The sequence below is a fragment of the Falco biarmicus genome, chromosome 1, assembly GCF_023638135.1.
Source record: "Falco biarmicus isolate bFalBia1 chromosome 1, bFalBia1.pri, whole genome shotgun sequence".
NCBI lineage: Eukaryota > Metazoa > Chordata > Aves > Falconiformes > Falconidae > Falco > Falco biarmicus.
Genome location: NC_079288.1, coordinates 105,175,566 through 105,463,923, shown reverse-complemented (window position 1 = coordinate 105,463,923; position 288,358 = coordinate 105,175,566). Strand labels below are relative to the sequence as shown.

The following is a 288,358-nucleotide window of genomic DNA, read 5'->3' as shown; positions in this document are numbered from 1 at the left end:
TAACAACACACATGTAATAAACTCATTCAATACCTAAAAGAACCCTCCATTCAAGCTCCACGGCTGTTTAAAACTTTGAGAAAGATATTTATTCTTTGAAGACATAGTAGATTATTTCTACTTCTTTCTTGATTTCTCATTCTGCTATACTAGCAACAGCAACTGTAGCATTTATCTTGATACAAGACAATCTTCACTGTCAATGTACTATTAAAAGGCCAATTAACATTGAAGTAATTACGGCAAAGACCCTCTGCCTCCAGGAATTAATTCTTTGTCCCCCTCAATCCCTGCTGATCTCAGAGGTCAGTGTCAAAATGCTCTTTCCAAATAGCTTCCCAAGTGCACTACAACCAGCGTAGCAAAAGTCTAGAGCTGTGTAATTCTGTGGCTCTTTGGAGCCAGAACTAAATATATTTTCTCCCCAAGACTCTGCAAACACCTACACAGAATTTCACAGCTTGCGTATGTCTCAAAGCTAGGAGTCAATTAACAGAAAGTTTAAACCAGAGTTTCTAGCTCTGGTCTGCTTCAGAGCCTGGGACTATTTGAACATCACGGCAAGGTTCAAGCTTCCCATCTGATACGCAGGAGCTAACCTGAAGGATTAGACAGCCTTTAAGAATTGCTGTAAACTCCAGCAGGGAGGCTGAGTTGCCAAGGCCTAATTCTAAAATATATCTTTGTTCCTTATGCTCCACATGTGTCTAAATTATCAACTTTCTACTGCTAAGCTCGGGGCTGGAGTGAGAATTGAGACTGCATAATGAAATGGTATAAAAAATAAGAGCATGACAGAAACCTACAGAGAAAACCAAGTACATTTTGATTTCAGGCTTTCGTAGATCTCAGAGAAGCTTATTTGTTAAACCACAGCAATAACCGATAGCATGTCCGTGGCAGCGCAGAAGCGAGCAGCGCTGTGTCTGGGGAGAGGCAGCCGGGCAGGTTCCCATTACACACCTTCCGCACCTCCTTCCTTCAGGGAACGCGCTCGGAATGACATGCCGGATTCATCTCAGAGAGACCATTCAATGCCAAAAGTAGCACCTATGCATGAATTTCCTGACAGATTAACGTACTATTTCCATCTGAATAAGGGTGTATAACCTCAAAAGCCCCAATCAACTTTTCACCAGGTTGTAATCACTTACACCAGAATGCAATCTGCATACACCCCCCACCCCCCACCCCCAACTTTTAAACGCAGAGCTGTCACAATATTTTTTCCTGGGGAAGGAAATCAGAATGCACTTCTTCATTACTGAGACAAAGAGTAGCCTTAGGTGTTAGAGAAGCAGCACCAGACCTCTAAGTACCGAACAGTAAAGACAGAAAAGAGTATTTCACTGAACTTAAAACGTTGCCAAATACTTCACTCACATGCTGACGTACAGAGTTTAGTGAAAGTGGGGGTGTCTTCAACCTAAAAAACCCTTGCTTCTACAAACAAGCAGGGATAGTACACACATATATTTTCTTTGGTATATTATTAAAAAAATTTTACTTCAAGTAAGTATTTAAGCCTGTGACCTTTAAACTTCCTTTCCTGACGTGAAAGTTCAGTAATATATGGCAGGGGGATATTTGGCATGAAATGAAAATGACCACAGATTTAATTAAAATGTAAGTTATTGTTAGCAAGAAAGGTCATGCTAAGAAAATGTAATTTCAGGAGTATATTAGCAACAATACTCCACTGTTATTTGCATGTAAAATATATATTTTGTACTTGACATTTAAAAAAGGAAATCGGAACTGTTTATAATGGATGCTTGAACACTTCTGTGTTCTTGTGGTGCTTTTGTTCACATTTTTGTGTAATTGGTTGGATCTCACATACAACAGTAGTTACATTTTATTCTCTGTGCCTGACTGCCTAACTGATCTGGGAATTAGTTCACAAAAGCTGATGTAAGTTGCAATAGAAAGCACACTGCAGCATAATCTTTACATGGCTCTGGCTGCAGACGAGCACAGATCTTCATAGGCATTCCTTATTTTGGGGTAATCACCCACCTTACTTAGGAACTTTTTATCATTCTTTGGGCAAAGTAATTTTAATGGTGACCAAGACCCCTTCTCCATTTTGTTTATAGGACACTTAAGTGCCTATGGAAAAGAAGCTTAGCTTTTCCTTTGAAGGCGCATATGTTTTATGATCTGCTAATAAAAGTAACGGTGTGTCATACAGATCAGTCTAACTTCAGGGAAAGTGGGAGGTGAAGGAAAAATGCATTGACTTAATTGAAAACATTTGTTTAAAATAAATCAATACAGTGGGTTGTAATTTGAAAGAACACTCTAAATATAACGACACTGTCTTGTTGACTACAAAGAGGTGTCTGCTAACTCAGAAGAGGTTTTTACTGATTTCTGTACTCCTGTTAGACATTGTGAACGATCTTACAGATGCAGCTTCTGCTTCATCAACAGAAGTCACTACCCTTCAGCGCACTACACATGTGACCAGATGTTGCTGAGAACAGAGACAGAAGACTGGCAAGCAGTTGTAGAGATGACATTTAGGCCTCCAGAATGCAAACAGCTAGTAAATGTCCTTAAAAACTCTTTTTAAGCTCAGTACCTGGCTGGAAATAACATGCATTGTTTTGGGGGCATTTACTTGTAAATTAAACAAGTATCATAGTAAAGATATCTCCTGGCACCCCGTAACTCCACTGCTACGCAATCTCGGCTCTTCACAGTAAAAATTACCTTGTTACAGGGAACTAAAGTATGGGGCACACTGGGGTGGAAAACCAAATTTCCAAAACAAGAATGTGCACAGAACTTGCACTAACTGCCTCTAAGTATGACTCATGAAGGTAAATATAACATTGTGTTATTAGCCTTTATCCTTTACCACCACAGCACAGAGGAACAGGACCCTGTGCGAAGTAGACACACACGCAGCTGTCCTCAAGACCTTGCAATGCAAAAACCAGCCTTTAGTATGAAGCAAGCCTTCCAGTACCAGATGGAAATGGTCAGCTGAACGGGAAAATGGAAACAGAGACTCCCAGGCATCAGCTGATGGCTGCATTACAGAGAGATTTGCCCTCCAGGCTTGGACTTCTCTTAATACCTTGGAAGCTAGTTGAGTAAATCTCTCTAGCCTGTTTCCAGATCCCTGCATTTGCAGGAGCCTTTGTAGCCTTAGGTAGTATAGCCAGGTTGTGTGCAGTAGTTCACTGAATTTGGAGATGCTGCCTCTGGATTAGGGTGACTTTTTTATTAAGAACCTTAACAAAATGACAGGAAATGCTCTGTATGTAAAAGTCAGAATGGACTGTATTATCTGCTGTATGACAAGCAGCTCTATATAATTGCTAGCAGTCAGTCTGGCATGCGTTTTTTTCTGCCCATGCCAGTCCCTCAAATTCTTGCCAGCCAGTCAGCTTTTATTTCAAACACTAGAAGACGCTTGTTAAATCCCAGCTAAGTAGTTTTGGAGAAAGAAGAGGAATGTATGTGGTAGAGACACAAAAGAATAGGCTATGGGGTTGTGCTGGATTCTGCAACATACAGTTGTTTATAAAGTGCTATCTATAAACCTAATGAAAACAAAATGGAAGCACAACACTCGTGTCATCCGTGCTTACCACCATGCATCTAACACATTGTTCAGTAATAAGCAATGCATAGAGTATGGCCTGAGTTCATTCTGAGCAGGGGAATACGAAATAACACTTACAAACATGGCTATGTTTTGTGCTGTTTTTCTTTGGGTTTTAAGTTGGACAAAAAAAGTTGATTGGTGTGCTGGGGCTCTACAGCTGTTATTTGCCTTGGGCAGTGATAACCCTCCTGTCCCTCCCAGCCAAACAATCATCACAAGTTGCTCCCCCAAAAAAGAGGAGACCCCTGACTTTAACCAGCCACATCACCGCTCACCAGCCAGTTGGCTCCAAAAATCAGTAAGCTGAGTCTCGCCATCACCCCAGGATGAGGGGGCTCTCTTCTGTCAGCCCAGGAGATCCACACATGCCCTGATCAGCTTTTCTGCACACAGCAGGACTAGCTCTCTTCTCTCCTCTGAGTCCCTGATTCTCACAGAGTCCCAAACAGAGCTTTTGCATGTTCTGACCAGGCACAGAACAAAGGTAAAGTGATTCTACAGGGGACATATCAATACCCCAACTGTAGCCAGTGACACCCGTCTTTAGGTACAAGGACTGCATCTGCTGCAAGTTCAGTTTGTGAAGGCAGAAGCAAAATCAAAGGAGCAGAGTTAACAGAAGCCCAACCAGATCCAAAAAGTCAACAGAAGGTGTTTTCTGATTGTGTAATTTAAGTCAAAATTTCAAAATAGGCTATCTGATTTGTGCTCTAAAAAAACTTCTTAGCATATAGGCACAGTAATAAATCTGAACATTTTGCAGCTGCAGTTTCAGAGATCAACCTTTTAGGTATCAGTGCATTCCAAGTAGATATGGAAAGTATGCCTTAAAACTCAGCCTTTGAGAAAAAAGGAGTTATCAAAAGCAATAGAAATAAAGGTGCCACCCAGTCGGGTGTCTTCCAGGCCAGTCACAAATACAACACTTTGTTGAACAACCTGGACAGATCTCTTCAGAGCTGCAGAAAATTCCCCGCCACTGATGAAAAGCCATTGCAATTAGTGATGTAATCTTTTCTTAAACTTGCCTTTAACCTATTTGGTAAATAACTTGGTTTCATTCTTTTAAAAAGAATTTAGGGTAAACTAATTCAAAGACTTGACAGACATCTAGACACATTGCACTGCAGTTATCAGCTACGCTTGTGGTGTCCAAAACATCAAGCTCCTTTGACAACCTATAAGTTCTACAGTATCAAATAACTCATTACCTATTACGCTGCCTTTTAATTCTTTAGCAGCTGATTCATGCACTATTTTTTCCATGATCGATTTTAAGTTCACTTGGATTACCATTAAGCCAGCTACCCTATCATTACCCATTTCATCCTAGCGATCTTTTTAAAATACTGACAGCAGATTAGCCTCTCATATGCAGAAAATGCAGCTTTCATAGTCTATCTTTGCTGTAGCCAGGTTATGAAAACTTTTTCTGAACATACTAGGGTGATCTTCTTTTCCATTTAGACCAATCGCTGCACTAACATAAAATGGAAGTAACCTAATTCTCGCTCCTAACAATAAATGAAATTTCACTAGTCACTATTCTCTTGGTCTTCTCTCACAGGCACAGTTTTCTGAAGCATGGTGGGGTTTTTTCCAAGTAACTTTTTATCGGATAACATAAATAAACTCCTTTCATAAAGGCATATAGTCTTGGACAAAAGGAGTAAAGGAAAAAGGTGGGACATGCTAATTCCATCTACAGCTATGCTTGAATGTCACATCAAGTTTTCTTTCCAAGCATGTAGGAGTATTACATAGCTAAGAAGAAGACAAATACAGGGCAAAAATATAGATTTCTGCAGATGATGAGGGGGAAAAATAGCACTTTCTATGTATACTTTTATAAACCAGCAAAACTCAAATATCACAATAACAATTATAAAAACTAAATTACGTAATTATCAGCAGGAAAATCACTGTTAATAGGATACTCTTACACTTTGGGAAAAAAGCCATATACATTGAATATTCTATTTCAGGCGAGCGCATCCTGCTTACTATAAAGCAAATGTTCTGAGGAGAAAAAAAATATAGGCTATGCACAATAGGGAATTAGGGGGAAATACCACAGCAGTATTTCATTTATTATTAATTATTACATTACCAATGAAATGAAAGATTCTGTATGGAGGGTAATTAAGACCTTAGAATTTTGTCAACAATCCTGAAAGTATGCTGATTCAGGAGTGACTGATGCCAGGTGACACCAGAGCATGTAACAGGTTAATACTTAACCAAAGACAGAGGTGTACTGGAATCATGCCAATCAATGAACACATCAGTTATTCCCTGCTTTGATATATACATGCAAATATAGCATTTCTACCTCCTTTAAAGAAAAAAAAGGCTCAACAGGCCTACTGTAGGCTATTTATGCTGCTTGTTAACAGGACCCGTGCTGCAGGTGCATAATTGCCTAAAGCAATTACTTTCAAATGAAATAAGGAAGTTTTAGTGTTTGCTTCCTTTCTTCCTTTACCTCAACAGAAACCTTGCATTTACTTTTGTCCCAATGGGAGGGAAAACTGCTGCCAGCAATTCAGATGGGACTGAACTGATTAACTGATTAGCATCCTAGAGTAGGTTAGAAAGTGAATTTTCTATTATGGAGCAATTGCCACTGGAAAGTAATCTTGTTTATTAACTGCATTTTTATCATCTCTGGAGGGTTCCTTGACATAAGATAATGGAATTTGCTCACTCTTTAGTGTTTAAAACTATAATCATATCCAGAAAAGCAAGCATTTACTGTGTCATTAAACCAAGGTAGGGAGGACTGACTTGAAGAGTTTCTTGATGTCTTACAAACCTTTTTATCATTTCAATTAACACTGCCAAATGTTCTGTTTTATATCACAGGCATAAACAAAGTTTTACAGGCTTTCTAGGTGTGTTTATATCCTAATTAATTTCAGCAACTGAGATCAGTAGCAAGAGTGAGACTACACACAGAAAGCACAGGAACAGCTATTAAAGGCCAGTGCCATGAAAAGCAATTCTGTTGCCATCTACCCAGGGAAAGTTGCTCAAAGGTATTTGCAATATAGTGCCTGCACAACTTGTTCACATGCTAAGTTTATACTTCCCAAACATCAGTTTAAAAGTTTTGTTGCTGCTTCTGCCTGTTATTCAACACAGCAAAAACCGACCCTCACAAAACCGTGTTTCTGTTTCCTTATTCTCTGTGAAAACTGAATGATGCTGTATCAAATATGCCTCTTCCTAACACTGAATTCATCAATTTTTCCCATGTAGAAGAATCAGTCAGACCAGAATGTAGGGTGCTTGCTTGTTTGTTCATCATTCTGCTTCTGCATGAGAAGATCTAGCACTGAGCTGAATGAACTGGAGAACATTCAGAGCACTTGCAATTTCCTTAACCTAAAAATGATTGCCTCACTCAGGTACTCCCGGTTTTTAGTCCTGGTTTTATCTCTCCCTTTTGCCTTTCTGCATTCTTAGGAGATCCAGAAAATGTCATTGACTTTCCCCTCTGCCCTTGTACACCATCTGCAAACCGCACAATGTTCTGTGTACAGTACATTTACAGATTTGGTGATTTGAATGCAAGTTCAATCTGAGGGGGAAGATTGATTGATCTTAACGTATTGGCAAGCCCTAGTCTCAGGCTACGAATATAAACAATATTTCTCAAGTCGTGCGTTATTACTTTTCGTTTGTTACTTATTGATTAACTGTCAAGAGTAAGATCTCAGTTTTTAAAACGAGGTAGCTGTGGTGGTCTTTTTTTAAAAAGTTCATAAAACAGAATATATAACAGCAAATGCCAAGGTAAAACCAGACAGTATTCAAAGTTGCACTGCTGCGTTTTAAAATCTCTGCTCACAATAACCTTGTAAAATACAGCACTAATTCAGTTTTCCAAATCAAACGTTCATTCTAGTCTCAGGAAAACTTTCCGTTGCTCTTGTGGAAACTGCACAAAATAGGAAGCTGCTTCTCTTTTTTTTAAATATTTTTTGGTAATAAAATAGGAAATACATTAACTGTAGTAAGAAAGGAATGCGTTGTTTTAAATCAACAAAGAATAAGAGAACCTGTTCTTAAAACAAACTGATCAAGTTTGAAATACGTTTGAAATGCTCCTTGCATCTCAAAACAAAATCCCTATCCCTTTAGCTCAAACCCTAGACTACAGTCCGGGTAAACCAAAAATTTCTGTAGCTGGCAATGAAAGACAAAACATACAGTTTTGCTGAAAGGGGATGGGATGGTTCTCAGAGCCAAAAAGAGTCAGACAAGACAGCTCTGTAACCATAAGCCCACATATAAAGCAACAGAATGAAAAGCAAGTGAATAAAGCCCTGTCACGCCAAGGCCATGGCACAGCAAGGATGTCATAATTGCTACTTGTACCCTAGCTCAGTACCTTTGCTGCCTGCGAGACGTTTCTAACCTCAAGCATCTTTCTGCTTCCCTCTTCTCCTGCCATGCATCATCCCAGCACACCAACCTGCTCCCATGTGTGCCACTACAGGTACTCCTTCACATTTGGTCTGTACAACAACACTGGCAGGTTTCTTTTGTGCTTCTTTTCCCAGTCCTGTCGGCATCTTACAGTTCTTTTGCAAGAAACCTCAAGACTGACCCAGTTTGCATGGGGAGGTAATGGTTTATGAAGGCTCATTTTCAACACCTGGAAAAAATAAGAATATTGCACAACCTCCCTATGTCCTGCCCCACCCTTAAAAGGATCAGAGATCCAGTGAACCCTAGAAAGATTTTGACAAGCTGCAATCCTGGAATGACTTCACAGTGAATACTTTCTTGAGAAAGTCCTCTCCTACTTAGGATTACTACTACCCTTTCAAACAAGAGCTGCTATTTTTTTTCCATTTGGAGGAAATTTCTTGTAGATATTCTGCTCCCCTTCAATGCATAATAGTACAGAAGAAAAAAAAGAAAAAAAGAACCAAAAAGCAAAATTTAGATGAAAGCTAATATTCCAGAATTATTTCAATTAAGACAATAAAAGACTTTCCATTCATTAAAAACTAAACTTGTATATTACAATTAGAATTTCAATGACATAAAACTAGGTAAAAAAAAAACCAGTATGAATTCTGAATATTTTGAAAATACTAAAATAAGTAGCTTCAATATATTGAAAATATATTTTCTTCCATGTATATATGCATTAATAGTTTGCACCTCTTGTATTTTTAACATTTTGTGTTCTTTGCCTTTTAATGATGCTTCCTTCATTCATGTGTTTATAGCTCACAGAACTACCTGAAGATTAAATAACTGATCTTGACCATTTCTGTTTCAGAGTGGCGAGTGCCACTCCACAGCTTTTACTATGGGACACTACAACAAAAGCTACATAATGCAGATTACATCAAAAGCTCTGCACTCTACATTTGCTTTGTTGTAATTAAAATAACTTAGCAAATTTTCAGCAAACAGCAAATATTTATAGACGATCTGAAATTCCCTGTGTTGTAGGTACAGAAGGAATGACAGTATCCTATTTCCCCAGACTTTTGAGCAGGCAAATACTGTCATTACCAAACTGCTGTTTTGTTCTCCCCTCCTCCCCAAGCTGTGAAATGTATCCTGCGGCTTGAACGTGGTAGGCACTAAGTCAAAACCAGTATGGACTGTTTTTTTTCTCACTGAAATGAAGTCCCCCTCCTTTTAATTAAAAAACAGTAGTTTGGATATTTTGTCTCAAAAGACTAGGTTTATTGTTGGATCTAGCTTTACAGAGTAGTTAATATCTACTCTAATTTATTGATAAGAGCATGTGTACCAAGTGATGCACCTAAAAATTCGTTCAGTAAGAGATATAGGTCAATCCTTATCAAGAAGGTTGCTTTGTTGTACTGAAAAAGGTCTTTTGGTTTCTCCACCTCTTTCCAATATGTACGATAGCAATGAACATCACTATTGATTAACCAGACAGAGAATATTTGAAACATGAATATGTTATGTGGCTGTACAACGGTATAACGTAATAGTTAGTAAAGGTAATAAAAGAGTGATTGTTTTCTATTTCATGTGGTAACAATGAAGGAGCATAAAGATCTGTCAAGAAATAATCAGAATAAGCCACTTTGGCTAAGAGAGCAAATTGTTTTTCACTTACAAGCTTCTATAAGTTATTGAGTTTGTAGGGACTTCAGATGTAAAACATCAGAATTAGATTTATCAAGCTAAGATGACAAGTGAATGCTCCTTTCCATGGAATTTAATCAAGAAATTTCAGTATAAATCAACACAGAAAATGTTTGCTTAATTATTAAAGCCACCCTGCATATAAATATTCTGTTTCTGAAATGTTACTTTTCATCTCCTTCTACTCTGGTAATCAATAAATGGATTGACAAGCAGCTGTAGGGTGGAAAAGAGTCTCCCTCTTACCTATGGAAGGGTTTATTTGGGGCAAGCAAAAATAAGATGTTGGCACTGGGCCTAATTTATGAATGAATATAGAAGAGGAGATGGTGATATTTATTACCTAAACTTTTTGTGAATTTTATTTTAAGGATACATAAATATCCTCGGTTTCTGTGACAGAACTTGTTGCCACATTAAAGTTGATGGAGGCAGGTTTCTTGGTTTCTTCATTAAGTCAATGACCATCATTTTTTTTTTTTTTTCTCTTAACCCTTCAATAAATGTTGAAAAAACAGTGAGAACTGAAATTTATTTGAAACATTATTCCCAGGACAACCAATGTCAAGCTAGGAGAGGAGAGATTTATCGTAGTTTATTTATAAAACAAATGTGCTTTAGAAGTACCCACAGGCTGAATCTAATGGCTTTGCAGGAACTATGCTGAAACCCAATTGTTTATATTTAGTTTTGCCATACTGTGAAGGAAAAAAACCTATTAGTTTACCTATATATTCCTGGCATATGCTCCTATTTACAGTATGTTATATTTAGCAGTAAATTAAATCCCTGTCCTGTACTTCTATAGCACTTGCTCCAGCAGCCGGCAAGAGCAGATATGTAGCAAAAGGTCCTTCAGCTGAGCTAGGGCAGGCTGCATCTGCAAACCAACTCAACCAGTCCAAGGGGGGATTTCAGATGCTGCTTGGGTGGGTTTAGACAAAGTTCAATTGAGCTTCAGCAGCCAATTAATATCATAAAGCATTTTACATTTTCAGCACCGTATCACAATGAATGATGTTTGTTACAGGACTGTGGTGACAACTTGTTCTCATTTTGTTATTGAGCAAACAAAGCTGTATGTTAGTACCATGTCTCAATGGCTGTTCTCCCACCTTCCTGCAGCCTCAATGGGAGGGTGAGCACAGAAAAAACATGCTGCGATGGAGAGACGGGACGCAGCTTGATGCAAGCAAATGTCAATTTATTGTATAGAAACACGGGTATATATACTTTCAGAAATCGTGCGTTTTAAACAGATTGGTTCTTTTGAGCTAAGCATTGCATACTAGGTAATCCCCAATTGGTGGTTAACTACCATCAATCAACAGCAAGGTGTTATCTTTCCTTGGCGCCATCCGTCCCCCAGTAATTGTCAGCTGATTGCCACACATGGTCCTAGTTTCAAGCCCGCTCCTGCAAAAACATGCAAAAAAGCGCCTAGTTTCTTGAGGCCTAAAGTGGGAAGACCGATGAAGTCAGCCTGGTCATGAATCCAGGCGTGGCCTTCAGACCATGGTGTGAAGTCAGGCAACAGAGCTGTAGCACATTGAGAAATTTCTGCCCTAAATCTAGCCAGGAGAGTTTATAACACAACAGATTCAATTACAGAGGCAGTAGTAGTTTTCTCTAGTTTCTACCCTGTGTTTCTTCTTCGACTGCTCCTGTTTGATAATTTTGCCTTCTACCCTAAGCTTCTCTCCTTTCCTATAGCAGTTGAAACATCAGATAATTGACTCAACATATTGTTTCACATTTATCTACTGGTGGCAAAGTTCACTATTTTGACTGCAGTAAAAGGCAAACTAAGGTCATAACTTAAGACCTTTTTAAAACATTTGGATTTTACCCACTGCAATTTACAGTCTAAGAATAGATTTCCTTCTATTGTTAACTTAGGATCTGGCAGATGATGGAAGGCCCTACCTGGGGAAGATGGATATAATCAATACTATATTGTTTGCAACCAGATTTGAAGAAAGTTCACATGCATACACAAAATTCTAACATGAAAAAAAGCAGATTAACCTTAAAGGAAATTTGAGTGATTCAGAAAATTTAGAGAATAACTAGGAAAATGAGCAGTGATTTAATTTGTGGGTAAGAGAATGTCTCAAGTTAATTTTCAGCATGTTCTTCAATGATTTTTTTCCCTGCGTATTAGTCTAATGTATCGTAAGTTGTGCATCAAGAATCACCTACCAGTGTCACAAAGTCTGTGACTCATTGACAGCGTACTTACATCTTCTTCATAGTTTTATCAAAGGTCTGTCAATGCATTTTGCACTTTAATTGGTAGGAACAGTATAAGGCAGAAAACATTGAAGTAGAAAAATTTTAGGGAGTAGAAGATAAGCAAGGTTTCCAAAGTTCAGGAGTATTAGCTGTATTAAAAAAATCGCAATAAGATCTGTGAACTTATGAAACATCAATAGTCTCAGGTTAGGCTGCAGACTGGAAACTGTGGTATGAAATGGAACTACTTTCAAGAGAGTCATCCAAACTACATGGGAAGTGATTTGATGAAACCATCAGCTTCAGGGGGGGAAAAAAAAAAGCAGCTGCAAATTCAGTAGCGGAGATGAAAACTCACTGTTGACCTAGTTAGTTCTGTGGTTACATTTTGGTTCCATTTGTAGGTTAATTTTCCCCTATATGCCAAAGTCCATTAAAAACATCCAGCTTCATGCTCACAAGCAGAACAAATGCAAGGACCCAAACATCTACCCATCTTTGCCTGTACACAGATAAACATAGAGCTACATCTCAGAGGTACTTCTGGTCCTGCTCTTCTTCCAGTGCAGGCAGCCAGCAAAGTTACGGTTCTTACAACTGCACTTTCTGCATGGAGAATAATTCATTAAGAGGGCTCATTTACTTCAATAAGCAGAGAAATTTTTCAGAACACGCTTTGTGTCTGTCATATGCTCAAACTGTGTTAAGTTTTCAGGCTATCCGAAAGAAACTTCTGTAGGCTCTGGTCCTGACAGATAATAAATTACAAATGTGCATAGTAGATCAATCTCAACAGAAGAACTTGAGAAAGTCCCTCTGAAAGACGCTGTATCTCACAGAGAAGCCCAACGGTAGTAACAGGTTTTGGAGACTGCCAGGATGCAGGTGCACAAACAAGAGTACCGCAAACATAATCCAAACCACATCAGCACGTTTTGATGTAACAGCTTTTCCCTGGACTCCCAGTGCGGTCTGGGGTAAAAACTGCCCTTAAAACCAGCAGATTCTCCCATACATGTAGCTCAGCAAATATGAGTAACTGAGATGCACTATTACTTCCTGAAAAAGATTAAAGTTTTTAACTACTGAACCACGACATCCTTCGGTAATGCAAACTTGTATGAAACTCAGATCAGCTGGTCTATTTCCATCCTGGCTTACCCGTCCTTCCCAGCTCCGTAACACTGAAGCACAGCTGCAACACTGAACTCAACAGTGATGCAGTTTTTCATTCTCCAAATATCTTTGGAAAAATTTCAGTTGAGTGTCTTTTTTTTTTTTTTTTTTTTTCTTTATCCACCATTTCTGCAAAGCCTACTGACCTCTCTATTTCTCTGATATTTTTGTTGTCTAGTAAAATACAGGTAATTCATTTCACTTTGCAATTTCAACCCTCTCTCCTTCTGAGTAAAAGAACAGACTCCATTCTACATGTAATCAAAAGACAATGCTTTTCATATATATATAAAGCATTTTTAAGTGCTACAATATGATTTAACATTTTAATAGACAGTGAATGATGGATACATAATACTCATTCTACCCTTTGTTCCATATACTCTGCAGGTTGTACTATTAACTTTCATTTATCAAACATGTAAAGAGTATGTTTTTCTTTCTTTGCATGTACAAGAAACAACAGTTAAACTACTTGAGGAATTTTTTCAGGTTAGAACATTTTACTGTACTTTTCCACAATGTGTACTTAGGGTTGATGTTGTTTTTTTAATAATGGTAATGTAACAACACTTGATTAAAACCAAACTGATCAGCCAAAAGCTCTTCTATAATCCCAAAAGTAATTCTCTTCGGTTTGCTTTCCTGATACCAAGACTGGCTCTTGGTACCTACAATCTGCTTTTAGAAAAATAATTGCTCTAGTAATTTCCCCATAAATGGCATTTTTAGTCTTTGAGCTTCCCCCATAAAGAAAAGCCAAGATATTTGGAAGTTTTGAAATTAATTAGAAATTTGTTTTGAAGAGCTATGAGGTTTGCTCTTGCCTACCCAGAAACAGTTTTGACAGTTAAGTTTTGGGATCTACCAGGGGTTACAAGGATGGCCACTCTGCATAACAAAAAAAATCAACAGCTAGTGTTTAATATCTATTTCTGTTAGTCAAAGCAAATCAAGCTTTATTGCCATGAACTCAAGAAATTTCCTAAAGGTCAACGTTACTCTTTGCGTAATGAGGTCATCTATTACGTTATATTGACTCTAACTGCTTTGGGAATAATTCACTTCCCTTCTTTTGTATTTCAGTTGAGCAGTTAAATTAAAAAATATGATCTGTTAATTGAAAGAGAACCAGTGAGAAGGATAACACTCCTCACCTGAGCTCCTACTAAGCTGAAATTCATTATGTGTCGACATTTGTCTTCATTAATTGCCTTCAAACACATTGAATCCTGCAGCCAGGATTATCATTTCTTGTGGAAATGTTTAAGTAGTGTATTTGTACCTGTGACCCAGAGTGTGAAGTCTATCAGATTTCCTCTAATCTGCTACAGTTAGTAATGGGACAGTTGGACTTCATTACAGGTCTTATTGTCAAAGACAACATTTACTTTATTTCCCTTTCACTCTCTCCTCAATTTTATATGACTGATGAAGCAAAATGAGGAATGCAAGCCAAAATATCAACCAAAAATTTAAGAAAAAATGTTCACCTAAAATGTCTGGTTTGACAATCACAGTTACAAGCGTGTCCATTTTTCTTATTCTTTACAAATGTTAAATCAAATAAGATTTTTAATCCTTAAAGCTTGCCAATTCATAGTTACTGTCTTTGTCCAGCAGTTGTGAGTTTTGCTCTAAGCATAAACTGGTAAACTGTGAAAGTATATGAAGACAGGCTCAGGAAAAATATATTTAATGGGAACTATTTTCCTTTAACAAGTTATAACTGCATTTTTTTGTATCCTCTCCAAGCCTTACACTGATCTCCTTGTTCTGTTGCTTCTGCTGAATTCTCCCTCACTAATTTACTCTCAGCAAGCAGAAAAATTTGTCATGAAATTGGTCTATAGTGGCATGACAGTCTGTACACAGGGTATGACACAGAGTCCTGTATACAGCTCTGAGCCTGAGAGATGCAGACTTCGGATTTCTGCTGAGTGAAGAACTTAACTTGAAGCACCAACAGAAGAAAATGAAGAGCAGGTTCCGATTAGATCTAATCCTTACTTAACAGTCATTTTCTTTTACCAAAAGGGAGCCTGTCCTTCCCTTTCCTCTTCTTCAAGACAAGCAAAGGTTTTGCTCCTAATTGAATTCTGCAATTCAGAAAACAGCTCAATATACTACAGTTATATTCTTCCAGCACTCAATTTCTCTATGCATCATCTACAATGATGCCCTAGTTAAACAAAGGCTAAGAGTTCCCCAATAGACCAGAAAGGTTTTCTGACTGGGTTACCCACTAATGTACCATGTCCTAAGAATATACAACCTGAGGGCTATCAGGTAAAAACACTCTATAATTAGAGTTTATCTCATAATTTTGATGGAGTGAATTACAGACCTTTTCACACAATTAGCATTTTTCATTTGCTATACAAAGCGAAATTAAAGGCCTACATGAACACTTTAGAGACCACAGCAGTCCTGCACGCTGCTCATGCAAAGCTTCCCGCTGGAGGTGTGTGCTCTGCAAAATATTTTTGTCTTGTTTCCTGCGGAGAAATTAATTTATCTTCTGGCTATATTAATAATTAAAAGAATACATATTTCTTCTATCCTGCTCAGCTTGATTATGAATAAAAGACCAGCTCAAAGAAACAGGTTTCAACTGATTTAGGGGAAGAAATCCATATTCTATTGGAGGTTTGGAGCTTTCTCTTCAAATAAGTGACCCAAAACATTGGCCCAGAAATGTTGCCAGTGCAAAAAGCCTAATCAAAGCCTCCAGTCTGTCAAGAACAAATTATTGGCCATGGTTCATTCAAATACTTATGCACAAAATTCTGTTTTGCTCAACAGCATTATTCATACACTGTCATGGTACATATACCACCGATGCATACACTTGAAGCTCAGCTTCTACAACCTCACCTCGCATGTGCATAAAGGTCCTGTTAATGGCCACTCTCCACATAGGCAGGCTTAAGAGTTTAACCCATGTAATAATACAACCTCTGATCTGCTAGTAGACTACTCAGAGGGAAAAGAAAATCACAGGGAGACAAAAACTACTGTATCTCCTTCCTTTGTACTCCTCCACGTAGAATATTTCTACAAAGTTTATAATTAAAGGTATTAGATCTGCAATATAACACACTCAAATTCTGCTACCTCAATAAATGAAAAACCTGGAATCAGTATTTCTGGGTTTAACAATGGTGACTTTGAATTTAAACTGCTTCTGAGAATATTCTTCATTGCCTCCATCTTTGTTGTGATGAGATCCACCACCTGATCGGTTGCAGAGAAGAACAGTGCAGAAGGAAAACAAGGCGAAGCATAAACCTAGCAAGAGGAATTTAAAAACTGACAAAAATTATTCATCTGGTTTTCTCTTTTGCATTCGCTTTTCATTTTTTGCCTGAGATTTTCCCAGTTGTGTTTGAGTAACATGCAACACCTGACGCCAGTAAAGTGATGCAAATTTTGGGTCAGCGTCACTCAAATTATTTAGAAAAGCACACAAAAGCTTGAAGACAACTGAAAAGACTGAAAGCTTTTAGATTGGTTTTAAAGCATGTGTTTTTTCTGTTAAGCTGTATTTCTTTCTTTGAAAGTGGTTGTTTCTTGGCACTAGACTGTGGGTGCTAGGTACCCGTTTTCCCCATCTCATCACTTTTGAATCCTCATCTGAGCAGCAGGCATTCCTTCAAAGTGCAGGAGTCGAGATCATACCATCCCAGCATCAGCGTTATTTCTGTTGGGCTGTCACTTTCAGCCATCAAGTTCTTCCTATCTTTTATCATCATCTGGAAAGCATTACTGTATTTATTTGCATTTACACTTTTTTTTTTTTTTTTTTTTTAGTTTTAAGTGCTTATTAATTTGTTTAATCTAAAATCAAGTATTACCTTGGCTTTGTACTTAAGTACTAAAATCTGAAATATGCCTGTACCATCATAAAGCTGCTTCTGAACAATGAGAAGCTTTTTCTCAGCCACCACAATCTGGCATCCAATGATCTCTGGAAGTTGCACATTTAATTAGTCTGAGAAACTCATTAAGGTATCTGGAATATTAAGATGATAGCATTGTTTTAAATAGCGCTGTGCACAACCTAATATGGCAGATGGCACAGACTGCTGACACCTGTGCTGGTTTGCTATCTTGCTGACAGATACAAACAGTCAGCAGTATAATTGTAAGAAACATAATCATAAAAAAGGATCTGAAAATAAAATACCCATCAAATCTTCAGTTTTCTGGATGCCTGTTTGTTCATAAAGAAGCATTTTGCATTCAATCACTGAATTTGAAACAAGAGAGGCACAGGTTGAGGTTTCATTTTTATTTCTTTAAATGCTACTTAGGTTTTTATGTACCATTCTACTTAGGAGTCAACCGTATTTTTTCCTTCTGTGGAAATGACAATGCAGTGCTATTGGGGTCATAAGAAACTTTATTCCTCTTCACCTGAATGCTCAGATGACATATTCACTTTTGCTTCTCATTAGTCCAGACTCAGAGAGTACTTTCAATGCTCCGAGGCATCTGATTAAAAATGGACAAGCTTTACGATGCTGCAGCATGCAACTACTTTACCTCTACTGATAACAGTGTTGTGATGAGAACTCTTATTTCTCTCTTGCAAATTGTAAGATATTTTTAGGTTTTAAAGACATATGCAAAACCCCACAAACCCTAAGTTAATTAACAAATCTCACAGTGAAATGGTGTACCTGAAATCATTTCAAGTATGGAGAAAAATGTCACTTAAGGTTTAAGGTTTATTGTGTGTTTTGGCTTGAGATGGAAAGTGGAAGATGAGAGATGACTCAGCTGTCACAAGATTAAAGAAACCAAAATGTTCAGGGTTTTTTATGTTTTTGGAAAAGTCTTATTTTGTTTGCACACTTTAGCAGTCTGATAGGCAACAGCATAGTACCCTTTCATGGAGAAGGAAAGAAGAAAGAATATATACGCATCTATCTTCAGCTTCCAAAACCAAGCTCAACCAACAAACATTTCTCCAATACCCAGTCCATTGTACAGTCAAAAACAATTACAAATCTTCCTCGTCAAGCTTCCTCAGCATTTCAAAAATACCACACCTCCTTTTGTCTTGTCTTTAAAGAATAGAAAAATAACAGTGATCAACATGCCTACTTACAAAGACTTAGAAAGATTCAGGACTACTTCAGTTGCCAGGACCATGTCAGACCTCACACACAGTGGGCTGTTCATTGAGGTACCCGAGGAACTGCCATTCAAGAGAATGAGGCAAAAATGATCTCTGATTCCTGGAATATATTTTCTATCATCCAGGTTATTACTACGGAGAAGAAACTGAGCACTACCCATGGAGAACTGCGTGTAGTAGAACGTTTCTCCCCTGGACCACTAGTTTTACCTAGTGAAATTACAATCTGCAGTTGACCTTTTAAAACCTATCCACATAATTTTTACATAGAATTGTTCAAGAAGTTTGGTTTGCTGCAGGTGGCTTTGTCAGAAAGCAAACTGCAAGCTTTAATGCTGCAGTGTTTCAGGTTTCTTTTTCATTATTGAAATACGCCTGGATGCAGTTCCACCAATCAATGCTGAAAATTAATTTCTTGTATTTCCTGGCATAAATATGTCTCATCAGCACTGACTTTTTGTACCATAACCCCAAAAGGGCAAAGCATGCCAACCGGTGCGTGCTGACAGATTTGCAATTATTGGCAACCAATGTAATACCATCATGTTTTGCGAAAGCCTGCATTTTCAGAAAACTATTTATATATGCATATATATATATATATATGTGCCAGCCATTACCTCTTGTGGTGCTAATGCCACATTATCAGTTTCTTCAGCGTGATTTTTCATCTTCAGGTCAAAGGTTAGGCTACAACTTTTCTATTATTAAGTATTCCTTCACACCAAGAAAGACACTTTCCCTGCCCTGTGTCAGAGAAACTGTCCTTTAGTGAAGAATGGTCTTACAGAGAACACAATGACATACTTATGAGAAGCTAATGGTATATTTTTCTTCCGTGAGAAGAAAAACAACTCACAGAACAGCACAACATTTTCTAAGCTTAAGAAAATAAAATGCTATAAAATATCAAATTACTCTTCTGATATAAGTTTTAAAATTTCTGTTACTGCATTATCTATTTATTAAGAGCCCATTGAGATTGTCCACTCAGTTAACTTAATATTAGAGAGATAATGTTAACATTTGCACGATTCTCATTGAGTTAAGCATAAGTATCCATACCCTATTTGAAGAGGTTTTTAATGCATAAGAAATAAGCAGTAGAGGCATACAAAGAAAATAAGTATACAACATGAAATGCTCTATCAGTTCCAAGCAGATCTCTAAAAATATGATGAAAAAATTAAATGAGGTTGAGGCATGGTCTCTTATAATAATTTGCTTAATTAAGCAAAGCAAAAACAATTGGCTAGTTGCTATGAAAAATGCAGTATCTCTTCTACCACACTTCTGACACTGATCCACATTTTTTCCCCCTTCCAGGACAAGTCTTATTACACTTTGGCTCAATCAGCTTTTTTCATGAACTTTCCCCAACACAAAGCATTATTTATTTTTATCAGATGTACAAAGGGAAGGGGAGAGAGGGAAGTTGCCAAGAAACTATTTGAAATCAGAAAAAAACTAAGCTCTCCCCAGGCATAGGTTCATATTAATCTTTATACCCACGGGAAAAGAAGAGAGTCTGAGAGACTACAGAAGAGCAAAGTGTATGAAAAAAAGAAACAGTCTGTTTCTTCTTCAGAACCAAAATAAGAGAATACACAATTATCAATGCTCTTCTGAAAATAGTTTAAATACATATGCTCCAGTCAGATTAGGCAGATTCTTAGCACAAATTTGATTTGCTTTATTTGATAGAACCAAACACAGATGAGATTTTTTTTCCTACTAGAATGGATTTGTCAGTTATATAGTAAAATTCGTATCTCCTGAGAAAGCCATGGCCTTATAATATGACACAATGAAAAACACAGATTGAGGAGGAACAGTAGGCCTGAGAAAGCTGGTTCTTCAAATGTTTACAGATTTGGTTACAAACGATCTGCAGCTTGCCAGCTGCGTGTGCCATAATCACCCTTTTCTTCCACTCTTTTCCCTATTTGATATTACACACTTTGTTTGAGGACTTTGAGTCTCATGGCACAAAACACTTTTATTCTCAGGAGTGGTAGATAAATGAGTTGTCTCCTCTGCTACAGCCTACCCTCCCCATTGCAGATCTTAATCCTGGGTACACTGCTGCTGCTGGGCCTACTTGCATGATGCTGCATTTATCATCGCTACAGAAAGTCTTTTGCTGCTGATCACCTTTAAAGAGCAGATTGAATTGGTGAAGATTTAATTTTTTAATATTTTTTTTTATTTTACCAGCAGTTCCATCAAACTCTTCTAAAACAAACCCAGCCAAGCAACTGCCTAGTATCAGTGTTTCTCAGCTGTAGACACATGTATTGGAGAAAAATCTGTGGTGAACAAGGGGACTTGATGAAAGGGGTAGAAAAACCTGCCCTGCAAGACTGAAAAAACTTACAGGGTTTCAGTTTTGATAACTCACTATAGTCTAGTCCTAGCTATACATTCTCCATGCATAAAATGTGCAGTTATTTTATTTTTCACATAAAGACTCTATACTGGATTAGGATTATTCTGCTAGCTAGCCTTCAATTTAAAAACTGCATATCCTTTTAAGAAGAATTTCGAGAATGAAAATTTCCTATTTAACATGATTTTATTTTGCAAAAGGTTCTTAAAGGCTCCTTGTAAAAGGCTCCATAAAGGTTACTTAAAGTCATCCAATCTTTAAAAATAATAACACTACTAAAGTACAAGTGGCTACCATACTAACATGGATTTTTTTTTTCTTGTGAGAGCTGCTTTAATTATTAGCTGTCCTTCACATGGAGCTGATTCAGAAGATGATGTTACATGCTTGAGGTGAGGGCAAAAACCAGCAGAATGCTATTAACCCCCTCCTCTGTCACATTTATTTTATCTTTCCATTTAAAAACATATTTTTATTCCAGGTTGGTATATGGGACAATTAATCCCCAGGCATTTGCAAAGGATCTCAATTTGACAGCAGGACATACATTTATATTAGTTTTCGGAATGTGAATGCTCTCGGATAGCCAATTCCATTCTCAGCACTTCAGTATGAGATTCAGCAAAAGAAGATTATATTTGAACTCAGCCTAGCGGGAAGCTTCTAGCACTGTATTTTGGACATTTTCTCTGGTCCTCCTAGTCTTGCCAACTACTCACTTGTATGAGTGACAAAACTCTGAAGACTACTGGAATATTTTGGTAACAGTTACGAGGTGTTATCAAATTTATATAAGGTGGCGAGGGTTTTAACTCACCTCTTCCCAAGAGCAATCAGAGATACAGCATTGATTTAGGAATGTACCATTTCACATCCAATCTGTAGGAATATTGATACACCTCTCTCACCTTCGTATCAGCAGATGAAGGCTCTACCTTCAACAAGTTTTTCACAGAAACGTTATGGATTGCTATTATTTGTAGCACTAAAAAGTCCCTGTGGGACTTAAAACACCCTCTCCTCCCACCTTTAAACAAGTTTTGCTGTTCAAGCTTCTCTGATAGGGATACAAGATACAGAGAGGTGACATCAAGGTGCAGGTACCACTTTCACATACTCGCCAAAAGAGGTCTCCACTCTGTAAAGGCAGACCAGTTTACTGTCACATCAGCAAATTAAAGCAAGAAAAAAAGACCAGAAATCTAACTCTAGCAAATGTAATTTTCATTTCCAAGGAATTATGGTTTTGTAGGCATACTGCCTTTTTCAGCCCATGCTTTTAAAACTACCAGAGTCTGAACAAGAACTTTTCAAATAATCTACATCAAGCTAAAAGCAAACGGGGCTAGCCTACTTGGAAAAGAATACTGCCCTCTGTATCACTCACACGCCCATAAAATTCACCCTGCTATTAAGATCTGAGTGTTTGCCTGAATTTGGCATTCTGGGGGTTTGGTTTTATTTGTTTTTTAATAGGTAACTGATGAGTTTTGCAATCTAATTTATTTCTTAGCTTCCCAAGATACAATTTCATGTGCCCAACATACAAGAAATCTCCCCCTACAAGGATAAGAAACATGCTGTATCTTCTCTTAAAAATATACAAATAAGGCAAAAGTATTATGGAACACAGAGTGCAATACTTACTCCAGGGTGTGTAAACCACATTTTTTGGAGGTTCATAATAATGATCAGCTTTGATTAAAAAAAAAAAAACACAAACTAAAATATTTCCTGGTCACTTATTTTGGGGATAATTTAAGTTTTCTTCCTGCCACTGTTTCAAATATCAGACTGGCTTTGGAATTAGAAGTCACTTATTTTGCTATAGCAATTATATAGACCTGTTTTTTCATATCAGACATTGCAGATTTTGGTTGGCTGCACCTTCTTAGATTTGGGTATAATAGTCAAAATCATACTTTCAAGGTTACCAACAGCTGTGCTCAAGTCATGATCTATGTTCATCACTTTGTACTTTGATTTTCTGATTAAGAAATCACTGACATGGCAATACAATAGCTAAATACCAGGGAAATCATTAATCAAGAATCTGAACTAATGCTGGATATGGCTTCTGTCTTACATTCCTCCCTATTCTTTTCCCACATCATCTGTTCTGAATACAGCATTACCTACCTCTGCTGGAACAACACAACCTATGCAGCTGATGAAGGTATATTTTTAAGGTAATGCATTTGAACCAAAGTAAATTACATGGCTCATTTACCATATATTTAATAGTCAAGTGACTCAGTCCAAATCCTTTCACATTTTAATTTTCATCAGTGATGCAGTGGCTGGGTATTCCTTACTTTCAGGGAGTTTTTAGACTGTGTCGTACAGCTAAATGCTGTGCAATGTTGATTTCCTTTAAACAATTTTTTCTTAATGATTCACGCACATACTGACACCATTCACATATCCAGAACGTCACTGGTATATTAACATGTTTTTATAAAATTATGTGTTTACTACTGAGAACGCAGGGAAGAAGGCTGAAAAAACATATTTCCTGGATGATTTCAAGTCATCCAATCCACCAGCCAAAATCATACTTTATATAGGTTTAAAATACACTGTGCTTTTACAGACTGAGTGCATCGTTGTAAGTCAGTCACAGTTACATATATGTACTTACGTGTGCATTTATTTATAATGACTAAAACAAAAAGGGAGGAACCACACTCATTAAGTGCCTGCTCAACATAAAAACTAACCTGAAACTGCTGAATCACTCTGTGGCTTGTGAAATTCACATTCTTGGTAATAAAAAATAAAAATAATTAAAAAATACTCCTTTTTCAGCTATTTCAGATTTAAGGAACTAGTTATTATATTACCACTTTTGTTTCTGCTTTATTCTTATATGTTGAATATTAACAGCTCATTAACAAGCTGCAAACATCCATTGTGACAAAATCTAAGTAATTCACATAGGGATAGAGCATAAAGTGGGTTGTAACCAGATTTTGGGGAGGTGTGGGGAGGTGGGCGAGAGAAGCTTTTCCCAACCTGTAAAGAACAGATGAGTGTGTGTTGCATGTGAAAAGAAATTGCAAATCTTAGTGGGGTTTATTATTAGCAAAAGGACTGCGTTTATTTTTTGACAAAATGTGGTGAGGAGAAAAAGCAAGAGAAGATTCAGACACTGATATGTATTTTAATGAAAGAACTGTGTGAACCTGAAAGCCAAACCCCGCACCCTTCCAGTGCGAGCACTCAATCTTTTGCTGCCAGCCAAAGACACACATGTTAGAGCCTAAACCCAGGATTCCTTCTAATCACTTCTTCACCCAGCTTCCCATCCAACCGCCTTGAAAACCTGGGCCTGGATCTGATGTACCACCGAAACACACTCAGATTCCAAAAAAGGATTCAGACATGCATGATGTGAGAGAACAGACAAGGGAGTACAGCAGCATTGGCTAGACACGAGATAGAGCCTATCCTGCAGTTAAACCCCATTTGTAAGATGCTGTCAAGGCAATGGTAGATGCAAGCACTGGGGGAAAATGACTCCTATTCCAATATTCCTTTTGAAAAGGAACTTAGAACTCTACCTTGTATAAGTTCTTTATTGTGCAATATCACCCTTTCTCTTTTAAAATAAAAGGTAAAAAACAAAGACCAAAAACCTGCTGGTTAAGGTCAAATACAGCAGGACTTGTTTGTAATGGAAGATACAACAGTGGAGCCCAAACTCTGGGAAAATTCACTGACGTGTTTCTGTAGGAAAACAAGGACCAAAGGAAAGTCCAGCAATGAAGCTACTTCATGTAACAAAAATCACACAATACCTTCTATAAGCATTAGAGTTTAAAAATCTTTGCTCTGAAGGATGTACTATACCAAAAACATTTAGGTTTTAGGTAAAATGGAAGTAAAACTTGGTCTGTGTTCATTAGTCAAACATGTTCAGCTACCACATACAGAAACGCCTCTGTGATCACAAAACACACACATGAGGTATCTCAGTTACTTTCATCTATCTGATGATTGTACTTAGGAAATCTGCCAAAATTTAAGACTAGGATTTCAGTAACGGATCTCTACCCCTGCCCTGAGAAACATCAGCTGTAGTCCCATCTCCAGGTAGCTGCTTCCCACTTCCCACTTTCAGACTACAGCTGGCAATTTAAAATTATCAGTAACTGGTATCTATACACTTTAAGAACCCCTGTGGTATGAAATGAAGCAGTCCAAAACTGCTACAGACAAAGTGAATCATTCCTGTAGGAAGGAGAGGCAGCTGGGTGAGTAGCTGAAGGCTGGGAGCAGGGCAGCACGGGGGAAGGCAGCCCAGCCAGAGCCCCCAGCACTTGGAGCACTACACTTGTTTCATCTCCCCTTTACTTCAGCTCCCCTTTCCCATCTTTTGACTTACCTTTGTAGTTTGCCGCTACAGAGTTGTGGTTTGGTGGTTTGGGTTTTTTTTGGTTTTGTAAGTGCCAGATATACTGCAAGTCTGGCTTTAATTAGGCCTTTGAGGCATAGTTATACCAATAATTGCATCCTCCCAGCTATTAGAAACATCTTATTTGAAACCAAGACATCGTACTGTGCTTGAACACGGGTCTGGAATTCAATGATTCTCCTCTGAAACATGGAGCCTCAGAACTTTACAGGTCACACTGAAATGATTAAAAATCCCTCGTGTGCAAAGAGGAACAAGAACTCTTCTGAGAGATTTTCCTTTTAGCCTTTGTATCATTTTACTTTCTATGTCTTCTAGGCAATTTTCCTCTAGCCAAGAGAGGTTCAGTCCCTCAAATATGCCCATGGGACTTGATGCAACTTTTATTGACTAAATGGGGAAAAAATTATCAGTAGTCTTGGAACTGCAAGGTTTTGGTGAGCCACCTAATAAAAATCAGTGGATTCAAGTTGAAAACACTTGTTTTATTAAAAGTTAAGTGACCTCTCTGAGCCGTTAAGAGTTGACAAAGAACAGTGAAGCTCTACTCAACACATTCCCAGAAATTATTTATATTGAAAGATTTTATGATGAAATTATCAACTTTTGCACCTAAATATTCAAGGTATTTATACCTAAAGCTATTTTGAGTATGTCAATGACCTTTAAAACAAGGAAGAAAAAAACCAAAACCTTTCTTCCATATCAACAATGACAGCAGAAACAAATGGATAATACCACTGGATATTTTCTATGGAAAACCAAAGGCCTTAGAAAAAACTTGTTAAAAATGTATTTAAAAAAAAAAACAAACAAAACACGACAGGTTTGTCCTTTCTGTAGTGCACACTAAGAGAACCAATAAAGATTTTCATATTCCGAGTGCTACTTGGTATTTTGTTGATCATACATACAACTGTTCTCTTACCCCAACAATTTTTGTATACAGTTTTTAATCAAGGGAGTTCAGAAAGAGGCTTCAGGCAGTCCCAGACCGTGTACTGAGAGCTCCAAGGGGAACGTGCCTGGGGGACACCTCATTGCTCAGCAAGAGGAGACCAGGAATGTGAGAGCTAAATTAATTCTGCTCATTAACAAACCTTGAACACTGACCTTGTATAATACTAGGAATAATAATGTGCCAGGCTCTCATCCAGTGCAATATTGCAATACATGGTATTTTTAGGAGTTTTAGTATTTCCATTAATGTTCACATGATTATTTGTATTGGACCAGGGTGATAAACCAGCTCTGCCTATGTGCAGATAAGCATCTATCACACCTGATATCAAGAATAAACAGGTTTTTAAATGGACGTGTCAGGCCACAGCAACATTTCAGACCACTACAAAGACATCTACTAAGTTTTATTCAAAGAGCTTAACCATCTGTTTCACTCACAACACTATAATTTCTCTGTTCTCCATTTCAGTGTCCTCTTCCACACACATGGTACACAGGGCACCCTAGCCCCAACTCAGACTCCATTTCCCAGTCTGCCAATTCCCATTTTTCTTAACTCCCAGTGAAGAAGCCATTTCCCTTCCCTTCTCCTCTTCCTCAAGGAAGAGCAGGAGATGAGGCCAGCTTCCCCCATGGTGGAGCTTGGTCTCAAGCCCAACAGCAGCCATCACTGCTGAGGGGGGTGGGCATCCATGGGGGCAGCAACAGATAATGAGGCATAGAATACACTAGGTTATACCATTTGGAAGCACACCATGTTAAGCAGTAGCATTCTTCACCTGTTTTCTTGAGCCAACTTTGCTCTACCTCATAATAATGCTGGGGAGTGATGGTTTGGATTGGCGTTTTTGAAACAAAACTTATATTGGATATTTTACACAGTTAATTCTGCTCCCATATGCAATAGCTACTATGCTACCAGTTTCTAGTCCCAGAAAATCCATCCCTTTAGATGAACTAACACATTTTTAATGTAATAAAATGTAGTAAATATAATGCATTAAAAATAAATAATTTTAAAAGGGAACAGATTCAGTTATTCTGGTTAAAACATAATGGGCAACAAGCAGTGGCTTACTTCTGTTTACTTGAAATTATTGAGGATGGCTCCAGAAGTGAAATTAAGATCTAAGTAAATACAACACCACCACAAAAATTCTTCTACCGCTCACATCTTTTATTAGTTCCTGGGAGAAAGAACTGCCTGAGCATCTTAAGCTTATAAACTTGATGTACACAGAGGGACTTGAAGGGAATGATCCCTACGGACTGATGTACAAATGCTGAAAAGTTCAGCACTACTCAAAGCCAGCAATTGAATTCTCTCCCCTGTTGAACTTCTCAGAGTCTCTCTGAACATTCAATATAAAAGGGAAATTGTAAAACGTACAGCTTCAGATTTGGAGAATACACTGTTATCTGGCAACATATGCACAATTTGTCTGGACTAATAACTAATGAACCAAGTCATGCTCCACTGAAAATAGAGCATCTCCACAAGAATAGGCCAGTCTCAATAAAATCTCAAAAAAAAAAAAAGGAAAACCCCTTCTTGATATGTCCAGGAAGCCATCTCTATGAAAAGGATATAGTGCATGCAAGAGATGGCATCAAAAAGCAGACAGTTTGATGATTTAAGTAACTATTTGAGATGTGGGAGAGGTATTTCAGCTCTTTGTTTCTCCTGAATCAAAACAGGGCATCCTGGCAAGAGCCTTAACCACCAGCTACCCTTCTCTCTCTCATTTACTTCACAAAAAGTGTTGGCAGAAACTTAAAAAAAAATAATGGTTTAACCTCAACAACTTCTGCCTGCTTTTGCAAAGCACTACTGCAGTATCCTTCCCTGGAGCTTCATATTTATAAACGTTGTTAATTTCTTTTTAAATTTATTTGGTAAAATTTGCCTCCCTACTACAATCCACATCTCTTAAGAGAAGTGAAAATAAATGTGCAGACAGACCATTTTGGACTGTCTTTGCTAGTAAACTCTTTCACAGCTGAAATTCTCTATTGTTATTTTATGTTAAAGGATGCTTATTCTTAAGTAAAAATCAATTATTTATGTATGAACCCTTAAAAGAACACCATTAAGTCAATTCACATTAGCTTAACCCCAGTATATGCAATTTGAACACTTCAATATTCATATTAGCTATTAAGGACAGACAGTATTTCTGCCATTTTATATTGCTGTACTTGCAGAGTAGTCAAGATGCTTTAACAAACTGTTTTATCTAGTAATCTCATGGCTTCAGAATTAGAGTGAAAATTACGTACCTGGTAAAGTGTATAATAAGACACATTTATTTTTTAGTTTTATTAAGGCATATTTCCCACTGAGCTGAATATTCTGTTTTTTCATGGGGATAATGTTTCACAGCTATCAAGAAAAATGTTTGTCATGAGCACTGTGGTGTATGAACTGTCATAATATATATGGTTATTTTCATATTTAAACCTAAGACTTTTCTTGTACTACATAGTCGCAACATTATTTGCAGATTTGAGGATGCTTCACTTTATAGCACACACCAATCTCTACATATTTCCAGCTCCTTTCATTTTCCAGATACAAATGCTCCCTCATGCTTTCTCAGAAAGAGGGAGAGGAATATATTTCTTGCACACAGCACAAATACATTCTGATTGATCTCCAGCAACCACGTGGCACATGAAATAAAAGGATAATCCAGCAACTGTCTTGAAATATTAGAGCATATTTTCCTTGTGTCTAATTAGCAACTTCAAGCTTTTAAGTAGTAAAAGCATCTACACACATCAGAGCATTGTGCAAACCACTCACCAGTTTCTTAGGTATTGGTATGAAAATATTTTGTAGGAAAACCTATGCCTATTGGTTTTGCCAAGCTGTGTTTACTCATTGTGCTCAAGAAATATCTACGAATTTGCAAAGCAGTTTGCAAAAACAAGACAACTCAGTATTTGTACCTTTTATGTGTGTGCATGCAGTTATCCTCTCTCCTCTCCAGATCTTCAGTTCTCCCTTATACCGCCTGAAAAGCAGCTTTAGAAATCCCAGCTGAAGCTGCAAACACACACCAACTCAGGAGGTCCAGAGCATTTGAATTTGAAGAGCCATCTAAGGTGGGAAGACTAAGCTTAACCAATTCTTAGGAAACATCTGAAGAGGCCATGCTGCTTAATCACACACATACATACACATACACACACACGCATGTGCTAAAGTGCTGTTATGCTGAGCAGAGAAACAACCAACAGGAAATGTTAATTGAATTATAACTACAAATCCTGCATAGATGGTGTGTAGTCCCAAAATCTTATTTTTCTCTTCTGTAATAAAGCTATCAGGGCCTATGTCTGATTTTTCCTTCATTGCTCATCAACAGCTATTAACTCCCTGTTTCTTTCTACATGAATCCCAACCATGCAATAGGGTGGTAGACACTGGCCCAGCCTGCCCAGAGCAGCTGTGGGTGCCCCATCCCTGGAAATGCTCAAGGCCAGGCTGGACGGGGCTGGGAGCAGCCTGGGCTGGTGGGAGGTGTCCCTGCCTGTGGCAGCAGGGTGGGAACTAGAGGGTCTTTAAAGTCACTTCAACCCAAACCATTCTATGCTTCTACAGTTCTGACATCTTCACATTTATTTGGGATAACAAACGTGCTTGTTCATGGTTGGCAGTATTTTCAGCTCTTTGAGGAGAGGGAAGAGTACAGTCCTTTCCTGCCTAACAGCATTTTCCATTTTTAAACCACATCATAGCTGGGGTTGGAGGGGACAATGACAACACACACACACACCACCCCCCCAAAAAACCAAAAACAAACCACAAACCAACCTATAGAAGGGAAACAAACTTTACCACTTCCCCGTCTGCAATTCAGATGCCCATTCCCTACTGCTCCACCTGTTGTGTGCATCATGTTTCTTGGCAATAAACTGTTGAATAATCAGCCTGTGCAACAGCTGGGTGAAGTAAGCTGGTAAGGACTGCTGGCATCAGGTCTGGCAGGTCAGCTCTGTGTTTAGCAGCACATCCCACCTGACACAGGACAGTGACTTCAATTCCTGTGCATCAGACACTTCCACCCTCCCCTCCTTTTTTTTTTTTTTTTTTTTTTTTTTTTTTTGGGGGGGGGTGGGGTGGGGAGGGGGGTGTCACATCCTCCTGGTATGAGGAAGGCTTTTTTGTGCTTCTCGGCTCTGTGGAGACTTTAGTGTTGCCTCTTATTCTGAATGCCATTCATTAGCTCTTTGATGTTAGCTATAGGACAGCCATTGCTCTCAGGAAACAGAAGAGCAGACAGCATTTGAAGTCAGGAGTTATGAGAGGATGGTAGCTAAAACCATTTCCCTTATACAGCCGGCAAAACAGATTTCATCAGAGGTAAAAGATTTCAAAGTTTAAGAGATTTAGCAGAATTCAAAAGCAAGTCCGCAGGACAGATAAGGAAGCTACTAGGAGACATAAGTGAAATAAATTTAGATAATTCCCTTTTACCTGCCAGGAGGGAGAAACTTATAAGAAGAAAATATTGTATAGCTTTAAAAGGTATTGTTAGGTTATATAATGGTCAACCATCAGCCATTTTCACATCCTCAACAAAACACGCAATCTTTCTTCACAATTGCTAGCTCTCCATAACTGCATGCTTGCATATTTATTCAAATGACTGTATCATACCCCATCTCCCTTTTGCTGAACTCATAGCTATTTGCTAACTTAGATCCATAGAGTCCAGAAACTCTTCTTTCAGGCTGTCTGCTTAACAAAATTTAAAAATGCACTATCTACTTTTAGTTTGCATTGCTTAGTTGCTTATTGTTAAACCAGATGGAAGGCCCCAAAGCTAGCCTCCAGCCTCGTCAGCTTACCCAATAAAAGATTGTATCTCTATCTACAAATTTCCCCCTTATTACAGGTCCAGAAAACGAAGCCTACAGCAATGCTGCTATTGTTTCACTACATGTGTTGATAATAATACTTCCTCAGTTACTGTAGCTTCTCAATAAACAAATGACATACAAATCAAATATAGGTCCTCAGTATTCTTCTGTCAAAAATGCAATGTTTTCCATAGGTCAGGTTCTTAAACATATAAGGTTAATGGCACACCGATCTTGACAACCTTTCTCAATTTCTGGACAGTAACAAATAGTCTATTTCTAATCTTGTTATGAAGTGTGGGGTCATAAAACCCATGATTGTATTGCTCTGAAAATTCACTGTAGGCCTGAGGCACTAAGCCACTAGGTATATTAGATTAGGTTTCCCTTTTGCAACTGTTCATTTATACTTTTAACAGCGCTCACAGAGCAGCACCCTGAAATCCATTGTTAATTGCTTACGTTTAGTGTTTCTTTCTTCATGCGACATGTATCAATCTTGCTATCATAATGTCAGCAAATAGCAAAACGTCCATTACCTTAGTTTATAGGGAAACATTATTTTTCTGAGACTAGAAACCACTGACATTTAAGCCTAGTAAATAGCCTTGATTTAGAAAAGAGAAATAGTAATGGATGTGCCATATTGTATAGGTGACATTAGCTGAAGCTTATTTTGGTAAATTTGAGGGGGAGCAAGCAAGGAATAATGTCTTATTTCCTCTTTCCTATATAAACTCTTTTAATTAGCTGGGTGGGACAACTAGTATCTAGCTGGTATAAAACAATTTAGTTTAACTAAATCTCCAAAATGCAGTTAGCTATTATACAGATGACATACTGGTCTTACCAGAGGTCTGTGGTGATACAAATTACCTGACGGCTTAACTGTGGGCCTCAAAGCAAAGCAGCGGCGTTGAAATCAGAGGCCCACAAGAGAATGACAGATCAGGCATGTAGATGGTGATGCCTAGAAGACAGGACTACAGAAAAGTCCTGCTGGATACCTAAACCACAGGACAACAAAGCTTTTCCTTACTGGTCTAGTTAAAACAATACAAATTAAAACTGTTCTCAAGACAGGTGACAGAATGGTTGAGGTTGGAAGGGACGTCTGGAAATCATCTTGTCCAACCCCTCTGCTCAAGCAGGTCACTTCAAGCTGCCTGCCAAAGACCACATCCAGGCGATGTTTTAACATCCCCAAGGAGGGAGACTCCACCACCTCCCTGGGAAACCTGTGCCAGTGCTCAGTCACCTTCACAGTAAAACAGTGCATCCCGCTGCTCAGCAGGAACCGCCTGTGATAAGGAAAGCTCCACCGCTGCTGAGCAGGCTGGAATTATGGGCACTCCGAGTTGTGGGAGAGCCTGGGGAAAATAAAGGGACCACTTTTCTTGGGCTGAAGTGTGACAGATGCCTGAGGAACACTCTCTAGAATAAGAGATATTTTGAGAAAACATTTCTTCTCGCAAATCATGCATTTTCTTCCTTTAAGGAGAGTTTGCTTATTTTCTGTAAATAAGGTAATTCAGCTATCACATTCAAACATATTATTTAAAAATTACACTAATTGTAAGAATATAAATACATCTTGGTTTTGGAGCCATCTGAAATAAGAATAGGCAGCATCCAGTTACTGGAAATATCTCTGAACTATCCACAGCCTTATAATTCCAAGACAAAATAAAAAACTGCAATAATGCAATCCTTAATGTGTAAATATAATTTCTAACAATTTAATTTTAATGTCCATACTATTCCAGAAGATAGAAATAAACCATTTTCTAGCACATGCCTCAATAATATCCACGTACTCATGGCTGACAAAGAAATATTCATAAAATCCCTCTTTCAGTAAACAGGTGTTTTTGAAAGCCGCAATTTGTCTGTAGCAGACTTTGAGATATCATATAGATTAATTTATACACAATTCCTCTCCCCAAACTGAATTCAATATCTTAAAATGTTAAAAATATTAACTTTGGAAACCAATGAAGATATACTATTAAAGCTCAAACATTTGATAGCGATATATTTCACATTTTAAATATTCTTGACATTTCATTGATATTTTGAAAATAATCAGGCAGAAAAGGACCGACGCTTGTACAGTAAATATGCTCCTTTTACATAATCTAGTGTTAAGTATTCACCTGAAGTGCAGGACTGATACAGATGTAAAATTACAGGTAATTAAGCTGTGCGTACTTATGTACAGGGACAGTAGATGCTCTGCTTTCTGGCTTTGATGAAAAGTATTTACATCAACAGGTTTCAAGAGGAACAAACATATAAAACCCCCTTTATATCACCCCAGTCAGAAAGTTTTCAACCAATTCTAGTTACAATTCAGTGAGAGAAAATGTTTGATTATAAATTGGAATTGCGGGAAACAGAAGACAAATGCTTGAAGACACTTTATGAAGGTAGGTAGGTCTTTGCATGTTAACACTGAAGAGGCCCCAGAATTTTCTATGAATACGCATAGAAAAAAAAAGGTTAGAAAGCCAGAACATAGAAAAAGATACTTACTGAATACAGAAGATGAAATAACATAATCACACATTTTCATAGTTAAGATACTAACTAACTGTATTTTTTTCCCCAAGGCTCACTAAAAATCAGTATTAGGTCTTCAGAAGAAAAGTAAATAATTTAATAATGCATTTGTGTTGAGAAAAGAAAATTAAACAGGCAGCTCAAACTTGGGGGAAAAAAAGTGCTGAAAATAGATTAAAGTTGTATTTTACAATTTAATCTGAGGTCAAATTGCAACATGTTGCTTAGAAAGCATAAAAAAAGAATTAAAATATTTCAGTCAATTTGTGACTCAGGAGATGCTTCAATAAGTCTAAATATGGAAATGCTAATTACTGTAAGACATTTAAATGAGGGTACCATACAATGGTTTGCTCTTTCTCTAGGATGTCACTTTGGTAAGTGCATTTGAACTTTTATTAGGTTTGATTTTTGCACTGAATTCCAGTTTGGAATTCCTGAATTCTGTGGTGCTGCTTGAGGGACTGGGAAAGTGCTGGTGTTGCCAAAGCTCTCTGTACACCCCCAAAAAAAGCCAATTTTGACAGATTTTAAACTATCAGGCAGGTAAAAAACAGAACCATTTTATGTTAGCTGAATATTAATATTCTTTAAATTATCAGTCCCTGGAAGTTTTAGAAAGTGTAGGTTTTTAAACTAATGTTACAAAAATAGAGCCTGCTGAGAAAATACAGCCTCTAACTTATTTTCTTCCCTTATCCTACCCTCCCCAAAAGATACATAGTTGTTTTGAAGTTACTGGAAAGCCCAACTGGGAAGAGAAATCTTGTTAATCATATCTGCAGCACTCATCCTTTTAAAAACCCCATGCTAAAAATACAAATGGATATTCAGAGATGGCCTCGATGTAACTATGAGGGTTATAGAGGAGTTACAAAACAGAAATCAGCATAAATGAGTAACAAATAAAATGTCCCAATAAACTCAAAACCCAAAAGACGCATTTACAGGGGACAAACACCTCCTCAAAACAGCTCAGGGGAAAGAAAAGCCCTAGTTCTATATAGCATAGATCAAATATCAATGCAGCATCAGGGCAGCCTCCAGGAGTTTGGTCCCTACAGGCAGAAGTCAAGGAGCAGGAAGAGATTTTTGTATAGGAACTATAAAATGTATGTTATAAGCATAGCTATACTCTTCCTACACTAGCTGAGGATAATTTAGTTCCAGGAGCACCCTTGAGAAGTCACATAGTCAGATATTATATGGGAACCGAAATATGCCTGTGCTAAAAAGGAGGTATTTTAAAACTGCTTTGAAGAAAAAAAAGTAATAGTCACAATGTTCTATGAGTCTTCAGTATTCAGGGGTATACACAGGATTGTCCTTTCCTATCAGAGACACCGATAGGTAGATTTCCTCATCTCCACATACTGTTCTCAATATCCCACTTCTAGAAAGATATGAAGTGGCTTGGAAGGAATCAAACAAGAAAAAACAAATAACACATTAGAACTAATGAAATATCCGCAGGATTAATAAAGGTAATAAAGAGTGAGAATAATAATGCTGTTCCAAAGGGTTTGGAGCATACAAAGAGAAAAACAAGACAAAGTGCCAAGGGAAAAAAAAAGGCTATACACTACAGCAATAGCTTGAAGACAGGTTAAAGAAAAAAACTAAACGCAGAATCAGGAAAAAAACTGGATGAAAGAGTTTCCCAAAGGAAAATGGGAAAGCTTTGTCACTTCAATCTCTTAAAATTTTATGGAAAAAGCATATGAGCATATACTGCTGGAAGAATGAGAGTTGCACAGACTGATACACAGCAGATGACTTGATGGACTCCTTCCCACTCAGTGTCCTCAGCCAACACAAAAGTCAAAACGGTAGATAAATGCAAAGTGCCCAGCCTGGACTTCCTTTTTGGTCAAGTCTGGGATGCTCCTTAGCAGAAGAACAGGGAGGGAGAAGAGTAAAGCTCACTTCCCCTGTGATAGAGTTCCTGCAGCTTTAGATAAAATTAAATATAAATACAGAAATTGCCCTTATAAACTTTCAAATGAAAACTCAAATTTGGATTAAGACGTACTAAGCTTTTACCCAATTTTCTGCTAAAGGAGATCTTTTCAAGCTCAGGCGTGTCAAAATGGAGATATCTGCTTCTATCACAAACTAATTTGAGCCAGCATTTTCAGCTCTGTCTACCACAGAGATTAGATAGTGCAGGCAATTTTTTATAACAGGTCCCAAGCTAGAGCAGTACGATTGCTCTTGGTGAGATTTATGGAAAGTCATTACTGATTAGTATTACTGATTGACAACGATTAGTACTCCTGTAACGATAAGTCTTATTCTATAGTACATGGTTACAAAATATCAATTACAGTCAAGAAATGGGTGGGTTTTACACATTTTTGTGCTCATTTCTAGGGGAAAAAGTAAAGCTGCATCATTCACTACAAGCATCCTGAAAAGCTGAAAGGAACATTTTGTGAAACTTCATTGCTTCCACAAAATACCTGTATTTTACTTTCTTACTTTTACACTCTTACACATCTGCATAGGCATGTAAAACTGTTTATAAGTCAAATGAGCCAGGCTATAATTGCTATACTAATGATAACTTTTCTCTGAATTTAGAAAGGCTGAACATTTATCAAACATGAAATTATACATCATCATGTAGGAAACTATACTGGTTGTATATAGCAGCTAGCTAAACTAATCAGCTCCAGTATTTTCTCACTCTTCAGTTCATGCTATTACAATTACACATTATTTCTTCAGTTTCTCTACTGGGTCACTGAGCGCACCTTACACGCTCTGTATGATAGCTGTACAGTAGGGATGCACCACAAGAACAGCTCATGGGTCTGGTAAGACATGTACAATCTAGTTTTGGATCTCAGCAGAAATTAGCTGAAGAAGCTACCTAAAATTAAAGTGGTCCTGAGCATCCTCCAGAGGCAAATACTTAGTCATCCAGGGACTTCATGAGTAAAAAATTACGTGTTTAGGAGCATTAAGCAGGTCTGAGATACCAGAGACAAATTTTCTGAGTTCTGAATTTTTAGTATGTGCATCACTTATATCCTTTTTGGAACAAGCCATGTTCTTTAAAATAAATTGAAAGAACATTTGCAAATAAATAATTTACTTTTTGTTTTGGACAGGAGAACAAGAAAACAAAATGTTGTTCAGTAACAAGCCATTCACATTCTGCTTCCAAAAGGCTGAGCACCTATGTATGTAAATAGGAAAGAGTAAACTTTGCTCTTCCTTGGAATAGAATAAAAATTTACTGCCTAGCCTATGAACTTTTAAAAAAGGGGATCTAAACCCTTCGTCTAGACATTTAATTCGCCAAAACTCTCTTCCAAGCATAAACAAAATAAATACAATCTATTTACATCAGGTGTGGTAAAAATGTGACTTCGCAAGATAAAATGAATTGCAAATTCTTTGTTTATCCTCTCAGAGCAAAACTACAAGCCTGTAGTAGAACACACTGTGCTTCACCTTGCACATACGTTTTAGTTTTAAAAGTGCAATGCTAGCAAAAAAATCTAATCAGGACTTGTTCTGCATTGATTTTCTTTTTTGTAAGGTCAGATGCCATGTTTTGTGAACATAATTCTAATCATGTCATGCAGATACATAATTTTCTTGATCTCCAAAAGAACTTCAGTGCAAGAACACCATCAGGACAGCTGTGCCTACTTGCTGTCTTCCATAAAGGAAGTTATTATTCAAAAGAGAAGATTTTTATTCAAACATATCCATATTATCCATAGTCACATTTCCAACATATTTGCATATTTCTAACTTGTTCTGAAGCACATAATTTGCTTTTTTCAACTGAAAGTGCCTTTACAAGCACTTCACACATCCTTAGCCAGGACTCGTTTATTCCTTTCGACTCACTTTAGGGCCAAACTCACTAAGTTACCACACTTCTTGCACACAATAGCACTAGGCAGGCAGCCAGATTCCACTACAAAAAATAGTAGGTAGAAGCCCCTAAAAATAATGAGACTATGGTAAACAACACTTGTTTTTCTGTCCATTTTGACCAAGAATAAGCAAGATTAAAGAAAGTGAGACTGGCCGATTAAACAGGAAAGGGAGTATGTGAGTGTCCAAAGGTCACAGAATGGATAGCCAAGACTAGAAAAGGAATTTTTAATTTTTTTAAGGTCTGCTAAGAAAATAATCACTCCATTTGGCCCAAGATGCACTTCCTGTAAGGCAGAGGGAGTCACTGGATTTGTAAGGCAATGAGGAACGAACATTAATATGTGCGTTAGCTCAGTTAAATTAAAAATACGCTAAAGCACTGTGCAAATGTTGCAGCTGCCAGCAGTGCATATTCACAGGCTGAAGCAGAACATATTTTGAGTGGTTCTGAGCAGATCATCTTCATGCTTTGCTCTGTCTATGGATGTCACCTTTAGAAACTTCAGGACCAAAACGGCTGTGAATATGGATCCTCCACTGATACCATCAGCTGAGGCTCACATGCCTACATCTTTTGGTTATTGGGTTTCCCCATGACATTTCAAGAAAAAGACATTGCAGAAAGATAAGATAAACTAAACTGATTTGCTTGTGCTCCCTTGCTTACAACTTAACCAAAACCTGCTGATGGGTGAACAAAATTTGGGTTAAAGGAAACACCTTCTGTCTTTATTTTCCCATTCCAGCTGATGTTGGGGCTGACAATGAATAGCTTTCTTTATAACCTGTTCTAATCATGTCTCACTTCTTTCATCCTTATACCAAAACATGTATTTTGTTTTGTAATGCATTGTTTTCATGCCTTTTATTTTTGACCTAGTCACACCTGCATGACATTAATCCCAAAACATATTTCCCTATTGCCCAGTAAAGCAGGTCCCGAATCAAGAGTATGCAATCTCTGAACAGAAATCTTCCAAACAGAAAGGACAACCAACATGTGAGCAGAAGCACTATTATCTCCTGGCTCGAGACAAAAACTTTTTAGACTATGCTTTAAGTTGTTGAGAACTCTATCAAAGCCCAAGTTTCCTAAGTTTCAGAGAAGAGTTAGTGCCAAACCAGCAACACACATTCCTGTCCCCGTGTTGAGGAGTTCCAGTATTTCTTTCCTGTGTGCTCATGATTTTGTTATCATTAACATTTTACTAGAATCTTTGCACTGTTAGGCATTCAACATGTTCACTTTTGAAGGAACATTTCAATACCTAGCATTCACATGAATTCATCCTGTGCATCACCTATCTCACATAAGCAAAAAAACAACCCCTTGACTCCTCAGGTTTGTTTGGTTTGCAACATAATTAAAAGCATTTCTGCTTATCCTTGCAACCTTCGGTATTACACAGATACACATTTACTACAGGGTCTTTGCTGTTATTTAACTGCCTGCAATATATGCAACCTGAAAAATGCTATGTTCCCAGCAAAAGAACTTTCTCATTCTGACAGCAGAGGAGAAAAAGCCTCTAATGGGCTCCCAAGATGCTCGTGTAATCAAATTAATATCTATATCTAAGCTACAGCAACATATGACCTATGGTAAGTGGGAGGCAAATTCTGCAGTGGTATTGAAACTGAACTGAGTGGCAGAACTTTCCAGTGGACCTTGCAGCAACCAAAATCTCGCTCACAGCAGCCAAAGGTTCCCTGCTTGCAGGAAACACTGCTTTAGCAACATTTCAAATCCTATCACAGTCTGATCTTGCACTGGAAAAGCCTTTCTCATCCCCAGGAACACAAATTATTATAAGTAAGGAAAGTTTTAGAAGATAAATTGCTTTATAAATTTTTTTTTCAAAGCTGTGGTTGTCATCAACAGGAAGAGAAGATCTCTTGCTGCTAATGAATAAGCTAACTGAAGAGTTTACATGTCATTTTCCATGTAATAACAACATTATTTTATTTTTTAAATACTGCACCCCCCTCCCCAAAAATACTCAAGACTGAGCCAGGATTCCCAAATCCTCTTTTTCAGAATTATCCCCATCATGTATCACCTTAGTGCTTGGTGTGATCATGATGATACAATAAAATTCTACCAATTGTCTGCGGCTGATGTATTAGATCTATTCACTGCCATCCCCCCAAGAGAGAGTTTCTGAGAGCATTCCCTTGCAAGTTTCACCATGGATCCTGACTTCAATTCCACCAGAATCTCTAGAGACCAAAATAATTTGGTTTGCCTGTGAAAAAACAAAAGCATTTCTGTCAAGGTCTTACCCCTGGATTTGTGCTGGTTCTAAAAGCCGAGCACATTTCTAACTTTTTTTATTATTTTCCAGAGTGCAGGCAGAACCATTTCGCTCCTTTCAACTTGTCACAGATAATTCTTCTCCCATAATATGGGAACAAGTCTAGGTTACTATCATCAGATTCTAGCAATGACTGTTAAAATAGGAACTCATTCCTCCTGTATCTATCTTCCTAAGGAAGGGAAAACATCAAGAAACATCCACTGGGGCATTCAAAAAACTGTGAATAATGTCTGAGAAATACCTTTCAACATATGAAAAATGTCTGTATCTGCCTAATGCTTTTTCCAACAAACATCACAACTCCTGAAGTAAAATTTGACAGATAACTGATTTTGTGATTTGCCTGGCTGTGACATCGAGGCACTTAGCATGATTGCTTTCTCATCTGTTAGAAAAATGCTACTTTTATTTTATTAAATTCAGTACACAGAAATAAAAAAAACCTAACCTGTAATAAATTTAGATCACTTCTTTATTATTTTCCCCATCTGATCGCATATTTGGGATGTATCAGTAAAGCTTTTCACAAACAACTTACAGACTGCAAGCATATGGGATGTCTTTGAGGAAATGGTGCCAGGTATAGCCATATGCTGTGCTGCAATAACAAATATATCACATGTTCTGAGAATCCGTCTTTGAGGAATGTGAGATTATTGATTTATTTTATTTTTTTTTCACTCTCAGATCTGGTAATAGTTCTGGGTCTTATTTTCTGAATGGTGGTTTAGAAAATCTAGAACATCTTCATTCCTTAGGCATTGACTGTGCAGGGCATTCAAGGGCCACGTGCCCTCATTTTGAGAAATCAGTACTTTTAATTAATATCTTCCTTAAGACTAATAATATTTTTAGAACACAAAATAGCTTCTTTCCTAATTTCCATTCATTCAATATTTCCTTTTCAAATAGCCTGCAGGTACACACAGTTCGTAACCATCAAATGAAATCACTGTTTTAACTTTTCAGGTTCTAGCACATTGGATTCAGGAAAGCTAAAGTCTCACCCTACACATCTTTACCTCCAGAATTTATGCAGCCCTTATGACCACACCACCCTTAACTGATCAGGTGTTTCCATCTTTATAATGTTCTGTGAAGTAGGGAAATAAAACGTCTGTTTCATGCCCGGATCAGTACATCATAAATTCCATTAAGTGATTTACCCAGGGTTATGAGAGACATACAACCGAGGCAGAAATGGATCCCCTGGCTCCCACTGCAGTGTGAGCTTCTATTGGAACCATATTTTGCCTTCTCAGCCAGCCTCAGCTCTATTTTCCTAACCATGAACAGGTCATCTATTTGAAGAATAACCCACATACTCGGGCTCTCATCACTTCTTAAGAGTACATCCACAGATCACTCACCAACTGCTGAAACTCCCAAGTCCTGCCAAGTCACTGATACCCTCATTTCCACCAGGCTTTGGATGCTCTTTATCATCTTCTGGGCAGTCCTTTCCTCCTTCATGTCTACTAGCACCTTCATGCTTTAAACTGGGCACATTCCTTTCCAGTTGTTCCTTCATTATTGACTAGATTAGCCCTTCACGTTAACCCCATCCTTACCATTCAGACCTTATAAATACTAACATGACTCTAAATACAGCTTCTTGAGTTTATGCAAACAGAAGTGAAAGACTTCATCTGACAGGGCTGCCATAGGTCAGGTTGTCCTCCTAGCACAGGGGTCCTCAAACTACAGCCCACGAGCTGGATACGGCCCCCCAGGGTCCTCATTCCGGCCCCCGGTATTTACAAAACCCACCCACCCCCTCCCCGCCGGGGGCTGGGGGGGGAAACCAAGCAGCCGCAGATGGCTGCCTGCCACTTCATCCGCACGCCGGCCCCCTGGTTAAAAAGTTTGAGGACTCCGGTCCTAGAACTACAGTGAAATTAATGAATTATGTTATTGACAAATTTGTCCTCACACATTTCAGCAAAGGGCTACCTACAACAGGGATGTTTTTACCCTACTATCCTTCTTTTTGTCATTTGTAGTTCAGGTAGCAAAGGAGGCTTCTATAATGTTTGTTCATAGAGGACCAACTGCTGGGCTGGGTGGAGTGTCAGCCTGTGGGCTGCCTAACAAATTCATCTGCAATACCATTACCTTCTATAGGATGCTGACAGTTAAAAAAAAAAACCACCTGTAAGTCTGTATACATACACTTTGGAGTCCAGAAGTTACACTTAAGGAGCCACAGGTTAAAAATGAGAGAACCAGATGCGAGTTCCTACTTATAGGTATTTCTGGGTGATTCCTTCCCCTCCCTTCTTTAAAACCTGAGTGAGCAATGCCACAGTATAGCAATTAAGTAATTGTTTTTTCTTGACATGCATTGCCATTCAAACAAAATATTGAACTGTAAACACATTTCTGGCAGGGAGATAACAATGAAATAATAATTCTTTTTGATTAGGCATTAAATTTGCAGCCTAGTAACCTGTAGTTCAAAGCTAAGTTATATCTAGTTCTCAAAAAACCATGGATCTTAGACAATTGCCTTCCAGACAATGCAAGCCATCTTTCACTTTATTTCATTGATATTTCAGTTATACTGCAGCAGGCAAACAGAATTTGGAAACATTAGAAGAAAAATATATCACACTATCTGTAAATAAACCGTTCCAGTCAACAGACTGCTATTCACAGGGTTCTGTAAGCAGCACTAATTAGTGACAGATAATTAAATAATTTATTATTCCTTTAGCAACTGTACTAAAATGGTCTTAGAGACTGAGTGCACACATATGCAGGAAGATGTATTTTATGCTGGTTTGCTGCCCTGAGATATTTTAGGAAGGATAAAAGTCATAAGCCCTTGCCTTCAAAGAAATAGACTAAAAAAGAAAAGGCACACAGCGGAAATTAGAAAAAGAATGTCTCTAAAATATTCAGGTCTTTGTTTTAATTGGACTTTTTTTTTTTTTCTTTCTGCTATCCATTGGTGAAAGTTTCCCTTTAAGAGTTGATCACACAAACCTTATTCACCAAAAACAGATTCATGAAATCAGTAGGACTTGTTTTGGAAAATGGAATTCCTTGTGTAAACACCAACTTTCTGAATATGCTCATTGAAGTATATAAGCAAATTTCTAGCTATTTTCTTTCTTCCAAACACATTAATGCATTGCTGTGACAAAGCCTTTATTTATTTGCATTCACTCACAACCCCTTGCACTCTTTACAGAACTTTGAGCTGTTTAAAGTAAAGCGGATATTTATTCTCCCAATTGTTTTCATTAACAGAAATGTCAATGTAAAGCAGTGTAATTGTTTCTGTTTAAAAATACAAAACTAATTATATGAGAGGTAAGGCTACTCATTGCTTCTCATCTTCAAAGAGGACAAAAAACAGGCCCAGACATATGAATTCATTAATTGTTCCTGTGGGATGCACAGCTCTGTTTGCAAGAAGATATTAATAAAATAAATACACAAATATTAAAATCCACAACATTTTAATTTATTCCTACTGTATTTTTCAAAGTGAGGTTTAAATTGGAGTCTTTACTTTCTTAAAATACCTTAAACTTGTCTACAAACCAGAAATTTCAGAAGCTAATACCATTATTGTCATCGTTCTAAAACCTCTTAAATTTCAAAGTATGAAATGCTACCAATTGTAACAAATTGCATATTTCTTTTAACAAACAAATTTCATTTAGCAAGCGTATCATTTTCAATAGAATATGCCTACCTGGTTGAAGTGTGCCATTAAGTTAAAATACGTGGAATTTCCTGCCTGAAGTGCTTCATAATTAGCAGCGATAATAGAAATGAAGATAAACTGAATCAAGGGAACTTATTTATCTGCTATGTTTATGTTTTTATTTGCTTGCATCACTTAATAAGCTTTTAAGGTTTATCTAGAAGAATGACCAAACTGATTTTGGGAAGGAAGCTACAGCATTCATTGCCATGAAGGGAACTGCAAAAACCTGGGTCTGAACTGATTGGTTCCTCCCAGAATTCAAGGTTATTTCCTGAACAGCTGATCGAGTAGTCAGGTGTCAACAAGGCTGGACAGAAGAAAACCATTGCAATTAGTTCCAGCGCTGTGCTCACAGTACTATTAATCATACATCCAGCCAGGAGCATTTACTGCTGTCAGTTAAAGTCCATTGGCAAGACACCCAGGCAGATCATTGACAGGAGCATCTGGTCACGCATGGTTCAAAACCACAGAGCAGACAAAGCTTCTCTCCAACGTCTATGCCATATTTTAAAAAAATAGTTATAAGGTATAGCTTTTATAATTGCACCACTGAAGAAAAGCGAGGAGTAGTATTACTTTCTCCCTATGCATATAATGCCTTTTAAAACTGGTTCCAGTTTTTAGTACAGACAGCTGGATCTTATTACAATGCAAATAATATCCCCAATAACTAGTAATAGTTACTAAAGCATAATAAACCTTGTTTTGCTACAGCAATTATGTCATTGTACACAACGACTAGGTTAAAAGAACCGACACATACATATGGGCAGATATTAGTTGCAGCAGCTACCAGTGACCTCATATGCAGCATAATTCAATTTGGAAGATCTTAATGGTCAAACTATTCATTATAATTGCAGTCTGGAAACTATTTGCACTTTTAACATGAATTTACATCTGTTTTTTCAACAATAAGCATTAATCATCAAGATAATGCAAGTAAAAAACCTATTTCATTTGTCATATAAACACAGTTGAAATCTAAAATCAATTCTGGAATCATGGTGCAAAACAAGATAAATCTTATTTTCCATATGTGTCATACAATGGGTGACAAAGCACAATGGCAAAGAAAAAATGAGACATGACATCAGAACATTTACTTCTTCAGTCAGACACAGTCACGCCAAAGAAATTCAAACCATGCTGCTATGAAACAAAGTAATGTTTAAAAGTGTATATATAGAGACCACCTGACTACCTGTAAGGAATGCACATTACTCTGCAAAACATCAGAAGCTTAATTTTGGAAACTGGGATACAGAGAAATTTTGGATTATCTCCTACTGTCCTTATTGCAAGATACCAAGAAAAAGCACAGAAACTATTTTCTTCCATGCCAGAAACATACTTTTTTTTTTTTAATGAGATTAGATATGCTGTTGTTGAACATCTCAGGAACACAAGCAAAACATACCTTTGGCATGCCTCCTCTGTGTCAGAAATAACAATATTCAACCACGCAGCCCCATGCAGAGGCTGGGGAAGGCTAACGTTTACATGCCATAGCTACAACTCTTTCTGCACGGTCAAGCAGGATGCTACAGCTCACTTTCATTGCTGGGACAACCCAAAAGTTAACATTAAAAGGGTGGCACAGCTGCACAAAAAAGCCACTTTTCTCTGAACACAGAAATGCCTTAATTACCAATTATCTTAAGGCTGTCTAAACTACTTAATTTAATCACATCAGTAGTAGACCAGCAGGTGTTAGCCCTGAATTAAACTAGATACCAGCCTGAAATAAAAAAAGTTTTCCCTAGTGTATTCAAATGTAAATTTACACAAACTTAATTTATAAGTACTTTTGTATGGCCTTTACTTCAAAGAATTAAGAAATTTCCTTAATGATAATGATTTGCTGTAGAACAATGCACAGACACTGCTTGATTGTGCCAGGCAGTTGTGTATGACAATGTCTCTTTTAAACATACGGTTGGGTTTTTTTAAGATCAGAAAAATCATAAGTTCAGCAACTCCCAAAGAAAGCTTGATGTGTAAGGTAGCGTACAGGCAGATGATTTCCTTTTCTGCTTTGAAGTAGTGAAATTTATATAATACTCAGACAATTGCATATCCTTTACTTAAGGTTTTAACACATTAATAGACCCTGTCCTTCTCACAGAGCATGCTAAAAATCAAAGTGCAGTGTCTTTATTGCTTCACAGTCCTCCCCTTCCCCATCTAAGAGGTTAAGATATAAGGAAAAGATGCTAAATTACTCATGTTATATACCCTGAAAGACTGTCTACACTGCCTTCTGCAAGCAGACGCAAGCTTGTTCCATGCTCTGCACAGTAGCTGATTGCTCAGCTCATACTCAGCATTGATCAGAAACTACAACACAGCAGCCTGTGCCCTGCAAAGCCCAAAATGATAACCCTTCCTCCTAGCCAATGTCAACTTCCACTAGAAAGCAGTAATACACACTTGCTGTATTTTCAGTATTAAAAAGAAAAAAAAAAAAAAAAGAAAATTAAAAGACCGATCTCTGACCCAGCGTTGGATTCATGATAATACTGTTACACTTCATTTTCACTTTGTAATGAAAAATTCAGAATCAGTTACTAAACTACCCAACCACTGAAACACACATTTACATTTCTAAGCTTGAAGCCAACCACTGACAATTTAGCAATTAGCAGACTATAAAATAGTAAGTTAGAATGACAGGTTTACATCTCGAATTTATACTAGGTAGCTTTTTTCCCCTGCATAGATGTTAGTTAAAGTTCATACAGAAGACTACTGCAGAGATGTTGGTTTAAGTCCATATTTAAAGCCCTACTTGTAAGAACTGATGTCTTCAGAGATCCTTCCACCCTGATCCTCTGGTCCTACACTAGTGAAAATAATGAAAACTTTCATCCCATTTCTTGCCTCTGAAAAAGTTTGCCCTGATACTAGCAGGAAATCAAAACCTTCTTCAAAGTCTGTCCTAATGCCAGGGAATATTTTCTACTGGTATAAATTAGTGCAGGTATCAGTGACAGTTTCTCAAGTTGCATCAGCTCCTGCTGTCGTCTTTACCTCCAAATGCGCGTTGCACCTTTTGGAGGGAATACAAGATTCTCTGTACAACTAAACCTGATCCAGAAACTGTAACATGGTGATTCAGAAAGAGATGAAGAGGGTAAACAAGGCAAGGTGATACGCCATCTGTTCTCTGGGAAGGAACTGGATATGATGCTCATCACCGCGTCTGCTTTTTCCCAGCAGAGAGCTTTGAGCACCTGCAGCCTAACCTGGGCAAGCCAATTCATTCATTCACCACTTGATATCAAGGGCACGGATTATCTCATAGGATGTGTGTTGCCCATGAACTTTCAATTTTGTTGTTTCATCAAAAAGCAAGAATAAAAACAAGCGGTGCCCAGGTGCCTCAGCAAAATGCGGTATCAATAGGAGATAATTTCTGCCTATGCAAAAGCTGCAGGCAAAGCAACAACCACCACCTCACTCAAGTCAATGGCAGTTTGCCAATAACTTTAGTGGGATCCATATTTTTATCCATAACATTTTATTTGTATCTGGAAAGATAAAAAACCCAAACAAAACACAAAAATTACACCCAAAAAACACTGAAGAACAAACTGGGTATTTGAAAGGGTTGAAGCACTGGGCAGGATTGTTGTTATGAATCAAACAAGACAAACTGCTGAAATAAAAAACTTATGTTCTATGCTTACACAAAAGATACGTAAGATATCTATAAAGGCATTGGAAAATCCCAGTCAATAATAACATCTAGTATAATCTTATTACATGTTCATTTTTTTTTTTTTTCTGGCTGCAGCTCAGAAAGAACCATTTCCCCTCTATGATGTAAGAAAGATTGTAGGCTTAATATAATTTTTGCAAACAGTTACTATGATTCACAACGTTATCCCCCCACTTCAACTCTGACCTGTGTTCCTGCTGAAAACATGAGATCTTGAAGACACAGCCACCTGTCTATTAATAGAAAGCTGTATTACAGCCTGTACCTATAAAGGAGTTCATACCAGCAGGTGGCAGCAAGAGATTCAACTTCACTTTTTAATGCTTGAGATGAGGCTGTTCATCAATCTTTTCACACTCAACAATAAGCAAGGATCATTATCTTGCATCGAAGTACACCTACAAAATATATTTCAACAAAGATCACACAGCTAAAACCAGCTAACATCACAAATACTGACCTGCTCTGCTGAAGTCCTTGTGAGAATGCTAATTGCTCACATGATGATAAAATAGTAAGATACGTGCTTTTAACGTAAGGATATCTAGAAGTCATACAATCAAAAACATCCCAGTAAAATTCATCTGAAGCTTAGGGTTCTAGAAGTATTTTGATGACTGTTTTTAACATTGAAGTTCTGCAAAAGTCTTGACCACTGCTTCAGTGCAACTGTCCAGGCAAAGCCTGGGAAAGTGAGACACAACGCAGTCACTCATCTTCTATATGTAGGCTCTGCTATTAACTGTTCTCCCAGAATGCGGAAGACCTGGATCTAATTTCTTCCTCTAACACGATTCTCTGCATGTAACCCAAGGACGTATTCCAACCAATAACATTTACCAGGGGTTGATTCAGAACAGAAAAACTTGAAGAAATAAATTAGAAAACTGTCTACACAAAGTACCTACACACCAAGAAAGCATGCCATTTCAGAATCACAAAACTAGAAAAAAAGATCAAGCTAATGATAATTTCATAGCTCCATGTTCATCTGTTTTACTTTTTTTTTGTTTGGGTTTTTTTTGCATTCTACTTGGAGTTGTCCTGTCTTTTCACCTGCTGGAAATGAGCCCAGAACACCAACACTATCCAGTAACTTCTGTTATGAAGAGCAGGTATATAAAGCTGAGATAGTACCCTAACAGTTTGTGTGGTTCTGACTATGAAAAGCTCTCTATATGAACACAGTAATCAAAATCTGGTCTTCTAAGATGATATTTATGGTTATCCTCAAGCTGTCTCATAAATAATGGCTTAAGTAAGTATAAAAACGTAGATAAAAACTAAAGCATTTAAGGAAAAAATATAATTAGTTTAGGTGACTGGAAATCAGGAGCTTTTGCTCAAGCAGAACAGAAAAGACTCTTGGAAATGTTTTATATGGTAGCTTTCTGTGCTTACATTTCTAAGTATTTAGAGAAAGAATAGGAATAAAGTAAATGTTGTCTGTTAAAGGAATGGGAGCCCAGTCCTGAAATATATTGATGATTTACAATTCATACTACCTAGTTCAGTGTCAGCAAACAGTTCAGTAATTTCAAGTTTAGACAGTGGTTTAGCTGATAGAAGGCAGCAAATAGGAAGCCATGTCCATTTTTTCCCCCAAAACTTCATAAAAAGGAGGTCTGACTATTTTTTAAGTATTACTACTTACATAACCACTGAACCTTATTACTTAGTGTATTAACCTAAAATATAAGAGCTCTATTAAAGGCTGTGAGAAATTAATCCAATTTATAAAATTCTCTGAAGAAAAATAGTAAGCAGACAATTACAGATAAAGCAGATGACCTTCTCTGGTATTGTAGAAGCACTAATTCCATTTCAAGCAACAGCAGAAAATTCCTACAGTATATACTACTACCGTTACATACAATAATACATAAATATGCTGCCATTAGTCATAATCAGCTATAGGAATAATATTAACAAAGACTACTCTCTCACAGCTGAAGTTTTCCCTTGCCTCTTTAACCTTACCAGTGTTCTGAGTACCAATACATCTAATTCATACTGATCTATGTTTATTTTCCCCATTTCTATTGTTTTTGTCAAATAACACACCGTATTTTCCTTTCAACTTTTTCCACTTTTCACAGCTATTAGGCTTCCTGTTCATGTAATATATTCCTCTTAAATTCTAACCTGCACCAGTATTATTGTTAACTGTTTTTTTATTTGAACCACTTTCACGTATTTCTGTATGTGCTGTAATAGGTCTTAACTAAATAAAGTTTGTTGCTTCCAATGTTTCTAAATATCAGACTTAGAAAATTTGGCATTCATCCATCTGTGTGATAATTTTGTTCCCAGCCATCATCTATACAAAACTCTCATGCTAGCTGTCCACAACTGTCACAAAAAAAAAAGACAAATAATGTTTATGAATTATTTTTCTTCCTTTTTATCATTAAAAATGATGGGGTTTGTAGTCACTCAAAAATTTCAGTAAATGATGTGTCAGTTACAGCAGAAGAAAGGATACTGCCATCAAAAGCTAGCTTAGAAAACCATTAAAAACATATCAAACCCAGGAAGAAAATAGAAATCTTAATTCAAAGATGTTTCTGGTATTCCAGATAATTATAACTGCCACTTTTAATTTCTTCTAGCTCAAAAGCATTCAGAGAGGGTGAAAAGAAAAGCACAAACCCCCCACATAAAAAAAAAACAAAAACAAAAAAACCCAAACAAACCACCAAAAAAACGCCAGAAAAACCAACCTGCAAATAAAATTCTGCTTTGCTAGGATTTACATATTTTGGTTCAATTGGAAATTATTTAGATTTTAAATCTATATTCCATATCACCTTTTCATATAGTGTATTTCTTCATAAGAAATTTCTTTCTGTCTTGCAAAAAAAAAAAATAATGAACTGACTGATTGACTTATGCTGCAAAAATCCATCAGTCAAAATGCCCTCTCCTGTCAGGGAATCAAGTTTTCTCTTCTATCACTGTAACATAAATAACTGTCATGCTGAGGAATAAATAACAAAAACTACATTTGCATAGGTATTTAGATGCCCTAGTGATAAGATTCTCTATAATATGACATGAAATTTTATATAAAATGGGAGAGAGGTCACAGTGAAAACAGACTTTCAGTCACACATTAAGCTTGTATTCAAATGACATACTAGTAACTACAAAGAGGCCATAACCAAAATTTGGATGTGAACCATGCTGAAATGAATGGCTGTTGAAAGTCAGAGCTCTTCAACTACGGATGCTGCAACAGCATACTCTCTGGGTTCACCCTCCCCCCATCCCCAAGAAACTCCAGCAGCTACAGTAGAACTATATTCAGAATACGATCACAAATTTTATCAGCACTGGAGCACAGATATAATATGTATGATGATAAATTTATGAATTGTGAAAGGGTTTGCATTTGTCCATTTTGATTTACTCTAATTAACAAGGCACAACATGGAACTGAAAAGTTGCATAAAAATGAGTACCAAAGGTTTTTTCATGTGGAAATATTATGCAATACAACCTTGTACAAAATAAATGGACTCCCTGTGCATTATCCATTATTAGACATCTTTTTTCATTTTCTCTGTATACTTGAGCTGACAACAAGAAGTTGGCCCTTGTACGTTCTCATCAGAAAAATCTCTTACACCATTGTAATCTGTTGTCACTTTCAGAAGCAGCATTTCTGCAACCTTTCCGATGGGAGTTATGTGTTCTGCAGAATTAGAAATCTGTTTATCTGTTGCAATAGATGATTATGATGCACGATAGATCAGAACTGCAACATCAATCAAAATGCAGTTGTCCTAACAATTCAGCATTTCTTCCCTTCTGACCATGTTACTAACAGCGGAAGGCATTACGGCCTAGTAATGAGGGCTCTGGCTTGACAACTAAAAGAACTAGGCCACAAATCTCAGCTCTATCACTAGCACACTATGCAATTCTGTGCAAATCGGTTAATCCTTTTCCTCTCCAACCCCTATTTAGATTCAAAGTGCTTTGCATCACTGTCTCTCAGTACTGATACAGTCTTAACTTTATTGAATTACATGGAAAATACCTTATACGGACTTCAGCAGAGTCAGAGTTTTCATACTGTGTTTATACAGTATTGCCTTAGCACAAAAAAAAAATCCTGCATCACCTGGGATTAACCTAAAATATGGCTGCTACAGTAAAAATCCTCTACTGTATTTAAGAAGAAATGTCTCACAATGTCTGGAAATAATAAGAACACTCCAACTTTTAATCACAGCTAAAGCAGTACTTTCAATAAAGTTTGGTGACTGCATCAGTGAAATATAGCTGCCAAGATTTTGTCAGCTTCAGCAGTATTGTAAGTTTGGACTTAATGATGGTGCTCTGGCCAAAGCTATTTTTTCTAGATGTGAAAGTACATATCTGTGGTTTTAGCAAAGGGTCTTTTTCCATGGGGGGGATTATCAAGGAGCTGCACAGTGGGAACGATGGCAAACTACATCCAATGACAAAACCTAAATCATGAAAATTTTGACCTAGGACATTTGCAAGATCAGCCTCTTTAAATCAGCCAACATCCTTGGTTCTAACGGTGGAGCTCATAATTAAGGTCAGTCCCTTTCAATATATTAACACTTTAATCAACTGGGACAATTGTACCATATGTCAACTGTCTTTCATTCTAGAATAAATTCAAAATCTGCTATAAACCAACACTGCAGTAAATGGTATGCACTAGTAGAAATGGCTTACTTGAACCATATTGAATTGTAGTCTCAATTCAAGAGATGTTGAAAAAAGTTAACTCTGAAGCTATTCCTAAGCAAAAAAAAAAAATAAAAATCCATCAGTCCTCTGAACTGCTAAAATGAAACAGCTGAGCAGGATTAAGACATCGGTTTTTTTTTTGTTTTTTTTTTTATTATTATTTTGAAGTTTATATTTCCAAAAGAAAATATGTTCCTGAAATGTTTCAGGTTTTACAACATTTACATTCCCCAAAAGAAAATGTCTGTCAAAATTTTCCGATCACCTCTCCCTCATTGTTTTTGGTAAAATCTGTGTATAAATCTGAATCTTCTCAGCAGTTATTTTCACTGAAAACCTTCCTTCCTGATTAGATAGGCAGAATCAAAATACAACATTGTTAGAAATTAGTATAATGCAATCAGCTGAAAACCAACTTAATCTACGTTGTCAACTGGACCCTCTATAGCATGTATTCTGTAACGAGATACCTATACAGTAAGGATACGGCCTATTACATAAAGAATGAGGAGGTTCTGTAAAAATTAGGTTCCTATTTTTAATATATAAAAGGAAACTTTTTGATACTGGTTGCATGAATATCAGAACTTAAAGCAATACACAAAGGAGTAAACAATGAAAAAAAAACCACCAACCCAACAATGACAGTAATAAGGCTTCTCGGAGACAGATGTTCCTGATGCAGAGAATTTCCCTTCTTTCACCCACCTCAGCTGTTCTGGTATGACACATTAATGCGGAAGAAAACATAGGTTGAAAAAGAATCCTCCACTCTCCCTTTAGAAAGCTGCCCTTTTAAAACAGTGCACGAACAGTGAAATTAGTCCCTGTAACCACTGAAGCCTACAGCCAGAGAGACCCTGGGACAACTGTAACTTGCTGGCTTTCCCCAGCCAGAAATGAACCCCCATGCTCGACCATACTGAGGGATGAATAAGCCTAAAGAAGGAAATAAGAGCGTAAAAGTCTGGTGGTGTGACTGATCTCCCAAATGTTCTTTTCACTTTGTCTATAATGCTATTTTGACCTCTGAAGCTGTTGTCACTAGGAAAAGGGCACAGGTTTTTAGGTATATACTTTGTTAATGCTGTTAGAGAAAATGGTAAAGGGGAGAACATTTTAGAAATGTCAAAAGCAATTTATTTAGATATTTGTAAGCAAGATGTTTCATTTGGAAGTGATAAAATGCTGCATTTAAAAAGTTTATTATTAAAACTTGTATTTTTGTTTCAAACTACCATTTTGTCATTAAAAACATTCCTAACTTTTAAAAAAGAAAATTATTTAAAAGAAGGCAAAAAATTAAAAGACCTTTTTTGAAAACTATGATGTGTTTTGACCTTAAGTAACATTCATGGATCTTTCATGTTCTGCTCTATTCCTTTTGCATAAAAGCATTAACATTTAGACTTTTCCTCAACCTAGTCTTACTCCTTTGACTTAAGCAGAAAGTGTGTTATTTGTTCAGCGAGGTTCTCATGTAACACTGATATGTTTTACATAGGTCGTTCTTTGAAAAAATATTTACTGAAGACCCAGTTAAAAGTAAAAAATTAAATCCTTGTTTCTGTACATATTACAGCTGTAATTCCTTTGGCTCTGGACTTCGGACATTTGTCACACAAGCAAGGGCTCACGGGCTCAGGCTCCTTCACATCAGTCTTTTGGAAGCCTGGGACAAGCTTATTACATATTGCCAAACATACCAAAACCACAGATGTGCTTGCCTTAACATGTCAAGCACCATGAACTACGTAGTTTAAAATAATAATTTTGTTCTATGAAATACACAAAAAAACCCAACAACTTTACTTTCAAAGGGAGAGAAAAATGGAACAGACAATTTATCTGCTTAAAAAATATTTAAAATATATTTTTATCATTGTTTTCAATTTTTTCCTATCAATGATACCAAAGAACTCATTACAGAGGTAATACTCTAAACATGTTGACTTTGATTATTTTTTTTCCTGATTCAATTATCATGTCATATGAAAAAAAATGAAACACGTCCACTATATCATTACTACATTTCACTTATTTACTTATGTTTTGACTGCTCCTTAACAATCTCAACTCGCATCTTTTCCCAGGTAATCATAAAATAGACTGAATCCTTGATCCACTCTCCTAGGTAGAACATCCAACTGCCCTTTTACCTATGCTTCTCTCATTCTGCAGGAGCACAACCAATACAAAGAGCCTAGCAGGTATAGGAAAAGATCTCTGAACCTGACAGCAAAAATGAAGAATATCAGTTAGAGTTAAAACTGTCCTAGTTCTCATTTTCCTTTCAAGATGAATCTGCAGAGGAAGAATCAAAGCCCCAGGGATGCTGGATTTGAAGGAAAGCAGAACAGGACACAGAAAGATTACTTAATACACTGTGAGAATTTATTTACAGAAAGGAGGAAAAAAACTTGTTTCCGGATTAATACTGAAAAAAAAATGCAAATAGAATTTTTATGAAAAAATCTTTAAAATTTTCCAAATTACAAATTTTGCATTGAGGTGCCAATATCAATTTCAGATAATCAGTTATCTGATACACTATCTAAAGAAAAATATTCAACATTACATGACTTACTATGACCAACAGCACAAATGTTAGCAGGAAGATTAAAATGTATGGTTACTTTCTGCTAGTTATTTCAGAATCCAACTCAAATTTGTATTTTGAAATGATCATGGCAGAGGCTTTTTTAAACTGTAAAATTCCTGTTTTCCAATTTCAAGTATCGCAAGTTTTAAAAACATTAAATGTTCTTATATAAACGGTGCTCAACAGTTTGGGAGTTTTTTACTAGCCTTGGAAAACTTCTCTAGTCAAGGCTCCATAAGGTGGGGGGTTTGGTGGTTTTGGGGGTTTTTTGTTTGGTTGGTTGGGTTTTTTTAAGGAACATACAGAACTAGAGGCACTCTTCAGATTGTAATACAGACTAATAACTAGAATACTTCAATCCCATTTGAGCTATAGATTCTACGTGGTACAAATTATTTCTGCTCTTGCACTTGACTCTGCTTGCAATTTCCAGAAAATGAAAACTGTATTCTTTCGTTCACTGTGAAACAAATTAGAAGGGAAAAAAGGTCAAATCAAACAGAATTTGCTTTGAAAGGCTGGCAGATAAATTTGTAGCAGTGGGTTTAAAATTTGAGCTTAGATTCACATCCAATTTAATACAAATCTGTAGAGCTGAAATTGCTGTTTGATCATTGTCATAAGGGGAAAGGAAAGAGCAAAATATATTCATATACTTAATTTTTAAGCAGAAGTAAGTATCACTAGGACACACTCACATCCTGCATATTAGAAATTCTCACTTTGTCAGACAACAAAGAAATGCCTTTGCTGAGAATTTCCAACTTCATTATCAGTTGTCATTTGTAAAAAGTGGCATACAATATCTATTGAGATTGATGTTTCTCTGCCCATAGTTTAGCTTGAGGAAAAGAGATGTGCTTAAGAAATTTACACAACACCTTGAGCTCAGCCATTTGGCACTAATTTAAAGCAGAGACATCACATATGAGTTTAATTAAAAGCCTCTCCTGCCCCATTTGGCAATCAATGAGCTACAGCAGACATGGGAAATGGAGCAAGGATTTCACAGCTTCTGCAGTGCTCACAGTAGTGGGGTTTATGGTTAATATGTGAAGTCATAACTTCATACTCAATGTATTGGTTGAACTAAGACCTGTTTAATATTTTTCTTCTCCTTTCCCTCTGTTTGCTTTTTGTTCCTTGCCTCCTAAAGAACAACAGGACCAGGAGAGACAGAGGTGACTTCCTACGATCTGTCTCAATACTTTTTTCATGTTTAAAAAAAATGCAATTTAAGTGCCTCCATGAAGCTAGTTTAGCAGTACTGAGAAAAACAGAAGATGGACATGGCTTAATTCAGTGTTAACTCCTTGGCTTTGATCCCTAAACCATATCATGAAAGTTAAAAAGGTGTAGCATGTTATTAGATAAGGTGTTGATACTTTGAGCTCATTCCTACTTTATGAAATTCAGAGACATTTTGCCACAGGCTCAGTAGGAGCAGGATCATAAACTGCACATGTGTTAGCTAAGGTGGTTTAATTATTTACAGACAATTCCTTGGCTGCAGATGTCATTGAAATCTTCAGCCAATGCTTTTTGAATATTTGTTCATTACTAAAGTATGAATGCTCTGCTCTCATTGCAGTAACTCATCTTCATCTGATTTTTCTCAGTCTGCTCTGAATTACTTGTCATAGAAATAGAATTTTTTTTTGATAGCATAGAAAAAGTTTTTAAAATCCATCCATTTGATATTAGACTATTAAAACATCGCTGGGTCATAATTTTATGGTTATGTTATATGCACAGTTTCAGGCTGTCCACTGAAAGCTCAGAATTGCAAACCATTATAATTACAAAGCAAGTACAGAATTGCAAATGAGCAAGGAGTTCCAAAATAGAATGGTTGAAATTACAATGATGTTGATCCGCTCCCATTCAGTGTCATTCAAACAAATGCTCATTTTCCTTAGAAAATTTTATTCAGTTTTCAAAAGTAAAACTTCTTCCTTCCACATATATTGTCCTTTACATTACACTGAACAATAAAGATACTTTTTTTTAAGAGGCATTTCAAAGTTTGTATTATAACAAAAATTTTGGCTTTAAAATTTCTGATTCTGTCCTGCTGATGTCTCTTCTGGAGAGACAGGTCAGTTGTCTGGCTGTACATTACTCAGCACTGTGCTGAACTGTATCACAGTGCAAAAGCATGAACATAATTAAGCAGCCATCAGGGCATTCCATTTGGTTTGCTCTGATTTAGATAAGGTCTGAGGCAGATAAGGAAAAGGACTGCTATTAGAAATGGCTAAATCAAGCTGAATTCCAGGAGGAATGAATAGCTACACCAATGGACGGCTGAATGTGTGCTAGACTCCTAATTTTCACTAAACTGCCCACTGTCTCCTTCTGTGGTACAGCACTAAGGACATTTGCCCTTTCCAATTGCCAAGCCACTGTAGGAATGTATTACATTCCGGGAAAAAAACTCCCCTTTGAAGCACTATATCCCTTCTATTGGAGATGAAAGGCTTTAACAAGACAGAATTTGAATCAGTTTGCATCAAGCATTCTCTGCATTATAAAAACTTTACTAATTCTGTATCTGCTAAAAGGAGGCTTCAGGTAATCACAAGTACAGAACAAAAAAAATGTATAAATTTCATGTGTTGAAAGTCTGTTTTTTTCTTCTCGTATTTCAGGTAGTTAGTCACTGTTGGGCTCCAATTCCATTTCCACCTAAAATCCATAGAAAGGCTCCCCTTTCTTTTATTGTGTCTTCGAGAAGATCCTCACTAACACATTTATTACAATCATTTAGGCACTCAACTTGTGTTGATTTCCCTGGCAGCTACATAACAGCAAATGTGTAAGAATCTGGGACATAATGGCTAATAAACACAAATAACTTTTGGTGACATTCATGCCTTGATCCAAGCAAGCAGTAGATACTATGGTCAACCTTCTACCAGAAAAGTATTCCCTTCAGATGAATCATTTATACATTCTTGTGCAGCGATTGATAAAGAGAAATGAGCAAAATAATGAATCAGCATATTCCAACTCCATAGCACAGGTTAAAAAAAAAATAAAACTAAGGCGAGTATCACAACAGGGGAAGATGGAATTTGCACCTACTGAAAATACTGCTAGTATTTTCTCACTTTTCCAGATAGGTCAAGCAGTGTCCATAACATACACCTGAAATTAATCAGCAGGTGATTGAAAGAGTGCAATAACCACCAGAATTTTCAGTTTCAGAGACTTTCAGAGCTGACAGCATTTTTCCATTATTTGCAGTCTGGTCTCCTACAGATCACAACATTTTAAATATGACAAGTAAATTTAATTACATCAAATAACTTCTAATTAAATAGGATTAATGCTTCAGAAAAGAATCCAAGACTTGTTTAGACAGCAAAGGCAGAACTCTTCTGCTTTATCAGGTAGTTTTCCACATCCCCTGCTATGATTTCCAATGTTAACCACCAGCTATTTTAAGTTAGGCAGTCTCAAAAAGTTGTCTCTCTCCAGCTGAAACACGTATACTCTTAACTTCTAAATATTGATCCTTAGGTTATAAAAACTAAAGAGCTCTTTACTGCCAACTAATATTTCTCCTTTACACTCTAAGGAAGTCATCTCTCATTTATTAATTTTGCAATTAAAGAGACTGAGTTAAGCTGCTTAGTCTAAAGCCTTTTTCCACCATTATGGCTTCTCTCTGCATTGTCTCCAGTTTTTCAAAAATCATTCAAAAAAGTAGTCTCCTGAAAAGGTGGCAATACAGCATTGCTGCATTAATATCAGCACTGTTGTCCTCAGAGGCAGTAATAAAATGATCACCTTCCTTCAACTGCTCCCTAGTTTTGACCTTGTGGTGCTCATTCTGAGTGGGCGTTTCAGATCTCTTCCAGAGCTAGTTTGCTTTGCAAGACACTGTCTTTTGCACTGCAGGTATGGCCTGCATCCTTTTTAAGTTATCAGAGATTATACCATGTGCTTTGAGATGAATGGTGGAGATGTTGAGCAGCACCAGGAATATCATCTCTCACTTTGGAACTCAGTGGCATTTTGCCATTGACATGGACTTTATGAAGTCTGTCCAACAGCTGATTCTCAATTCATTTAAGATAAGCTTTAATTACATTGGTTTGTACAATTTTATTAGCAAAATGCCATATGATACTGATGATACCTTTACGAAATCTAATATTATTATTTCATGCAGGTAACTTAAGTAAGCAAATATCATTACAAAGATTTCCTGTTATTAATTACATTGCTATCCTTAGGTCTTTTTAAACTGAATTCCTCATGAGGTTTTTCACTCTTCTGTTTAGGACAGATGTAACATAACAATTTGTAAGTACCTGTTTTCATCCTACTTAGTCTTTTCTTTCTGGAGTTCGAAGCTTTTGCTTTGTTACAACTCACATTAAAAATGAATGTCAGCTGATGGAGCATTCCCTCAGCTTGCCTTTTAGAAATCTGGGATGAACTCTATTAATTTAAGAATGTGAAACATAACTCCTTTGGGGTGGAAAGTATAGCAGCAACTTGATGAAATGCAAGTACATACTCCTCCACCTTTTTGAATGCAACCCTTTGAATGTCTCTATCTTTCTGGTTTTTATTAGCCTTCCCAACAGCCAGCCTGGATAAGTTAGAAAAAAACCCTTTCTGAAACCACTGTGCTAGCAGCCACCAAAAAATGTTGAACACATTGGTGTTGCATAGGAATTTTCCATCTGTCTCCCGAAGCCAACTTCCTGACATTCTCATCTTGAAAGACAGAGGTGGGTGGAGTGGTGGTGGTGTTAGCTGGTTCCTGGGGACATGTTTGACTTTCTTGGACTTGGTTAATTTTGGGGATATCTAAGTTGGTGGATGAGATCAATTTAATATCTTTTTTTACACTTTGAGTTTTAGTCTGTCAAAACATTCAGAGTAAAGAACTGAAAAAAAAAACCAAAAAACAACAGAAAACTTATTATGTGCTTATCTTTAAAATAATTTTCTTTTGTTAACAATCTCAAAAAAGGCTGATGACATCCAAAGCACTAAACACTGAGAAACAGCAGCTATGCACAGCAGCCATACTTTATAGCATTTTTAATAGCTAACTGTAGATTCTGTACCCCTAAAATATAATTCTCAAGCCAACCAATATGATGCCATTAAAATTCTTTATTCATTTATTTGAAGTTGTTTCACTGACTTATTCCATTGACATCTAAGCCATTACAATATCAATTGCAATGTCTCCATGTTATGGTGTTACAGTAATTGCAGACTCATACAATTCAATTTTTTAATGCTAATTTTGCTTGCTTCACACAGCCCCTCATCTGATGTCAACTGCACTGTCTTAGACCTTTCAGCTGGCACAGTAACCATTCCAAGGAAGCATAACTGCAGTTTTATCGGCAAGAACTTGGATTTAGGCCTGCTATCTACATAGAAATTAATTCAAAATCATGTTTAGTTGTATGGAAAAAATATTAATTATATTGAATGTAATTCCACTCTAAATATGCTTTAGCATTTGAGTTAAGTTTATTGTAAAGAACCAGGGGGGGAATCACATTCCCAATATTTAGCTACAGCACATTTCCTTAAAAACAACAACAAAAAAACCAAACAAAAAACCTCCACACACACAATAAAACTCCACCCAAACTACCAACAAAAAAACACAAACCAAAAAAAATTGAAATTAGACATATTTATCAGAATTTTCTAGGTTTTGTAAATTATTCCATTAGAAGCATACATTTAGGATTACCACTACATAGAAGAAATATTTTCATCAAGTTTCCTACTTTATACTGTATGAAAGACCTGAATGTTCATCTGCTTTTCAAAATGTTTAAAACAAAATTTAGCTACAAGCAACTCAGAATACCTTTGAAGATCGTGGAACCTGTAAGGTTCTTCTGACCTGAACCAAGAAGCAGGCAAAATCCCAGAAACTGTGTCCTCAGAACATCAATGGAACAGACATGTTTACTGCTTGAGAGAGGTCCTTGCACCTCCCTAAGGATTCACACACAGTATGCATATAGCAGCGTCCCCATTAACTCAACTAGTTAATAGATGTACAGGGAATGTACCTTGTGCTGCAGTCCTCCACTTGCTCTTCTCCTTCTACATGTCAGCCACATTATGGAAGGAAGCAGCCATTTGTGCATTGGGAGAGAGAGAAAAAAAACCTGCTTTTGTTCCCTAATACTATATAATTTTCACATATAAAAAGCTAAATCCTACTTTCAGAAATACACACAAAGACATCCGCTTATGTCAATAAATGGCCACTCATGAGAATAAAAGGGTAAAAACGTAATTCAGTTGAATGAGTTAAGTATAGAACAAGAATTTTGTAATTCCCCTGTCTAGTCTGACACAAACTCATTGTACTACTTTTACATACCAGCTGTCAACATGTATAAAAGACAGATCAATAAAAATTAGGGTCAAATGTTCATTTTGACAATTATCAATAATCACATTATTGATCTAGAAATAAAATTAAAAAATTAAATGCAAAAAAAGCTCTTAACACACCACTGTTTTTAATCAAAGTGCTACTGCTAAGCGACTTCACTGCCATTTTTTCTATAAAAATAGCTGAGGATTCAGATGAAAGTGAAAAAATGTATAGGTTTATCTGGAGCTTAAAGGTATAGTTTCTTTTGTAGCAGAGAAATAAGCAAGGTTAAAAAAACAAAAGCAACTACATGAAAAGAGCTCTCATGTCCCAATAGACTGTTTTATGTTTTCTGAAAGTTTCCAGTCAACCTCTTTCTGCCTTGTCCTCTATAACTGGAAATCAAACTCTAATAAAAGAAGATTAGATATAAAATAACAGGATTAATTTCTAGTTTACTGACTATCTTTAAAAAAAAAAAAGCATACTTTTCTTACATGTGCACTTAAGGAATAAGGAAGGCAGTAGGTGCCAGGCTAGACAACAGACTCTAGAACTCTTGTAAACTTCAAGACAGCTCAAAGAATCTCCTTGGGACCACGTCTAAACTTTAATTAAAAATCTTGAAGAGACCAAATTAGTTTCCTTAAAGTTGCTTGCACAAAAAAAGTTGCTTGCACCTCATATTTGGGCACTTACACAATTTCAGTCAAGGTATTGAAAACAATGCAAGAGATGTAACAAACATACAGGAATCCTGGTATCTAACATAGATGGATGACTTCAGGGAAGTCCTTTGGCTTATATAGACAGTAGTCACACCTGAATTCACAAACCCTCTGTAGATACAATTTTGTCTAGAGACAGCAGTACAGAGATATCTTCACCTTTGACAGGATGCTTGTGCCCAACAGCTCTACCCTGTCTTTTCAAGGAAGAGTTGCTTCTGACCTGATTTTCCTTCACACTGACTCAAAGCCCGAATAACCCATAAAAGATGATACTATACTCTGAGTTGGTAAGACAGGATTACAGCAACTCTTAAATGGCTCTAAGGGTGGTTACCTTCCTATGGCTTTTTTTTCCTGCTGTATTTTAGCCATATTTGCCAATATTTTGCTAAACCCTGCAGCTTATACACGCTTTATCAAATAAGTAGCCAGATAAGAATCAAACAAATTAGGAGTACTGTGAGGATTTCAACTGCTCCTTAACTAAGGTAGGCTTAGTGTAATTTACTATTTTAACCCAATGGAGAAGACTCTAACGCTAACACATCACAGACATCTAACAGTCCAGAGTTTTCAACATGTGTGTGAAGGGAATGAGGTGTGAAAGTGAGTGTTACAAAGTCCAGCAGCAAAACAGTTGCTCTGTGGAAGATGCCTAACAAATTCAAGAATCTATTTAGGAGATAAAGATGGAAGATATTTACAATGATCTAAATCAGGAATTATTCTTATAAGGAATTCAATCCAGAAAGAGTTCCTAAATAATAGCATCACCAGATTATTACTTTGTGACTTTATAATCAAAGTACAATTAACTATCTAAAAACAAATGCACAGTACATTGGCAGTTATTCAAACGAATTACTTAATGGGTTTTATGCTTCTGTCCTTCAAATAGACACCAAAGGTCTATTTAAGAAATATGGGGAGAAAAAGTCTGTTTCAATAGTGAAAACACCCAGCACGTCCTGCAGACAACCACACTTTTTCTTCCTCCTATTACCATGTCTTTTACCAGCAAGGACAGGAAAATTACATCCTCCAGGTTTTTCTGCTACAGTACTATCTGCAGGATATCTGTAAATGGGTACCCATTTCCATTACATTCTATACACAGAATTTTACCCACCTTGCTATTTTTCATGCTCTCATTATTCACTAATCCCATGGATAGGATAGGGATCTCAGCATTGCAAACTGCACCAAGCTCCTCAAAACCAACCAGTTTAGCATGAACTGAAAGGTGCTCCAGGCAAGCTGCAATCTTGCCTTTGCCTTTAGGCAATGTTGTTTGTCTTGATCTCTGTTCCCTTGCAGGGTGTCTGTCTGGCATTCAGCAAATTTCTCAGTCCCCTAGGACCTCAGGCTGCCTCCACAAATTGCCTGCCTGTATTCAGGGGCAACAGTCCCCTCCCTGCCTCAGATGCTGCAACACAAGCTTGCCTATAGTGAAAGATAAAGATGCCAAATTAAATTGTTCTACCTCATTTGGCCTAGCCAGGTCTGTTGAGTCATCCCAGACATCCTTCAGTGTGAGGCATTCAGAGTAATCTCATTCCCTAGAGGGCATTTGATGGCCCTCCAAGAAAACACCTCCTGTGTTTTACTGTCAAGTGCCTCTGGCTCCCCAGATATAGGCACCTTTGCTCATCTCCAGATGGTTCACCTGAGATCCAGTTATCCTCAGGCACCCCATGGCACACTCTCAAGACTGCCAGCTACAGTCAGCTTAACATTTTTTCATGAACATGAGAAAAGTGACATCCTTCATGATTTCCAGCTCTTGGTATTCTCAGGAAGAACTGTAAAATCAAGCAGGGTTTTTTTGTTGTGGGTTGGGTTTTTTGTTTGTTTGTTTTTTTCCTAGAAGTCTTATCTAAAATGAGGACTGTCAACAGAAGAAAGGAGCCTGTTTCAGGTGACTGCTGTCTCTAATGCCCATTTCATTCAAAGACAGAAATAAGACAAATAAGGTTTTTTGCAATACAGACTGCAAAACTTATTATTTCCCCCAATTAGATTAAAATAACTCAATAATTCTTTTAACCCACACTTTCTACCACTCCTGTTATAACATTAAAAATCATTCCATTGCTTCCTGTCACTAACTTTGCAAATGCCAAAGCCTAATGCATAGCAACTATAGCAAGGAAAACAAAACCCTAACACTGGGAGTAATGTCTTAGAAATCACCAGTATCAGGTTTGTAATCAAGTATTCAAAAGATACTACGGATTAATTCTCTAGATGTCATGAACATTATTCATTCTGAAATTCTGCAGTATTTCATTAAATTGTATCTATGAATATGGACAGCTTTCAGTCTCAAGAACTAAATATTCTGTTCTTCACAATTCTAGTTGGAGATGAGACAAGACTGGATGAAACTTCTTACACTTCAGGTCTGTCAGGCTACATCTACAATGTACTTAGGACAGACAATTTCAAAGAATTATAAAAGTCAGGTATATTATTTCAAACTATCCTTCAGTACTTTCTTTTGGCTTATGAAAATGGCATAGCAAATATTTTTAAGCATCTTCCTTGTTTTATTAATGTTTAATTTTAAAGCATAGTCATTTACATTGTGAAATTAATTGCTTTCCATTGGCTCTAATATCAATTATTTTCCTTCAAGAAATGCATGTTTGGGGTACCCTCACTGTGTTAATGTAGTTGTATCACTAATAACATTACATACTCACACTTACTGTAAAACTAGTGCTGTCACTACAGTAATGTAAAACCAACCATTTTAAGCACAAATGTGTGGCCTAAATGACCAGTTATATTACCAATTTTCCAAGGAATCACTGTCTCTCTCATTTCTAGTCTTCAAGGAAAACTGATGAATGATAGTGATCACCTTGTAAGTATGCAATGAGATTAAATTAATGTTTGTTAAACACAGAGCATTTCAAATGAGTTTTACATGAATGGCAATGAACAAAGGCAGAATGCTCTTCATCAATGATCAAGCTAAAAAAAACCCCACAGGAATAATTTCACTGTATTTAAACTCAAGCATATTGTTATTGAATGACACAAAGTGTCAAAATGTCTTTTAACTCATTTGTTTCTTTTTATACAGCTTGGCTTAACAGACTGGTCCCACAAAACACTGCTTGTAAGTTTGGCTTTTATCCTTGCATTGACCCACCTTTTGTAAGTAGAAAAGGACCATCATCCAAACTCAGAAAGATGACAGAGCTCAGATACATTCCAGAGAGCCTGTGTAAGTTCAAATTTTCCATTGTCTGTTTGTTCCTGCCACTATATCGTTTACTTTTTTAATTCAGAAAGTGTAAACTTAGGCTTTTTTAAACAGATCTGTGTACTTGCTGTGGCTGGACCAATCTGTCCTTAGGAAAATTTGGCTAGTAAAAGTAGTTTAGTAAGTCAGCAAATTTATTATCTGCATATATTTAAACCAATTTGAATATGAAAACAAACTCAGACTTTCCCCACCCCATCTCTCTTTGTGATTACAAAGTCATTTATACCTTTCTGGCAGAAAACAGAATTTTTCCTCCCCACCAACATAGCTATTTTCTGGTACTTCTCTGATATGGAGGACTACTAATCAATTTCTGTTAATTTGATAAATATAATCAAATCAATCAAGCAAAAAAAATGGACAAAATGCATCTCTCTAAGTGTGGGGCCTTAAAAGCTCATTTAGTTTGGCCACTCTGCCTGAAAGTGAACGGCTGAAGGAGGAATCAATTCCATGCACATCGCTAACGATCTTCTCTATAGAAAGAGGCCTTTATGTGAGATCATACATTGTGAAATAGTTGCAACTTTATTCTGAATGACACAATTAGAACTTTTGTGTTATTTTTTCAAATGCTCATGGTTCTGCATATCTTTATTTCAAGCTTAATTCTGATTCAAAAAAACCAATATAGATTCTAAGTGTTGTATATTATTAACACAGCAGTCCTCCTGTGTTACATATGTTTAAGCTAGAGAGAGGATGAAAAGGCTAAATGATTATTTAATTGGAAGCATCTGGTACATACTGGGATAGAGGTTCAAATTTCCTAATTATTTCTATTGCCAATATCTTTAGAATAAAGAATATGGGAACAAATAATCTCAGACATGCTATCTACCCAGAGGTTTTTTTATTATTGTTGTGCTTGATCTTACAAACTGTTAATAAACTATAGGTAATTATCTCATTTACTGGTACATATCAGTCACTTTTACAAACACCTCAACTGTAAAGAGGAAACCCTGCTACTGAAAGATTCAAACTCGTACTATGGGAAGGTAATTTTTTTTCAAGGACAGGAGATAGCATCTGATCCAATCAAGAGACATCTGCATCTTCAGGGAAGAGGAAAATGTAGTTATAAAGAAGACAACTGACAAGACCATCTCCTGAATAAGAAAAACAAATTTGGAAGAAAAACATTAAGTCTGTTTCCACCTACAGGAGAAGTTCTAAAAGATTAGCTAGGAAAGTGATTGCCTCTGGTGTGTGCAACTGCTGGCATATGGCACACAAAAAGATACAGCGTCTCAGAAGGCACACGTCAGCCAGTTACAAGCAACAGCACAACCTCTCCAGTCTAATCTTTGTCTAAGCTGATTAAACTAGGTTGTTCTTTCATGTCTTCATATGTCTTCTAGAAGAATCTGTAACAATATTGACTCTTTTGGAAGCAGTAAACAAACATCTTCATTTGCATTACAATATAGCTTGAGTTATGAGCAATTACAACGTAAATTGATAGTAGGAAGTATCACACCAAAAGGCATATTGAATGTGTAAATCAGGACACTGCAATACCATAACAAGTGCCCAGGGCTCCAGCAAGACTGAAGGTAACAGCATGCAGTCCCCTTGAAGCTTTGCAAATAGGTGGAGAGTTGATACTTGAGAGTCCAGGAGGGAAAGGAAGCAACAAGCAGGAATCAGGAAGACACTCTGGCATTCAACAGAATAGTCACTGAGGACTCCCTGGGAGTTTGTCATTCATTCATGTCAAACCCAATATTACAGCTCCTTCTTACGACTTTGAACACACACTTTCTAACCACATGAGAAAAAACAAGTTTCTAACCTCCTCTATGACACAACAGCCTAATGGCTCTGTGGCACAGGACAGTGGATAATACCAATTCTAACCCAGCTTAAGGCTAGACTGCTGTTGAAAGTACTGGAGCCAAAACTAAAGATTAAGCCTCCTTTGTTTGGCACAATAAAGGCACATACGTACCATTTCCTTCCTTGAACGGCTTATAGCCTGAATAAACAGGAAAGACAGATGTCTGTGAAAGCATAATGAACAGTGCTATGTTGATAAATGACACATTACTCATGATTTATCTGTATATGTTTTAAGCACACCTTTCTGAGACGTGTATTCACAAATCAAAGGAAGTGACTCTCAGAGGATTCTTTAGAGGGAGAAAAATGGAAAGGGTAGCACTAGGGAATGTGATGAAAAGTGAAAACAGGTGATTGTAAGGAATGAAGCGAAAGATCTTTGGAGAAGTTTCCCAATTAGCATTGCAAAAGTTGATCTGACCTTCTTCCAGTTCAAATTTCATGTATAACTCCACTGACCTTCCCCAAATGCAGTGAAAGCTCAAACTCATTTGGAGCCAGACAGCTGATTATGAAGTGATGCAAATCATGAGTTTATTTGGCAACTTTAAAACAAAAAGAGATCTGGTACCTTTCTAACAGTTGTCAGTAGTTAGCCATTGCAATTGATTTTGGTGGTTTCAAAAGAAAACATATCACTTGTGATAACTCATACTACTTGTGATAACTAAGTTATCACAGGTAATCCTGTTTAACAGGAAAATGTCTTAAATGGTACTTTATAGCCAAAGAAATGCATTCTTTAAAGAATGTATGAACATTCATTTTGCTGCTATTCACTATAGATTAAGTTATCCAAGATAGTGGTATTTCACACACACACAAAAGAAGAAAAAAAAGGAAAGTACCACAGGAAAAACTGAGAAACATTTCGCAATAAAATGCTTATATATAATTCACTCAGGTCTCAAGAACTATGTCTTCTGAAAACACACCTTCAAGAAAAATATCATGTGCTTCATGGTTTGAATTCAGCATAAAAGAATAACAATTCCTTGCTAAAAATTGAAATGAAAACCAGGAAAGACAAAGAACTTTTGCCAGCCAAAATTATTCATCAGGAATGAAGAAATCAATGTTCTGTGGGAAAACCTGATTGTAGGCTATAAAGATGCAACCTGAAATAGGTACAAAGCCTTGATACAAAATACTTTGAGGCAGAACTGAACAAAACGTCCTTTTGTTCTCCTTTTTTGCTGTCTAGTATATTGATGTGTTTCTAAGTGTTAAAGAATTCAAATAACAATATATTATTAATAGTCTCTTCATATGCATTAATAAATTTGTAGAGGTCCTGTAGTTATCTTCGGCTGATCTGAAGGATGCTCATTTTTCCAGATGAAATCGCATTCTTAAGGATACAACTGAATAATCTAACTCAGGGGTCCTCAAACTACGGCCCATGAGCTGGATACACCCCCCCAGGGTCCTCAATCCGGCCCCCGGAATTTACAGACCCCCCCTGCCCCACCCCCCTACCCCCACCCCTGCCAGGGGCTGGGGGGGGGGAAACCAAGCAGCCGCAGATGGCTGCCGGCCACTTCATCCATACGTCAGCCCCCTGGTTAAAAAGTTTGAGGACCCCTGATCTAACTATTAAAACTACCACGGAGTATTAAGGAGGCAGCAGCAAAATGGTACAGTTAACAGTGTAACCTCCCTCCTTAAGTTAACTCAAGATTTCGTTCCTTACTCAAGAGGATCAACAGACACAAAAGAAAAGCAGCAGATGGGAAAAACCTCCACTGGCCCTGTTAAAGAAACTGACTGTTTTGGTCAGTCCCAAGGCAATAGAAGAAGGGAAACTAACAGAAACATAAATTAAATCTAAATATAAAGTCTTCTCTGTCAAAGGTTTGCTATAAATTTAGTCAAAGCAGCCTTGGGGAAATCAACTTTTTGTCAGTCAATACTGGACAGTTTGGGAACTCCATTTGATCATCGTACAGTTAGAGAAGCTAAAATCATCGTCTACCCTTTAAACTGTCAGGGAAGCAGAGTTAATCATCTGCTTACTGCTACCAAGGGTCCATGCCTTCACTAGCAGTTACTCAAGCAGTGCCTTTAAAAAAAGAGAGGTTAGGTCCATGGAAGGCACTGCAGAAAGAACGAGCTTCACGACTGACTATGCAGACCTTGCATAGGATGAAAAAAACCTAACAAAACAGGAAGAGAAGCTTTCAAATAAATGGCATGCTGGTTTTGATTTTCAGATGTTTACTTTGGAGACTCATTATATGAATAGCATTTCTTTATCATCTTTGAAGAATGAAAAAATGAGTTTTTCTCATACAAGCCTTGCGTAGCAATAATATACTGATAAGTCAGTTTCCAGGAAGTCCTCCTTATTTCTCTTACACTTTTACAGTTCAAGTTGCCCACTTAAGACTTAAAAATGAAAAATAACTAGCCCTGGTACATCGGAGAGATATATTTTGTATGGAATAAGTACCAGAAGCAAAGGAAATGAGAAACTGGCAAAAAGAAATGGTGCTCATATCTTATCAAAGGCCATACCTTTTCCATAGCTGAAAAACAAGTAGTCATTTTTGCAAGGTTTCTCTTAGCTATATGAAAGAAAGATAGAAAAGTTAGGCAGAAAAAGTTGTTATAGATGATATTATTTTACAGATACCATTTATATGATTAATATAGCATGACAGCTATGGTGGGTAGAGAATACACAACATGGAAAAAGCTTGGTAGTGATTACCAAAACAGTCATATTCCACACATTTCAAACAGACTGGCTCAAAACCGTACATCTTTTTATTCTCCATATCTGTCTAGCATAACAACCCATGACAAGCCAGTGGCTCAGATATCCAGGAACCATAGATTTTAATACTGTGAAGGGAGAGACTGTGCTAGAAATATTTGGGAAATGGTGTTTGTGTTAAGCTACGTTACCCAAGTTTTGAAGCAAGGTGTATTTTCTGACTATAAGCGCTGATGAAAACATGGTAATTGGAAGGTAGCTTAATGCTGTACCAGTTTTAAAAGGTTTAGCAAGTAGCTTTCCCTTATAAAACCTTTACTGTATATGTTTTTGTATTTCTTGTTTTACAAAAATAGAAGGTTTCCAAGTTGCCTAAAGTATTTCCAGCCAATTTCTGTGGGAATTTCTCCTGGATCAACTTCTCACCAACCTCAACCTCTCGGAGCAGCTGTGCCTGCGCAGCATGGCAGCAGGCATTTCCCAAGGGGAACCAGGCTGCCTCCACCATCATCCCAAAATGCTGTGAAAAACTGCACACAATCCCAGCAAAGTTAACCTTCCTGATCTTTTGCATACTACTTGTCGGTTGGTTTGGGGTTTTTGTCTTTCTTAAATGATCTAAAAATCTCTTGTAAAATTTTCAGGTTTCAGAAATTGTAAATAACGAGTAAAATACAAATTTAACCTTTCTTCCATTCATCCACTGCCATCACCCCTTCCAAGATGTAAAACGTGCTGCTGTTACTGAACAAACCATATTACAAACATGGTTTTGCTTCCTTTACCATCCTCCCCCTAGGCTTTCACAAGAAGTATATTTCATATCTATTTTGAAATAGTCAAAATTACCGAATTAAAAATCTTTTTCCCAGCCTCATTAGGTCAAACATTTGATAGACATCATGCTTGTGAAAGGCCTAAGCAATACTACCAATTTTGAACTCAGCTTGCAGTTTGTTAACCTAAGAATGAAATTCCAGGACCTTACAACAATTCTCTATTCTCAGCCTCTCTCATGTAAAATAAGGACAGAGGAAAATTTCAGAGTGCATTTGGGAAGATAAGTCTCAACTACATTAATTCAAAGTTTGTCCAATTTTAATTACAATATTTGAAATGAGATAATGCAGTACCATAGAGAGAAACTCTAGCAATGTGCCAAATGTTTTTATAATTCACCACGACATCCTTACATCCTGCTGTTCAGCTTGCAGTAATTTTCGTTTGCCAGCTAGTAATACCACCCTAATCACCTACTATATTTGAATTTTTCCCCTAAGAATTACATATTTGATATTATTAGCGCTCCTATACAGAACTGTAATAATAGTTCCATTTCTTTAATTTAATTTTCTAGCTAGGGAAAGGTATTGGAATGTGTAAAACTTTACAATAAATTCAAAGAATTGGAAGTTTAGAATTAAAGCCTTTACCATGCCAAAAAATGAAAGCTTGAAATGAAAACTGTTTGTTCAGTCGGCGGCGTGCCCACATTTCTGTGGGTCCTGCTTAGCAGAGCACTGAAAGCCATCAGAGCACAAGCTGACTTTTTTGTAAATCTCTCTGAGTGACGCAGCTATTAGGAGCCTCTGGCAGTCTGGCATATGCTCAGGATGATCTATACGACCACGAGACAAAGGGCAAGAGAAGTGTAAAAATAAAGCAAAGGAAAGGCCTGTTCTCTTTTAGTTTCCAAATTGCTCAGAGAATTACGGAACAGGTCCTCAGAGCATAGGATTAGTGCAGCAGAGGTAAGAAATGCCTGAGGAAGGTTAGCAGTTGGGGATCTATATCAAAGCAGCCATCTCATCTCCCCGCCTCGAGACCATTTTGGGTAGAATATGTAACAGCCTCTTGAGGCTACGATGTGAACTATTTCACACAGAGAAATGCTGATACGTTTTTCCTCCGAAATTACTTTGACCTTTATATTTTGTTAGCAGTTCTTGTATATTAGTTTGTACCACTTTACGGCAATATTTGTACTGTAATAAGCTCTATTAATATTTTCTTAAATAGAAACTTAATCGGTTAAAAGTGACCCTGTGTAACTCTACCAGCTCCCAACACCACTTCAAGATTCAGCAGTTTTCTACATATTTCTTTACCTGTAAAGCTATGACTATTTGTGCTGATGCAGACTCCCTCCCCACGCACACTTCCGCTTTACTGGTTGAGAAGATACCTGGGACAAAATTTTGTTCTAGTTTCCAAGATTTTACAATTTTCCAGTATCATTTATAATTTTAAACCTGAGAAATGCCTTTCAAATTCAGAGAGCCTTGAGGAATTATGGGTCTTATCTTTTCAGTAGTACTATCATGATGATGCAGGCGCAAAAGTGGTGTTTAATTTGGAAAAATTTCACATCTGTTTCACTGAATTTAAAGTTTTTAATTGCATTTTTAAATGATGGTACTTAGAAATTAAGTAAAAAACCCAGATTCGTACAGTTCTTGTAATTTCAAAAAAATTCAAGTAATGTGTTTGACAAATTTAATGAGAAATAAGTAAGAAAAATAAATAGAAACCTATATATTTGTGTTTCTAGTGGTATGGGTCTAGTATTGCCCAGTTTACTTTACAGTCTATTTTTAAGTACTGTACCACAAACACCTTTTTCATTACTTCACCACTTACACTTCAGGCTGCTGAATTTACTCTCACCAAATAGGTCTTTGGTCTGCTTTATCAGTTTGAATCACTGCTTGGAAATATTTGGTGATAGATGATGCACTGCACATTGTTTCTGGAATATGACATATCCGCTAGGTTACCTGCAAGTTTTTCTCTCTTTTTCTTAAGTACTGCTTTAGATTTCCAATATTACCATCTCAGTCCTGGAAACAGTAACTACTGATCTTTATTCCTAAACTTGCAGTGTTTCTCTAAAATTCCTAAAATCAATGTAAAGACTCAATTTAAAAGGATATTGTGTTAATTCCTAACACTCACTAAGCGTATCACACTACTGATAAATAAAGTAACAAAAAGCTTAGGTCTTGTCTCTTCTATATTCTTTTTTCTTTATGAATTAGTATTATTTATTACACAGAGTTTATGTAGTCTAAAGTACAGCTGGGAGAGACACTTATTTCTGGTTAAGTTTTTTTATTACCTTCAGCCTAGGTAATCACCACTGATGTCAGTAGAAGACTTGCTTAACTGCAAGCATATATCTGTCCCCTAGATATCAAAGGCCATTAGTTCAGTTGCATTATTTAATTGAAAAGGCTCTATTAACTTTATATGATCTGCAAAACACACATGGCCCCAGCTCTTTAAAATAAAGGTTGTCTGAAATGTACCTTCCCCATTTATTATTACTCAAGGTGCATGAGAATAGTTTAGTTACTTTTAATAACAAGAATTGCTACCCATATTCAAATACTCTTGAGAAGTAGTTCAAAGAGTCATTTTACCTGAAAAGAAATATTGAATATTTATTTCTGCCGTGCTACAGCAAGTACATATTTTCAAATTCTTAGTACCAAAGGCACACTTATCTACAACACCTGAAGTTCATTAGGACAAATACCAAAAAACACAGCATTTCCACTTTGACCAAACAAATATCTTAATGCATCTGCTCGTATTTTCAAAATACTTGAGCAACCTAATGTTACATAAATACTGCTCTCATCTAGTTCTCTTTTTCAGGAAAAAATGTAAACGTATTTCTCATTAAACTAATGAAGGCAGTGCTTACGTATTTGAAGGACTGCCAAAACGCCAATACCAGTGTTGAAACAAAATCATTTGTCAATGGCATGACAAAGGGCATGGCTGTTATTAGTAATGATAAATTGACAGAAAGTCCTTTAGCTATATCCAAAGTCCCAGTAAAAACTGATTATAGAAACACCATATGGCCCTCTCCTTCAAGTTCTATCAGTGGTTGTATTGTTTGATTAATATTTTGGGTTTTATAAATGGAACCTTTTGGGCAAAGTCACCTACTCTGGCTAGCATCTCTTCTTTTGGACATCATCTCCGCTACACTTCAGACCAGCAGGTTTTCAATGCTATAAAGGGGCAATTTAACCATAATGACTGTCTAAAAAGTGCTATTAACTAGATTTGTATAATGAATGCACCCACTCCATTAAGTGTTGAAGTTGCATAGCAAAGAATTCTTTGACCTCTCGCTTTAAAGAAAAATAAGTAGATGCCATTTTTTCACCAATCAGAATGTTTGGTGTTTGTTAAATAGCATTTCCATAACTTTTTATTTGAAAAAGATTCTACATTTTTATCAGTCTCATTGATTTGATACACTTGGATACTCCGCCCCGCCCCCCCCCCCGCCCTTGAATTCTGTTGCTGTACTTTGATTCCTAAAACCAAATATCGGAGACAAATATATGGCTGGCAAACAGCAAAAATATGTATCTACTTAGTATCACTTTCACTCAAGCCACCTGAAAGAACTTGGTGATGATTTCATGCTATTAGAAAACAAAATTGGTAATAAACAAAATTTGAATATTTAAGAGAGAAAACTTCCACATGACATTATAATAAAACATGGCATGTACTACTAATAGTACTAAAACCAAGTACCGTTCACACTTGGAAAATTACAAGTAAAATTCAATTTTATTTCCTACTAGCACTTGATAACACAGCCCTAATCATAATTTTGTACACGAGGTGCAATTTCAGTCCTGACAATGTCTGAAGTTTTCCATTCACTGCTTACATAACACATAATCCCCTAGATTACCTAGAGGACTGCAGAAAATATATTTTTATTTCTCCTTTTTCTGCAACAGTAGGTAAACTTCTGAAAGAGGAAGAGGAGGAGGAAGAGTCACCTAACTGCGATTTGTCAACTACAGTAATTACGAGAGTGCTCAAGTACATAATTTCAGGCCCAAATAAAGAGTAAAAATTACATTTACAAGGAAAATGAAAAGTCATAACTAAAATGTGTGTCTATAATACCTTTTTTTATTATTTAATATATCTATCTTGTGATAAATAAAAACATTGAGATATCACTTGGAAAGTTTACTGTGAACAACAGTTCTTATTTGGACTTACTATCTTTCCCCTTGGATATATTTCACCCTGACATAAAGATTACATAAAAGAAATTGAATATAATTTAAAAGGAACCTACTTTGAGAGTTAATTTCATAACAAACAGCCACATCACAGTAAATTTTCTGTTACTACAATAATGTATGGCATACCAGAATATAAAATTCTAGCTCTGTACAAATATATAGTACCACAAAGAGAAACCATCGCTATCATTATCTTCACTCATTTAAATGTCAATTAAGTTCTAACTTTAAAATCCTCCTTTAAGTGATCAAAATACACCAGAGACAGGTAGGCACACCGACCTGAAGGAAAATCCAAATTATTGATGGAAATATACTGATTTACACATAGCATTGCAAACCCATTTGCTTGCTCTATACTAACATACTCAATATAAACATTTCTTGTTTGGTAGGAGGATGTTATGAAACTAGATTGGTATTGACAGCCCACTATATAGCAAATTATTGTAGGTGAATTATAGTGACAGGTTTTGTTGGGATTGACTGTCATTATAAACTATCCTGGCTTGGTTGATTAAAACTGTCCGATTCTCTCACTCCATTATATTTTACATATTGTTCTCTGTCTCAGGTTAAATATTTTCAAATAATTGAAGCAATTTTTCCCCAATGGGAAAAAATAGCTTTTCTCATATTTAAAAGAGTCACTATAAAAATGAGGTTTTATTTTGGTTTTAAATTGTTTCAAAAACAAGGGACATGGATATCACCTTGTTTGCCAGGATCTTCTGCAACTTAATTCACATTTGTAAGAACTTGCAGAAATACACAGAACTATGTCATACAGAAAATGACAAAGGTGGGAACAAACTGGAAAAAAATACTTGTCAGCCACATTTACAAGTCCTACCGTCTTCCTGAAAATTTGCATTAACACCTTGTCAGAAATATAACATTGAAAGATGTTCAAAAAATTCAGTCTTTCCTGCAGAAAATGCTCTATCTTCTTGCTTTATTTACAGATACCGAATGAAGTGATTAGAGAAGAGAACAAATCAAAGAGTGGGAATTTCATTATTTTATAAGTTTCACTACTATTATTTTTCCACATCCCCCGACCCCTATTGATTTATGATTCAATGTAACACCATAAAAATTTCTGCAATTACATTTTGAGGAACTGTTCTTGTACAAAACCATGCATATGGACTTCACTTAAAATATGCAACCCAAAAGAAGTGATGGAAGCAAAAAGTATGGTAAACTATTAATGCTATAGAATGTGTGTCATGGATACAGCCAGCCATTCTGTGAGCTACACTTGGGCCAAGCTAAAGCCGTTATAAGGCAAGTCTAAAAAGCAGCACTCCACCTCCCACCCCCCCACCCCAGAGTTTATAACTGAAGATTTTTACACATAGTATGATATTATCAAGTAGTACAATTTTCTGTGGCCAAATATTTAAATTGCGTTATTGCAACATCATTTGCTTAATGACTATCCCCACTCAAGACCTGCACCATTGTCTTTCAGCAGACACTTACTATAGCTGCACCATGGCAGAATTTTGCAGTGGTGGAACTCTAAGAAACCCTCATCTATTCATCCTGCAAAAGACCTGTAATCTTCCCTGGCTATAGTCACTAAAACGAAAGACTTCAAATTAAATCCAAACGTAACAAGTACTAAGAGTCTGCATTTGCCTTTTCTCCTTTTAAGCCTTCCCAGGAAAGATTTCATGCTGAGCTACAGAGCTAAGTTTTCACAGGTCACCACTGAGCAAAGGATATTGTACATTCCCAGTAATCAGAAATTCAGATTACTTGGTGGGATTTCAGTTCACAGTACATAAATCTGGCATTTGCCCTAAAGATATTTATGCAAAACTCTGACTGTTCACACAAGTGGTACCACTGAAATCAATGACTGCTTTTGCATGAGTAAGGGAGCTGGATTTAGCCTCTTCAGCAACATTAGGTTTTTTACATGGAAGGGGAGGACCCCAGAAACAATTCTCCTCTGACTGTGCAGATCCTCTGTGGAACAGTACATCAAAGACTGATACTTTGGGGGGGATTTAGACCATTTGGTTAGTCATAGAAGTAGACTGTAGCACTCCAAGGACAAGGGCTTGAGTTCAGAATCAACTGCCATAAGGGACATCCTACACTGCACACGGTTTTGCAGAGTGGTGGATAAGAAGTATAGAATTGCACACTGATGTCCAGAAAATGGGTAATTAAAAAAAAAAAAAACAAAACAAACAAAAACCAAAAAAAACCCACAAACCAACCAAACCCACAAACAAAAAACCCACAAACTACAACCCCAAACAAAAAAGCTCCACAGCAACAGAACCTGTCTATTCATTCCCTCAGTAAAAGGAAGCATTCAGAGGTTAATCATTTAAGAGCAGATACATCACTGATTTGCTGTGAATCTGTTACATCTCTGATACACAGTAAGTAAAAAATCCAATTTAGAGACCACAACTACTTAGTCAACTTTTTTCCATGTCCATTATATAAAGAAGAAATAGTATTGCTTCTTAAGTAGAAATAATTTTGATGGAAACCCTATACTTAAACATTCATGTATATTTTCTCTTGGACACAGTTCAGGGTCTGAAAGCAGAAGTGAGGACAAGGAAGAGCCAAGCAGATATGCAATCTGTAGACTAGAGCTCAATTCCATGAAAATCTCAAGTTTACCGATGGCTTCATATAGGGATTTTGGGAGATACTATCTGATACTAATTTTCCTCTTAAGGTACATGGTCTCCCCTTATGTTGGCTTCCTCTCCTCCCCTGTATTTTTCTTGTCAAGTCCATAAAGCACTCTAGTCATAGGGACCAGATAAATAGAGGGAGAAGAAGAGGATATCAATAATTACTTCCACACCTGCAGAAATTTGCAGCTCCTGAAAAGAAATAGAGCCTTACCCCTATGTTAACAGCAGTTTAAATAAAGCACATACTAGGCATTTACTGAAGACTTGTGATATGCATGAATACTCATGACAATTCAGCTCTCCTGTCCGACAACCTTTTTGCCTGAGGGAGAGGTTATTAGATGCAATGTATATATATTTTTAGATTGTTTATGATATAAAGAAAGGTAGAGCCTATTCAGACGCATGCCCTTCTCCATCCAAATGTCTCTACAAACGGCAACTGAATGGAACAAATGACAGCGCACAGAATATACTGTTAGCGTTTGATGTATGTACGCTGGCTTAAGTGAAATGGATTTGTGGTGTCAGGAAATTTCCAGCTGGCAAGTATCCAAGCTGTAAAAAGCCCTGACCACAACAAGCACTAAGTAGCATTCTCAGCAAGAGGCGAAAGGCTAAAGGAGACTGCAGTCCCTTAAGGCTATGGCGGATAGGTGCCTGCTGCACTGCACAGTCAAGGTAGCGTGCTCGTTACTGCTGAGTATGTGTTTTAATTATTTTTAAAAAATAATGAGCTTTTATATCTTCAGTGCCAAACTTCATTTGCACTTTTGTTTTCAGTGTTGCACATTGCAGGTACTTCCCCATAAAGCAGATGTTGGATTTTCAGGATACCCCAGCAAGGCAGTCCTGTCAGAGTTGGTTTCTAAAAGATATGAGCCTAGCAGGAACGTTAGAGCATGAAACCTCCCGAGGAGCTCCATGTTCAGATGCAGTGAACTCATAAGAAAAGGAAGTGAAGATAAGACAGAAGATCTAACCTCAAGTTCAGAATCAGAGCTAGAACAGTCTAATACATAATATTAAGAAATTACTACGACCCCAAGTTACAGGAGCAAGAGGTGATTCCACTACAAACAGAATGATCGAGGTAGAAAAAGGCAATTGAAATGGTTGACCGCTGTGCATGAGATGGCCTTATGCACCTGTAGCTGCTGTAGCTATTGTACAAGGAACTTCAGAAATATAAAAGAGACAGGTATTTTGATAAGTAAAACATAAAAGGTTTGCAGTCGATACAGAACAGGTACTAATTCTAACAATTACAGGCGCATGGAGAGCATTGCAACTACCTGTCAGAATTACTTAGCAGTAAAGACGTTTATTTTTATGCTTTCTCTATATTTTTAAATTTAAAAAAGTAAGGTTACTCTTTATAGTCCTGGTCCTTTCGATGACCAAAAGGCAGTTTAGTCCCAAAGACTGTTTGCTAGTGGTAATAATATTTTTGTCTTTTAATTATGATTACATTAGTAAAGTGAACAAATAATTCACTTTTTTTAATTATTTATTTACACACACAGGTCTCTTGAAAAACACGTTATCCTAGATAGAGATGGAATAAAAATAAGATGCTACTGATGCAGTGGTTTGTCACTAAATATATGTTGCCAGGCTGGTTCTCAACAATCCTGCTGTGGTGCTGGAAAGAAGAGAAGTTTCTTCCAGTCTAATGATAGGGTACCCACAGCATAGCAACAAAGACAGAGAGAGAACAAAAAAAAAGCCAACATACTTCACAATCAGGCCAACTATAATGTGGCAGATCAGATGGAATGTAATTTCATGTATCACTGAATAATCTGTAATCCACATGGATCACATATCAGTCTGAAAGTATGCTCTTTATGGGAGTATGAATTAAATTACCTAATTACTTTAAAGCAAAAGGTAATGAAACAGCCTAAAAAAATGTCTGGGAATTAGAGCAAAACATAGACATCTTTAAAATTATAAATATTTACTCAAAAGTAATTTAATAGATCAGAGCAGAGGTGCATTATGTCCCTCTCTTAAAGGATGGAATTTAATAAATTTCTTGATTCAAATAAAGCTGCGACACTAACACCAAGAACAGAAAAAGCCCATTGCTAAACTGGGGCAGACCATAGCAGATATGTTTTGAGTTTTGTAAAGTTATTTTCAAAAAGAAAAAAACAACTTTGTGAGAAGGAATAATACTATGATGAATGATAATTACACAAGCCATGATGACCAAGTGGAAACATTCTTTTAACAGAGGACTGGTAAGTATGCCTCGTCTTGAAGCTCAAAAAAAACCAGATTACATGTACGTGACATCATAGATTTTTCTAACATGATGCTGAGTAAAAGAAGAAAAATGAAATGAAGTAAAAAAAAAAAAAATAACACTTGATCTTTGGTCACTTTGCCACAAACTGAAAGCATAATTAATCAGCAGACTGATTATTTGAGCAATTCATACAAGAAAACAACCACACAAAAAAAAAAACAACCCAAGAGGTTTTAATTGTGTATTTTCTCTCCTTACATTTCTTTGCCACTGGCTTTAGATCTGAACAACCCTACCCAAATCTAATTCTTATATTTCGTAATGTAGAAAAAAAGATCATTATTCTTCAGCATCTGAATCTCTTACTCGTAAACTGATTGACAGCTACAAACACAACAAAGGAAGAGGTATGTTCCTATTTATTAAGTGAGACAGATCAATACAGAAGGATGGGAGTGGAAGTTGCTAATACGGAGCTCAGACAGATTTAACAGGGCAGCAATCAGAGGTTGGTGTCCTTCCCCAAAGATTCATGGATGTCCTAAAATTGTCTTACCAATTGCACACAACTTCTGAACAGTCAACCCCTTTGTTTCAAAACAACGTACAAAAACCTCCTTTTCCAGGAAGGCTGCACTACAGCCAGGGACAGCAACGTTAGTGAGAAAATCTAAAGAGAAGTGACCTGGTGTCACAGTTAAAAGCTGCAACTGGAAGTGTCTGAAACCTGAAGTACACTCCTTGCTTTAAAGAGGGGCAGCGGGGAGAATGCTTTGGAAAGTGCCATATGATGGTCTTAGGCAATGAAGATGTGATAACACTGCCTGCTTTGGAGCTAATTAGCAAGGAATCAAATTTTTAGAAGTATCCTTTAACCATGACCTCATTGATTAAACCCCAAGGTATTTTCTAGCCCACATATTGTAACGTGCCTCATTTTCTCACCCCAAAACACTACAAGCAAGCTGCATTTATTTTAAACTGTGACAACCATCATTGAAACAGAGGCTCAAGAATAGATACATCAGCTTCTTCCACCTTGGAAAGCTGACAGACCACTACTTCAAATGGTTCAATTTATCTGTCAGAACATGATATATATATTTTAGCATTATTTATTAAATTGTAACCTGATATTTTATCACTTCTACCAGCTGGTGAGTCTGTCACAGATTCCTCCTCTATGTTGGACTGATAGAAAAGAAAAATGCTAGGATTCATAAAATTAATTGTGACCTCAGTGGCCTGATTATTGCTGATGTATTAAAAGCGAAGGGAGTTGGAGTGGCAAACCAGAAAACAAGAAACATAAAATTAAGATCTGTAAGATACAAATGCTAGTGAAAAGCTTCCAATGTACATTTTTGAAGTAGATTGTTATTAAAATTTCCATAAAGACAATGCCATCTGTTGACATAAATCAAAGTATAATATTCCCTTATGTTCCTGAAACACATCTGTATCTGGATACTTCACACAGCAGGCTGAAGGCAGTTGCAATGTTATTTCTCAATACCCTGTGTTTATATACTGCAGCTATTCCTCTTTTTTTTTTTTTAATTATTTAAAAACCTCTAAGTTCTTAAAGTTTATTACACATTAATATTCCAATTTAAAAAAAAAACATAGAAATCAAGTTGCCATGCTTAGTACCCATGTGATAAAAGTACCCACACATATTTTTCAAAAAGCATTAACTCTCCAGCTCCAGGTGACTAAGTTTGATGAATTTTGCTTTAGGTGATTCAGTGAATCGCAGACTTCAGCTTCCAAAGCATTAATATGTATGATACATTTCAAATTTAGTTGTATTAAACCACTTACAGGTAGTCCTGGACATTATGCATAATATTTGCTTATATTCAGAAATTAGCATGAAGCAATAAATCTATCATAATGCATGTTACTAGACGAGAGCTCCTTTATGATGCTACTAAAAAAATTTTATAGTCAAAAGATTTTCCCATGTCATGACAGGGAGGTTTTTATACTTGCTTCCTTCTATCATATTGCACCCCTCCAGAGCTGATTTTTTTTTTTTTTTTAATAGATTAATAGTGACATCATTCTTTGTGGAAAACGTGGTGTATCAAAAGACATTATATAGATCATCAAGGCCTGAAGACAGTTTCTAAATATCTCTTTGATAAGATATTAACTGCAATGGAGTTTCTTGGATTTGTTTTTTTTTTTTTTTTAAATAACAGATTTATTACATAAAGCAAAGTTACAACTAAAAAAATAAAGAAAAAAACCTTAGAAAACACGACTTCAAATCTACTTCTTTTAATTGCAGCCTGAAGGAAACATAAAAGGTTACCAGACTTGAGAACACCTGCAGACCTTACTCCTGTCTGATAATAGATCTTGTACATTGGCTGAGGCACACATCCTCTGAACATGTCGTAAGAGGTGATGCCATACACAATCTGAAGGACAGCCCTAGAGTTTCATGCTTAGCCACTGGAATCACACTTGCTAATATTTAACTATTTCACTTCTTTTTTAAAGACAATTATTTTTCATTTAGCTAGCTTTAAGATTCCTATCTGTAATCAAAAGTGTTCCTGTCCATTCCAGCAGAATACCCTCAGAAAGGGTCGGCAGCAGAACTCGACAGCTGGCCCCAAATTTCAAGTGGCATTTCTCAAGCTGCTTTTTTTGCTGTGTATCACAATCAGTGGTACAGATGTCAATGGGTGTAATTACTGGCAATTTCTGTCTCTGTTCCAGGACATATGTCTGTGAGTGGCTAGTTGCCAACATCACAGCACAGCTGAGGATCCTCAGTTGCCACTTATGCTATGGGGCAATCAGCATGCAGTTGTAAGAGTGTTAGGACTGTCGATGCAATGCCATATTCCTGGCAGCCTCCCAAATCATGTCTCAGACCCCGAGGCTGGGTTTTTCCTTCTAAAGAGGACAGACATTGCCTTCGATGAAGTGTTTTACCCCCAGTCACCAACAAGATCTATGTGGGAAAATGCAACTGCATTGAACTGCATGAAAATCAGCATCCCACAAGGTCTAGTAGTAAACGCATGTGGAAACTGTCGATGAAAGCTGGGGAATCCATTTACAGAAAGGCAGCAAGATGCAAAAGTGCTGACAGGGACAGCAGCCTCTTCACTTTTTTTTTTCTTTTTTTTTTTCTGCGTGTGTGTGTCTCTGCTGGTTAGCTGCAAAATGTTCCCATTAAGGTGAGGTAACCTTTGTCAAAGTGATATATTTATTACAAAAAAGTTTATCCAGTAGACGAATACATAGATGAGGCACCATTATTAGTGGCAACACAGAAACAATGATTCCTATTTATCTACTAGCTTTTAAGATCTAATGAAAACATGCTGCATTCAATGAGATTTTTCTGCCAGGATACTGGACACAAACCTGCAACCCTGATTTAAGGCTGGACTAGGTTTTAGATGACAAGTCCAATCTATGCCAGTAGACAAACAGGAATGGCACTGCAAATCATTCACTGGATCTCATTTGAAGTGAAAGTGAAATTACAGCTAAGAGCATGTGGGGCACAGTGACCCCAATACCCATTTGCCAGGGCAAAACAACTATGAGATGTTAGATGCAGCTTTTTGAAATACCTAATGATAAATCCTCCTCTGGTCACATTAATAGCAGTAAGAGCTTTATCAATTGCTTCTATGGGAGCCACTAGGTTAACACAGAGCATTTTGAATAAGTTTTTCCCTCCTGGATAAAGAAACATTTATCTCAAGAAGAACTGAAATCAGTTTTAAGAAATGACTTTTCAAAGGAGTATATGTATCTGGAATTCAGAAAGCAATTCTCTACTTCTATGCACAAGAGTTTAAAAGACAACGTAAAAGTTTTTATAGAGCTTGCTTTATTTTGTGTTTTCATTCTGTCTGTCTTTCCAGTAAATGAATTGGCCTCCTCACACCTTTTTTTCTGCCAGATGGTTTTGAATATTTTGATTATAACATATCATGATTTGACAAATATAAAAGAAAAAACCCTTTGTTCCATACTGGAAATGAAACAAACTAAATATTTATTTGCACTCCTAAGAGCTTAATTAAAAAAAATAAAATTACTAAGTCATTTTACCTAACCTTAGTTTCTAACTTGAGACAAAAACAGAAATGCTGGATCACAATAAGAAAACTTGCTGTCATGTTAAGCAAACATACTGAAGGAGTACTTTAAAGATTGAGCAAACCCTCACATGGGTTTATTACTGCTTTTGCTGAAGAGTTTGATCAGCTGTAGAACTCAAGTATTATTAGAGCAACCTTTTTAACTTTTTATTTAGAAGAAGTAATTGATATTCCAATGAGCTTTTGCATTTTTACTCCCTATTCCTAACCCAAAAGAGGCAAGAATTATTTTCCAGGCATAAGATAATGACAAGGTAGGAAAAAGCGAGACTAAAATTTCAAATTAGTCTCCTAAATGAGTCCTTTTTAGTGTTCATATTTCATTTCCGTATAAGTAATTAAGGTTTCAGCTGCACTTGGGTTTTTTTCCCCCTAGGTATGCCATTATAAATTCTGTACCTAATTAATAAGTGCTTTAAAAAGCTGAATTAATTAATATCAGAAGCTTGCACTGAAGAACCAGTGAAAGGATATGTGTATCAACACATCATATAAATCACCTCTAGATGTTCCCAAGCATAGGATTCATAGCTGTGGATATGGAGAAAAGAGTAAACTTAGCTCAAACTCTGTTTTTGACTTGCGTGAACCCCAGTGATTGACTGCAGGTATGTCACACGTTCTTATTTACTGGTCTGATCCTATAACAATATCTCAAAACAAAACTAGAGAATTATTGCAATGATTAACTGAGCATGCTGCAGTGGCAGATAGAACTGTTGCTATACAACCAGATACAATATGGCCTCAAACCTCTCACCAGCCTACATATATCTACTTGAAGACATCTTTTTAAAAAAAAAAAAAAAAAAAAAAAAAAAAAAAAGACTGAGAGACAGAAGGCAAAGTATTAGAATATTCAGCAGAAAATGTTGGTGACTCATGTGGAAGCACAGAGTGCATAGGGAGGGCTTTGCAGGGGTATAACAAGTATGGAGAGATAAAAGCGGCGGGGGGTGGGGAGGGAGAGAACACTAAACTATAAACCACCTCATGTACATGGGAAGAGCAGGAAAAAAAGTCTTCATTTGGTGTTTGGCTGTCAGCAAAATCACAAAAAGCTCAGAGCGCTATATAATCTATAATAAGATGGTCCATCTTTTTTTTATGGCTTTGCTGACAGGTATAGCAGATTCAAATCTTTCCTTACAACAAAGTAGGAAGAGTTTTACAGCCATACTCTCCTTTCTTCCTCTTTTAACTTTGACACCTTTTCTTCAGTTAGTGCTGCCACTGTCATTAAAAATGACTCACTTGTCTAAGCAACATCTGTTCAGCTGTGGAAGAAGAGGCCAGCCCCACTCCCCATTCAGTCCCCCAGCCCTCCCACCAGCCTTGACTGCACCACCCAGGCAGGCCCGGCAGCCCTCTGTGACACAGGGCACTGGTGGGTCCACCCTCTCCCCACAGCCCCAACCTCAAGCCTTCCATTACCTTTTATTATTGCCTGAAGATGTATCAGACATTAATATGGAACACTTTCCTCTTTGCTTTTCCTGGATGTGAAAATAACATAAAATAAACAAAAATAACAGGTCAGTGACCTGCTATTTTATTTCATACCTATATGGATACCCCTCCCTAACAGTCATTTAGAAATCTGTTAAAGATTATGAAGAAACAAGCGTCAGGATGCCAAAGTCTTCTGCACATTTGTAGAAGGCTGGAGTTGGTTTTTCACCCACTTTTTCAAGAACAGGGCAATCAGTCATATTCTGGACTTAAATAATCAAGTATCTGACTTCAATCCGTCCTTGAGGATTTCATACTCTACTACGATGCTGATAAGAGAATTATTCTTCACTCCTAGGGAGGACTTGACTGTGTGGTATGTAGTCAATTACAAGAACCGTCATACTTGTACGTTGCATCAGGACTTTTACCAGACTTTCTACATTAAGCAGGAGAGGGTAAACGAGCACTTTCAGAAAAGATGACTAAAGGAAATCTCATACTGTAACAAGTACCTTTCTTTCCCACTGCTAAATGCACATCTCACTAAAACACACAGCTAGAAGACCTCTTTCTAAACGTTTTGGAAATGAGGGGTTTAGATTTGAGTACCGTTTCTCAGTTTGTATCCCATGACCACACATGGTCAGTAGAACAGAGGCAAACTATGAAACAGTATAATAAGTGTTTTTCATTAGACACATGCCCAGATATGCTGACAAAACATACAAAACATGAAAAATAAGATCAATAAAGACAGTTTAACCTATTTTTTTTTAGTTACAAGTTAAAATCGATTTATAAAAGAGGTTGTGTAATCTTTGTAAATACAAAAATTTGTAGTTAGGAACATTACTGAACAGCGTTGAATTTTCTCTATTGAGTCTTAATTTAAGAAAAATTGAGCAAAACAGATGTTGTGACTGAGTAAAGGGAAAGAGAACAACAAAGTGCTAGCAGTTGTATGAAATCCTTTTGAACCACTAACCCTCAGATAGTGCTTATTTTGTATAAAATGAATTATCAGCAAGAGGAACTATTGGAAACATTGCTACAAGCTACTGTCAGCCTTTGGGTCAGGGTATTTGATTAGGTTCCATATGTTGGTACAAACACAACTGGAAGAAAGATGGAGAAAAGTATTCCCATAGCCTGGATAAAGGAGTGAACCAGTTTGTCCCTTTCTTAAATGAAGATCCTTTCACTGTCTTACACAGCTCAGCAATTATTTGCCTAGTTTGTAGATTCAGAAAAAGCTTCAGGACAGTATTTTTCCAGTGAGGAGAATGTGTGTCAAAAATACCCTCAATATAATCCTACATGAGGTAATTTACACTCTATTAAAGCTTTTACAATAAGCCCCATTACAACAGTATTTGAAAAATGTTTGGATTAAACTAAAACTATAAATTAAAAGAATACCTCTCAATTCACCCCTACATAATAACATGGTTGAGATTATTTTTTTTTTAATGAAGCTGTCTCAGATGTTTTAACATTGTTAAACCAAAGTGATAACCGTATTACAAGCTGGATACATAGAGGATGAGATTTAAAAAATATTTAGCAAGATATTAATTACATTTTGGTGTAAATCATTCCATAAGTGACAGTTAAGTAGAGTGTAGTTTAACCAATGAAGTAAAAAGTAGCATTTAATTTGTTGCTTCTAAGTTCTCACTCTAATTTGTCAGAAATCCAAGGAAGAGAACAAAGATTTTTTTCATCATTTTCATAACATTCTGTCTACACTATTACTTCATATGTAAAAGAGGCATGTAGTTATTTATTGTAGTTATCAAGCATGTGTTATGCTTAATGTGTACAGATACAAAACATTTGTTCCTGACAGAAATAACAATTGCTGATCTAAATTGTGACATAGTTAATAAAAACAGCTGAGAATGGTGGCAGGGAAAGAGAGAAAAAGAGGGTGGTAGAACACTTCCATCCAAATGCTACACAGATCAACTTTAAAAATGATTTAACAAGGCATACATAGGACTGTTTAGGTGACCATCATCATAGCTTAGCTTTTCAAGAAAGTCACAAAAGGTGATTTTGAAAAGGAGAATTAGAAATCTTCTATGTTTTGGTGACAGTTAATCTATACAAGTGTTTCAGACAGCAACAACATCACTGAAGAGAGGCAGAAAGGTCCACAAGGGGCAAGAAAAAAATGCTGGTATTTGAAATAAGAAGGAATAGTCACTACATGTGAAATTTGAGCTCAGATGCTGAAAATCTCTTAAGTATTATGCTGAAACTTTATATTAAATCTTAGCTTAGAAAACAAAATCTGATTCCTACAGCTAAAAGATTCCCAATGAACTTTACTTTTACTACATCACTCATCACACAGTCTGTCATAATGTTTTAGACAAGCAGAGCCACTGTCAATAAATTTGAAGATGATAAAACTCAGTTAAAAAAAAAAAAAGTGGTCTTTAACTGTGTATATACAAATTAACAACTGAGCACATGAGATGCAAGATGGACATGTTTTAAAATGGGATCCTTGACAAAAAAATTAGAATACTTCTGCACACTTGCAATTGTTTTTCCATTTGTTAGGTGATACTGTGCCCCTCACGTTGCTGTAAACTAGGTAGCACATCATTTCCACCAGTGCTAGTTTCTGTTAGAATATAGTCTGCGGGGAGCACGACTTGCAATATTACCTTCAGAACCCAGCCTGATAGGAAGAGTTCTAATTAAGCTCACCATCACTTTGAAAACAAGGGCAAGAACAGTGACGAAGGCATCAAAAAATGCTCCAGATTGACTACAACCTCCAAACACAATCTCTCCCTACATAAGAGGTTTAAGCTAGCAGGCAGGTTGAATACATCTTTTTCTCCCACGAGTAAAAAGTTCCTTCTTAGATACACACATACTAACACTTTGAAAAAGGAGATAAATACTGTGTCTTCAGGAAAGTCAATGGAGATTAGACCTCTGTGCATCTGCTGGTTTTGGTATTTTATTTATGATTGCTATTTGTAGGTTAAAGATCAATTACTTCCACAAAACCAAAGCATTTTCTGCAAGTAACAGGTTTCAAGGTATAGATACACTAATAAAGAAAATGAAAGGAAGACATCAAGAAACATTTGAGACAATACTCAGCTGATGCACAAACCAACATAACCATAATCACTGTAACAGAGCAACAGTAATTGAAAGCTAAGAGCTCAACCAAAGTGACTAACTTAAGAGAAGTAACCCAACGAGTTAAGAGACAGGTACAATTCCCCCATCAACCAGAACATTACCCTACAAGGTGTAAAAACATTGCAGCATGCAATCTGGGCTCCGTGAGCTGGCAAGTCCATTGGTAAGGCTACTTCTGATTTCAGTGGAGGATTCTTCAGGTATGAATCCTATCAGCAATTACAATAAATGTTTTAATGCACCTAAATTAGGCACAAGCCACAACATGAACAGTATAAATCTGTAGTGTTAATGACTAGCACATGTCAAATGTTAGCCATTTACTAGCACAATAGGTCAAGGCATTCACAGCTATATCCTTCCTACTATGTTTGTTACTGGAGAAGTCCAATCTCCCTAATACGATCTTAACTACTGTGTAAAATACAAGCAATATTCCTACCTTACAAGACATATCATCAATAAAATATTATCCTGTTAGAAATGGTACACTTAGGAGCAAAGATTTCATTGCAGGAAACATTGAGTTCTTCACCCAGACACCTGAAACAACAAACAATACCCCTTCGGTAAGCTTATGACAGAAAAGGTTGGTTGACCTGCCTTGTGAACCATGCTGTTTGTAACACTTAACCATCTCTGACTGTTTGGGGTCGATAACACAAGAACATGGAAATAAGCCTAGTCAGTTTAATTTTATTTACAAATCGAAATGGCAGACCACTTGCACTTGCTCTTCACTCTCCTATACGTATCCTGTCTGCTCTGATGCTAAAAAGAGTACATTACAGTAAAAACAAATGAGTCAATCATTTACAGATGGTAGTTGATTAATAAATCTGGAAGATATGCCCACCAGTTGAAGACGTGTACTTTCACACCATTGCTAGAGAGGGGTATACAGACTGTTAATTACCTTACTGTAATAATAGCAGAAAGTGACAAGGACAACCTTACAGTATTCAATAAAATTAAGAGCTTGGTAAGTTTATTTTGAAGTGTCTTTAGTATTAACAAAAATCAATATGCAATTGTTCAGATCTAAAACAGGCTACACCACTATTGTGACATTTTATCACAGCACTTCTCTTCTGTGAAGATTTTACAGTGGTGCAATAGAAGCCACTTACCCAGCCACAAAATTTCTGTTCTGTTCTCAAATGTTATGTCATTAGAAGTTGTTGCGATGGTAGTTCACCTAGCAATTATAACTGTAAGAAAATAAGCAATGCAATGGAATGAAATCAATCACTGAAGGATCACTTTATATTTTATCTTAGTATGGAAGTATATAGGCAAGAAAAAAAAAACAGATGCTAAACAAAACAAGTCAGAGAAAGAAATTATAAAGGCCATTGCACAGTGATGTAGACTGTGAATCTGACTTAAAATTGGTAGGAGACTTATTCAATTATCAAACTGTTCAAAGTGAAGCTAAGAATAGCTGTGGAAAGATAATTACATTCTCATGGTTTAGTGCTGCCATTTGATTATTTGAAATGTCCTTTAGACTTTCAAAACTGATGCAATGTAAGAACAAAGACACTTATCTTGTGTTCAAGTCAAAAGCGCTTTTCAAATATTACATGCTGTATAGTTTAGAATTTATGTAACAGTTAAAGATCTTATTGAGCTGGAAAATAGAGAGACTTTTCTTTTCCAATTTGTTCTTCACTTATTTTCCAGTCAAGTAATATAATTCTACTTTAAAACTTATAGTCAGTAAAACACAGTTGACTGTTCACAACTTTTCGGCAGTACAAGTTGACAGTAATATTTGATAAAATATGTGGACCTCTGAAAGAAAGTTGGTTTGACAACTTTTTAATTAAGTTACGTAACTTCATACATATTATTGTAATATTTTCCTATAACTGCTTTTTATGTCACAACCATACTGTTGTATGTTTACATGCATTTGTGTACTAGGAAAAAATGGTATTGTTTAAGTGGAGGAATAAATTGGCATACATAAAAGAAATGAAGTCCACATGTTAGAACAATTATACCCATAAAGACAAAGGAAATTTATGACTTCATTTTTCTTTACTTAATTGTAAATAAACATAAAACACTGTGTATGACTCTTATTGTAAAATTATTAACATATTGTAGATAGCTTTAATTTTTTTCATTTGCATACAATTTTGATAAACTAGCATAGAAAAATAGAACAGCTCTAAACAGTGTAAGATCTATCTTTGTTGAAATGTGTTGTTTCAAAAGCAGAACATTTCAGAGGTGCATCAGTTTTGACAAAGCTTCGACCACGAAGATGTCCAAGGTGAACAACTCTCTGGTTACTCCTGACTAGAGACTCAAATGGAAAACTTGACCTTTCAGACTAATAAGATATTTCAACATTTCCATTTCATAAGAATATGTAAGTTTCATTCTCACATAGAATGCTTGTGAAAGACAGCTGACATTCTCTAAACATCAGCAGTGAGTCATTTTAACAAGGACCTTGTCAGTTTCTTTGGTTTTAACTTTCCAAACCACTATCAAATAGTAGGATGAAATTATTTGTTTGGTTTGTTTGGTTTCTTAAAAGAAAACCAGCTGTTCTATAAAGTTGTTCTATAAAGTTATGGTATCAAATTCATTTTAAATAATGACAGTCCTCCAAGATGTAGAGACACAGACTATATAACTAGAAAAAAAATACTTCTCTCATCAGCTATCCAGGTAATAAAAAAGTTGTAAAAAGATAACTAGCATTTAAAAGTTTAGGTACTGTACTCAGACAAGGATCAAACCAGTCTCACTTACAGCATAATCTAATCACATCAGCTTCCCAGAGACTAAAACAAAGGTTATTACAACATGTGAATTCATGACACATATGGCACCCAGACACTAAAAATACAGTTTAGAGTAATCTGGGCCTTTCACTACCTGCCTACCTACCCACTTCTTCAGCCATTTCAAGCTTACTTTTGTATATTAAGTTGATCAGCAATGCATTTTTATGTCATTCCTTTAGTCTATTCACAACGCAGTAAGATAGATGTGATCAGTGGGATGCTGCGGTTCTCTACACCCAGGGAGCAGCTGGCAGGTATTCTTCATGGGATTTTTATTATTGCAACAAAACAAGGCAAAGCCCACTTACCTGCAATCAAAGCACAGTACAAATCTGACTGTGAAGACTACCAGCTCGCTGTTAGAAGTAAGCCCAGGGAGTCAGTCAGTCTTTCATGTCAGAAGAATAAAAATCTATTTCCAATATCAGTATGAAGTTTCTGAAACAGCAAGGGTCTATTAAGTTACTCAGACCTGACCTGTGTTGCGAAGCTTGCACAAAATGGTTACTCAAGAAAGATGAACTGGAACCTGTATTTATCCTTGAAGCTGACAAAATTTTTACTAGTTCTTAAAGCAGTTTCCAGACAGAAGAAAACACTAACAAAAAATACAAGTTTTAAATAAATAGATGAGGCATATATTGGACATCATCCTAAACAATCTAGAAATTATAATACCAATTCCTTTCTTCAGCTGAAAGGAAAACGCAAGGTCCTAAAGCACAGTCTCAGAACACAAGGATTCAGTCAAAAATACTCTACAACTATTTATGGAGATGAAGAACAGGCTACTAGTGGAGACGAACCAAATTTACACAGAATGGATGGCAGAGCTTGAAATTACTGCCATGTAATCTTTTTTTGTCATGGAACTTCACTGACTTTTCTTTAGGTCAATCAAATTCTAGAATGCTTCTGTTGTCCTATTTTGCCTATTTGTTAGATACATCCTTGCATATGTATGAGGTGAGTTAGAGTTATATGTATGAGGTGAGTTAGAGTTGTGAAAGAAGGTATTTTATTGCAAATGCAATATTTCCGCATCTAAGGCACAGATTTCTTCCTATCTGTGATACAAATATATACATGTATCTCTACATAATTACATATGCACAAATGCATGCATATATTTGTATATACACATACAAATATATATTTACTATATTATTACACATACACATGTGCATATATTTTCTAAGGAGAATGCCTTACTTGATCCATAGGTAAAATAATTTATCAATCAAATAAGATTTGAGAGGAGATTGTGGGACATGAAGAAACAGCATTAGCACTTACTGAGTAATTACCACAATTAAAGTGATACTATTTGATAAAGCACTGTCTCTTTGAAAGTAGATTTTCATTGCTCTGCATGTAAGCTGCTGTATACTCAATTAGTTTGAAATGAACACAAAGTATTTTAGACCATCACATAGAAAGACTAAGGTGATATGTCACACATCGATCAGGAACCCACCTACAGCTCTGCTACTATTGCTTAAATGTCACTCTGTGAATTAGCTGGGACTCACTAACAAGCATGTTTTCCACCTATATGAAATAAATATGATACTATTAGCAGCATCAATTAAGGTAGATAAAGTAATAGTCTAATTGAATGCTTAAGGGAGGCTAATGGTTTTGCTTTCACTTTATAATGGATTGCACTCCGTATCCATGTGCTATAAAACCAGACACGGGATCAATAGTTTTTTGTGCTTAGAAAGCCTCCTTGCCTGGAGCATAATAGATACCTAATTTAAGATTCATTGCTCCAGCTTTCTTCTTTTAATCAAGGAATAATATATCATGAAAAAAAAAGTACTTTTTTAGCAGCATAATTTCCCCATCATTGCGTTTTAAGAAAGTTTTAAGTAACTTCCTCAGCTTTAATTCCATGGAAGCGAAAGGTCCATTTATCTTAGGACATATTCTGATTCTCACTTGGTAAAGGAGAATATCCTGATCAGTTCAGTTGAAGAAATGCATCTTATCTGGAGCCTTGTGCTCTCAGCGGGGTTCTTCAGGGACCATGGAATGCACTACACTAACAGAGAGTTTGCATATTTACAACTAAATTAACTGAGTTAAAAAAAAAATATTTTGGATCATCTCATTGTTTTTCTTGTTCAAGTCAAGCTCACAGCAGTGGAAAAAGCAATCTTCATTTTGTACTATCAGTAACTAAGACTGTGATGCATATTGAAGATAACATCATGTCGCAGCACCAAGCAGAGGAAAATGCCAGGCTTCTCAGCATTTCCCATAAACTTGACAGGAGTAATTTCATAGAACAACAAGAGAAGCATATCCACAGAGATTATCCCAGTCTATCAGGAAACTTTTTTTTTTTTTTAAGGAAGACTAAAGCAAACAATTTTTGTAGCAGTGCAAGCACTTTAAATGTCTCTAGTTTTTCCCTTTCAGATCAGAAACAATAGAGCTTATTTATACTAGGTCACTAATCAGTCCTTTTAAAAATACACCTTACACTCAGTTAGGAGAAATTGTATCGTTGGCAATCTTCGTTGTTCTTTAAAAAAAGCAACCAACAACCCACCCACAAAAAGACAGCTCTGCAATCAAGACAGGACAAAGACATCAGAAATACATTAAGACTACGCGATGAACCTATTTTGGGAACAATAAGATAAATCTACATTTTCAAGTTACAGTGATATTACTCCTGTATATTGCTGTTCATTACCCAGTACAGACAGGTAAAATAAATGTTACATAGTTAAGTGTTCCTGGTTAAAGGAGACTATGATGGCCTAAGAAATACCTTTATTACGGGGTTTTTTTCCCTTCTATTCTTTTTTATCTTGCCTATTAAGTTGGACTTTTATCTGAGCCAAGGTCCTACTAGCTTCAATAAGATTTTTTCCTTAGTAACAAGATCGAATATAATAATAGAATACACTATTAGAATATATATTATAATATAATTAAATCTAAAATACCTATACTTCTCTATACCCACGTGGAAGCCACCTGACACGCAAAACAGCTTACTGAAAATAGGATTATGCAGACTTGTGCTGATGTCTGTCTGTGCTTGGTCATGTGTGCCATGACAAAAAGCTGAAAACTACGGATGTTACTGCTCAAGACACAATGTAAAAATCAGATTAAAACCAGTTTCAAAACAGTTTCAAACATTGCTCATATCACCACTTGACTTCTCAGTCACTAGCAATACAAGGTACTCAGTTGAGTTTCTAACTGCACATGCACAGCTTTTGTTAAACATCTGTCCAGCAAGCCTGAAGCCTCAACATTTGAATGTGTGAACGCTTCACACAAACCTTCACGTCTCCACTGTCATGAAATACACCTCTCCTGCAACAATGCAGTTATGTTAAAACGCTGCCAGCATTCAGAGTTCTTGTCATCTGGAACTGTGTGCCCCTTTAAATGTCGCTGTAAACCACTTTGCTGTTTCAGCTCTTTCTTAATACTTCAAAACACACTGAACCAATATCTTCTTCAGATTAATGGACCTAGAAAAAAAACCACCTGCATCAAGAGCCTAACTCTTCCTTTTTTTATGAACCAAAACATCTTAAGCTTCTCTCACCAAGAACAAGCTTGAAATCCATATTTGAGACTTAAACATGCTTACTTCAACATCTATGCTACCTTGTAAATTCAGATCAAACTTCTTTTAAAACAATGTTAAGTTTGTACCACTTTGCTTCCTACTCTACTCTTTCCATAGCCTAATTTTCACCTTGTCCAAAATGTATGTACAATCTGGAAGTATCTACTCCTTCCCATTCCCCCACTGCAGATACTATACATATCATCACCTTTAACAATTCGACATCTTGCGTATGCCAGAGGTACATTTCCCATTTAACACACTTTTAATTGGTTGTTGGGTTTTTTTTGAGAAGGAACACAACAAATTACACATTATATAAAAATATGTAGGGGTAGCAATGAAGACAATACAGCTTTTTTTGAATCTTTTTACCCCAGGTTTCAAAGGTTTGGATCTTTGGAATCAACTGTTTCTTGGCAGAATTGATATAACTTAGGTATTTCTTTGTACCTCCTTATGTTAACATATTTCTGCTCTAATGGATATGAGCAGTAAGAACAAAGATCCTTCAGTTATTCACATTACCCAGAGTTAAAAGAAATAAATGGACGTATACTAAGCACTGAATGGAAGAGAAAGCCTGAAAGCTCCAGTTCTGACAGAAGCATGGAAGACAGAGGACCTCCCTTAGTTCATGTTTCCTGTTAAGTAACTCATCCCAACAACACATACATTTATACCCACCTTCCTCTAGATGGGACTTTTTCTCTATAGTTTCCCCAAAATTAACTAGTGGAAAAACAGCCTGGGAGCATGCCAGTCTCTTCCTCCCAAGTCCACCTAGAGCTCAGAGAATACGTACCATGGACATCAAGAGAGAAATCATGTGTCCTGCGGCCCAATGCTCAATTAGGAGCTTTCTCCTTACAGAAAACACAAAAACACGAAAGAACACAAAAACTGTAAGAAAGCTGATGTCCTGGTTTTGGCTGGGATAGAGTTGATTTTCTTCTTGGTGGCTTGTGCAGTGCTGTGTTTTGGCTTTGGTGTGGGAACAGCATTGGTAACATGCTGATGGTTTTGGTTGCTGCTGGGTAGTGTTTATACTGAGTCAGGGACATTTTGGTTTCTCAGGCCCTGCTGGCAGGAGGGGCATATGAAACTGGGAAGGGACACAGCCAGGACAGCTTAACTGAACTAGTCCAAGAGGTATTCCACACCACAGGACATCATGCTCAGTATATAAACTGGGGGAGTGTTGGGCAGGTGCTGCCAATAATTGCTCAGGGACTGGCGGGGCATCAGTCAGCAAGTACTGTGCATCACTTGTTTTCTTCATTCCTCTCCCCTTCTCCCTCCTTTCCATTATAACGGTTATTGTTGTTATTAATATTGTTCATTTGTTTATTTTATCTCAATTATTAATTTGTTATCTCAACCTTCGAGTTTTACATTCCTTTCTGATTCTCCTCCCCATTCCCCTGGGCGAGGAGGGAAAAGAGCTAGCAGCTGTGTGGTACTTAATTACCAGCTGGGGTTAAACCACAACAGCTGACCTCTTTGTATAGCCCATTAAAGACCAGAAGCTGTGTTTTACCATTCACATCCAGGCTGCATATGCATTTTCAATTATTAAATTTTAATATGAGTAAAAACTGAGGAATCCTACTACATGACCTAAAAGCAGTACATCTAAAGACAAGAGATACTAAACAAAAAAAAAATAAAAATATCAGAATGCACAAAGGGAGAAACTAAAGGATGACAACATATGGCTACTGCGAGAATAAAACATGAAGATGGGGAAGGGGTAAGAATAATCTTCAAATGGAAATTGAATCAGATCTGGAATCTGAATGTAAACAAGCCTCTGAGGATGATTACAGGGGGATCCAAAGTTAGCTACTGACAAGGCAGCAGGATGCACCCAACCCAGAGCAAAGCTTAAGGGGCTGGTCTAGGAATTCAAAACATGCAGGCAGGGCCCTAACTTTAGAAAATCACAGAGAGGTGAACAATGAGTTAAATAATAGAATTCACCCCTAGATGAGCCATTACAAATGACAGAAGCATGCGAAGGATAGTATAAGGACAGAAGAGAAGGAAAAAGTGCTATAGATTATCTCACTTTGCCAGAGTTACCTTGGGCATCACAATGCATATCTGTGGACAAAAATAGTACTTCAGCTCAAACCATGACCAAAATAATGGGCAATACAGTCAGCAGAGACAAATGGACTCTATGCTAAGCTTATTATCTGTTAGGGAAACACAGGAGCTGCAGAATAACATCCTGAGCTTAAAACCATACACACGAAGACTCCTAAATTTTTTTCAACATACCGACTGATCTTAGATACTGCGTGAATGACAACAGAATTTTGTAGAGGCTCAGTCTTAACAAAAGGTAGCCGTAACAACATTTCAACCCTGAAATCAATGCAAAGGAGTGCTCAGACCAAAAATGCATCAGGATACTGAATGCATCACAGAAAAATGTAACTACTTCAATATCATTTAGAGCTCCCATTTTCAAGAAGGACAATAGATATCTTCTATTGATTGCTGAAAATCAGGTTGTCAAGAAAGAATCTGCGTGAGTAACAAAGAAAAAATCTTCCAGGGTATGGTAGGAATAAGACTTTTTTAAAAAAATGAGTCAAGAAGAAAGAAATACTGACCCTTATGATACAAGTATCTTATTCAGTTTAGTGTATTAATAGAGTAACCAAACAATCTAAAAGGTTGGTGGCAAGGTCTCAAAATACCAAGCAAAAAATGCAAAAAATAGGATTTGCATTTTGCACTGAAAAGAGTAGCACTAGTGAAGAATGGCTTTTTAAAACTGCTAATCCTGCATTTAACAGGAAAATCAGAACAAACATGCTCATGATAGTTAGGCTATTAAGTTCGTTAAAGACAAGAAAAACACCAGAGACAAATACAACGTGCTTTAAGAAACTGGCCATTCCTCAGTGACAATGTCGTGGGTCTCTGGGTCTCTAATACAAGTTACTTCTTACAGATATCTGTGGTACCCAGGGGGGACTATCCACACTCCTGTAAGGGATAAGCATATATCCTCATGAGGAATAAGGAGGGCCCTCAGACAAGTGTTAGTGTCACAGGCAGATAAAACATACAAGTCCCAGAGCACACGTGTCTCAGAGCAGAGAGAGATCAAATACCTCCAAATAACCACTGATAACACAAGGGAGTCCGAGCTGTTCCAGGGACTGAACAATGTCAGTGAGCTCAGGTAGTGGTTATAAATATTCCAAATTGTGTTATATAATGTCATTTATTCACTGTTATTATGGCAAAGTTTGACTGGAAAACTGTACATTTGAGACTAACATTATAGGATTTAGAGACAGTTGGAACAAACACTGAATGAAGCAGATCTCTCAAATTACCTGGGCCCAGAGTGACTCCTAAAGACTCTCCAACCATACATCTTTTCCAGGTATGCAATATACACTTGAAATATATATATATATATAGTATTAAAGCAGCCCCTTCAAATTACTTCCTTTCTTACTCTAAGCAGAGGAGTGTGCATTTTTGCATTCTCAGTTGTTCCCCTGAGCCATTCCCACACCCATTCCACCACTGCCTTGGTCTGAAAAGGCTCCACCTCACTGTTACATTAAACCAAGAGATTTAGCTAGCAAGCTCAATTACAGGAAATGCAAATAAATAACTTCTAAAACATTAAACTAATCCAGAAACCCTGAAGATTTTTCCATATATAAAAATTCTGCTTTTATTTCATAACCTAGACAAATGTTTCTGAGACAAAGAATGGTTAAAACAAGTTTTTAAGTGTCAATACAGAGCAGGTTGACAACACTTTCAAATATAAATATGTATTTATATACATTACTAATACAAACATGTAGTAATCCCAGGAAAATGCATATTGTTTGCACTGTTGCTTTTTTGTGGTGTATATAACTGTATAAATACATATTTCTTAACTAGCTCTAAAATTGACTTGCATTGCAATATAATGCTATCCTCTCCAGCCAGTAACAGAGCATAGATTGCAACACTACAAGAAATGTCCTGGTTAGTTACTGCATTTGTTTAGCTCCCTTAGGTGGGATTTGTTTTTGTGGGTTTTTTTCCCTAATTCAAAATTAATCGAAGCAAACCTTTGGTACTTCTTCCACAACCAAATATTTGCACAGATTTAGAACTCTTCTGTGAGATTTGGACTCCTTAAGCTCTATACAGTCTTTAGGCAGACACATTACTTATGAATGATCCAAGAACTAGTTTAAAAGTGCTTCTCTCACACTGGAAAACAAGGTGCCTATTATTACGAGGGAAGTGCAAGAGTTCACACAGGAGGACAAGAGTCAGATGAGAAAAAAACCTGGCCTTGCAAGCTCAGTTATTAAATTTCTGTTTTGCACATCTGAGAATGGATACTTGCAACACTACATTCAATTTTAAAGAATATGAATGCTTTTGTGTCACTGCAGTGAACTCTCCAGGATTAGAATGGCAGAAAAGGTACAAGCAGAGCTACTTTACTGCCATTTAGATCTTACCATAGGTGCCCAAGTTCAAAAATTAGACCTTCAAAGCTAGTCTATCCCCAGCTGGAGTTCTTCAGCATGTAAGGTATTTTTCAGTAAGTCCCAGGGCTTGCCAAGATCTACTCTGATTTCTGCAGTCATGCTCTAAACCCAGGATTACCTTCCTTTCTTAGTCCTTCTCTGCCTGTTCATGGCCTCTAGACACATGTCATATTAAACCACTATAAATCAAAGGCAAAGACTACTTTTCTTTCCCTTCTGCCATCAGTCCCCGTTCTTCTCTGTACCCATCCCTGTCCTTCTCTGTACCCAGTACAACAGTACACAGGCAAAACCATCCATCCATAAAATGAAAGTGTACATTTGTATTTCTCCTCCTTGAGGAAATTTCCGGTCACCTCTTTCTGCAGACACGGTATGAAAGGGAGGCTGGGCTTGCTTTTGCACTGATGCTACCCCCTTTTAATGGGGAAAAAATTGACTGTGTCAGATAACAGAGCAAGACACTCAAGACTGCCAAAATGAGAAGGTAGGATGCTCAGTAGGAAGGAGGTAGAAGTGAGTTCCTCGTGTGCCTGAGTGAGGGGTCTAATTGATAAATTAAGGTAAAATGAGAACTAACAGTACTATAAAAGCTGACTCCATGAATACTTCTTCATAAAAAATGTATTGTAGTAAGCCTGGCTAAATGCATCCTTTACCTACTTTGAACTTACCATTCTTAAAACATCAGCAGAATGTCATCTGTGAAGCATCTTGTAATTTGAAAGTTTCATTTGATAATCATTTCTGTCTCCACTATTAACTCTAATGAAGTAGGCTTATTAATTTTTCAACAGGTACTACTTATTTTATCAAGCTAACATAAGTTAAAGGATAGCAATGTAAGGCCATTCCTTACCCAGGTTTGCAGACATTCACACTCTGAAAGGAAGTATGTACACACTATATGCAGTCCGAAGCCTGAGAACACGGTTATATTTTGTATTTCAAATGTGTTATGAATAAAGCAATAGGCACTGCACAGAAATTACTTTAAAATACCATTTAACCCTGCAGCCACTTCTGTCAAAGCGGCACACAACAGTAATGGGTGCAGTACACAGGTCTGAAAGCCCTTTTATAAACAAACTCATCTGACCAAGATTTCACTGGATCACCTGTTGCAATAAGGGTATCAGGTGATAAAGAGTACTTTCTCCTTTCTTTCATAGAGGGTGTGGCTGCTATTTTTTTCCCCTGACAAACTGAAATAGTCCACACAGAATATCATTTTTGTCAACAGCATTTCTGAAAAGCTGGATGGGACAGCTATTAACAATCCCTGATGTGTTTCTTAATTGGAGTAGATGCAACATTTTCTGTCACTCATCCCATGTCTATTTCTAGAGACAATCAATATCCATTTCCAATAAGAATAGCAAGATCTACTCCTGCAAACTTCCAGCCACACTGGGAGCACACTGATCCCTGGCTGCATCTCAAGCTCTCTCTGTGTGTTCACAGATGTATATGGACATGTGTGAGTAAGATCTGCCTCATTTCAAGCTCACTGAAAGCTGAGTAATTCCAGTTAATATTATAGTGAGAACATGCTAAAACACCATGCTTATACCAGCGTATCCTTTAGACTCAGCACTGCTCTAACATAAGCTTTGACATTTCTAAGCAGCCTGCAGCACAGGCAAGCCCATATCGACCAGTGAGTTTCCGCCTAGATACCATTCCCCTGTCAGAGAAACCTGGGTGCAGATAGCGGGGTGCAAGATCCACGTGCAGCCTGCTCAAGCAGCTCAAGATTCCTCCACACCCAAGCACAGGCAGTAGACACTTGGTGGCCTGGCTCCACATGCAGCCTGATACAAGGCACGGTTCTCACTTTCAGGTTTCCTTTTGGGGAAAAGCACAAAAGCTGGGATATGGTGGGCTCTAAGAGAGCCCTGGGCGGAGTCTTCTGCAGGGTATGTCTCCCTCCAGTTTGAATCCAGCCTCCAATCCTACAGAAATCTCCAGCTGTCTGCAGAAACAGTACTGGGGAACCAGCGCAAGCAAAACCAAAGAAAAACAAAGAATGAAATCTTGCCAGAGTGTTATTATTGCTGGAACTGAAGACAACAGCATTTCCTCAGATACACACAAGCACATTAATGTAGTGCTGTCATTCCTCTTATCCTTGACAGATGCGCGAGTATTCAGCAGGAAAGAGGTTAGTTACGATGTCTCAGCACAAGGCATATTTAAATGCTTAGGTGACAAGACCAACTAGCTTTTTATGTCTCACAAGTTTGGACTGTCTCCTGGTGGTTAAAAACACATATACAAATTTTGTGATTTCATTTCAGTAAATACAACTGTCATTAACTAGTCACCCAATTCACAAGAATGGGGAACAGTGGCATAAAGCTGAAGCACACCAAAATCACAACTACTAAGCAATACCAGTGACAAGAGAGGCTGAATTTTCACAGAAGAGTAAACAATGGATATGGCTGTATGCTGAAAACAATAGAAATGCGTAAACAACTGTAAATCAGATGCTGCTAACAGCTTTAGAGCTTTTAATAGCAAAAAAACATGTTCACAGAGTTAAGCGCATAAAATGGAGACAGATAGAGCAGCATGTTTGAATTGGGAAAGCAAAAAAATCATCATGCTTCCTATAACTAGTTATGATTTCTCATTATACAAATGTGCCTTGAAGAGTCACATTACCACAGGGTTATTACACCCAATAACTACTGACCCCTGGGTCACAAATTAAAATCAACCAGATCTACAACTCTATTTAAATTATAATACACCTCTCATTTCATGGAGGAATCTCATCATGAAGATCATAATTGCAAATTGCCACACACACACATTAAGCAGAAGTTGGATTTATTTTAAATTAAAAAGTAGCATTTCTTATACCCCACCAGCATACTATAAGAGTGATTAAAACATTTTGGAAAGCTCTAGTTTTGGTTTGCCTTCAACTTTTCTGTTGTAGAAAAACCAAGTTACTTATTTGAATTAACAGTCTTGATATATTTTAAGATCATGATACCTCTTTTTTGGCTTGTCTTTTCTCAGGCTATCAGAAAGAGTTAAATTTACATTTGCTACCATAGAATATCAGAAAAAAATTAAGATCCTACTGTTAAAAATGGATTTGAAAAAAATATTTGCATCATGTTTGGGGTTATTAAAGTTTATTCTGAAGGGAAAGTAACATATGTATCCAAATAGGTAATTATTCATAAAAAAAATAATCTATTAATGGCACTGACAAAATGTGAACTGTTTGATAATCCAAAGTGGTTACACGACAGGTTGAATGTTTCCAAAGTACCCTGCTTCTTTAAAGTGCTACTATGACTTTTTTTTTTTTTCTGTATCTTTCCCATGCATGCCACACAACAGAGGCAACAGTACCTACATCCAAAGCTGCAACACCAGGACCATTTTCCTGCCAAGACATGGGTATTCATCATCTCCTCCCATAAGTGTCCAGCAAAAAGAAAACCACAACACCGAGTGGGTAACCAGAGCTCTGGGAATCCAGCAGACAAAACACCTGTCCCCCATCTTAAGCGGAGATGCCGTGGTCCAATACCATCATTATGATAATGAAACATGCAATTCAGTTATCCAGATTCTCTCCCACGTGGCGTCGGTTATGTCAGACAGATTTATATACTGGACATTTGTTTTATTTCCACTTTTCATGGACTTTGCAGGAGGTTATTTATTCTTGAAAGAATTCATTCAGTAAAGATTTATATAATTATTTCTCTGCAGTGCGTTTCATGCAACTTTTGAATACCTCTGTATGTTTAATAGTGCACAACAGTCTGAACATCACTGCCTGCAAGACCTGACAATAACACAGAATAGAATATTTCAGAGAACTGAATATTTTAGTTGCAAGAGACCTACAACAATCATCTACCCCAACTGCAATATCTATCATCCATCATTTTTATCCCACAAGAACTTAAAATGTTTGACTGCCTTTTGTACAAGGATCGCTTAAACCATGAAATACAGTCCACAAAAGCTAAATTAATTAAGGCTAGAATTGAAGACTAGGAATAAAAATTTGAGGGAACATTGTTCTTGTTTAAAGCCTATAACATTTGTTAAAGGACACAAAATCTAACTATAGAAAAGCACTTCAAAAAAAGAGGTAGAAAAATAAGCAATAAAAATAAGATGAAACTGAAGCAGTATAACCTAGACCAAGATTCAAAGCATTGGAAGTGAATCAGTGCCTATCAACTTCCATGGATTACACGTTTAATTTTTAGTGAGCCAGTGAGACACTTTGCTAACATGCACAGAAACATAGCAGAGCACAAAATTATTTTTTGAACATTTAAGTCTTCAGGAAATGTTTTCCATTTAAGTTTTACCAAGACAGAAAAACATGTATGCAACAAAGTAGTTGTACCCCTCAGAGTGTGCAGAGTGAGTTCAATTTGTCTAATGCCACATAACAATTTTTATTTAAATCAGTGATAGAAATGTCAAGGAAGCATCACATCCTCAGCTAAATTCTTATGCTGTAAGATCAGGGTGAAGTACAAACTAATCCAATGTTCTACATAAATCATAAATATTGAAACATCAGCCAAGCATTTTAAGTGCAGTTCACCCATCTGGATGAAATTCTGTTCTCAAACTATGCAGTTATTCTGAACAAATGCTAATGGAGAATGAACCATCATGAACTGTTAGCTTAATCCATTCTGGGGCAGAGAATTTTTTTTGTGAATTACCCCTGTATTTTCTTGGACAAAGGTACAGAATCGATTTTAGAGCAAGAATTTCCAATTATGGAATACCAGTAAATTTTTCCACTTTGAGCTTTCAAGCATTTAAAATAAAAGGCTAACAACTGACAAAAGATGAACAGAAACTCCCTAATCTCAAACCCTTCCTACATTCTGAAAAGCATTGTCCAGAATTTCACTACAATAATGTTTTACAACCAAACCACAAGTTATAAACACACTGCAGAAAAGCCAGTATCGGAAAGTAAAACCACACAGAGTTGATCAATGGGGACAAACCAAAGTAGCACTGGAAAATAAAAGGACACACAGATCATCATGATGGACAGTTGACATGTATGCACAAGAGTCACTGTCAGGATTTGTAGACCTTAAATAAGGTGCTTGAAAGAATGAGGACTACAGACGTTGCTAGAAATTGTCACATCTAATGCGGGGTCAAGATGGAAAAAAAGTATACATAAATATCTATTTAAAGAGAACAGACATAGGCAGAATTCAACCTATGGGTAAATGACAAGGTGAAAAGTGGAAAGGGAAGCGAGGTCCTCTGAACATCAGGTTATAACATTTTTTGTGAAAGAAAACTGGGAGCATGCAGAGGCATAGCAAAGGGGAGTTAAAAACCATCAAAGCCACCAGCAGTACACAATCTTTTGGCAGTATTTTTAAGTCATACGTGAATTTGTTACACAAATTAGGACATTAAGTTTTGAAAGCCTGCTCAGGGAGCAATAGAGCAGAGCACACATCTTAAAGATAAGAATCTGTAATGGTTAGAGGCACCTGAAAAGACTATGTTAAAGCAACAGAAGAAAACCTGCTAACTGAGGTTATATATGCTCAAATCTCAAACTGTTCATGGGAGAATGATGCAAGGGACAATGTCCCTTGGAGAAAAGGGCAGAGGCAGAGTAATCTGGTTTAGTCATTTTGAGTTTGATCTAATGGTAAAGAAATGGATAGTGGGTCAGATAGATTAAGATGTTAGTTCAGAAAGGAAACAATTCTGAAAGACAGCTATAACTAAAGAGTGTTCACATGAAGGAAATTATGTGAACAGATTCACAGAAATTCTTTAAGGCTTTCCCAGAGCTGTGATTACAACTTTCATATGTAGCTACAGCTGCCTACAAAACATCATATTTGGAGAACTGCAAGGATCAAGTTCTGTATTTCTTTTCCAGGCAGTACTCTCCCTCATACACCTCTCTGGTTACAAGAGAAAAAAGGAAGAGCACAGGCATCTTATTTCTAGGCACTTTGCATAAAATACACTCCCCAGAGCTACAGTGCTCTGCTGGTTTTGACTTAGGTAGAGTTAGTTTTCTTCATGGTAGCTAGTATGGGACTATGTTTTGGATTTGTGCTGGAAGTCTTGATCAAAGGGATGTTCCATACCATACGGCATCATGCTCAGCATATAAAGCTGGGGGGGAAGAACAAAAAGGGAGGGGGATATTCAGAATGATGGCATTTGTCTTCCCAAGTCACAGTTACATGTGATGGAGCCCTGCTTTCCTAGAGATAGCTGAACACCTGCCTGCCAATGGGAAGCAGTGAATGAATTCCTTGTTTTGCTTTGTTTGTGTGCGCAGCTTTTGCTTTACTTGTTAAACTGTCTCCATCTCAGCCTACAAGTTTTCTCACTTCTACCATTCTGATTCCCTCTCCCATGCCACTGTAGGGGTGGGTGAGTGAGCAGCTGTGTGGGGCTTTCTTACTGGTTGGGGTTAAACCATGACAAGTGCACAATAGCACCAGATCTTTTTTCCTGCTGTTAAATTCAGTAAATGCCAAGCATTCTGCAGACTGCAGTAGCCAGTTTCACCTGAAAGACTACATTCTGCATGAGTTTCAAAAGCTATCTGTTGACCTCAGAAGCTGTGTTTTCATATGGATGTCAAAACAGCAGAAACACTCTTCACTCAGCAATTTACTAAAGATCCGCAAAGATGTATCTTCAAGAGCTCAAAACGATCCTGATAACCACACTTGATTATGGTGATCTCTGTTTTCTTATTTCATTTCCTGTAGTCTGAAACCATTGCACAAACCTTGCCTGTAAGTTTTAACTTTGAAGACCTGTGCACATGTTTGGTAAAGCATGCAGCAGATTGAATGTTCTGTTCAAATCTATTTCCAAATATGTAAGAGACAAGTATCTCATGTCATTGCTCTACAGAAGCACTAGAAAGCCACACACTCTCATCACAAGGCACAGCATACCTCACATGCAGAAACTACCATAAGCCACATTAATAACATTCCATTCTAGTATTTGCCAGGGTCAAAGTTTAAAAAAAACAAACTAAATCACAACATTTAGGTCTGTTTTGTCCCTAAGAATACCCATAAACTCTTTCTCAGCAGATTTTGTTCCCATCTCAGATGGAAGCATCCTTCTCCCCTTCTATTTACTTTCAATTTTATCACTGAATGACCTTAGGATTACAGGACTGATCCCTGCAAAACTGTCAAGCACACAATCATTCAAACTGTAACTGAAGGAACAATCAAGCATAATTCTTACAATGGTTAGGGCTGGGTGTGGGTTGGCTTTTTTTTGCAGGGGGTGCTGGGGCTTTTTTGGTTGTTTTATGGTTTGGGGTTGCTTGGTTTTTGTGGTTTTTTGTTGTTGGGGGGGGGGGGGGGGTTCGTTTGTTTGTTTGTTTAATCCAGTCCCTCAAACTCACACATTGAATGTAGTAATATTTAGGAAATTTCAGTGAGAGTTATTGGAATTTTTGAAGTCATTTACGTAATTAAGTAAACACATAAATTCATGTTTCATTAACATAAATGTTTTAGCTGAACACACAGACAAGACTTCCTCAGCAAATGCTCAACATAAGCAAGTCCACACAAACTAAGTCAGTTTCACTGCTAGGTTTTATCCACAATGAATGACTGAGCCATGGATAACAGAGGTGGACATTCAAGAGTACAAGGCAATAAACAAGAATGATTTTATTTTGCTGCATTTTTGCTTTTCAAAAGTTCCATTGTTGAATCCGCTAGACTACTAACCTAAAGAATACCTTCGCGGGCTGGATACACCCCATACCAATGAAATATTTGGGTTTCCATTATATTCCTACGTGGAAATGTTGTACAGTGTATAACCAACCTTGCAGGCACCTGACTAGAAAAGCTAAATTAGTACAGACTTCATGGTCAAAGATTATAATTAAACCCAATGCTTCAGAGTTCTGTAGATTTCTGTTCTTAGTATCAATATTCTCTATGCAATACAAAGTTCACACTAAGAACAAATAAGGTAACTCTGATACTAGCTATTTTGCTGTTTCTAACCCTAATAAGAAAAGTGGAACTTTAACAGATTCATGACAAAATAACTCATCAGTAACAACCAGGTCATCAAATTCAGTTTAATTTCCTCTGAAGAAGTTGCAGTGAGCAGTTTCATTATACTGAAATTGTTTTGTCAGCATACTGTTTAAAAGAGCAATAGGACTGTGCTGTAGAAAAATATGGATGCTGCTTACTGTAACTTATTAAAAAAGGAGAAATCATATAACCTACTGATCTTTTCAGTGTTCAATACTATAAATGTGACAAAACTCCTGAAATGTCCATATTGAAGAATTTCAGAAGGTACAACATGAACATAAGACATACAGCTGCAAATTACAACAGAGAGCTCTTGAAGCTACTTTTTACAATGTAATTCAATGAAAACCTAATAAAAGAGATTTTTATCTTTCCATGATTATTTGAACATTACTCATAATAAATGTAATGGTGTTTAACCTTATTGTAAATGGAATGTACATTTTCAATGGCCAAAGCCATCTTTGGTGTTCAAAATCCTCTTCAAACTGCCATGTGCTTTTGACTGACCACTGGCTAAGCTGTGATTTCATCTATGAATAATTGAGAGGGGGAAAAAAATACTCTCTTCACAGTCAAAAAATAAGCAAGTTTTTACGTAAACACTGGATTTCATCTTATACATGTCATTGTTGAAACTTAGCTTTGAAATCAAGGACATCAAACCTTGAAACAATTAACACACCATTTTTCTGAGTTAAGCATTAATTCTCTAATACTCTACTCCTAGATTCACTCAGTATAACACGATTGAGAATCTGGGCCACCATTTCTTCAAATTATTGACCAGGTTTAGTCCCACCCTAAGCAAACTGATTCTTTGAGGTGAGGAGGAAAAAAAGAAGTGCATAAATTCTGCAATATATAAGCTTAAACTTAACTGCCTCATCAACAAAAGAGATGTGGTTCCAAGAGGGCCAGGATTCACCCCACTCCACCCACCTCCCTTGCTGGTCTAGCTACAGTCTTTAGCTCTTTTTTTCTCTCTTTTTTTTTTTTCTCCTATCTACATAATCACAGACAGTAAGAACAATAGAGTAATATTGCTTGCCACAACTTTGTGAGAATCTGAAGAATACAGAAAAACTGTTTATATTTGAGAGCTGAATTCCATGTATTTACAGTTCCTCTTTTTAAGTATTGGGTTGTTATTAACATCTGTTATTCTCACTTATTCTGCTTGCAATATTCTTAGATAATTGTTTACCAGTTAGTCCCTATATTACCTATCCTGTAATGTTACCTAATCTACAAATAACTAGACCTCAAATGCTTTATAATGGTCAGCTATACAATGTTTTTCTTCCTGAAAGACAAACCAAGGGTGTAGAAGAGCGGTATGGCTTCTCCAGAGCCACCTAGTTTGTGGTAGACAAAAAAAAAAAAAAAAATAATCAGGTCTCCAGAGGTCCAGTGGACCGCTTCACTTGCAAACTTTTTCATACATCAGTTATACCTAAAGTATGTCTGTGGGTTGAGAGAGATTAAGGGAGTAGTCTTTGACTCACGTAATTTTCAGATTAAATGGAGCACCTAAAAACATCTTGAACATGTAATATGAAGCAATGATTTTTAAACTCTTATAGATAGAAAAATTGTAGGTGAATTTTTGTGCTTAGTTAGGCATAAACTTTGCTAAAGATATTAGACTTGTAACTCAACAAGGCACAACGATGCATGCTCTTAAGCATTTCTTGAAAATATTTCATTTCAAATACCAATCAGTCATCTTTATTCACAACGAGCAAAAACCAGGAGGAATAATCAGAAGCATATACCTCATATACCTTTCCAGTTCCTTGCACTTACCTTGGCCTTCTTCAAATCAAACTGAAAATGCCACTTAAAGTATAAGCAGGGCAGGTCTTTAGAGCATTCAATATTCATTTTCTCCTTGAATTTAAAACTAGCCTTCTCATTTGCAAATTTAATTAAATTGTTACTTTTTTTTTCTTTGTATGCAGAACTGCTAATGAATTAGCTTGGTTAAAGCTTCCTCTATAAAGTTAACAATTAATGAACACGAGCAAATGAAAAAATAAACAAGGAAGATAGTAATTTCTTAAATTGAAATTTCTAAGCATACAAGTATTTTTCTCCCTTCAGATCTAGGACTCATTTGTTTCAATGCCTGGTCTAAAATATTCCCCTCAGAAATGATTCCTAGGTTGTTTTCAAGTTTTATGTCTGCATCAGGACTTCAACAGCATGGAATTTATACTACACAACCAAACACATCTTTTCAGGAAACTGAGCGTGTTAGCCACTGTCCAGCACTAAAACACTTGCCAACTCTAAGCCTGGATAGAATTTCAGCTCCCGCAGCAAAATAAAAGCTTTCCCCGAGAATATCTGTGGGACCAGCATGCTCGGGGGCAGGTCACCTCTGAGACAAACTAACACTGGGTAACTTGATGGAACAACCTTCAGGTTGAAACAGCCTATACAGGACCATTACGTAAACCCTTCCGTATAGTTCCAGTACACGTATAGTCCACCTCCATTTTGTATCTTACTTTGTGCTTTCTCTCCCCAAATAACTGTCACTTAAGGGGGTCTAAAATGCATTCTCCTATGGCTTGGAGATCTTTGAACTCCTTCTCCTGAATAAGCTTAAAAAAAGCAAGCTTAAGAGCAAATATGGATCACGTGAGGCAAATAAGGACTGAAGGCAGCTGTCAAATGATACAATATCCAGCAGGAAATTATGTATTTCAATTATTTCATAAAGTTAAGAAAATTTCCAGCAGGTCATCTACAGAAAATGCTGTTATATTAGTACCAGAATCATTACAGAATATGCTGATTGTGACTAATTATGAAAAAAAGGAAAATTCAAGATGCAGAACTCAGATTGTTTTTACTATCTCATTTTAGTTTTTCCTGTTTCTCATTTCAAATTCCTTTGTTCCACCTATCTTTAACCTTACTGTATGCATTAATATGAATTATTTGATTGCAGTGAAAAATAGTATTTTCCAAGGTTCATTTTATTATTTCAGTCTTTCCTTGAAATATTTTGAGACTGATTTTGCAGCATACTTCAGACTGAAACCACTAAATTGCTTGAAAATTTCCCTTTTATTTTTCTTGTTCACAAAATAAGAAAATGATCATTGGAGAAAAAAACCAAGAACATTTCCTTAACTTGCAAATATTAAAGAAAAAAGTCAGTATAGAAAGAAACCTTTTAAAAATAGAACCTATATGGTTTTCTGGCATGATGAAAATACTGGATTATGAATGTAAAGCCATCCCAAGAGTTCACGTTACCTGAAGTTAAAATGAAAACCAGTAAAATTTGGTATTCATAGGTTATCTTTGATATCAAATGGCCCATCATGCTGTTATTTAGTTAGGAAGCCCACAAACAAAGCATTGCTTCATGTAGTACTGTGAGTAGTTATGCTATAGAATGCAATGGCTTGACATTACATAGCTTATAGGGCATATTACAGTGAAGCATATCCACTACCTGAGATGAAAATTCACCTAAGTTTCCTTAAACCAACCTGATTTACATCCCCCTGCATTTTGGTTGTTGGGTTTTTTTTTGGGGGGGGTGGGGTGTTTGGTTTGGGTTGGTGTTTTGTCTTGGTGGTTGGTTGTTGGTTTTTTTTGCTAGAGCTGCATAAGAATGTCAGGATCTGACCTACTCTGAACTCTCTCTCTCCAAGGGACAGATTACCATTTTTTCTAACCACAACTTTAATTTAAGAGATGAAGAAATGACCACTAGGGATGCCAATTTGATGGCATGTCTGAGAACGACTTGAGAGAGGAAGCTCCATTTCCAAGATGAAAAGGCAGTTGCTACTTAATGGCTGAAGCTACTACAGGAAAAAGGTTATTAGCACAATAAAAATCATGAATAGTTCACAACCATATTCCAAAGTCAGAAACAGCATCCAGATTTATGAGCTACAAATGTTCTTGGAGTCAAAAGAAACCTAGCATGCTTTAACTCTGTCCCTGTTACTCTACCTTCTGTTCTTGGAAAATATATAACAGGAAAAAAAGAATCCATATCTGAGAGTAAAGAGGTATGCAAAGGATGGACTTGTCCTTTGTCTTCATGAAGGGTATCTATATCATAGATAAGCATCATCCTAAGTTATTATTAGCCAATACATCTGCCACCATTTTCTGGCAATTTTGCACATCCAAAAGTTACGTGTACATACGTCCACCTCAAGAAAAGGCCTTGAAAATAACACCTAGGTTTAGCTAAGAAAATTGGCATAAGCAGGATCACTTCTCTACAAGTTTAGATCAGGCTGATTTAGGACCACCTGGGTTTCCTGTCAGATCCCCCACTGATGAGAATTGCCAAATTAAGCTCTTCCCTTCAATTGTCACACGAGTGCCTTATTTCATCTCCAGTCTCGATTGCCCCTTGAAGTGCACCACAGAAATTTGCCATGCACATCAAGCAGGAAGATGAATGAGTGTAAATCATAGATCTAGGGTGATTATCAAAAAATCAGACTCCTGAGAAATGAGGCATAATATCAGTTGAAGTGTCACTAAAACAGAGTTATGAGTAGAGTCAGGTAAAATACTTGATAATTGCTTATAATTTTCAGTGTTTGGAAAACAATTTCCTGGCCAGATGTTTTCACATTGTATTAGATGTTTCGCTCCCTGTCAAGTGTTGTACGTTTTCTCTAGTTTATGATCCAAGGTGTTAATCATATTCAGTCTTTCAAGATGATTACCTAGTAACATTAACATACAAATGTACAGTGATTATCTCTGTTTTTCAGAATTCTTTGCATTTCACACAAGGAAAAAATAATAAAAGAAATAAATCAGTCTCTTTCAACTTGCATGGTGCCTATTTCAAAAATAAAATTACTATGAATTCAGAGTCTATGAAAATTAAGTATTAATCAACATCAAAGTATAGAAAACTTTCACCTAAGCTTGAAAGTAGCAACACAGAGTTAGCATCTTGCAACAGACCAGAGTTTATAGGTATAACTACCTCATAAAACATATGTGTTCCTTACTTGTAGTCCCCAGTGCTTTCATATCATACAAGACCTACAAAGTGCTGAGTATCTAAAACAATTTCTGAGGAATATACAGCAATTTACAGTATACGGTCATAAAAAAATTAGGACCCTCTTTCAGAATGGAGAGGAAATTACTACCAAATCTCCAGCCTTCTATTGTGAAACAGTAAAAATTATGTTGTAAAACTGGGTCAGGTTCAACACCACCTGAATATGGAAGAAAAAAAAGGTTGATCACAATGGAATTTGATAGAGGCAGCATGAGGCGAATAAATCCCCAGCTTACACTGATTTGACATAAATTCCATGCAGTATTTACATTTGTTTCCTAGTACATAGTCTTTTTTGAATTGATGTCTGAATTGATTATGTCCTGCTGCATAAAGAAAGTGAGGAACATCACAGCAACAATACTGTGTAGAGTCATTGCTATACACACGCTTGCGCAAGATTTGCATAAGATTAGTGACTGGCATTTGGAGGATGCTGGAAAGAGAAAAGACAAGCCCTGTGAACTACATTCACCTCCAAAAATTTTGGTATAGCAATGAGCCTGGGCTCCTCAGCAGGCTTCAGGCCTCCCCTGTTTCCTCTGCACATATTGAGGCTGGGGTGGTCTCTCAAAAAGACTCCTGGTGCAGGTGAACTAGTTATAGTCCCTAGTGTTATCCTAGGACGTAACTTCAGTATCAAAGTGTAAGTGCCTAAATTACCCCCCTGGTGTACTGTAACTGTTCACTCACTTCCTGCTCAGATTTTGGCTAAAACAACTCATGCTAGGGCCTGATGTATGCTGACCTAATAAAGCAGTACCATTAGGTCAAAGCAGGAGCAGCACAGGGTCAGGACAGGTGGGCAGAAAGAGCTCAAAAGGCTATTACGTAGCCATTATCACCTGCAGATTGCTGCCTCCTGCAGCCACCATCTTTGCATATTGAGTGTCTGGCAGTTTCATCAGAATCAGCTAGCTCATGAAAATGGGCTAGACCAAATTTCCTTGCTGGAAGGTATAAAAACATCAGTTTACCCCAAAAGCTTTTGAAGCAGATCTAACAGCAGCTGCATTGCCAAGGCTTTTGTGCATCCTGGTGTGACACAGGGAACACCTGCACAGTGACGAAGGAGGGAGGATGAGCACTCTCACCATTAGCTGGGTAACTAGTTTTGCTCATAGGTGCACAAGTCAAAAGTTACAAGGCTGTTAAGTTGTGAAACCTCATGACCAGAGGGGTCAATTCACATGATAGACTATAGTCTATGCAAAGGGAATTGAAACTTTATTATATTTCTTAATGAGCTCATAAAATAAACTTCAATTTACATAGTACATTTTCCTGTGAATTTGAGATACCTAAACAGCCCATAACAGGTATTCAGAGGCATAGAGCACAGCTCACCTTCCTTCTCAGCAGGAATCAGTGGTGGACACAAGAGACCACAATCTAGGCAGGAGTACCTGACCTAGATTTACACAGACACACACACCAGTAGAAATAACGTGGCCTAATGACTTGGCTAATTCCTGATGCAAGGCTCTGTCCATTACTCTCGCTTCTATTTTTCTGTTGGGCCTCTCACCTTACAGCACCAAGGTTGGACGATTAAGAAAAATAAATCCAATTAGCCTTTCAATCACTTCAGATGATTTTTATTTCTTTATTCTTTGCTCTTATAGTTGATACTTCCCTGGTCCTTTTGACCTCTGCACGGTTCTGGCACTGAAAGATTTTTTTTCAAAGAATATAGGATAAAAAGGCAAAAGGAAACATCAATGAATTCACATTTCCCTTTGTTTCTCTGTCACTAAACTCATACATTTTTGCACTGCAGACCAACAAACAGCTTCTCTTATCAGGCAGGAGCCAGGATCACCTATTTCAGAGTTTGGTAAATATTGTCAGAACACCTATATTCAGAAACTGAATTGATATATCATCAAAAGCAGCAAATGAAGGGAAATATTTCTCTAGGTTCAGAAAAAAATTATAAATGGAAAAGTCTGTATCAATTTCATTATGAGTTCCAGTATTTTATTAATCCTTTACTTCACTAGGATGAAAGTGCATATACTCTTCCTCATTTCTAGTAGTTAATATACAGTTTGCTTCTTCACATTGAATGATATCTTTCTTTGCAAGCAATAAATATCAAGTAAATTGCTAAGCTAGACTTCAAGCTCCACTGTCACTGATGACTCCAGCATTTTCATAGGGAGGTGCCAACAATCATCTACATGCTTCAAAACAAACCTGTGCCTAAATCATTATCCTGTTCTCCAGTTCCAGGCTGATTCCGATAAACGTTAAATGTAAATTCCTGGCATTCTTGGCCATTTGCTATTAATTTGCATGAAAACATTTCAAATTTCACACCTCAGAGCCCCATTAAATGTCAAATATGCTACTGAAAGAAACCACACAGACACAGTAAAAAGCAGAAAGAACAAATCTTGCATTTTACTTGAGACATTGGCAAAAGGATTACAGACTTCATTGGAATGAGGTCTACACAGAATAGGAATGACAGTTAAGATCAGGCAGAGGATCTGTATTTAAATAGATCCTGTGATGACTGTCTAATGTCTTCAAGCCAATGTTTGTAAAACATCTTTGCATTTAGTATTAATTTTACTTCTGTCTATATTTATTCTATGCATTACCTACACGGATTTTTTTCTTCAAATTTTGAAAGTTTAGCTAAAAAAATAAAGCCAAGTAGAAGTAACACCAAGCTTTGCCCCCATTGAATCACCAAAATCCCTCAAGCATTTAAGCAAACTCATTCATTTCTGAAGGTTTATCAGTTCACAGCTGTACTGGGTTTGCATGGCAAGGTTTTGGTAGCAGGGAGGGGCTAAAGGGGTGGTTTCTGTAAGAAGCAGCCAGAAGCTTTCCTAAGTCCAATGGAGCTAATGCCAGCCAGCTCCAAGATTGACCCACTGCTAGCCAAGGCCAAGCTAATTGACAACAGTGGTAGTGCTTCTGTGATAGCATACTAGGAAGGAAAAAAAAAATAAAAAATCTGTGCCAGCAAGAGAGAGGAGTGAGACTATGTGAGAGCAACAGCTCTGCAGAGACCAAGGTCAGTGAAGGAGGAGGGCAGAGGTGCTCCAGGCACCAGAGCAGAGATTCCCCTACAGCCTGTGATGAAGCCCATGGTGAGGCAGGCTGTCCCCTGTGGCCCACAGAGGTCCAGTGGAGCAGATACCTACCCGCAGCCCAGGGAGGACCCCATGCCAGAGCAGATGAATGCCCAAAGGATACTGTGACCTGCGGGAAGGCCACTGGGGCAGGTTTGCTGGCAGGACTTTTGACCCCGCAGGGGACCCATGCTGGAGCAGGCTGTTCCTGATGGACTGCACCCCATGGGAAGGATCCACACTGGAGCAGTATGTGAAGAACTGGAGCCTGTGGGAAGGACTCACATTGGAGAAGTTCATGGGAAACGGTCTTCCATGGGAGGGGACCCCAGTGGAGCAGGGGAAGAGTGTGAGGAGGAAGTAACAGCAGAAACAGTGTGTGATGAACTGACCATAACTCCATTCCCTGTCCCCATGTGCCTCTTGAGGAGGATGGATGCAGAGATATCAGGAATGAAGTTAAGCCCAGGAAGAAGGGAAGGGTGGTGGGGAAGGTGGTTTTCTGGTTTTAATGGTAATAAATTAAACTAATTTTCCCCAAGTGGAAACTGTTTTGCCTGTGACAGTAATTGGTGAGTGATCTCTCTGTCCTTATCTCAACCCACGAGCCTTATGCTACATTTTCTCTGCCCTATCTGTTTGAGGAGGGGAGTGATAAGAGTGGCTTTGGAGGGCACCTAGCACCCAGCCATAGCCAACCCATCACACCAGCAATATTCTTTCCTGTACACATGGACTAGTAAACATTACCTGTTGGCTACTAGCACAGTCTACTGATTTAGGATCTTAAAAGACTGCATTTTCAAGGAGAGATACTAACTTTTGTTTGGTTGTAACACTTGTAGATTGAAAAGGGGAAATAAATGCACAGTGCTTTAAGGGCACAAGCCCCCATTACTACCTTTAATAAAACTTATTTACTGTTCCTAGGTGAGATACTACAGGTAAACTAGCATCAAAGGAGAAGATTGAAAGATTTTATTTTTAAGATGAGTCAAAAGAACCACCACTGACCTACTGTATATTGCTCATTCTCTCTCTCATCTTCTATACTATGTATCTTTTATTCTACATGACTTCTGTAGCTGTAAAGTTTATATCATATAATAAAATTGCAGGAAAATAACCTTTAATTATCTCCATTTTAAAGGAATAAACATTTAGCACAGTATTTGACTTGGAATTCAAAGCTCATTGATCTATATTTATTTACACATGGTGTTATTTAAGATATTATTCTGTTAAAATTGTACCAATTATTTAGAAAAAATGAAGCAAAGTGTTATTTATGGAAAATTAACTATCATTCAACATTAGCTAAGAAAAAATCCCAACAAATGTGACTGTTTGAGAAGTAATGAATGCATTTTTATGTCTATTTTTATTGTAGGACTACAATGATTAATGAGCTGTCATAGTCCTAAGGCATTCATTGACATGTTTCTGTACATTCGTTCAGATAATAAGCCTTAAGAGGTGTATGAAGCATGTCCTGCCAGATCTGCTGCGATGATTTCCTTGTACTATAACTGGGGGACATGAAGGATCTCAGCTATTCTTAAAAAAAAATACCCATCTTCTCATTAATCAAATCCTGCTTTACACTGTGCAAGTGCCATTATGAGGAAGAGAAGCACATGATGCTAACCTACACATAGGATCAAATCATCTGGATTCTTCAGTTGTGTGGACTTCCCCAGGTGATGGGAAGATGTGCATAAGATTTAGCCAGCCCCTAAAGAACTGGTCCACAGGGCACAATGTGCCACACTACAGATAAATCGATAGAAAGCATAGAAAAACTTGCCTTAGCCTGGTTAACTATTTTCCATTATCTTTGTGAACATGACTTCTGTCAGGACACAACATATCCTGCCAATCATTATCCTTTCACATGGGCTTACCTAGGAAAGAGTAGCTGTAGACAGGACATCCTGGTATTACTGCTCAAGAGCTTTGTGAAGGAGGATGAAGGTGGTCAGCCAGTTACTCTCAGCAGATTTTTCTATAGGGACAGCCAAAGTATAAAGGTTACAAGAAAATATTTTTACAAAGAGGTATTCTGCAGAACATATAATACTTTAAGAGCATCTTTGTCTAATTTTGGGAGCGGGGCTTTCTTCTTGATAGGGTTTTAATTTTTTTTAATAATAGCAGATTTACAATTACTTTAGCTCTGAACAGGGCTCCCGAGTTTACTTACATCTTTCTGTATATAAAACAAATTGCTTCCTTGAAGTGTCCAGATGCTTTCAGATGTGTATTATTGAAGTAACAGGTACGTGTTTGTTTTTTTACCAAAACAAACTCTCAGAAGAAAGCAAACAGCAAGGACTGAATAAATAGGTCAAGTATCTCGCTCAAGCAAGCAGCCAAGAATAGGAAGAGAAAGCAGTCCGTGCTTAGTGAAGATCTTCCCTCCTGGAAAAAAAAAAAACAACTGAATTGTGGCTTCCCTGACTCCTGAAATACTGCATCTAAAGCCACAGGGACAGAAGGCACTGCCCACTGCTCTTGGCTATCTTAAAGTTATTCGACAAACTCCTGAAATGTACCTGCTCATGCTAGGAAATCATTTGGATTGTTTTTAACAATTCTGGAGCTAAGACAGAGAACTAAAAATTGTACCCGGATGGTCCCTCTATATCTACCAAATAAAGTAGAAGCTCAGTGCAGCAGAGAAGCTGTCCCAGCATCTTTAATGATAGCTTTGGGTTATTTATCACTAACACCAGCATCAAATGCAAAATTGCCAATTAGAAGTGAAGTCCTATTGCCTTCCGGGTTTTTTGGGGTGCTGTCAAGAGTAGAGCTTCCTATTGTCTGAACAAAAAGGATAGCTTACAATACAAGCTTTAAGATTTCACATCACTGTCATATGGAATGAATTTACAGGGAACCATCTCCAGACTACAATATATTGCCAGGAAACAAAGTATTCCTCCTTTTTTCTTTTATGTTTCTCTGGCCTGATTTTCCTTTCTGTGCTGGTGGTGTTCATCAGATGCAATGGTTTGTCCATCTTTCTTTGTATTATGGTATTTTGACAGATCTAAATGTTTTTCATAGGTAACTAGTAACTAGGTTTGCTAGTTTTCAACTGCAGACACACACACACACACACCCCCAATATTTCTTATAACTCATCTCTTTTTGTTCTATTTCTTTTGTTTACCAGGTATAAAGCAAAGACCAAAACTAGATGAAGATAATTTTCAGAGTTCTGTCCAACAAAGAACAGCAAGTCATGATGCTTTCTCCGAGTTCTCAAATACCTAGAACACAGGATTTGGGTTTTTTTTGTTGTTTGGGGGTTTTTAAAGCAAGGAACAGAACCTAAAGGTTTCATTTGAACAAAAATGTTTTCAAAACAGAAACAGTTATTGTAATGTCATCTGCAGATAACACTGATGAAAAGTCATCAAGAATTGAAGTATTTGTCTTTACAGAGGATAGGACTCAGGAAACTTGATGCAATGATTACTGATCTTTTCTTGACTGAAATCTAGGCCAGGAAGAGAAAATCCGAATCTACTAATTTCACTGCTGTTTCTGCAACATAACCACCATGTGATGATTCTTATAAACCAGCAAAGTCTGTCTATACAAATTGAAGGAGAACATTTATAGTACCTGAAACAAATAGAGGACAAGGGAAATACCTTGCTATTAATTTTTAAACTAATTGGCAGGGATAAAGTTTACTAGCAACATTTTTGCAGTAACAGGTATGGTTTAGTACATACTTTATTATGATGCAAGGAAATACACATTTAAGTCTACAGCAAGAATTAAGTTCAATATTACTGGATAATTAACATGACATTGACAAAGGAGCTTGTTGTATGTGTACATTACTTGGCAAAAATGAAATATATTTGTCCTCTCCTGATAACCAGCTGTGTAATAAATCACAGAAGCAATTTGTATAATTCTGAAAACTGGAAGTTAAGAACTGACAGCATTACATCAGGTAATTTCTAGGCTAGCACCCATAAATTTTTTCTGAACTGGCCATGACCCCCATTGTGGGTTAACCATGGCAGGCATCCAGCACTACCACACTGCTCGCTCACTTCCTGCTACCCAGCAGGAACAGGAGAATATCAGGAGGGCATAACTGAGAAAACTCTGAGGTTGAGATAAAGACAGCTTAATAAATAAAAGATGATAAAACAAAGGAAAAACAAAGGACGCACAAAGCAACCACTCGCCACCAACCAACCGCTGCCTGGCCAGTCCCTGAAAAACAGTAAACCCTGTCAACTCCCACCCTAACCTCTGTTTTACTGCTGAGCATGACAAGATATTGTATGGTATATCCCTTTGGTCAGTCTCCTCCTGGCTGCATCCTCTCCCAGCTGTGTAAACACTGTTCAGCAATATAAAGCATTGATGCATTATCAACACTTTTTTGGGGGGGTCACAAACACAGAACATAGTACCATAGAGACTACTATGACAAAAATGATCCCAGCTAAAACCAGTACAACCCCCCCCACATGTGATGGCAAAACCTATCAATCAAGATGTTTTCAGTTCTGAAATCTGAAGCAAAGACCTCCCAGAACAAGAAGGATGGTCTCAAAATCAGCCTCTCGAATTTGGCTGAATCATTATATACTAATCTGCTCACACTAAAGTTACACACATGCCTACAATGCCAGACTTCTAGGTTGGTTTGTTGGGGTTTTTTTGGCAGGGGAGAAATAACACTTCATGATCTGAAAAAGAAAACATGATTTGACATTGATTTTTCAAAAATGCTGCCTGCTATGTAAATAACTGATCAATAAGAGACCTTTCTATTTGAAGCCAGGTCTCTCAAGATGACCATCATTCATGGACATGTGCTTAAAGCCTCAAGAAACAAACACCACCTTCATTTTTCCTGCTGAGTTATTAGAGAGGGAAAATGCATACTGATCAAGGTTATAAGCATTTTGAAGTATTTGGTCAAATGAAACTGCTCCTAAATTAATTTTTTTCAGGAAGTTAACTGCAAGAGCAAGAACAGGTATTTGTTCACTCAGAGTGACACAGAAAGATGAAGGGAGCAGAAGCTGTAGCAAAGATGCTTGCTAGTACTCTTACTCTCTGTAACAGAAGTAATTTTCTAAATTAAGAGGAGCTCTGCAGAAGGCATTTCTAGGAAGGGGGTTAATCTAGCCTATTAAATTTGTTTAGCCACTGCTTCATAAACAGTCCAAAGTCCAAACAGGGTAGTTTCTTGGAGAGTAATTTCTGCCAGCTAGGTAGGCGGGACACTGCCTTCCCCTGGCAGGGGTGGACCAGTGCTCACAATGGCTGATCTCTGTCACTCAGGTTCAACCTCCTCCTAAAAGCAAGTCCTGCCTTACTGAAGGAACATCTTATGTTTAATTCTGAAATATATGAAACGTATGCAAGCAAATAGGAAAAAAAAAAAAAGTATGAACCAACAAGATCATGATTCTGTTCTGAACTATTTCTTTTGTATGTGTACCGTAGCAGTAGCGGTCTTCCACCAAGTCTTTGGGGTACCACCCTGAAAATACCATATTTCTATAAAAAATACTATGAATTAAGATTCTTATCTAAGCCGGCAGAAGGATAAAATTCCATTTTAGAAATCTGAATTTAAATACTTACTGTGTAGCATTCTGCAAGACAATAACTCAGTATTTTCTAGAGCATTTGCACTTTTTTTTTATAAAAAGGAAAATCCATAAAACCACTGCTTGCTTTTTGTAATTTACAAATGATTTTTCAGTAAGTTGCCCTTCAGCATCGAATTCTTTGCTGAACTGCAGTATTAGTGAGGCGTTGGAGTCTTAAGTAGTTAAAAAAAAAACAACTAAGAAGGTAAATCTGTCTGGGAAGGACACTACCAGAACACTATTTCTGTCACTCCTTAGAGCTAGAAAAAAGGATTAATCAGGTAGGTGGCTCTTCAGCTTGGTCACCAGAATCATTTCTTAACTATTACAGATGTGCTACACGCAAGGCCTGTACATTAGACCATTAGGATGAGCATAAACAAAGGTTGGAGAATATCAGTAAGCTACTATATCAACCTGCCTGGAAGGGTTGTGTATGACTGCTTTGAGCAAGATCATATGAAGTCTGTTCATAAGAAAACAAAAGTTTTAGGGTGCTTGTGGTTGCTGTGCTCCACTCTGCTTCAGCACTGCTGTACACATACTATGCAGAAAGTATACTTTTTTTTTTACCCTTCATTATAACCTTTTTTACAGATCTAAGTTTATCACATGTTGTACCTTCTTAAACTAAGACAAAAAAACCACTGAAACCTCAAGTTTTGTTTCTAGTCCCATGTACCGGAGTACAGGAAGCCCAGGGTTTGGAGCCAAACAGGAAGCGGTGCTTTGCACAACACAATGAGCCGCGCAGCTTCACATACCCCTGCACCATGGATAATTAAGTAGCTGGCAGTAATTGAAAATATCCCTGCTTCTTTCACAGTAAGTACCTTGTATTACTGGTTGATGTATTGTAGCTACTGACACATGACAGAATAATTTGTCTTTTATTCACCTCCAACACTGAATTATTGGAAGTTAGAGTTGTCTGTGGCCTAGAGGGAGACATTGTGCCAGAGTTTCATTTGCTGTTATTGAAGGCAAGAGGTTTATAAAAGTTAATGAAATACAGCTAGCAAAGAGACTGTAGAGGGTCTGAAACATAGAAGCAGCAGCATACAGATGCCGACTGTTATTACACAGGGCAGCAAAAAAGCACCAATCTTTCCAAGCTATGATACCATAGAAAATATTTAACATTTTCATTGAAACTACTACTTTCCTATCATTTGACTAACTGCAATAGCTGTTAAAATATATTAAAAAGAAAAAAAAAAAGAGGATATTTAAGTCATGTATAGCAATCTTCTGGAACAGACACTGAAATGAAGACAACAGACCAAAGTTATTCAGTATTTTCATGCCTTAAGAGACTGTCTCAAGCAGTCCACAACTACAATTAGCATGCTGCAAAATTCTCAGATAAAGATGTGACCTGCACCATCCAGCTTTTAGGGAGATGGTCTTTACCTAAAGAGCCAGTGGCCTATGGAATCTGACTACAAAAAGTGCAAATAATTTCTGAAAAAAAAAGATTTTGAAAGTTAAAGATTTAATCTTATGTGAGGCATATAAACTCATATAATCCTAGTGTAAAATGAAAAGCATTTTGACAGAAAAAAAATTAACATTAGAGCTCTTGTAACAATTGAGCCATCACTAAAGGACTTAACACCTGTTTACATGGCTTCTTTGCGGGGTTTTAAAATAAATCTCACTAATACTTTGAGAAAAATCATGATGTTATTTGCTTTCTGGGATATAGGAAGAGATTAAAATGTCAAGAAAAGTATCAGGTTTTCTAAGATGCACTATTTACTGATAATGGCCAAATAACTTTCCCTCATTTACTAAGGAAAAGGATTCTGTATCAAAATATCCATTGATATCTGCATAAGCAAGTCTGATGAACTTTTTTTTTTTTAAAAGCAGAAACATTTTCCACAGTATAATTTCAGGAATTGTTCACACTTTTTTCTTTTAAATGAAACAAAGGAAAAAACATTGACCTTGAGTGTCCCTTTTATTACAGCAGATCCTTTAGCTTTGTCATAAACCTCCAACGTTAGTAGTGCTCTGGAACCAAATTATACTGTACACTGCAGCCAGTGTTGTTCTGTCTGCTGAACCATTTTCTGAGAAATACGAGATCTTCTGGAAAGATCAGGCTGGATCCAAAATGGTTTCTCAATGGCTTTCCTATAAAAACCTTAACCCTGTCTCTATAATATAGAAGCTGCTGCATGCACAACTAGGCAGTTACTGAGGCTGCCAGGAAAGATCCTTTCCTATAGTGCACAACACTAAACTACTTTCTGCTTCACCAGCACTCTTATCTCCGTAAGCCTTCCTCATGCTCTTACCTCTTCTACGCTACATAGCAGAGGTACCGCTGGACCACTGCTTAACCTCTTTTCCATCCCCTGCAGACAGGGAAACTCATCTTCTAGCACACAGGGAAGCTGAAATTTAGAGAAACTCTTGCTCTGCTTTCCTGATCATCTCAGTGAAAGAGAAAAATGAATAAATTGAAACAGAAGCATGGAAATACAGGGGTCAGGTGTAAGTAGAGAAGAAAAGCATCCCTGATCAGAGGCCAAAGGGGACAACAAAAGAATAACTGTTAGAAACAACTAACAGAAGGTGAGAAGAAGGGAAAGCATGCACGTTTAAGGGGAAGAGGCTGAGCAGCACTGCAGGTAAAGCCTTCCTGTTGCTTTTGATTTCTGTTCAGTTATGAGCAAAGCTTCTGCACAGTTAAAATTAGATCCCTCAAACTACTATAAAATAAAGTCCTACCCACATAACCCCTTGAACTCCTCATTCATCCTTTGGTGACCTCTTAATTCAACTGCAGTCAGGTACTACCATTACATTATCATCCAGTCAAAAATCCTTGACTCTAGTTCTCTGCCTTTGTAACCAGTACCAAGTTTGATACTTTAAAATGTAGTTAAGGCTCTGCTTCAATCTTCAGTTTTTCTTCAGTACCAACAGCAGCAAGATATCAAGCATTATGGGTTTTAAATTGAGGGCTACTCTATGTCATAGTAGGCATATCCCTACTGTTTAACAAAAAAAAAAAAAAAAAAAAAAAAGAGGCTGTTCCTCACCCAATAACATTAAGCCTTAACTCAGGATGAAAATTTTAATTGCAAAGAACTTCCAAGGCAAACTTTTTTATAACTTGCAAGATTTGTGACAAGTTAATAGTACATTAAGAGCAGACAGAAGTGAAAATCATTCTAATGATTTTTTTTTACTTGGGAGCAAATAAAATTTGAAGAATAACTTTACTTGGAACTTGATGCACTATGAACTATTTATTTTCATAGTTATGCTACATTGCAGTTTCCCTTCGTACATATCAGCTACTCTTTCCTCTGAGAAGATAATCTTATTCCCTCCAAGTGAAACAGACTTTTTTTTCCAGAATAAGCAGGATTGGATCCTTGCAATCATATCACCAAGAAGCAGAATTATATATTAAGCATCATTGTTAGAAACAGTTTTGTCAGTGTGTCAAATTATAGAAGACTAAATGCTATATAAATCCATGAAAATGATTGTGTTTAAACATTTTAATACTCTATATACTTCATTTTCACCGTATCAAAGAGCACCGTGTGCATATTCACCATAGGAGTAAGTGTTCTGCCTGAAGATACTTGCCAGTTCTGCACTAGTAGAGAAACATGCTCAGCGAGTCAAACAGGTTTCCAAAAAATGCTTCTCATTCAAGTTTAAAGCATTTTCTTTTTCTTTCTTGATCATTCTTTGGTCCTTTGACATACTATCTCTATAAACTATCAGCTTGTATACTGCTGTCTAATCTTGTTCAAGCATTTGAGTTTAGTTTTGGCAGGGTTTCAGGGGGCACTTTTTTTTGTTGTTTTTTTGGTGGGTGGGTGGTTTCCTTATTTTCCTTCTACCATCCCAGTTCTAGCTTATTTGTTCCAAGGTGTCTACATTATCCTTCCTCACATTTTCCCCATTTTTTTTCTATCTATGGAACCAGACTGTCTTCACATTTCAAATGCTACAATAGAACCTCTGAAATGATGGGAGACTCCTACACATTCCTTCAGCATGGAAGTTTTTGTACAATTGTACAGAATTTTGTTTGCCCTGAGTAATATATTCTTCAAAATTCTGTAGGTTAGAACACGATCAAAGCTGATGCGATACACAAAATATTTTCTCACTAAGCCAAGCACAAATAAAAGTTGAAATGCTTTTCACATTGGAAAAAAAAAAAATGATAGTCTTCAACAAGCAAAACTCAACTTTCAGAACATTACCATGAAAAAAAAATCTTCCAGGATTCCCCCTGATCCCTTACCTTTATTTTCTCATTAGGAAACACACGTGTCTATAGCAGTCTGTTGATTTTTTTTTTTTTTTTTTTTTTGGGGGGGGGGGTAAGGGGGAAGAGCCTTTAAAGAAGAATGACTTAAAATTTTAGAACCAGATAAACAAGCAAGTCCGAATTGAAACTCAGATCCTTAAAGTCTGGCGAGCCAGCATTTGTTTGTGAAGCAGAAGTAGGGTAATTTCCAAACAATAGAAAATGGTTCAGGTGCTTCTCACAAATGCCTGTGATCCATCTTTAGCCATGTATTTAAAGCATTTCATTTATTTATTGCAGAAAGACAGAACACAACTTTTCTGTTCTAAAAATCCCATAGGAAAACGTCATCATCCAGACACTACACACTGAACCAATAGCAGTTTCACAGCCTTGGACAAGGGATAAAGTTAATCCTATGTTCCTCATTTAATCTCATACTAAATGCTATACTGATGCGTAACTATGGACCTCAATAGCAAAACCAGAACACACCTTACAGGCAAAATAGGTGATAAAAACCCCAAAAGTGATGCTTTTATTTTATCACCCCAGACTCTGGGGCTCCAGTAGTTTGCCCATTTCCACCTCTTCTCCCTCCCCTTGAAGGGTGCTGTTTACCTCCAAGAGAAATGTTACATTTATCATCACTGTACACAATGATGGAAGTGCAAGTGTTATAGCTGGAGCACTTGCTACTATCCGTGGCTAATACTGACTGACACTTCTCAGTGCTTGCTGTTGATGATAGTTTTGCAAAAGCTAAACTGGTTGGAGTGTAATAGCCCATGCTCAACAAGCGCCTCAGGACAGTATTTCAGCTGGAAGTCCCAGCTAGAACAGCCTGTCATTTTCAAGAAAGATTACATTATTTTCTCTTCACCTTCTTTCCTTTTCTCCCCCACCCTAGAAGCCTTTGTTTTGTCCATGCTGAAATATACCTATTTTTATTCAGCTATCATCAGACTTCCATACACATGCACAAGGGATTGGAGTTTGGTGGTGTATAGCAAATGTCACCTGGCTATCTATTAATATGTCCAGAAGCATTCACCTACATTCAGAAAAACCAAGAAATGTTTTTGGTTTGTTTGAGTAGAAGCTTTAAGTTACTTCCACTCATTTCCCAAAGCACTAAGCTTTATTTAAAAAAAAAAAAAAAAGTCCTGTGCACTGGACATACAACATCAAGGTTAATCAACATTATTTGCAATCGATTCTCCTATAGAAAAGAGGGAGGGTCTTCTTGAAAAAGCAAGTGCATATGATCAGCATCATCAGGCAGAGCTGCATTTAAATTGCACACGTAACATGCTAGTTGATACCTCCCAGCTAGATACGAGTATCAATGTTTCAAAGAGGTGAGCAATCTAGTTCACCTATAGTTCAACATCTGTGCAACTGACTTTACGAGCCCTGAAAAAAATTCAATGTGTGGAATGCAATCCAAGTAATGCTGCAAAGCAATGGATGTTCACAGCTCACTGCTGCTCTTTTCTCTCATTTCTTCTTTCTCTCATTATTTCCCTCACCCTTTCCCTGCCCTCACACCTCCACTCATTTCACCTCCCCACGCTGTAACCAAGTACAGGAAAAGCCACACCTGTTAATTCTGGACTAGGAATATGGTGACTCAATATACAGCCTCACTGTCTCTCTCTTCCCATTTTTGGAAAAGCAGAGGAAACAATATTTTTTAAAAGCATAGGAAGTCAAGACAAAGTGTGGAACTGCTTTGAAACCAAAAGTTCTCTTGCTACATTTGACTAAAATTTTACAGGATAGAACATAGCTCAAGGTAAAACAAATTACAAAATGCTCCCCCCCCCGCCCCCGGAGCAGGCAGATAGCTCACATTTTAACTTGTAACTTAGAGCCAGAGAGTTCAGTCTAGATGAGTAACTGAGAATAAACTCGAAAAATTAGAATAATCCGTTTCCAGTTTCTTTAGAAATTTCACATGCTTGTTTCTTACTGTGGAGATAGGTTCTTTTCCTAGTTCACGCTGAAGTTTGGGAATACAGCAAGAGTAGGAAGATAAAACCTCACTAATCAGAGCTACCTAAAAAAAAAAAGCAAAATCAGGAATTAATTTGTTGTTTGGAACAAAGTATAGGCAAGGTCTCTGAAGGTAAAGAAATTGAGATCTAGGTCAGAAATCAAACATCCAGCAACACTGTTTTCTTGGCTGGACTTCTGTTCGGCTTGTACACAGTCTGTGTAGAAGTTCCCTCACTGCACTGGTTTTTGAATGCTTTCACATCTACTCTCGGAAGCACACACTAGCCTTGTAAAGAAAAAAAGCTTTTCTGCAGTCTACTCCTGCATTAATTATCGGAAAGGTTTCTGGTTTTCATTAAGCTTTCTCAGAGCAACTGAATGGACAGTTCCTGAAGAATGTAATTAAGGAAAAAAAACCCAACAACAACTAACATTTAATATTCCACCAAAAATTAAGTGCTAAATTTCTCATTTGTGACATACATTTGTCTGATGTCCAACAAAACACAGCACAAGATAAGAGTTTTTAGAAGGAAGGCTAAAACCAATGTTTTGGTTTTTTCTTCTTTGATGATTTTAAAAATCCCATGCATACACCATAGGCTTACAGTTATCTTTAAGAACTCTTCCTATGGCTATGCATTTGTGCCTTGAACAGCTTTCATTCATAATATAGTGCAGCCAGCCTTACTAGAAACTATGTTACCTCTTACCTAACTGACAACAAACAAGATGCCAGGCTGCCCTTAAAATTAAAGCAGGCTCATACCTTCATTTGATAAAAAGCTGGCAGGTGACCTCACCTGAGACTCAACAGCACAGGAGTTAGCTACTGTCCTGAGGAAAAGACAACCAGATTTACCCCTGCTAAGGATTCTGACTATGGCTACATTAGCTAGGAACAGTTCTGCAGGAAAAAATAAAATAGATTATGTTCAAGGTCCAGTGGCTATACTATACATATTTTAGATTGCTTAATATGAATTTACCCTAGCATTACTCCAGCCTTTCTGTAGGCACAATAAACTGGAGGAGTCCAGTTTGTACATTACAATCCAATTTACACAAGGAACACATTTAGAACAACCTCTAGGAAGCAGGGGTCCTCAAACTACGGCCCGCGGGCCGCATACAGCCCCCCCCAGGGTCCTCAATCCAGCCCCCGGTATTTACAGACACACACATACCCCCCGCCGGGGGTTGGGGTGGGGTGGGGGGGGACCAAGCAGCCGCAGATGGCTGCCTGCCACTTAATCCACGTGCCGGCCCCCTGGTTAAAAAGTTTGAGGACCCCTGAAGTTTTAAATCCTTGTTTACTGCAAGCACTGGAACAGGTACATCATCTGTTTAATCAGACTAACAAGTCCTTAAATATTTTCCTCCCAGCCCTTCTGCATCAGCCAAATAATCTGAAAGGGAAGTTCATGATTCCCTTCTGGAAGGGTTTCCCTTATGGGACACTGAGGATTCCTTCAGCTCTGAAGTGGATAAAAGGGTGGAAGGCGGAAGAGCTGCACCACATAGTCCTTCAGCTTTAGCACACAAGAATAAACTTGCTTGTTTGCCTGCCTCCGTGATCCGCAGCTAGGGCATCTAAAGCTGGCCAGAACAAAGGAAAAAAATCACATCAGTGACTAAAAAATACCTTCTGACTCTCTGCGTGGTATACTAGGCCAAATGCTGCCTCTTCCAGGAGCACATCATATAGCCTCACTCTTTCAATTTGAAGTGCAGTATTTACTAGTATCTAAAGTACTAGTATCTTTGTTATTAGATCATTTAAGCAAAGGTACTGACACCAGCCTAGGACTATCAGACAACACACTGCATCCTTTCACAACATGTAAAATACATTTTTAAATGTCTAAGATGCAGGAAAAATGAAGTGTTTGTCCTTTAATATTTTATTATTTGCTGTTGTGGTATTTAAAAAAAATCCAAAAAAAAGGATTTATTGAGCAAACTTTAATGTAAATGAGGAACTTACAGCACCAACATCTGAGAACAGCTGAGGTTGCAGACAGAACACACTATCCCACCACTGAGCAGAATTTGCTTCCTGAAGACGAAACAACTCAAAGGAAAAAGATTTAGCAAGCATGCTTGGAAAAGATTATTTTGGAAGAAACATAAGCTTCTACCAACCCCCACTAACAGGGCTGCAAAGTAGTCCATACACATTTACAGAAAAGTCACAAAGTGTTCTCCTTTACACTTTTAATTAAGTGCTACACCTAGCTTAATTGAAAGTGAGTCTTCTACACTATATTGGACATAAAATTTTCTGTTACTATAGCTTTTAGATTGCATGTCATGGAAGAGAACTCTCGATAGACATTCTGTATGGCACTGTGTGCATTTACTTTTTATATCAAGCTATTGACAAACACCCATGCATGAGTTTCTAGCCAAATTCACAAGCTGACAATGAAGCGTACCTCCCTGCACAATAGAAAAAAATCATAATTTTCTGTTCCACTGGGGCAATTAAGGAAAATCTTTAGGTTTAACCTTATTTAAGATAGGAAACACTCAGTTATATGATATGCCTTTTTCTGTTACAGGTATTGTGTAGGCAACATGGTCCAAGAGCTGTCTGTTCCCTTCAGTAGATTATTTCCTTTACAAAGGAAAACAGACTACTGCAGTCTACTGTAACCATCATCCTCTGACCAGGGGAAGGATGGGAGGGGTCAGAAGGAGACAGGAAAGTTTTTTTCTAGCAGCTTTCCCAGGCAGGGATTTGGAACATTTTATCACCACGCATAATTGGTTCAGTTCAGTCAATACTTTATATTCCCACTCTCAAAATTGTATCCAAAAGGGAGAAATATGTTTTCTTTAGATAAAGATTCATTTTGCTATATCAAACCCAAGGCCTCGTCCCAACTGCACATAGATCTAACACTGAACACAAAGTGGGGTTTGTAATAGCATCTGACCATAGGGGAACCAAGCTGCTTTCAACGAGACCTGTTAAATTTGACATGCTGTGAGCCTGAGCAGCCCAAATCTTGAAGGGTCCTTCCCACATCTTTTGAACTGATTTACAATTCTGACTTGAATATTCCCTGACATGTATTTACAAAGAAGGTAGCAAGCCTTTGTGGGATGTGAAATGGCATTACACAACCCAGGGCCCAAACATTTCAAGGCTCCAAGATGTCCTTTTATGTCTGCTGACATAAAAGGAAGTTTCTTCTACTAAAAGCTTTAAAAGCTTGCTGTAAATTCTTGTGTTAATTCCTTCTCTCCCCCTGCCCCCAATACACACTTCAGTGACTCAGCCTGCTACAGTTACATTATACTTCAAATATTGTATCAACAACCTTTTTTTTTTTTAAAGAAAAATCTTTTCACAGCCACCATACAAAATATGAGTTCCTCACTACCAATATCAAAATCTCACTTTGTCTATGCTTACAGAGCTAGATTTAATTTTCTTTTTTCCTCATTGTTTGTAGTTATGGCATTTGACCTAATTCTTATCACATAGGCTTGAAGCAACATTAAAAAAAAAAGTTTTCTTAAGCAGACATTTGTATGCCAGTTTACAGAAAACACACAGCCTCCCACAAGTAACTTACAAATACTGGCCTTAATTAAAGATATATATGTACCTAAGAGGAAGGGACAGGTAAAAAGTAGATATGATGTTACTCAATTGAGATAGATGTGATTTGTTGGTTTTACGCTGGTAAAACAAACACGCATTTTATACAGCTATATATATGCCAGCTACAAAAGTATTCAAGGCAGCCCAAAGCTGCTTCAGAATTATCTAAAATAGTGATAAGAGCTTAAAAGCAACATGTCCAAGAGGTCAATAGTTATTTAACATCATGAGCCTTATCCTTTCTCAAGAACATTTCTGTTTAAGTGTCGAAGTCTCTCTAAGAAAGTATCTGACTAACTGCAAGTTCAGTGTCATCTCAGTTCCCATCACGTAATGAAGAAACCAGGATAAGGGAATTCTTGAAGTAGCCCATAGTGCTGTATGCCTGGGGCTCATGCCTAGCAGAGAAGGTCAGCCTGTGAATGTATGGGGCTGCTTTTATTTTAGGTTCATCCGAAAGACCTGGCTAGCATTCCTCAGCATTTCATAGCTTGCCTTCAGAGCAGCCCAAGCACTCCAGTATTGAAGTTTGAAGATGCCAAACCCAGCTTGGGCAGATGCACCAGGATATTACATAGCACTGCAGACAGATAGAAAAAGTTCTTTCAGTCACTTTCTTCATACACATTTAATACACATACTGAGTATCTACTCCAGGGACCACAGGTATATCAGAAAAAAAAAAAAAAAAGATGGCAGGCTGCTCCTTTACTGGAAGATATACAAGACATCTGTGTTAACTGGGAGGCAGAGAGAGAACCAACTAGACTGTTCAAACATGCAAATTAATGTCATCCTCCCAGTAATTTTATACCTCATACATGGATAGCTACATTTCTGACATAGCCATGTGTTGTTAAGAGACATGTATAACTGAGAAAGGAAAAGCCCACAGCTTCAGCAGAAACCAAAAAAATTCCTTCTTTGGTCCATAGGGAAGGTAACAACACCACAGAAAGGCAAAAACATACCAACACAGACATGTCCAAGGGACCCTGACTTGCTCTCCCCACCGCCTAAGAGGCCTGGTAGATCTGAAAGCCCCTGCACTGCAGGGGCTCCAGCACCCACAGCAAAAAAGCAATCATTGCAACCTGTTGTGGTTTAAACCCAGCCAGTAATTAAGTACCACACAGCCATCTACTCGCTCCCCCCTCACCCACAGATATAGGGAGGAGAATCAGAATGGAATGTAAAACTCAAGGGTTGAGATAAGAACAAATTAATAATTGCGATAAAATAAAAATGAAAGAACAATAATAACAACAATAACAGTTATAATGAAAAGGAGGGAGTGGGGGGAAGGAACAAAATCCAAAGGGAATGGAGGAAAGAAAACAAGTGATGCACAAAACAACTGCTCACCACCCACTGATCGATGCCCAGCCAGTCCCCAAGCAATGTTCAGCAGGCCCCAGCCAAGCCCCCCCAGTTTATATGTTGAGTATGACATTCCATGGTACAGAATACCTCCTTGGCTAGTTCAGGCCAGCTGATCTGGCCGTTTCCCCTCCCAATTTCTTGTGCCCCTCCAGCCTTCTTGCTGGCAAGGCCTGAGCAACTGAAAAGTCCTTGACTTAGTATAAACATCACCCAGCAACAACTAAAAATAGTGTTTATCAACACCGTTTTCACACCAGAGCCAAAACACAGCACCACACCAGCTACTAAGAAGAAAATTAACTCTAGCCCATCCAGAACCAGGACACAACCCCATAGCAATCTATAACACCACCTTTCATAAAAATTAACAAAACTCATCTATCAGGTCAATAAACCACACATACCTTCAGCATTTTCAACGATCCTGTTCCTCTTTGCCTCTCCTCTATCAACACCCACCTAACTTTCCCTACAGAAAGCTATTCCCGGCTACCCCTAGTCTTTTTGTAACTCCCACCCCTAATTGCCTGATCTCCCACAGCTGGGGCAGGTAATCAGGCTCCTCTGCTGCTCCTGCCCAGATTGGTGCTGCTCCTACTTGTTATAGAGAGGGCAGAACAAAACCACTGTGACGAGAGCTGTATTATTTGCGTTTCAGCAGTATCTTAAAGCTCTCTACTTCCAAAATGACTTGATTTGGAACACTCAATGTGCCAAGTCTTCTGCAAGTGCATAGTATCTTCAAAACATGTTTCATGCTGATAAACACTGCACCATGCCCATCCTTTAAGACTGTTTTGGAGGGAGTAACAGCCCTGGTGCTGAATGCTGATGGCGCTGTGAGGATCACCAGCACTGAGTTCATTCAGCTGGTCTGTACACAACAGGGACCATCTTTGATGGGGTTTGTCCAGAGACCAGAGCCCAGCAATCAGCCTGTCCTGTCTGTGCAGCTCAGGGTACATGACTCTACCACAAAGCATGACTTGCACCAGTAGAATACTCCAATAAAATATTAACAGGAATGACATAGTAGATTTAAAATGCTTCTTAAACTATCCTCTATTTGAGGACCTGCATCTAAATGTTTGTGTCATCAGGGCATATTACTCTCTCTGTGAGCAAGTATAACTCCTACAAAACTGAGACTATGCTTCATGGTATCACACCGACACAATCATTGACCATCCATCAGCATCAAAAGACTCAAGAGATCAAAACAGAACACAAATATAAGAAATTTCTAGCTATTAGGAAAGAATAAACATCCCAGAGACAATCGCTCCACCACCCTCTGTCCTTCTGCAAGAGTTCACTTGAAATGTAGTGCAAAGTCACATAACAGTTTTTCTAAGTGACTTGTAATTTTCATCTGTGGTAAAAACACAGAGACATACTTTAGACTAAAGTAGGAAAAAAAGGAAGGGTCAGAAAGGTGCTCAGATGACTCTCCCAAAAATGGACTAGCAGTGCAGAAATGTTTTTTATCAGTCTCAGAAGTTAAAAACAGTATCATAGAATCACTTAGGTTGGAAAAGACCCTTAAGAGCATTGACTCCAACTGTAAACCTAACGCTGCCAAATCCACCACTAAACCATGCCCCTAAGCACCACATCTATGCATCTTTTAAATACCTCCAGGGATGGTAACTCAACCACCTCGCTGGGCAGCCTGTTCCAATGCTTGACCACTCTTTAAGTAAATAAATTTTTCCTAATACCCAATCCAAACCTCCCCTGGTGCTACTTAAGCCCATTACCTCTTGTCCTATCGCTGGTTACTTGGGAGAAGAGACCGACAGTCACCTCGCTACAGCTTCCTTTCAGGTAGTTGAAGAGAGTGATAAGGTCTCCCCTGAGCATCCTCTTCAGGCTAAACAACTCCAGTTCCCTCAGCTGCTCCTCATGGGGCTTGTACTCCTGACGTTTCACCAGCTTTGCTGCCCTTCTTTGGATGCACGCCAACACCTCAATGTCTTTCTTGTGAGGGACCCAAAACTGAACCCAGGATTCAAGGTGCAGACTCACCAGTGCCGAGTACAGGGGGACGATCACTGCCCCTGTCCTGCTGGCCACACTATTTCTGACACAAGCCAGGATTCTGTTGGCCACCTTGGCCATCTGGGCACACTGCTGGCTCATATTCAGCTGGCTGTCAACCACTATTTCAACAGCCCTTGCATCATTGCTGCTGCATGGATCTCCATCCCCTGCTTCCACTGAGATGGCTAGGGTGCTGCATGCATTAGTTCAGGGACACTTCAAATGTGCTCCAGTGTACTCAGCATACTGTGGAAGCTAGCATACCATCCCTCAAACATCAGCATGTCACCCCCAGACTTACCTCTAGCGAGCCTGGTTTTATCCTTTTCCTCCTTCAAATCTAGTTTAAAGCTCTTCAAATAAGCCTGGCTAAATCCTGCGCAAAGATCCTTCTCTCCCTTTGAGGCAGGTGTACCTCATCTATCACCAGCAGCCCTGGTGCCATGTCAACTGACCCGTGATCAAAGTCCCAAAATTTTGCTGGTGATACCAGTCACTGAGACAGTTATTGATCTGCCAGCTCTTCCCTCATCATTCCCTGCAACTGGAAGGACAGAGAACACTGCTTGCACTCTTGCTTGATTCCTTAACCAGCCATCCTATGGCCCTGAAGTCTCTTTTGATTGCCCTTGGACTTCTTATTGCCACTTCATCACTGCCTACATGAAGAAGCAATAACAGATGATAATGCAAGAGTTGTTCCAGAGTAGGCTATTTCCTCATCACAGCTTTAACACAGGCCCCAGAGAGGCAGCAGACTCCGCTAAGGGTGTCTGGTCAGCATATCGGATCTTCTGTTCCCCTCAGCCAGTCCCCTATGACAATAACTTCCCCCACACACCTTTTTTCTTTCCTCTTTATGGAAGCAGTTTTGACACAGGGCATAGGCCAACTTCACCTTGGCGACACCTCCAACACAGATGAACCACAGTCCTGCTCACTGCTTGGTTCTGCTTGCGGAACTTTGCAGCTACCACACATGGGCAGTCAAAGAGGGACGTGCCTGCCGTGCCAGGCGGGAACTCACCACCATAGCCCCCCAACCCGTAAGGCGCTTCGTTCTGCTGGGTAGAGAGAGGACAGGGGATCCTCCAGGTCACACGTCCTGTCAGGGCTGTGGCAGAGAAAACAGGCTGCGCTCCCAAAAATATCTCTCTCACACTCCCTGATACTCCTCAACAGACCGTCCTCCTCAGAGCTCTCCTCCCCTCAGAGCTCCTGTCCCCGGGGGCGCTCCGACAGGTGTGCTCACCGCCGCGGCAGAGCACGGCCTGGGCGGCTTCCCCCAAGCGCAGAGCGCCGGCAGGCCCCCCGCCGCGGGGATACCGCAGCCCCCTACGCTGCCAGCGCTGCAGAGCCCTGCCCGTCCCACCGCCCAGCCGCTCGCTCGCCCCTGCGGCTCCTTTTCCCGCCCAGTGGCGCGCGGCTCCCGGCCCCGCCCCGCTCTCCTCTGGCGCTGTGGCGGCGCCGCGGGTCCCCCGCTCCCCTCAGGCGTCCTCTCAGAGCACGCCTTCCCGCTCGGTTTTAAAATGTTACAGAGCTAAAAAGGACAACGACATGCTAAAAAAAAAAGCAACATGGCGACACGTCAAAAACTCATGAGAGTTCAGTTGGAAAGGAAAACAATTGTAAACCAGGAACAACAGCAGTGGTAGGGGCCCTGACTAACGCGGGGGAAGGGGCGGGGGGGACGGGGGTGGGGTGGGGTGGGGGTGGGTGACACGAACACGAGGCTGTTTATCTCTTATCTCGTTTTCTGATCCCTGAATCAAAATCCTGGTCACCTGTACCTGATTTTATTGTATGTAATCTTGGCTATCTACACCCGACTCTTAGTATGCTGCTTATTCTGAAGAGCAGTATCAGAATTCACATTTACTGTTGTCCTCAGAAGACTGAAGTGACTTTTTTTACCTAACTTTTTCACTGGTACCTAAATCTGAAATGTTTTATTCTAGAAACATCATTTTCAAAGTTGTGCTGAATTTTTTTGTAGGCAAGTTCACCATCACTCCTAAAACTTTTTCATAGCTCCTCGCCAACACCCACCTTCTGAAAACCAGGCATTTCTGTATTGCCTTCATTGGTCATGCTAACCCTCGGTCTTGAATTTCTCAGAGTACTCTGATACCTGACTTTGCTCAGTCGCCTACATTCCAGATGTCACAAGCATCATTGTGGACTTGTGCAAAGGCACCAAACTGAGCAAAATTTGAGAGCAGGATTGAGTTTGAAAAATTACCCAATTTATTACCCAAGCCCGTCATCTCAAGCTGAGGTATCGGGTTTGCCAGAAATGTGCCCCATGCCAGCCCACAGTTTCCTTTTACTGATGATAATGGCCATATTTTTTTCTGTGACTTCCCTTGTATCTGGAATATTTATAAATTTGCCCTATCTGGAATACCACTTTTTTTCCAAGCCTTCCACCTTTGTCAATTATCTGGTGTGTTGAGCATGCTGCCACTGGCTGAGTCTTTGAGATCTTAATTGTATATCATAGGCAATATCTCCATTCAGGCTGTTTCAGCCTTATTCAATCCCAATATATTTAAAATCGTATTTCCTGGATTGTTACGTCATTAAGAATAAAAATATTTTGAATCTTACTACCTGTAACTTTGCTTAATAACCTGGAGATAACAGTTGTCTCTAATTAAAGCATGGTAAGTGGTAACTGATTGCAAAAGGACTGATAATCCACTCTAAGAAAAATGGGAAGTCTTCATGCAGCAAGAAATCTCATAGCTTTAACAGAAAGATTGCAGGACTTAATAGTGTTTTGCACCCTGCAAAATGTGGGATGTTTTGCCCTCTGTGTTTTGCGGTGCTTTGCACATGGAGGAAAAGCAAAATTATTAGCTGTTTCCATAAGATCTGTCTTAAAAATCGGTAATAGAAAGACCAAACAGGATTAAATAGGCCAAAATAAACCCAAGAGAACTGTTATGTGAAGGTGAGAAAAATTAGACCCGATTTTGAAGGAAAGGTTTACCAAACTTTCAATCAATGCTTTTCACAGCAATTACTAGTGTAGTTTTTTATCAACATTTTTAAGATTAGTTTTCCTTAAAAGGACCATCCCACCTCTCTGGAGATAAAGACGATGGGATTAAGAATAAATCCACTACTGTGAATAATGCATCATATGATGAGTTACATTGGTTGAGTCTGAGTAACCTCTCTGTTACAGGTAAATTTAGCGCAGGAAATACTGCCTACTCACTTTGCAGAATGAAGTTCAGTTACATTAAATTTAATGTGTTACAGCAGAAGACATCAGGCAAGGCTTTCCCAGCAAAACATGAAAAAGAAGATTGTCAGTTATGAATGTTTCACATAAGTTAATTGTAGCATTAAGAACCAGACTTTTGTCAGTATGATGTACAATAGCTAGATTTCAGCCTGCACCACATTGGGTTTTCATACATGCAAGGAAACAATCCATTAGTCATCTCCCAGTAGGCCTCTTGCTTATTCCTGGTATTTTTTAACAGCATATTTCTAAGTATAGTTTTTTCTCAGCCTTTGGAACATCAAATTTGCAAGCAAAGCAGGAGGTTAGGGGTTAAAAATAACTGGAGGAAAAAGTACACTCACTGTAATTGTTTAAGGTGAAACACATCCACATTTATCATATGTTAGTGCTGAAACATTATTTAGGTGTCATTACATATTTTATAATAGATAAATTTATAATTTATGCCTCTATATAAAACTATTTTTATATATAGATTTATAATGCATAATCTATAATTATACGATCAATTTTTAGCTTCTGAAAGGAAGATTTCATTTACAGTATTGCTAGGTACCTTTGAAATTTGAAAATTAGCCTGATGTATTTTGACTCAAATTATTTACAGTATTAATAGCTGGCGGCATGTATCTCCCATTATATGAAATATAAGGAAGAACCTAGCACACATGAAAGTGATTTTAATTCATGCAAGTCTGTAAGTCTCAGGAATGGGTTTAAGATTTTCTTCACCTAATTTTATATTGCTTCTTCCCCTTTTATTGTATTACTCTGCTCAGGGGGCCACAGTCCAATGAAAAGTGGTTCTGTTTTGTTCATGGCATTTCAGGCTTAGGGCCAAATGGAACTACACAGGTGTAAATAAAGAGTGGATTTTGTTCCCAACATCCCCTGTACATGACTTGAAGCTTAACTCAGAAGAGTAAGAAAAAAGTGGACTGAGTTCTTTCCTTATTTAATTCCCCAAGTGACTACTCTATTGTTTCATTACATTTATGTAATTGCAGAACCTGGGAAAAGACTTTAGTCCATTTGACTGCAGTTTGTGCTCTTAAATTTAGATCACTGACTTGTTAAATATGTCCTGTAGTTCCATGGCCAGGAACTGACTGACTGTTAGTCTATTTGACATTATAATTATTCCTGCCATTTAGTTTACAGCTTATACTTTGAACAAAGCACTTCAGAGAGATACCTGCTCAGAGACATTTTTGTTAACCAAGAAGTCTACAATATTACTGATATATGAACCAGCAATTAAGTTCTGACAATGTACGTTCTGGAAGCCATTGACTTCTCTTCAGCAGTGGCAGCAGAAGTATGCCAAGCTGTAAGTCCGTGGCACTCCAGAGCTGCAACCCACTTGCATGTTCCTGAAGACACTGAAGGTTTAGTATGAAGTTGCTTGATAAGATTGGCTCTTTCCTCAGGTTTCTCTCAGTCAAATAATGTGTCACATATTAATTTGCTTTAAGTGTGCAGCCTTTATAACAATACCCCTTTATCTTCATTTTCAACAAGTTTATGAAAAACAGCATAGAAATGGTCAGGGTTTTAATTTCATTGCAGTGTTCATCAATACAGAGAACTCAGGCACATTGTTGTTGAACTCAGCATGAGATTTGACTTTTGACCCATAAAAAACTGTGTCAGAGTGGTAAATAGGACGCACAGCATAAATTGACTCCCTCTTGAACATCTAAGAACCTAGGGGACATCCTCTGCATAACAGATGCTCATAAAAGAGGAAGTCTTCTCCATAAGAGTATCACGCCAAGTGGTATTTCTGCTGCTGAAGAGTTGGTGCTTTTAACTTTTTAATTGATGTTTTGCTCAGAGGTTTCCCATTCTGTGTCCTATGTCCTTTGTCATTCATCAATACTTTGGTGTATGACCTAACCATAAGATCCTGGAGAATATAAATCAGTCCTACAGGTCTTCCGCTATTCTGTCTTGCTAGTTTTCTAATGGGATCATGTCTTCTGGAGTTCTGAGTCCAGACAGGTACAAGAAACTTCAAGTAATTTCAAGCCAGAAACACTAAAATCTTCCAAGAAACCACTTGTTTGAGAATTTGCATCAATTGCTACTACCTAAGATAAGATAAAGAGGGGAAGAAAACATAAAAATACATGAGGATCCTTTTGCCTGAATGGATTGATTAGTAAATGTCCATTTATTTTTCCAAAGGAAAAAAAGGGTATCAGAAGAAACAGGCTTTTTTAGTTTTTGTCTCATAACTACATAGTGATTTTCAGTTTCAGAGAACTGCTACTGTTTTTATTGAAAAAAAAAAAAAAAGTTTAAGACCCATCATTCTACATCTCTGAGCAATGTATCCTTGTGCCAGGTTCTGTCAAAACAAAAGAAGGAAAATACTCTTGTATTTTAGAATTTGCTCTTTAAACATAATTATGAGATAGCAGACTCTGAACCTGAGCTATAGAAGAAGCAGAAATGGCTTCAACAACACCCACTGCAGCAATTTTGCTCCGTGGGTATTAAAGTAGACAACATGAGAAAATGTTTAAAAGTTCAGGACTGAACTTTTCTTGCCAAAAGAAGTAATTTAACTGTGTGAGCAATTAATCACATTATCAAAACTGGATCTTAGTCTCTATAGTGGAAAAACACTATCAATGCATCCTTTACCTGATAGAACGCAGTTTGCTTTTTTAAATGTAAACTTCAGCCAGTCTCTATTGAACAGGTAGCTGGACTGCCTGGCATAAAAGCGTATTAACTGGCTGTAATGTAAGACATCTTCATCTTCATGCAAACTGTTAATATTTTATTTAGGCATGCACAGTGAGCAAATAAGTGTACTAATTCCTTTGCAGTCTTCTGATCTATACAGCAGCTGTGTGATTTGATTTGATTTGACTGCTGCCTCTGGTGACCTCCAATAAAAAATTGTTGCATTCACCACAAAGTGATTTATGATGGCAGGACTCTCTATTATATAAATAATTTCCAATGCATTAGTCAGAAATCCACTCTCTTACTTCATTAAACCAACAAATATAATCAATTTTTATCTGATTTACAGTTCTTTATGCAAGGAAAAAAGATTCTATCTTTATGCCAAATGGAGTTAAAATGTAGATCGTGTAATACGAAATGTCTCTGCCTCCGTGTGTAAGTGCCACTAATCAAAATCAGAGTCCTTGCTCAAGATTTTAGCCCTGATCAAACTCTGGGTTGTGCATTACAAGAATTAAATGCTGTACTTCTGGCAGTGTTCAGGGCCAGCCTGGATGGAGCTTGGAGCAACCTCGTCTAGTGGAAGGTGTCCTTTTCCATAGCAGGGGGGGTGGAACAAGATGATCTTTAAAGTCCCTTCTAACCCAAACTGGTCTGTGATTCTATGATATTCCACTTAAGCGCTTACAGCTAGACATGCATATGTATGTTTTGATAAATAGGGCTGAGCATTAACACTGTGCCATTTTGTAGTTAAACAGCTACCTAGTATAATCACAATGGAAAACTAAAGGCACGGCTTAAATATGAGCATTGTACCAATGATGTTAGGAGAAAAGTCTTTACTAGCAATACATTAGTAACACACCTCTTATTTCAAAACATTCTGAAGCACTTTACTATCTGTCTGCACATGCCTGTGGATGCTGATATGTGCATGTTAAAAATATTATACACAGGAATCACTTCAATCATATCTGAAATGCACCCAGAGAATAACACATTTTCTGAAGTCATGTATCTTTTTTTATTTAAAAGGATAGATGTGCTACTGAACGTATGGCTCATTATTACAACACAGAGTCAATAAAAAGAGCTCTCATCCAACTACTGTGTGATCCATCGATAATTCTGCCAGAATCATTAGACACTACTTTGCCTGTAGTGTTTCTCTGGCCCATTTATTTGGATAATAATTTTGAAATAAAACTTGGTGGATGTGTGGGTGATATTTGGTCATTTTTTCAACATTGACCTTGTCCCCTTCTGTTTAAAGTGTGGGGAAAAATGCAGGTTTTAAAAATCTAAACCAGAAAATGAAACTATTCTATGTTGTCTGTGCCTGAGCGATTTATTTATTGAGATACTGCAAAGGGGTGAATAATTTTCTATATGTGTCCTCTTCCTTTGGCAGCTACACTTTACAAAGAAATGAGTGAAATCATCCAGGTTCATCAATGGAAGGGGGCACTTTTTTGAGGAGTAGCTTCGACATGGCAAAACTCACCATCTCCTGTACTTTGGATAGCTCTCAGTAACTGTGCACTGGCCAGGCTTATTTCAGGGAACTTCTTCTTTAGTATATTGGTTGCATTGGATTCCTTTAGACAGACAGCCAAATACCACATTACTGCAGCACTCGGCTCATGCTCACATCTCTCTGAGATATATAGCACAGGAACACCTTCACTGTAGCCTTGCACTGTAGAAAGCCTAGACAACCTGCATAGGTTCTGAATGCTAATACAAGGGCCCACTACCCAAGCACAAGGTGTTGTAGGGTCTAAGCCCTTTTTAAGATTCAGTGCAAAGATAAATGATTAATAGCAAATCCAAGTCATGCTCGAGATTCTGCTGACGTACATACACCCCCTGCTTTCCTGTACTGAGCATGGCCCCGATGTAGGAAAGGGTCTTGCCTGCTGCTGTGAGGGGTCTAGATTTCTGTAACATTAATTGCATATATGCAAAGAGTACAGCATGTAGAAATGTGTCTAAGTCTAGTACAGTAAGCAGCTGCTGGCTGTATGCATACCTGTATCAGGCTCAGCAGGAATCACCTATTTGACTTTCAGCAACAAAAAACATTCAGCCATCAACATCAGAGCTAAAGGAACAGTTCACGTAACTATCAATTGCTAGCATTCCTGTTCTTTGTTGGCACAGGTTAGACATCCATGGGAGACTATTATAAACACACTGTTAGCATTACATAATTTTCTAGACAAGTTATTTTTGAGCATTTAGGACTTGCAACACTTCCAGTTCCCCAGTGTTTTGTTTTGTTTTGTTTTTCTGTAATGAACTGCAGGACCCTACATAGATAACCTGAAATATCATGCGACAGACAGAGGAATGAACCTGTCTCTCTTTCAGCCCCTCAAGCTACAGCAGTAACTGCTAGCTGCCGGAAAGTAACAAGCCTCTCTCTCTCTGAAGCAAAACATCTGACCATGATCACAAAGTCCATGCCCTACACCACTAATAGAAAATCCTGGATGTATTTAATAGCTGGGAGGAAACAAAACCAGAAGTCTTTGTGGTATTTAAGAATGGTGCCTTCAGTTTCTGTTCTCTTTTCCTATGATGCAACATCAGGACAGAAAGGATAAAAATACTTGTATCAGAGGATTTTTCTTTTCAGAAAGGATGCATTATTGTCCTTACTAAAGGAATTCAAAGTGTTTTCAATTCATCTAGACAGTTCAAGGATATGTACACCTACTACACCTATGGCCTTTTTCCAGCCAGTATATTTCTATCAGCTGGTAAAATGTTGGTATAGTTCCTAAACAATAAACTGCTGTTCCTGGAATTAGAGTTTCTTTTATAGGTACTAGAAGAGGCTCCTTGCTGCTGTCCCACTAATTCCAAGGTACCTACAGAGTTCCACTGCAATATACTATGTAACTAACTTTGTAAAGATACAGTTGAGAAAGTCTCCAGATGAATAGACAAAACCTGACTTAAAAAAAAAAACCAAACAAAAAACCCCGAGTCCCTTGTAAGGAGGCATTTCTCCTAGGCAAAGAGATAATACAGCCTGATGCACTGGCAGAGGATTTTCCTGAAAGGATGTGTTATTTTTATGTTAACTTCATGTATAACAGAGTGTATAACACATAGGTCAAAATTATTTGCTTCATCTTTTCTTATGTGTGCCCGTGTCCTTTCGATCCCCATTGAGCCATGGCACTATAGATTCTGCATTCTGCAATTTCACACTGTAGGTGTGGAGGTGGGACAAAGATCAATGACACACTCTTGATTACAAGGCACTTGAGGAGTGGGTCAGGTAAGAGCACCATTTTGTAAAGGGCTGAAATCTGCAGAGATATCAAGTCATAACAGGAATTTACTTTTAATTTGGTATCTCCAACTTTGCAATTTAGTACTATTGCTGAATGGTTAAAATGAAAAGCAATGACATAAGTAATCCCCAAGACTCTTGAAGCTGAGGCTGTTTCAAACATAGCTGCTCTTGGGCAGAGGGTAAAGAAATAGGGAGAGTTTTTTAACTGCCACAATAAGCCTTAATTGTTGTTCATCAGGCTTTATTTTTTACTGATTAAAATCTGTACTTGGGAGTAACAAGTACTGCATGAGCTAACTACATAACACTTGGCTGCCTTTGTAATGGCTATGGTGGATGGGAGGTTACCCAAACCCTGTTTTGACAGAGTCCATTTTTGATTATGCATGTGCTGCAAAATGGAACTTGTAAAAAATAAATCTTCACGAGATCTTCCTGGTTATAGAAAAAATAAGAGTTTGCATGTGTTTTCAGTAAGATGAAGGCTTACTTCAAAGGTCTCGCCCATCTCACCGACAGCCCAGTAACAGATATCTTTAGGCATCTTTACCCCTGCCTAATTTTTTCAGGGTGGGTAAGCCACTTAACTTATAAACAGCCTAACAAAATATTGCAATAAAAAGGGTAGTAAAGAAGTTTGACATCAGTTGCAAAAAAGCAAGTATTCATTGTGGGACTATATGAGTAGCTTACATTAGCAGGTACAGTACTATTACAGAGAAAGAAATGGCATTTTGAAATTATAACCCACATGCCCTCTACAAAGCAAGTAGTCAGGGGCACAAAGAAAACACCTGAACAAATAATGAATCTCCTATTAGTGCAGTGTGCCTTGTGTTTAGACGTTTCGCTAAAAAGATGAAATGATCCACTCCTTTGGTGGAGATTGTTTAGAACAGTGCTAAAAAAATCACACGGAAGAAGCTTCTGATTGCCTAATAGTAAATTGTAGGAAACCCTTGTTTCGGAAGAAGCTTCTGATTGCCTAATAGTAAATTGTAGGAAAGCCTTGTTTAATGATATTTTGCTACGTGAAATGTAAGTTTCTAGGTAGATTTTTCTTTCAAATGTCTCTTCCCCACCTTTTCTATTTTCTACAAATGATTATGTCCTCAGAATGCAGTGAGACCATTTATCTATTAGTTTCAGGCTTATCGCATGAAATTAAGCACCAGAATGCACAGTAATTATAGACTTCACCCTGGAAAATGGGATAATGACAGAGTCCTTGAAATCAACGAAGGTTAAAGCTGCGTGTTTATAATAACATTTCTATAAACCCAAGATAAGTTGTTGATTAGGGTATTATATCAGCTACATAACAATTAAAAGTTATATTTAATCCTGTAGGGAGAGTTTATTTTGAGCATTGCATGACCTCACAAATTTATCCAGCAAATAACCCCCCTACTTTGATGCCAAAGATAACAAAGACTGTACTTTGTTCAAACGTCCTATGTCCACACACTTCTCACAGCTAATCATTCAGGGACATTAACTACATGTGAGGTGTTCCTGAAAATAAATAGCAGTCTGCAGAAAAAGGATAAGCCCAATGTTTTTTTTTCTTCTGATAGGAATGCATAAAAGAGCCATATGTCAGCCAAAGCACAGACAGAAGTTCCCAACGTAATACCTGCTATTTGTATTTAAGTCAGTTTGGGATCTACTGATTATTAAAACAAATATATCTGTTCTCCCCTTGTTCTATCTGACTGAGAGGTTAAAACATTTTGAACAACCAAAAACGACTAGAAAATTTTGAGGAATCTGGACAACCTTGTCTCTAGTATCTTTTCCCAGGAAATCTGAAATACATAATCTTCAGTAGTGAAAAAGTATGGACAAATATTTCTATTATCTAGAGCATCAGATATGGCTATTTCCTTCCAGAATATAATTATCCACTTCAGCTTTAGACTGTTAATCTATATTCTACACAGAAGTCATCAGCAGGACTTCTATTTAGTTACTACTGAATAATATGACACAAAATTTACAAGGCAATAAAAATAAAAGAAGCCACCAAATTTGCATGTTTTGCTTCCCAGACTTAGGAATTCATTGCTTGTGTCCTTTGTGGACTGAGAAAGACAGCTACTCTTCCTGACCTATCTCCAGAACAATAGTCCGGAGAAGGGGAAAGACAGGTCAAAACTCCATACACCTCTGCCCATTGGAAAAGGACAGAACACAGCACAGGGCTGGGAACTCTTCACTCATGAAGATCATCTTGCTAATCCAAGTTCTTTGAGGTCACTTGTTGCCTGACTGGGGCACTTATTAGGACAAAGAAGGAAGAAACTTTCATCTTTTTTCTCCATTAATTTCCTTAAAGGTTAGCTTCTGTCACAACCCTTCCTAGAGAGTCTACACAAAGAAAACTGACCAGAATGGAAAAAAGAGGAATTGAAACTTCCCTGTATACCAACATTCAGAGGAGGCCTGGGATACTTAAAAGGGCACACTAATTCCTGATTCCAGCAGTGTGCATCCTTTTAAAAGATTCTAGCTGTAGACACAGACTATTTCTCTGACTATCAAAGGAAAAAAATCTGTTTGAATATGCTTCCAAATGTCATGCCTTGTCCAAATACTCAGAATATTATTGTCTCCAGCAGTTTGCAGACAGTTGGTCGTATATATACAGCAGCAGCTTTCTTGCAACTGTAGTGCCTGAGTTTGGCAAGGCTATATTCCTGTCAGTGCATGAATTAATATACTCCATGCACTTTGCTTATTTTCAGCTTGACCAGTAGGCTTCAGGAGCAAGAACAGTTTTATTCTACATTACTCTGGAAGAATACAATTTATCTGATGTCAGAGGGTTTTCATGAATAGTCCAGAATGTCCAGACTAAGAGACAGTTAGTGACCTGCCACATTGTCTAACTCCTTCACCTTCATCCTGCTGAAGACACAAGACTTTCCATATATTCAAAGTAAAGCACATGCTTTTCTGTCACAAAAGCTGACCTAAATTACATCTGGCTTTTTTACTTTTGGATTAAAACCATCTATTTACAGTCTTTCAACACTTAAAGGGTGTGGCTGTGGGTGTGTGTATAAGAAAGATGGGGACAAACTTTTTAGTAGAGCCTGTTGTGATAGGACAAAGGGTAATAGTTTTAAACTAGAAGAGAGTAAATTCAGACTAGAGATAAGGAAGAAATGTTTTACAATGAGTGTGGTGAAACAAACACTGGCAGAGGTTGCCCAGAGGGGTGGGGTTGCCCAGAGGGGTGGTTGATGCCCCATCCCTGGAAATGTTCAAGGCCAGGTTGGACGGGGCTCTGAGTAACCTGATGTTCCTGCTGACTGCAGGTGGGTTGGACTAGATGGGCTTTAATGGTCCCTTCCAACTCAAGTCATTCTGTGATTCTATAATCTTCCTGAGGTGGTTACTGAGGCAGCAGATTGTCCATATGAAGAATGTTGCTTCCAGTAATCACTGACTATTTCTTTTTCTGTTACTTTATACAGTGCTAAAGACAACTTTCATCTGGAGCATCTCTCGAAGTTTTTTTCCTTCAAGTTTGATTCCAAAGACGTGATAGTTCCAGGTAAGAAACCCTATCATTCTTGCCAGTTCTAACAACATCAATTTTTCATTTTCCTGAACAACAGAATGTTTTTTACCAGTTTTCCACATCTGGAGCCAACCTATCTAGATAAGAAAAACCAAAAAGTCTAACAGTGTTCTTCATTAGAGTGTTACATTACTTCCCTGCCCTTCATCTGTTCCTTTATATTGTCTCTCCCAGCTTTGTCTTTTCCTTTAGTATTAAGGACACAATTTCTGCAGACAAGAGTGAGAAGCTAATCTGTGGTAATGACAGCTTTTTGTTACATAGGTATGATTCTGCTGTGAAGGAGTATGTATGTAGGTATGGCTCCACTGCACCTCAGAGTCTCCTGCAAAACCATCCTACTAAAGATCCTGTCAAATGTTCCCCTTCTTTGGCTCCAAGGTGAAAAGGCTCCAGGTTTTACATAGTATACATAGATAGGCGGAAACTGTTCTTGATCTTTTTCTATGAATTTCCATTATTAAGAAATTATAACATTTGGAAATCTGATGGTTTAAGTTCTGTTTTAAACAGAAATTTTGTATTTATTTTATGATTTTGCTTTCATATAAGAATTCATGGATCAGACCCTCCTTTCTTTTCATCTTGCAAGCAGTAAGGTTTTCGAAAATGATATATAGAAATTCACATTTACCACCAAGCAACAGTGTTTACACAGGCAGTCCCTAATGTAATGTAAACCTACACTCTAATTTCTCTGTTTGTGTTCCTGCAATTAAACTTTAAATGCACCTTTATAATGTTAGGAAAGATCGGCTTTGCATAAGATTTGTTGCATGCTATTTATAATTAGTTAAAGATTTTGGGGGAGGTGCAGTTGTTTCAGTACTCTTCAGGACCTACAAGCATTTGAGGTTTTGCAACAATATCTGTTTACATGGTCCACAACTGAAATATAAAGTTGGGGGGGATGGGGGGCAGAATTTGACCTTCTCTAAACAATGCAATTTTGGTCACTTTAAATCAGTTTTACCTTCCATTATATCCACACAGCACTGTCAGTATGTACACAACTAGGAAGATAGGTTCTGAATCCTTCTGAGAAGTTAAAGTTCACAGATTTGTACTAGTTATTCCTTTGCCCTAGTTCTCTTTTGTTTTTAAATTTGTTTTTATAAAAAAAACTGTGAACAATAGAATCTGATATATTATTTCTCACTTGTCACTGCATTCAACTTTTAAAGTCGATGCCCTGATCTAATTTTTGTGGTTGTGATTCATTTCTATGACTGAAAAGAAAATCACCAGAGAATTGTATTGTATTGCCCCATGTCTTCATGAACAAAGATAGTGCTGCTCTAAAATGTTCAAAAGTTAAAAGGAACAAGGTTTTAAGTTTAAATAGTCTGTATTGGTCAGTCAAGGACTTCTTTCTATCAATGAGGTGGATGTTATTAAGGCAACACGGGCTACCAGCCCATGCCACCCTTCCCACATGCACACCTGTGGAAGCGGCCACCCAGAGCACCGAGCTGGCCCCAAGCCCTGCAGCCAAGGCCTCAGCACAGGGACATGCACTGGAGGCCACAGCACAGAAATAGCTGTGTGAAAATTGTATTAATGCCTAGGAAAAACTTTTACGTTTTGGGCAATCAATTCAGCAAATGGACAAGCATCCTGATGTGCAGATGACACTTGAAAGGATGTCCAAATGAGCAGTGAATAAACAGCATGTAGGCTGAGGTTTTATAAAGCTTGCCCATAATTTTTAGGGGTTTGCAAAATTAGCTGCCATATACACACATTTTCCTGAAACTTAAATATACGCTAATTATAAAAATCAAGCATGATTGTGATTTAAATAAATAAATAAATAAATAAATAGCTAATCAAGCAAAAATCCTGTAGAACTAAAGATTTTCAAAGTGAAGTGCTGTTGTGTTGAATTGCAAGCCAAAATACATGCTCTGGAGTAAGCAAAAGCCAGCTCCTGAAAGTCAGGCTGGTGTGGCAGTTGTCTAACCAGTAGTCTAGTTATGGTTCTGACAGGAACAGGAATGAAAAAGACCACCTGGTACCATTTAGAAGGTATTTCAGCTGCTTAGGAAAACCAAGCTGTTTTCACAGATAAATGAGACCAGCTTTAAACCTCTTCAAGAATCTACCTGACATGGTTTCTCCACCCTGATAAAAAAGTCACTGGGTAACATTTTCAAATTAGATTAAGTTTTCTAATTGAACATAATAGCAAGTAATTTCTAGGTAAACTTGGCAGAACTTTTAATCTGAGGGCAAGTAAAGCACTAGAACGAACAAACAAGGGAAGGGTCGAGCCAACAACCTGAAATGCTGCAGATCTATAAATTACTGAACCTATTAGATGAGAATATAATGTGGACTAATCTTTATGAGAAGTGCTAAATGATAATTCTTTCCAGCTCAGCATAACTCTGTTGTTATACCTTGTTTATGACTTTTAAGCTAGAGCTCATCTGTGCTTCTAAAGTGAATGTAACTTAACACTTGGAGCTAGACACAGGAAAACTTTCTACACTGCATGTTTCTATGCCAGAGAAAAATTACTAAACATTCTTTTCTCAGGCATACTGTGTGGAAGGTTATATTGTTTAAACATCAGCTTTAGACTCAGAAAGATAAAATCAAAGTACAACACATCTGTTATCTTTTTTCCTCTTAGCCTTAGTATCTGGGTAATAATAAGACTGATTCTTTCAAATGAGTTAAAGCAGCAGGCTTGTTCCATGTGGTTTTTTCTGCTTTTGTTGGGTGGTAAGTTGGCAGCATCAATTGTATTAGTGTTTCTGTCAGCACCCACATTAAATATGTTTCTTTATGGGAGAAATTACATCCCAGCCTACTCTGGACATCTAAATTTATCTTTCATCACATCCAGATTGAAATCCAGCTATCACCTGGATTTCTGCAGGGTTTACTTAGTGAAATGCTCAGAATATTTCTGTTCCAAATATCACATTAAAAATTAACTTACATTTATATTTAGGCAGAACAGCCAGTAAACCACAGACACTTTCCTCTTTTGCTTCTGTCTTTCTGCTTTTTTGTGATGTTAGAGCAGATTCCCATAACCCAAATCAGAATTTGTACATCCTGTGCTTTTTTGGTATTACCTTTAGCTGCATTTATTTTCCTTTGTTTCACAAATTTAGAACACCTTAGTGGTACTGCAGCTTTCTGCACTGTTTTCCATGTCCTGTGAAATTTAGAAATGGATACATGAATTTCAACAGGGTCTTCTGAGATTTGCCTATGTATTGACTGGAGAGCTTAGGACTAGAACTCCAGCTGAGTTAAATTTCATGATGTCCCTACAATTTCTATTCTGGCTTACTGCCTTATTCTAGGGAAAAATAAACTGGCTTTACGGTCAAAGGACCTCATGGAGGAGGCACTGATTCCTGCTTGATCTCTGCCCCTCAAACCTCTGTAACTGTTTACATTACAGCCGGTTCTATAAACCAGAAACAAAACATAGTTTAGAAGTAGCCCTGTGGTCTGTGCAGAAAACTATTAAAAAATTCAGACGTGCATCGGAAAACATATGGGCTTCGTTTCTACAGAAAGCTAGATGGCAACCTTACAAGAAAATCCCTCATCAATAAATTTTCAGTACTGCCTTGTTCTTGGTGGGGAGGAATCTGAAGGGGAACTCCGTCTATCCGGGTGCCACATTCTTTCCTTTCTAGGTAAGAGTGAAGTCAGTAACCATGCTTCCAGAAATGCAGATTTTTTTTTCTTTTTAAATTACTCATATGCTTCAGAATGATTTTTCTTTCTAATTTCATTCAGAAAATCTGACTGGTTGTATTTTTCTTATCTCTCATTATTACAACTAAAATGCAAACATCACAAAACTAATTCAAGCAGCATTTTGGACAGGGTACGTTTCTTTTCTCCTGGCAAATAGTGATGGTTTCTGCTGAACCAGAGTGACGCTGAAACAGTATCATCTAACTACTTCGAAAAATACTGTTTATCTTCCTTTAGAGTACAATCATGTTTATGGATCTACAAGCAACAGGAACCATTAAGACAAAATTGTATTAACTCCTGTATAATATGTTAATTTGGCACGGAGATCAATAGCTTCAGTAAAGTGCACCTTTGCAAAAATAATCAAATTCAGAGACATTAAGCAATGAGGAAGTTACTTTATCATTCTGCAAGTGGGTGGGAAAAAAAGTACTTGGAGTCTTAAAAGCATTTTGCATTTGAGGTTTGTGAGCTCCAGATATTAGCCACAGTTCTTGCTTTGGCTTTGTGTCCCTTATTAAAGAACACTGTGGGATCAGACTTCACCTTTTTCTATAGGTAACTAGTTATGATCAGACCCTGCTCTTTGGGCTTTAGGAAGCAAATACATACTATATACACCAATACAGCAGTCTGAGGTCTGTGTTTTTTCATTTCATAATAGGCTATTACTGATTTTTATTCTGCTGTATTCAAGATTTCCATTTCATTGCATATACCACTTGTACTTCAACTTGAGCCAAGTTATCTCATCTATCTGATATAGCCATGGTCATTACGCACAATTACATAAAGACTCCCAAATCAACTCCAAAAGGAAAACATTGCTGTGTTTGGTTTGTTTGCTGTTTTTTTAGTTTTCTGTAAGACGTGACACTGTCAAAACACTTTGATATGGACCTGGCAAAGCCATGACAGGATTGAAACTAACGTGTAAATCCTGTTCTTGTGAAACTCTACAACAAAATTCTACCTAAGAGGCAAAATTAAGCACATGCTTAACTTTCAACTTTTAAGCAGACTTGTTTTGCTGAGCTGAGGTCTAAAGCTCCCTGCTTATAATGGACAACATAATTTAACTTTAAACTCAGAATCACTGTGAATGAGCTAATGCAGAAATCAATAGTAAAACCTAATGAAAAGTGAGAACATTTGAAGTTTCATTTTTTCTTTTGTTTCCTTTGAATATAATTATGCCCTTTTGGTACTGTTTTTCCTCAGTCCTCTCCACTTATTATGTCATAATTATAAACCTACATTTTAGAACACCAATTAAGAACATATTCACAGCAAGAATAGTGGATAGGTGGACACAGAGAGAGTGTTCAAGCACCAGAGAGCAAATTAATATCCAGAAAAAAGAAACCAAACCAGGAGGGAGAAAATGAAAGGGAAAGAAAGAAAGATTACTTGCTATCTGCCAGTAGATAAAGGTAAACTGAAAATTACATTCTCAGATGTATACCTATAGCCTTTTCTGTCAGCATTGCACCAATATTACTGTCACATGATTGAACATTTTATGTATGTCTTGAAGTTTAGAAAATTTTATGTAAGCATCTAGGAAAAAAAATAAGCAACCCCTCTGAGCTTCACCCATAAAAGTGCTGTTGTATCTGTTTTTGCAGAATAATAGGGTATTAAAGTATCCCTGGAAATGGCTGTTTACCTGCTAAATAGATGTGGCAGTCCTAAGTGTAGACACAAATCCTCCAGGAGCAGCTTTGCAGGTGTCATTTTAGGTGACATTCGGTAAAAGCACAGTGTCACTGGGCAGAAGCCCACTTGAATTGGGGAGTCTGAACAGATGCAGGAGACTGGCTACAATTTTCCTGTTCTAAGGTCAAGAACCAAAATGTCTAGTGTAAAAAAAAATATTGTAGATAGCCAATACATCATAATAATTGTAAACAACACAGCTATTGTTAAGCAATTCTGATAAAAATGTAGTCTTTTGATTATCTTGAGGAACACTTGCTCTGTGTACACTCTCAAGGTATTCATGTACACAGGGATTTGTTGATTTGCTAACGTGCTGACACTGCTGGATCATGTGGTTATTAGTATTTGGTTAATGGAAATATAAAAATATGATGAAGAGATATGCTATCAATGAAGAACAACCACATTTGATCCTATTTGATTTCAAATCTTTTCTTAGCCTGTTCAAAAATATTACATACCATATTTTAGGCACAGATGTAATCCAGGGGATTTCAGATCAGTCTTTGTTTCACATGAGATTTAGAGGTGGAAACCAGCATTTTGTTAAAATTAAAGTGCCTGGGAAAATGCCTAAAAGCACAGTATCCTATATAATGTAGAAAGAGTCACTCCCTGTTCATACTCAACAAAGTCAAGTAACAGGTGCTGTAAAAATATTATTGTTATTTGAAATACTTTGAGTATTGAGGTATTCAAAACAAGTTCATAGTTACCATCACAAATCTATTAGCTATAACAAGATGCAATGGAAGGTCAATGCTCACTGGATTATGTATGAGAGATTAATATGACCAGGGTAATTTTTAATCTATATTTAGGGACCTATGTGTAAGAGAGTAGTTATGGAAGGCACTGCCACCAGAAAACACACATGCAAAGGACAACATGCTGTAAAAGGTGTTAAAAATGTGCCCTGGAAAAGCTAGAGCTGTGAGCTATCAGGAAACCCTTCCATCTAGTTCTCTGTGTTTAAGGTTTCTTTAAAATACTGGTGCAGCTTAAATAACAAAATTGGTTGAGCTGGATCTGTGCCCTTGGCTGGAATTAAAGCTAAAGGTCTTACACCAGAGTGGTTTTATCTTAACCCCATTTTTTCCAAGAAAAATTGATGAGTAAATTCCCTTTAGGGCAATGACATCTATAGGTTGATTAGAGTAATAGACCTTACTGTTTACTAATCTAGCTAAACAGTCCAGTATCAGCTTCCCAAGCAATGCAAACCAAACAGAAGAGACCCTTGTAATGAAAATGCAGCCTTCCTTACCAACACTCAGTATTTTCCACACAACACTGTTAAGTTCATGTTCATTTTACAAGAACTGAGACTGTCTGCAGCAAGTGGTGATTTTGAGTCCCAGAACTTTTGATGCCCAATTTGTGCGATGTTTGGAGAGGCCTTTCAAAAGTGGTGAGTGTCCATCTCCTGAAAACCTGCTACTTTGAAAATGCTTTAAGTTGAGGAGCCAAACCCACAAGTGTCTTAAAGCTTGAGGTAGCTACACTTCATTTAGTTTCTAATGGGGAATGCAAAAGATAAAGTTCTTTCAGTATTTACAAGTACATTTTGTTTGTAGATATACATATAGGCAGTAAACTTTTTTTGTATGCTAAACCTGGCTCTGCAGAGCACATGGAATGTAGAAATTAACAAAACAACCAACCCTGATTTACTCTGTATGTAAGCTCTACCAAGTGTCGTGGTGAGTTATGCAACTGAGGAAATGCAGCATGGCTCTGTAATATTTCCAGGCTCTTTGCAGGAGATACCAAGGAATTAAATTTGAAGTTAGATATTTGATATTCAGTCTTATTTGTGGATAAAATGTTTAATTTCCTTGGCTTCAGATTATTTGTGAGGAACTGATGTTCAACATAAAGAACATTTTGATGGAACATGTGGCGCTCTTGATATAGGTTGCTTCCTGATTGTATGCAAGTTCTTAGAAACTGTCCTGATGTTTGCATCTGCAATCCCAAATTTAATTACTGTAACTGTTCTGAAATTGTTGCTTTAAATGGTTTGTTTTGGCTAATGCTCATTGCCTAGCTCATAATCCCACAAGATGAACTAACACAGTTGGCTCAAATAGGAAAGAACTCGTTGATGAGGGGTAAGGGACATAAAATACCCTCCATCAATTTTGGTGACAGGTTTCTGCAATAAAAGTAAAGGTCCAAGGGTCATAGTCACCGGAGCTGGCACAGGAAATCACATCCGACAGCTCCAAGGACAGATTCATCTCGGATAAGAGATTCACTTGTAACTGTACTCCCTCTGCTTTCCCATTTACCCCGTTTCCCACCTGCAAGTACATGCTTCCCTCAGAGAAGGAACATAACCAACTGATGTGTCCTCTGGCAGCTTTCAGTGTGACTGCTCCTCCTCACATCTGGGACAGCCGCAACTTCTCAGCTTGATGTTTTTTCCATACTGTTTCTACCTTTTTCCCTTCTACCTTTCCCTCCATTTTGAGAATTCCAGTATAAACATGACTGCGGTTAGCTAGCATAAAGGTGAAATATCAGTAGCTAGTTTTGCTGCAGTAAACCACAGTTCTTTCGCCCACAACTCTTAAAACATGCAAGTAAAGTAGAATATTTTGGAATCAGAAACCTTGCTTTTTCACTCCCCCCCCCCCCCCCCCCGCCTTGTGCTTTATTGATAGGTAAAAGGCTAATTTAGTCTCAAGAGTGTTCTATGTCCACCCCAACTCTTTTATTACAATAAATAACCTTGCTGTGAATACATTTTAATTAGTGATTTCATACTTGGAATTGCATAGTTGTAATACAGTAGGAGTGAGGATCTATTGAACTCGCATAAAAAAGGCATAATCACTTTCAAAAGCTCTGCTGGAATAATGCAGGTAAAAATTTCCCCTGCTGGTGTCTGTTTTCTGTGTTCAATGTATCACTAGCACTTCACATTCTCTTTGTATTTATAAAAGGGTAAATGCTTAGACTTCAGGTTGTGTAGGATGCCCCCACAGTCCTGGAGATTTTTCATTCTTTGTTTGCTGTTGCTCACTGAGATCATTGTAATGAAGACAAGATTTTTACTTCATTTGAAAATTTTAGCCTAAATAGACAGATTACAAAGAAAAATAAGAAAAAAACCATAAGAATCAGAAGGATTTTCACAACTCTGGGGGCCTAGCCTGGGACCTTTTAATGCAATGTGAAATAAAATAAAGGAGGGTCTGGGAACAAAACCTGAAAACCTTGTCATATGTGTTACTGTTTAAGGCAGGCTGACAGGGTAAGCATTTTAAGGAGCAGTGAAAGAAAAAGTTTTAAGAACCATAAGCTCATTTCAGAACCAAATCCGAACTTGCAAACAAGATGCTGGGCTTCAGCCTCGAGGAGTGCAGTATAAAAATTAGAGGGGGTCACAATGTATAACGTGATTAAATCAGGCATTAGTTACATTTACTAGGAATGCTGCTCAATTAATCTGGCCATTGCTCTCAGGACACACACCATGGCACAAAACAAAAAGAATGATAAAGGCCAAATAGATTTTTAAACACGACATTAGGCTGCGTTTGATGTGCAAGGTTCCCTTGAAGGGCCTTTTTTTTTTTTTTTTTTCAAAATTATCATGTTTAAGAAAACTGCCAGAAATTCACTGGCACGTCAATGAAAACAAGAAAGTGTTCTTAAAATGTAGGCAATTTACACCTACTTGCAGTGAATATAGTTGAGGAACACGTACATATAAGCTGTCATATCTGCTGTCATATCTGCTCCCTTCAACTTCCTTATAATGTCAATGTGGACATTTTGGCAAGTTTCCTGACCTGCACATAGTCTGAACGAGTAGGCTGCTTCAGCTGTCTTATGTACTGGCATCTGAGCCAGGCTTTTCAGCCCAGGGAAGAGCAACTTGTCAGCAGAGGCTGAGGGGAAGAATAGTAGGGTCTCGGCAGCACTCAGGCACTCATTCTCTCTGCAAAGAAGAGCACAATGTGGTTTTTCCAGGCTGCTCCCTGTTCCTGGGGAAGGGATGACCGTGGGAACAACTGGTCAGAGCCTACCTTTGTGTTCCCACTTCCCTTTGGCTTTTGTTCTCTCCGATCTAGGATTTAAGGGAGGAGGTAGCTTCAAAACTTGGATCCAATCCGTGTCTAAGTTCAGACCCTTCTCTGACACAAATACTGAAGTCTCAAAGTCTCAGTCCTCTGTTGAGCATGACGGTAGTTGAGAGGGAGATTTGCTGTCTGGGCAGCTACACTTGCAACTGTGGTGCTACAGAGGGAGCATGACAGTCCTCAGGCTCTGCTCAGCAACGGACTTGGAGTGGCAGCTGCCACTTAATGTAGTGTGGTAGCATCACATGCAGTGCAGCTGACTGTAGCAGTGTTTTAGCCGGTGGCATGGTTGTTTTGTCATGTAGATCTTGTGTTGATAGCTCTAGTGAAGTACCTAACCACAGTCAATGCGGAGAGAAAAGCTTATGGTCTAAAAACAAATTTGTAGGAAAGCAGTGACATAGGAGTGTTGATATTCTGTTTGAAATTTTACTAGTTCAGAAAATGACATTTTTAAAACCTTGTGAAATTACAGATTACAAAAGCAATTTACTGAATCTGCCATGCCTTTAAATGTGTATTTCACTGAAAAGGCTTGACAATGTCTCTGCTTACACATCCTGTTGCAATGTGGACCTGGCATCTGCTTTATTCATCCCTGATTTGTATTCCATTATTTCACAGTTTCTCCTGACCACTTCTTAAATTTCTTAAATCTTAAACACCAGCATCTCCAAATGAGAGGAGCCTGAATTCCAGGGAGAAGGAGCTTACTTGTACTTAGCCTCCTCAGGCAAGCACAGCAGCATCCCTCCCTATGGCAACATATTGCTGCTAATTAATTACCTATACATTGCTCTAGGCAGGAAAGCGCTTTCATCAAGAGCACCAAACAAGTAGTAGTTTTGTTTGCAGAGAAACCTCAAGGTATAATTATATACAGAAAGTGTCAAGACAACACTTGTCTGAATTCATCCATATTAAAAGCTTTGGAAGAGGGGAAGGGAGGTTGGAATATGAGGACCTAGAGTTCAGAAAGCAATGGGGCCACCAGAAATACAGCAGCCTTACAACCTAGGGTCAAAAACAGAGGAAAAGGCAAAAATTAAAAAGGAGTCCCAAGTACAAATGTTTAGTCAGTGATGGAAGAAATTAAGACTGAGGTGTATTTGTCTGGGCTTTTCTACGGGATGCTTGGGAAGAAATCTGAGAGACCTGCATAAATTTGAAAGGAATGTGTAATAAAGAAAGAAGACAGTAGAGAGTTTAAGGACTAGAGGGGGGTGGATGAAGAAAGAAGGTATAAAAGTCACTATGCCAGGACTTCACAAATTCTGTATTGTATGCATTCTTGAGTAAGTTTTAAAAGGGGAGGGGAGTATGCTGATGTTACAAAGTGGAACAGAGTCTTGTCTGTTTTGTGCAGATAAAGCTTACAAAATGTTGTGAATTGCTGAGGAAAACAAAGCACAAAAGAAAGTTCTTCTGGGAAAAATAAAGACTGAAATCAAGAAATAAACAGGAAATAACATTTATCCACACCTGCTGCCTTGCAGTTGCTGGAAATTGAACATCTTGGATGTGACTACCTGCACTGGGCAAATAATTGCTGTTTACTGTCCTAGGCAAAAGTCTGGAAAGCACAAGGAGATCAAAATCCCTGGGGCATATCGTTCTTTTTCATATAGTCAATGTAGCTATGATCGCTTAGAACACCTGATGATGCATCTCCCCTAGTAACCAAACTACTTTTCCCAGATATGGCAATCTTAAAATTAGAAGAGCAGGAAAATTGTCCATTCCATTTATTCTGCTGAAATTTGAGTTAGAACACATAGTTCTTATCCCCCAGGAAAATCGTGCCTGTTAATATCTTAGTAAGGGATTCACCCTTGGGAAGCTTGTGCACTCCACAAAGCTGTTGGAGAAAAGGCAGAGGGAGACATTGCCTTTTTTCCACCTCCCACTCTTCTTTATTTGTCTCACTGTACCTATTAGGAGTAAAAAAAGAGAGGCCAGGTTTTATTCCTAGCTGACTTTTTCAGTTTTCCAGATATGCACAAATACCCAAGGCTGCACATTGAACTTAGTTCAAAGCAGCACTCTGGTCCTATAGAAAAATTCCTTCTCCTTGAACTTTATGAATGGAAGAAGTGGATGATGCTCCTGTGTGGTTGAACGCAGGGAAAGCAGGTTGGTGAGGCGCACTCTACATTAGCACCGCTAGACTTTTTGGGTCTCCAAATTAGGATGCAGAAGAAGAATGCAGTCTCTGCCTTAGCCAAATGTAAAGGGAACATTTTTGCATATTTTTGATATGTGATCTTATCAGCAGACAGCTTTTTCTTTTCAGTAAAATAAATCCTTGTAATTCCACAGTACAGAAATCTGACAGTACAGAAAGTAATCTTTATGATGGCTAAAAGTCTTTGCACAGCATATATTGCAGCTTACAATAATTATTTATTACTGGTGTTACCATTACTGAGTGCTTAATGCACTTGTGGCCAGTGGGCAGAAAATAAGCAATACCTGGTGACAACAGCAAGAATGCACTTCTTCACATGGCAAGTAACTTTTTAAAGTTCCTGTCAGGCTGTAATATTTTTCCCCTCCATGCAAGAGTATTAAAATAATAAGTTTGGATATATAAATCAGGGTAGGTTGAGTTCACTCCTGTGCCAAGAGGGAGCTGAATGAATGCTGTAGATGTTAAAGCTGAAAGGGGCCTCCTAGATCATCTTGTTCTGCCTCCCTTCCCATTGCTATTAACAACTGCTAGTGTCACAAGAGCAGAATCTTAAATAGTGAAAGTATAGAAAAGAAATGCTAGGCTCTCCCCTCTGGCTGCTCATCAGTGCCTTAATGTTTTCTGCAAAATATTCACTGCTGCTTTATTTTTCTATACTTTTCTATTTTCTCATGTACCCTATCTAATATGCACATCAACACCTCTGCAGTGATGGTGAACTTTCTCTAGGTAAGTTATTCCATTGTAAGACTGACCTTCTCTAAAGAATGCCTGTTTCTCCTAATGCATAAAATGAATTTTATTTTTTCTAGTTTCAGTCCATTACATATTTTAAGTACGCAATAATTCCTCGCCATCTTTATTGTCACTATAGTTAGATATTTATAGACAAGTACCTCCCTTCATTATTGCTTCAATATGGAGGCATGGAACTGACAGCCATATGATAAATAGCAAATCTACTTGATAAACTGAGGAACCATTGGGAGAAGACTTTCAAAGGCATGAAAAGTAATTAACAATCCCAAGTGCAAGCATCTGTGTATGCACACAGGTGTGTAAAAGAGGAAGGAAAAAGAGAATGGATTTTCAGCATGACTAACATTCCTCTGTAAGGAATGATTCTTTTAAGGTGTTTTGAGAGCAGTGAGGTGCACCTATCAGTACGCAATTATTTTTTTCTTTTTCACTTCACAGAAACAATCAGTTTGGAGAGTAAATAAAGCAACTGAGGTGATCCTGTCCACCTCTGCCATTAGGCATTGCATAATAATACTTCATGTTTTCTGCATTTAGTGGTGCAGACCTTAAGCAATAGGGTTTCTTTGCTGGTCTGTTAGACCCTGAGCCCATGGTTAAGGCCCGTGGCGCTAGGAGAGCAGCTCAATGTAAGCCAGCAGTGTTGCTGTGACCGAAGGTATGCCACGCTTCCTTACCTGGCTAAACCAGGACCAGGGGTGCACAAATGTTCATTATGAGCTTCATCCCCTTTCCCTCTAAGTCTCCTTCAGCTGCAGTAGTCAAGTCTTTTACCAGTTCCCCTTACATGGGATTCATCATTTCACATGTGAGTCTCCTTCCTTCTGTTTTAATGTTACCTTTATTTTCCCTAAAATTGTTACTGGAAATGTGTCCTTGGAAGGAATCTATCATGACAACTTTATGCTCATAGCTGACTGTGTTTTGTGGTTTTCCAAAGGGTGCTTTTTCTTTCTGATATTTCTTATATCACCAATATGCTTTTTAAAATTTTTTAATATCTTTAGACCATTTGCCTAGCGTTGACTTTCTGCTTTCTGAATACAAGTGTACTTGCCTAGTGCTCTTGTGATATATCACCTGCATGCAGGCTATCTTTTCCTATTAAGCAAGTATTTTTTTTACTAAGACTTTGATCTGTTTTCATGTATATTAAAGGGTATAACAGCTATTACTGTTATTGGTAGCTGCAACTTGCTTGCATCCTGAAACAAATAATGTTAACGCTGGTGGTTTAAGTCTAATAAAAGATATTATACATAAAAAGTGCTGGAAAAACAAAAATGGTCCAGTAGGCTGGGAGGAAATGGCGAGGTGATGTCTCAGACTGACAGACTTAAATATTGCTTAATATCAACTTTTACTCTCTATAAAAACTTTACAGGATGGTCTCAAATTGGTTTTCAGTTTAGTTCAGGCCTGGGTTTTGGTTGTGGGTTTGGTTGTGTTTTTTTTTCAAAAAAGGCTTTTTTTTTGCTATGGTTCAAAGTGCCACAAAGTAGGTGCAGAGACGGTAGCATAGCAACCACAAAAAAGTAAGTTTAAAGACTGAGAAAATGAGCTTTTTGCTTTCTAATAGCAGAGCTTTCATGTTCACATCTTCTTGCTGGGTTTGAAACACCTGTTTCTATTTCAGCTGACTCTGTTTGCTTCAGTCTTGCAGTACAGAAAGTTGTGTGGCCAGTGCTGAATTACAATTAAGCCAGCCTGTTTTCTGTGAATTCTGGTCATCAAAAAATGGTGAGCAGAATCTTGAATGGCAAGGAATTAATTTAGGTTTGAAATTAAATTAGCATTTCTTTGAAATGGAAGAGTTTTCTGATATGAAACAGAACTGGTTCCCACAATGACCATGAGAATAAACCTACTTTTGGCTGCTGACTCGGGAAAATTTTAGGGATCTCATCAAATAAATCCAACAAGTAATCACTGTGATTTTTAAAATCTGTTATAAGGTTATGTGCCCTGTGTGCACAATAATGTGAACTCTGTCTGGACAGCTAAGGACTGAGAGTTCAGTCAATGTGTCGTTGACTTTCCCTGTTTACCTGAACTGAGTTTAAGGCTGTGACTCATCTCAGATTTGCATCTTTGTTTCACCATTTCTTGGTGTCTGGCAAAATGGATGTGAATACTGACTTAAAGCATATCCTTCTAGTAACATCCCTGCACGCCTCCGTAGCTACATAACAAGAAAAGATATGGAGAATAATCAATGAAGACTTTTAAACTCTCTTTTTTGAATCTCTGTTGAGTTAATCTTGAATCCTTCTGCATTCTCTATTATATTTTTAATTAGGGTAATTTTTCCTGCTGATATGTTAACTACAACACACAGAAAAGATCTTTGAATCGTGGAAAGTATACCACACCACATACACCCTCAAATTGTGATTTATTCTGAAATGAAACAATTTCTACCAAACTGGAACTTTACTATCCCCAAACTGCAGTTAATGACAAGTGAGCTTTGGGTCAGGTTCATCCATACTTTCACCCATTCTCCTTTCTGAGCTCTCAGCCTCCCAGACATACTCTAAACCAATACTAGGACAACACAGTTCCAAATATGCCATTGCAGATTTTGCAATTGTGTTAGCTTGTTTCCAATACATTTAAAGTATTCCAATGTATTTGTGTTCAGTTTACGTGATTTTTCACAGCCACCTCGGTGGTCCTTATTCATGTGAGAATGCCTGAGGCAGAAGAGATGTGTTCCTGGAAGCTGGATGTGTTGACATTTTGCGGTGCCTATGAAAACCAAAGATCAGGATAAAAAGGCAGGAAATGACTGAACAGACCCCCTTGTTAACGTGATGGCTTCACTTGTGTATGACCTGGAGGGCTTCCAGCCACTAGTATTTTGGATGAGAGGCTGAAGAGCTGTCAGCTTGCTGTACTTGACCCCTCACAATTTCCCTACCACCTGCAGGGTCCCAGCTGCGGTGAAGGGTCCTGAGGCCCGCCTCCCCCCAGGATGATCACCCTGCCACGTCCCCTATGCCAGCAGGGCCAGAGCTGCAATGCACAGGCAGGGGGGACAGGTGGTTTACTTCTGGCAGGGCAATGAGGCAGGACAGAGAGTTTCTGCAATGCCCCAAAATAAATTTTCGCTTCCAGGCTTGTGCAGAATGAAAATAATTCCCTACTCTTATACCATAAATACAAATATTACAGTTTCTCTCCGATTTTTCCAGCCCCGATTTTCCATGAAAATCAAGTCAAAGTGAGAAGTTCTTAAAGAGGTTTTTACCCCATCATTGCAAAGCAGAAATCTGTTAAGACTTAAAAAACCCCAACAAACAACAACCAAACCCAAAACTGATAACTTCAGTGAATCTTTTGCATGACTAAACTTCTAGGACACGCTTTACTATGTAGTTTTCCTTTACTAACTCTATCTCTCAGAGTTTTTCTCTTGCAACTACAATTCTGTTGGCAGCCTTTCCATTGTAGAAATACTGCTAAAATACTTCACACCAAGTTGTACAAAGCCTTTGAAATTATGGAGATTTACACCAGACCTAAAATCTTATGTCCATGTTACAGTGGAATTATCCCAAAACCCAGAGGTTATGCAAATTGGCTATAGTATTTTCTTCAGAGCTCTGCTCTACAGAACTAATATCCTTACTCCACACCTCCTTCATATCTAATGGCAGATAGATCCACTGCCATACTTAGTGCTCTTATTTGTGACTTACATAATTTTTCAATACATGCTATTGACACGTCTTCATTTTCCATATACATTTTGCATTGGAATGTCATTACTGATGACTTATTTACAATAAAGTAACAACAACAGAAAGGACAATGTTGGAGAATTATTATTAATACGCTGTTAAAAAAATGTGAAATGTTTGTGGTTTTTTACAAGTGTATGAGATAGAGCCAGTAGTTGTTCTATAGTTAAAGCTGGAGCTTCCTATAATAAACGTTATTTATTTATTTATTTTTCAAATTAAATCGGTCTCTGAAAGAATCTATGCTTTGATTAGCTGCAATTTATTAAAACCTGCATTCTGTAAAATAGGAACAATTGCATATTTATTACAGTCTTTGGGGTTTTCTCATAGATCATTACATTTTCCAGATAACTCTTGGCAGAGGGAGAAAATAAAGAGGAACAGATAGTAGCTACAGCCCAGCCTAAAGTAGGAGGGGAAAGGCTGACTAAAGTCCATTAAAGCAGAATCAGTAGACCCTTTCTGATCCTTGTCTCATTTAGCATACCAGGAGTAAAAAAAGGAGGAAAAAAGGAAATTGAGAGACTTTGTACATCAGGAAGCTCTTTGTTCTTTTTCTCTCCCATGACTAAATGCTAGAGCTACCTGTTGCTCAGTGGTAATGTGAATGTCTGTGAACAACATGTCTGAATCCAGTGCAGTCAGATGTAATTCTGTTAGATACAGTACATTTGAAATATCAGGCCTGAATTTAGCCCTAAATAGAACAGAAATTATATTTGCAAAACAAATATTAAGCTTCCTTCTTTCTCACCCTCCCTTTCAGTAGTCTATGTGACCATAAAAGCATGTCATTCTAGAAAGCCTTAAATAAATTTATTTTAGTTCATTTTTAATTGTTATTTTTAATCTAATTTATGTACTCTTGTATTTCCCAATACAGAGTGGTGTTTGGAAATACTTATTTCCCCTATTGTATTTATAGAAGTTGAAAATGTTGAAATGATTTAACCAGTGTTAAACAATATGTCTGCTGAGAAAATTCAAACCCAAGATGTGGTTGTATTGAAATACTCCACTGCTATACTATATTAAATAAGGATAATATAGACTGATGGATACAAATGCAATGAAGTGTCATTATCTGACTTTTAAATAATCATTGAACATGCAAATTGATGAGACAAGAACTCCACAGAAGTGCAGAAAAACACAGTCTACCAAATATTGAATTAGTTAAGAGCTGAAAAGTGTTGTTTACAAAGCATAGACTCTTATATTAATCTGCCAGTTTCCTGCAATTCTTCTCTTTCATTGAATTTTTGGAGCCTGACTAGTACAGACAGCCACAACCTGCTCTTTCCCACTCTTTCCAGCTTCCCAAATAGTGCAGGGCAGAAAATGAGGCATATGGCTGAGGGGAGGAGGTGCTGGCTGCCAGCACAGACTTCCACGGCAGGAAGGGTAGAGCCCCTACAGCTGCATCTGGACCCCCAGCTGGAGACCAGACTTCAGATACGAGATTTGGATGGAACATTTAATTCAGAGTTTAAAAAAATCAGATTAAAAAACCTAAACTAACTAACTAAATATATATATATATGCATATATATACCAAAATATTTGCTAGCCCATACTCAAGTTGTGGACAAAGATTCTCACTCCCAGTTGAATCTCTGGGGTGTCTGCAAACCATCTATTGGGAACAGAATTAATCTTGGCCCAAAGAGTGGGTCTTCTTGGACTTTACATCTGTTATACGGAAATAAAGAAAGAATAAGAAAAAAAGAAAGAAGAGTAAAACCAAACAAAAATATCCCCTTTCTTTATCATTAGTAGATTTCTACAGTAGACATCTTAGAATCTGTTTTATTCAGTGTGTTAGCACTAATCGCACTAAATACCATTAGTATTTATTGATTAGAGTCCTCTTACAACTTTTCCTTGAACTAGTTATGAGATTTTGTCATGTATCTGGTGGAAGTTACATTGGACTTGCTGCTCTCCCTGTATTTGTCCATAGACTGTTCTTGCCCCTGACAAGGCTTCTCTATCCCAACACTGCATGGAGTGCCCTGTGTGAAGGCCACACGGTCCCCAACGAGCTCTACCTCTTTACAGTCAATTCTCACACAGTATTCTGTGTTCTCCTCTGCACTTTCTGTCCATTCTGAAAGCTGTAACATCCAGTAAGATCGTAACATAGATACCTAAAATACACTTTGTTCTCCTTTGCTTTGCTACGGTTCTTTGGCAGATGGAAAGAGGCTTCACATCCCTATAGGGGCAGTGAAACATATGCAATGGGCAGAAGAACGGCTTTTGTATCTGTTCCTGTTGGTTGCTTTTCTTTCCTATTTTGTGAAGATTTCTGAGATGACAGCAGTGAGAAACTACTGTAAGCCTCCCCAGACCACTTACGTTGGTAAACAGTTAGTGAAACAAGGAATGCCACAGACCTAAGCCCAACTCACTGCATTCCAGGGTTGAGTATAGCATTTACAGTGGGGCTTGTCATTAGTATCACTCCTGGAATACAGATTTTAAAAAAGAATGTAACCATAACTGTATTTACACAACTTAGATAACACGGGGAAGAATACACATTTTTTTCACATAAAGCAATTTCCAGTAATCCCAAATTCTGATCCTTGTGTTTACATCTGAGGAGCATCTTTTTCCTGGAAGGGCTCTCTATGGGCACGTTTGTGCTAGGACTGCAGGCTGCATTTCCCATCTTGCAGCTCAGCTGCATCATGCCAAGTCAAGACCTCCGGTCAACAACTTTCCCCCCTGCCCCATACATACACACATGCCATGAGCTCAACTGCAAGCCCACTCATGAACAGTGATGGTGAAGCAACCCAGCAAACTCCAGCAGGCTTTTCTATCTGGATGATCAAAGGACATTGAAATGAGGTATACTTACCCCAGGTGTTAGACTCAGCCAGTGGTTTTGCTCTTAGAAGGTGCTACATGCTAACATTAATAAAAATACAAAATCCTGATCTTAAGTGACCTACACACATTTCAAAGAAGACATCTCATTTTCTACCTGAAGTCGGCCAAGTGCAGTGAACTGAAAGAATAGATCCCTTAAGTCTCAAGCAAGTATTTCTCATTAAACAATCAAGTTTTAATGGAGGTTTGAAAATAAACAGTGTACTATTCAGAGCAATAATTATTACTGTTAAATTCAGGAGGCCTTCATCAATACATCAACCAATGTGATTTCAGTCGAAATCTGGGAACTTATCAGCTCTGAATCAGTCCACTCCAATGCAACTGACTCATTTAAGGACATTTTATAAAGGTTTTTTCTTCATATGAATTTTACTGTCATTGCCTGAAACAGCATTACCTGAAACACTGGGGGCACTTAATACTTTTTAATTGTAGACATACGAGCCTCCTACTCCCCTAAAAGGGCAACTCTCCTCTCTCCAATCACTATACATGAACTTAGACCCCCCCACACCCTCAGTTATGTCCAGCATAGACAATATGAACAACTTATTGTGACACAACTCTACAGTAGTGCTTGTGAAGCGGGTAAAAAAGTATAGGAGAGAATTTTAATATATGAGGTTATTTTGAAGGGGCATGGATCTTTCCATGCTTAAGCTACCCAGGAGGCTGAGAAAGATTGAAGTCCAGCACTTTGTGCTGACAACACATCAAAATCAGAGAAGCACAAAAGTAAATTAAAATATTATGATAAGTTCACCCATGCATTCCACAGGAAAAAAATACCAGATACCATACAGGAATGCAGATGATTCCACTGTACCCAGGATATGTCTGTCTACAAATCCTTTTCCTAGGACCAATAACACAAACCTCTGTCCTTTTTCTTATGGGTTTGCTCAACCAACTTTAATAAAAGAGAGCGTTTACTCTGACTCAGTTACTGAACAGAAAATTGTAAGCCAAAATGTGTCAGTTTTTTCCATTATAGCCTACAATTAGGTAATCTACAAAATTAATTTCCTTCACCTTTAACAAGGTTCTGTTACGTGGTTTGGTGTGCATTATTGTGTGTATTAGTCATAGCCTGACTGAAGGGAAATGCAGCATCAAATTTATTGTAACAGCATTTTTCCTTAAAGTTTATTAACACAGATGAATTGATGGATCCCTAATACATGGCTTAAACCGATCTTTTATACAATATTGCCCTCTATGGGAGCACAAGATGTAACAGATGTAGAATAAGCATGCTGCTGTTCTTTTGTCTTAATAATTATTTTTTTTTATTATAACATTTCCTTTCTTCAAATGCTTTTCTTTTTAATGTAAAAGCTTTATGCCATCAGGAAAATCAACTTATTACCCTCTCATAATTTAATCTATTTCTTTCGAGCCTGCCTTTTATATTGTAACATATATCTGTTACTGGTGTTTAGCTTTTATATGATAATTTCAGTTCACAGAGTCACTGTTCAAAGTGCACGTGCCTTTCTTCCACAGTAAAACAAACAAGCAAAAAACTTAAACTAAAATGCACATAATGTGGTAGTCATATCAATGGTATAAGAAATAATATTTTAAATGTTGTTTGCCTACTTAAGTGCCCAGAAGTCTTCAGAGAGCAAAGAAGCAACTCCACAACATCATTGTAGAAACAGATCCTTTCAAGTGTAACCTGTTGAGCATGAGTGACATGAGAAGAGAAGGAATGAGCATGAATAAAAAAGTACCATGTTGTCAAGTATCAACAGCTTATTCACTTGGAGTGCTCTCACTCTTGATTACTCTATCCATGTTTTTCTTTGATTGTTTTAATTAAGTCACCTTTATTTTCTTCCTATGAGAAAAATATGTTTTTAAAAGGAATCTGACTCCAAAGATGATTATTTGAAGAATGACAATCACTGTGCATTGTTCACACTGAACCATCCTGCATATTCAAAACAAACCCCAACAATTCCTTCTACTGCCCTCCTGACTTTTTGAGAGCAGAGATGAAAGTCTGTAATTCCTACATCAAGAAAAATGAATCAATAGCAGTTATACGTTAAAAGCGTTTCTTTAGCTTATTAACTCTGTTCTCCTTACAGACGTTGCAGAGAGATTTCACATTTCAAAAGAGTCAGTGCAATATAAATATAAAATCATGATCTTGATTTCCTTTGTGAGACTATGATTACTCAAAGTATGTTAGCCTCCCGTTTGTTGAACCCAGGTTTTGTGTTTTGTTTTGGGTTTTTTTTTGGTTTGGTTTTTTGTTTTGTTTTTTTAATGTTGTGACACAGCATGGTTGCATCAGTCTGAAAAATAGACCCTAGAGGGAATGCTTCCATTTCCCATTTTAGTGTGGTGTTTCATGGTTTGGGGTGGCTTTTGTAAAGCGGTGCAGTTCAGCATACTGTGTTGTCACCCACGAGAGAAATTAAGAGATCACTCCCAGTGTACCAGCAGAAGTGAAAGCTTCTGCCAGACTGGTGAGGATGCCAAAATCCCAGCATAGTTTTTAAAAGTTATGATACTGAAAGCATTCCCATAATGAACAGCTAGCACTTATTGTAACATAAAAACATTGGACACAGAGGACTTGTTTACTTACACAATTAATCCCACTGAAGCTAACAAAGGTGCTCACCTTAGGGACACATGTTTGCACACCTAAAGACAAATGCAATTCCTTAAAACAAAAGGCTGTACAACACATTCTGGCGACCTTTCAAGCGCATAATGTTCACTTATCCAGTAATTACTAGGAGGAAATTGATTTTCGTAAAAGAGGGAAGACCAGGTTCCTCCAAGTGCCATGGACCTGCCTCAGAGCAGTGGCAATTTGCAAAGGAGGAGGGCACAGAAGAACAGAAACCTATTTACAAAAGCCGCATTCAACACCAAGGTTTCCCAAGCTAGCTGGAGCATTAGGACGTAGCTCAAAAGCATGAGGCCTCCTCCTACAGGACTAGGTGAATCAGAAAACAAATAATGGGATTATCTAAAATAAAATAAATTTGATAAGAGGTGAAACATAATACTCTGGACAACAGGATCCATTTATTACATTAATGCTACAATACCAGTTTGAAAGTGGTTTAGTAATGGATTTTTCACTTTGGGTTTTTTTTTTTTTAAAGTCTTAGGGTATATAAAAAGCTATGCTTGTGAGAGCTAACCTAGAAAGTCAGTCATCCTTAGAATGTAATGGAAGCTTGATATCTAGATCGCAAGGACAGAAAAGTAAAAAGAGAAAGATAAACCCTCTTTGTAGTTTCATCTTTGAAAATATCATTCCTGGGTTCACCTTTTATTCAGAAGTGGATTAGAGTATTTAAAGAGCCTCTGTAGACATGTTAAAGGGGACTCCCATTGGAGCCATGGTCTAATTAAGCTACTTTATGAATCATTCCACAGTTTGAATAACTAAAAAAAATAATTAAAAATCACTTAATACATTAGAGTTCAAGCTTCTTAATTTTTAATAATCAAGTAAGAACTGCTTAATTTTAAGATTTGTATGCTGTCACTTAGTTTTATAGATGATATTCTTTGCGATAATGACTTTGCCAACAGTTGCTTCAGATTCTTCTTTATTAGAAGCCACCTTCCTCTAGGCATCTTACCAGCCCTACTCTAACTTCTCTGTTTATACTGTCTGTTCTCTTGTGTGAGCTGTTAACCACTAGATCCTCAAAGAATTTATGTGAAGTACTGACTTACTGATTTATCCATCAGGAAAACAATATACTGCAGTGATACAGCCCCTTTACTCAGAAAGCCACCAAGGCTCAGATATGCAACTGGCACATGATGACCAAATGTTGATATTATACAGACATAATTGTTCTCATGGTCCCAAGTGTTGTGATAGAGCAGCAAGAATCAATTACCTCTTTCTTTCCCAAAATAATGCCATAATTTGTTAGATAATTGCTCCTTAAAGTGTAAAAGGAGACTAAAGAAGGATATATATTACTTCCTAATGACCAGGTTACAGACTTTTCCTTTGAGCACATTCTGGTTTCCTCCCTTAGTTCTATTTTTTCCAAAAATAACCTCACAAAGTTCGGACTGGCAGAAAGCAGAAAGGCTTAAGAGACCTCAGCAGAAGACTCACGCAGCAGGGTGGTCCCTCCACGCCAGCAGCATTGCCTAGTCTCTTTGGTTGGCTTCTTCCCTCGCTGGAAGCAGAGCGGAATTGGGCGTTTTCTGCCCATTCCTCAATGCAGCGCATACTCTGCAAGTCAAGGGGGATGCTTTCCATTTTATGGAAATCATAGAGCAGCACAAATCATGGTGGATTGTCCAGAGATCATCAGGAAGGAGTTGATAAGTAGGTCATGTTGGAGAAAAGAAAGTACTACACAGCCTTCTTGTAAGGAGTTCCTCAAGGTGCCATAAAGCAATGCTGTAAAAAATGAGTTACGCATTAAAGTCAGTCACCTCCCCAGCCTGAATTCAGGTTGGGAGTGGGCACTGGAGAGCCGTACCACAGCTGACACACAATGGGATGACAACACTTCTGCTGACTGCAGTACTGAGGAGGAGAGAAACTGTGTGATGATCTCTGTTGAAGGATAACCTTTACAAGTCACACAGGAGAAAAAACACGCTGTAAATGATTATTCATACTTCCACAGAAAGGGGAAACAAGAGTGCTACCAATGCTAGACCAACAAATAACCATGTTTGCAACCATTTGAAATGCAGCGGAGGTAGCAGCCAGCTTTTCCAAGCAAGGCAGTCAGATGAATTGGACCTGCTTTTATGAGAATTTACAAATATAGGTTGACTTGCTTATAAGCAGGGAGGACACCAGAAGAGTATTCCATGAAAACAGACCAAATGAGAAACTGCTCCCATACATTGCTAAAGTGCTATGGGTGCAAACGCAAATCACAAGGGGGCTGAGCGGAACATAAACCTTCTCTGATGCTTCAGTCTCTTCCACTGCATTAAAGTGTGGCCTGGGAAAAAACTCCTCTCTTTCTCAGCTTCAGCCCTACCCTCATTTACTTCCCAGGAGATTTCTGCTGACTTCAGGCCAAAGCTGAACCCTGGAAGGATTCTCTAAAGGAAGTTGTGGGAAAGAGCCCAAAAGGCTTTACGGCGATACAAAGACGTACTTCTCTCGCACAGCATGAACCCTTGTCTTGGTGTCACAGTGAGCTGATAACTCAGGAAGTGATAACACAGATCAGGCTGCGGATTAAGCAGAATCACCTCATTTTTTGCTTTGACAGTATCTTGATAACAGTACTTAAAAGACAAGAGTTTATATTTTTATAGTTGAGTAAGCACTTAAGACATGAAATAGTAATGTAATTAGAGATGTGGAGCAGCTTTAATGGTAGATGTTAATGAACGTATGTTGGTTTAACAGATATTTCAACATTAGTTTATATCAACATACTCTCTGAAACTAATACATCCAAAGCCTACAGGAACACAGACACTCTAGGATATTAAAATTACTTTACAAAGGAATAAATGTTTAAGATAAAGGTCAATAGAGAACTGGTATGCACTGATTTGCCTTTATCATTTACAGAAGTGTGTCCAGCCATAAACAGACCATGATAACAGAGGCTGAATAGAGACTGTATAACTGGAGAAAGTTAGCAGTCAGGGAATCTGGTTTGAGATTTGGGGGGGGGGGGTGGGGGGGGGGGGTGTTTGCATTTTTAAATTTATTTTGCTTGTAGGACTTTGCATCAATTTTGCTTTTGATGTTGCTTCAAGTCAGTGCTTCATGCTTAAGTGGACTGACTACTAGCAGCATATTCTCCACTGTCATCAGGGAAATTAGAATAATCCATGACAAGGCTGGTACTTTCAGTGGAAGACATGAATACCTTAACTGAGTTGTGATGCATGAAACTCACCTTCAAGTGTATCTATATTTCATCCCTACATTTCTGAGTATATAAAATCTCTAACACATTTTGAGTCGGAGCCAAAATATTCAGATTTTAAAACCTAACAAGTTATTGAAACATCAAAAAAATCAAAGAGGCTTTTCTTAATGAAATATATGTTTGAATACTCTAAAAAAAGCACATTCTGCTATGCCTTTGTTTCTTGCACTTTTGATGTGAGGGTAATTAAGTTCTGCATATCTTGAGGAGCTGCTAGAGAATTAGAGACTAATCTATAACTCTTATAAGTTGTCATAGTTCCTCTGAAATCAATGGATGTTTTGTCAGTTTACACCAGCTGAGGAACTGCTCTGTGTGTTTAATAAAAGTCGTGTTGTTGTTTAATTACAAAGAAGTTCATAAGAATTCTCCACAGCTCAAGGAAAACCTCATCCTTTCAGCAATAGTATTTTTTTTGGTTTTTTTTTTTTAAACTTATTGTGAACTTCGGTGTCAAAAGCCATCTTTTGTTCAGTAAAGATTGTAAAGGTGTGTTTAGCCAAAAGAGACTGTTATATGTATTGCAGTCAACTTAATTTTGAAGCATGGCTTCATGCTGCAAGGTAGTTTGAGAGAAGAAGTAGGGAGTACCTATTAAAATGTCATCAGAGCACTGTCATAACAGGTGAGAAAACTGGGGGCACTCAAAGAAAACAAAAGCTCAGCATAACAGCAGAATATCAATCCAAATATTTCAGTGAAAGTTGTCAAATAATCTAGAAGAGTGAACCAGGGAGATACCACGTATTATACATAGTAATTTCTGAAAGTATTTGCTTGCTCTGTGTCATGTTTCTAAGCACAGAACTGCAAGAATTGTGTTCTTCTACCTCAATGTGCTGTGAAGGTAAATACATTAAAAATGCACACACAGTCATTGTGGTGGTAGTATAGTACTTAAAATCGACAACTATGAGCATTAGTCTAAATAGAAGGATGCTGAATTATCAGCAGTTGCCTTTAGTGCAAAGGCAGATGCCCCTTTAAAAAAATAAATCTGATTTAAAGTCTTGTACATTTACACAGTGCTAAGGAAAGAGTCTATGTGAAAGTGCTAGGTTTAGAAAAGTACAACATTTCTATGTCCCAACAAACCCACAGTTATAAAATCAAAAAGTCATGTTTTGGAAAGGCAATACTAGTTTTGGGCAAAGTACCTCTAGGTTTTTTTCTATAACTTTTTAACTACTCAGATAGGAGGACTAGGCAGTTGTGATTGTCTGCCTATATAGGGAGGAAAATAAATCATACAAGTATTAACTAACAGAGGATTTCCACCAGCTAATATAAAATCTGTGCTGCAGGTAAGAAAAACACACATCCTGTGGTAAGGATTTCAGCATAAGTGTGGTACCTCAGTAACATGGTATTTTATTTCCAAAATTTCCCTTCATTTACTGTTTCTCTCCACCCATACTTCATGAATGTTTCTTGCCGTCCTATTTTCTTTTTTGTATACTTTTCCCTAAAGCAGAACATGAGAATATCATCATGATTGTGAGGACATTCTAGGTAACTCAAGTGCATTTGTGTCCAAGCAAGAGTTCAATTCTTGCTACTACCCAAAGGAGAGAGAAGTGAAAATTCAAATTGAACTGTCTTTTTCCCCATGGGTTGGTCTGCTCTTTTTCATTACATAAAGAGAGCTGGAGCAATTCTGCCAACTGATTTCCACACATTTCTAATAAGGGTAGACCCTGGCAAAGTCGCCTGATCCTCCACTTAAAATGAATTGCTAGCAGAACAAACAGTTATCAAGGCAGTGTGATTTAACAGCCATGCTTCTTCATGTTGAATTCATCTAGCGTGGCATGCTCTTAAGCCAAGGATTTAAGTTCAAAGAGTGACTTTAGCATCTGAATTGAAATACACTCTCAACGGTATGCATAACCACTTGGCCTATGGCCCACCCGGGGAACATCTGCAGCAGCAGCTTCAAAGGGGCAGACTGCTGCTCCCACCACATCTGGCAGCAGCCAAGAGCCATCCTGCAGCACACTCACACCCTGCAGCCAAACCCTTTCGCTTGCAGGGATGTCTCCAGTGCTTGAAATACAGCTAGGAGTCAAGAATACAAGTAGAAGGAGAAACAAAACAATCAGACATTTTCCTTTTTGCACCATCAAATTAGTAATAGGGAGCGCTCACATGTTTTGCGGTTTTCCACCAATTGCACCAAGAAGACTTTCTTGTGTTGGGAAGAGACTCTGTCACTAGATTGGGAGGTTTTAGTTTCCAGCCTGACTTAAGTTCTGATGTTCACAAGGGTGCAAGGAGGCACCAGCTCACCACACAGTTGCAGGGGGAAGCCCACACCCAACCTTCACAACAGTCATTGGAAAACAAATCCCCAATCCAGAGCCAGTCACAGGTGTAAGGCATTTTTCAAAGACCCCTAGTGAGTGCTTTGTAATTAGAAATTGCAGGAAATGACTCAGGAATACTCTGAATTTTAACTTTCCCTTAGTTTCTAATTTAGCCAGGAGGAATAAATTAGTCCCCGGTTAAGAATATCTACCATCTTTGAAACTTGGATATTCACAGAGAACAAATAGCTCTTCATGTAGAGGCTCCCAGCTGAAGGATGTAAATGGTAAACTGCATGGAATACCATTAATTTACACTATTTTGGAAACACGAAAGGTTGAGCTGACCCTCCTATGATTCAAATCTGAGTTTACAGCAACATTCATCATCTAGAATGGGTTTGTTCCAGTCTCCTTGAACAAAACTATTTCCACCTCACATTTGCTGCACAGAATTGGCTGAATTTCAATTCCAAGGTGTATCGTACGAAGAACGGTTTTGGAGTGAAAGGTGTCAAGCTGGCAAAAATTGAAAATTAGATTGGTATAAAATCTAATTTTTTAATATAGAAAGTGTTTAGTTTTTCCTCTGTAATGCAATTTAAAGTCAAATAACAATCTTGTTTCTTGGCTATGGAGGTAGGTTTCATTTCTAGCTGGACAAGCTAAAGGATTTTAATAAGAAATTATGCAACAAATAGGTGGAATTTGTGCCACATACAGTAGGAAAAGACTTCGAACCTCTGAGCGCTGCATGTTTGCTGGTACCCACCCAGAGGTGGTGTCAGGGAGACTCTGTAACCAACTCACGGGGTAACCTCTGCTTGATTTTGGTCATGCATTAAAACCCACCTTTTGTTGTACCAGCTGATCTAATCAGTGATCTAACAAGAGTGGGAACCAAGGAGTCTTCTAGGTCTGTGATTTTCTTGAGCCTCCTTTAGTATCTGGGGATGGTGCAGGGGCCTGGGGGCTTGAGCATTCTCCTGCCGGAAAATGACTCTTTCAACTTTTCCTTTTTCCCCCAAGGCTTTCAGTTGCAGACTCCAGGTGTAAAATCAGAAGCTGAAAGTGGCATTTTCCTCCAGCATTTCGGACGGGCGGGCAGGAGGGGAGGTGGTCCAACTGCACAATGACAGATTATGCAAATCCTCCCAGAGCATCTAATCAATCACAATGGTGAGAGAGGAATGCAGCTCATCTCCGAATTAGCCTCCCTCGTTGCCGCGTCCTCATCCTCGCGTGAAGCATCCCCCCTCGGCTGGAATGACATCAGAGCAGCTCCGAGTCCTTGAAAGTCAGGGGGTTGATTAGTCGGAGGAATCGGCCGCCACTGCCAATCACAACCCTGCAAAGCCGCCTCGATACTCTTGTAGATATGAGGGAGAGGGAGGCTGACTACAGCAAACAGGAGGCACAGCGACAGCACTAGCAGTTGTAAAGGGAGCAGCTGGTATTTGGGTGATTAAATAGTTCTCGCAAGCCTTTTCTGCTGTAGCCTGGTTGCTCCCCGGTGTAATCCCCCATGTCCAAGAAGGAAGCTGCATTTTTAACGGTGTGCTGAACAGAGGTTTGAATCATTCCAGCTGGCTGCTTGTTTTGAAAAGGACAGTCTGTGTATAAATGAGATGTGACTGTGCCGGTAGAGTTCACTTACTGGGGCTGGAGCAAGAGGAACCTTCCTGGGATGACACTCGGACAGCTGCTATCAATTGAAAACTCTCCCTAGTTTACCTGGAGCCATGTGAAGAGATTTGAATAGCAGATGTCTCTTTCCTGCACGCTAGGAAGAGAAAGTCTTCTCTAGGTAAGCTATTGTTCAGCTTCTGCACATATTGCTACATTAACCTATACAACTGGGTATAGATCCATATGACGGTATAGACAGTGCCTGTACTTTGAGACAAGAAAACAGTTCCCAAGCAGGTTATGAATATCCACAGTGTGTAAAATGCTTTGCCTAGAGCCTAATTATGTATAGTAAGTACTTCAGAAAGCTGCCTAGAGCCTGGCATTCAAAGGATTATTTGAAAGTTTGAGATAGTCTTTGTCATGTTTGCATGCAAGTGCCCTTGATGTAAAGGGATGTGCGTCCTCAGAGGGAAAACAGTTGTGTAGCTAAATATATGAAAGACCATAGAAGTTACAGCATGGCAAGTTATATGAGGGAAGAAAGAGGATAAGGTTGTGATTCTTCTTTAGTTTGCTCCATATACTTGGCTGTATTTGCTACCATCTAGCAAAGTTAAGCAAAATTAGAGTATTAAAATGACAGTGTGAAAGCTTTCCCTGGATATATAGTAAACACACATTATTTAAAGTACGAGTATTTGTACTGTGAGGAAGCCAAGACCTGCAGATCTGCTTGCTTTCGGCAGTTTGATATCTAAACAACATCCATAAGCAACATTGTTTTGGGGGTGGGGGTGTTTTTTGTGTGTGTGTTTTTAAATAACATCATCATTCATAGTGTGAAAGTGAGAATTGTTTCAGAGGTAAACTGAAGAAATCAGTGTTTGCTCTTTAGATGGCTACAGAGCCAGAGCCCAGCAGCAGCCCAGCATTTTCATCTTAGAGCTGACACACCGGCTCCAAGTCATTGCTGCTGGGAATAAACACTCAAAGGAGAAATATTTAGAGGTGAATAAGTCTCTTCCTATAAGCACTACACTAATGTAACCACACATACATACAGAAAACCACACTCATTAAGCTCTCTTTTCCCCAGGGAATTTACCATATAGTTGGTTTGGTTGGTGGTTTGTTGTTTTTTTTTTTTTTAATTTTTTTTTTGGGGGGGTGGTGGTGTTGGGGGTTTTTTTGTTTGTTTGTTTTTTTACTAACTTCTCCAGCTCTTAATCACATTGATTGGACCCTCCCTTCCTGTGAATAAATGCTGCAGAATCTGGCCTACCCCAGGTAGCAGGTTATTCTGCCTTTTCTACCTCTGAATCTTATCAGAGCAAAGGAGAAGTAATTTTCTCTCCCATTTCTTCAGTAGTTTTTAATTATGACCCTCCTGCTGTAAGTTGTTCAGCTTGTGGAAGAACAGTAGAATCTCCGTGTTGATAAAGTTTAGATAGTTGGCAACGTTGCCAGGTGCTTCCCTGTCTTGCCCCATCGCATCTGTATACTTTGAGCACGCACATTTACCATCAGCCAAGCTGCGCTGTCTGACTTGCGTTCTGAAATGTTGCTCTGAAGAAGGTGGGGGAGGGGGGGGGGACGGGATGGTGAGGAGGAAGGAATGCCAAGTTGCATTTAATGAAGGAAATTCTTGGCTTCCAGTTTTCTTCTGAATCTTGTAAATTCAAATAATATGATCTGCTCAATTAGATTCTATGTTCCTAATGGCATTGCTCTGTGCAGAACTTTAAGATTATATATTAGTTTTTGTGCCATTTCCTCAGAACATGGCTTTTTTTTTTTTATTCATAAATGCCTAATGTCTGAAAGCCTCAGAAATGAAAGCAGGAGTATGTTGATATCTTGTTTACACCACTATTTTCTGTGAGGCTGGAGAAATGCTCCTCTAACTTTCCATTATATTGGGAGTAAATCAAAAGGTTTAGATCTAAGCACACAGCAGGATACTTGAGTGACTGACCACTTGCACACACACACATATATATGCCCTCACATATAATTCTATTGCCATCTAAACACCCTGTTAACTCACACTATAAAGTTCTGGAAGTTCTATTAAAACTTTATGGATGTTTAAATGTTGTGATATCTGCTATATTGCTCTTTGTAATGGCACTAATCAAACTTAGCTGATGTAGCAGCATGCAGGGAATCATGAGCTTCTCTAGAGTTCAGCTATCATTCACTATGAGTGGGAGAAAAATATGCTAAGATGTATATATTTTAAGGCTTACAGTACAGGAATTCTCAGAGGTACGATGAGATACTTTAAGGAAAACATGACCACATATTGCAAACCCAGGGCAATATTGATCAAGGAAAATGCTGATGAGTTTGTAGTAGTTTTGACTGAGTTTTCAGTTAAACAAAAAAACGCATTTAACCATATGCCACCAGAAAAAAAAATGTTTCTCATTTTATTTTTCTACAAGCAATAAAGGAAAGAATATAATGATCTCTTAAAAAAAAAAAAGATAATTTATGTTCCAAATCTTTCTGATTTAGCCCACAAACAATTTTGATGTGACTGCCTGTATGACCATAGAGCTGGCTGAGCTTCAACTGCATGTATACACTGATGTTTGCTTCTATCAAGCGTTTGCTCTACAAAGCTTTCATAATGCTTCAGCTTCTTAGGTGCATCCAAAAAACTGTGTTCCATACCTGCAAAACTGGCTTTTCTGAACAAAGCAAACCCTGGGCTAAGAGTAGCAAAGCATTTCAAGCTGGGGCCTGGGTGGCTGAAGGAAAAGATTACTCAGAGTTGTGCAGAAAGCTGCAATTTCGCCAGCCTGTGGAGTCATTTCAGGAACAGGGAACTGAGCTTAAAATGTGCCGAGGGCTCTCCACACTTTCCAAGGTGAGGGAAGCCTGGGTTTGAAATCATTTGCAAGGATTAAGGAGTACCATGTAAAGTAGTAGTTTAGCAGATCGCTTATTCTCAGGCCTAGGGTGCAGTTGAGGACCATTAGAGCAGGTTGAGGGGCTGGACAATGGGAGAAGGAGGGTCTCTGTGATGGAAACTGCTTGGAGCATTAATGTGTCCTGTCTCACATTTTGAGAAAGGCTGGAAAGTGCTCATGTGACAGCAACAAATCCACTTTTCCTATTGAGATGTTAATGCAATGCCCCTCATGAAGCATAAGCCGCTATGCAGAAGAGCGCTAGATAGATGGAAAATAAATTCTGTATTTCTATGTCAACATTTAAATTAGAAAAATTGTTTGAACTATCAAAAAGAAAGAAATCAGGTCTTGAAGAAAATGAAATCTATGCACGTCAATCTAAACCATTTTACAACTACTGTCAGTAATAATTACAATGAAATCACAGATCTTCTAAAATTAACAGTTGCTATAGAAAGCTAGTAGTATTTTATCTAAATAGTAATGCCACCAGAATCACATGGCAACAGCAACACAGTGTAGAAACCATGTCAGTACTTGATAAAGAAAACACATTGGCACCAGAAGTAATTTATTGTGATGAGATGATTTAAACTCAATTCTGAAAGGAGCAGAGAGAAGTATTTAAAACTATTTCCTTCCCTCTGGCTACAGGAAGGGTCACAACTGCTCTCCCCGAGTGCAGGCAAGTGTAGCCAATTAATCCTCCCTCCTCTACTGTAAGGATGGGTTTTGCAGAGCCAGAGCAAACACACTAGTAGAAGCCAGGGCAGGGAGGGCTTCTTTCAGGAAAAACAGAAGCAAAAAGAAAGGGGATCCCTCTTCTTCGTTGGAAGCTGATGAAGTAACGGTACTTAGCTGGCTTTGTTTGGCCAAAGGAAAGCCTGCTGTATTCTCTGGTTTGCTCTTCATGACCTAGTCAAGACTTTGCTCTCTTTGCTTCTTCACGTCACATGGAGGCTACCCACGCAAGCTTCTTTCCTCCCTGAAAACACACTAAGACAAGGTACTCCACAGCACAGCCCCAAAACAGACAGTACAACTCAGACAGCAGTTTAAAATCTGCACACATCCAACTGCTAATGCCTTTGTCCCAGACCATGGTACAGCTAAACTTACAGAGTGCATGCTTTTACACCCAAGGCTGCTGTTGCAGAACTTCTGCTAGGACAATCTTGCAACTTCAGTTAGTTCTTACGTAGCCATGGGATGAGAGGAACATCTGCCATCCTGTCACAGCCCGCAAGAGCACAGAGAAACACACCTACAGCTAATGCTCAGGACCAATGCATCTGCAGCTATAGAGATTTTACTAATGGTTGGGCTTTAATCTCCCATATGTATATATCATTATCAGACACACAGCAGACAGAATAATGTGAACGGGCTCTTTCCTGAGCAGAACTGTGCATGAAACATATCCTCCTGAAGGACTATCCACAACTACTTATTTCAACCCGCATTCTGCCAGACTTCCACTGAAAGGATTGCATTTAGCTTTTAGTGTATAAATAAGTGTTCTGATAAATAATTAATAGTAGCTGCTGGCCATAAAAGAGGCAACTGTTTGGAAAGTTAAAACAGTCTGTCATGAAATATGCACCCACCTCTATGTTCTAGTTTCAGGGGATGTTTTATCCAACATTCTTTCCTTTTGCATGGGACCATACTTTGCAAGGAGAGGGGCAGGGCTCGAGTTCCAGAGCCTCGGTGTATTCTTTGAATTTATTCTCTCTCACAGAGGTATTTATCACCCCCTAAACCACCAGAGGGGAGGGCAGGTGGTCAGTGATTCAGACAGAAATTTTTGGAAATGAGAGTAAAAGTACAGTAGCATCTAGGCTTCTGGGTAAGATACCCGAGTTACGCTTACTAGTCACCTTTCATTTTAAAGTTCCCATAGTTTTGTTTAGGGTTTTTTTGGTTGTTGTTGTTTTGGGTTGGGTTTTTTTTGTTGTTGTTTGTTTGTTTTTTAATTTAAACAAAGCAGAGCCATCTGCCTTGATGCTTGTGCCAGGCTACCTACACTCTATCTACCTAAACAGCTGGTATAATGGACTAGGGCATTTTTATTCATTACTAGTCAATAGACTGTATTTGTTGTGACATTTTAAATGGTTTCACTGTTCTACTGACATACGACTGCACTGTTAAGGGTGGAACCACGTTTGCACACATGGCGTGCAGTCTCCTCCTGCACAGGGCACTCTACAAGCCAGTAAGTCTGTTAGCAGATGAGGGTCCAGGTTTGTTTTGAACTGGTAGAGCAACCATTCCTCCTCCTTGAGATCTCTCTCATTAGTGACTGGAAAGCAGTGATTTTGGAACATCATCTTCTAACACAACATCAGCCAAGACTTGCTTCCCCATACCTTTCTATTTCTAAATTATCTGCAGCAGTGCATGTTACTCGAATTTGTACCTGAGAAATCACAATTAAAGATCAAGAGACCTCTGCGGTATGTACTGCCCGCATGACAAGCGAAGCAAGCAGTGCATGCCTCAAAACACTTGATGCTCTCAGAGCCCCATAAGACTAAGTCTTCATCAGCTTTGGAGCAAGCTTACGTGCCCACAAGAATCACCAGCAGTCATTCTGCCTATTCAGATTTTTAACTGAAGTACCTCTGAAAAGATGTTATCTTCCATAGAAAATACTTATGTTTGGGCAGAAAATTAAAAATCTGCATATATACTAAGCCAGAACTTTATGGATTACAGTGTATCATTGTGTCAACTAATGAGACAACATTTTGTTCGTTTGTAAGCTCCTTCCATAAACCACAAAGCCAGGCTAGATTTCCTCTTCCAAGATGCATCCTGGAGATGCACATTGGAAAACACAGTTTAATTGTACACGCAGTCCACAGAAGGGGAGAGGAACGTAAAGAAACATAACTAATTCCAGCCTGGTGCAGGGGCAATATGTTCAGAAAGATTTTGACAACTGTTGGGGTTTTTTTTATTATTATTCCACACACACCCCTTTCAAAAATAAGTTAATGCCTCAGTAGTTCAGTAAACTGATTTTTCATGAAAACAACAGGTTAATCAAAGCCTTGCTATTCTATCACACAACTCTAATGGTATTAGTTCTAGTTCCAGTCTCTGAGCTTAGCGTGACTCAACAAAAAAAATAAAAATCCCTTGAATTCCCAAGTAGGACCCCTATCCTACTAGTGACATTTCTAAATTGAACTTTATCTAGACAAAACAAAGAATAGATCTTTTGAAAGAACACATTTGTTTATATTCTGAACCAAAAGAAAAACAGTATCTATAGGTCACAGATGACACACCAGAAATCTCAAAAGAGATCTTTCTCTTGACTGACAAAGTGGCTTCTCTCAGAGAAACCCTATAAAATAGTGGCAGAAATAAACACAAAGAAATTTAACCAGGGTATGAAGAATAAGATGACAAAGGAAGCAAACACTGCAAATACATTTGACTGCACATAAAAGTATGAATTTTGCACTGGCTTTCTTAAATGCACTGTTTGTGTTTAGATCTTAGAACATTTTACAGCTAATACCTGTGTAAAGGTAGAAAAGGATATTATTCCTACAACACAGACAGGAAAACTGAAGTACTGAAAAAAAAAAAAAAATGTGTCTGTGGCTTCCAGAGGACAATAAATTATGTTGGTGACAGAAAGAGACAGAAATCGAAGTTTGAGCTCCCTACCTTATCCTCTCACCACTCGGTATTTTTCCTCTTGATAGGCAAACAATACACATGCAACCATTTCAGGATAAAAAGAGGTTGAATTTTTATTACTATCTTTCATAAAACTTCCTTGGACTATTGTGTCTGCAATACTTAAATGCATTAAAGTGAAATAGAGTCTGTTGGGTATTGTAGTATTTTCAGTACATGATGAGGTTTCTCTGTCTAAATTAGTTTTCCTGAGAACGGTAATATGTGCAGCCATAACTGTTTCCCGCAAAAATCTAACATTCCCAGTTTTAAAGAACTGGTAATAAGACCCAGAATTTTCTGAAGAACTGCTGGAACCTAGTCTAGGTCTAAGCCTCTAACTTAAGCAATTTAAATATATATAAAAAACAGACAGGAGAGATATTATAACTTTAACTTTCTGCCCCCAAACCATCATGTAATAAAGCAGTGATAAATGCAAGTATTTTATGAGCAAGGTGGAAGTGACTGAATTTTCTGCTTTAGAACAATGCTGTAAGTCCAAGATGTGCACACACACACACAGAGGCATGTGGAGGGTCACCCTGGCTTCATCCTCTCTGCTTGCCCTACTTTGCTTGAAAGCCATTACCACTATTTGCTGGTTAAGACCTGCCAGGTTGCCACCAGCACTGATGGCTTAGGTGATGCTCTAGTCCACACCCCTGCTCTAATCAGAGGTTGCTGGGACCGAACTCACCCACTACATATTCTACTAATTTTTCTACCAAATCCTTCTCAATGATAACCAAAGCCTTCAGCCAACAACGATGAAGATGAGGAGAGAGGACTCCAGTAGAATTTACTTAAAGAATAAATATAGGGTAGCTTTTCTAATGAGTCAACGTACCCAGAGCCTGAAAACGTTCTCTGGCTGGTTGCAATCTGGCTTGAGTAAACTCAGAATAAACCTCTGTTTAAATTGCATGTGGTAAACACGCTGCTCTAAGGATTTACGTACAAAAAGTCTTTGTTATCTGGGTTTAAATAGACTTCCTTTGCAGTAGTAATAGATCATTACTATGTGACAGCAGTAGTCTCTCTGAAATAAGTTAGTAGCCTCCTTTTAATTCCTAGCACAGATGTGACCACATCAGACTTTCTCACAGCTAGTCCCTGTGACAGGATACAGACACCACAAAACACGTTATTCAGTGAAATATATTGTCATTGATTTAAAGATGGAGATATTTTAATTTTGTTGTATGGTGGCAAACATTTTTAAGACACATGAAAGCGATAGAAAAAACATAAAGTGCGGGAAACCATCAAGTACTACCAAAAAAAAAAATATTAAAAAGTGTATAAGACCAAAGAGTTTATCTTTTAATAAGCTATTCCGGAGCCTGGAATATTCCAAGGCCTCTTCATTAAAAAGAGAGTTTTTAAACTTTTTTTTGTGCAAGAAGCCTTCAAAAAGTAAAGTTTCAATAGCTATCCAGCAAATCTGTAATCCTTGGTATGTTCTCAAAATAGATACAGAAAATCTGCAGTTATTTAGATGCTAATAGAACTATAAAAAGATTTTTAAAATTTTTTTATGCCTCAGCTTTTATATATGATCAGACAAGATGTACAGAGTTTGACTATTGCATTGATTGACTTTAAGCAATTCTAGTTAGGCAGCCATTATATTGCACAAATGTTGTCTCTCAACTGAATTCACAACACAAATCATTCTGTTGAAACTGGATAGCTAATTGACAGCCTTATAAAAGTAGAAAACAGTAACAGAATAGATGGACTGTAATAAAACATCTGATACGGCATCTCACAAAAGTTTTATTTGAAAAGTTAAATGAATTCAAATTGGCTTCCATTGAAGCATTAAACTATGAATTGAAAAGTGATGAAGAGCCATTAACCAAGCAAGATCAGAAGATTTGTTGCGTCAAGTCATGAGGAATGTTTTGCAGGCTGCCTCAGGAAAACATGTGAAGCCTGCTTTTATTCATTGGCTTCATTCAAAAGGACTGAGGCAATCATAGGGTGTTCATTACACCTGCACTCTCCATTAATCCCACTGGGAAAGCAAAGCAACTCCAAGGACTCAATCCTGTAGGTCACACACAACTTTGTACCGTGGCAATCTCTGCTGTATTTTCAGCCACAACTTTCTTCCATGACATTTTGGCTCTGTCATCATGGCTTGAGCAGTAAGCTGCTGACATTGAGATCATCTCTCAAAACTTTCATTTCATCCTTGGTAGTTCAGTTTTCTACAGATCATACGAGGTTAGCAAAGACACCTATCCACTGAAGGACATTATGCAAGAGCAAATGGCTGTTGCTTCCAGCTCAGGCACGGGTCTCCTTGAAAAAAAGTGAGGCCTGTACCCAAGGATAATGCTATTTAACTTTTGTGATTTTTTTTATGAGTTACTGGTGAAAAGCGATAGATCTTATTACCATCACTCAGGCAAGATGGACATATTTATTGGAAACAGCACTGAGAAAATACTTCTTTTATTATTATTTTAAGTCTGGCCATATAGCTGAGTAAGGTGTTTTGCCTGATGACAGCAAAATATTATGTTTATTTTGATAGATTGGTATAGTTAGATATCGCTTCACAACATTTTTGCCACATATAGAGCCACACAAAAGGTGAATGTGGTCGTTAACACCTAGCTGTTGTGATGGTGACTAGAGCCACTCTGTCAAGAAAAAAAGAAATATATAAACAGGTTCTCTTTCATGCCTGGTCCTCCTAAGACTGTACTTTGATTATTACTGATTTCTAGGAGCTTCCCCACCTGACACTCAAGAAAAATCAGCAGTCAGTGATTTCTGAGGAAATATTACAGCTATGTATGTTCAAAAATGCTGGCATGTTAGAGACTGGTAAGTTGTGACATTTGGGGGAAATGTCACTGAAACATCACAGATGGGATATTTATGTGCATTGCTGGGTGGTCCAAACAACTGTGGGACTGTTAGAAGTTAATGGGTCAGAAGAAAGAAGTGTAGAGGCTGAACATCAGGCAACATTCACCAGAAGTGTGGTCTGGTTAAAACTTAGAATAAATTTCTACTAGGAGTTAAGCAACATGATGTGTTACACATGGGCTGGAGAATCAAAGGAGGCAACAATTCTGTGAGAGAGGATTTACAGAAATCCTTATAATCTCATTAGTTCACATTTGTGAAAGTATCCCACTGATTCATGTAGAATATCTGCATGGGGAGTATCATTAACAGAGGTTACGGTTACCTGTCTAAAAGCATCAGTAAGGAAAAAAACACTTGGCAAGTCAGCAACTTCAGATCATGTATGGATTAATGAGAACAAAATACGCCTGCTTACATGCTGTTACGACAGTACATCTATCATATGTGTTCAAGAAAGTGGGTCTTGTCATAAGTCAGTGGTGGCTATCTGCATACCTTTGGAAGTATTAAAGGAATAGAAATAATTATTACAAGGCTTTCTTTAGTCACAATTTCCCTACTCAGTAGGGAAAAGATTAGTAAAACACTGAAAAGGAAGAAAACCACTCTTTTAGTATGCTCCAAATCATACTTGACAATACTAACCATGATAAAAAACTTTGGTGCTCCCGGAGTGAAACAAACTGTTAGCTTTGCATGAATCTGTCTGGAGTGATTGAATGGTGTTAGTTTGTCAAGAGTGAAGAGTTTACACACTTCCTAAATACCTTTACACCACATTTCCCAACTATCTTATATACACAGTAAGAGGTGCAGGGGGGTGTGCCTACATGTACATGTGTAAAACCCATCTCCAAATATGCCTTTAGCTGCCTTTCTACCAGGGAGTCTTTTTTTCTTCAAAGCTCCAAGTTCTGAAATCATCTGGAAAAGTTTAAAGCCAAAGAAAGATACAAGTCAAAAGGGTCAAATAGCTTGCCTCCAAGTATTGTTTGATGCCTAAGATCGTGCCAGCTTTCATTGAGTGCAGAAGCTGAGGTATTTCGTACACTTTGCTTTATATTCATTATCGAGTTCAATCTCTGGCATCATTTAGCTTTCTGGAATCACACAAGATTATTTGTGCACTACAGACCAATAAAATTGCTGAAAATACTGGAAATTTGGTGTTTTACCTTACAGATGATTATGCATTGAAAACAAAAGAGTTGAAAGTGCTGAGCAGCCTCTCCACTCAGAGGTTGTAAGAGGGAGTTAGAACAATGTTAGAAGACCTGCAACAGTTTTTATCAGCTGAAAAGCTGTCCTTATCCTAGGTAAAAGGGTTTTCTAAAACTTTGTGGTAAACTATGAACAGGGGGCATCAACCACCCTCATTAGCAAAGCCCCATTTATAAACAGAAAACACATTGCAACTTTATTAAGCTGGAGAAAGAAAAAAAGTTACTTTCAAGAAGTATCCCTGTTTCATGAGCTCAGTAAAGAAGTCTCTTGGAAACTTTTCTGAGGGAAAAAAAAAAAAGAAGCGGTTTTTCTCTGCAGTGAATAGAAACCCTGAACTTTTGCTAATGGTCAATGGGAGTCATTTTTCACTCAAACCAGTTTGCTTGTTTCTGTATTGAATGAGCAGTCATATGTAAGGAGTAGCAAGTAGGTATCATGGATCATTGGGCTGCTAATAAATGGCAGGAGTCATACAAGCTTAGAAAGGAAGGAAAAGAGGAAAGAGTTTACAATAATTTTTTAGCCTAAAGGGAAGTTTTATATATAGAAAATAAAAGACATTCTGACTTCTGATTTATGCTGGAATAAGATGAGAGGAAACCTCTGGCCTGCCTCCAGATGAATTATTGGTAGAGTGTTCCACACAGCCTTGCGCTCTGGTGCGGGCAGGAGACTAGAAATTACCATATTGCAGCGATACAAGTGTCCTGCTCCTCTGCTCAGTGCTATCACAGGCAGCACACTCGTAACCTGCTGCAGGCGTGAAGTCTATTAGCTCAGTCTGTAGGACAGATCAACACAACTGTTTGCTTGACATCAGTACCTCTGCTTCCCACAAGTAGGGCTAGATCAGAGATCCTTTGCCTACCTATGAAGAGAGGTAAGGAAAGGAGAAGAGCTTACAACAGTCCTGAGGGGTGGTGCTGGCCCTGCCCTTTTGTCAGGCTGCCAGCCCACACACCAAGTACACACTGCTGGCCTGCTCTCACAACCAAACTGCTCGCTTATCACCTGTTTCTCCTGATGGATGATGGAAGGTAGCAGCTCTCACTCTTCATGGAGTCTTACTGTTTACCCAGGCAATAACTTCATTATTTCAGCCATGTCTCATTAGCAATTGATAGCTACCTTTGCAATACGTAGCTGCCTTCTGCAATGTCTATTCCCCCCTGATGAGTCGCACCTTATTTGGTCAAGATGCTTGTTAAATCACTAAGCCACTGAGAAGGCCCACACATAGGAACTGAACCATAAGAGAATCAGCTTTAATTCCTAATGCAATGTTAACACATGGTATTAATAAGAGGCTGTTTCTCTTCACTGTTGTGCTATCAGTTTTAAATAGTTGAGCCCTAATCTCCCAATCAATCATCTTCAAAATCAGTATGCTTTAATCATCAATCAAATGCATTTTTATGGGGAAGCAGGAAGTATTATTTAGCAAGCAGGCAGCAATTTTTAAACCTCCATTTTCCTTTAGCTGCCTGAATCAAAGAAAAATTACGGTTCCTGCAGAGAGCTATGGCATCCCAACAGTTATATTGCAAAGTTCTTCTCTTTCTGGGGAAAGGCCCCATATCTAGAAAGTCAGTTGAACACAAGATTGAAGACCTACTGAGGGACCAACCATGGATGAATGTAGCCTTGATTCCTCCATCAGATGTACCCAGCTTTGGGCTTTACGAGTCAATAAATGCTCATCAGTGACCATAGGAACACAGGACCTTAAACACTGGTTTCTCAAATGAAACTACATTAGGAACACTAATTATGAAATATGGCCTATTTTCATGTTTTTCAAATTAATATAGCACAGAAATACTCCAAAGATATTTGAATTTCTGAGTGAATATAAAGCTGTTGAACTTTAAGGGGAAGAGTTTCAAAGGCACAAATGGCACTTAACTTCCAATTATGCCTTGCAAAATGTCCCACTAATGGCTAATATAGCTGATTTATTTTCATAAACTTTAATTACTTCACACTTTTTTTTTAACTGAACAGTATAATCAGTTCAACAGAGCAGTTCAAACACAATGTGCAAACTAAAGAGATCTGCTCCAATGCCAAATTTCCATGTGCAACTTCAAATTCCTTGTCAATTCTAGTATTTAGACATCTAGATAAGCATGAATACTTGCACTTGTTAGTACATCTGCATACAGCAGGTGTACTAGTTTACATTAAATCTGATTACTAATATTTTAACTGGAAGATATTTTACCAATTTGTATCAAATGATTTGGGATGAAGACCATATTTTTGCTTTGGCTAATATAAAGTCGGGGGCTTGTCATATTTTAGTAATACAAGCCATAGCAGCAGCAGAGAGCTGGCTCACAAAGAGTGTTTTTTTGACAGCTTGCAATACCAGTGCTTGGGAGATCCATCAGGACAGAGCAGCGGGGGAAAAAATGTGCAAATTTAGGTCTCCATGCACGCTACTCCCTTGTGCTACAGGTATAAGCTATTTGATAAGTATGCAGTGTGATTCAATGGCAGATTTCTTAGAGCAGAAGTCCCGTTTTCTATTTATTTTTAAATATAAGAGTCTTAATTAAGGTGCTTTATCTGCCCTGAGGATTTCTGAGACCATTCTGGAAGGAGCCTGCCTGCCTGCAGGGCTGTCTGCTCTGCGAGTCGAGGTGAGCAGGTGCTGTCTGCTAAAAAGCAAGAAAATATTGCCCTCTAGTGCTGAAAGCAAGCAGAGGATGCAGAGTCAAGAGGGGGTTTTAATTGTTGTTTCCAAGCTACCTGCCTAGCTCATGTTAACAAAACTAAGGCTTGTTGCAATTAGCTGTTTTGTGGGCAGATTACCCACCCAGCGAGGCTACCGTTCCCACAGAGAGCAATGCTCCTGATCCGATAAACCCCCAGTCGGGCTGAGTGACTCATCAACATCACCGAAACTGGAACACGCCTCACAGAGGATGCTTCACTTCATCCAGTTTTATCTTTTGATAAAATCTTAATTGGAGATTTAATAAGCAGCGAGATCCCAGCAAGCAGACAGAACTGCGAAACAAGGGAAGCACCAAAGGGGGACAACTACTCTTACAGTTATCAGGATGATTTTATTTCCTAGTGAGAATGGTGATGTCTTTTTTTATTTCTTCTCTCCTACATAAGACATTACTAAACAGGAATAAGAAAAAATGTTCTGTGTTTAATTCTGTCTATGGATAAGCCACCCCCTTTGCTCACCCTTTGGCCAGTGCTGTGTGACACAGCGAGGTCATCAATGGCCCATGCTACAGGGGTACTAATCCCCTAGCAAGCTTCCAACTGAGAAGGGCAAAGCAGATAAAAACCTGAACCTGGCAAAGTCACAAGCAGCCTCCGCAACAACTCCCGCTCTCTAACCTGCAGGAGCAGCAAGAAGCCTCTCATGAGCAAGTAGACCTATTAATTCACAATTACTTCAACATTCTGTTCATTTCTTGATAAGCTCCCAAAAGGAGTACTCCAGTACTGGAAGAGTGATATACAAGGCATTTAAAGCCAAATTAAAATGTTTCACTTGTATTTTTAAGATCCTGAACTGACACAATCAAGGAATTCCTAGAGCTATACCAGACTCATAAAATATACTGCTAGACAAATTTCTTCAATACCTGTCTTACAAGCATTTTCCAGTTTTAGGTGTAAAGCTTGGGATGAATGAATACTCTTCAGAATGAAACTCACAAGTGTAATCCAAGTTAATGAAGGAGGACACATCAGCTGGCAAGTATCTGCCTGGAAAGAGTGTTTCTTCCTTGCAGTTCAAAAATCATCCCTTGTTTACAGTCTCACATTGTTCCAAGAGGTAAACAATATAAATAATTCAGAAAGATGTTAATTCCTATTTAAATCCATAGAGCAGCATGGGCTGTTCATTTAGTTAGTTTTAATTGCCTCCAAGTCATATGGCTTATTGTTACCAATGGTAATTTCTCATGAATTTAGGTTGAGCTACCAGGCTGAAGGGTAATGATGGATTAAGTTGAACATGAGTTAGGCTTCAGAGCTGGCCAGGCAGTCAGGTTTAAGCACCTCTTACTTCAGTCATACAGCACAGCAGGGACAGTCCAAAGCCCCTGTCATTTAACTGGAGTTGTCATGGCTCAGGGCACATACCTATGTGCCCACCCAACGCTCAACTCCCTTGTGGCACATACCACTTCCCTTCAATCCCTGACGGAGGCGGAGGCACACACAGCTGCACCCTGCGGTTCTAACAGCCTATTCATTCACTTGGAAAATCCGTGCAAAATCTTTATGATTCTAGACAGTCCTTGAATAGACTGTAAAACACTGATCACTCCAGGTACAGAATGGAAACTGGAGAGAAACCCATACAAATCTTTCCTTACAGTCCTCTTGTGTCTCTCACTTCAGCTTCATTAGTTTCACAGTCCAACACTGATTTTTTTTTTGCCCCTTTCAAAATATTTATGTAGTTTGAGTTTGATATGGAACGTGGTCCAAAATTTAACAAACATTTACTTTGTCCTAATTTGGTCCTGCAATCTTTAGTCATTCACATTTGCAATAGCAATGAACCATTTTAGTTAAGAAATGCCCATAAAGAGATGCATGTCCTCAAAAAGTTATGTTTAGACTATTTTTATAACCTAAGAATATGGGAGAGCTGTCTAATGCAGCTTATCTCAACACATTAAGAAAGCAAGTGACACTGAGTGGTCCTTGAACCGTTCATAAACTTCCCTCTTAACTCAGATTACCAGTATCAGTCACTGCCTTTATTAATGTGCATTTTTAATTGCTTTACAGATTTTATTTTATTTACTCTCGTTTTGCATCCCCTTGCAGATAATGTTAAGAGTCCCCTTCACTGATTACTGGCAGCTGCTGCATTCAGAGAACACCTCTTTCACTCCAGCTTTCCTGATCCTTTGACTTCCCGCTCTGACAGCTTTATAAACTCCCCGACAGCTTCATAAATGCACTGCAATGGTCACATGAACGTCTTGGAAGCGGAATCAGCACCTCTGCATCTCCTCATTCTGATGGCACTTTAGGAAGAGAGAACCAGAAAAGCGCCAAGTCCAACAGAGGTTGGAAGTCCTGCGAAAGATGAATCTAATTGTAAAGCTCCGCAGAAGTTTCAGAACACTGGTCATTCTCCTGGCAACCTTCTGCTTGGCAAGTATCGTGATTTCTGCCTATTACCTCTACACTGGCTACAAGCAGGAAATGGCCCTTGTGGAAACCACCGGAGAAGCAGAGTGTGAAGACCTCAAAATTCTACCGTACAGGTCTGTGGAGCTCAAAACAGCCAAGCCAATTGATCCATCTAAAACAAATCCCACTGTCCTGCTGTTTGTGGAAAGCCAGTACTCCCAGCTGGGGCAAGACATCATAGCCATCCTTGAATCCAGCAGATTTCAGTACCACATGGTCATTGCACCAGCTAAGGGGGATATTCCACCTCTCACAGATAATGGAAGAGGAAAATACACAATTGTTATATATGAGAATATTTTAAAGTACGTATCCATGGACTCATGGAATAGAGAGCTTCTAGAAAAATACTGTGTGGAATACAGTGTCAGTATAATTGGTTTTCATAAAGCCAACGAGAACAGCTCCCCGAGTACAAAACTGAAAGGACTGCCATTACATCTTTACAATAATGTAGCCCTCAAAGACTGTGTGGTAAACCCCCAGTCTCCCCTGCTGCGCATTACCAAAGCACCAAGGGTTGAGAAGGGTCCACTGCCTGGCGAAGACTGGACAGTTTTCCAGTTTAACCATTCCACCTATCAACCTGTGCTTTTAACCGAACTACAGACCTCCAGACCACCCCCTGTGGCACTGCCAAAGGCTGCTCTGTATGCAACCGTCATCCAAGACTTGGGGCTCCATGATGGAATTCAGAGAGTCCTTTTTGGAAACAACCTGACCTTCTGGTTGCACAAACTGATCTTTATTGATGCCATCTCTTTCCTGTCAGGGAAGAAGCTCACACTGTCCTTGGATAGGTACATTCTGGTTGACATAGATGACATCTTTGTCGGAAAAGAGGGAACGAGGATGAACATCAACGATGTGAAGGTAAGGCAACAACCGGGGAACAGCCTCCCAGATACGTGTATGTGCTAATGGGTATTTAAAAAGAGGCAAAGCTTGAAAAAGCTGGCAAGCTCCATTTCCTAGTAAAGGCTGAAGGTGCACAAGTGAAGCTAGAAGAAACAGAAACCATAACCTGAGATTACCTTAAAAGTCTGTTTACCCACATACATACAAAGATGCATTTTCATGTATGTGTGTATACGCCGACACAGAGATGTCCTCATACAGTAATGCATATAGTGAATGTACTGGCTGCCTCTTGGTTACATAGATTCTACTTAAAGGCTTCTCAGAGCAACTGGGTAACAACAGAAACTTTTTATACCTCACATAACAAAGATCCTTCTTTAACTAAAAGGATCTCTGTTTCTGGAGCAAGTTTGCTGCTGAGATATCTGATTTTTTAGGTAACAACACGTTTTACATTGCATTAATTTTTTCCCTATGTGCATAGAGATATACACATGTATGTGGCATATATATATATGTAAAATACCATTTATAGGCATTTTCTGTATTCTTTCTTTCACTATTTCTGAAGTAGACAGAACAATAGAAGCTGGTTTCCTTTTTAAATCTCACATAACTATCACTGTATTTAAAAAGGGGGGGAGGGAGATAAAAAGAGGAAGAGGAAAAAAAAGCAGCCTGAAAAAGTTGCAGCCATATTTTGACTTAAAAGAATTAGCAGGATAATTTTCATTAGCAGGCAAGCGTTTAAAGTTACCAGTGATAGGATGGAAGCATAGCCTACACTTCAGCAAATGACATAAACCTCTGATGCAGTGAAAAGGCCACAACTATTCTTCAGGGGCTCTCTTAAACTTATTTTCATAGTCTGTTGTAGTATCCAGGGATTATATTAGATTTGTTCAGAGTAATTTTCAAAAATGTATGCAACTTGGAAAGAATAGGCAGAACTCAGTAGCATGACAGTTATTTCCTTGCAGTTTTCCACATGTGGGAATCATCATATTCAGAGATTAATTGAAGTTCGTAAGCATGCAACATCACATTCTCAAGCCTTTATTCTACAGGGTGGGTTTTTTTCCTGTAATACCCCAGTGCTTTCACGAGCAACAAGCAAGCCTTTTCTTTTTAAACTTGGATTCCTATTTTGTTTCTTAATTCTTATTTACACTTCTACAACTTCTATATTCATCTGCCTCCTCAACCAGATCATGAAGAAAGGTGTCAAAATACCCAGAAAAGCAGTAGTCTCATAAACAATTAAAACAATTTTGCTCATCAGAACAGTTTGGGTAATTCTAATAGCCAAACCAAGTGTATGAATGCTCATCAGGGCTGATTTCTAGCATCAAGCAGTCCAAGTGCCCGGTGTCTCGAGATCTGAGCACTGTGCACAAGCTCAGTGATAAAGTGCTCTCTTTCCAGAAATATATGGTAAAATGCTCTGAAAAAGGCTTGTGTACAAGAGGAAATTAACTGAAAAGGCAATTGTGGAACAAGTTTTTCAGCAATAGCTTTCTGTCTGCACATTCTTGAGAGCGTCTTTTTCTGACTTTTTTGCTCCACTAAGGAAGTCTATTATTCAACGTTGCTTTAAGAGCCCCCTATTACTATAAGAAGAGTGTCCACACAAAGTTACTTGGAAATTCAAATCATACCTTTGACCGGAATAATCTCACTAGGCAGAAAACCCCCAAGTTACCGCCTTTATTATTCAGTGATTGACAACATTACTAGCAAACCTTTCCACCTGTGCTTGGCAGAGCAGCCATGGTTCATTACTCATTACAGGAGACATGGCAGAAAACTCCAGATCCAGGGGCTTGGCTAGGAGCTAGATGGCAGAACTGTAGCTGCTAAAAACATTCGGCATCACTTTTATATGCTGCACACATTTACCCAGCTAAAAACAGAGTACTCCATACCGCTGAGTATCTTGAAAATAACAACAGACAGCATCTGCTAGGATTCAGACTTTTTTAAAAATATTTTTTAAAGGTGTGTGCAGCATGTCATCTTTTTATGGATTATGTTTGAGTCAAGGTATGAAGGGAAACTCAGTCTTCTCACATTTCTCCAGTGCTAAATTAGTAGCCCACTTCCATTGCAAAACTACCAATAGTGCCACCCATGGGATAAATCCCCTCTTCACCTCAAACAAGAGATCATGCTGCAGACACCAACCACAGGGAGAAGTCTTTTACAGGCTCAGAACCAACCTTTCCATCAGGTGCTCTTTTGGGGACAATAAAAAGTTTATCTTCCTTTCAGACTATGTTCACACATAAATCTACCCTGCAACTTGACCATCAATTGATATTCTATCCTTAACGTCATGGGTTTAATTTCAAAGCAGTTACCCAGTACAGATTTGTTGCTTAGGGTATTTCACAAACACTTGCTACACAAATCAGTCCGTTCTAATACACTGGACATTCCCAGAATACATTAACATTCAAAAGGGGATGCTTGCTAATGAACATAACGCCGAAATCGGAGTGTACTCTGGTTAGTTTACAGTAAAGGATAATTACAGCCAGTTAGAGAACAATCTCCCAAGTCACTTGGGGAAGAAAGCAATTAAGAACCAGTGGGCCTGTCTTCATCCCTTAAAGCAGAGCAGCTTTTTTACTTGAAAGGCAAAAATAGCAAAGGGAGACAATATTTAAGAGGCTGATATTTAAGTGATGGCAAAGTACCTGCCATGCATTTTGAAGTGGCATCTACAGCCAGCTGCTCAGAGAGGGTTGTGTTTTCATGGCAGGTGAGAGGGTGCTTCTGACACACAGAGGCACGGTGAGATTTAGGGGCAGGTTGTCCTTGTCTGGTAGAGGTATGATAAGGGTGGAAGTGTGAATGGCTCTGATGGCTAGAGGGATTAGCACAGACTCTGTATGTTGTTCAAGAAGAACGTGGCAGAACTTGGACCATCTTCTTTCCTGAACTACGTATTACAGGTATATTTAACACCAAAAAAAACCCCCAAAACAACCCTGCCAAAAAAGCAAAAAAAAAAACCCCTCAACAAACAATAAAAAGCTCCCAACCAAAAAAAACCCCAACAAACCACAGTCCACATCTATAATGTCATGCACCTCAAAACTCATTTCATGCCACCCCCTGCAATGCAAGTTTAAAACATCAGCATCACCAATATAAAAGAAAGCATGTTATTTACACAGTGCTTTCAAAAACAAAGAGAACCACATAAAGCAGTACTTGTAATGAAATAACTTCTCAACACTGTCTAATCCGCTGCATTATGCCACACCACCACATCTCCAATTCCTTCAGTTCTTAGCATTTGTTACTGCAAACAGTGTAGGCTCGTCTTGCAGAGTTACACAGACTGTTAGGCTTTCCTAAGGTGCCATGCACACCTGTGTCCCTAGAAACATTTTCATACCTGGCAGATTCCCAGATGCATGCAAGAAAACCTCAAAGTTTTCATTTTTAAATGCTGCACACATTTACCCAGCTAAAAACAAAGTAGTCCACACCACTAGATATCTTGAAAATAACAACAAACAGCATCTTCCAGGATTCAGAGTTTTAAAAGTTTTTTTTAATTTTAAAAATCTTAATCTTAAAAATATTTAATCTTTAAAAAAAATTAAGAACAGTTTTACACCTCCCAAATTGTATGAAAATTACAGCTAAGCCACACCACTCTGTTCAGCCTCTTAGGTATTTCCTTCCAGTGACCAAACGCATAACAACTGCCAACCCAAAGGACACACAACTAGAAATGAACCTTCTGACAACAGTATTTGTATGTGACCGTAAAAAGAAAACTAACAGTGTTCCTATGTAATTACTTCCTGCAACTCAAATGTTTTTATCCCTTCACAAAGCCATTTCTCACTTAGGTGCTTCAGGGATATATATATAGTTTTAGAAAGGGTGGCATCAGCTAGAGAAACAGATTAGAGAACAGAGTTATTATGGGCTCTGTTTATCACAAAAGATCTCCTAGTCCCTTGTATTACAGAAGTTGTGCAAGGTCATATGTGGCTAAGTAATTAAACAGGAGCTCAGCAGAGCCACAGAAAGCTATTTTCCCAAGCTTTGCAGAGATCCATCTTGAGCCTAGAAAGTCTCTGCAAATTAATTTTGCCCTTTCCCTCCTACCAATATATTATCTCACTGCTCGATTTTAGAAGGCGAAAGACTCAAGAATTCACCAGTTAATTTACACAATTACCGAATTCATGTACTTGCAAATTATATTGGTTGCCAGCCACACAAGTCCAGGATCAGTGCCATCAGCAATTCAGAAAAAACAAAACATAGAAACACCTGGCTGTGCTGTGTCTGGGATTGCCATACAGAAAGAACAGAAAACCTTTAAAGTTTCCTCTTAACTGAACACAAACAGAGCTGCATTACCCAAACAGGTAGTATGAACTTGCTGAAATCTTTGTTTTGTTGCTGTAGTATGAGCTAGTACAATATCTACTCACCCAGCAACAGCGCAACTCAGGAACCTGGGCTTTTTCAACACCTTTTGCAAACACACTTTCTATTTTTCATTTAAAAAACCCTGCAAGATCACAGGACAAGCTCAGGCTCTTACTCCTTAACAAATAAATAAAAAAACCCAACACCAAATCAAAACAAAACAAAACACATTAGCCACTTACTTTCTACTCTCCTCTTAAATCTAGGACTTGTCCTACGGTACAGCTTCCCTTCTATAGCCTTCTTTCAGGTGGACTCTCTCAGGAGGCACCTGCCTCCCTCTTCCCCCACTCTCCCTCAGCTGGAGCTGATAGATAATCAAATGGAAATTGCTGGTCCCAGCACCATCATATCACAAAGCCCTTTTCTCTAAAAGCTACATTTCCCTTTTCTGTGTTTTCTCTAATTGCTGCTGTAAGGGCAGGAGCGTCCCTGTGATTTCTGAGATACAATTAAATGATGGAGCAATGCTTGGGAATGTCCTTTGTGTTACTGCAGTCCTTCCTTCTCCTTGCAGCACTGAGTAGCCCAGCCCATCTGCATTCTCCACTCTAAGCTTCAGTCCACTTCAGTGAAAATAAGAATTACATTAGTCTCTGACACCTCCTCACTTCCACAAGTCTGCACTTTGTCTTTGACCTTCACCATCATTACAATGCCTTGAATACTTAAAGGCTGTGATTTCTTGCTCATTTTAGTATTTTAAAGACAAGAATTCATGTTGGAGTTGCATCTTTTCTGATAATTCCAAATTAAAGAGTACTGGCTCAGCAGGAGGCTGAGCGCAATAACTGAATCTCTCCAGCATATGCTTTTTGTGATCTTTCTGCAAGGACAGTTGCTTTCAGGTGGGATAATCAGAAAAGTCTGGGCCATATCACCAGCCCTGGCAGACTGATAGTCAGTATAATGCTGCAGGTGGGCACAGGGTGGGTAAAGCTCTTCATGCTGCTGCATGCAGACCATCCTCCCTGCCTGCCTGTGCAAAGTCTAAATGCCCCTTGAAAGAAAGAATTTAATAAACTGTTGTAGACCAGTGCTCTTTCCTACTTCAGTTCCGCTGGAATGCCTTCTCTCTCGTACCATTTGGAGTTGGTGGTATGGACCCAAGCCAGGCGTGTGGATGAGGAAGCTCTGTTTAACAACAGACAAGAGCGCAGTTCTGCATCCCTTTGCAGAATTTGGCATCTAGTGTCACGGAATACGCCCAGTTTTCTGTAAAAAAATTGCCAGCAGTGGCCAAGACCAGAATTAAGAGTCAGGGAGGATTATAGTCGGTACCTGGATTTCTAACTAGGGTTTCTAGGAATAGTTTCTCTGGGTGCTCTACTCTTGTACCCATTGTACACTCACACCCAACTGTAGGGAAGATGATGATGGAAGTTGCAGCAGCCCAATACCTCAGACTGCATCCAGTTACTTCCAAACTTACTCCATATCAATGTCCAAAATCCTCAGTGCTTGAGCAAAATTTGAAACACCTGGTGCCATAAATAGGCACTAGAAGCAAATATTTTTTTAATCATTCATTTGTCTGTGGCTTTTTACTTCAGCAGAAGTGTGAACAGCTATCGCTTCCTTGCTGATAATGTGAGATACTATAGTCATCCCCGTAGCCTTTTTGTAATAACAAACTCCTGATAGTAAAGTAGCCATGCCAATGGACAATACAGGGAGAAATTAAAAACAGAAGATGTATGGGCATAGGAAGCTAGAGGAGATGGCCAAGCATTAGTCATTATAGGCTGTGTTGCCCTTATGTCACCTTTTAAAGCACTTGAGAGTGGCAGTGAAGAACACAACAAAGAAAATTCTGGAGTTCCTACTTTTGGGTGGTCTTAAGGACTTTAAAAATTAATTTAAAAAGCAGCTGAGAAGGCATTATAAGAAATATTTAATAATCAGACAATCTTTTACAAAATGGGAGTGTCTACTTCATTCTACTTCAGCAGAGATGACAGTTCATTCAATATTTTCCTTGTTCAGGTCTCTTGAATCACCCGATTCTCTGCAATAATTTGTGTTGAATACTGCTGAAGTGCCTTGTCAAGATACATCACACAAAGCATTTCATACTTTTTTCATTTCGATAAAAACTGTTCTTTCATTCAGAATTTCAGTACTGATGTAGCTAAACCCCACAATTCCCTTGCCATCAGCAAAACATTTATTTTTCTCCTTGGCGCCTGGCGAATTGACTGTCTATCCAAGTACCCTGCTTGAATTATAATAGATTTGGGGTTCTCTCATCTTCCAGATGAGAGATCTTCCCACTGAAGATATGGTAGGTCTTGACAGTGTTCTATACAATCTTGCCAGAAAAAAAATTCTAGCAGGTATAATTTTCTAGCCCTTTCACTAGTTCCTTCCATGTGTCCCATATTAAAAGCGTACCTCTGTCACATGGGCCAAGCAATATTTTTGTGAATGTTAGGAAACTCGCTCGGTGTTCTCCTGTCCCAGAGAGCAAACTGTTCTGTCTGCAGGATTACAATACTCCAAGCAGTGCAATCTGATATTGTTTGTACAACCACCACAGACATCACAAATCTGAATTTTTTTCCCCAAGAAAAAAAGTTTAATCTTTCACAAAACAAATGAACTAAAAAACCCAGAAAAATCAACCTTTGTCTTTCCAGCTTTTTAACTGGCTGTAAGAACTAAATATAACTTAATTTTGAAAAATATTAACAGTTCTGAAATTTTAGAAAACAGCACAATACCTTTTAAAATATAGAAAAGGCAGGGCTTTTAGTCATTGGCCTAATACAGAAATATCTGGTGTTCACAGCCTGTGCTCAGCATCACTGTCTTGTGACACATTCCTTTGTCTACACTTCCACTAATTTCCTGGATTTGTACTATTTTTTTTAATCCCTTCTACAAAATAATTCTGAAGTCATAGGATCTATCATACTGGTTATATTTCCAGGATATACATGGTACTCTATTAAACTTAGCTTCATTTAATGTAATATAAATAATTTTCATAACATTTAGGGAATCATAGGAGGGAAAAAACATGGCTGCTTTATATTAGCCTCTCAAGAGACCTACATTAACCTGAGTTTTAAGACAATGCATATTAGTTAAAAAGGAGAAATAATAATTGTTTCCTGTATAGCAAAATAACACTTATGAAGCCATCAAATACCTTTCTAGAAAGGCTATCCAATGCAAACTTTAAGAGCAGTTATAATTATTGCCTTAAAAGCACTTGATGCAGCAATAAACACATTACCATGAATTCCATACATAATGCAGTTACTTTAGTAGCAGTGTTACTTAAGTAACTTTAAATATGCCTTTGTCATCCAAATGCAAACAGAAGAATCAACACTTAGAGCAAAAGCTCAATTCAGTATCATTGACATTATTCAAATGACTTGATAACGGCGATGTTCAGAAAAAGAGTGGATAGATGGAAGGACGGACAAACAGATGAGATAATAGAGAAATCTCAAAGAGAAAAGGAGAACTGTGAAACTTAAAATATTTAGCAAGAGTTATCTTATAATCTGCTCACTTCTGTATCATAAAGTAGTAGGGAAACAAATCTTCTCCTATGCCTGATTTAAAATCCTTAGACAGATCTATCTATCTATCTATATACACATATACCTATATACACATACACTCACACAAATTAAATCTTATGATCTTCTTTGTCTCTTCCATGAATATGTCCACAGGTGCCTTCAGTTAATACTTTTACTTCTAATGTTGTATATCTCCACCTGTCTTCTTTCCATACAGGCAGAATAATCTAAGGGCTTTTAGGTAAAAGTTACCAATTTCCAGCTTATGCAGAGGGCAGAATAAGAGCCTAGCAAGAGCTGCACCTCAAGTGCTGGACTTGGTGTCCCTCTCTAGTGCAAAATTACATTCCAGTAGATGGACACTGTCTATTAATTATCATTCCTGAAGGTAAACATCACATGTCAGCACATAGAACTTCAAAACTGGTAAATCGTAAGCAGATTGCAATACCAGATAAGAGGATAACCTTCAAAGCCAAACCTCCTTCTTCATTTCAGAAAAATTGCCTTTGGTCAAGACCTAGGATGTGACCATTGCTTCTAGTGAGCTGCACATTCATCTACAAGAAGATTTAGGTTTTTCCCAAAGGGCTGTACAATTTTCATAAGGGTTTCCTTTTCCTCTAGACATATACAGATTCCAAATACTTTTACAGAGACATAAGAACAAATGACCTTCTGACTCCATCGTTCAACGTGAGTCATGCATAGCTTGGAATAGTCAGAATGAGTCATATATTGCTTCCAGCAGGGTTTGTTGGAGAATAGTGCTTTGCATACAAACACATTGATTCATCTGGAGAAATTCACTTTGTAAGAAACTATTTTATTTGGGAGAGTTCATATGACTGTGTGTAGCTACTTTAATAAATAAACAAAGAAATGAATTATTTCATTGAACATTTGAAATTGTGACAGTATTAAAGTTATTTCACTGCTGAAGGGAATGTCTGTGCATCAGAGGATTTTTGGGAATTTTTTGCAATTATCATGAGCGCATACACAAAGAAACAAATTTGATGAGAAAATCATCCTGCCTTTTATGTTTATGTCACCAGATAATATTCTGGTGACTGGCCAAGCAAAAGAAGGTAATATCGTGTAAAGCAGTCAGGGTTTGCTGTAAAAGCACCAGCTGTAATAAAACACTGTATGATGCATTGCGGTTTTCCATCAGATGTTGCCTAGTTAGACCTGATCATCAGGTTGTGACCTGTGATCATTGGAATGGCAACTCTCCAGCCCTTTGTGGAGACACATGTGAGGGCTCTCCACCTTAAAACCAAGAGCACCAATAGTAAGTGATGCGTAAACCCTTCATTATTTGCTGGTGTTTAATGGACCTCTCAGGAAGGTCCAGTAGGTACACCTGTCGTAGCTGTAATGCCAGCTTCTGTGAACAGGCACCTTTAGGAGTCTCGGGCACCACGTGGTGTCTGTCAGTCTCTTGCTTTACACCAGACCCTGTGGCAATGCATATTGCTAGGGCTTTCAAAGGACGATGGTAATAAACTGCAGATGATTGACTGTCCAGATGCCAGTCTCCTGAAAAACTAACATCTGTGCACACCAGGTTAGCACTGAACCAGTGCTGATCCATCCATTTGCACTGTTAGGTTTCAGTACCTCTTATAGTTTCAGCTGGTTTTAGGGTGGTTTTCTTTGTCGCTGCCAAGATGTATAGCTGGCTGAACCAGAAAAATGTGGGAGATCGCCTTCTTCTCCATCCTCATGGCGCATGCTGCTGCCGGAGTCCCGGGAGGAGGGGAAGCCTGTTCTCTGTGCTCAGAGAGCAGGGTAGTACTTGTAGCTGTAAGTATAAAGCTCTGTTTCAATCACCTCAGTTGTTTCCATACTAGAGGTGATTTGGAACATTTATACCAAGACACACTACAGTGCTGACATGATTTGGGGCTAGCAGTTTGCAGCACCCATGAAACTTTGTCTGTGCTCACATGAACACTGAAAATGCGGACACCATAGTGCTGGGAAGTTCCTGAAAAGTCTTCCCCTTCCACAGACTCCCAGAGCCTCCTTGCTTAGGAATTTCATGAGATTGCTTTGTTTTTTTTGTTGTGTGCTGCATGCATACCTGGAAGCACCTGGCAAGGGTTAGATGTTAACACGTCTCAAACGCAATCCCCCACTTTGCTGTACAGGGCACCCCGACTCCATTTGCAGAGATCACTTTTTTCTGCCCTGCTCCTATTGAACCCCCTCACAGAGAGACTCTCACTCAAGCAGAGCTATGTTTGGGTTTAGATCTATACTGTCTTTTCTAGTCTGTGCCATTTTGCTGTTAAACTCAATGATCTTGAAGGTCCTTTCCAACCTAAATAATTCTATGATTGATTCTATGATTCTTTCATGCCTTTTGGCTGCCAGTACAGATTTCTCATTTGCCAGTTGGGAGAGCTCCCATTTATTTACTGCTGCACACGTGCTCACAGCAGCAAGGTTCTCCAGTAAATCCCCCTGCTTCTTCATCACCGCCTATTCTCAGTTCAGTAGCAAGATGCCAACATCAGTTTTAGCTTACCCTTCATTTTAATTTCGTGGCCTTTAATGTCTTATCCATACATTTATTAGCCCTGCTATCTATGCATCCCTTTTACGGCGCCTGTTCTGAATGCACGGTGGTACCCTTTCCAAGCCATGTACATGGATGTAGCATAGCTTTGTATCCAACTGTAATCATTTTCTGCAGGCAGAAAACACAATTACTACATAAATACAGGAGTTGAGAGGAATAAAACTTTGTTCCTTCTGGGCCAGATTCACAAGGCAATGTTTCTGTGGAGATTTTCATAGAGATAAGGAGCAAAAGTAATTGGAGGACTACTGCCTGTAGTATCATCACCCACAGAGAGGAAGCCACACATTACATTTTTATTATGGTGACAACCTTTTATTCTGGAAACATTGTCCTAATAAAGTAATACTTCTCCTTACAATTAGTCTTCTATCTGTGCTTGAATATACAGCGGTCCTAAAATCAGGGTTTCTAACTGTTGGAGATTCATCTGCATAGGACCTCACTGTGTAAGTGCCTTTTCATTTATTAAAACTGTATTTCCTTCACATTCTTGTTTTTACTATTGAACATGACATTGTAAAAAAAACCCTCACTAGTTCTGCAATACTTACATTAAAATGATTGTTGATTGCTATTAATTCATTTCTCCAAAAAAAGTACAAAATAATTTTTTGGTCTTACGGGCAATTATAAGACTATGTAGTGATTTCAACATGTCATTTCATGTGGAAAAAATTCTAAATTTGTAATGGAAATATTAAATTTGATAAATTAGAATTTCAGTAGTTAGAATATTTTATACATAATATTTTATACAAGTTAAGATTTTTTCTCAAGAAATGCCAGGATGAAATGATTTTTTTTTTTTTTATCTTAATAGAATTTCATTTTCCAAATTAACAAGAACATGAAATATTCAGTTATTCATCATTTCCTGCAAACCAGTATATTAGTAAAAGCACTCCGGAGCTTTTCAGTGTTTTTGTTCATTAGGATTTGATTTATTGCAACACATTGCATATATTAAAGTTTTCTGATTTAAAACTCCAGCATTTACCATTGATAAGTATAGCATATGATAAAAAGCTCTTATATTTCCAGTTAAGGTCGGCACAGAAAGACTACTAAGGCAAGATGGTGACCTTCAAATCTGATGGTTTCTTTATGAGTGACTTTGCCTGTTGAGATCCCAAGTCCATGGAGCTCGCAGGCATTGTTCTGTGGATAGGTTAACGTGTACGTGGATACAGTTCAGGAAGAGAAGCAGTTTCAACAAGTTGAAATTCTTGAAGCTGAGTGAAACTTATTTTTTTCTTGATTTGTTGTTTGGTTTTTTGGGTTTTTTTTGTTTGTTTTTTTTTGTGAGACAGAGTCTCCTAAGTCCTAGATTCCTTTAAAAAGAAAAAAAATCTCCCTTTTTGTTTAATTAGCAGTAAGGCTTACAACAAGCTGGTGAAGGTTAGAATAGCCTGTTCCTTTCTGAGGCTATTAAATTTGAGCAGTAGAGCCATTATCCCACCTCTGGCTCATTTTAGAAAAGCAGAATCAGTGACTGGCTGGTTTTAACTTACACCTGAAAGAAACCAGTGCCTCCCCATCCCCAAAATATACTCGATTAGCAAAACATCACCTCTGTGTTAGTCCCTAATAAGATGTTTTCTTGAGGCAATAAAGCCACAGATGATTCCCACTCACCCCCCCTTCAGAAGCACAAATTATAAATACCATTTGCCAAGCCACGATAGTTTCTTTAAATATCTGTAAACCTGACTCTTTTCTATTGTTATTGTTCTTTCTTCTTGTTACCGGCACTCTTAATCTGCTGTTCATGTTTTCATCCAGAGAGCACCCAAACAGAGGTGGGATCTGTGGTGTGATAATACACTCAGCTTCTCTAGCACGACATCCACATTATTTTTAACACTTCCGGTTGGAGAAGGCTGAATTAGTTATCTGTGAGAGTTTGGGGTTTTTTTAATCGATGTAGTCATTTAATTGGCATTTTTGCATTTATGATTTTAAAACTCACAAATTAAATATATTTAAACTAGTACCTCCTTCCCAAAACTTTATGACCAAGGTATGGTGAAATTCAAAGAACTGAAGATTAGGACTTCAGTTTTCCTTCCTTCCAACTTGTTTAGCAATTTATCCTTGGACTAAACAGGTGAAAAATCCTTCCAAAAAGGCAAAGTGGCAAGGCAGGGGAAAATGAGGTTTACATTCTTGTTATTCAATCAATTTGGAGTTCTCCAGTGAAACAGTTTCCCATGGAAAAATGTTGATTTATTAAATGCAGAATGTTCCACCAGAATGTGATTTAAACAAATTTATATTCTGCCAGCTCGTCTGCTCTGGCAGGCTAAAGGAAAAATGGGCAGTTTGAAGAATATTAAAAAATTTCCAAAAGATCATAATTAAATGTAGTTTTGGAATAGGTGATCTTTCAGAAATTTAAAAAAGCAAATAATTCTCACTAACTAAGAGACTTTTTAAATATAAAAATATCCTCAGAAATGGTGTATTTCAGGTTTTTACTGCCTCTTCATTTTATGTAAAAGCAAGAATTATTAATGTAACTTTTACATAACCTATTAAATCCCAAATACAAACATTTAAGCAATTTCTGAAAGTTGTCTCAATATTGTACTTGAACTGTCTCAATATAATCAGATTGAATCAAAGTCAGATTGAATCAAGGCTTCGAGGAGCAATGTTTTTCACCTCAAAACAACCGACCTTCAAGTAGAGGCTGCTAGAATGTTTGAAGAATTCAAAGAATGTTTGAATTTGCATATTTGAAAGCATACCATATTTGCTTGCCTTCCCCCAAACTCATGAAATATTGGCTCTTAAAACTGTCAGTGATTCTTGAAAGTACAAGTGCTTTTTTGGTTGAGATGCAATTGTTTTAACAGGGCAAATCTTAGTATAATTTTCCATTCCTTGGGGTTTAAAACTCCTCAGAAGTCTGTAAGTCTGTACATTAGCCTGCTCATTTATAGTGGAGATACAAAGCCAAGATCAGGATTGTTTTCATGAATTAAAGTTTTGATAATGATTTCAATACTGAAGGGCTCTGGCCTCAAAAATATTGTCCACAAGGGCAGCTCTGACCGGGATCTCAGTGCTTGGAGAGGGACAGACCCTGGACCCAGCTGGCCAGCTCTGGAGCGCCTGGGTGCTCCCCTTCCCTATAGCCATAGGCACAGACACAACAGCTATATGTAAGGAGAGGCCAGACCCCGCTACCTCTACCTGGTTTATCGCTGTGAATGCATGAGAGGAAAAGGCAGGCAGGAACCCCAGATGAGAAAGGGGCTGTAAGATACCATGGCCAGCAAGTTGTACCAGGGGAAAAACAGCCCGGTGAAGGGTGAAACAACACAGGAGAGAGGCTCAAGGGATGAGGATCAAAGCAGACCCTGGATTAGGGCTGTGCTCTCTCCATTTTCCAATATTTAATCCCTAAGGGCTATAAAGACTGAAGACCTCCTTTGTAATAATATTTACTGTAGTTTTTTTGACAAATTAGCACAGATGTTTGGAAATTAGTTGAATACATATGGATAAATAAGCGTCAATCTATACATATCTATAATTAATAGAGACTAAATACTCTATAATCTTATTAATTTAGGAAATCTTTAATGGAGCTTCAGGCATAAGTGTGAACTGCTGAAGCTATGCTCTGCATGGTTAATAATAATAATAATGCATTTCTTTTGTAAAAAATAGGTTCAGCTGCAGAATGTGAATTCTTTAATAAAAAAGCTCTGCATGTGTCTTTCTAGTAACATATCCCAAGATTTATGTGCATCATAAACAAATATGTCTGTGGTATTATAAAGTGTAATTCCACTGTATTTGTTATTAGGAAAGGGAATAAGGTTTCCCATGTGCTTTCACTATTATTTCTCTTGTAACTGGGAACATGCTGCCAGTACATTATCAGGAAATAAAAGCTACCCATCACTGCTGTAAATATTGCAAGGTGGGTGTTACAGAGCAGCTCTGTGCTAAAGAGCAAAGGGGATTTACTCTCAGCCTTCAGGCAGCAGCTACATTTCAAAGCTCAGCAACAAGAGGCAAAGCCTCAGACTAGTGACACCTTGTCATTTGTTTGCTTAATGTAAGGAAACGTTTTGAGTTGACGATACACATGTTGATTTCAGGAGTTTAGGATGATGCCTAAGTGAGGTTTAGAAATTTCCAAAGAACAGGATCTTGGCTGAGACTTGGATGTAAAATTACCTACTGTCAATTTACTCTTTGTCTCTCCTTCCAAGATTTTGTGAAGGGTAAGAGGAAACTTCCTTCTCTTCCCTCATCTGTTGATAGTTGATGCTACAGTGGACTAAGCCATAAGGGAAAAGAAACTGCCTTTAGAAAAGGGAGTTTATTATCCTTTGACTATTATTGATCATTGGGGGTGGGGAGGGGCATGGCCAGCTTGCCTCTGTATTCTGGGCATTGTCTGAAGGCAACACAAAGCCCATCCATTGCCATGGGGGTACAGAAGGGCAGCACGGTGTTGGTTGGACACCCTTTGGCGCATGTGTATCCCTTGATACACGCACCAGGGTAGAGTAAAATCACTTCAAACTGTTTAACTGACTAAACGTGGGGGGGAGGAAATTTTGGGCTGATTCATGTACTTTCCCAAATACTTGTCCTTGCTTTCCTCTGTTGCTATATTGGACAATGTTCTGTGCTATGCCGGTGTAAGGATGAGCTTGTAAATGTGAAAGGCTACAGTTCATCACAATATATAAAGATGTAGTTATGTGCCTGTAGATCTTACCTGTGCACAAAGGGCTGGGGAGAGCTCATTGTAGGATGGTTAAAACCAGTCTTCTAATATTCCTTGACCATTAAACTGATCAAACCCAGCCGATACTCATCATACAAAAATATTCTGAGTTTAGTAATTTCAGTGGCTGGCTGATGGTGCTATAAACGCAGACAGCAAAAGTTTGAGGTGTGCTAAACGCTAGCAGAGGAGAGAGGGGGCAACAAAGGGGGAGTGCAGAGCCCATAGAAGAGCTTGAGGAATAAGGAAGATTTTCCACAATGGAAAAATACTACCTATCTTTTAGCGATTTCTCATCTTAAAGTTACAAATTCTTTTCAGGATTTGAATGTACACCTTCTCAAATAATCCCATTTGGGTAGCAGAGCATAAGCCAAGTAAAACCTATCAAAACAATCCAGTATTTATGATTTTTAAACAGCTATTCCCATATAAAATAATATTATGGCACTCCCGCACAGCTAGGAGAGTAATAGAACCTCTCACTTCAGAAATGAATGGAAATTTAGTGTTACACCTGTAATTAAAAGGTTAATACTTTGCTGAACATATTTGTCTCAGTTCAATGATCCTAAGTTACATGGATTCATACTTTACACTACAAGTAGCTACACAGTTTTCAATGGAAATATTTAGAGAGAAACTCACTACCTATAATGACTAAGATCAAAAGCAGCTAGGTTTAAAAGTTAACTGGCTCAATAATGCCACTTTCTTCCTGCTACCAAAATGCATGTGAATGGCTTTGAAATAAGAATATTTTTTAAACAAAAAACAACACAAACACCTACCTGCCCTGCCACCAATCTTTCTGTACATCTTTTGTTTTCTGAGCTAATACTATGCAAACATTTAATGCGCTGATCAGCTTAGCTTTTTTTCACTGTTCATAAGTGATAGAAACTTATTCACCATAAAGATTGACAGCTGGTACTCTCCTATATGTGAGAACAGAGAAACCCCAAAAATTTAAACTATTGTGAGACTTAACGAAAGGATCGCAAACATTATAAACACAGATTTTCACTGTATTATTGTCATCAGACATCAGTACGATTGGAAGACATACCCTTCTTCTAGGGTGTGGGCTGAATTTTTCAACAAAAGCTATTCTCTGTAGAAGGTTCTATATCGCACAGGAATGTGTTCTCATACAAATGATAAGTTGAGGAAAACAATAAAAAAATTCAAAATTATGTTTCCATTCTCTTGAAAGCAGCCAAGAAAACATGTCATAAAAGACATCAGTAAACACTCTGATTAAAAAACACTTGCTAGAAATGTTTACACTCCCTTCCAGATAATTCACTTTGTGTACTTACGGCATCGCACGGCATTCGTCCTGTGTAATTTCAAAAATCAGGGATGAGGAACTTGAAGATAGTGCAAGCATACACCTTCCTAACAGGAAATACTTCACAGATGTGCAGCACTTGGGGAAATTCAATGTGTTCCAATACCAAAAATGGTTGTTTATCAGAAGCACTTTTAGAAGTCCTGGGGATAAGTCATCCCTGCCAAGAATGATTTAGCAATATCTAGAAAGGGATGAGCTCCACCACATGGTACAAAATTCACCCAGACCCTCTTTTTCTCTCTGGTGGCTGAAATTCCTTGCCAGACCTGCTACTGATGGGATGAGGGAGCAGCTACTGTCCTTGCTCAGGGTCTTTTCCAGCCAGTCCTCCTCCCCACTCAGTCTTGGAACAGGCTGGCTTGCCATGAGCACCTACACAAGGTTATGCTGGGAGTGCCAGAGGGAACCATTGGGATAATCTGGTGTGACAACATAAATAACACAGGGCATAGAAACTCATCCAGTGATCCAGGCATCCAGCTTCATCTGTCACAGCTGGCAGAAGACTGGATTTATCTGCTGCCTCTGGATCCGCCTTGGGTTGTGGTGCCAGGTAGGAAGGCTCCTTGATATCAGATGTTTCCTTCCTAGGAAGTCACTGGAAGGGCTGAAAGAGTTCTCCATACTTTTCCACAATTACACCGTATCCTTTGAATTTCTCAAGGGTTTCAGATTGGTGATTTTTTTCAAGTCTGTAATCCAGAGTGATCTGAAGAAAGGCAGTACTTCAGTATTGCCCTGAGTATAACTTTCCCACTTTTTGGAAAGGTGTGGTGATACTTTTAAACCAGACATCTATGACATGAAGCATTTCCTTTGGCTTTTAGAGAGATTTGTTCTCAATTTTACCTAAAATTACTTCATTTTATTAAAAACTAACCTATCGGAACTTCTGAAATGATTGATCTAAAATTTGTCAGCCATATTTGGTGATCTGGCTTGATTTCACCAGAGAACATACCAGCCTTTGATGTTTCTATTCTAGAGAATTGAGTAGAAACTTAACACAGGTGTTGCAATTTTGCTTTGGATCTTCCAGCCTCCTTCTCTGGACAGTTTACTATGTTGTCTTCAAGCTGGGGTAAGGAAGCAGTGGTAAGCAAAAGGATTTTGTGGGACAGGGATTTTGAACCCATCCTCGAGGACAAAACAGGCTTCGTCTCCCTCTAATCTTGAAGGATGTGGGGGTGGCAGGAGCAGTCTGACCTCTGGTAAAAGAGGTGAGTGTGGTGTAAAGCAAGAACACTTGCCTTGCAATTCCCTTTTCATTTTACAGAAAGTTCCAATTGCAGTTAACAAACACGGTCAAAACGCTGAAGTGAGCTCCCTAGATAATGCAAGACAGCATTACAAAGAAGGAAGAAGGGTCAAAAAAGTTAAGCTCTGCTAGACAAGTATCAAATATCTCAAAAATATTAAAAAGCAAAAATTAAACCCAATGATTTTTAAAACACATCCTTACCTGTCAAGCTATTGGAACCTCCAGTTTCCAGAATAGCTAGTGAAAACATGGAAGTCTACACAGCGCCATCAAGGAAAGCTGGGTGATTGGAATTTCCTAGCTAGCCATACTTCTGTTCAAGGCCAAAGAAGAATGTTGCATTGGCAGAGATTTCTGTGAGCCTACTCAATTTTAAGGACTCTAGTTCTAACTATTACGTTTTTTACAGACTGCAGCTAGGTGTCTAACAGCAATCCATTGAGGATAAAAGGGGACCTATAAAACTAACAGACTGATGAACTACAGTTTGGGCTCTCTGTAAAATAGAAGCCCTCCTAGGTCATTGGAAATAAATGCAGAGGAGACTGTGTGATATGGGTATGTTACTTGTAACTCAGCCAAGAAATATTCCACCATAATTTAAAAGACAGCCCTTTCCCAATTTTAAAATAGTGATTATCAGTAGGAGAGACAACAAAATTGGAAAAGTCTGTACACTGAGTGCATGAGTTTCAAAATACCTGTTCACAGAAAAAAAAAAAAAATGCTGAGGAAAGACATGTTTCTGCTCTGTCCTGCTTTCAGATCCTTTGTACATCCCCATTTTTTTACCACTGACAGCAGGAATAGGAGCAGAGAAATCAGTAGCTGCTGTGGTTTCCTTGTTCCCCCTCCCAGTCCAAAAGCTTTAGAAGCTCTTCATTCAGACACGTGAAGGTACCCTCCTAAAGACACTAGTTATATCCATCATCGCCCAAACACACCCATTCTGAAAACTGAAGGACAGACCTGAATTTTGAATATATCATCTCAGTTCATCATCAATATATCATCTTCATCTCATTAAAAAAAAGCTTAGTTCCACCACAAAGCATATACATTGGTTAGTTTTTAAGCAGTAAATTTAAAGTAGAAATTTGAGATTGCTGGTAGGAGTTCGGGATTCTGAGATAAATGTCCATGATGAGAACCTTAAGGATTTTTTATTTTTATGACAAGTTACCAAAGTAAATGATTTCCAAGGGCAGTAAAAGAGCAGAAAACCTCCCTGATTAAACCTTAGTACATCCAAATCCATAAATTAAAGAAGATAAATAAGGTAGCCTCCATTAGTCCCACTGTTAAATAATTTATAACAACTGAGTGCCCACCTATAACAGGTTGGGGGCTTTTTGTTGTTGAGGTTTTTTTTTTTGCTTAAGGAAGCAATTCTGAACAACCAAGAAACAAGGGGAAGAAAGGTAGCATATACAATTAAAAGAAAATGCATTGTTGATGTTACTTATCTTTTACTCTGTATTTGTATCGTGCCAAAGAAGAGGAGACTACAATCTTTTTTTGGCACAACCTAAATATTACTTGAGAGGAATTGTAAATACCAGTCTCAATTTCACTGTTAGGGACATGCAGCACAATGACCGACACCAATACAGTTTGCTGCAACAGGATCGTGATCACTGAACATGAATTTTTAATTAACATACTATTTTAAATCTTGACATCGTCCCTTTAAAGCCTTGAGATGGTTTTCCTGTTCAATACTGATTTTAGGGAGTTTTTTGGTGATTGATTCAAGCTAGATGGTTGTTCTGCCTCTTGCCTTTCTGGCCTCCCTCTTAATAACCCTCCAACAGAATCACAGACAAACCCCATCTGCCTGGCGCAGACCTGGGTACAGGGAAAGATGCAAGAAGCATCTCTTTGTTCCTCTGTGTGGCTGTTGTGCTGGCCAAGCAGAACTGCAGTCGTAGGGAGCATGGGAGCTGGGGCTTTTTGCTTTGCAGAGACCACGCAGCCTCTGAAAGAAGTAGAAAACAGCAGAAAACACCATAAGGATGTACTCACTGCTCCCCAGGCAGCAGCCAGCAGAATTATCAGACTGCAAAGAGAACAGCCTTCATCTCCGTGAAGGACTGGGACATTCGTCTTGGCAGAGGAAAGGCTCTCATGGCACACCACACCACAGGGCTGGCTGCCTCCGTGCCAGGAGAAGCACGAACCAGCTCTTTCTCCAAATTGTCATTCCAAGCCTGCATTGGGTGCAGGCTATGGGCAGGAGAAACCAGCTTAGTGATGGGGTGGCATCCCACTGCTGAGATGTGCCATGAACTCGGTCTCTGAGGTGGGAGAGTATGGGACCCCAGTGCAGCAGTAGATCCAGGCATGACACAAATAGACCCTTATGTCCAAGGGGAGAAGGAACCAGCAGAGAAAGCTACGGATTCAACCTGTTTTTCAGACGAGCATCTCACCATGAAGGGCTGCCTTTACTGACTCTGCTTGGAGGCAACCAAACCGTTGCAGCTGAACAGATTAAAAGGGAGAGATAGTGGGGAAATCTCACATTTCAGCATATTTTCCAGCATGGTCTGCAACAACAGGAGAGGAAAGGCTGAAGGGTATCATGTTCAATTCCTTCTCAGAAAGCTGACCTCTTACTACAGCTGCTAAATTCTGGCTCAAATGACAGACAATTAGTTGTGGTGTTGCTAATGTTGATATCGCTGCCACATTACAAACAAGGAAGAAGGGGCCATGCCCTTGCAAGAAGGACACTGTGCCTGGCTTGTAATCTCATTCAGAGAGCAAAATACTTACCACAGTTTTCCACTGAGCGGGCAGGTGGCCTGGGAGAACATGGGAGAGCTATTTAAATCAGACTAAACATTCCTGATCATGACGCTTGTTTTAAAAAACTGGACCAAAAATCCTTTCTCTACAGCTGGCAGATTACCTTCTCCTGATTCCCAAGCCTGAATAGCCTTTCTCTGAGAGATTTCTTTTGCTGAAAATGCTTAAGCTTTTGAGAAATCAGAACTGATAAGAAATACGCTCTGAGACCTGCTGAAAGTGCCACCGGCTCCGGTCCCTGCTGCATGCAGCCTGTGGGGAAGGACCCTGGAGGCAGCCGGGCTAGTGCCAGCAGGCACCCCCTCCCTGCCACGGCCACAGGGAAATCACCACCCGGTCTCAGATTTGGCATCCTACTGGTTTTTCCCCTTCCAGGATTTGTCAACAGGATTGGTTAGTATTCCTAAAAAATCCCTCAAAATCAGTAGTCATTTATATTAAAGACTCTCAATGATGTCCCATATAGGCTGTAAATCTTTTCAGCAGATAATGCCAACACAGAAGAGCAATCACTGCTTGCAGGTAACCACTGCAGCCATTCCCTGCTCCTGCAGTACCAGCGGCAGGTCCCATGACTACTCACCACCGTGTGTGATGCCCTCGGTCTTCTCCACCCAGGTACAGCAGGAGAACTGGAAGCAATTGCATTGGCTCATCCATGCGGCCCTGGTTAAATAAACCCTGCTTTTTATTAATGCTCTTTATTTCTAGTTTATACTTTTTGCCTTGTTAGACCATTTTCTTGCTCTTCATTTGAGCTTTTCATTGATAGATTTTCTAACAAGTATGAGAGGGTCAGCTATGAATTCCTTTTTCCAAGAAGAGAGACTGATTAATTGCCATGGCTATTGATATCTGTTCACCCACACGTCGTGCAGTCAGTCAAGGTTCTGTCACTGCTTGGGCATCTGTGTCACTGTCGTAGCATCATCTCTTCTATAACACTTAACCAAAAGCCACTTTCTGTGTGCTCAAGTGATGTTATTAGCCGGTTGGTCATGAGGAGCTAGTAAATTTGGTGCAATATCACCTCATTCATCTCATTCAGCTGAAACTAGCTGAACCTTTCCTGGAACAGATGCATTCCTCTGCGCTGAATTAAATGCAATTAAACTCCTGACAGTTTTCTGACTTTAGGATGGAGTTACAAAATAGCAACAGAAGTAGATCTGATAAATTGGGTATTGCGCTCATAAAGGAAAAATATTTTTTTTCTGTTTACAATAAACATTGCATATGAGCACAAAACATAACTTTTTTTCTTGCTTCAAATAAACCCACATATCCTCTCAGACCTCACACTAAGACAGCTACTCGAGGGAAATGCTGAACAGACTCAAGTAATAGCTCTATAATAAAAAATAGATTTGCAGACAGAGCTGGCTGTGTTCAGCACCATCAGAGACCTTCCTATTAATTATTTATATAGCAATATGGATTAGCATAGTACTTCACAGAAATAAATACAAAAAGAAACAAAGTCCTGTATCTCAGGAAGGCAGGGCACTGGCCGAAGCCCTGCTGGCTTTGCCGCGTGTGGCGAGTGGTCTGCAGCCAGTGCTGGGATTACCCTGCTGGTGTAACGCACTGCGTGAGAAGTGTCTGAAGAGGGAATGTAAATCTGTGAGGGCTGACATTGCCCATTGATCCGAGGCCCTGGTTAACAGCTATTCCAATTAGGTTTGGCATAGGGTAAACAGTACATGTGATTTCAAAATCCCATTAAGGATACGAATAACTTTAACCCCTAAACTCCTTTCAAAAACTAGCCAGCAAGTCAATAATTGGATCCTTTATACTTCCTACACTATATTATTAGAGAATAAGCATGTGAAGTGAGCCAAGTTCCTCACCACACAGAAGTCAATGACTCAGCTTCACCGGATTTATAAATTCCTCATCGAGTTGTGTTTTAAGAAGTCCAGATACAGCTGATTGGAATGTCCCCCTTCTGGCAGAAATTTGTGCTCCAAAGCAAAAGTGGAAACTAAAGAACCTGGAGTCCTGGTCTTGCAGCGACTCTGTCAGTAATGTCAGGCTAGACATCATTTTTTTTTTTTTTTAATTCAGTTTTCCTGCCAGAAAAAAACTGACTAGCTATTTCACACCATCCCTGTGATGGTCACTGTGATTATTAGTATTTCATGGTAGTCCTATGAAGATTGCATTGGCTTTGAAGATTACCAAGACTCCATCAGGCACTGTCAGATTTTTTTTTCCTAGCATAGATTTCAGGGAGGGAGCAAAAGCAGGAAGAAGCAATCAAAAATCATATCCTGACAGCAGCTGCTCACAGCAGAAAGAAACACTGCTGAAAGTATTCTTTGCTTTTTTTCTCTACAAATTTTCAGCCGGAAATCAAGAGCAAAACTACTACTTTGTAGTCCTCCAACTTTCCACAGACCACCAGCAAACTGCTGCACAGAACAGCTTGGGAATGAACCCCAGGGCTATATAACTGCAAAAGCATTAAGGACAGATGTTACGAACAAAAATTAAGGAATCCATTAAAAGACTTCTTGGTATTAATAATAACTGTGTACCACAAAAGCCTGACAGAACTGTCTTGAAGTAAAAAATAAATGGAAAATTTTAATTGCATCTTAAAATAATTCAGCTTGGGAGGGATTTCTGCAGGTGATCTAGTCTAAGCCCTTGCTCAAAGCGGAGGTAACTTCAAAGTTCGATCAGATCACACCTCAAAGGACAGAGATTGGGCAGCCTCTCTGGCCAACCTGCCCCAGGCAAAAAAGCCTGTTTACTAAGCAGTATATATAAACATTATGTATAGAAAGATTTACTGTAAAGAATGTTGACGTTTATAAATTTGCACATATTTTATGCCTACAGTACATATAAATAAATAGTAACGTGTATATAGTGAGCATATATATATATAAAGTCAGAAAAAAACCTGCAGCAGTGGAATCACTACCCACACTAAGATCCATTCCCAAATGAATGATGACTTTGAGTAATGGCAAGTTATCCCATTTTTGACAAGATTCTCAGTCATATCCCTCAGACAGTGATGGGGCAACATAACCTTGGCCATGTAGCCCTGGGATGCCATACACTGGCACATCCTCCCGTGCCAGAAGCACTTCCTAGAATGAGTCTGTTGAAATAAAATAATTCATGATGACAGCAAATTATAGATACACTGAAAAGCTGAAATGTCTAACTTCCCCTCCTTCCCTTGATCTTCCAAACTGCGGGAAGAGCTATATCCTTTCTCATCTGCCCTCCACATTGTGCAGTCCTCCTGGACAGACTATGTAGGAACTTGGGATCACGTTTCCTTGGGCAGCTCCACCTACTGGAGTGCCTCATAGACAGGGGACCGTGGGCATCATGACCACAGAGATCCCTGCCACAGAGACAGGAACCTCCAAGATCCTGAGTTTTTGCTGGTTTCCAAAATTCATATTCACAATATTGCCTCTGAAAGGCCACACGTATGACCAGGAGCCTGAATGAAACGTTAGGCTTTCTGCTGCACACTGTGGTAATGTTGAGTCCAGTGACTCTTGGGTCACTCCTAGGCTTCTCTTGATGCTCCTGGGCATGTTCAGCAATTTCTGGCAATGTCCCTGAAATACCTGCAAGAGTCAGGAATCTGGTTCAGTTTTGCAGAAATAACATATAAGCTGTTACAAGGTCATTTTGAGAATTTCAGTTTTCATGCTAAACAACATCTGCATTTCATAGATGGTTAGGATTTCCCTCCAAAACCAGATATGAAGTTTTCACTAGCTGTTCTCCTGGACACTGGTCCCTTCTTTCCCAAATACCTTTCCTGTCTCCAACACCATTACCTGCGACAGGAGCGGCTTCTCAAATAAGAGGCACAAGAATCAATGTTTGTTAGCCCGCCTTTAACATGGTGACCAGGTATAAAATGCTAGACAAAGGACAAAGATCTATGTATTCTTTCCTGTAATTAATCCATTTTTGGTTTGACTAAAGTTTCCACTCTATTTTCAAAGAAAGAGATCACCAGTTGACTATATGTGCATTTGCATGCATAAACCCACAGTTGAATATACCTTGGTCTCAATGCAAACAGCCCCCGATACTGATCATGTTTGCCTCACTTTTCCCGATAAGAAATATGAGAATAGTTTTTGTTGGCTCAATTAATCTGGCATCTGTCCTCTGCACCCTATAAATCATTGCACATGCAAAGAAGGGCTCATGCTTTAGCAGTAGTATTGATCCACACAGACCTTTGGGTTAGGAGTAAAGCCTCTTTAATTACTTTGGCTGACTTTCAGGGTTGGGGTTTTTTTTGGTGTTGTGGGAGTTTTTATGTCATTTTTGTTTTTGTTTTTTTAACAATGCTTTGGGAAGACTAGTACCATGTTTTAGTGTTGTTATCACTTAGCTTAGATTTGGAGTTTTGGTCCCCAGAGAAACACCTTCTACCTCAGCCTGGCCTGTCCATGCTTGGCATCAAAATCAGAAAAAGTCTTTCTTTTACCTTCTCTAAGGATTTGATAACCTCTACACTTTCCTTAGCCAGAGGTGTTTTGACCTTTAATTAAAAGGAAAATTTGTTGTCTTCCATTCAGAAGGCAGCAAATAATGAACTCATTAAAATGAGGTTAGTGTTCAGGCCTTAGAGCAATAAGAGCCAAAGTCTCATTAGCAGCTAACAATCCAGAACATAGCACATAAATAAACCTAATATGGCAGAGCGAAATGCCTTGGTGCATTAAATTTGAGCAGAATCAAATGTTTACAGTCAATGATGTCTGGGGCATGAAGTTTTAATGTACTTAATAAAGGAAAGCAAATTGCTTCCTATTAGGCATGAAATGTTACTGCAGAAATTGCCCCAAAAAGTTTATTATGTAAATGAAGGATAGAGTTATAATTAACAAGGACATAGCAGGAAAATATCACTTCTTCTTAATAGATGCACCAATTATGAAAAATAGAGACATTGCAGCTTCAAATTCACAAAAGATAATTATATGGATTAATGTAAAAGATGCTGAATGTAAATGCAATATAAAGAAGAAACTGTATCTTGCGATGTCACAGAGGATCCTCATTGACAAACCAAAGATTCAATTAATAAAATGAAACACGCAAGTTCTGAGAGATTCCAAGCAATTAAGGTTTTGTATTTGAAAGAACAGCTCAGATTACCTTAAAAACCCCCACACTTTGCTTAGCCTGGCACTGAGACATACCTGCTTGTCTGTGTGCAGGTGTGCTTCATGGGTCTTTCCTTGGAGAACAATAATTATTTAGCATGATCTATTTAACTGCCCAAAAACAATTCAACAGTGGGTTCCAGCTGTTGCTTTAACACACCCTTATGAGTTCAATGGGAAATGCTAATTGTATTTTCACATGCAAGTAGCTTTCCTCCACTTACAGCTCTTTTAAGCCCTGGTACTCAGAGAAAAAAAAAAGTAATCCCACTGACTCAGAGGAAAAGACACACTGGCAGCTAGAACTTAAATACTGTGGTCAGATGAAATATCCAAGAGAAAAATCTTCTCTACAAAATAAGATTTGTCATGCGTGGAGTTTTTTTGTTTTTTAAATCCACATTCCTCTATATGAATTTCCCTTCTGCTGAAGTTGTGGGCAGCACTTACCATTTCTCCCTCAGCAAAGGCAGTGAAGTCCTGAGGGTCAGCAGGTGATGGGGACAGGGACAGGTGAGCCCCCAGGGAAGAAAGGCTGCCAAGTGAACCTGGGGACAGCACGGCAGGACCTGGCAGAGCATGAATAGCTGTGTTCGCACCTGGCGATTTCCAGCTGTTAAAATTCAATAGCCCTTCTCTATCCCGCAAAACCCCTTCAGAATAAAATAAACAGCTTCCACCTTGCATGAAGGTTGCACATATCCCGGAAAGGTTTCTGGCACTGGATGCCAGGGATGCTCAGCTCCACTGTCCCAGAGCTGCCCCAGCAGCACTGCTTGCAGCTGTCCTCACAAACAGGCATGTTCACCGCTGGAAGAGTATTTAAAACATTTATTTTAAAAAGGGAAGGCAGACACTAATCACCTATACAGAGATTTAGTTGGGGTTTTTTATATACTAAGGGTGTAGAAGATATTACCCTCTATCTCCCACAAACAGACAAGTAGTGACAAAATAAATTTGGACTGATTTAGCTGACGATATCTTCTTAGTATTAAAACTAGGTGAGGTCATGAAAATGAAGTTTAGCTGCATATTATATAAATTAATATGCATATATGGAAATTGCAATTAAAAAAAAGTCTTTAGGACCAAGCCAAATCCTGCTTGAGTGGCAGGTTTGCCCTTTAGACAGAAAAAAATGCTTGCCACACTGCAGGTTACAGGATTTACATCTTAATCCTCCCTCTGTGTTTTTAATGAGACCTCACTGGGCTGGAAGGCTTCTGCCTGTCCCACGGTTCTGTCATCTTATTGAGATGTGAGCGTGAGGGAAATCAGAGAGAAAAACTGAAGTGATATAATGACATTTGTTTCATGTACCTTCTTATACTGTATGTTAAATGTTGATAATTTCTCAAGATGTTCTGTCCTCAAAGGAATATTGAATTGATTTTGCTCAGCCCATCAGTCTTTCTTAATGTATATAAAATGCTCCAGATAGCTTGGAAAATTATGTTCTAAATTATAATGACTCATACTCTATGCTTGTGACTTTAATGGTGTCAATTTAGCGCCAGTTTTTACCAACTGGGGATTTTCCTTAGTGTCTTAGCTAACAGTGGTGCAGATCTCTAAGGTTTTTACATTGTCGTGAACATTTAGTTGTTATACGTTATGTAAATATAGTCCCCCATGTGAAACTGTCACAGGATTGAAATAATCAACTTACTGAACGTCTGGCAACACAGGCTGGAAACCATACTGCTATCTTAATATTTAATGCTAAAGCACAAGGTTTACTGTCACAAGATTACTTTATTTCCTTCAGCAAGGAAAGGAATCTTCTTGATGGCTGTTGTAGCTGCTAACTGGTATCTTTGTTTTACACCTTCCTTAACACCCACAAAATGTTTCTATTTTAAAAATTAAGGCGGATGCATGCTGTCTGACAATCTTTTGTACTACACTGCCGAGCTGCCTGGCACCCGAATGATGCCTCTTTAGAAGGTGACTGTTAGCAAACGATGCTTCGGGAGAGGCTTGTGCTCCAGCATGCACAGTGCCCATATAGCTGCACAATTAGGAGGGAGTCAGAACCTTTAAGAAGTTAATGTCCCACAGCAAATGCTGACAGCACCCGACAGCACCTCCCAACCCATTGCAATACCAAGGGAACATGATAAATCACGAGATCACAGAAACCTGACCTGGTTTAGTTCAGCTCTGCTATGGTCTAGGATCACACAAGCCATCAGGCTGCATCTCAGCTGCTTCAGCCCTGCTCTCAGTTACGCTGGACTTGAGATACTTTGGGTTATGGTCACAAGTAGAGTTTATTGTTGTTGTTTTACATTAGACCAGTGGGTTGAGCAAAAAGGTAAAACTATTTTCTTGTAATGTTAAATCTAAATTACTAATGATAATATAAAATATGACTTTTTTTTTTTTTTCAAATGAAAGGAAACATTAGCTGGACTCAGACTGTGTGTAAACCACTGCATTCATTTTGTCTTTGAACTGTGCAAGAACATGAACATTCGATCAATAGAAACGTTATTAATAGATAATGGGAAAGTTCTCAAGAGCCACATAATGGAGACATGGAAAATTGATGAAAAGAGAGCTTACAACCCATTCAACATTGGCAGGACCAATAGGGAGATAAATGCACCATCCATCTCATATATGTAGCACGTCCAGATTATGTGGGCTGGTGACTGAAAGCGGGCAGATATCTGTGCAGCAAGGGCTATCTTTAGCAGCAGTGCAGAGCTGACAACTAACAGTAAATGTAGATAGCTCACTCAGGCTGAGCCATCTCTTCTCTTTCTCTAGTGGCTGGAAATATATCCAAGAAAAAAATGGATAGGTGCAGAGACTACACCTATTTCTTCTATAAGCAATACCCTTTTCCTCCGCTTCATTTAGATTGGTCTTATCTTTCGCTTGGAGGAGAGAATAAAAATAAACAGGGATTTCACTTCTGCCATAGGTCAAAATCGGTGTTTTGCTCATTTACACTTAAGCCTGAACTTGGTATTCAGACACAATCAAAACCTGTTTCTGCAGGTAAGTAAATCCCAACGCCTCCACATCTGGATCGCAAGTAGCTTTCCTAATTTTACTTTGGGTTTTAAGAACATTTTTATCAAGCTTTATTAATAACCCAAAGCATGGGTGACTTAGTGATTTAGCATATTGCTGCCTCTGAATGGCTGGATTCAAGTCCTGCCACAGATCACTGCAAACAGTGTATATAGTGGTCCAGGTTACAGAGCCGTGACCTACTTTGGTTCTTAGGTACTATTACTGGCATTGCTAGACCATCAACCTCTGATGGAGCAAATTAAGCTCACTGTAATAGCCTTATAAAAAAGAATGAACCCAAAATAAAAGGTGAAACATTAAAAAGATCTTTTTTGTATCTCCTCAGTTGGACGCAACTTTTAAAATGAGGCATTCCAAAAATTAATATTCTTTTTTCTAAATGCATGTTAATTTCTTATTTATTTCAGGCTTTACTAGAGACTCAAAATTTACTGCGCACTCAGGTTGCAAATTTTACCTTCAACCTTGGATTTTCAGGAAAATTTTACCACACAGGTAAGAAGGAACTTCATGCTCTCAGGTAGCTGCAGTTAAATAGGTGACAGGATTTTAAACCTAGCTTTAAACATGCCCTTTTTAAATAACACTTTGACTCAGTGGAGCAGTGGGAAATACTCATTCCACCATTTCAGCATCCAGTGTCTAATTCAGCATCCAAAGGGGCAAAGATATGCTATGGATGAGCTTCTCAGGAATACATAGATGCCCTGGGTGCTTTTCTGTGGTAGTAAATCTTAGGGTTATAAAGGAGGCAAAGTAGCTGCTAAGGTATCTGTAATTCCACAAAAGACAGGACAGCACAGAAGATCTACTAAGGTTTTTCCAGTGTGATATGTATGATGGAATATAAAAGATTGGGAAAATCGTGTCTCATAACCTCTGAAGAGGCAGAGGTGTTTGAATGGGATGCACGAGATTGTGTTATGACTGTAAGGGTAATCTATCTCAGTGGTCTGCAAATCGGGAGGGATGATAAAAGGAAAACAAGATGAAAAGGAATTTGTATTGAAACCCTGCTCCTTTCACACTCCGTGCAGTACCAAGTTGCACACCTGCCACTGCGTTACCGTGGAGGACTAGGTGCTTTTACATCTCCTCATGACTCCTTTCTCTCCTTTGCTCCATTTCTCCACAGCACACTGCCCCTTTTTTTTATTTTTTTTAATTTTATCCCCCCCTGCCCTGCCCCCTCACCCCCCCACCCCATTTGGCTGCACCACCACTTCAGGCTTCCCTCTGAGATACTGAGCCAGGCTGCTCCCTAGTACTGCTAAGGCAAGAAAAACCATACAGTAACTCACTTTAAAGGGAGACACCTCCTGCTCTCCTTTCCAAGCACCATACCCTTCTTACCTTTGAAGACCAGCTCCAAAATCTTCAGCTGTCAACCCATTCAGCCACATTTGGTGGCATGCACTGAGTGATGCTAGGGAAGCTGAGAATCTAATCTGGAGCAGAGGAGGAAGCATTACAGCAGCCAGAGGATGGGAGGGTCAGTGGGAAAACTGGGAACGGTGCAGTCCCAGCTGCCACAGGCCATGAGGTAGCTGTGGATTAAGGCAAGCCACCCCTCTTGGTGTAGGCGTAGTATAGTAGTACTCCAATTTTCATTGCCGGTATTTCAACACCAAACGGACGAGCTTACCCAGTTCTTAGGTTTCACCACCCATTAGGAGAGTACAGAGGTCCCTGGGAGAAGGGGAGATGGGGAAGCATCTGAGGAATGAGTAGAGAGAAGGAAAACAAAATTATGTATTTGTATCACTGTCACTTTCAAAGTCCAGTTCTTAGGTTTCACCACCCATTAGGAGAGTACAGAGGTCCCTGGGAGAAGGGGAGATGGGGAAGCATCTGAGGAATGAGTAGAGAGAAGGAAAACAAAATTATGTATTTGTATCACTGTCACTTTCAAAGTCCAGGCTGTTTTCCCCTTGTGCAAGCACATAATGCTAAGCAACTGCTGCCCAGGAAACCTTACTGACTAAAGATATAGGACAGAGAGCCTGAGAAAAATGAGAAGTAGAGAGAGATGGAATTACTTGCCTGGAGTCATATAACAAGCCAGTGGCAGACCTGTGATTAGAGAGCAACTTCGGAGACAGAACTTCAGCATTCTCCTCACTTCATCTTGACCTGCCTGTGTAGTTATTCCTTCTGGAGATTAATTGGACACACACGTAATACAGAAAAATAAACAAAAATAGCCCAAGGCCCTGAGTCACTCTAAAGTAGGATGCTGCTGGGTTGTGGCCATCTACACAGTAAAGCTGGTATCAGTCATGCCAGTGTCCACTGCACAGAAAGGTAATTCAAGGAGGGTGAGCAGGTGGAGAAAGATCATTCATTATAAATACCGTGAGATACTGAACAATGGCTGGCACAAAACATGCTACCTTTCTACAAAATCAAACTCCAGACCTGCTGGTACCTTATATCTTTGTTCATCCCAATGGCCTCCACACTGCTGTCCCAGGTTTTCTTGCCCAGCCGATCTAGCGCTGACCAGTTTCAGATTTGCTACTGCTGTAGAGAGGGAAAATAGGAGAATGTGCATGTGTGCCTGTCCTCCTAAGGCTCTTGGGTCTTACAAAAATAGCACAGAACTACTTAATGACTTGAAGCATGTCACTGCCACCATTAAGGGACCTGCTGCTGCCTGCACTCAGCAATGCATCTGAGTATTTAAGTGAACACTTCATTTACATGTCAGTGGTGGCATTTTGTCATATCAGCTTAGTGGAAAGGTTTCAAAGTATTCTCCATGCAATATACACTTTATTGACTCATTATAAATAAAACACAGAAAAGTATTCTTTAATTACTGTAAATGTGGCTTCTTTACCCAGAGAGGTTTTTAGCATCAGATATTCAACATGTTTTATTAGCGCACCACAACTGCTGTGCCTTACTGACTGCCTTAATGCGTGATTTTGCTCTCCTTTCCAAAACTTGGATCATTTTATAACTACAGGAGGGAGATGAGCATGGGAATGTGTTGGCAGATTAAACAGTTATACATTTTCATCAAAAGATGTTGCTGACATCTGTACCACAAGTACCAGCTCTAGTTGGCATGCCGGCTCACAAGTACAATAGCTGATGCATTGGCCTCACTGCTCATCATTACCACCACTGTTCCCTTCTGGGGCACTGGTAGTTGTAACACTATTAGCAAAATCTGAGTATACCCTATTAGTTATTCAGTTTTAGCAAACACTTTCTACTCGTTCATGCTGTGGCAATAGAAATTAAGATGTTCTCAGGATTTGCATTTAAGATTTACATAATTATTAATAGCAACTTCAAACTTAGTTTTGGTTTTGAGCTCAGAAGAGACCTCTAAGTTATGGCTGTAGTTTTAAAATATGGGATTATTTATTATGCGCAAACAAACTCTGAATTATTACCTACCTGTATAAAGTGCATACTGCATCTCAAAGCAGATATACGTTCACTTCCTTGATTGTAGATCTACTGCATTTTTCAGATTTTACATTAAAATGAAGATAGAAAGTTACATAAAGAATGCTGATTGTACAAGAAATGGAATCCTCAAAATCCCCTGTTTTGCTTCTAATACTCTGAATAAGGGATTGGGCGAAAATATTTAAACCATATAAGCACTCACCAAACCCACCATTAAACCTTTGCATGAGTTTTTTTGAATTTATAAAATTGAACAATACTTGTTTTATAGATTTGTAAAGAAAATTATCCTCAAAAGCCACACCACCACCAAATGTTAAACTTCCAACCGTTCTATTCCAGCTCTGCCATTACAGGGTGGGGTTGTGGTTTTTTTAAAGTGAAAAGGGTTATGCTTTATCTTGTTTGATTTTTGTTGTGGTAAAAGAAAGTGCAAAGTTTGATTAGTTGTATCAAAATTTACAAAGAAATTAGTAGGAAAAAATAGGGGTTTAAAATAATGAATTTATTTCAAGAACCACAGCCTACTTCAAATATTAATAAGGCACTAAATTATATTTCAACCTAAATCTTATGTCAAATGATTGTAGTTCTTTATACATTTCAAATACCCACTTTTTTTGCTTTTCATCCCTATCTTCAGTTTTCTACCTTTAGGTAAGCAAAGAGATCTTCAATGGCTTCACAAAATCCCAGCCCTTTCTCTTCTCTCCTATGTCAAAAGCCTGCATTAGGTTTCCTCTCCTAATCACATTCCCTTTGCATGTGTCTGGGTGACTGCAAGCGAACCACATACCCCAAAACACAAGAAAGCGATCATTCCACAGATGCTGCACACAGAAGTTTTGCACAAAGGAGCAGACATTCACAGAAGGAGCAGTCATCCTTCCTTTATTTTCAGTAAGGAATTACCTCGTAAACAAGGTTGTTTTCTTTTTCCAGCAGCACTCCCGTCAGTGGGAGCAACTTTCTTAGAACTTGCGGAGTGCTGCAAAGAGGGGAGTGAAGCGATTCAGTGACACCAGGAGAAAGTTTCAAAGTAGTGCTCTCCTTGTGTAGTAGTATTCTTCAAAAAGCACTGCAGAAGTGAAAAATAAAAATAAAGTGCTGAAGTGCACACACCGACCAGCCAGCTCTGCATGTTCCTGCCTCATGCCACAAAAGCAGTGACACCCACAGAGTGTTCTCTTCCAACTAGTTTTGCAAAACGTTGAAAGGCTTGTAAGAAAAGATACTTACATTTGCATCAGTATACTGATTCTGACAATTCTTTAACTGCAGCTAAATAAAAGCAATTATAAAAGCATTTAAATGGTGAAGGAACAAGAAAGAAGACTGCTAATAAACTGAATATTGTTCAGTAATTTGAGGGCGAAGTTACTAAATGTACCTTAGCCTTTCCAGTTTGAAAAAGCACTGCAGACCCACATCTGCAGATGATGGAAGCAGCATTGTATCATTTCTCAAATGGAAGCTTTTCTTTGTTATAACCACACACTTGCTTCTGCCTGAAGCAGACACTCCTCACTAACATAGGAATTTGTGTTGTTTTTATTTCAAGATTAATCCTGGGAAAAACTGAATACTGAACCATAGGAAACAACATTTGGAATCCCTTTGCCATTACAGCTTCATGTTTTCCACCTCATTGTATTTTGAAACTATTGCAAACTTGTTTCACACTTTACCAGGAACTACCAGATTTCAATTTACTGAGGCTGATAACAAGGTAGATACAAGTGTGTGTAGGGGGTGGGTGGGTGGGTGGTGGCATTGGTATCAGTACACTTTGTACTTAACAGTGACATTATTATCAGGACAAGATGGAAAATGACTGATGCATGCTGAACTTTTAAATACTGGTTGAACATCATCTTTGGTCTGCTTTTCAAAAAGTTCACTGCTTAGAGACCTGGCAACCAGCAATAATATTCCTGATACTGCTTTTTCCTGTTAAATCCAAGTTGTCAGGTTATGTGATAAAAAGGTAGTGTGGTATTAAAATCAAGCTAATACAGAAAGTGTGGTGTGTTGTTTTTTCAAGATCACATGCACTAAAAAGAAATTTTTTAAAATCAGACTGTTTTTAGGTAATATTCCCTTCTTTAGAAACATAACAATAACTCCGGATATTTTAGCCAGCAGCTCTGTATCTCATACAGAGACCAGCTTATCCTCACCAGAAGGGTTGTCCAGCATTGGAACAGGCTGCCCAGGGAGGGGGTGGAGTCACCATCCCTAGAGGTATTTAAAAGACACATAGATGTGACACTTAGAGACACGGTTTAGTGGTGGACTTGGCAGTGCTGGGCTAGTGATTGAACTCAATGATCTTAAAGGTCTTTTCCAACCTGAATGATTCTATGACTCTGGCACACACCTCCCTGTGATGCCACCTTGACCAGCTACAGCCATGCAGCAACTGGCAAGACCAAAGCAGGTTCATAGAAGCCCATCCAATCTGCACCTTCATGGGGAGCCTGAACTTCTAAATACTCCTACTGCAGTACATAGCACAACAATCAGCCCTTGAAAATGAATTCTTGTGAGAATTACTATCAGTTAAAATTGTGAATAGAATAGGAACAGAGAGGGATAGTTACCACCAGCAGTAATTCACCTCACTCCTTTTGTGATATGGTAGAGCCTTTCTACAGCACAGGGATACGTTCAGGCCAAGGACAGCAGGTTTTACAGCAGCCTCTTCTGTGTTTACAAAACAATAGAATGGACTTTTCCTGCCGTTGCTTTTTTATTACCTTCTTTTTTTGTTTCTTTCTTTTGCAGGGACTGAAGAGGAAGATGAAGGTGATGACCTGCTGTTGAGGTCCGTGGATGAGTTTTGGTGGTTTCCCCATATGTGGAGTCACATGCAGCCTCATCTCTTCCACAACGAGTCGTCACTGGTGGAGCAGATGATCCTCAACAAAGAATTTGCAATAGTGAGTAGAAGTCGCCAAAAGATTCACTGGGGTACCTTTGCATATTGTAGCTATGCTTTCCAAACTGTTTTTATGTTTATCTATATTATACACACACATATATATTTGCATAGATATGCAAATAAGGCAGCAAGATTATAAACTCAGCCCCAAAAAAAGCCTTTCTGTGGTTTAAATTTGGGCTTAATTTTGTCTTAGCGTTTTTCACTGACATGGGCTTTGTGGAGAGGTAGCAGCCCTTCACCCAAGCAACCTTACGAGACCATAGGGGTCAGCAGCAGTGACATCTCAGCAGATATCAGCTGGCCTTTTAAGCTTTAGGAAGGGGGTTATTATACAAGTTATCAGCTTCCTGAAGTCTGGTGCAAACATCTTCAATAGGGGAGGAAGAAAGTTGCAGAGAACCCTGAGCATTGCGTGTGGTTTGTGAGAAATATTGAAGCTAACAAAGCAAGTAAGAAGAGCGGCTGGATTTCACTGTGCTTTTTTTCAGATGATCTGCTTGAAAATCTCCTTTTTACATAGCTAACCTGTTGCTAATATTTATAGATAATGTTTCATTTTTGCTCATTTGTGTTGTTAACTTACAAGAGCTATCTTCCTCCTAGCTTCACCCAGAGTTCAGAATACTTGTACCATTTAGAGTCCTTTCCGAGTAATTCTACCTGCTTATTAAGCGTGACAAAGAAAACCTGAATTCTATACATGCTTGCTTTGGAACAGACACTGTGTGGTCTTTGACAAGGCATAGAAATGCCAAGCAACCAGAGCCACTCAAAAGAGCAGAGTGACACAGCAGGGCTTTCTCTGCTGCTTCGGGAACACAAAGCTCAGCCCTTTGCAGCTCCAAAAGGCCAGCCAGCAGCTGCCCCTTCCTCCCATCCCACACGTGAGCCAAGGCGCATCAGGGAACCAGCAGATGCCTGAACAAACAGTTGGAAATTATTTATTCCCTTGTTTACAACAATATTTTCCTAACAACCTTTAAAGAAAATTCATTAAAAATAGCTTAACTGTTTACTCCTCTTGCCAGGTGTACCCCCTTCTCCTGCTTAGCAGTCTGTTAGCACAGAGGCATTTTGGGTGACTTTTCCTTTCTACAGTTCTGCTTTGCTGTCAGCCTTCGCTTCTGGCATGGCTTTGTTCATGCCTTTTGTGCAGTCTGGCCCAGAGACCAAAGTATAGTTAGGATTTTAAATGTAAGAGTAATTTTTAAAATAATCTGTATCTCAAAAATACATCGCCCATTCTTCTTTAAACCTATAGGGAAAATCTCCTAGCATTTTCATGAAACATGAAGTCCTCCAGGTCAAACCACCTTTAGGAGTAAAATCTATAGCATAGTGTGAAAACAAGGCTTCTAATAGAATCTTTTTGCAACTTGAACTACAGAAAGATAAACTCCATGTCCCTATCATCATTGAAGGGTAGAGACTCCTTCGGGTGCCTATAAATAAGGAGCTGATGTCAGTGAAAGGCTGCTGTTATTACAGTTTTATTTCCTGCTAACACTTGGACAGGGGTTGTACGAACCTCTTAACCTTGAATCTATATGAGCTGTACAATTTACTTACAAGAACATTTCTTTTCAAAAGGCTTCCTGTGAAATTCTCTCTGTGGGAGAAATTTATCTTCCTGATATGACAACCTTCCTGATAGCTATCAGAGAGGTCCCAGCCATGACTTCAGAGTAGTTTTGCATCCTCCCCTGCTTTCTCATCCTCAGCATCATGTTTTCTTTGGGAAAGGAACTCCCTGTTCTACCACTGTGCTTCTGTAATTCCTCCAGAGTTAAAAGCAACTCCCTTTTCATTCTTCTTGGACTTCACAGCGTGGATCCAAATTTAAATCAGAGATCTAGAACAATACATAGAAAATCTGCTTGATGTTATGAATGTTTTGTTTGTGCTCTAATATCTTTCTTTAGTATTATACTCAGGGAAACACAGCTTGATGTTGATGCCATTTTCTATTGCATTTTCCATTTATTGACCATATCCTCCCTACCTCCTGTTTTAGCAGCAGGTAGAGAAGACACTTTGTGTCAGTTTCTGGAATAAAAGCTGCAATAATCATTTAGAAGTATGACCATATTCATTCTTCACCTAATGTGGTGTTTCTTTGTTCATTTTTCGAAAAACATGGGTAAGAAGGTAACAGGGTCTTCAGGAACGGAGAGCACTAAGACGACCAGTCAAGGTTGCTTTAGGACCCCAAATATCGCAATAAAAAAATCTGTTCATTAAGACCTGTTGGCCCTTCCTGGCTTTGTCACCTTAGAATAAAGCTAAAACACATCATGCTCTCAGGAAACCTGCACCCAAATCCTATCACAGTCAACAGGTTTTCCATGTGAGGGAGTCTGGGGTCGACATTGTTCACTGAGGGGAAAGGTTTCATAAAAAGAACATCCTTCTCTTGAGTATTGTGGGTTAAAGTCAAGCTTAATAAATAGAAACCATTGCACCTGAAACAGTATTTCATGGATATTATCCCATGGAACTGTAAGTGTACATAAATAAGCATAAGTTTTATTGGCTTTTCTATTTACACTGTATGCATGATCTTTGGTTTGCAGGAGCTCAAATACACATACAGTCTGCTGAATACAGGCAAGAAATACAGGTGTTAAGAGCTGGCAACTGTATAAAAGGCCTCATTCTGTTTTACACAGATTTATCCATACCTTATAATGATGCTCTATAAAATGGGGGCTTACAATTGCAGCCTGCCTCAAACAGGTGTATCACAAAATACATGTGGAAATCATATCTAAACAGTTTTGTATACATTCAACTAATTGCTAATTAGGTATCTAATTGCCTTGATTTCAGTGCAGATATGTATACCTCTGTGTATCTGTGGCTTAGTAAAATCAACAGTCTTAAAAGGATTCCCTTACATGTGACTTGCTTCTGAACCAGGAGACTGCCTTTAATAAGAGCATTCCAAATTACTTTATGTGTCCCTAAGATATTTATCATTGTTTCATGCCTAGTTGGTGAGAGGAAGAGGCTTTTTCACACCTTTCATAAATGTTACTGCCCCTCTGCTCTGGATCCAGCAGGCAGCACAGCAAGTGCCTGGCAAAATCCTTGTCCACACATGCCCAAATGATGGGCCCCACAGCTTCCCTATTCCCAGCCCCATCCCCACAGCCCTTGCTGCCAAACCTCTTCTCAAGCTCTCACGATATCCTCAGCCTCCAAGGAACAAGAGCCAGAGATTTTTAACTGTGGTGAAGTAGCAGGCTACCCAGAACTTTGCTATCCCAGCGTCATCTTATTTCCATAAATATGAATGGTATGCTTCAGAGCCCTGCTAAGGAAATGGCAAATTACATTTATTTTGATTATCAATTGGGTTTGACTTGATCATGTTTTGTGATTTTGGGAGGGGGGTTTGGTGGTTTGTTTTTTGTTTGTTTGTTTTGTTTTTATATCAGAGGATGCCAAAATCCTTTAAAGACACTAAGGGATAAAGCCTTGGATTAAATTTTGCAAATTGATAATATCTCAAGTATTATTCTCCTTGTTTATACACAATGCAAATGATACACAAAGAGGTAAACAAACTGTGCAAACAGAAGTCTCTGGTAGTACGTCTTCCAAAAATAAATTGAACCAAGTTTTCTGTGCCATCCTTTAATCACAAGATATCCTTCCTCTCCCCTGTTGTACATTCATATCTGACAAAACCACATAGACTATATTTAATCCAAAGCCTATAGCTCTTTATTTTGTTACTCAATTTGTTTGCTCAGTGATTATCTTCTGTGCTCCTTTGTGAGCACATGTGCCCAAAGTATGGTAGAGATAGGACAAAAACTATCATCGACTGTAAAAAGGTAGCTGTGATCTGATATGAAGAAGTGAGGGAGATGCGTACAAAAAAAAAATATCAATTCAGAGCCTGTCTAGTCACACTGCTTGGCTTCAATCTCCTGTTTATAAACCAACTACAGATGCACAATAGCATTTCCTCTGCCTAAAACTTTTGAGCTGCCAAAACCACAAAGAAACCATGAGCTTTTAATATACCAATTAAATACCAAGAACATGAAGACCACTGACCACATACCAAAGGCAAAGTATCTACATGTGATGAAGAGTCTAATTTGTCCCGCTATTAATATCTGTCATTAATGTTGCGAAGGAGAGATGCCCACTAGAGGTTGCCACTAAAAATGCTCTGTAAGTGGTCTGCATGTATAGGGTAACATTACTCTGTGTGGACAGGATGAGTTTTATTCTGCCTAACGTTAAGGTCCTTCTGAAATAGTCCATCTTCATGAGTGCTTTTGTCCATACCAGGAGTGTGCTTTGACAGCACATCTCTGCCTCTACTTTTTCAGCTTTATTTGCTACCACACACATGCAGAGTCTACACATTTCCTAGTTCTATATAGCTTCCCCAGTGCTGGACCACCTTTCTTCATTTCATGTCCTCAGAAACCTAAGATCTTAAATCTCAACATCTCTGCCTCTTGGTAGCCTGCAATGGTGTGAAGCACGCCTATAACAGGAGTCATGGTGATACCTGGGAGGCTCCTATGTAAGACTGGTGAAAAGCTGGCTTTTTCCTATGTCACTGTCAATCCTGGAATGACGCTGACACCAGAAAACCCACTTCATTAAGACCCTTTGTACTCTGCTTGGTGCATTGTACAGCCACATGGTGAGGAAACACACCACAGAGATGAAAAAACAGCAGCGAAAGCAAATATCAATGCACAGAGCCCCTATATCTCAATAACAATCACCTCTTGTTTGCTGAACAGTCTTGTCTAGCCAGAGAGCTTGTAAACAGATTTTTAAAGTTTAGAATTGAACTAGAAGTAATCAAAGGCTGAAATATTTATTCAATAAAAATTATACAGAAATATAACCCTTGAGAATAAAAATCATGCATCCATAAAGGGTAAAATACAGCACAACATTTTTGTGAGTGCTGACAAGCAAGGAAGTAGCAAATTCATTTATCAAATAAGAGAAACTTTACTAAGTATTTTAAACTGACATAGTAACATACAATCTCTTCTAGGAAATCTCACCCATGTTCAGCAATATTAGAAATATATCCCAGTACTAAAAGTATGCAAAGCTGATATAAATCTTAACTTCAGAAGGTAAAATCTTAAAAAAGTACATTTACTCTATCACCTACTGTTGAACAAATTCAAAAGGCTTCGCAAACTTATCTGAGGTTGCATTGTTACATTTTTCATCTAACAAAAGTTTTTACACCAAAGGCAATATTGCAGTTTAACTGTGTGAAAAGATCTACAGTAGGCATATGATTTAATAAAATAAAATAAAAGGTCTTTCTCTGACAATGGCCAATAGTAGATGTTTCTGTAAAACAAATCAGAGATCTTTAAGAGCCAGAATGCCATTGTGTTGCAACAGTTTTAGTTTTCATTTCATTTTATTTTGTACTGCATTTTAACAAGGACATATAATATTTGGTGAAATCAAAAACTAGAGGGTTTCTGCCGGACAAGGTCCTGCTAATAGAAACAGTCAATCTTCCATATGATGGTTTTTACTCACATTTCCAACATCTACTCACAGAAAAACTGCTGTAGGGAAGCAAACTTGCTTGTTGCAAATATGCCTCCTTCCGGAGAGCAGCGCTCATTCTGCATTACCTGCCTTTTCTCCAGCAGAGGCGTTTTGCACAAGTGCAGAATAAGTAAACACAGCAACTGCTGACTGATGGCAAGTGCAGCTCATTTTGGTATGAATAGGAAGGTCAAAAGAGGTTAGAAGTTTCAAATAAATCTTCACTCGCTTGAACGAAGACGATAATTGAGAGAGATAAGCAGCCTTGGCAGATTGCTTCAGCCTTTCAGATCACCTGTAGAAGTACCTGTCCTATGCCTGGGCTCTGGGCAAGGTAACTTTGGAGGAGGCAAAGATGAGCCAGGCTGCATGGCAAGACTGTAAGTCTCCAATTCCCATTGCTCTGGCTTGGGTGCATCAGCACACGTGTGAGATAGCAGCTCCCCAGGCTCTTCCCTGGGAAGCAACTGCCGCTGGCCAGATGTGCTGGCTACATGCAGGCATCAGAAGGAGGGTTATTTTGAGCTGGTATTAGTATGATCCACACAGCATGTGCTCACTGGTGCCATGGTACACAAAGGACATGAGACGTACTCCTGGAAAGCATCCTCTAGCCTGGTCTAGCTCTTAAAACAAGGCAGGTTGTATGCTCCGAGACCACTCCATGATGCAAACCAGTGCATAGGAAGTAGCAACAACTCAGGGAATTTTCTGCCAAAACCAGAACTATGGTTTTAATCATCTTCCCTCATCTCACAGGTTGTAGCAGTGATCCTCCTTTAATGCTGAACTCATCCAGAACACTGCTGTAGCTTCAGCTTACAGGCATTTAAACTAGAGCTGACAGGCTCTCAATGCACAAGTAAAATAGGAATACAAATTTAACCTGTCCAAAATCAGTGGCTCTGGGGTCCCAGCTTAAGCATGCAAAGGAACATGATGCTGCTCTTCTCAGTGCCAAAAAGGTGCCGAAATTTTCCAAACCAAACACATGCACAAAATTTTTGAACAAATTTTGAAATTAAAAAAAAATTATAGAAGTCTTAGATGTAAAAATAATAAAATCCTGTAGGAAATTTTTGCTTAGAATAGATAAGGAAATGTACTCACTACAGGCATCTCCTATTTTGCCCAATAGCTCAGATTCAAACATACACTCCTCCTTTAACATTAGTTCTCAATCCTAAACTAAATTGAATAACAAAATGAGAGGGGAAAAAGGAAAGGGAACAACAGAAAACACTGGAAGACTACATACAATATTTAATTTACCCAAGTAAACTGAACATGGAACTGACCAAAGAAAATCTGATTATTTGTTAGTTGTTTCTTCTTAAAGTCACATTTGGAACCCAAGTGACGGACATGTATTTGTGTGATGAACTATGTAGCGTGCAGGTTTTATTCAGAGGCTAATTAGCTTTTTATATTGGGAACCTGTGAAAAGCTGCTTTATATTATTTGTGAATGGCACATTACCATTTCACTATTCTGTTGCTATGGCAATACCAGCAGCACATAGTAAGTAAACAGGATTTTACATGTATTTGCCCAGATACCTACTTTAGAACATATCATTCAGAGCAGCATTCATTATCTAGCTCAGGACACATTTGCCTTACATTTACATGTCTCTATACTCCCTAACAGAGGCTTAGAGTTTCAAGTTGATACAGTATATGTAAGTTAACACAGTGTATTTGACAGCGTAAGCATCATAGACTACTCAGGCAGAGTAATAAATGGTCAGATTTTTCAGAAATGTTTAGATATAGCTTTTTCCTTTATACATGTTGATGACAAAAAAAAAATAGGGAAAAGAGTGATTTAACACTTCTCATTATAGAGCTATTCCTCATTTCATCCTTAAATTGACTCATGCCTTTCAGGTAGGTGACAACATTGATAAGCAGAAATTACATTTTGCTCTGAGTAAATTGCAAAACAGTGAATTTGGGTTTCTTTTTTTCAAGATCATCCAGTAACCCAAGATCTTTACTAATAAGGAATGGATAAATTGAAGTGGTTGTGTTATAAGATGTATGTACAAGCATTCCCTACAAATTTAACTTAATTTTTGTCAATGAGCGAAAAACCTTTCTGCAAAGTACTTGAAGATGCCCAACAGAACTTGCTGTTCCTGGAATTCAAGTAATCAGCAGTTCTTGGATAATGTGAGCAATAGGAAGGACAAAATAAAAAAACATGAAAAAATAATTGTCTCACATTGCAGCCATTTCCCTCTGATCATCAATTTTATATGAACAGAAAACAGCTGATGTGGTACCAGGAGTAAAATTAATTCAGTAGACACCCGGAGTGCAGGAAGGGATCTGGTGAGAGCCAAAGCAGCAGGACAGTCTTGCAACCTGGAGATGTCATGGGAGAGTTCAAAAGGGCTCTTAGTGGACCTACTGGAAATGAGCCTGGGCAGAAGAGTCAGGACACAGCCTTTCTGCCTGCCAGTAGCTGGTAACAAATGCTGGATGCGCTTCTGAACAGTCACTCAGACCAATGAAACCAATTACTTTGTTTTCACACATGTAGCTTACCCTTCAAATAATTTGCTCTCTTTTCAATATATCCTGGTCTATAGATGTGGTTATCAGGCCTCATAATCAGATAGGGTTTTCAGACAGCCCATGCTAAATCAGGAGCTGGAGGGATGAGGAGCACAACGAAGGCAGGAGAGCGTCCAGAATGCAGGGAACATGCCCACTCACACTAAATCATCTTCCTTAATTCCTTCCGCCTGCACATTAACTACCTCATTGTGCCACCGGAAGATATTTTCAAGATAACCTATAAATTATATTCATGGAAATGTACATATTTCCTCATAGAAATAGAGCTATAATAAATATTTATGAAATGAAAAATGTCTGTCAAACACCAGTTTGCTACTACCTTAATACCATGGAAAAAATATAAGCAGATTTAGAAGCTACAAGGGATATTGATTTATTTGTGTTTTAAAACAGGAAGGAATCTTGCTCTCATTCCAGAAATAGGAAACAAAAAATCCCACATATGTCACTACAACATTTTTTTTTCACCTGTTTACTGCTCTAATGCTGTTTGATAACTTAGTAAATAAACAGCATCGGCTTACTGGATTGCCTTTAAAAAGAACCAAACAGGTAGCATGCATATTAAAATACAGACAGTATGTAATGAACGGGGCAGCAAATCTATTCCATGTAACAGTAACGCAACATAATTCAAGAGGATTATTTATCACTCTGCAGTTATCAAACTGTAACTCCAGTTCCCCCATCTCTCCTCCACTTTTAGCTCACGCTACATACAAATAGATACAAGTTTGTCCAAGGACAACTGCTTCTCCAACACTGCTGCCTGCAGGAAAAATAAGCTTTGAATAATTACATGTTCTTTTACTGTTCCTAAATATATTCCTCCCTCTGCTTTGCCACAGGAGCATGGCATACCGACTGCCATGGGGTACGCGGTGGCTCCACATCACTCTGGGGTCTACCCAGTTCACATCCAGCTGTATGAGGCCTGGAAGAAGGTCTGGCACATCCGAGTGACCAGCACAGAAGAATACCCACACCTGAAGCCTGCACGGTACAGACGGGGCTTCATCCACAATGGCATCATGGTACACTGCATTTCCATGCTTCATAGCAATACTACTTTAAGTGACTCAAAAGTGTGCTATTTTTACCAAAGGCTTCAAGTTTTACAGTAGTCATTAAAATTCTCTGTGATCGAGGATTTGTAAGGGTGCCAGAATAGTGCATTTTTTATGCAGCCAGTTTTTCTAAATAGTCACACAACTCGGGCAACTGCAAACATTATCCTCAGAAACCAAACGTACCTGTAGTCCCATCAACTATCAACAGAGTTACAAACACATACTTTGAAATTCATTAAACTGCTTAAGACCTATCTTTCAAGCTCTAGTTCATCTTTATGCATGAAAGGAGTAGAAAACACCACCTGGGAAGGTGAGCAAGTGTAAGTAATCTCCTCCAGCAGGGAAGACTCTTCTCAGAGGCCGAGGTTTCATTCCAAATTTTGCTCCTGAAATTCCCAGAGCCAGGGACCGGACGCATGCCTGACACTTCCAGACCGTGCGTTTGTGCAAGGAAAGTGAAGGCTCCTCCCATACACACTGCGTGAAGGACAGGAAAATGTATAAAATCATTTGGCCTGTCTTACCAGCCAGCTGCGTGCAACCCTATAGATATGTGAAATGCAAAACCTGAATATGCATAAGTGAAATTAGAAATATTTCAAGGGAAAGTCCCAGATTGCCTTAAAATCCCAGCTGACTCTAGTATTGCCTACACATTTTAAATCAAAACTGTGGTCCCCTAAACAAGACAAAAGGAATGTCTTAATCAAACCCGAGAAGTTACTGCGCAGAGTCCAATTACCATTGGAATAGGCTCAAAGTCAGCAGTACATTTACACATACATTGGAAGGCCTTTTGTTTCTCTCCAGTTACTGTCTTTGCTTTTCTGCTCAGATAAAGTAACAAACAAAACCTATATTCAGCAGAGTGTTTTAATGCATGTGTAAGTGCACTGCTGAATTTTGTCTCTGCATGAATTAGGCAATACCCACAAGCCCTGATAGTTGTCTTTACCAGAGCCTTTTGATAGTACCTAGATAATAACGTAACTAAACTCTCCAGTCCTCCAACATGAGTTTGCTTGCCCACACCTGCTAGCTGGCTTCTTCCCAGCGTGCAGCCTCCTGATTTAGGATGGGATAGGAGGCTGACCGCAGGCTGGTCTCATGTGAGCATCTCACCCGTCCTGTCCGCATTTCACAAATGGGAATGAGGGGCTGGGTATGGTTTTAAGGACTGAGCAAAGTATGAAGCAGCAGGTCTTTGGCAGTCCGCAGCCTTGAATACCAATTCAGTTCAGCATCCCAAGAACAGTAAGATTAATTGGCTGTGATAGCAAAGATGGCCAGGAAGCACAATTTATCTGCTAATAAACTAACTCACCTTGATAAAGGAAGAGAGGTTTGGCTTTTTGTTTTCTTCCTTTCCCAAATGCTGGGAAACACTTAGGAGTGTATGAGCTGAATAAAACCGCCTGCATGAAAGCCAAGCGCATGTGTGTGGCAGCTTTTTGGAGCTGGCATCTGGAAAGCTCCACCTCTGCAGGACCGCCCTTGCTTACCGTGAAAGTACAGGAGGCACAAAGGGGCCCATAAACGTGCCAGAGCCCAGAGGCAGAAAGGGTTGTGATTTTATTTCTTAGAGTTGCTGGAGGGATCGGGATGGCTGTGCCAGGATGAGTTTGCAGGAAGAAGTTAACGTGATGATACTGTTACTTTGTTCTCAGGTGCTCCCTCGACAGACCTGTGGCCTTTTCACTCATACTATTTTTTACAAGGAATATCCTGGGGGTCCTCAGGAGCTGGACAAAAGCATCCGAGGAGGTGAACTCTTCCTCACCATTCTCCTGAATCCTGTAGGTACCACCTTTTGCTATTCTTTGGACACGCTGACTGATGGGGAGGAAGGAGGGAGGAAGCAAAGGGGATCGGTTTTCTTTGATCTTGCTTGGGAAATAAAACTCAAGACCACTTGCTCAGAGGTAACAAGCAGTTTAAGAGGAAAGGAGCAAAATGTCTTCTGCTAATTTCTAGTTACAATTGTATGAAACAAGTTACTGGAAAAAGCATTAATTTCAGCTCCATACTGTTTCCCCATGAGAGAAGAGTGCACTGACATGTCTGAGACTGAAAGAAACCAGCAAGGGCAGAGAAAACTGTGTGATCTTACTGTGCTTTTCCTTTTTTCCATAAGCTTGGCTTCTCAGGCACTCCTAATACAGCTTGATGTAAAGCCTAGGGCTCAGGCCTGATATCATTCCCCTACCACTGGCTCTTAAAAACAGGATTTATACAGATAAAGTACCCTAAACAGTACACAGCCTTCCAACAAAAAGTTTTGCTTTGCTCAGTGCTGCATTTTTTTTTCCTCTGTCAACATTACATGAACTATAAACTATAGATATAAATGTATGTGTGCACATATAAATAACCTACATATGTATAAATCATATATATGTGTGTGTTTAATCAGAAGTGCCACAGACTTTCAGAAGGATTTTCAGAGTTATCATGCAGTTTTGTCTCTCAGCTGATAAAGGGGTCTGAACTGTGCTGTCCTAATATACACACACACGACAACATGATGTGTGATTTGGCTTACCAAGGGGCAAGGAGAAAAACTACCTGACTGCAGATGCTGTATTTTGAAGTCACAGTTCTCTTGCCAGTGAACAACAGGCTGGTGCCATTTAAGACAGCAGTCTAGAGGTGGAAGCAAGAGGGAAAAGAACAAAAAAACCACCCCACCCCCCCAAAAAATAATCATGTAACAATTCTTTTTTGCCATTGTCCTCCCTTCTTCCTGTTCCATCCAAGCAGGCTACACTACTCACAAGATACATGGCTTGTGTCTTGCCAGGTGGCCTAATTTTCAGTGGGTTTAAATTGCAGTACTCATTGACTTCTCTGCAGAGTTAAAGAAACTTCAGGTGGAGCTAACTCTCAAATCCAGGTCACATTTATTTAGAGACCTAAATATAGATTTTGGTATTATATAATTAGATGCTTGTAGGTGAAAATTTTGGCTGGGGAGCTAAGTTGGTGTCCAAGTCAAAGATTCAGTGGGCTTAAAGAAATAGGACACTTCTGTTAGGAATTTATCTGTACCATACACGTGACACCCAATTTGAGAATAAAAGATATCCGTGTTCTTTATTCTGTCTCTCCATTACCTGCAGCTCTCAGGCTCGCTTTTCTTCCCATAGTTTTCTTAAGTGTAAGTTAGCTCATCACTGTGTTGGGATGCTACTAGAATTTATCATTATCTTTATTACACTTTGATCAATACCTGTACATCTTTCACTTATCTGAAGACTTCCCCAGATTTAGGCATTGCAGCAGTCTGCAGCAGAGTATGGTTTTACTTCACTTCATTGCCATGTCAAAGCCTGTGAGCATGCTCTGGCCACCCTGACTTCCCCCCCTACAGCTCACCTTTTCCCCAGTTTCAGGTTTTTCTTACTGACAGCAAATAAGCAAGAAGATACAGGCTCACAGATGCTCATTAGAAATTTCACCCTTTGCATTTTTTAAGCAATCGCATGCAAATGTTTTTCCCAAAGACTGGCTGAGGCTATGGAGAAGGGCAGCTCTTCAATTAGTCTGAAAATTATTTAAAAGGCCATTCTTGACCGCTGAATGAAATCAGATAGACCTTTGCCGCCCTTTATTACACTCTCCATAATGCCTTAGCCTGCACTTTTCAGGCAGGTCCCAAGCAGGACCAGCCTCAGAGGTCCTGGAGCATCTTTGCCCTGGAAGCTCTGACAGCCCCAGCTGGTTGTGCCAGCCCTGCAGGAAGGTTCCCCCACCAGGTCCAATTGCTTCCCCAGGAAAGGGCCAAATCCCACCCTAGATGGGTGCTGTAGCACAGATGGGTGCTCTTGGTGCCCTGCTGACTGTGACACAAAGAATACTTGAGAGAAGCAGTTCTACCATCCATCTTCTAAGTTTCAGGAGCGATGCAGCTGAGACAGGACCTTGCCTAGGAAGGCAGTGTATAATGGCAGGCAAAGCATTCCAGAGTTAATCATGCATCTGTGATGTTCCTGACAGTTAGAAGACCTTCTTCCAGAGAAAGGGGAGGGCATATTTTTCCTTGATTTTCTTCAATACATGAAGTCATTGTTTTGCCCAAGTTATGTTGCAATAACTTGAGTGTGCAATATATATTATTGGGTGTTTTTTTACAGTATAGAAAAACTGTTAATGTTCCATTCCCCCCTCCCACTTTTGTGATTTTCTATCTTTACCTCATCAAAACTGATATTTTACTGAGCTAGGTGACACAAGTGAAATACTGAAATGCACTTCCCCAACTCTAAGTATGAATCTGTTCCAATATAAGTGCTTACTCAGACAGGAAGAAATATAATTAAATCATGTGTGAGCTGAAGTAAGATATATCACAAAACCCCTCCATCATTCAAGTCGGGTTGATACACTACCCTATGAAATATGCACCAACTGACAACAGTAAAAGCAAAATCTAGCCTTATCTCATAAGGAAACTAGTCTGAGTAGGAAACAAAATAATCTGTATTCATACACCCTTTTCCTTTTTATAAATACGGAATTTGGACGGCACACAAATCAACCAATGGGAAGATGTTTCTTTTATTCAGTGTAAGAGAAGGTGTAACAGTTTGGTGGTTAATGTGAAAAAGTTCACAGATTAGTATCTAAAAATCTATGGTATCTTCTGAAAAGAATCAATAGAGTGCCTATTGCACTGGCCATTCACCAATTCCAGAGCATACTTTTTCATTCAATTGATATGATGTGTTCTCCAATCTGGCAGCGGTGCATACTGGAATTAGCAACAAAAGAGTTCCCATCTTCTGTTCTAGAAGCTTTTCACACACCTCTGCTCATTAATAAGCTTCAGTCATATCTGAATGTCAACCTGTGCAGTTCATGGCTTTACCAAGAGCACAGCTCAGGGGTTTACCACCAGCAGTACAGCATAAACCAGCATGTGCTCTCCAAATGGATTATGGAAAAGAATGGTCTGGAATGTAAAGGCTTTTTCAAAACCATAATTTAATATTTTGTTGTTGTTGAATTATATCGAATGAGATGCCTAATATAGTCCATGCATAGAAACCATATCCATAAAATAAAATCTTAATCAGAATGCACTGTCCCCCCAGCACACAGGCTGCTTCACATATCTTTTACACAGTTACCCCATTTCAAGCTTTGCAGGCAAGGGATTGCCCATACCATTGTTTATTTTTGCAATATCGACACTATTAAAAATATTTTTTATTTACTCTTTAAAAGCATTGCCAGTCTCTTTCTTAGTGTGGAGGAGACATGCAGAAATAGAGTAGCTCCTACTAATTTTACTGCCATGTGGTCACACAAATCTTGTGCTGACCAGGCTCAGTCTCAAGCAGGTGTGAGCCGCTGCCACCGGCATTAGTACAAGTACATACATACAGCAAGGGGAAAGGTGAACCCTTTGCAGGAGCCGTGTGCTCATCTGGAGGGTGGAGATGGTGTAAGACTGTTTCTGCTTGCAGAAAGCGAGTGTATGCATGTGCCCTCTCACAGTGCTGCAAGGCTACCATGACAACTGGAGTTAACATACAAAATGTGTGTATTATTATCACAAAAAGATCATATTCCAAAGTCCACGATCGGGTTAGAAATCTCCTTCGGCAGCTAGTTACCTGCCCTGTGGTGTGCGGTGTTGTTCACTACCCCCGCCTGATTCAAAAAGCACAGCAGCAACAACAAAAAAAGCAAACTAAAAAAAGGAATAGCTGGTTTCAGAGCCCTTTCTACAGCTACAGACAATCATTCCGTTAACATTTTATGTGGTGCCTCCTTGATCATCAAGTAGGCTGGAAGTTAGAATAGGGTTTCTGAGCAAGTTTGTGGTTGTTGCCCATCTTTCTTTTTTCTTCCTCCCTTTACCAGTTTTTATATCTGTATGTTTCTCTAGATGAGCCTGAAAGGTTTGGGCAACAATTCCAAGTTAAGTGTGATATATAACAATATTTTGGCTTTAGAAGCTTGAAAATCTAGATGCTTTCCCTATAAAAACAAACCAAACCATAAATAACTGATAATACACTTTTTAAATGAAAAATAAAGTGAGCTGTGCAGTTCAGTGACATCTTCCTAAAGCAGCTATGGTAAGGGCTGGGCTCCCACACTCCAAACAAGTATCTCTCTGCTCCTAGCTTCTCTTTTGGAGGCAGCTACCTAGTTTCCTTCAAATCAAAGCCCTGGACCTGGGGTTTGAGGATGATTTACTTTAGAGATTGTTTCCAAAAGTCAGTCTGGGTGAGGATGCACTGGTTTGGGCTCTCTGCAGACATCTAACACTATTCCCAGCAGGCTTTTAGTCCTCACATCTTCCCACTCTTTTGCTCTATGTCCTTGAGTGTGCAACACCTATTACCGATACTATGCATGAAAGCATCCCTCTAAAGCAACAACATTGTTCTCTCACCATTTCAGACCCTTAAAAAACAGACATACAAAATAATTGTTATATCTTTGAGCTGTATGTGCAGAAACTCTGTGGTGGGAGCAATGTAGGCATGAGCTTACTCCATGAGTGGGTACAGAGGAACAGCACACCCCGCATCTCATACCCCCACGTACACACAAAGCATCACTGCTGTAAGTCACCTCCTACTGCCACAGGGAAATGACAAAAGCTGTTGGGAGTACTAAAACCAAAAAACTTCTCTCACTTTCAGTTTGCCCTCTTGAAAAAACATGTAGGTGAATCTATTGCTTATTAAGTAGTAGACTGAAAACACTTGCTAAAAAAGTGCAATGAGGTGCTCATAGTCTGGCCTCTCTTTCTCTTCACCATCCAGCACCAGCTTCCTTACTTTGTCTTACTGGTCCAACAGTTGCCTTTTTTACACAAACCGGTACCATATATACTCGCTAGTTAGGGAGGACAAGAGTACAGCTGAGAATAGTTCAGTTCATGTCCACAGTTATTTTGAGGCAAGGCTTCTAGAAGTGAAAAGCCATACTTTACTCTCTGGTAAATAGAATTATTACAAGTTTTCCCACACACACAGACTTCAAGACAGCCTTTTTCAGACTGTTTCAAATTTTAGAAATAATCACAGTGCCTTGATTAAAACCAGCATAACACCACCTTTTGCTGTGGATTACATCTATTTAGCTGTCTAAAACCAAACTAAAAGTCAGCTATTTCTGGTCTTCTAACGTAAGATGTCAGGGGCAAAGAAATAGAAACCTGAAAGTCTGTGAATAAGTGGTGACACAAGCTGTTCTGGCGAAGCAGATACACAAGAAGTGGATGAATAAACTTCAGCATGAACAGCAGCCCAAGCACAACGGAACCCAAGTCAACATCAACACTAGCTTCCAGTAGGACTACTGCCAGCCTTTTGACCCTACAACCACAGACCTAACAGGCTGTCTGCATTAGCATCAATACTTCGAACAGGTCAACCCCACGCAACTGAAACAGCCCCCAGCAGGGTTAAAAACCAAGCAATAGATCATGGTTCTTCTCAGCACAAGGGCACGGCATCTGCACTACCATCCTGCTTTGCTCAGGAAAATGCCTTGCCTGGATGATGTAGACCAGGGTTTCCAGGCACAAAGCAGTGACTTGATTTGTAGTTGTGTTTTTAACGGGATTTCAGCAGTGAGGGTGGCTTGTAAAAGATAACACAGGGAGGTTCATGTTTCCTTAGGCTGTTATGACATCCATTTATAATCTTTTATCCCACCCCTCCAAACAAGTGCAAGTAGGAATACAACTTAAATAATCAAATTTTGATTACACATTTTCTAATTAGTTTGATTACTGAAGCACATTTCAAGAATAATTAAGCATAGGGAAGCAAGTTTACTAAATAGGGCTAACATATCAGATAAGAAGGATGTATTTACAACTAATCTAGGGTCAGGCTGCAACTCTGTTAATGATAAAGGCAGACAGAGATCTAATTGGCATCGTGGTACATTGACTGCAACACTATTTCTTCTGTGAGGATCTGTTCCAGGCACTGCACATGTGAGAAGTTCACAAAGGGGCTTCAGCAGGGAGCAGGTGGGAGATAATGAAGCTTTTTCATGATGTAAGGAACCTGCAGCTAAATCCTGTTAAAAGGGAAGAGCCGAACTTTAGAACATGCTGCCAACGAAGGCTGCAGGCAGATTCTCTTTATCCCCCCTCCTGAGCCTTGACAAGCAACTGGTTTACAGAAACCTTATCCATTACTTGGGTTTGAGTTAGCAATTTCAGCAACGTATTACAAATAAATAGTAAGTTCCTATACCAAAAAATGTTTGCACTTCCACGAAGCAATACCACATAGATAGTTAAATTAGAAAATGCCCAAGTGACATTGCATTAGGAGAGTTTGCAGAGAGATTGTCAAGGGGATCTTCCAATGGATTTCTTTTTTTTTTTTTTTCCCCTCAAATGGCTTCTACTGAATATTCTGTGGCTCACAGAGATATTTTCACTTTCTAATTTATGAATCCTAAAGATGAGTCATGTCTGACAGTGATGATTTAGTAGTATGCAGAGGAGGGATAAATTCCACCAAGACAGACAGAAATCAAACCAACTTTCCTTTGAGTTTTAATGAGGGTTACAAGAATCCCAGCCAGACCTTTCCAGGATCCAGCTAATGCAGAAGGCTGCTCAAGTTTAGAGTTTGGGGTACTTATTCTTTGCATAAACACTTCAAAGCAAAGCTCATTAAAGTCAGTGGGAAAAGTCTCAATGAAAAGAGTGGGTCTGAAATAAACCTAAATAGTGCAACTCTTTCAAAAGGTATCAAGCTAACTCCTTTCTGAAGGGTTTTGTTCATTTGTAGGCTTAGAACAATAACAAGGAGCTTCGGAGGTATATACAGATAATACACACATACAGTTAGGGACAGAAAATAAGACATTATTCTTCTCTTGGAGTTTTCCTTGACTATTTGATACAAGAAAAGCAGTGAAACATTCAGCTGAATATTTTTCTCCTTTGCCACACCAAAGCGAAATGTTCAATCATTGTTATTATCATCATTGATATTATTTATTTTGTGGTTTGATAAACAGCACCAAAAATCAGTTATTCATTAAATCCTCATTAAGACAAAACTCCTACGAAGTCATCACATCAGTACTTCTGTCCACTACAATTAGTACAAGTAAGCAAAAAAGACAAAACCCAGGAAAAGACATCCAAAACTTCCATCAATCAAAAATGTAAAAAGAAATTTTTACAAAACTACTTTTATGACTAATCTAATTTTGAGCAAAATAAAACTTTTCACAAGACTAAGATTCTTACCACTGTGCTGCGCCAACATATATGTCTGCATTAATTGTAGTTAGATCTTAAAAGAAGAAATTTTTTTACATTAGTACTCAAGAAAGTATGTTGTTACTCAAGACATATCTTCAAAGCCAGGAATTTAATACTAAAGAGCATCAGGCAAGAAGAATACCAGGTCCTTAACCTGAATATAACACCACCCAGCTACGTAAATGAGTTGGAAAATTCTTTGGCTCTGACCAGTATTGTAGCAACTCTATCCCTTGTGAAAAATATTTAGGTTTTCTGCAGCTGTACAGCATTCCACTGCTTCAACAGAACAAACAAAGTCAACTTTTTTTTAAAAAAATCTTGTTATTTACTTTCTAAACTATTTCAAACAGCATCATTTTCTTTTCTGTCTTTCTAAACCATGCCAGTTCTTTACAGCTTTTTGCAGTGCATTGAAGTGCTTTCAAAGATATTTTTTTAAAAAGATGTTATTTCATCAGGTTACATAACTAAAAAATTATGGCATTTCAAGGAGCTCAACATTTCAGTCGTTTTCAGCATTATTTTGTTCTCCTTCTCATTATTTACTTAGCTTAGTTGTCCTTTAGAATAACTTTATCCATTCCCAGAATGTATTTGGAAAATCCCCCTTCCTCTTTGTTCACTTCACCAGTGCTGTGCCATATTCCTTTTTCTGTTGCCCCCCCCCCCCCTTTTTTTTTTAAATACCTTCCCATCAAACATTAACAGACTTTACATGCATTTCTGTTTTCACATACTTGGTAGAGAAAGACAAATTAACTGATATTAAAGTCAACCTGCATTAAGGTACCTTCTTTCATTTGAAAGAACTTTGTTATTAAAGCTGCCACGTGCCAGTCAGAGCAATATATTTTTCTAAGGCACAGCTCATGGTCACGTCATCTGCTATCATGAACAAACATGGAGCATGAGGTGGAGCTAGCAAATGGGATGAACAGAGCAAATCCCTTGCTTTGCTTCAATATGTAAACCATGAAAGTTTATAATTAAAAAAGTTCAGAGTGTACAGTTCCCAAACTGAAATATGTTCAGCAGCAAAAAGCAGGTTTCTCATAAGAAAAGTTAGGGAACTCTGTTGGAGTTGTAAATTTAAAGGAGGATTTTCCACATCCAAGTGTCAGGCTTAAAACTAAGTGGGTTCAGCCCGTGTTCTCTGACCATTGCCCTTCATTCAGTCTCCTGAGAAATGCTCTGACATATTTAAAGCATGCTTTTACAAATTGTTCTATATATCACATCTTCAGCATCCACAAGGTCTTCCAGTATCTGTTTTCTAGTTCATCTCCTTTACTCCCCTGCTTCACAGACAATAAAGAACAGTCATAAACGTTTAACAGCCAAGATAAGCTAATAAATACAGCCCTAAATATTATTGCCCCTACAAACAAGAGCGAGAGAGTAATTTCTCCTAAAAAAACCCCAGCTCCTTAAACCAGAGAGCTTTTTATTAAGCCAGCAAGTGACAGCACAAAAAGTCACCTCAGTCAAAACCTAAAGCAAAAATAAGTGCATCAGGATTTGAGAAGAACCAGCAAGACCAACTTGGCTCAGTTGACTGGTCAGTTAATTGGATTTACTTGCCAGTCCAGTGCATGTTTTTCCTCACCATCTGTTCACCTTGAAAAGCTAACGGATAACCCCCAACACAGCCACCTCCTTTCCTGCAGCACCTTTCCTATCTTCTGCTCCACTCTAGCCCCATTTTAGGTCTGCAGCCCCCAACCCCTTCTGAGGGACAGGGTCAAGTTCACCTGAAACCAAAGCAGTTGTAGACCTTGCTGTGTATGCAGGGGCAAAGCTTCTTATAAAGTATCACCCTGCCTTTGGCCACACTCAAACGGTGGAAAGGCTTGCAGAAAATGAAACCTAGTACGAGACCCCCACCATCTCAAGACATCTCCATCTCTGTCCTGGTCACGGCTGAATGCAGCAAATTATGGTTTTCAGCGGCCAGAACCAAGAAGGTCAGATACCCCTAGAGAGGTGGTGAAATTGAAGATCTCTACCAAGGATCACATTGTTACTTCTATCCATTGTATCTTCTATTCACAAGACTCTTCTCTTTTCCTGTTCTTCATTCCTTTTCCTCGTTACGCACGTGAACTTGGCTGGGCTAACTCTTCCTTTCCCCTTCTTCTCACAGGGTGTTCTAATTCAGTCTCCCACCATCTCCTTTTCATACTTCCACCAGAAAGAATTTGCTTGGGCCATTCCTGCATTTTATTTATATATATATACACACACACAAATCTCTTTAGATTAAGACCTGCATCACCACATAGTATCTAGAGACACATGCATACCCTACTCAGAATGGGTTTTGTCCATAAAGCCAGCAAAATAAGACATATTTGCAACTGACAGATCAAGCCATATTTGAAGTAAAAAAAAAACAAACAACCACAACACACACACCACCAAAAACCACCAACCAAAAAAAACCTAGCAGAAAAGCAAAAAGTTAAACACTTTTTAAAACTCCTTTTCCCACTTCAATCAAACATCCCTAAGAAGCTTTAACCTGAGATGAAACGTGGCATATGAATTTCAGGAAGATTAGCTTCTTTTGAGGGAATTTGGTTGTTGAGAGTGAAATCAGAGTTGTGATTGAAAGGTAACTTTGAACTCAACTCAGCAGAAGCTACAGACAGTCCATAATAAGGTACATTATTATTCTAACTTCTTTGGAAGTGTCATGGGACGCTTTTTATTTTGAAGGCCATTTAAATGCATTTACATTTTTAAACTCTCACCATAACTAAAGGGTTATTGTTCATTTCCAGTCTGTTAGATCTATATTCTGCACATCCCACATGTGCCATACTTCGAAAATTTTGTTCTTGTTTCCTGCTCTCATCACAAAAATGGATGAGAATCACACGTTATTGCTTCAAAATATTAAAAGTGAATGCAGAGAGGGGTTAATTTATGCCTTCCACAAGAGATTTGGGAGTGTTATTATGAAACATCTTGAGTGTTAATAATATTTTTCTTTTTATTTGCTTTGTTTCTCTGAGCATAGCTGTAGAAAGAATAAAAAATATCCTTGGGCATTGTAAGAAATATGCTGCAATCCAAAAGTCATTCATAATGCAGTTCTACAAAGGGCCCTGTGAATAGAGCATCTCAGCATATTTCAGGAACAGGAAAAAGAAAGAAAGCAACCTCCCCACTACCAAAACGTCAATACTTGTTGAACCATAATTAGCAGGCTGCTCACTGCCCATAGGGACAGGCATGCTCCTCTCCAACACAAGAGGGATGCATTCATTCTACCAAATTAAAAGGGAGTTTTGCTATTAACCAGCTACATCAGAATTTTTCTTAATGGTCACAAACATACCAAATGAAAGAGAGCACGAGCTAGGCCTTATTCTTCTTTGTACAGGGGCCTATCAATGTGCCAGAACAAGGTAAAGAAACATTTTACTGCATTAAGTGAACATTACGGTGAAGAACAAGAGAGCGGCCAGATGTTTGTCCCTGTAGAGAGGGCCACAGGATTGCTGTCCCAGGGGCACTCCAGCCTCAACAGGCAGTGTAACTGCAGGACGTACTCATTAGCTTTTGCCTGAGGAAGGAGGTAGCATCTCTTCTTTTTTCAGAAAAATACTTACATCCCACACACTGTCAGCATCATAAACACTTGCGTTTTCTTCCTGCCACAGCACGTAAGGTTCAATGCAACCAATGTACATTTGTTTTGAAAGATAGCATGCTACAAAACTGCGTATCTAAAGCACAATCACCCCTTCCCCTAAAGGTATTTCCTTTTGCAACTAGAAGTCCTGTAAGCACTGATAACATGATAGAAATATTATAATACTAACATAAAAGTTGAAGCCACTTTTATCTTCCAGCTCCAGGTGTATGATTAAATCCACTCCAGTCTTGCTCAGGCTTTAGAATCTTTTTTTCCTCTTTGTAAATCATTCTTTTTTCCCTTCATCCCACATGGCTACCCCAGCTGCAAAAAGCTGGTACGGGAAAATATTATCCCATGGAAACTCAAGCCTTCGGCAGCATATTTAGAAAGTAATTAGCTTGAAACTCAGAGCATGAAGGAAATATTTCAAGGATAACACATCTCCTTTCTTTCTTTCATGACATTTTCCTTCTTTATGAAAGCCAATACTCCACACCATGCGTTTTGGTACTTTACCAGAATTACTTCCCAGCAACTTAGGTGATGGCAGAAACAATAATAAATGACTGTGTCAACAAGAGGGTTATTGGGTAAAGAGAAAAAAGAATCTGTTACCTTCAAGCACACACCATATGATAATTTATTAAACTGTCAGGAGCAAGCCTTTAAGGTAAAAATGAGCTGACTCAGAATTCTCTGATTATGGAAAATGAATCCCTAATAGAAGTAAATGGACAAGAACAAAATTTCCTTGCTGTGTTCCCCATTCAAAATTAATTGGAAAGTGGCTGATTTGAGATTATTATATCCTCTAGTGAACTGAAAATGCTATATTTTTTTCCTCTGAAACCAAGAGTGGAGAATTAAATTAACTCTGAGGTTTGTTTGCTCAGAGTAGGCCACCAAAATGGATTAATTAATCATCATTTATGAATACTCTATAACGTAGAGCAGTCACCTCTTCATAAAACTGCTAGAATAGCAACATGACAGTAGAACAGTTGTAAAAACAAATGATAAATTTCCTGCATCTCCAATCTACATCAGCCTCCCTGGTATTTCTTTCTTTGAGGTTTGAAAGAAAGCATCCTGGTGAAAACTCTTATTCAGTGTTTATAAGAGAGCTTAGTTTAAATGGAATTATTTACAGTCATTCCATGACTCCGTGTGCTGTGCAGGGTCCTGGGCAGTAATTTTCACATGGAATGTCAGTATTGCTCTGAGACACCCTACCTTCCTCTACCTGGAGACTACAAAGTGCCACGTTAATGATAAAAGACTAATTCCATCATTCAAAACAAAGTCAGAACCAGATCTTATTTAAGCACATCTATAAAGAGAAATGTCACAGAAAGTCATTTATGGACACTTATCCAAACTAGTAATCATTTTGACCATTATTTGCCATTAGTAGAAACGACAGCACATTCCTCCCAAATTTCAGCTGGCTCAGAGGAATATGTTTTAACTCAGTGGTTGGAAGGGCAAATAGGGGGGAAAAGCAACTAAAGATTGAGTTTGGATGGCGGGGGTTTTTTTTGTTTATTTTAAAAAAAAATCACTATCACTAGATCAGGCTGCTGTTGAACTTAACTTAAGTCCTATAGAAGTGAATAGGGCAGCTTGTGTCTTTGCCTGTTGGTTTGAAGTGTGAAATACTGTGCCTTCCTCTATGGCTATTAACACCAACCACCCCACCACCACCCCAGCACCCCCCAGTTAGGCACCTGCAGTGCTAAAACAAATGCTTCACTTCTTAGGGTGGCCAATCCACCAACCTTGAAGTCCATGTTTACTTCAGGACTAGTTTCATCCTGCCTAGAAATACTGTCTTCCCTAGAACCTGCAAGAGTAGCCAGGGGACATCTCCAAGCTGTGAGATGACAACATTTAACCCCAACTCACTGTAGGTGAAAGAATTTTGATAGAGCATTCCTGGGTGACCCGCAGTGTGTAGGCAGAAAGACTTGAGTCAAGCACATGGCTTGGCTCAAACGCTGCCTTCATAAATATTTATTACCACTGTTATTAGCTGTTTGGCAGCCTGGCCACTGCTGGCTCCCCGGCTGAATGCTGTCTAGTTGTTTACATGGATTCCTGAGTGGCAGAGTCTCCTCCTCTTATCCAGGAACCACAGCCATGCAGGTACTACATATGGAGAACAAAATCTTTCAATTATATCTCTTCATATCCTCTGTGGTCTACGTAACTAAGGTTTAATGTTGCTTAAAACATAAGCATCATATTTAGATTTCTTCAAAGTAATGAAAGCGCTGTTCATTTCTATTAAAATAGAAGTCAAACAGGATGACATTTTCTGATTATTTCCCACTTGCACAAGTAAGAGGTCCCATAAGATATTTTGGAAATTCTGGAAAAGTAATTAGTTTTGCTGCGAAGATACTTAATCTACACTAAAAAAATCATCCCGCCTTGATTATCCATAGTATCTACATGCTACTATAATGCACCATTATTTAATTAGACATCAGGCATTTGCAAACAAGCACACAAAAATAAGAGAGCAAAGCTGAACCTTCCCTAAAAATAAGGCCAAGCAGCAGGAAAACTTGGTAAGGGTAGAAGCAGTAAAAACTTCAGGCTGGCTGACAGTCACAGCTCCAGCCTGAGCACTCAGATATCATCTGCCATCTCCCTGTATACATATGCATGTGCGATGCTGAGCAAAATATTTTCATCCACATCCAATCCAGCCCTTTATTTAATGGGTGGGTTTTAATGTCACTCACAACCCTTGCCTAGCTGTCCCTTGCCCTCTGTAGCTCTGCTCTCTGTTGCAGAGCAGAGTTTGTGCCGTATCTGGCTGTGCACAGTCCCTCTCGGCTGGGCAATGCCAGGAGCTCTACAGATGCAGTCAGCTACCCCCATTTGCAGAGCCAACTTCACGCAGACAAGTGGGCAACAGCCCAGGGCGAAGGAATGTCCACCTCCTTGTCTCACCTCCTGCCCAAACAGCTCTCGGTTGGGGCTGCTCCAGACAAAAAGAGGCACATAAGCTGACGGCTGTTGCTTTCTTAAGGTGCAACATTCAACCCTCACATGTGGGGCTTTCCTCCATCCACAGTCCATGCCAGCCCTGTCGCCTGCACAAAGAACAGGGCTGACCCATGACTTTCCCCCAACCTGATGGCTTCTGGGCAGCACTAATTAGCTCCATCTCCTTCCGATCCCTATGGGGAAGTTTAGATCCAGCATTCGCCTGGATCTGAGATTCAGCAAAACAATACAGTGCGAAGGATCAGGCAGGCTGCTGCACAGGCCATGCTGGTCCTAAAGAGGAGACAGCCATAAGATTACTTGGCAGTGTCCCATGTCCCCTTGTTCCAGCTCATGTATCTTGTCTTTCTTGCAGTGAAGAGCCCAAATAATCAGTGCTGTCATTATTTTACACCCACAGATCCAAAAGCAAAAGTTTTACTTTACCCACGTATACAGGAGCGGCACAGCGCATTATTTAGAATGATTTTTGCATGCTGTGATAAATACAAGACAGTGCTACGCAGGCACTGCCTACAGCCCACCACTCAAAGGTACTGTGGAGGACCTTGGACTACTGCTGGCCAGCAGTGGCCATTCACCTCCCAGCATCGCCCAGCCCTCTGGCTGTGACAGCAGTGCTGTCACAACAATGGCTGTGACATTAAGAACAGCAAGGGAGAGCTATCATTATTTCAGCACAGCAATAGAGAAAGCTTCATGATTTTCTGTAGATGCAGCCAGAATAGGATGTAATTTGGCATCAAAAACTGATGCCAAGGAATACTCACAGTATCTGTTGGCACAAAATAATTGAAGTTGAACTGATTTTTATCTGCAGAGGATTATAACTACAGAGGTTGACAGCCTCGACCAGTATTATGCATTTGCTTGACAGAAGTTAAAGGAGCATGCAACACATACAGCTATCAATAACACATTTCCCTGATTATCTCCTTATACAAACTCCTTTGATGATTTTTGAAAACTGAAGTCCAAAACAATCTGAGACTTCTCAGAGCTGTATCTTTGATGATACTTCTATTATTCCATCAGACATGGTTAGCATCTGACTTAAGACAATGGTGCCCAAATCTGTTTTCATTTGTGCAATTTGAAGTTTTGAGTCTGAACTGAATGAATGTTAAGGTTTTTTTAGGGGAAATTTACAGTCTTTTTTGTGTCAAAAAAAATCTTTTCAATGAGAAAACACAGATGGCAACAAAACAAATTCCTATATCATAACTTTGACTTAAAAATGAAAATATTTCCCTGTAACAGGAGGATTGAATTGCTCTAGACTTCTGTAAAGACTTCATGAGGCCCACAGATGTAACAGATAGCACTGAATTTGCACAGAATTCATTAAACTTTGGCCACAATTAGATGTACTGCTGATCACTTATAAAAGTGTGACAAATGAACAGACATAAAACCATCCATTTAGGTTTTTTCCACCCTAATGCAGCTACACACTGATCGCATAAAGTCATCAACAGCAGCAGTCATTTTTTTTCAGTCTCTGAAAGCATGCCCTAATAGTAAAAAAAACCCCAATAACTAAACCCCCATATTTATTTTTTTTAATTGCAGGTTTAAAAAAAATTAAATGTACTCAAACCTCCTAACTAGCTTTATTCTTCTAGGACCCCAGGTGTCAGGGGTATCAAAGATGTATATAACATGGGAAACAGTCACTGTGTTGGAATCTGTTCATGGATTTAGCCTTTATTTTAGAAGTGAGACTTGGGTAAATATTAGAAAATAAAAATAAACCCCAAACATACCGCTTTTATTCTCATAGGGAAAGGAACAACGCAGAGGACTTTTTTGTCAATAATAAAGAATTCATTTAATCATACCAACTAAATAATGGAAAAGTAGACAGTGTTCCTGGGTAAATGAGGAACAGTTTTGCTCTTTGAATAGTGAATGTTAAAACAACATAGCTACACTACAGCATTTGTATAGCTGTCCCAAGGCCACGTACCGGCACTGATTGACAGCAGCTTCCCCTCCCATCGCCGGCAGCGCTTTGGGTGGAATACAGACACTAGAATGAATATGGGCATGGGAAATAAAGCACCATTCAACATTTTTGTTTCCCCTTCAATCAAACACAAAAATGTTTCTTTCCAAACACTGCCGTTGTTGCTTTCTTTAAAGATATCATGTTTGGAAAATATTTGATTATCCTGTCAAGAACGCTAAAATATAAAAAGATGTGCAGAGTGGAAATAGAGAAAAAGTAAAAAAAAGGCGATTTGCAGGTATGTAAATGATTTTTCTTCAGTAGAAGGGTCATGAATATGAATAGTGCTGAGTTCTAGAGAAACAATTTGTCATTATTAAAATTAGTGCTTTGTCAACACACAAAAAAACCCTCAGTCCCAGCTTCCTTTTTGTGCTGCTGCACAAACAGCTGCATTAAGGGCCCAAGTGTTCTGGGATTCATTATCAGTGAATGGGTCTCTGGCTCATAAAGTACAAGAAAAGTCTGTAATCCATAACAGGAGGCTGTTCAGGATGTGAAATACATTAAACACTTGAAACTGAAAGAGGTATTTCTGTGGTCAGCCTAGCATAGAGCTACTTGGTATTAGTAAATGAACACTTGACAGTTTTGCATTTCTCAGCCATGACATCCCATTTACACATTCAGAAATACAACATGCTGCCATCTAGATCCAATTATGAGAGTTTGCTCTCTGAGCAACTGTACAGCATTTTCTGAGCACAATGGAAAAAGACGGAATAGCAAAATTCATTTTTTCTAGGAAACATTCATGCAAGAGCACAGCAGAGAAGAGCAGTAAATATGCTACCACGTTTCCACAAGAAGAGGATGCCTGCACCATATATTTCCCAACATGTCTTTGTTTTGCACAGGGTTGAGCTATACCCCTGGTTTATTTTGCATGCATTAATTCTCCCCTTCTTGCCAATTTTATTTAAGAGGTGCAGAAGCAAGGAAAAAAGTTGTTAGAGACAGTGAACAACAAATTCTTCATAGAGGAGCAGGATTCACATGTGAGACCTCTCTCTGTTCCTGGGCTTTACGGCAATGGGGCAGGGCCAAAGGACAAGCAGAAGGAAAGAACCTAAAAGGGAACACTGATCCTATTTAATTATTGAACAGCTGGGAGGATGAGGTGAAGAACTTAAGTTTTGTAATTGAGTTTTTCATTGCAAGTGCTAGATCGATGGATAGCCATAGCTTCAAATATTAACATAAAGGTATCAGCCAATATTTGATTCCCAATATTGGATAGCCATCCTTGAGACCGGCCAGGTATACCAGTGAGATTGGTTAGATTACACTTCAGCTGGAAGCTGGAGCACCAACACTCCTTCTTCAAGGAGTTTATGTTCTAGCATGTAGGTGTATGTTATTCTAAAGAAGAAACTAGAAGCTCTGTGCCAATTTCACAACTGGTTTCACTCACTAGGGCAGATGGCAAGGACATTGGTGGCTATGGAGCACAGGCCTCTGGGGAACAGAGAGGGAGCGAACCTTATTTAATATCAGCTCCTGTACAAGTTAACACAGCTGCAGATTTCACATGAGCTAGATGAACACACACCAGCTGAGGGTAGGGCTTACCCTCAGTTGTCCAAAGGCACAGCTTTGAAGAGAAACGTGAAAGGCTCTTGCACGCAAAACTGCATGCATAACAAACTAAATCCTGCCATGAACAATACACGCACACGAAGGATAGAGTTTTAAAAGCAAATACATCCTAGTTTTGGAAGTCACTTTACCCTTTGGCCTTCAGAATATTTGCGTTCCTGGTGGTCACATGCACCCAGGAATTCAAGCCTTTGAAAGCATAGCTAAGTGGCTAATGGGATCTTCATAGCTACCTGCCCACTGCAAGCATGGTGTGGGTAACCCAGCCAGAGTGAAAATACCACTAGAATTCAACACTTTTTGCAAACTATGTCCATGCTGCATGATCTACAGTGGTTTGTACTTCTCTGGGATGGTCCTCCCAAAAAAGACAAATAGGATTTCCAGTCTTAGCATAGCATCCTAGTGCCCTCCAGAGACAGGCAGCTAACCTTCATCCAAACCCAAGTGCTTTTAGTTAAGACTGTACTGAGTTTGGCACTTACAGGAGGAAATAAATCTCTATATTCTGCATTAACAAGTACATAGGGCTGAGTATGTGAAGAAAGTGCACTAACTCCAAGTACAGAATGCAATTTCAGGGCACTTCAAGCAGATCTAGCATGGTTTATATTCCAATAGCTTTGAAACAAGCCCTTTATTTTTATCTGCTAGCTCATCCAGATTTCATTTTATGTACAGAACACAAGCAGGCATATACAAATATTACATATAGAGAATGTGCTGCATACCTATCATTTCTCATATAACTGATTTTAAAAAGCCCTGGAAATAAGAACCAAATAGTAAAATTCTGTGGTGCTGCTGTCATTAGTTTACGAACACCAGTTTCTAAACTGGTTCAAGTTTGTTAATAAGTCACTAAGTATTATGGTCAAGGAGCAGAGGAGCTAGTAAATGGTCAGATGCAGAACATAGCTTCTGTTTGATCCTGTCAGGTGGACAAAGTATAAAATACCCTTTCTTTCCCCCTGCCCACCCAGCCTAATGGAAACCATATGGTTTATCAACCAGAATGGCATATTAACTGCCCAGGTAGTCTGAGAAACTTAGGACCACTGTACCCTTCCCAGCTTTTTCTTTTGAGCCAAGAAATTGCAGACTATTGTGGGCATCTTTGAAATGTTAGTACAGAGCAGGCAACAGAAACCAGGAGAAGAAAGCCCATTACAATACTAAAATAAGTATTCCCACAGTCTGTGGGCCACAGCTCTCCATTTGTTCCCATTAATATAGATACAAATAAGATTCTCCTGGAAGTGCAGCATGGGTCACCCTAGGGAGGGTAGACCAGCCCAGCAGTAGGCTGCCCTGCAGGAGATTAATTCTTTGAAAATCACATCATCCTTCTGTGTTTCAGTTTTGCCGCCAGCAAAACATGAATCTCAGAATTCTCATTTTTGTGCAAGTCTTTGAAAGTCATAGCTAAAATCTGTAGGTGTTTCTTACAATAAAATGAAGTGTTAAAAAAATAATTAAAAATAACATTTTTGTGACAAAAGGACCCCAGCTGCAGAAAAGGGAAAGTGATTTTGAGGAAAAGGTGTTATGTGGTATGAGAAGGAGGCAGCGACTGAGATCTGGATCAGACTATGGGCGGCAGAAAAAGAAGAAAGGAAGAAAAAAATTTCCTACCTATACCTTCAGCATTCTTGCCCCCTTCACACCTCTCAAAAATACGAGTGATCACAGGAATAGGAACAAAGGGAGAGGTAAATTGCCAAAGCTAATAAGATACTGAATCTGTACAAATTGCAGCATCATTTGGCCACTGATGTCCTGAAAAGTGTCTGTGTTCTGACACCAATGGTGGAATACAACTGGCCTTGTTTCCCACAGCGTGTTTGCTATAGATTGTATACTGATAGCAAGGGATTTTATTCAGTGCCTCTCTGCACATTTGTGTAACTTATATTGCTTATGCTAGTTTAACCTCTAAGAGTAATGCAAGGCAGCCAGAGCCTCAGGAATTTGAAACAATTTACTGCCTTTGTACCGCACCATTGCGCAGAGCAGCATCCTGCCTCCCTCCTAAAAGCATTTTTCCTACCTTGATGAAGTGCTGCCTGCTGGTTAGTGTCAGTCTGAGTGCTGTAGCTCACTTTTTGTCATAGAAAGTATTAAAACAAGGCTCTTTCTCTTTTATTCACCAATTTTGCTCCAAGCACTGCAGGATGGGACAGTCCCTGGTTTTCACTGTTTTCCTCACTCTTGCCCTCAAAGCTGGTTCTGAAGCCTTTTTGGGTCCACAAAACAGCACAGCAAAGCAGTGTGACAGCACTGGGTATCCCAGTACCAGCCTTGAGGCATGCAGCAGCATGGTGCTAGCTCAGCACATTTCTAGACCATTGCGTTTTCTATGGAATGACGCATCAGCACAAAAACAAGTTTTGTGTCCATCGATGCTATAAACATGAACAGTTAATACCCATCTCCTTTTGTCTCAATGGTTTTGGAGGTGGCAAAGAGTTAGATAACTGTTTTATCCCACGTATGATGCATCATATCTGGTGGGTGTGTGTGTGTGCTTCAAAACAAGATCAATGAAGCAAAAGAAGTCAAGAGAGATGTCCAAGAACTTTTAACTCCACGAAGAGTGATCAATTGTTTATTTTGGACTGCAGCCTAATGAAACTCTTAAAATAACCTAATATCCATTTCCTATAAGTACCTTTTTACATTAAAAAATCTTATTAAAATTCAAGTTTAAAAATGTCAACAAGAGCAAGTAGATTTACTTGCATATTTATTTGCAGCAATAACATTAAATTGCTGCAATAGTATTAAATGCCATTGACAGACCCTTTAGCACTTATCAAAAACCACTTCAGAGACAAGATTATATTCCCTATCAACATTTCCTATAAGTGTTTTCCTTTTCAGCATTTTAAAATAGTTTGCAGGAAGCACTTGTCACGTTTTGAGGAGCTGAACTTTAAACTAGAAAGGATCAGTTTGTGTTGGGGTTTTGGCAGGGGAAAAGGTCAGTAGATTGGAAACCCAAAGAAGACGATTCATTACCTTGCTTATAAGTTTCTGGGCTACTACACGCGGACATGCCCGAAGTTCAGGGCCATTTTAGCGTTTGCTCCAGTTATGTCAAATACTGGCAATTATAAAATGTATGGGCACTGGCATCCACAAAGTCAAGCCGACAAGAAGGAAGAACTTGTACAGTTGCCAATCTTTGTTCAACAGAGGCTCAGAACAGAAAGAAAGTGAAGAATAAATTACGTTTTGTGGAATAAAGTGGGCCCAGTGCAACCACACTGCAGATGGGCCATAAGGGACACTTTCTCTTAAGTTCCATCCGCCTTCACTGTATAGAAGCACTAAAAGCCTTATCAATAATTTAACAAAGTAATGGACATGTTTTTGAACACTGTGGGCTGATGCTTAAAGAAGCACCACATTGGCAGAGAAAGACTGTGAAAGTGGAAAGCTTGTGGCTTTTATTCTGTAGTTATTTTGAAAGTCAGGACAACATGGTGTGCTACAGACACAGTATTCTTGCCAGCAGCGCTTTCTTCTGCTAGAGCTCAAACCTGGGACTGCACAGCGGCAAAGTACTGAAGGGCAAACTTCATCTGCAGCTGGTAGCAGCGGTTTGAGTTGGGAAAGCCCTTTTTAGTCAGCAGGACTGAGCCACATGGATCAGCAATAGCAACCTTCCCAAGACACACTTGGACATTTTGCAGCCCTTTTAGGCGTAAAGGTCCCAAGTTTTGACACTCAGCACTTCCCACCAGTTTAGCTGCTGGACAGGCTGGCTGCCACCCAGCTGAGATAAGTGTTTCCAGGGCTCTAACTCAGGGACCAAGGTGCCAAGCAGTCAACCTGGCTTCCCAGCCATAGCCTGTCCCTGGCAAGGGCAGCATACACCTTGACATCTCCAGCACATCTAACACATACCTCAGGCTTTGAAGGACTGCAGCCTAAGTATTGTCCTCAAATCTGGGTTCCGCAAGGCATCACTCATGCTACATCCAGCTTCCTTCAAGACACAAGGTGGGGAAAAAAAAGAAAGAAAAAGCACTCACTGACCTGAGCATGCACCATGGATGCTGGAGACCTGGATCTTCCGCTGCAGCTCTCAAAGGAGGAAGGCGCACGCACTGCACCCTCTCCAGCAGCTCTCTCTTGGCTGCCTGCACATCATTTTATAAACTCACACCTAGCCACAGCTGTGCTTACAGTTCCCATCCTAATCATCCAAAAAGAGACTCACCTGGATGTAGATACCTATCTGCAAAGCAAAATCAGGTGTCCTTGCTGCTGCTGACTTATCTCTTCACAGTCCGATGCTTCAGGCCCCCACATATGCATCACTTATACCCCCACCCCACCCCTGCCTACAGCCTTGCATCCTAGCTGAGTAATGCAGGTAATGCATGTGGCTGAGCAGCCTGGCTATGGCTCACTCCAGTCTTCAGGCACCAAGCCTTCCTGAGGCTTTACAAACCAGCTACCTAATTGAAAGCAGGCACAAAAAGGCTGGGAGATAGAGTACTGAGCCTACATCCCTTTGCTGAACCCATTCCAGCCTGAAGGTGAATGGATTGCTGTCTGTGGTCTTCCCAAAGCCAGTGCTTTATTTTCCTTTCCCAGAAATTTTCTACATTATGGCAGGGCAGAAAACTTCCCACCAGCATATTTCGGAGTTTGCTGTAACAAACATTACATCTCCGATTTTTTACTTCATGTCAAGACCTCCTTGGAGCATGATATCATTACTAAGTTCACTGCCTGACACGCTGTTCTGTTTAATTGCTGTGGTCACATTAGTTAATTTGTGCTTTCTGTGATCTGCTGCGTATTATTGATTGTTGACTTCAGAGATGGTGCTGAAAAAGAAGAAAAATACACACTGTTCAGTTACTGCTATGATATTATTTTTTGATAACAGTGTAATTAAATTCCACTGTCCTTGCACATCCTATTTTAGGCCAATGTACTAAGTAAAACAGCCAAGTGACAACACTCAGGTTGATAGCATCTTCATAAAATGAAATTACAATCTACAAATGAACCAGCCCTTCCTTTGCAGCCATGAAACTGAGTTTAATCACCTCGTGGGAAGAAAATCCTGGGGAATATATTCTTCACATTATTCTTACAAATTCTCTTTATCCCTCTGAAAAAAAATTATGGGATCTACAAAGCAGTGGCCATGTAAAGGAGAACCATAGCAAGGCTGATAAAAAGGCAGAAGCTATATTGGCTTTAAGGAGAAAGCAATGACAGTGATCTTTAGCTGAGGTACCATCACTCACAAAAGCATGACATTTTTACATTTCAGAACTTACTCACCTACTTACCGACACACCATTTGAAACAAACTAGCTGACAAACTGCATTCAGAGGAGACAGCGAATTAGTCAGATTTTCCCGTTAATTCCATAATAGCAGCCCTGAAATTAGGCTTTGCCTACACATCCGAGGAGCGGAGACCTGGCTCCCTCAGAGGTGCTGGGGACTCCTAACCAAGGTGTCACGTATGCCAGTGCATCCCCTGCCCAGGGATGGGGAACAGGGAAGTTCAGGAGGCATGCAAGAAACAATTTTTATGTTGTTTGTAAAAAGAAGTCAAAACAGAAGAACAAAAAGAAAACCTCTGAAAGCATCTCCTGAGTGCCAGCCCATGGGAGCCCATGAGCAATACATCCCTTCAGATAAGGGCTTTTAAAGAAATGGTACATACGTGACACGTTTGGAGGTTTCACCCTAGCAGAGAGGCTAGGAAGTGCGACTAGTTTAACATTTTCATCATCTTCTTTTGGGTTTGGGTGGTGGGAAGAGGGTTTGGCAAAGCTTGCAGTAACCCCCCTGCCTGCCCTTCCAGCCAGACGCTGCCATCTCCTCAAGTCCTGTGACTGAAAGGTTTCTCTTGCCTCCCAGATCAGCATCTTCATGACCCATTTGTCTAACTATGGGAACGACCGCCTGGGCTTATACACCTTTGCGAACTTAGCCAACTTTGTTAAGAGCTCAACTAACCTGAAACTGCAGACGTTGCCCCCGGTTCAGCTGGCTCAGAAGTACTTTGAGCTCTTCCCGGAGCAGACGGACCCTCTTTGGCAGGTAATGTCACTTCCTCTTCCTCCTCCAATTACAACCTGTTTCTTGAAGTCAGAATCTTTGCCTGTAAAAAAAAATAATTAAAAATCCCAGTTCACATTCATATATGTTTTTTCTCCCTGCATGCCTTCTCAGATTATTTAAATTTTCTCTGTGAGGGCACTGCTTTCGGCTAGAATTGGATTAGCTTGCACTCACCCCAAACCAGGCATGGTAAAAGCACCTAACTGACATTTATTTGAGAATAAAGGCCCCCTTCCCAACCCTCCTGTCTGCAGCTTTGCTCATGCATCACACTGTGTTAACTGATGGTGTTGCACTGTCAGTAAGATGCTCTTAGCCAGCCAGTAGCAAGAGCTGTCCCAAGGCAAACGCAAATTCATTGCACCCCTTTACGGGAAATGGTTGAGGTTGGATCACTGCAGCTCCAAGGAGGATTTCCCACCATCTGAACCCCCTTCAATGAAAAAGCAAGGAAAAGGGAGGGCAGGAGGGGTCAGCACAGCAAATGCAGAGCGCAGCAAATGCAGAATGGGCAGCTATTTTAAGAATGGAGAAGGGTTTCTGCACAAACTATTTTCTCTCTCTGTTTCAAATGCACAATAGTGCTGCTTGTAATCTCAACACTGTAATTTCCTAATCTTTGTTACACATATGTGGCTCTTCTCTTATTCAGCATATGACATGTCATGATGTGCTTTTAGCTATGCAGGCATAAATCCAGAGTGATGCTGTGAAGATCTGTGCAGTTATTTTGGGCTTATGCTGGCAAAAAGAAGCCAAAAATTTCCCTATTATTTTTGGCCCAGATGCAAAAGAAGTATAAATTTATAATATTTCCATTGAATTTAGTGATGTGGCAGTGATTCACATCAGTTAATGATTTTCTCCATTATATTTTGTTAACTTTATTCACTAGCAAACTGTATCTTCTATTACCAGCCAATACTATGCAAAAGCATTATCTATATAACTGCTTTAAAGAGCAGTCAATCCTAACCGTTTCTGTGGGGTCTTTTGTTCACACGTTTTTATTTTGCATTCATAGGTAGTAAAAAGATAAGAAGATGAATAATATCCCATATTTCTATTTTGTCCTTCCTTTTGAGTTCTTATGTAAATTAAAATTGGCACTAAGTCCTATGCATCTGAAACCATTTTGTCACCTAAGAAAGTAATGCCTTGAAGCTATTCAAACAGAGGTTTCCATTTTAACCTCAAATGAAAACTTGACTAAATCAATGTTTTAAACTTTTTTTTCTTCTTTTTCTTTTCTTTCTTTCTAATGAATGAACCTAATCCTCAGTCATGCAAAACTATTATATATACAAGTTAAATTTTAGTCAATGAGACCACATAAATGCCTACCTATGTGCCTATGGGCTCTGAGATGGTGAAATGAGCCTGACCAGCAGAGGAAAGGAAGCGCAGTACTCTCACAGGCTGTGGGTTTTGACACCGATCCTTCCAGGATCTGCACAACTGTGCAGCATTACTGACTTCACTGGGACCCCTGGGAGGGTTGGTCCTGAAAGATGGACACTAGGAGTTTGGTGCCTGTGTGCCCTGCTTCCGCAGATAAATACCAGAGTGCTCAGTATCATTCAGGAGCAAACCCTTAGGAGGAAACGTGGGATTTTACTACTTATTGTAAGGCTCTGACATTAGTGCATACCATTTAGATCCTGCAAGACTCATGTGCATGCAAACATTGAGGATACCCCCAGCATGATGTACACAACCACCTTTTCTTCTTCAGAATCCATGTGATGATAAACGACACAGGGATATTTGGTCCAGAGACAAAACTTGTGACCACCTACCCAAATTTCTTGTGATAGGACCCCAGAAAACAGGTAAGAAGCAATGAATCTGTAACCGAGACTAGCCCCCCAGTTTTGTATCTCTGTATTTGTGTCCTGTAAACTGAAGCCAACTCCCTACTATAGAGATGGTGCACTCCTGATCCCTATGGGATTCAAACAGTAACTCCTTCACTGCCAACAGAAAGGGACGACTGTAAGATTGCATTCAGTCACCACAAAAAAAAACCCCATACGCTGTCAGGCTGCCCTATGTTAAGATTGTTATAAAGTTCTTTGACAAATTATTTCAACATCATTTGAGACCTTAATTGACAATAAAGGTATTTACCGCCTTGCAGAGCTCTGAAGGTCTCAGGGCATTATTTCAAGTAAGCCACATTCTGCCACTCCCAAGACAGTTATTACTGTTGTGGAAATATTGCAGAAAGTGGGTGCTGAGGCAAGGAAATAAATGACAAATCCGAGACCATATAGAAATTCTGCAACAGCGAAAGAGACAGCAGGTCTTGATTCATAGTTCAATGGTAGCTTGCATAACACAAAATCTTTGAAGAGCAAGTTTAAAGACACATCCTCCAAAATCTCATTTACCACCATATATTGTTTCCAGTTGGTTTTGTCAAACAAATAACAAAAAAGTACTGTTACTGGGATTTTAAAGCATACGTATTACATACAGGTTTGTTAGCTTTGAAATAGACAATTTATTCCTCAGTAGCAGACCCCCAGGAAAAATACACAGAGGACAAAAGTGCAGTACTGGGAGTAACAAAAGCGTAATACCACACTTAGCGCTTTTGAAAAGTTTTGTGCAACATGAATGGTTTGAAAACAGACGTGCTCAGGCCAAATTCCCTCACTGGTTACATACACAGTCAAGCAAGTAATGTCATCAACAGCAGTATCATGCATGCATCAAGAGAGCAGAACTCAGAGTTTGGGAATGGGAAGAGTCTGACGAGCAGAGAAGCCTGCACGTATTCCCTCCTCCCTCTGAAAGCCCCTTGTGCTTACACAGGGATTTCATCAACAGGCAACTTTCTTACAAAAGGAAATCTAATTTTCCTGTATATTTCAACGTGCATTCATTTAAAGTACTTACTTGAATGAATGAAGTCAAAGGGGTTTTCTTCTATTTCCTAATGGCATCTCTTTTTTGTTGTCATAGGAACAACAGCGCTTTATTTATTTCTTCTGATGCATCCTTCCATTATCAGTAATCTCCCCAGTCCAAAAACTTTTGAAGAAGTTCAGTTCTTCAATGGAAACAACTATCACAAGGGAATTGATTGGTAAGAAGAATAACAAAAAAGAAGTGTTCGTTCTTAATACATGGTAAATCACAATAGAACAATTACAGAAGCATGTATTGCTTTTACTAGTTTTGCTTAGGAAAAGCGTTTTTGTGAGGCTTTCCTTTCCACGGGGAACAGCAGTTCTCATCCTTGTGTGAAAACTGAAATACAAGGCAAACGTCACACTACACAGAAACAGATTCATCCTGAGCAGTTTTCCTTGCCCACGTACGTCATGGAGAGCGTGCAGAGCAAACAGGGCTGACCAATAAAAGCAGGCTCTCCCCACAGCTCTGAGGCCTGCTCCTCGGTTCCAGGTGTCACGAAAAATAAAGGGAAAGAAGTGCTTGGCCTTTGTTTTTTCCATGCTGCATAAAGAAAGAGATCACCCATGGCTATCATAGAGTGCGTGGTGCAATCCACTTGGAGGAGTGGGGGAGGGGGATTTCTCCTCTGCAGCCCTTCACACAACATGTAGAGGAAGAGGCTGGCCTCTTGGAGACCCCACCACCACACTTCACCGAAATTGGCCTGCATGTTCAAAAGTCAGCAGGGTCCTGGGTGCCCCCACGTACTTTGTTTCCATAGACCAAAAAACAGTTAGTCTCTCCAAAACTGGAAGTTCCCAGAGCGCTCAGCAAATCTAAAAGGACTAAAATATGCTTTCAAAACAATTCCACCTTTTCCTTATTTGAATTCTTCACCTTTTCAGTTGAACCTGCTGTTTTGCTTCCCATCAATTTTAAGTGGAAAAGACCATTCAAAGCCAAAATTCAAATCTTGCATTCTGAAAATGTCTAAATGAAAAGATTTGTCGGTTCCAAAAAGAAGTATTTCAACAATGTTAAAATTAAATGGTTGACATTTTGAAGCTTTTACCATTTTTTTTCACCAGCAGCTAAACTGGTGAAAGATATCCCTTTGACATTGAACTTAGTAGCAAAAATCCCATCCATCCAAGGAAAAAAACCTAGTTACTTGACTTCATGGAGGCTTTAGCCATTACCAAGCATCACAGAATGTAAGAGCCAAGATGTGTTCCCCCTGCTCCAGTTCTAGAGTGAGCTGAGAAATTCCATTTTGCTTCTTGAGAATTACTTCTGAAAATTCACCTTTTCATCTGCCATGAAATGGGAAGCACAAGGATATGACCCTCTTGTGATACTGCTAATTCTAACAAGTTCCTTCACCTCCCAGGTATATGGATTTCTTCCCCACTCCTTCCAACATTACCACCAACCTCGTCTTTGAGAAAAGTGCCAACTATTTCCATTCTGAGGAGGCCCCTAAACGAGCTGCTTCCCTCATCCCCAAGGCCAAGATCATCACCATCCTTATTGACCCATCCGATCGGGCGTATTCCTGGTACCAGGTACAGACATTGCCTTAGAGAAATGAACAGTGAAATCAGTGGCAGGGGATGATGGCCAGCATCAGTGGGAATTTGTGTCCTTGAGCAAGAACAGGATTATATTGCAAAGCATTTGCACTGTGTAGAAGTGGAAGGATGCTGAATGCCAGCTTTTGCAGTTGGCTCCTGTGACACCAGTGTCATAAATGATGAAACTTCTCAGCACAAAGCTGCCACCAGCTGTAAACAAACAGTTTAATCTCAATTACAGCTGACACTGCATAGAGGAAAAGCAGTGTTCCTCGCCCAGGGAGATATACGGGGGAAAATGATCATGTCCTAGCTAGAAAATCAGAGCTCTTGATGCCGAGAATCTGGTACCTCGTGCCATCCTCCAACATGTAAGCTGAGTGCTGTGCGGTGCTGTGCAAATGTATGCAGTGTCTTCTAAAGTTTCCAAGGAATTAAAAAGAGCTGTGTTTGGAGAGCTGGGGTTTTTTTTCTCTCCTTGGAAACAAAAGAAAGCCTGTGCTTTTTTCTGAGGAAACTATAGGATGCCCTTTCTTGCCTTTTACTGAGCCCATACCTTTCCATAACAAAGTCTGCAATATTTTAAAAAAACGTATTTTTAGAGATGTATGTGAGATATGGTGTAGCCGTGCGGGTACAGGAAATACTAAAAGCAGTGTTAAAACAGACAATATTTAATATTGTTGCAATAAGCATAGAAACCACCACTTCTGATACTGTTGTTATGAGTTCTGCAAGGAATAAAACATGGCCAAAGGGTGCAGTTTGCAGATACCCTTTGTAGTATCTCATTTGCACCTTTAAAACTACCGATGCAAGATGCAAAGCAGTAAAAAAAATTTGTTCCTACTTTGGCAGAATTTGGCTCCTCAGCTCCCTTCCCATCTGTCCCATGAGGGCCCTTGATTGAGTGGTGGTCCCATCCTGCTTCCCTGCCCCCTGCTCCTACCCAGCAGAAGTGGCACTGGGGGGAAGCCGAGGGGCTGCAGCAGGGCTGGCCATGCCAGCACAGCCCTCCCGGCAGCTCTGGGGAGGCTTGTGGCTTAATCTCCAGCTTCCTTGTGATATGTGTCTAAATATTTCCTGTCAGCATCAGCGATCCCATGAGGACCCCACTGCCTTGAAATTCAATTTTTATGAAGTCATTACATCCAGCCATTGGGCGCCCTCGGAGATAAGGACTCTCCAGAAGAGATGCTTGACACCCGGATGGTATGCTGTCCATATTGAAAGATGGTTAAGTCATTACCCTGCTTCACAGGTAATTTCCAACCTGTTGTTCCACCAAGCTCATCAACTCTCGGAAAGTCCCCAGATGAGTATGGCCTCATCATTAGAAGTGATGGGGTATTTCCCACTGGAACTCAGCTATCAGGAAATGCACATTTGACAAGATCAGGATATTTGGCAGAAGTATGCTTATTTTTCTGTCTTCTGATTGAAAAGATGCGACAGGAAAATGCTATGAACTGGCCACACGGGTTTGATAGGGGACTTTGGGCTTTTCTTCCAGGACCAGCCCAGGTTCTCAAGGCTTCTGGGTCCCAACATACAAGCAGCTGCAGCATGAGGCATTGTGGGAAGATCTGAGAAATTAATTTAGAAAATGCCAGGGCTTTTTCTAAAAAGAAATTTCATTCTGCTTTCTACTCGGTCCCTTTCATAGAAAACTCCACATTTCTTTGACCCTGATATGGAATTAGCCTTTCTGAGTGTTAAAGCAGAAATTCTTCTTTTGCCCCATCTTCCTTTAGATGTTTTATTGAATTGTCTTTGATGATCTTTCCCATGAAAAATTTATGTAAACATATAGACCTAAAGAATATTCTATTTACTAAAAGAAATTGTTTACATATATAAACCTAACAAACATTTTAGTACTACAAAATGTATGCATAGGCACTCTTTACCCTTGGACATGGTCCATAGCTGAGTTCATATGTCTACCTACCATAAAAAAAAAAAAAAAAGTTGTAACAGGGTGTTTAATAAGCAAGCATAATGCGTATCTGCAGAAATTGTTCTATGTGGGACGGAGTTTTGTTGAAAAGACGTAGAACTGAGTGTTTCCTATTTAGTCAGGGACCTGGAAAACCGAAAAGTAATAGAAGCTCTGTCTTTTTGCAGTCCTCACTTTTCTTCTTATGCAGTATCAGCTGTACTACAAAGAGGAGAAACAGGTCAATCCCATTTCCAAGAGAAAGGACAAAGTCTCAGTTAGTTCTTGACTTTCTTCTTTCATCTCTGGCCTTTCTGTACTTTCATAAATGGGGAAGGAGTACTGCCAAAGCAGCTGAGCTTGCAGCAATGGCCAGCCCCAGGCAGTATTGCCCTAGGAGCAAACAGGGCACGTCTCCTCAACATCCACCATGTCCCAATTTATTCCTCCAAAGGATAAGGGGCTGTCCCGGCACATTCAGAGCATGCAAAGAGTGCTGAACATCCCGTGCCATTACCTGTGCCCTGCCTCTGCCCTCACCCAGGGCTGCTGCCCGCTCTCACAAAGCTCTCTCCCTTTCTCCTGCCATAGCAAAGAACAAGTGCAGCCCTCATATTAAACATTCAGGGGCACATTGACATATTTCTTGTAAAACCTGTAACCACTCATGTTTCTTAGTTACAGTGATTAATTTTACAAGATACACAACAAAATGCACTCATTCTTAATAAGGTGCACACAGAGAGTGCACTCACGGTGCTTACTAATGGGCACTCAGTAATGTGCATTCACTTGGTCTGTGCACTCAAAAACTTAATAATTCATAATAAGCCTTCACCATAAATATAAAACACGTCTGCCCAGAATAGTTATTAGTAATACTCCTTGGTACTCCAGTAGACTTTTGATACATTGTCTTAACATTTGCTTGTGGAGGTCAATGTACCTTTACATCACATCAATCTTTAATTAAAAACAAAACAAAACAAAAAAACCCTTTGCTAATAATTTTGCAAGCCCATATGATTGATAGGCTGTTGGTAAGTTTTAAATAAATTGCTACAGTATAGCTTTTGAACATCTAATTGTAGTTTCTAAACATTTAATGCTAAGATATATATGTAAATATAAATATATATATATATATAGAGAGAGAGAGATATGAGCTTTTTGTTCTTTTTCTTACTCCATGCCTCCATGTCAGATTTTCAACGGACACATTGTAAACCTCAATAATACTTTTACATTTCTTCCTTAGCTCTATTTCTCAGAATTCACTGAGACTTGGGTTTGGCTTGTGAGATGTAATTCTGAATTCAAACGATGTGCACACAGAGTTACAAGGTGCCCACCCACACAGATTCAACATAATAAAGAGAAAAGTAAATCTGGAAAGAGGTTCATCCATAAGATTGCTGTTAGCACTGTGGAAAGTCACATGCTAATCTAAAACTGTGTTGTCACAGAAGGGAAATGATGTCATTCTTTTGTTAACCTTAGTCCTGTTTCTAAACAGCTAGCATATTTACCCCTACAGTTCCTTATTATTGATGGACAACAGCTAAGAAGTGACCCAGCTACTGTGATGGATGAAGTTCAGAAGTTTCTTGGAGTCTCTCCTCATTATAATTACTCTGAAGCTCTAACGTGAGTCAGTTCTTTATTATCTGCCCGATGGGATCATGGTGTACAACCCCTCCTACCAAGATCACTTGATCATTAATTACAAACAAACAAACAAAAACCACATTAAAAGAACTGATAATTTTGCAGAGCTTGGGGATTTCTTCATGTTTAACACCCATCCACTTTTCCCTTCACTTGCACACATATAATACATTACAGAATTTAATTGCATGGTTGCATACATTTCCACTTTGCACAACACACACAACAAACAACGGCTCAGTATTTTGTATTAGATACAGAACAAAGGTCCAGATTCATGTCAAAAATGCCTGCTAAGTTGCAGTGTTCAATCGGAGGTGCCCAGGACTTGATTTTTCAGGGTACCTAGTTTTGCTTTCGTCGCTGCACTGTTTAAAATGTACGCTCAGAGGTGATGTGAGTTGCACATGTCAGAGCTCAACACACATTTGCACATCAGCCTGATGGACCTTATGACAGTCTCCAGGAGCTGAAGCCCACTTACTGTCAGGTGTGAAAAGTTTGGCTTAAACGTTTTTATCATGTTCATGTAGGAGTCTAGTGACAGAAATTGGATTAGAGGCAGTCAGTATGATAAAATTCATCTGGTGGCATGGTTTCTTTGATTGTTTGCTTTTAATGTGGACCAAACATATCATTCCCTAATCCCATTTTCATCTATGATTGAGCCTATTCTGCCCAGAATTCAGCCTGTACACTTAAAGTTTGGTAAAATTATAAGCTACAAATAGTAGATCCCTAACCTGGAAGTGCTTGTCTCAAGCACAGCACGTGGAGCCTGGGGAGAAGCTCGTATTTGCTGATGAAGCACAAAACCCTGAGCTTGAGCAGCCTCGCCGTTCGTGGCCCGGGGTGTTGGTGCCAACACTGCAGTGCCCCACAGAAGCCCAGTCAAGGTCCCCTTTGCCCTTTGCCTTCCCACAGCCTTTGGTTCAAATCTAGCAAAGGTGGCTGTGACGAGCCCGGATGACATTTCTCATTCTCGCTACCCGGAGGGTGAGGCTTTCCCCCATGAAAGGGAACCCGTGGCCTGGGTGGCACGCTGTCTTTGACATTCCTCAGTTCCCCACAGGAAGGTGAGTCTTTGCAGGGGTGGGAGTGGGCTGAATTTCTCTCTCCCCTCTTAGTCCAGCAGAAAATTGTAAGAAGCTTTTGATCTGAGCCTCTCCGTATGAGGAGCATCATCTCATTACAGCCCAGAGCGTTGGGCTGGGAGAGCCCTGGGACATCCATGGGCTGACAAGTCTGGCTCTGCAGCAGAGGTTTTCCCAAGTCAGTGTTCAAGGAGAGAGCACGAGCTTGCACATGGGGTGGGAAGTAGAAAAGCCTGTACCTCACCTTTGCTGCAGGCTGACATCACGAGAAGTGTGGGAAAATGAGACCATGGACTTCCCACCTACCCCACACTGCCTCCACACTGCTTATGATTATCGTTTAAAGTTTCCCCCGCTGGGAGGGTTATGTTGATGTTTATTTATATAATAGGTATAAAGTGAGAGCTGAGCACTTGCGGTTCTTTGGGTCTTAATAATGTTGCAGTGCCACAATTCTTTTCTAAAGGAAAGAATTTGGTTTTCAAAATGTAATTTTTTCAGTCTTTGGTTTCCAAAGTGGATGAAATAGAGGAGGAGTTTGAATTCACAACTGAACTACTGGTGTTTGAACAACTGCTGCTGCACATCTGCAGCGCCTTCTGCTAGGTTTTTAAAAACCCACACCCACAAACATATATCTTCCTTTCTGAAACTAAATTAAAGGTGGGGGAGTCACACACCAGGAAAAATTTTGGTCTTTCATATTTGTTTGGATAGGAAAAATGGATTGTAAACAGATCTATAAAATTATGCAATCACTGTTTAGAGGCATCAAGAATGCAAATGTGCCGCAGAAGCACATAGTTCTCTACGGCTTTAGGATGGAAAAGGAAAAAGGCATTAAACAACATGGTTGTTTTATGGTAGGACTGTCAAAGTAAAAAAGATTGCATAGGATTGTTCCTAGTCATTACTGCCTAATAACTATACAATACATTTTTAAAGTTGTCACAATGCAGCCTAAGGACCCAGTCCTGCAAACACTAGTGAGCAACAAGTTCATCACCCTGAGTAATTACGTGAATGTCTTATAGGGGAGTAAAATCAAGCCAGGCAGAAGGAAGGTACTATTCAGAGCTACGGAAAAAGAGCAGAGGGGAGACAGAGGCAGGGCTCGGGCACCTGCAGAGAAGCCCACATCACACAGGGTTAGTAGGAGCCACAGCTGAGATGGGCAACTAGGTCAGTGCTTCTTACACACACTGCTAAAGAGAACCTAGGTTCAGGCTGGAGATAAGGAGGAAATTTTTTACAATGAGGGTGGTGAAACACTGGCAGAGGTTGCCCAGAGGGGTGGTCAATGTCCCATCCCTGGAAATGTTCAAGGCCAGGTTGGATGGGGCTCTGAGCAACCCAATCTAGTGGAAGATGTCCCTGCTGACTGCAGGGGGGGGGTGGGCTGGGTGAGCTTTAACGCTCCCTTCCAACCCAAACCATTCTGTGGTTCTGTGATTCTATGACCTGCACTCTTTATTAGAGTAGTGAAAACAAAGAGGGGGAAACAACTAACGCTGAAGGGCTTTCACACATAACGCTGTCAATAGAAAGCCGTTGGGATCCCGCACAGTGCTGGGAGAGGGAAACTAGCCAGTGGTCTTCATGACATTCCCACTACAGCACTGAAGAGATGTTTCCCACCTCTCCCCCACCCACTCATTTTCATAGGGGTTTACAATTTTTTACATATCTTATTCCCATCTTAATGAACAGAAAACTAGGACACATGGGACTGAAGCTACAAAAGACCTTCCCTTTTAATCATGGGGTGGCCCTACCAAAGCTACACTGGCTGCTAGGAAGATACATTTCATGCCTGACCTTCTCAGTTGACCCACGGTCTCAGGCAGCGTGGGCCAGTGGTTCCTTTTTTTGTTTTTCTCAGCAGGCAGCAGAGGGAGGCAGGACAGAGCTTGGCTCTGGCAAAGGGCAACCAAATTGCCGCTTCTTCTAGCCCAGCTCATCACACCATGCTCCACCCGCAGGGGCAGCTCCACACGCAACCTCATAGGGAACATCTCCCTGCATTTGCCTCCTGTGAACAACAGGAGGGAAAGAACAAGACAGGGTTAGGGGAGCCCGCTTAAGTTAATGTTTTCTCTTGGAGAGCTGCTGCATTTTGTTGGAGAATAAGAGAAAGGCCCTCATGGTGACACAGCCTACCTGTGACCTCACTGGCACCCTCTCCGCCTCTAGCATCGGGTGCTGGCTTCCCAAGAAGCCAGTGGGCATACGGGTGTCCCGGTTCAAGCCTGCATCTCCCACGGCCTTGCTCTGCAAGGGAAGGAAAGGTGACTGGGCCTGGAAGGGAGTTTTCTGCTGACTGCTGTAAAAAGCTCACTTGTACCTTTAGCCTTAAGGCTATCGCTATTTTTAAATAAATAACTCCTGTTGTGCCCAATTACATTTTCAGGAGGCCTGAGAGTTTCATAATACCTGAACGCAATGGGTTGAATTCAGCCCGAGCTGTCCTACCCTCTTTTCCCCTACCCAAATTTGTACATTTTCTTAATAATGTTCATTATGCGCCTTCTGGGGTAGAAATACTGTTTGGGGCATAGTTTTGCAGTTTTCCTTTTACTCAGCACACTATATTGCTGCTTCTCTTGGGAAATCAATGTAAGCCAGCTAAAGTACTTCACGATGCAATGAGCAGATGGAAAAGGCCGAAGTAGAAATGAATCTATCATCAATATATCCATTTAATCAATGATTTATTTATTTTTAATTGATACAGCTACCGAGCCAATTTAGGAAACGCGTGTCAGGCCTGCAATAATAGGCTGGGCAAAAAAAACCCAACCCAAACATAAAGAAGGTTCACCTTTCTCCAGAAATTAGTTCACTTATGTACAGCAGCAAATTGCAGGTGCACCCGTGTCATACAGGTAGACCCAGGGCAAAAATGTAGTCTGTAACTAATTAACTCCGTGTTCCAGCCAATTATACTTCATCCTTTTCAAACATCTGCTGAATAGCAGAAATGCGAACCTTTTCAATGTTTTATGCATGCTGCAATTCCCATAGCAATAAATTCAAAACTTAACGCTGCGTGTTGTTCATTCCTTAGTGAGTACGTGGTTTAAAGCCTTAATCTGAAATTCCTATATCTTTGGATTTTAGACATCAAAATCAAATTGCATATTTCAAATAAGACCGCTAAGACAGTGTTTATGCTATAATGCCATCTTTGAAATGAAAATGATATTTAGAGCTAATGATATGGAACAGCCAACTTCTCAGGTGCAGTTAAATTATCAACAGCCAACTGGCGGTTCTTTCAGCAGACCTGAACGTTGCTTATTTCACTCAAAAATCAACATAAAACATCGCAATATTGTATTTCTCATTATTTTGTAGTCATGCAACACACACACTTTTCTGTATAAATAGGCTTAGGGATAACTATGCCTGCTGAAGTCACCAAATAGATCAGCTTGCCCTTTTTAGCTCTTCTCACCTTGACCATGCTGACCTACGATAGCATCAGCTCCAACTGGCTGTACGGAGACCCTTCCTTGAGCACAGCTGATAATGTCCTTGAGAATATAATGCATCTCATTCCAGGAAAAGACCCGATTAGTAATTTTCTCAACAAAATGCTCTTCGTTCAAGTGTCAATTGATCAAAACATTAACATCCCACAGGGATACGCAGAGCAGTCTGACGTGAATAAAATCTCTGACCAAAACCAGACAATAAAATATGAGCCACAGTGTGGAGTGGGGCCATGTAAGATCCTTGAGACTGAGGCTCAGGACCTTGACCAGTACCCTACAGATCAACATTTAAGTCCTGTACCCTATATGCTGGACAAGTAGAAGGAAAATTAGCTAGTGTAGGTAAAGCACAATGTGAAAAACTTCTTGCCTTGAGCCACTCCCAAGGCAAATTTGTGGGAAAACAAAATGTAAATTCCCAAAGCCTTCACAAGAGAAGAAAGCTGTTTCCCACCCTGTCCTCGCTATTTCAGTCACCCAGAAAGATAACGATTGTTGGCTGACACTTATGTCTCAGTAGCTGGGAGGTTCTACTGTAGTGAAGTCTTTCAAAAAGTATAATTCTCTATAGGTTTGACCCTCAGAAAGGCTTTTGGTGCCAGTTGTTGGAAGGAGGGAAAACAAAGTGCCTGGGAAAAAGCAAAGGTCGAAAATACCCACCAATGGACCAAGAGGTAAGGGCTTTCCAGAGGTTTACGTTAACATTTTTAAATATTGACCTGTGTTGGATTTCTAAAATAAATACACCTTTTTTTTTTTCCCTCTCCCACTGACTTGATATTTTTTAAAATCAGAAACTTTTATTGATCTTTGAATGACAGGAGATTAACTGCCCCCTCTTAAGACCCCTTCTCTGGGAGCAGTGCACAGCTCCTGGGCAGGAGCACCTGCCAAAATCTGCCGTCTGGTGGCTTTCCTTCTTTGACTGTTGTTGTTTTTTTCCCCCCCACCCTTCTCAGTCTCGAGCGTTTCTGTCAAGCTACTACAGAGACCACAACGTGGAGTTGTCCAAGCTGCTGCACAGGCTGGGGCAGCCCCTGCCCTCCTGGCTGAGACAGGAGCTGCAGAAGGTCAGGTAGCACACAGGGGCAGGCGACCCAAACAAGGACGGGCGACCCAAACAAGGACGATTTCATTCACCGTCAAACCCCTTGCTTCTCCAACTCACTTGTGATCGTCAGTAGAGGACCTCATGAATAATGCTCTTTCTATTAAAAAAAAAAAAAGAAAAAAAGAAAAAAAAAGAAAACAAAAAATCCAAAAACCCACAGAAGAATAAAAAACCCAAACCCAACAACTGTTTATATGCACGTGCTGACAGTTATTAGCATCGACCCCTTTTGTCAGCTTCCAGGAAATAATACAGAGCTACATGGCATTACTCTTTATCCAGACCGGGATCTGTGCATAGCCTAGTTCCTCTGTTCACCGGGAGGTACCAGAAACTGTGTGTAGGACGGATTGACTTCAGTGTACACGGCAAATTGCGGTCTGTCAGGACACAAGCAAAGGATGGGAACATCTCTCGCTGGACTGTGAGGTTGGTCATCTGCTGGGTTTTTTCCATGTTTGTTTCCACTGTTTTTTGTCCCCCAACCCTGCAAGTTTTCCTATCATTTTATAGGGGAATATTCAGCACTTTTCAGTCGGGACCCCCAGTGTTGATGATACATGTAGTACATAGATGTGGCACTTAGGGACATGGTTAGTGGTGGGCTTGGCAGCACTGGGTTAGCGGTTGGACTCAATGATCTCAAAGGTCTTTTCCAACCCAAATGCTTCTATGATTCTATTAATGCACCATCATTGTGGTCTTCATAGAAGAAGGTGGGCTAAATTCTCACCTAACCTGCTTCCCTGGGATTCCTGTAATAACTGATGACAGTCTGTGCTCTTTCTTCTGTTGGGTTCAGTTTGGGTATTATTTTACCTTCACAAGATATATCCTGATTTACTGGAGCCATGTAGGTTGTGTTGAGGTGCAAGGCAGTGAGGTGGCCCTCATCCCAGATCTCGGTGACATCTATTGCCTGTCTTTTGGATGTTCCTACTATGCCACCCTGATCAGCTTTTTCGTCACATCTGTTGGGTTCCTAAAGCAGCTGTGCCAGAGCTCCAAGATGTGAATTCGCATCAAATATTTTGTCATAATGCTATAGGGCTCCTTAAAACACTATCAAAACCTTTTAAAATCTAAGCAGGCCATGCAAGCAGTGTACTGACAATAACCTAATATTGACAATTTTGTGTCCATCTGGAAAGAAATGTTTTTGCTCTGAAGCTTTCAAAGTAAAAGATTGGGTTAGTCATTTAGAGTCTCAGTCTGCAAGCTACTATAGAAAAAAACCCACCTTTAATGATCAAAGGTATTTGTTAAGGTTTTGGGGAAAAAAAACAACTACTACCTGTTGAAGAATAGATTCTTTCTATAGACTTTAATGGAGTTGAAAGGACAAGCATATCCACTATGCAACACACACACACACACACACACATATATAACGCTCACATTTTTCTGCCTGCATATCTACCTACCGTATATCTAGATCAGATGTACATTTAGTTTCAAATATCTGCCTTTTGTGCTAATAGTAAATGGAAAATATCATCATTATGAACTGTGCTTTCTTCTCATATCTGTGTGGGAAAGGTCGACAAGAGAGGGCAGAAACTCATCGGGAAATTTAAGCCGAGGGAACAAATACCATTTAGGCATTTTAGCCTTGTAACACGCCTTCTCAAGAAGACAAAAGCTGGCAAGGCTTTGCTACATGTTCTTTGTTCAGAACATCCTACAAAATGGAGTAGTTTACAGTTTTCAGACTTCCCTGTCTTAGTTCCTAGGTACAAGCCATTTCAGGTGCTGCAGGAGCTTTGTGCTTTCCCCTCCCCATGAATCTGATCCTTACCTCCTAGCTCAGGAGACAGAACTGGATGTTGGGGTTGCACCATCAGTTCAGATTAGCGAGAGCTAGCCTTGGTGAGCACAAATCAGTGCACATCATGGACCGTGGCCTTCAAGAGCACTTAACCGAATTAATTTAGGCTTCTGCATACCTCTCTTATTATTCCCAAACTCCTAAATCATGAGACTGTCCAGCAAGATCATTACACTAGCTTATTTGGGATTGACAAGTTCAGCGCTTCCCAGAGCTATTCTGGTGCCAGCCACCCTGCTTCCAGCTCGGCGGTGGCACTTGCAGTGAGTGTCTCCAACAGCAACTGCCTGCCACAGCGTTTCCTCCCACCTGGCCTCCACCACTGCCCCTCTGAGCACACCTGGCTGCTTCCATCAACACTATTCCAGCCCTTTTCCAGGTCCCAGCACTTCCCTGGTCTGGGTCCCTCACCCATGCGAGGAGCTGGTGCTGCCCTCCTTGGTCCCCCACACACAGCCCACTGGGTTGCACAGAGGAGATGCTGAGGTACACCCAGCACCAAGTCCCTGCGTGGCCCCTGGTGCTCACGCTCTCCACCTCAGCCCTCACTCCTTCTGCAGAAGGACCCACAGGAGTGATGGGAACAGGGCAAAGACAGGTACCCCCAGCCCAGCAGCTGCTGCAGGAGCACAACGTGCCCAACCCCACCAGTGCAGCACCAGCCTACTGGCACAAGGACACGCACAAAGATACAGGAAAGCACGTAAGACAGGCATCGGCCAGTCTCACATTTGCTTTTAAATATTGAAATGGGATTCATCTCACATAAGTGAGACATCTACTTTATTTTATAGGTGATGAAGGGAAATAGCACTTCTAGGGCACCATTCATCTCATCACAAAGCAGACTTCTTAAATGAGTGAGATTAATCTTGCTTCTTCCTCTCTATTGATTGTAAAAGGACAATAGACAACTCGTTCAGGGGAAGAGCTCAGCTGTATAGGTCTCTAAAATTAGGTGAGCTGAAAAGCAGATGGTATTTTATCTCACAGCTGTAGTTGCTGAAAAGGGATAAGAGGGAGCTGGGAGGGTCTGGGGGAAGGTTTGGATTTCGTTTTCCTGAAGTAATTTTTCTAGTTCTTATATTTTTAACTAGGAGGAGTCTTCAAAATAAGCTAGGGCAAACTAAATGTCAAACAAAAGGATCATTCTGTGGGGCTTTGATGGCTTTGGGTTGTTTTTTGTGGTGGCCAGGGAGGTCAGTTACATACAAATTCACACTCTTTTGACTTTTAGCACCAATAATGCCAAAGTTTACTAGTCCAAGAAGAGTTTTGGATAAGTAAGGCTTGGTCAGAGAAGAATATCTAAATAGACCACTTGATAAAATTTTAGCTGTTAAAATGCGTTTATGAAAAAAAAAAAAAAAAAGAATTAATTATTTCCAACTCTCAGCTCTGTAATAGCATCATGTCCTTAAAACATACCCGATATTTTTATACCTCATTGTTATTTAAGTTTGAATGAGCACCACATTTCTGAGAGATCTCATGTTCCATTGAAAACTGACATTTGAATTGACTTCATTATGTGTCATACAAAGACAAAATAACAGTATTTCAAAGCTTCATTCCTTCCACTTGTAATAGGACCCATCAACACAGAATTTCTCTGGACCACCATATTATAGAGCAGCCTTTGTGAACAAGCTGTAAACGATCTCATTTTCTTTTATGCCTTTCATATTGCTGACCACGTAATTGTTGGGACTCTTAAAGACCAGCAAAACAAACACAATAAAGGTGAAACATTTATTCATGTCAAGGGGGCTGTAGCTGGTAAAGATAATGCTGGCCCTTCTTTCCTATTCATAAGCTACAGTACTCATCTTCACAATACCTCCATGTGGGGCAGGCTGTAAATCAATAGGGGTTTGACATACTGGAGGGCTGCAGCTGCAGTTTGCTCCATTCCCCTGGAAATACGGATTCCCGCAGAGGTTCAAAGGAGCCTTGCCACACTGAGGGCCTGACCTACTGTCTGTGAAGAGCAGTGGGAGTCTTCCTATTAATTCCATCAGACCCCAGCTGGCCCCCAAGAGCCATAAGTTTCATAAGGCACTATCCATGTGGTTCAAGTATCACACAGCCCTATCACTGCTAGAAACCCATCACTACTTTGATTTCTGTCCCTGAACGGTGATTTTTTTCCCCCACCTCTCTCGGTGGGTGCTTTGCCACAGTTGGAGCTGCAAGCCATCGCCCACCTCCAGCCTGCTGCAGGGCTGCACCGTGCCTGGTCTCGCCATACTATGCGGCTCACTCTCTGCTCCATCATCCCCACCTGGTGATGGGCCAGCCACAGGCATCAGGGTCTATGGCAACACATGTGATGATCAAAGTGGGACTTTGGTCCTCAGAAAACCAAGTTTGTATAATTGAGGTTGTCTTTGAGCGAGAAGCAATCAGAACAGAATCCAAAACCTTCTAAATTATGCATTGACCTCTCAAGGTCTAAAATAAAGTTGCGGGATTAACTGCTCATAGATGTTTTCTAATAAAACAAATTTTCTCTCTGATAGGGAATCAGACTGCCTAGTGTCCCCAAAACAAATTAAGATGGTGGAATTATAAATTCTTGGGGGAGGAAAATGTTGCGTAATGAAAGCACTGATGAGTCCAGACTCTCTGATGTGATAATAAGGCAGCAGGGACGTGACCTGAATACAAAAATACAAAAGCAGAAGCTGGATATTTTCTCCTCTACCTTCCCCCCCCCCCCCTCCTTTTCCTTCCCATTCATGTTAAATTTTGAGCCAGTGGAGCGCATCTGAAAAGCACGCGATGGCAGAGCCCGTGCGGGGTGGGGAGCATTATTAATCTCCAGAATGATCGGCTGAGAATAAATTTGGTGCAGGGTGCTCATTTCCCCTAAGCCGGACCACCTTAAAGGAAGACATCAAGTCCGAAGTAGTCATTTAGTTTCCATCAGTAGCAAATTATGTTTATAATGGGTTTTAAATTGATGTTTATAATAGGTGGGTGAGCGTGTGACAGCTGCGTAAAACAGGTACAACATAGGTATATAAATCAGCAGAGACCAAGTGTCTAATTTTATTGTAGTTAAGTAAGATTAAGTTTGCCCCTGGTGTCAGGAGCAGCTCTCTTTGCACATGCTATTTCGCTTTGCCTTTTTAGCTCTGGGGCTGCAGTGCCCTCTCTCTCTCGCCAGTAGATAGATACTTTTGCAAAGAGCTGAAATCTCATGTGATCACCTCACTGTACTCATCCTCATCGATACCAGATCGTGAAACACAGCTTTAACAGTTAGTCTGTCCGCGTTTACCGAAGTTCATACACCTCTGCATAAATCTGCCAGGAACCGATGCTTTGGAGACTTTTTTCTTATTTAAGCGTACGTTCTTGGGATAGGAATTTCCCTGTCAGACAACATTTCTTACATTGTCTTTGTTCTCTCTTTTTTCCTTCCAGTTCATCCTTCTAGCTTGACTGCAAAGGCGTGGACCTGTCTATGGATTCGATTCCTCCTTCACTATCTTACCTAGAAAAGCTACCAAAAATGAATGATTGGCAAGCAACACAGATTCTGAAGTGTTCAGTGTTCCAGTGACCGGATAACTTTTGTAAGACTTATTATCATTTTTGTAGTATTTCAAAACAAAAGACATCCTCCTGACAGAGCCGAGGAAAAACTTCACTGTCTTGCCCAAGCTCTTTTTTTTTTTTTTCCTTTTTCTTTCCCCTCCTACATGACGACAGCAAATCCAGTTGAACAAATACTTGGTGTCGAAAAAAAAGGAATCAAAATAAATTTTGATCATTCAAAGTATTTTTGTTGGGGGGGAGTAGGGTGGTGAGGGAGGTCAAAGTCTGTATTTGCTGGAATTGTTTTAAATAATTGATGTGCACACACCTTATTATTGGTTCTTCTCACTGCCGCAGAATAAACACTTCTGATGGTGTATTATAGAGAGAGCTTTTCTTCTTTCCTTAAACCCTCTTCCCTGTTTTCTGAGCCAAAATCTGCTCTTTAATAACCTCGGCCACATACTTCAAGCCCTACATTGCCTCAGTTTCTCCTGCCTCAGCAACTCCTCAAGGCTTTCACCCAGCCTCGACACAGCAGCCCTGATGCTGCGGGATTTACAGCATTGGCTGCACCAGCGCTGGGACTGCCATCGACCTCGTCCTCTGCCTCCTTCCCCCTCCTCCGCCTCCCAGGCAGGCAACATTAATTCAGGCAAGTCTGACACTTATGTATTTGTTGCACTGTGTAACACGCGTTTACGGGCCTGCCTTTCAAAAGCATTGCCTGCCTGCACCCGATGAAAGGTGAGGGTACGCCAGCAGCCCCGTGTAAAGGTCTTTCTCTAATTATCACACCAGGGTTTTTTTCTCTGTTCTGTTTGAAGAATCTTAAAAGGACTCGGTTTCAGCTGGTGCAAATCATCTTGAAGGTGGCTCAAACCGTGCACTCAGAACTACGAGGTCACAATTTATCCCCTACCCCCTTAAAATATCATAATGCTTCTACTTTTTATTATAAAATATTCATTTGCTTTACAGATCTATGTCAGAATAAGGTTAAATCATATCAGAGGCAACTATTCTTAGTACAAACCTTACAGAATAGCAAATTATCCCTTGCTAGAGCTTTTATCGTTAAGCCAATTAGAAATGAAATTACAGACATCTTAATACCAGTTTTGGCTTTTTTTCTGGGTCTGCTCAGCGCTTTCAGGCAATGGAGACATGGTAGGTAAAGTTTTAAAATATATTTCAGGTCTTTCAGACTGGTGTTTTGTTGGGGGTTTTGGGGGTTGTTTTTGTTTTTTTAAAAAAAAAGATGACTCCTAGGCCCTTAGAAACTAAAAAGCAATCAGTTTTCTACCATAATTATTTGTTATCCATCAAGTCAGACAGTTTGGCACTTCTAAAAGCCCTCATGGACATTCTCCTGTCTGCTACTTTGGATCCCAAATGCCTTTATACATCTAAATGAAGAGATTACTGGGGCAGGGGGGGAGTATATATATATAGCCAGTTTTTCCCTGTCACTCACAGATCCCTGTCCTTTCTTGGCTACCTCTTGTACTTCCTTGGTATTCCCTGGGTGGGAAAGGAAGCCATCTGGAAATCGCGGCTGAAACCCACCAATGAACCTGAATGGGTTTTGCCCAAAGCAGAAATCTTCCCAGGTTCAGTAGAGGGGTTTTCTCCACGACTGACTTTACGGTATCAAAACAGAATGTAAAGATCAGCCAGCCAGGGTGAGTTTTATTTAGTAAAAGGATAGCAGAGTTCCTCCAAAAAATTTACCACTTCTTAAGTGGTAATTAAGGTTTAATTAAGGTTTGCATTTTCCCTTCTAGCTTCTGGAGACAGACTATTCCCTTCCAGACCTGGAAACCTGGAAGCACTAAATACACCTCTGAGCAGGCCATTTGTGAGAGGGAAGGAAGACCACTTTTTCACTTGTATAAATATCCAAATTCCAGTTAGAAATTTATTTATAAAATTACAGAAATGAATTCTACATGTAACTTGTATTTCCATTCATGAAGAATTAAAGACTTCTCAGGGAAAGCAGATAGGCAATTGCATGTTTGTCAGCTGCAGCTGTTGGGTGGGGAGAAAAACATTTAAAATATCTAAATAAACCCATATCTGCCGCTTTGTGTTCACAAAGCCATTCGTCCCGATACAAGCTAACACTAACCAAACACAGGCTACTTTTATGGTACTCATATTTCTTTGGGAACAGGAATGTGACATGTTAATACACAAATCCGTTTTCATCACAGAAGGTCAACTAGCTTTATGAGCTGCTGGTTAGAATCATCCCAGTGTTTTTTCAGAGGTTATTTTCAGCCAGAGGAAGGTCAGCAGTGGGTGGAGTGGGATTCCTTAATCTAACTTGCAATTCCATAAAATGCTATGGGGGTTGAAAAATGCACTTCATAATTTGGGAGATAATTGCATGCCATTCAATTGACTTTGTACTTGATACTTTTCTAACTCTGGCGTACGCTCTGCTGTCTTGCAGAACTTATCTATAAGGCACATTCCCTCTTGGGCAATTTAACTTCCCTTCCTAGTATGATCTGAACTACAAGAAAGAGCTGGATATATGACAGGATGAGTTTTTACAGAACTTATTGTGAGGCAGATATTTATTAACAGAGTTTTTCTTTATATTATTATTCTTTTCTTTAATTTTTTTTGTTTTGCTGTGTTTGCCTTGGCCAGGGAATCATCTCAGTATTAATCTACATGCCCTCCAAAGACACACAATTCCCATCAGCATCAATGACAATTAAATATTCTCATGAAGGAGAGAATAAACCCACCAACGGAAAATGTTATTTAATGACACTGTGGTTACAGCACATCTTCCTGCAGAGCTTTGTGTAATCACACCAAGTAAGCAAAGAAAAATTGTTCTGCAACGTGAAGCATTTAAAATTTCATAAGCAATCTGGTTTCGGGGGGGCGGAAAAAAAAAAAAAAAGAAGGCAAAAATCACCTTTCAGGTACCCCATCATGACTAGGGACTGAAGCGAGCCAGTGATCTTATTGATGTGAACCAATCAATCAAGACCCAAAACCTGGTGCAGTATTGCTCAGAGTGGGCAGGGAAACCATGCCTTCCAGCAGCTGGCACACCACCAACCCATGGTTTAGAAGGTCCCGAGTTTAGCGCCCTGCCTGTATTTGGCAGCCTGTGTCTTTGTTATCAAGTGATTACCCCCCTCACAGTACCCAGATGTAAAAGTCACTGGAGCAATCCAGGGGCTGAAGGTGGATCCCCTTCAAGGGGAGCTCTGGTCTGCTCCACAGGGTGGGAAGATGGGTCAAAGCCTACCAAGCCTCTGACAGTTATCACGTCTACTGCTGCATGAGATTTCTATACTGCACCTGACAATAAAAAAAACAATATGAACTGAAGCAAGGGCTTTTTATACAGGAAAATAAAAATCTGTATTGAAAGAATCTCCACTTATATTTGCTTATTATATGGATATGCAGCGCTCGTGAATTTTTTTATTGAAGGAGAAAGTTTTCTGTCTTCAGTATTTGTTGTTTTCTCCCCTCCTGAAAGGCCTTCTTCCTTGCTACTCCGTGGCCTGCTCCCCCTCCATTTCTTCCTACCTACCCACCCTCCTTGAGGCTACTTCTCAGCATTGAGATCTATTATTTTACCTGTGAATCTCAATAGCAACTGAATTTCTTTCTGTTCTGCTCCTAGCTTTCACAGAGGAAACCACAAATCTCCCAAGTAAGCATCATCTTTCATTTCCTAAACCATACCGGCTTTAATTACTTTTAAATATCCTAGTTAATTAAGGCAATGTGTACTAGGAGCGTGCTGAGGTTTTCTTTGAAGTTGCTAGCTTTTCTGGGTTATTTCCACACTTTTCCCATCGTTCAGATGCACAGCACCAATTCAGGGAAGCTACTCAGGTGTAAAGCAAGGCAGAGTTGGATGGCACCATGTGTAAATCTGCCACCACTAAGTTGGGAGCTGCAGTTAAATTATAAATTGTCATCTTAAGTAGGAAGAACATTTTTATGGATCCCAGTTCATCCTCTGCAGAATTCAGCTATTTCCAGTAACTGCCACACAGAACATACTAAAATTTGTCAGCTGCTTGGGAGAGGGCTTGAGCCTGGAGACTTAATTCCCTTCAAATCTTCTTAAAAGATATGATTCAATACCTCAAGATAAAAACATTGCCAGCTTCAGAAGCTACAGGGAGGCAATCCAAAGCAGCCAGGACAATCGGAATGGCCAAGCACCTTAGCGCAACGCTAGAACTCATTTTTCAAAAGGTCAGATGCACAGCCAGGGAGCCACCTCTTTTCTTTCCCTCCATGTTAGAAGATTTGGCTGAAGGAAAAATATCTCAAGGCTTGCCTGGATCACCGTAGGAAGCTACAGTCTAAGTGCTACAACACAGACTGTGTTGTCATGGTCTTTCTAAAGCCCATTCCATGAGAAGCAAATTATTTTTCCCACACATGGGAAAAGCCGAGATACAAAATTTTGACAGGCATGTTTTATATTGGTGACATCTTGCAACAGTGTTTTCGCTCTGGCATGGAAAACATCTGTATAACGGAGAAATTTTACGAGCACAGGAGCCTGCTTGGCAGCTGAAGGTTTTAGTGCAGACCCTAAATCATCGTTTCTGTAGTGCTGCAGATTTTTTTTTTTTTTCCAGAATAGCTCTATACTTTCATAAGCCCCAAGTACTTTTACTTAAGTCTTAGCACATTCACGTAATGGAGACAACCATTAATCAGGCAATGAGGTGAATTGTGCAATGAGAGAAAGCATCCAAAACGTCACAGAATCACACCCTAATAACGACATGTTCATGGCATGCCAAGAACCACATCCACTCCAGCATCCAAGCAGTGATCCCACAGGAAAAAGAGGATGGGGCTGAACCCACCCTCCCGCTGCAACCACAAGAGAAAGCTACGCACGCTTTCGTAACGTGCTCACACCTGGGGCTGGCACAGAGGACCCCCAAGTCCAGGGCTGCTGTAGCCAGTCCTCTGCTCTGGCATCACCGGCAATTTTTGCAGGGTGAGCCAATAAATTACATTAGAACAGAAGCAGAACTCAGGAAAAAAAAATGCCCTGAAGGTAATTTCACAAATCAGAAAAATATTGCTTATTTTAAAGGGAAATCCTTAGAGAAGATAATTGCACACCCTCTTGGAAATTTCAGCTGCATTTATAAAATTGGCACAAAAACCTCACTGGCTTTACAGCTCTGACTTCTCTGAAAACTAAAGCTCTTACAAATTGTCAGAAAACTACATGCTGTGAAATTTATCACCCTTCTCTCTGCAGTCAGTTGCTGATACACCTGCAGATGGACCTGTCCATGCTATTTTCATAGCAGTCATTATGCTGTTCCTTTGTAAATGAGAAATTAATTTCCATCCTCCTTCAGAAAGACCACCCCGGAGAATGAAGCTCTGAGGAGAATGAAGTAAAGCATTTACCAACAGCCCACTCCTTTCTGCATCTTCCATAAGACACCATTCGACAAAACCACCAAGTAGTAAAGTAGAAATATCCTTTGCAGGCTTGTCTTTCCCATGGACCTATTTAATACCGGCACATTAAACACAGTTTTATTTTACTCATTAAACAAGAGGAATTCTGGACACTTAACAGTGACACAATGAAGACATTATAAAATTTGTTAATGTGCAATAAAGCTGCTTTCATAAATGACCAGCCTTAAGTACATCCATTTTCTGGTTTTCATCCAATGATAAGTTTTGCACACTTGCACCTTCAATTACAAAGCTTAGAGCCTATTTAAAATGACTCATTTGTTCACAGATAATCCCATTTCATTTTGGCTGCCTTTTTCATTTGCCACCTGTTGATTAATTATCTTAATAATTTATTCCTTCGTAGCTTTGTTTTTCTAATAGAAGGCAAGTTGAATTCTGGGAGAAATACCCAACCTTCT

General features: G+C 38.8%; 1 protein-coding gene across 5 annotated transcripts; it reads left to right on the top strand.

Moving 5' to 3' along the window:
* Nucleotides 1-121,807: 121,807 nt before the first annotated feature.
* LOC130157378 (bifunctional heparan sulfate N-deacetylase/N-sulfotransferase 4) lies at nt 121,808-282,833 on the top strand. 5 transcript variants are annotated; one of them, XM_056356843.1, is made up of 18 exons: nt 121,808-121,899; nt 147,166-147,245; nt 175,671-176,448; nt 190,646-190,817; nt 191,825-193,069; nt 222,459-222,546; nt 228,265-228,419; nt 237,420-237,605; nt 239,312-239,440; nt 263,079-263,261; nt 265,018-265,114; nt 266,253-266,376; nt 267,577-267,751; nt 268,851-269,021; nt 271,237-271,346; nt 276,530-276,632; nt 276,918-277,498; nt 282,330-282,833. In XM_056356843.1, exons 5-17 carry the CDS (start codon nt 192,089-192,091, stop codon nt 277,035-277,037), a joined length of 2,622 nt encoding a protein of 873 aa, XP_056212818.1. In that variant the 5' UTR covers nt 121,808-121,899; nt 147,166-147,245; nt 175,671-176,448; nt 190,646-190,817; nt 191,825-192,088; the 3' UTR covers nt 277,038-277,498; nt 282,330-282,833. The 5 variants fall into 5 exon arrangements, with proteins under 5 accessions (XP_056212818.1, XP_056212805.1, XP_056212826.1 ...); XM_056356830.1 differs by lacking the exon at nt 190,646-190,817; XM_056356851.1 differs by lacking the exons at nt 175,671-176,448; nt 190,646-190,817.
* The last annotated feature ends 5,525 nt before the right edge of the window (nt 282,834-288,358 follow it).

What these genes read in the sequence shown, in the direction of transcription:
- LOC130157378 (XM_056356851.1), top strand. Translation starts at nt 192,089, where the DNA reads ATGAATCTAATTGTAAAGCTCCGCAGAAGTTTCAGAACACTGGTCATT. An exon ending in TCAACAAAGAATTTGCAATA is followed by an intron (nt 228,420 to 237,419) that starts GTGAGTAGAAGT and finishes GCTTTGCCACAG; the next exon opens with GAGCATGGCATACCGACTGC. An exon ending in ACCCACCAATGGACCAAGAG is followed by an intron (nt 276,633 to 276,917) that starts GTAAGGGCTTTC and finishes CACCCTTCTCAG; the next exon opens with TCTCGAGCGTTTCTGTCAAG.